Source organism: Giraffa tippelskirchi, chromosome X, assembly GCF_054371585.1.
Source record: "Giraffa tippelskirchi isolate mGirTip1 chromosome X, T2T-mGirTip1v1.2.pri, whole genome shotgun sequence".
Taxonomy (NCBI): domain Eukaryota; kingdom Metazoa; phylum Chordata; class Mammalia; order Artiodactyla; family Giraffidae; genus Giraffa; species Giraffa tippelskirchi.
Window position 1 is genome coordinate 138,440,210 of NC_137289.1, and position 284,286 is coordinate 138,724,495.

A 284,286-nucleotide genomic window follows, 5' to 3' on the forward strand; every position below is an offset into this window, starting at 1 on the left:
CCTTAAAAGGCTGTAAAGTTAATATAGGGTCTGGAGAAAAGCACTGTCATTTTTAAAAATTAAAAAAGTCTCTGTGCATGGAAGAATAGGAGGGTTAGGAAAGGGGACCAGGAGCAAATTCTCACAATTGCAAGGAAATATCAGCTCTGTCACTTATTAATACAAGCCAAGTACCTTAGGAAACGTTTGTTACTTCTCCGAGTGCCTTCTCATTTTAAAAATGGGGATAATATTTAAATGGAAAAATCTAAGTGGAAAATCCTTCATAAACTATAAAGTGCTAAACAGATATTAGCTACCATTTCTAGGAGAGGCCTACATTTCCTGAGTGGATACACATCCTGGGGAAGAAATGTGGCCTGGTCTGTGGGTCAGGATGTGCTTAGGAGCATCAGAGACTTCAGTTTCAGTCAGATTGCTTGGGGTCATTTTCTAGAGCCACCACTTAACAGTTGTGTGTGAGCTTGGGAAAATTACATAACCTCTGTGTCTGCTTCTTATAAACTGAGATAGTAATAGCACCGCTCACACTGAGTTGATATAAGGAATACATGGGTTCATACACACTGTGGCAGCCACAGATAGTTGCCTAGACAGTATCTATTCTCCTTTTCTTCCATACCAATAAAGCCCTAATTTTGCTTTCGATGGCAATGGGCCCAGCCACCAAAACTTCATTTTCTAGGATCCCCAGCGGTTAGGGGTGGTCATGTGACTCCGTTCTGGCCAATGAGATATAAGGAGAAATCTAGAGCCCGAGGCTCCCAGAAAAGCCATTTTTCTGATTTAAAAAAAAGAGATAAGACTTAGCTGTCAGGAGCCCTTTGCTTTCACCCTTCCCCCATTGTGTCTGGAACCATGATATAATGCCTAGAGGAGAAGCAGCCCTTTTGAGTGCATTAGGACAAGAGGCTAATGCTGAGAATGATAATGCAGAAAGACTGAAGGAGAGCCTGGGACATAAATGATGTGAAGTGGCTTGTTTCCTGACTTAATGTCACGTGAGGTAAAAGCCAATCCCTCTGCATTAAGTCCCTGTTACTTCACTTAGCTCATCACATGTAGCCAAACACATTCTCTAACCAATACACTTGTAAAGCAGTTTTGAGTAGTGCCTAGCTTATAGTTAGTATTCAATAAACATTATTATTTGCCCAACATACTGTTGCCTAACCAGGTGGCCGACAAATATTGCCCCTTGATCCCTTACAATAGCACCCCAATTTTCCTTTCTGAGCTCAACTCTGTCCCTATACTAAGCCCTGTGGTTTGCATGGGATTGACACCACCCTCCACTCCAAGTGAGAGATTGAACTGGCTTAATTCAATCAGCATGAGCCCACTTGCTAAGCAACAATGACTGCCGAGGGCTAGGCACACAACACAGGCCTAGGCAGCTCACACATCCTCTTCTCCCAGCAAAAGGCAGAGTTCAGGTGGGCACGTAACTAAAGACAGGCAATATGAGTAATCTCCAGGCTCCTATTCAATCTACTTAATCAAATCTATAGTCAAGCACAATAAAAATTAATATCCAACTCACCTTTTCCAAAGAAAAGAACAGCAATAAAATCTACAATTTGCAATTGTGTGAATTCATTCAAATTTCTCTTCGAAAAGAGGAAAAAAAAAACAAAACAGCTGGCTGAAACTGTTTTGTTTTTGTTTTTTGTAAACACGTCCAGGAGAACTCCTTTAAGAATAGATGTGCATCTGGGTTTTAGAATGAACGCTGGACCCGGAGGCAAACACTGGAAACCTATGACTAATATTGAAATAATATTCAGAGACAGTTGTCATGGCAGCCTGCTCATTCTGCACAAAATAGAACCCACTGCATTTTAACAGGATTTAGCAAAGGAAAGCTGCTAGCCTGCAGACAGCCTCTAACTGCGTTAAACAACCTACTAATTGGTTTTGGTTTTATCATTATATATAGCCTTCAGACTATACCCTAATTGTATCCCAAAAAGTCACAAACATTTAAAATCACTAACAAAAACACTAAGATGATCTTAATTTAACACCTCCACCACTCTTGAAATCTTCCCATCAAACTATGAAGAAAGCTTATAGGCAAGTCCCATTGTGTGCACAGTTGAATCCACTTAGAAATCTAAAGACAGTAAGTTTGGGGGAATCAGAGGGAAATGTCATTTCTGTCACCAATTAGCACTGGCTGGATGCCACTATCAGTCACTTCCTTTTAAGCAGGGTTCTGTAGGAGTAGCCAATTTGGGGAGTAGCCAAACTGCTCTGTGCTCAGTTACACAGTCCCAGGGGAGTGACTTTAGAAACTGGAGGCATCTTGAATCGCATAAATAAGGGAGGGGGAGACAAAGTATTTTCAGTGATCTGTTTCTCTCTTGAGTGGCTATCTATCAAGTCTAAGCTCACTGAATGTGACTGCAGGTGATTTTGTAGATGACATATAGCTGGTGTCAAGAGGAAGACCACACAAAGATGTCTTTCCTAATAGATAGGCTTTTGCATATCACCCTGCCCCCCTCCTCCTGCCTTCTCTTTAAGAGAGAAGAGACAGAGTCTAATTAAAAGTCAATAACAGAAAAAAATTCAGTAACATCCAAAGTTAGGAAAAACATATCAAGCCATTATCATCCATTAACATCTTGAAACAAATTAGTCCTTTAGGTTAATTAATGTTCTCTAAACTCCTTAAGATGGGGCCATGTCATACACTTAAAAAAAAAAAAAAACTCCACACTACCCAACACTGAACTTGTAGACATATTGCAGGTATGTGACAATAAACAAAGGAACTGGGACACTGAGGCGCAGTCCCTCAGTAACTGGTGGGCAGATTAAAGACACTGTCAAAATGGTATAGGAGAGAAATGTGGAAATACTGAATCAGTGGGGATTGTATTTTCCCTCATATAACTGAAACTCTCACTAAATAGCAGCATTAAAAATTAGTGATTTTACTTTTCAAATGTAACCAGGAGTCTAGAAGTAGTAAATTTGGGGCTGGGACCCAGGTATCTTCCTTTTTTCTGCTGAGCAATGTAGCTTTCTTCTTCACAATTGTCAGCTCATGATCACAAAATGGCTGCTCTCCCTCCAGCATTGTATGTACATTCTGAGGAGAAAGTGAAACTAAAGGCAAAATGGGGCATACCAACTGAGTCGACCTCCTTTTAAAGAAACGGTTTTGGAATCCCACCTACTTCTATACAAGTCATTGGCCAGAATTACGTCACACAGTCTCTTCTAACTGTAAGGGAACCCAGGAAATCAATCCTAGTTGGACACATTCCTGAGTCAAACAAAATCAGGAGGTGTGGTGTAGAGGTTAAATACAGACTATGGAGCCAGATGGCCTGGGTGTAAAACCCTACTCCTTTATTTACTAGCTTTGTGACTTAGTTACGTAATTATTCTGTGACTCAGTTTTCTCATCTGCAAACTAAGCAGTTATAGTACCTTTCTCACAGGTTTCTTTGGAGGATTAAATGAGTTAATATGAGTAAAGAGTCTGCATAGTCTCTAATACATAGCAAGCATTCTACAAATGTTTATTCTTATTACTGACAAAAAGAAGAATGAATACTGAATAAGCAACTAGCAGTATCTGCTGTAGATGTGTTGGCCACTCTGTAACCTCACCCATCCTGGTTACTGTAATAAGTAAGAACAAGTGGCCTGCTGCATCTGAGAACTGACAGCTCTCCAGGCCGGAAAACCAAAACCCTGAGCTGTCAGAGAAGCCATTCCCATGACCATCAGCCTCTGTCCTCATTTCCTCAGAACCAAGGGCAACAAAACTTCCCAGTGTCTGAGCCAAGAAGGCACTGCCAGCCCACTGCGGTGATGCCCATCCATTCTAGACATGAATCATCAGGACTCCTTCTGTTGCAAGAGTCAGTAAGGCCAACCCCTGCGGGCCTCAGCAAAACTGGAAATCCACCCTTCTGACAGCTGACGAATCAACAAGGAGACCTAAGGCCGAACTTGGTCAAGACCTTAAATGACAGTACCTGGTCACTCTGTTTCTCACCTCCAATTCCTCACTGTTGGCTCTATTCTCAGGCTTCAAACTGGTGTCTCTCAGACCTTGTGATCACCCACATTAACTTCTCAACATCCTCCCTATGTTTCAGTAATTCTCCACATTTGACTCCTCGAGGAAAAAGAAGAAATTTGCTCTCCCAGCCTCTTTCATAGCAGGAGCATAGGAGTGTAACCTAGGCTCTGCCAGAGACCTCAATTTAGAAGAGAGCAACAGAAGGAGTCAAGGGGTTATGAAAGCCATCAACTGCCAAAGTTAGTGGCAGAAGGGTCCGGTTTGCAGAGACAGCAGTACCAGAGACTCTGGGCCCCATCACTGGCTTGAGTTGCTAAGTCTGTATTCAAAAGGGGCAGCTGTGGGCAGGTATCTCTGCTGGTACAGCCCTGCAATGATATTCAGACATCATTCCTGGCTTTAGAGTCTCCAAAGCCAGCCTTCTCGGAAAGCCTCTGGGCCATCAAATATCCTTTAATAAACTCATTTTGTTCTTAAACTAGGAGAAGTGTTGAATCCGCTTAGATGATGTTATACCCTAAATCTCAGTAGTTTACACTTCTCAAGGTTTATTTTTCACTCCTGTTTTGCGCAGGCTGGCTGCAGTTCAGTAACATGTGGTTTTTCCTCTAAGACGTGGGCCAACCTCTCTCTGGGGCATTGCTATACTCATAACAAAGGGGAAATATCAAAGCAGCATCCCACAAGCTGGCCCTTCACACCTCTGCTGGGAAGTAAGGCACATCACTTGTGCCCACATCCAACTGCTGAAAATAAGTCACTTGGTCAAGCCTATCTGTGGGGCAATGGTGTAAAAATCCCACCTGGGAAGAGCAGTAAATATCTGGGGCAAGAAGCTTCTGCTGTAGGCAACTCAGAGCCCGTGTGGTATCACGCAATAGTCAGATGGCAACAGAATCCCCAGCCTCTGGATTATCTGACACTGAGTCCAGGGTGAACAAGGAAAATGTCTCCTCTCAGGAATTCACACAAAAGGCCCAGAATAAGCTCTGACTGGGACTGACTGACCTAGCATGAGTCATCTCCAATAGTGAACAGGATTTTTCATTCAGGATATCTTTATGGAATGGTTACTATGTAACAGGTCCTACTTAGGTTCCACAGAATATAACAGTGAACAAAACCAAATCCAGGCCCTCACAGAACCTTCTGGTTGAGAATGATAAGGGGCAGAAAATATTTAGAAATAAATAAATATCTAGAAAATTACATGGCGGTGCAGTGTAGAGAAAAATAAAGCAGGAAAGGGGGATATTGAGTTTCCAGGGCGAAAGGGAAAGGAAAATAGCAATTTTAAACAGGGCAGTCAGAGGAGGACTGCTGAGAAGATATTTGGGCAAATACCCGAGTAAGGTAAGAGAGCAATGCCGTGACACAGAGAAGGAGCAGTAAAGGCTGTGAGAACAGCATGTGCAAAGGCCCTGAGGAAGAAAAGGCGTACTGTGTTTGAGGAACAGTAAGCAGGCAAGACACAGCCTTGTCATAGTAAAGGGGCTTGTGTAACTTGGTGAAACTCTGAGCTATGCCATGCAGGGCCACCCAAGAAGGAAGGGTCACAGTGAAGAGTTCTGGCAAAATGTGGTCCAGAGGAGGAGGAAATGGCAAACCACTCCACTATTCTTGCCTGGAGAAGCCCATGGACAGTATGAACAAGCAGAATAATATGACACCACAAGATGCACGCCCTCCCGGTTGTAAAGTGTCCAATATGCTACTGGGGAAGACCGGCAAGCAATTACTAATAGATCCAACAAGAATGAAATGGCTGGGCAAAAGCAGAAACGATGTTCAGTTGTGGATGTGTCTGGTGGTGAAAGTAAAGTTTGATGCTGTAAAGAACAATACTGCATAGGAACCTGGAATGTTGGGTCCATGAATCAAGGTATATAGGATGTGGTCAAGCAGGAGATGGCAAGAATTAATATCAATATCTTAGGAATCAGTGAACTCAGATGGACGGGAATGAGAGAATGTAATTCAGATGACCATTATATCTACTACTGGGCTAGAATCCCTTAGAAGAAACGGAGTAGCCCTCATAGTCAACAAGAGTCCTAAATGCAGTACTTGGGTGCAATCTCAAAAACGACAGAATGATCTCAGCTTGTTTCCAAGGCAAACCATTCAGTATCACAGTAATCCAAGTCTGTGTCCCACCACTGATGCCAGAGAAGCTGAAGTTGACCAGTTCTATGAAGACCTACAACACCTTCTAGCTGCCGCTGCTAAGTCACTTCAGTTGTGTCCAACTCTGTGCGACCCCATAGACAGCAGCCCACCAGGCTTTGCCGTCCCTGGGATTCTCCAGGCAAGAACACTGGAGTGGGTTGCCATTGCCTTCTCCAATGCATGAAAGTGAAAAGTGAAAGTGAAGTCGCTCAGTCGTGTCAGACTCTTCGCGACCCCATAGACTGCAGCCTACCAGACTCCTCTGTCCATGGGATTTTCCAGGCAAGAGTACAGGAGTGGGTTGACATTGCCTTCTCCGACACCTTCTAGAACTAACACCAAAAAAGATGTCCTTTTCATCACAGGAGACTGGAATGCAAAAGTAGGAAGTTAAGAGATATATGGAGTAACAGGCAAGTTTGGCCTTGGAGTACAAAATGAAGCAGGGCAAAAGCTAACAGAGTTTTGACAAAAGAACACACCGGTCATAGCAAACACCCTTTTCCAACAACACAAGAGATGACTCTACACATGGACACCACCAGATGATCAATACTAAAATCAGATTGATCATATTCTTTGCAGTAGAAGACAGAGAAGCTCTATACAGTCAGTAAAATCAAGACCTGGAGCTGACAGTGGCTCAGATCATGAACTCCTTACTGCAACATTCAGGCTTAAATTGAAGAAAGTTGTGAAAACCACTAGGCCATTCAAGTATGACCTAAGTCAAATCCCTTAGGATCATAAATGGAAGTGACAAACAGATCCAAGAGATTAGATATAGTAGACAGAGTGCCTGAAGAACTATGGACAGAGGAGGCAATGACCAAAACCATGCCAAAGAAATAGAAACTGCAAGAAGGCAAAGTGGTTGTCTGAGGAGGCTTTATAAATAGCTGAGGAAAGAAGAGAAGCAAAAAGCAAGGGAGAAAGGGAAAGATATACCCAACTGCATGCAGAGTTCCACAGAACAGCAAAGAGAGATAAGAAGGCCTTCTTAAATGAAAAATGCAAAGAAACAGAGGAAAATAATAGTATGAGAAAGACTAAAGATCTCTTCAAGAAAACTGGAGATATCAAAGGAACATTTCTTGTAAGGATGGGCACAATAAAGCACAGAAACAGTAAGGACCTAACAGAAGCAGAAGAGATTTAAGAAGAGGTGGCAAGGGACTTTCCTGGTGGTCCAGTAGCTATGACTTTGAACTCCCAATGCAGGGGGCCTCTGGTCAGGAAACTAGATCCCACGTGCCACAGCTAAAAGTTTTCATGCCACAACTAAAGACTTAGAGCAGTCAAATAAATAATTTTTTTTTTTTTAAAAAAGAGGAGGTGGCAAGAATACACAGAAGAACTACACAAAAAAGGTCTTATTGACTCAGATAAGTGCGGTTTGGTGCGTTCACTCACCTAGAGCCAAACATTCTGGAGTGTGAAGTCAAGTGGGCCTTAGGAAGCATTACTAAGAACAAAGCTAGGGGAAGTGATGTAATTCCAACTGAGCTATTTAAAATCCTAAAAGATGAGGCTGAGGCTGTTAAAGTGCTGGACTCAATATGCCAGCAAATTTGGAAAACAACAGTGGCCACAGGACTGGAAAAAGGTCAGTGTTCATTCCAATCCCTAAGAAGGGCAATGCCAAAGAATGTTAAAAGTACCATACAACTGCGCTCACTTCACATGCTAGCAAGGTTATATTCGAAATCCTTTAAGCTAGGCTTCAGCAATACGTGAACCGAGAACTTCCAGATGTTCAAGCTGGATTTAGAAAAGGCAAAGGTATCAGACACCAAACTGCCAACCTTCACTGGGTCATGGAGAAAGCAAGAGAATTCCAGAAAAACACCTGCTTCTGCTTAATTGACTACACTAAAGCTTGTGACTGTGTGGATCACAACAAACTACGGAAAATTCTTAAAGAGATAAGAATAACCTACCACCTTACTTGTCTCCTGAAAAACCTGTATGCAGGTCAAGAAGCAATAGTTAGAACAGGACATGGAACAAAGGACTGGTTCAAAATTGAGAAAGAAGTACAACAAGGCTGGATACTGCCGCCTTGCTTATTTAACTTATATGCAGAGTACATTATGTGAAATGCCAGACTGGATGATTCACAAGCTGGAATCAAGACTGCTGGGAGAAATATCAACAACCTTAGATAGGCAGATGATACCACTCTAATGCCACAAAGTGAAGAGGAACAAAAGAACCTCTTGAGGAGGGTCAAAAAGGAGAGTGAGAAAGCTGGCTTGAAACTAAACATTCAAAAAACTAAGATCATGGCATCTGGTCCCATCATCTCATGGCAAATAGAAGGAGAAAAAGTGGAAGCAGTGACAGATTTTATTTTCTTGGTCTCCAAAATCACTGCAGATGGGGACAGCAGCCATGAAATTAAAAGATGCTTGAACCAATCAATTTGATACACCATATTAACAAATTAAAAACCATATAATCATCTCAATAGATGCAGAGAAAGCTTCTGACAAAATTCAACAGCCATTTATGATAAAAAAAAAAAAAAACTCTCCAGAAAGTAGGCACAGAAGAACATACCTCAACATAATAAAGGCCACATACAACAAACCCACAGCAAACATTCTCAATGGTGAAAAACTGAAAGCACTTCCTCTAAGATCAGGAACAAGACGAGGAAGCCCACTCTCACCACTATTATTCAACACAGTTTTGGAAGTCCTAGCCACAGCAATTAGAGAAGAAAAAGAAATAAAAGGAATCCAGATTGGAAAAGAAGTAAAACTATTTGCAGATGACATGATTCTTTACATAGAAAACCCTAAAGATGCCACCAGAAAATTGTTAGAGCTAATCAATGAATATAGTAAAGTTGCAAGATAAAAAATTAATACACAGAAATCCCTAGCATTCCTATACACTAACAATGAGAAATCAGAGAAATTAAGGAGACAATCTCATTCACCATTGCAAACAAAAGAATAAAATGCTTAGGACTAAATTTACCTAGAAAGACAAAAGACCTGTATGCAGGAATTTACAAGACACTGATGAAAGAAATCAAAGACAACACAAACAGATGGAGAGATATACCATGTTTGGATTGGAAGAGTCAATATTGTGAAAATGACTATACTACCCAAAACAATCTACAGATTCAACACAATCTCTATCAAACTACCAATGGTATTTTTCACAGAACTAGAAAAAATAATTTCACAATTTGTATGGAAACACAAAAGACACTGAATAGCCAATGCAATCTTGAGGAAAAAAAAAAAATGGAGATGGAGGAATCAAGCTTCCTGACTTCAGACTATACTACAAAGCTACAATCATTAAGATAGTATGGTACTGACACAAAAACAGAAATATATACCAATGGAACAAGATAGAAAGCATGGAGATAAATCCACACACCTATGGGCACCTCATCTCTGACAAAGGAGGCAAAAATATACAATGGAGAAAAGATAATCTGTTCAATAAGTGGTGCTGGGAAAACTGGTCAGCTATGTGTAAAAGAATGAAATTACAATACTTCCTAACACAATACACAAAAATAAACTCAAAATGGATTTAAGACCTAAATGTTAGACCGGAAACTATAAAATTCTTAGAGGAAAACATAGGCAGAACACTCTTTGACATAAATCACAAGATCCTCTATGACCCACCTCCTCGAGTAATGGAAATAAAAACAAAAATAAACAAATGGGACCTAATTAAACTTAAAAATTTTTGCACAATGAAGGAAACTATAAGCAAGGTGAAAAGACAACCCTCAGAATGGGAGAAAATAACAGCAAATGAAACAACTGACAAAGGATTAACCTCCAAAAGATACAAGTTCATGCAGCTCAATACCAGAAAAACAAACAACCCAATCAAAAAGTGGGCAGAAGACCTAAACAGATATTTCTACAAAGAAAACATACAGATGGCTAACAAACACATGAAAAGATGCTCATCATCACTCATTATTAAAGAAATGCAAATCAAAGCTACAATGAGGTATCATCTCACACTTTTTGGAATGGCTATCATCAAAAAGTCCACAGACAATACATGCTGGAGAGGATATGGAAAAAGTGGACCCTCTTGTTGGTGGGGATGCAAACTGATACAGCCACTATGTATGGAGATTCCTTAAAAAACTAGGAATAAAACTACAATATGACCTAGCAATCCCACTATTGAGCATATATTCTGAGGACACCAGAACTGAAAAAGACACATGTACCCCAATGTTCACTGCAGTACTATTTACAATAGCTAAGACATGGAAGCAACCTAGATGTCCATCAGCAGATGAATGGATAAGGAAGTTGTGGTACATATATATAATGGAATATTACTCAGCTACAAAAAGGAATGCATTTGAGTCAGTTCTAATGAGGTGGATGAATCTAAAGCCTATTATACATAGTGAAGTAAGTTAGAAAGAGAAAGACAAATATCGTATATTAATGCATATATAAGGAATCTAAAAGATGGTACTGATGATCCTACGTGCAGGGCAGCAAAGGAGACACAGACAGAAAGAACAGACTTTTGGACTCAGTGGAAGGAGAGGGTGGGATGATTTGAGAGAATAGCATTGAAACATATACATTACCATATGTAAAATATATAGCCAGTGGGAGTTTAATATATGATGCAGGAAAGCCAAAACCAGTACTCTGTGACAACCTGGAGCGATGAGGTGGGGAAGGAGGTGAGAGGGGTGTTCAGGAGGGAGGGGACACATGCATGCCTATGGATGATTCATGTTGATGTATGGCAGAAACCATCACAGTATTGTAAAGCAATTATCCTCCAATTAAAATAATTTAAAAAACATATATGTGGAATCTAGAAAGATGATACTGATGATCCTATTCACAGGGGAGCAAAGGAGACACAGACATAAAGGACAGACTTTTGGACACAGCAGGGGAAGGAGAGGGTGGAACAATTTGAGAGAATAGCATTGAAACATATACAATACCATACGTAAAACAGACAGCCAATAGGAATTTGCTGTATGATGCAGGAACCTAAAGCTGGTGCTCTGTGACAACCTAGAAGGGTGGGATGGGGAGGGAGGTTTAAGAGGGAGGGGACATATATATACCTATGACTGATTCATGCTGATGTATGGCAGAAACACCACAATATTGCAAAGCAGTTATCCTCCAATTAAAAACAAATTAAAAAAAAAAAAAGACACTTGCTCCTTGGAAGGAAAGCTATGACAAACCTAAACAGCATATTAAAAAGCAGACATCACTTTCCAACAAAGGTCCGTATAGTCAAAGCTGTAGTTTTTCCTGTAGTCATGTACAGATATGAGATCTGGACCATAAAGAAGGCTGAGGGATGAAGAACTGATGCTTTTGAACTGTGGTGTTGGAGAAGACTCTTGAGAGTCCCTTGGACTGCAAGATCAAACCCGTCGATCCTAAAGGAAATCAACCCTGAATATTCATTATAAGGACTGATGCCTAAGCTCCAATATTTTGGCCACCTGAAGCAAAGAGCTGACTCATTGGAAAAGACCTTGAAGCTGGGAAAAATTGAAAGTAAATGAGATGGTTAGACAGCATCACCGACTCAATGGACATGAATTTGAGCAAACTCCAGGAGACAGTGGAGGACAGAGGAACCTGGCGTGCTGCAGTCCATGGGGCTGAAAAGATTCAGATACGACTGAGTGACTGAAAAGCAACAAAGCAGCCAAGTGTGGTCCTGGAAGGCAATGTAACAGGATATATGATCAGAGGGGTAATAAATGGAAGATCAGATCATGTAGGGCCTTGCAAGCCAGTGTAAGTCTCTGGCTTCCATTCGAGTTAAGGTGGGGAGCTACTGAAGGGTTTTGAACAGAAAATTGACATGATCTAACTTAGGTCTTGAAAGGATCACTCTGGTGGCTCCGTGATGAAGAATCCACCTGCCAATGCAGGAGACATGGGTTCGGTCCCTGGTCTGGGAAGATCCCACATGTCAAGGAACAACTAAGCCCTTGCACCACAACTACTAAAACCGTGCTCTAAAGCTGAAAACCCCAACTACTGAAGCCTGAGTGCCCTAGAGCCCATGCTCTGCAACAAGAGAAGCCACCACAACGAAAAGCCCAAGAACCAGAGAGTAGATCTCACTTGCTGAAACTAGAGAAAAGCCCATGCAGCAATGAAGACCCAGCACAGCTAAAAATAAAGTTTTTAAAAAAATCCCTAGGTGATAAGGCCTGAGAGAAGATGCCCAGCAAGTAGGACTTCAAAAAAATAAAAATAAAAAAGATCACTCTGGTTACTGTGTGAAGAATAGTCTGTATGGAGAAAAGGGCAGAAGCTGGGAGGCCAGAATATGAGGTTCTTGGCAATGATCCAGACAAAAATGATGGTGACTTTGATTTGTATGGTAGCAGGGCAAATGGTAGAAAGTGATTAGATTCTAGATAAATCTTGACGGTATAGACAAAAGGATTTGCAAATGAGATTAAATTTGAAGTGCGAGAGGGGAAAAAGAATCAAGTATGATTTCTTCCATTTTTCTCTACATTTTAGGCCTAAGTGTAGACCGATGTACAATTTTGTAGAAAAATGTAAAATGTACATTTTAGGCCTAAATGTAGAAAGATGATGTTGCCCTCATCTGAGCCAAGGAAGATAAGGAAGACTAAGAAAGGAGAGGACACAGGTAGAACAGGACTGAGATACCTATTAGACATCTAAATGGACATGTTTTGCAGGAAGACTGGGAGTTTAAAAGAAAAGTCTGGACTAGAGATATAAATTTGAAAGTCATCTAGGTTATTGACCATATTTAAAGTCATTAGATTAAATGAGATCACCAGAGTGGTGATAATGAATAGAAACATCCACAAACTGAGGCCTGTGGAACACCCATGTTTAGAAGTCTAAGAGATGAGATCCAGCAAAGGTGACTGAGAAGGGGTGACCAGTGAGGTAAGAAACAAAATCAGGAGAGAGTGGCATCCTAAAAGCTGGGAGGACAAAAAACAAAAAAAAGCTGGGAGGGGTAAGTGCTTCCAAAAGGAGAAGAGGTACTGGAGAGAGCACCTTAGGGACATATTTTCTAAGAGTTTTTCTTTTTTCTGTAAAAGAGAGCAGAGAAATGGGAGTAGCTGAGGTGGAAATGAGATTGAGAGATGATTTTTTAAGAATTAGAAAAATTACAGCATGTTTGTATGCTGACAGGAATGATCCAATAGAGAGAAGTAAACAATGAAGGAGAAAGAAGGGAGCTGTTAGGGTACTTTCCTTGAATAGGCAACAGCAGGTGGCTGAGTGTCGACAGGAATGCAGACAAGTCATCTAGGGCAGGAGTCCTCAACCAGGGCGCTAGTGACTTTTGGGGCACAGATATTTCTTGTGGCAGGGGCTGTTCTGTGCATTGTAGAATGTTTCACTGCATCTCTCCTCTCTACGCACTGGATGATAGCAGCACACTAGCCCCACCACCCCAGTCATGACAGCCCGGAGCATCTCCAGACATCGCCAAATAGCCCCCAGGGAACATTTTGGGTTGTAACAACTTGGGGAATGGTGCTATCGGCCTCTAGTGAGTAGAGGCCAGGGATGCTGTGAAACATCCCACATTACACAGGACAGCTCCCCCACGACAGAGTTCCCCAGTTCCAAATGTCAACGGGGCTGTGGTCAGAAACCCCTAATCTAGAGGCAGAGCCAGGCCTAGAGCTAAAAGGGCACAAATGCAGGCAAATGAGCAGATGTGAGGGGTACTACCCCTCTTCAGGTTGCTTCCATTTTTTTTTTAATGGAAATAAGGAAGCAAGGTCATCAGTTGTAGGTGAGGTTGGGGCAGAAGGTACAGGAAGTTTAGGGAGAGAAGACAAGAACCTGTCCTCTAGGTGAGGTGAAAAATGAATGAACGGGGAAAGCAGACATAATTCTGGGCTGCATTAAGAGCACACTGAGGTACTTTGTTAAGAATTTAATGTGAAATCAGTAGGCCTGAAGGTGTGTTCCTCCTGGGGCCATATTCAGAGGGGGAGTTGGGAAAGAGTTGGATTTAACAAACTGGTTTTGCCAACAAGGACAAGCAACCAAGAGGCAAAGGAGTGATAAAAATGACCACAGAACTTGAACTGAGTAAGAAGACAGAGGGATGTAAGCGACTGTGAAAAGGTAGGTGGGCAAAAAGCAACAAATACCTGTTCCAGGGCTTCCCTGGTGGCTCAGTGGTAAAGAATCCACCTGCCAATACAGGAGACATGGGTTTGATCCCTACGCTGGAAGGATCACACATGCTGGAGAGCAACTAAGCCCATGCGCCACAACTACTCAGCCTGTACTCTAGAGCTGGGGGGCCACAATTACTGAGCCCACGTGCCCTAGAGCCCATACTCTGCAACAAGAGAAACCACCACAATGAGAAGCCCTTGCACGGCATCCAAGAGTAGCCCCTGCTCTCCGCAACTAGAGAAAAGCCCGCACGGCAACAAAGACCCAGCACTGCTAAAAACAAAATAAATAAATTTGTTTAAAAAAAACACCCATTCCAACAGACTAGTTTCAAATGTCTTGATGAGCTGTAAAAAGGGAAAAATAAGGTGAACTCTGCCATACTAAGGTAACCACTCCCTTTCCTTAGTGAATACTTGAAAAAACGCTGAAAGAGTACAATCACGTTTAAATGAAATCAGGTCAATGCAGCTTCCTAAGTCAGCTCAATGTTTGGGGCCGTGGTTTCCTTGGTTGAGTCACCCTCCATCAGTGAGGCCTAATGCTGGGGAAACCACACCAAATTTCTGAGAAATCAGAGGACTCAAAAAGTTTAAAGAGACTTCTAGTCTTTATTCGGAGAAGGCAATGGCACCCCACTCCAGTACTCTTGCCTGGAAAATTCCATGGATGGAGGAGCCTGGTAGGCTGCAGTCCATGGGGTCGCTGAGGGTTGGACACGACTGAGCGACTTCACTTTCACTTTTCACTTTCATGCATTGGAGAAGGCAATGGCAACCCACTCCAGTGTTCTTGCCTGGAGAATCCCAGGGACGGGGGAGTCTGGTGGGCTTCCGTCTATGGGGTCTCACAGAGTTGGCCACAACTGGAGCGACTTAGCAGCAGCAGCAGCAGCTAGTCTTTATTTGCTAGTTTATCTATTTCTCTGGTAGTTGTTCAGTGATTATGGGCAGACCTGGGGGTGACAGGCCTCACAAATCTAACTGAATAGACTGAAGTGCAAGGTGAAATTGTGGCCAGCTGTGGCACCAGCCATGACACTAGTAGTGTTAAGTTGAAAGTCATCAACAGTGATTGGCTACAGGCTATTGGTTCTGGCTTTTGAGGATTTCATTTAAAAAATTACAAAAGAGGGTGGCAGGAAGACACAAAAGAACAGGACATATATAAACGTATAGCTGATTCACGCTGTTGCACAGCAGAAACCAACACAACAGTGTAAAGCAATTATCTCCCAATTAAATTATAAAAGACAAGATATTATAAGAGACCAATGGCACTCTTAATAGGAACAACATGTAGCCTTTAGGAACAAGGGCTTCCCCAAATCACATGGCTATCAGAAAACTGAATATGAGCCCCGCCCTGCCACTCACCAGCAGAATGGTCTCAGCAAGGCATTGGAACTCTTCAGCTTCAACTTCTTCAGCTGAAAAATGGAGATAGTAGTAGTTACCATGGCTACCTCATAGGAATGGATGTGAAAATGCTTTGTAAACCATACAGCACTTTACTAATAACAGACTGTGAATACACCTTGAAGGCAGCTGGGGAGTGTAACAGAAGTCTCCCTCCTTTTCACTAAAGGCAGAATCCTATGTCACGTGGATCAGAGGTGCACCAGCCTCTTTTCTATGTGTGGGAACCTGGCCTGCACGTGGCAAACCAACCCTTATAGCAAGGGCAGACAGAAAGCTCAAGAAAGGGCCAAGCATTCCGTAAAGACAAACCAAAACACAACTGGCGGGTGCAATTTAGGCCTAATTCTTGGCAGCCTTGTTTTCAACTGACAAGGGTTTGGAAACAGGTGAAATATACTGATTACTAGGCATCGTGGGAGTCATTAGGGCTCACTGACTGACAAGAAACACAGGCTTTTCATGCATTTATCCTCTGGCTAGTGGCTGTCCACTCATAGTCACCCCATGGCTCACACTCTCAGTGTCAAGTGCTCAAGAGGCCTCTGGAAATGTATCAACAAAAAGGCATTCTGGAAGGGGCCCATGTAAACATTACAGGGAGCTAATTAGGATACAGGAAACCTGGTACTAGAGAACCTAACCCGGCCCGCCCCTAACTACTCCTGTGGAAAAACCTAACACGGTACGGTAGATAAGTGCCTCCATTTTCCCAACCTGGAAAGTAGAGATAACATTTAGACCCAGAGGGGAAATCAAGAGTGTCTAGTTCAACCCACACATTTCACAAAGGCAGATACAGAAGCTTCGGAGGTGAAATGACATTCAAGACTAGACAGCTAGTGAGTAGCCAAGGCACCACTAGAATCCAGATAACCACCCTCAGATGAGTGCACCTTCCACCCACCTGTTTCTTCCAGGGGGCCTTCCCAGGAAGACAGGAGTTGGCTGAAGGGGTTGCTTTCATACAATCAGTATCGTTTCTCCATTATTCTGCCAGCCTCAGAGGAAGACGCCTGGGAAGAGGACAGCCGTAGCCTTCAGCCATGTCCAACTCACCACTTAAAGAGGCCCCTCAAATGGTTTTAAGTGGGTTTTCAAGATTGAGGATGGCGAGCAATCCTAGGATGGTAAGGAAGATCCATCCAGAAGCACTGGGGAAGACAAACGGCACCGACAATGAAAACCACACACACGCCCTTCATAATGGATGATCCCAGCACTTCTTGGGGACCACAGTCCTGGAAGCACAGCAGCAGGCTCATGGGCTGCACTCCCTCGGGCCACGCTGGGTTTAATGCTCTCCTGTCATGATTTTGGAATTCTTAGTAACCTAAGATCAAGGAACCTGATATTTTCCTTTTGCACTGGGCCCCTCAAATCTTGTGGCCGGTCCCGCCTCACCCCCGCCCCCCCAGCCATAAAGGGGCGGCTGGTCTCTACTGCTCCCACCCCTCCCCCACCCCAGACAATTAAGCTCAAACAAAAGCCCCTGGGACTTCAGGAGGGGAAGGATGTTGTGGAAAAGGTCTGGGGAGCATTAGGAGCCTGTATCCTAGGGCAAGAGGCCGACTGACCAGCTGCCTTTTCTACAGCTGACAAAAGAAAGATCGATATAAAAATGACCCCCCGCCCCGGGCCACCCCACCCCGCCTCCCCAGCCCCGCGCTGCCTGCATCTTTGCCTCCGCTTGGTGCTCCTGTGCGCCCTGCTCCGGACTCAAGGCTGCCAGTACTGACGGGAGCGGCTCAGTGTGCCCGTGGGGAAAGTGGGGAAGTGCGAGTCCCTCACAGGCTGAGGGAATCTACTAGAAGGGGCCACGCCGCGGGCACTGTCCGCTTCCGCCCGCCAGGCCGATTTCGCGAACGCCCAGGCTGCGGGAAAGTTTAGGGACGCTTGGCTAGTGGCGCGGCGCTCTCGCTAGGAAGGTAACCTCTCGCCTCGGGCTCCCCGGGTCTCAAGGGCGAAAAACCTAGAGGACACGGATGGCGAGCGCTCCAGACGTAGGAGCCGGAGGAGCCCGGAGCCCGGAGCCCGGAGCCCGGAGCCCGGAGCCCGGAGCCCGGCCGCGAACACCAAATCCCGCAGGCTGCGCTGGGCCACGGTGGGGGCGGAGTTACGGCGTAGGGGCGGGGTTTCAGCGGAGGCGCTAGTTCTGTTGTGACACTATGAATAGAGTAACGACGCAAGCATCTCGCGAAAGGGTTCCGTAGTGTAGTGGTTATCACGTCTGCTTTACACGCAGAAGGTCCTGGGTTCGAGCCCCAGTGGAACCAAGCCGGGAGGGCTGTTTTTTCGTTCCTTAACGATGGAAAAGAAAATACGAGGTGCTTTTCATTCTCCCTTAAAGTTTTTTTTTCATTTTTCTCTACTTTTTGTCATGTTTTTATCGCAGAAGCGTAGTGACAGATACCTCTCCTTCCATCCCCACCGCCCTCGCCCGACCTGGGAAACTGCAAAAGTGGGGGTCTGGCCGTGTTGTAGTCCCGAGGGCTCCCCTGCTCCGCCCGGGTCCTACCCCCACGTCTCCTTCGGTACTCGGGAGCAACCTAGGGAAATCAAGCGTTCGTGGGAACCAACATCACCCGGCGCCGCCCTTCCCCTACAAACCAGGGCAGCCCGGCCCCCCAGAGTCTCCAACTAAAATATGGTAGTACAGAAGTGCTTTGACTGCAGTTCTGTTATTAAGGTTTATTATGATTATTTCTACTACTAAATGTTTTTTTCATTTAACTCTAAAATACAGAGCAGAGGAAAAAAATAGTCCTTTTCTTTGTAGTACTACAGTAGGGTTTGTTGAATAGACTTTAAATAGACCGTCGTCTGTTTAATGAAGAATCAAATAAAAAAATATGAAGAACCCATGCATAGTATAGAGTAAGCGTAAGGCTTGTGGACACCCCCAAAATGCTAACTGAATGATTAAACATTACTCTAGTTCCTTTTTGTTTCTCTGTATTAATTCATCGCTTTTGAGGGGGTGGGGGGGCTTATTGTTATCTTTTTAATATTGACCTTTTTCATCTTCGACAAGAGGAATGAAGCAAAGGTCTCTGGGACCCTGGGGCATTGAGGTGGGATAATGGTGGCCAAGAACTAAAAAGGGAAAGGGAAACTCAGTATTTTTCTTTGCATTTTTCCACATTGTTTTTGTTCATACAGTGGGTTAATTTGTGTCCTTTTCTAACTCGGGAGTGTAACATGATTGTCCCGTTATTACAATCACTTCATTAACTTTCTTTAAAAAACACCTTAACTGTTTTTAAGTGTATAATTGAGAAATGCTAAGTATAGTCACGTTGTGAAAAACATCTCCACAACTTTTTTATGAAACTCTGATCCATTAAGCAACTCCCCTTACCCCCATCAACTTTACTCTTAATGGCTGTACAATAATAATAACTAATTATGTTAAACATTATATATATATGTATCATCCCATTTAAGCCTCAAACTAATTCAATGAAGTGAAGTGAAAGTCGCTCAGTCTTGTCCGACTCTTTGCGACCAGGCCAGAATACTGGAGTGGTAGCCATTCCCTTCTCCAGGGGATTTTCCCAATCCAGGCATCGAACCCAGGTTCCTGCATTGCAGGTAGATTCTCTACCAGCTGAGTCCCAAGAGAAGCCCAAGAATACTGGAGTGGGTAGCCTAATCCTATAACTCTATGAAGTAGGCATTATTTTCACCATCTTACAGAGGAGAACGGAGAAGGCAACGGCACCCCAACTCCAGTACTCTTCCCTGGAAAATCCCATGGACGGAGGAGCCTGGTAGGCTACAGTCCATGGGGTCGCTAAGAGTCGGACTCGACTGAGGACTTCACTTTCACTTTTCACTTTCATGCATTGGAGAAGGCAATGGCAACCCACTCCAGTGTTCTTGCCTGGAAAATCCCAGGGACAGGGAGCCTGGTGGGCTGCCATCTATGGGGTCGCACAGAGTCGGACACGACTGAAGCGACTTAGCAGCAGCAGCAGAGGAGAAAACCAAGGCACAGAGACCTTACCTGTCTTTCTCAAGGCCACATAACCACTGGTTGAGCTGGGATTTGCATCCAGTCCAGTCTGTCTTGGGAATCTGTACTCTTAACCCTGCTTGGTTTTCTGAGTCCCCACCTTGATGACCATGTAGATTGTTTCCAATTTTGTCTTACATCAACAAAGAAATGTAAATCTTTGTCTGTAACTGACCCCCCTCCTAACTTACTGTTTTCCTGAGTAAATAGGCATAAACATGATGCCAACTTGCTTTCTGAGAGGGGAATCCATGTCATTTTCATAGAATTCAAGAAGTTAGTGCTTATTTGGCAGGAAATTGCTCAAGGTCACCCCCTAGAAGTTGATGGCAGAGAAAGGATTAAGACCTGGGTCTTCTGATGCTAGTTTCTATTTTCCTCCTCTGCTTCTCTTACATCTAAACATAGAATAAAGCCAGTATCTTCCTTTGCTAAACCGACCTCAGTTGACATTAGCTTCCTCTCTGAGACTTCTTGTTGAGGCAGGTAACTATATGGGTTAATTTAGCGGGGCTCAGCCAAAGCCCTAAGAACTAAATGGAATAAGATGCTTAATGAGGCTAGTGCTCACGTTAAGCTTCTGTTCCTAGGAAAGCTCTCCACTTTGATAAGGAAGAGCAGCAGCCAAGGACAAGGGGAGAATGCCAGGCAAGATAGAAGGCTTCTTGTTTTTACTTCTCTTTGGCTATGAAGGTATGTGCTATCAAACCATTAGCACTCATTAAATACTTAATAATGCAATTGAATTAATCATACAGCTTATTAATAGAAATGCAACCAGAATAATTAAAATATTACTAATTAGCAAAGCATGCTAATTACTTAATATGTGTTATTAATGAACAATAGTTTTCTTTGTGTGATGTGGTCCTCTTTGTCTCACCATTGGCTTTCTGGTTCAGTGAAGAGCCTTCTAAAGTTCAAAGGATGCTAAAAATGGGACAGAAAGAAGAAAGGGTCTCAAAATTGTGTAAAATAACTATAAATTGCAACAATTAAGAAAGACTGATATATTCTTGAAAGTTTTTAGGAGCCAAAATTAGGGTGATGATAGAATTTAATCTTCCAAATCAGGACACTACTGAGAGTGGCAGAGGATGCTATTAATAATTCTACTCGGACAACAGGTGTAAACCAGGACTGTTCCAGGCAAATCCGGATGTGAGGTCACCCTAGTTTAAATATGGATTAACATAACATGCCGAATACCACTGGACACTAATAGAAAGCATAATCCAACTGACAGGAATCCCCAAAGGCTCAATACACTTAATCATTTTAAAATGTCTAAATATAGCCCTGGCAGTGTGAAATGCTTAATTAGGAGAAATTAAACGCAAATCTCTAAAATGTCGTCAAATTCAAATTTTAAATTCGATGTCAATCTTTGAAATCATGCTCTTTCATGGCTCTCTCAACTTTCAAGGACCCATCAACTCAGAACTCCTTTTTAGGTTTTTCCATACATTAGAAATAGGTTCTTTGTGGTCACTGTATATTTATGCCTGTTACAGGAAATAAATAAGGAGGGCAGGAAGAAGGAGACCTCTCCACTCTGCCAATTAACTGGTAGACAGATATGACAAAACTCACATGGACTCAGAATTCCTGATTTAAATCATTTTCTTCTTTACTCTCTCATTATATTTTATTGGTAGAATACTCACTTTCATGATTCCCCAATCTTACAACTTTTGTTATTTAGTCACATTTCTCAATATTTGGGAAGACATATAAAAATATAACTCCAAGGTTATTTTGCAAACACCCAAGATAAATTTCTCAGTAGGGATCGTTTAGCTCAATTGTCTGGTTGCAAATAAACAATTGCAATTGCTCCCTTGCAATTAAGAATCACCAACTCCTTCAAGGACCCCTTAAGGATGCCTTGAGGTAGCCATCATAAGGAGACAGAATAGCTCGGTTGGGAGAGCATTAGACTGAAGATCTAAAGGTTCCTGTGTTCTATCCCGGGTACCGGCAGAAGCAGTGCTTTCATCTACATGCAAAGGAAGGTGCAACTTTGCGATCTCACTCTCTAAAGAGTGTTTTAGCCTACATCCAGGAGGAGACGTCCTGTATCTAGTGAAAGAATGTGTCGGTCGCTCAGACGTGTCTGACTCTGATTCCATGGGCCATAGTCCGCCAGGCTCCCTCAACCCATGGAATTCTCCAAGCAAGAATACTGGAGTGGGTTGCCATTTCCTTCTCTCCTGAGGACCTTTCCCGACCTGAGAATCGAACCCAGATCTCCCGCATTGCGGGTATCCTCTTTACTGTCTGAGAGACCAGGCATTGCAACTGTTCCCTTACAATTAAGAAGCAGGGACGCCTCTGAGAAACTCTTTAGGATACATTGAGGGTGGGGCTCTCTAGGGAGCCGGAATAGCTCAGTGGGGAGAGCGTTAGACTGAAGATCTAAAGGTTCCTGGTTCGATCCCGGGTTCCAGCACACTCAATATCTTCATCTACATCCAAAGGAAGGCACACTTACTGCGACTTTGCTACCTGAGCTCTCTCAAAGAACAAGGGTTTTAGCTTACACCCAGGCAGAATCCTACATCGGGTGAAAGAAAATGTTAGTCGCACAGTCGGGTCCGACTCTGTGACTCCCTGGACCACAGTCCACCAGGCTCGGTCTGTCGGTGGAATTCTATAGGCAAGAATATTGGAGTGGGTTGCCAGTCCTTTCGCCGGGGAATCTTCCTGACCCCGGAATCGAACCCAGGTCTCCCTCACTGCGAGCATATCCTTTACTATCCGAGCCACCAGGCCTTGCAATTGTTGCCTTACAATTAAGAAGCAGGGACGTCTCTGAGAAACTCTTTTAAGATACATTGAGGGAAGGTTCACCAAGGAGCCGGAATAGCTCAGGTGGGAGAGCATTTAGACTGAAGAGCTAAAGGTCCCTGGATCGATTCCAGGTTCTGGCAGGATGCTTTCATTCAAAGGAAGGTGCAATTCTTGCAACCTCGCGATCTGAGTTCTCTCAAAGAGTTAAGTGTTTTAGTTTACATCCAGTGAAAGAAAGTGTTAGTCACACAGTCATGTAGGACTCTGTGGTTCCATGGACCTCTGTCCGTGGCATTCTCCAGGCAAGATTACTGGAGTGGGTTGCCATTCCTTCTCTCCTGGGAATCGAACCCATGTCTCCCGCACTGGGGGCATATCCTTTACTATCCGAGCCACCAGGCCTTGCAATTGTTGCCTTACAATTAAGAAGCTAGGACGCCTCTGAGAAACTTTTTAAGATACATTTACGGCGGGCCTCGCCAAGGAGCCGGAATAGCTCAGCTGGGAGAGCCTTAGACTGAAGAGCTAAAGGCCCCTGTTGGATCCCGGGTTCAAGACACACTTCCCTTGGATGTGTGCTCTCTCAAAGAGCCAGTGTTTCAGCTTACATCGAGGAGGAGTCCTATTTCCAGTGAAAGAAAGTGTTAGTTGCTCAGTCGTGTCTGAGTTGCTCAGTCGTGTCTGACTCTGTGATTCAATGGGCCATAGTCCGCCAGGCTCCCTCTGTCGATGGCATTCTCCAGGCAAGAATACTCGAGTGGGTTGCCATTCCCTTCTCTCCTAAGGATTTTCCTGACCCGGCGATCAAACCCAGATCTCCCGTATTACGGGCATATTCTTTACTATCTGAGTCATCAGGGATTGGAATTGTCCTCTAAGAAACTCTTTCCTAAGCTATGTTGAGAGAGAATAGCTCAGTTGGGAGAGCATTAGACTGAAGATCTGAATGGTCCCGTGTTCTGGCACAGCGAGTGTTTTAGCCTACATACAAGGAGCAATTTCTAGCAATATCGCGATCTGAGGTCTCTCACAGAGCAAGTAATTTAGCCTACATCCAGGCGGAGGCATCCATACCCACTTGTTGCTCAGTCGTGTCTGACTTTGCCCCCCACCCCCATGGACTGCAGCACCCCAGGCTTCACTATCTCCTGAGTTTGCTCAAACTCATGTCCTTTGAGTCAGTGATGCCATCCAACCATCTCGTCCTCTGTTGTCCCCTTCTCCTGCCTTCAGTCTTTCCCAGCATCAGGGTCTTTTCCAATCAGCTGTTTCTTCGCATCAAGTGGCCCAAGTATTGGAGCTTCAGCTTCAGCATCAGTCCTTCCAATGAATATTCAGGGTTGATTTCCTTTAGAATTGACTGGTTTGATCTCCTTACAGTCCAAGGGACTCTCAAGAGTCTTCTCCAGCACCACAATTCAAAAGTATCAATTCTTCAGCGCTCAGCCTGCTTCAAAATGGTCCAACTCTCACATCCATACATGACTACTGGAAAAACCATAGATTTGACTAGATGGACTTTTGTCGGCAAGGTAATGTCTCTGCTTTTCAATATGCTGTCTAGGTTTGTCATAGCTTTTCTTGCAAGGAGCAAGCGTCTGTTAATTTCATGGCTGTAGTCACCATCCACAGTGACTTTGGAGTCCCCCAAAATAAAGTGTCACTGTTTCCATTGTCTCCCCATATTTGCCATGAAGTGATGGGACCCAATGCCATGAACTTAGTTTTTTGAATGTTGAGTTTTAAGCCAGCTTTTAAACTCTCCTTTTTCACCTTCTTCAAGAGGCTTTTAATTCTTCTTCGATTTCTGCCATAAGGGTGATGTCATCTGCATATCTGAGATTATTGACATTTCTCCTGGCAATCTTGATTCCAGCTTGTGCTTCACCCAGCCTGGCATTTCGCATGATGTACTCTACACATAAGTTAAATAAGCAAGGTGACAATATACAGCCTTGATGTACTCCTTTCCCAATTTGGAACCAGTCCGTTGTTCCATGTCCATTTCTAACTGTTGCTTCTTGACCTGCATACAGATTTCTCAGGAGGCAGGTAAGGTGGTCTGGTATTCCCATCTCTTTAAGAATTTTCCACAGTTTGTTGTGATCCACATAGTCAAAGGCTTTAGCATAGTCAGTGAAGCAGAAGTAGATGTTTTTTCTGGAATTCTCTTGCTTTTTATACATCCAGGAGGAAGAGCAATTCTAGCAACCTCACTATCTTATAATTGAACTGTGATGAGCTTGGCACTTGAGCAAAGGGAAATAGCCGCAATGAGAGTCCTTCCTTCTCACTTACATGCACAGCGATTGCAATGCCCTGTGGATCAGGGCTTCCCAGGTGGCTACAATCCATAGGGTCGCATAAGAGTTGGACATGACTGGAGCAACTTAGCACGAGGGGTTTGTTGTTTTCCCTTTACTCCTTGCTCTTTTTTCAGCAAGAAAATCTAAACAGAACCTTTCAAGACTTAGATCGGAATACCCTTGGTTCTCAGACATCCACAGGGCTTGCCCTCAGATTCCTCTTACTTGTGATTAGTATTGAGATTCATTCATCCATTAATTCATTCAAGAATCCATTGATGTCATTTCAAGAATCCATTTCTGAGTTCCTGCTATGATAGGCCAAACATTGTGTAAGAACTTGACACACCGGGCAGATCCTTATTTTCGCTGTGCCCACTCTAAAAACTTTGTTCTGTGACCCCTGAATGGGAATAAGCCCTAGAAAATGTTATCATTTTTCAATTACATCCACACAGTCAGGGGATAACCGTAATAAAAGACACTGTCAGGAGGCACAGAGGAGGGCACTCTCTCCTGTTCTATAGCTTATCAGTGTTTGTGCCTGGCTGGGGAACTCCAAAAATTTCCACAAAGAACAGGGAATCGCATCTGTCCCAGTGGACAGATAGAATGTGGTCCAGCAGGTAGGCTTGAGACACTTAAATTATCTTATCCACCTAACACATAACCCAGGCCCTCCACCCTCACAAGGCATCAAAGGAAAGCAGCCGCCCCAACACTTGGCTTGGCAGCCTAGGTGTGCTCTACCCTGAGCTACAGAGGTATGCCAGGAGAAAAAAAGCAGGACACAACTGCTGCAGTTAATCAGCATACAGTTCCAGAGAGAGAAATAAGGCTGCTGCACAGGGGAAAGTTGTATCCTACAGAACTGGGAGCCTGAAGACAAAGGATCTTTGTCTAATTTACTCTGTTGTTTCTGTTCCACGGCTGCAGTGGCTCCTTATTATGGTGAAATAAGGTCAGTGGATTGACTCCACTCTATCCGTTGGATGAAGGGTCATTTAGGAATACACATATCATCATAGTAAAAGCTCTACCTTTGTCTCTTTAAGGACCCATCAACTCAGACTTCTATTTATCTTCCATTGTACATTTTGGATTCAATGCTGAGGATGATTTTTAAAACATCCATCTTACTAAAGTATATTGTTCCACTGTTTGGTCATGGCTATTATATAAAAACAAGCCAAAAAAAAAAAATCACTAAGCTTCATCTCACAGGTGAGTGTGTGTCCTTCCTTGCTGGTGTGTTAGCATCAGGGATAGCAGATTTTTTTTTTTCAAAGCAGCTTTATTGAGATGTAATTTACATACCATTAAATTCACCCATTTAAAGTGTGCAATTTAATGGTTTTTAGTGTATTTACAGATTTGTGGAGCACACAATCTAACTTTAGAACATTTTCATCATCCCCCAAAGAAACCAGTGGACATTAAGTGCTCACTCCCCATTTCCCCCTCCCCCAAGTCACTGGCAACCACTGATGTACTTTCTCCTTATAGATTTGCCTTTTCTGTACATTTCATTTAAATGGAATCATACAACATATGGTCTCTTGTCTTTCACTTAGCATATGTTTTTGAGATTCATCTGTGTTGAAGCATGTACAGATAACAGATTTACCCATGAATATGTCTGTCGCTTAAAATAGTAACACTTTCATGCCAGAAGCAATTTCCTTCTTTCTTCTTCACCAGAGGGACATTACTGCAGCCTGCTATGTCTTATTCTTGTTTCTCAAGTAGATTGGAAGCTAGTTATAGGCAGCTTCTATCATTCATAATTTTATGCCTTTCTCTTTGGCTTCACCTGTTTCCATGGGAAGGAAAACTCCATATTTAGTAAGAGCCAATCAAATAAACTGAAATAGTCTTTCCTAAGTGTGTCTAATGCACACTTTGCTTTCTGGGTTTGCATTTTGAGAAATAGGCATGCTTGAATTTTCTGGCTGTGGTAACAAGTGTTTCCCTTCGGAGTGGCCCTTTGAGCAAAAGGGCAGAATGCTCTAGTATTGCCAAAATCTAAGGCGGGTGAGGGGCAGACCCTCTGGTGGAAACCTATAACCTGGAGGAACCCTAAAGATGATCTGAGTGGGTAGAAAAATAGGCAACCACGTAATCAAAATCTTGTCCTTTTTCCTTTAAAGGCTGACCTGTTTTGCTCATCCCAACAGTGTTATTTTCTGGTATTACAAGAAGTTGTCACCAAACATGCTTTTTGCTTTTGTTCGCCAGCTTGGCATGATTAAATCATTTCGGGGATGACAGCAGCCACGTTGCTGCTCCCTTGGTGACAGCTTTTCCTGTAAAAGGCTTGTTGTTCCTTCTCTCTCTGCTCATTTCCATAAGATCTGGTGCCTCAGGACCCAAGGCTGCCTACAGACAAACACGTTCTGGGGAGAGGAGCCCAGGCAGGGAAACAAAGGCAGCAATCTGATTGAGCACAGATGGGGGCTCTGCAACCAGGCCTCCCTCTTGGGTCTCTTCCTCTCCACATGTAGAACCCCTCCTCGCCCTGCCCTTTCCTTTTTGCCTTCTGCTCTGTTGCCACACAATGCAATTCAGAGCCCTCTGGAGGTGCACCCGAGGACCCGGCTAGTGCAAAGGCCCTGAACTCCGTTACCATTACGGGCTTCATCTGAAATCTGGGTTTGCTCAGTTGCAGCTGCGTAGACCCTCTTCCCGTGACAGGACACAGCTTCCGGGCCAATCTGACCTGGTTATTAGGGACACTCTGTTAGTGACCGACTCATCTCACCTTTGGTCTCCCAGGGCCTTTCTGCCAACCCAGCAGGTCTTGAGGATGGGGTGGAACTGAGTGCCTTCTGCATTAACAGTCCCATAGGCCTCTCAGAACATCTCTATCCCATCTGCCCAAATCCCTGTCCCCTTAGAGCCTTCTCGGAGAAGGCAATGGCAACCCACTCCAGTGTTCTTGCCTGGAGAATCCCAGGGACGGGGGAGCCTAGTGGGCTGCCGTCTATGGGGTCGCACAGACTCGGACACGGCTGAAGCGACTTAGTAGCAGCAGCAGCTAGAGCCTTCTCCTCCCCTAGTAAATGGTGGCTTTATCCTCCTAGGCACTCAGGCCTTGAACTTCTCCTCTCTTTATTTCACACCCACTTCATTTGTCAGCAAATCCTGTGGGCACTACCTTCCAAAGACAGTCAGAATACAGCCGCTTCTCATCACTTTCACTGCTACCAACTGTGGCCAAGGTGCCATCATCTCTCCCCTAGACAACATGCCAAGCACCCACCCACCTGAGGTTTTTACATGCTGTTGGCTCTGTCCACAGGTATCTCACCTCCCTCAGGTCTTTGGTCCAACATCACCATCTCACTGAAACCTTCCCTAAGCCCCAAAGTACCATTCCCAGTCCTTCCCCCCGACCCACCCATCTCTGTGCTTTATTTTTCTCTACAACAGTCACCATTCTTTTATGTACTATATATTTTACTCATTCATTCACTATCCCCTAACCTTCCTCCCACCCACATTAGACTCCTAAGTTCTAGAAGGGCAGGTGTTTTTTTTCTGCTTTGTTTACTGCTATATCCCCAGTGCCTAAGGCTGGGCCTGGAATGTAGTAGATGCTCAATGAAAATTAATGAATGAATGCTTTGGGACCAGTCATTATGAGCTATCTTTTCTATGAATTTCAATAATTGTACCGGTGCTTAGATAAACCTGTGGACAAGAAAGACATAGGACACAAAGGCCAGAGCCAGTGGTGAGTTCTACGTGAGGGACTGAAAAAGTCTTCTTCATAGGAAGGGGATAAGCAGGCAGAAAAGTTGGGAGGGGAAGGCATTTGAGGCCAAGAAATCATGCACAAAGGCACACAGGCATGAAAGAGCCTGGCGCATTTAATGAATTGCAAATATTAGAGAGTGCAAAAAATAAATCTGCAGAGGTAGGCAGGAGATAGATCATGGCAACTTAAAGGACACATTATTATTATACCCATTTTAGAGATGAAAAGTGGAGGGATGCAGTCATACAACTAATGTCAGATGTGAAACTGGGGCCATGATAATGGGAACCCACCAAAGGATTTGGAGCAGGTGATACGATCAGGTTTGCCTTCTATCCCATTGACAGCATAGAGGATGGATGAGGCAAGGTCTCTCTTTAGGAAGGAGAGTATCCAGGGGAGAGAGGGTGGGGGCCTAAAACAGGAAGTGGCAGTGGGGGTGGAGAGGAAAGATGGCCCGTAATAGACACTGGATGTGGGGGTTTAGGAAAAAGAAGTGACTAGGAGGAGTCCCAGATTTCTGGATGGGGTGGTAGGTGAACAGTGGAGCCATGCAGTAGGATAAGAAACAGAGAAAGCAGAACAATCTGAGGAAGGATGTAATGAGTTCAGTGTTTAAAAAATTTTTTCCTAAAGTATAATATACATACAGAAGAGTATAAGTAAGTGTACAGCTCAATGAATTTTTATCACTAAACACACCTAAGTAGCCAGCACTTGGATCAAGTAACAGAACTTGACCAGCCTCCCAGACACCCTCCCTGGGCTTCCTCCTTGCCACTCCCTGCCCCAAGTATAACCAGGACCCTAATGTCTAGTGGCATAGATGACTTTTGTACATTTTATTTTTTTTTTTATTTTTATTTTATTTTATTTTATTTTTTTTTGACTTTTGTACATTTTAAATGGATTCATATAGTATGTCCACCTCTTCTGCCTTTCCACTCAGCATTGTTTGTGAGCAGTGGTCATATTGTGGTGTGGAGTTGTAGGTCATCCATTTTCATTGCAGTAGTGTTCCACTGTATGAATCTACTAGGTGTATCCATTCTACTCTTGATGGACATATGAGTGTTTCCAGTTTGGGGTTTTACAAATACTGCTGGTACAAATAATCTAGTATTAATACATGGTTTTGTTTGGCTTATTGAATATCTTCCTGTCGATATCTCTTGCTACCTAAAACTAGACCCACCAAATGCTGGCTAGGTCATAAAGCAACCTGAACTCCCATATGTTGCTGGTGGGGTATAAGTTGGTCTAACTTCTTTGAAAAAATCTTTAGTAATTTGTACAAAGGCTGGACATATATGTGCCCTGTGGCCCAGGAATTCCACTCAAGTGTTTACCCACTAGAAATGTATACATATGTTCTCTGACAAACAAAAACATATATAGCACAGGGAACTCTACTCAATACTCTGCAATGGTCTATATGGAAAAATAATCTTAAAAAAGAGTGGATAGATGTATATGTGTAACTGATTCACTTATCTGTACGGCAGAAACTAAGACAAAATTGTAAATCAACTATACCCCAATAAAAATTTTTTTTAAAAAAGAAGCCCTTGGTAACTTCCTTTGCCAGCTCAGGGTTTGCCCTCCCACCAAGGTGATACTCCCTAGTGTTACATTGCTACTTGAGAGGGTCAATTCTGCCCATAGCAGGTGGACCAAGGAGTCTATAGGAATGAATGGATAAGGCCCAGGAGAGACAGCAGTTTGTTGACCATAGCTGAGAGGTAGTGCGGAATTTGCTCAGGCTAAAAGATATGTCCCCTCGACTCCCCTTACAGCCTATGCATAACCCAGCAGGGGATTCACCATGTGCGCAGTCCAGTGATCTGTCTTCTCCTGGGTCCTCAGGCCCCTTGAGGGCAGAGAGCAAGGCTTCCATTTCAGAAAGCGCAGGCCCTGGAGCAGAGCCAGGCTCACCGTGGACACGAAAAAGTGGTGTGTGGAAGGATACATATTATTTAAAGAAAGGCACAATTTGAAAAAACTAGCTTTATAATTCTAATGAAAACGATGAGACCACTCCTTTACTCTCACAATCTGAAAGTTTTTGGTGGGCATCAGATTCAAGTTTTAGACAGGAAAGTGGTTAAGGAGGGACTTTTGTATCTACTACCTATACTTGGGTTTTGTTTGGGATTTTTATAATAGGTATGTGTTGCTTTTATAATCAGAAAATAAATAAAGGAATTTGTTTTGTTGAAAATGGAAAATGGAGCTTTGGTGCAGTAAACTAGCACTGTCTAATGGAACCTTGGGTGATGATGGAAGTGTTATATATCTGTGCTGCCCAGTACAGGAGCCACTAAGTCACACGTGGCCAGCAAACACTTGAAATGTGGCTGGTATGACTGAGGAACTGAATTTTTAATTTTATTAATTTAATGAATTTAAATTCAAATAGCCACATGGGACTAGTGACTACTGCAATGGACAGTGCAGCTTTAAGCGATCAGCTTATGCTAACATAGACAGACTCTTTTCCTATTAAATTGTGCATTCACTCTATTTATTCATACTTCTATAGAGATAGGTTGAATGTTAGTAGTATGTTAAATTTTGCAGATTTTCAATTTTTCCACATAATTTATATGGTATTTATACTTTGACTATGGTTTGATATTTCCTGTAGATAATAAACAAACCTAAAAAACTTTAAAAAAATGATGTCCTAATTCTAAATCACCTATGTCACAAGGCGGGACTAGGAATCAAGTCTTTAATAGCACATCGGGCAGATACTGGGAACCATGATGATGAATGATAAGGAGTTAACAAGGGAAAAACTCTCACTGACAATGTTAAATGGAATAAGAATGTCATAAACTTTTTAAATGGAATAAGAATGTCATAAACTTAAAACATTGTTTAGATAGGTTCTCAAATATGTTCTTAAAATATGAAAGAAAAGAGAAGAAATTTCCAGTAAAATGTTAATAGTGTTACCTTTGGTGGTGTATGTATATATATATGCCTTTTTTTCTCTTTGCAACATTAACGTATTTTTCCAAAATTCTACAATGAACAAGATAATTAACATCATCCTTGTCTTTCTGTTTTACTGTTCCTAGTTTCTAAGCCTCCATGGATGTTTTTCCAGGCACATATTTACTCACTTTGACTTCTTCCAGAAGGCACCTTGTTAACTTTTTATGCGACTATTATCACTTTGCTTTTCTGTGTAATGAGTCATTTGTTGAATTTTTCTTTCTTGTTTTAACTTAATTTTTCCTCTCTTGTCCTTTTGCTCAGCCACACTGGGATTATCATCTACTGAGGTATGTTACAGTAAGAAGGCTAGAATTCATACGGATACTGTTTTTGAAGATTTTCCTAGCCAAAAACAATGTATAGGATTACCACTTCTTTAAAAATGTATTTTTAAACATATTTTTTTTTCTGGTGGTGGTAATAGCATGTTTTATCTAGACAAAGTCCAAGACTGATTCAGATAAATGAGAGAATGCAAGTGAACCAGGTCTTAAGTCAGATGGTGGAATCTTGAATTCAGTCCCTTTTAAAACTGGATCCCCAGAAGGGACCTCCAGGAGATGTGAGGAGCCTGACCAGAAGATCACTACAATGGGGTGGACATGGCTCTCTACATAGGTGTGTCTGTGAAGTTTTTAGCTGGTCATCCACAGTGACAAACATTTGTCTATTTAGACTCAAAGATGAGTGGCGACTGTGTATGTTAAACTGGGTTCATAAGTCAGTTGCACTGCTGTAGAGTGAAAGCTGTCCTAGACAATAGGAACTGAATAAGTGAGGTTTTTTAATGCAAGCTTTTCCAGTAGTGCTGACCACAGTTGTCTTTGACTATGACTTTTCTGAAATTCCCGCCCCCTGACTTCCCGCAGGATGAGGGTGAGGATCCCTGGTACCACAAAGCATGCAAGTGCGATTGCCAAGGAGGTGCCAATGCCCTGTGGTCTGCAGGTTCCACCCCCTTGGACTGCATACCAGGTAAATGTCCCCTCTCTGTGGGGCACCAGATCCTTGGGGTGTCCTTGGGAACACCCTGTTTCTCTTCTTTCTTTCAACTTTGATGAATTAAATCCCCTGAATGCCACAGACAGGTTTTCACCAGTTGGCCTTTAAACTTCAAATTTCAGTGGCCACTGCTTCAACAAATGGCACTGCTATCATTGTTCAGAACAGTTTGCTGGATCTCTACTTGACCTCTGTGAGATGGTAAGATCGGATATAAATTTCACTGAAAGAGATTAACAGAATTTATCTAAAATAAACTAATGATAGGCAGCAATTTTGAGAAGAGCACAGGCTTCTGAGCCAGAAATACCAGGGTTGGAATCTTGGCTGCATCACTGTTTAACTCTGGGACTTCCACTCTGGCCTTTCTCTGTCAAATGGAGGTAATACTACTATGCCCAGACACTTACCGCTCACCAAACAACCATGTGCCTCACATTCTCAGCCCCTTCACAGTCAGGTGGCCTCACAAGAGCAGTTCCAGCTGAAGGGAACCGTGTCTCTTCTGAAATGGGGTCCATTTCCCTGCTGGAGAAAGTGGTTTCTCCCTTCATCTGGGAGCCAAGGAGGTTAAATGTAGCAGAACCTCCTGTTGACTTCACCTGAGTGAAAAATCACCGTTTGTTGTGTTAAGCCTCTGAAATTTCTGTGACAATTTTTTCTGCAGCCTCTGCTGACTAATATGAATGAATGCCTTCCTCTAAGGCAGGGGCTAGAAAACTTTGTCTGTAAAGGACCCAGCGGTAATTATTTGTGGCTCTGAGCACTGCAGGGCCTCGATACCTCAAATAGAAAGCAGCCATAGACAGTATGTAAATACATGAGCATGGCTGTGCTCCAATAAAACTTTATTTATAAAAACAGGCGCGGAGCCACATTTGGCTCAAGGGCCACAGTGTGTGGAACCTGCTCTAAGGAGTATTTCTGAGGAATAAAATGGATGAGGCATTAAAGCGTCTTGTCCTGGACCTGGCAAACTGTAGCTCCTTTTCTTCCTGCCTCCTAAGAGCTCACATTCTGACTTTCAAGTGGCCTAGCAGACATTTGCCAGGCTCAGTATTTACCACAGTTCGGAGCCTCTTTTGCTGAAACTGTCCTTGCCACCCCTTTCCAGAGTTATGCTGGAGCCCTGCCGTGTCATTCACTTTACATAATCGCCTAATAATAGCTCCAGGAGAGAGGTTTAATGTGCAGTATGTGAGCTTCTCTGTATTATTTCATTAAATTTGCATTAAAATAGCAAGTTGTGGGGAAAGGGGGTCTACAAAGGCTTTTACTGCCTGCTTTCCTATTTACTAAAGGGGTAGGAATTGGTTTCTGAAGGAAGTCTCCTGGAAGGGAACAGTGGGGGCCCGGTAGCGAGGAAAGCAGTAAGTGCTGATGAGTTCAGGGGCTTCTCCCTTGGGAAGGACATCCCACTGAGCTCCTGCAGCCCTTCTGTGCTGGGGTGATCTGCCCAGTCAAGACCGAGGCAACCTCCTTAATAAATCCATTTAGAATTCAATTCCACCCTCTGTCATCATGTGCCTGTTATGTGCTGATGGGAAGATAAAAGTGAACTGCTGTCTCTACCCTGAAGGAGTTTACCCTTTAGTGGAAACAAATGTTCTCTTCACTCGAGACCGGAGTCCTCCTGGAATTCCAGTCCAAGGAAGCTCTTTCTAAGAAGAAATTGAAAGGAGATTATTTATATGGATTAGTTTCATTGACCCCATCAACTGTGCAGCTGAGGAGGGCTGTGTATCTGAGGAACATGAAGATGACCTGGGTGGTTCAGGCTCTCTCCCCTACATAGCTGCCATGAACTTGAAGTTCTGAAATCAGAAATTCTTTTAGCTTAAGTGTTTTCCTCTCCCCACTGGTGTTTTTGTTTTTATTTTAGCAATACAGATATTCCCTGGAAAGAAAAAAATGCAATCTTAGTGTTACATGGTTGATTCATTTATGTAAATTGGCTTTTCCACGAAAGAGATGATTCAGGGCAGCAGGACTGGCCACAACCTTCCAGAATTCACTTGCCCGTCAGTGCCTCAGATCCTCATTGGAACATCAAGAATGTGGCCTGGTCCTTCTGGATCCTGAGATTGAGTGCTTCCACCAGAGTCTAGAAGAAGAGCCTAGAAAGGGTCATTCAGAGCTGCCGGGAGGTGCTGGCAGGTGCACAGTGGCTGTTACTGCCAGGGGGCCCTACCCACAGAGCAGAAGGTGACCAGCTGGGTGCATTATGGCCTACTAATCTTCAGCTTAACGCTCTTATAGTAAAAGATCTGTCTTTTTCAATGTTGAGCCAAGATTACCTTGTCACTCTGAGAGGGGGGGAATAAGGTAGGGAAGGTATCAAAGTATCAGACATCCAATGACTCAACGCTTTACTTATATACTAGATTTTATATTTCCATATTATATTCAAGTTTATACTCTATTCTTTTATAAATATTATTCTGTATTCCACTACATCATCATACAGATTCAAGCCTAACATATGTGCATAATAATAGTCACATGTCTTTTGTGTAGAATGGCCCTGAACTCTCTTTGTGTTCCTTTATGTTAATATTCTTCATGTCTGCCCTTCATATGTCTACACATGGAGAAATTATCCACTGAATAAGAAAGGCTAGTATGTTAAGCATGCATAGCCTGAATTAGCAGTACATATGATGATGCCTTTACCCATCTAATGATTACAAGAGACACTTGTGCCACAGAAGATGCAGGTTTTTCCTTAAGAGTAAAATGAGTGCACAAACAGGCTTAATAGCTTATAGTAACCTCCACTGAGAAGAAAACTTGGGATGGACATATTCTGTGTGTGTGAAGTGGATCGCTTTAATTCCTCTAGCAGCATTGTTTATGTTGCTTAATACTAGTTTAGACTCAATTGACAGTTTTTGATGAGACCAATGGGGAATTCTCTGGGCCAGTCAACTCCCACTGCCTCCCTGAGCTCCCTGTTTCCTATTCCTGCCATCATCTCTGCTTATCCCCAGTGGCCACCCAAGATGAGGTGATGAAGTTTGTTTATCCCTCCATTCATCCATCCAATCAATATCTATTGAGCACCTAGCATACACAGGCAGTCTGCTCGGCTCAGGATAGAATGGTAAGCTAGACAGACCGGGGGAGCTGGAGGCAGCATCTAGAGACCCTACCAGCTCAGGGTGGGCAGGGGAAGTGGGAAGAGAGCCAAAGAATGAGAAGAGGTGGCCAGGTGAAGGGGAAATGAGGAGCCAGGGAAAATAGTAAGAATGTGACTGGACTGCCCTTCACTCAAGGGCACAAAGAGCAGGGAAATGTTACATTTTCTATTTTTCCAACTTTCAGATAACTCTGGTTTCAGTCCCCTTTTATCATGGGCTGTGAGGAGTCTAAAGACAGGATTGTTGAAGGTCCTGTCCCCCCCCCACCCTTGGACTACATTCCCTTGCCCTCTGCCCCTTGGGGGCCTGCCAGGGCTGACTGGGAGCAGCTCTCTGCCTGACTGGCTCTCACAGGAGGGCAGACACCTTGTTGGTGGCCCTTCTCATTCTGAACCAAGCTTAATCCTGGGGATTTTCCCAAGACTCCCTCAGAGGTGCTCAGGCCCATATCACAAGTCCCCCCAGGCCCCAGCAAGGCTCAAAGCCCAAAGCCTCCAGCCATCTCATCTGGGAGAGTCACCTCATTCCTGTTGAGCCCTGGACCTTCCGATTCCATGAGCCTGAGGGATACTAGGCTGTCAACAGGCTTCTCCTCTCTCAAATCACATGCGTGCACTTGTAAACATCTTACTGCTTTGTGAGGCAAGGAGAGTCCAAACCTTTAGAAATAGGAAACTGACCTTCTCAGACGGATATAGGGAGGATGATGGGGGTAGAGAGGTGCTAGATTATTTCCCCTGGTGAGTTTTCCCCATAAAAACAAACATATACAACTCAAGACATTAATATACTCTCACAAATTCACGCTATTTACACCAGCACTAGCTGATTATTTTTGGCCAGGCAATAGAGGCTCTACACTCTACACTGTTTTAAACAATCCCAAATCAACTTTGTGGAGGCAGGGACTACTGTTGTACCCATTTCACAGATGAGGAGACAGATCCAGAGAGGTTGAGCAGCTTGCCTAAGCTCACTGCAGGGAGAGTGGGATCCCATTCTAGGTCGAACTGGCTCTAAGTGGCATTCTTGAGCTTGGCTGCCCATTAAAATCCCCTGCAGCTTTACCTTATGCCCAGCTCCTGCCCCAGAGTAAGGACATCAGAATCGCTGGTGGTATGGCCTGAATACCAGCACTTCTTAACTTTCCAGGTGATGTCCTGGCTGAGACCCATCACAGTCTCTACTTGGTGCCTTGGGCCCAAACACCTGGGGATTCTGGGTTAGCAGATTGGTGGCTGGAGGCGCCAATGCCAGAGTCATGGAGCACTGGACAGGGGCAGGCTTGGGGCTTGGATGCTGAAGGACTTAGTTTTGGGTATATGAGTGTGAAGCATCTTTAGGTCACCCAGATGGAACTGTTCACCTGGAAAATATCCAGGGGGCAGTGGGATGGAGTTTGGGGCCTGGGAATCTTTGGCTTTCAGGCACCAGCTGAAGCCATGGCGATGGTGAGCTCATCGTCTCCCTTGGAGAGTATGCACAGGATCCATGTCAGGACAAGCCCTCACAGGCCTCCAAGGACATTGCCATTGGCCAGGTCGCTGCGGTGTAACTAACTGTGAAAGTGAAAGTGAAAGTCGTTCAGTCCTGTCCGACTCTTTGTGACCCCATGGACTGTATAGTCCATGGAATTCTCCAGGCCAGAATACTGGAGTGGGTAGCCTTTGCCTTCTCCAGGGGATCTTCCCAACCCAGGGATTGAACCCAGGTCTCCTGCATTGCAGGCAGGTTCTGGGCTAATTGGGAAGAGATGGCAAAAGAGATGCGAGGCGGAAAATAGAGAAAGAGCCAAATGGCAAGAATAAGGCAATCGGGAGAGATGGCCATGGCTTTTCCTTTCCCTCTGCCTCTTCGCTCTGAGCTGGTGACCCCGGAGTAAGAAAAGGGAGCTTCAGGATGGAGGGGCCCTAGGGACATCTATGGTTAGAATTTAAGTGGTTTCCAACTGAAACCTAGCTTTCTGATGCTGGGGCCTTGTCCCTCCTTCTGGTGGCTGGGCTTGTCTTCCAGTTAAGAGGGGGAGGTGAGGAGGTGGATGAACCCCCAAGGCCACAGAGAGCAGGCCCCCTGAATCCTCCAGCCAACAAAATACCTTCCTGGCAGACCAAGGTTTTCAAAGTGTGCTTTGAAAGTGTGTTCATTAAAAATGCGGCGGCTCTGGGGGTGGAATCCTGGAAACAGCATTCTTAACAAGCCTCTCTGATGATCTGACCACACAAGCCAAGATAAGAGTGTCCCAGAAAGCACTCCTATTCTCTCTCTTGACACTAATAGGCCCCCCAAAGCTTCGAGTACTTGATAAACTACAAATGCTGTCCCCGGACCCCCAGCTCCACTAAGCTGCAGCTACTGGTGGGAGTTGGCCTTATTCCTTCAGTACATTGGGTAGCAAGGCAGTTAAGCCACCCTGGACAGAGGCCTGAAGCTGTCCTTTTGTCTTCAGCATCTGAGGACAGGGCAGGACTATCCCCACAGGCATTCCAGAGCCTCAGGATGTCATTCAAGCTTTTATATGCCTCATTCAATTTTACTGATTTTTGAAAATTATCTGCTACAAAGACATAAGCACTCATTTTACTGTTGAAGGTGACAATGCCTTAGTAAATACACTCGGCTTTTTAATCTGAACTCACATTTACACATGGTGAGAAAGTAATTTGATCTGCCTTACTTCACAACTGGAAAACTAGGAGAATGTATTGCCTAAATTTATCACTTGTTTTCTAAAGAAATTCAGCTAGAATCTGGGTTTGGTTATAAATAAGAGACCCCCTAAATAGTGGCTTATTGAAATAGTTTTGCTTTGACTCACATGGTAAAAAACTAGGGGTAAGGAATAGCTTAAGGATATCAGGGCTGAGGTATCTTCAGTTCTCTTGGCCTTACCATCATGGTGCAAGATGGCTACTGCTGTACCGGCCATTGGATCTTTCTTTTAGGCAACAGGAAGAAAGAGGGGACCAGCAAAATTTGATTGGAAATCACCAACAGATATCTTCTATCTCATGGATCAGAAATTGTGTCATACAGTCAATTCTAACTGCAAAGGTGACCAGGAAATATATATATATATATACATATATATATACACACACACATACATATATATATATACACACACACACACACATACATATATATATATGTATATATATACACACACACACACACATACATATATATATATACATATATGCACACACACACACACACACACACACACACACACACAGCTGGCTACATTGCTGCACCCAACAAAATTAGGGTTTTTTAGTCAAAAAGAAAGGGGGAATGGATGTCAAAAAGGGAAAATGGATGCTGGGTTGGCAATCGGCAGTCTCTGACCAGGTAACTCAATTCTAAATATAAGAGGAAATACATGAGAAGCAGCAGAAAATTAATATATAAGCACCAGCTTCGTCTAGTCTTATTTGGAAAAAGCAGTTCCTTTCAAACGTTCCTATTCAACAGTCACTTAGGCGCATTTCATCCCCCCCTCCTTTGTTCATTAGAATTTCATTAGACTAGTGAGAAAACTGCAATTTACAAGTAGGAAGTCAGTCTTAATATATAATTGCCCTTCTTGCCTCTCACCATTGTTTTGTTCCTATAATTGGCATCATATGCTGCCTGAGGACAATTAGGGACTCTGATGTCATCATGTGGGATGGCTAACCAGTGTTAATGAGGAAAATAGAGAGTATGGCATTTAAGTATGATATTTTGCTACAAATTTCTTAGTTTTTAGGTCTCTGAGTTTGTGGAGGAGGTGAAGTATTTCTCAAAATTCCCCCCTACCCAAGAGGTTGCCATAGAGCTACTTCCCTCTGCTTTTTTGAGTGTTGTGAGTCTCTATGGCAATCCCTTTACTTCATCTTCACTCTCTTCTCACAAGAACAGTGAAGAGAATGAAGACCCAGTCCTACCCACTGAGAACGGTGATGACAAAGGAAAACATCTTCCACCTCACGAGAGGGTCTGATTTGTCATTTCAATCATGTCATGTTGGTTGAGTCTTGCCATGCGATCCGAGTGTTTCACTGTGCCTTTTTTTCCTTTCCCAGAATGCCCATACCATAAGCCTCTGGGTTTCGAGTCAGGAGAGGTTACACCAGACCAGATCACCTGCTCCAACGTGGAGCAATACGTGGGCTGGTATTCTTCCTGGACTGCCAACAAGGCCCGGCTCAACAGTCAAGGCTTTGGGTAAGCAGGGCATGCAACTTGGGTGATTAGTTTTTCCACGTAATTTGAAAAAGTATGTCTCTGTGATAAATGAACAACATAGAACGCATTTATTTATTTAACAAATATTGACTGAGTGCCTTTCATGTGCCAAGGACCATGGATATGGCAGTGAACAAGGTGGATGAGCTCCTGGCCTTTGAGAAGCACTCAGTTTAGAGGGGGGACTCTAAGCACACTGTCACACAACTGGCCATTTGCTAAGTGTGAGGAGCATTGTGGACGAGATGAAGAAAGACCTATTTGATTTGAAACACCAGGAAAGGTTTTCTAAGGAAAAAATCTTTACCCTGAGAATTGCAGTTGGCCAGGTGGGGGGAAGGTGGGAGAGAGGCACAGGGCACAGCAGGTGCAAAGGCCCTGAGTTGGGAAGATCCCTCAAGTGCCTGGATGGTGAGATAAGGCCAGAGATGTAGGCAGCAGTCAGATGGTATGGACCTTATAAGTCATGTTAAGGATTGTGGTCCTCATTTTAGGCATATTGGGAGAACCCTGAATGTGCATGAGTTAGAACACAGATTTGTGCTGCTGTAACAAACAGCCCCCAAATACAGAGACTTAATCAACATGAAGGTGATTAGGCAGTCTAGAATTGTTATGACAGCTGGATGGTATCAGGGACCCAAACTCTTTCTACCTTGTTCTCTCATCCTTAATATGAAGTTTCCATCTTGGGGTCCAAGATGGCTGCTCTAGCTTCCACTGCCATATCTACAGTCTAGTCAGTAGGGAGAGAAGAAGGGCACAGTGCAGACACTTTTCCTTTAAGGATATATACACATTCCTACTGGCCACTGCTGCCTACATCTCATTGATCAGAATTTGTTCAGATTGTTCCATCCAGCTGCAAAGGAGACTAGGAAATGTGATCTTAGCTGAGTGGCCACTCATTCGCAGAAAACTCAGGGGTTCCATTACTACAGGAAGATGGGTAGAGGATATGGGGAGACAACTGGCAGACTCTACCAGAGAAAGATTTAAAGTTGGGGAGTATTACAATTGGACTTATGTTTTAAGTAAAAATTTCTGGCTCTTACGGGAAGAACGGTTTAATGTGCAGCATGGATTGGGGGTGAGGTGGGGAGAGGAATCCAGAGAGACTAGTTAAGTAAGCTATGCCAGCTGTCCAGGCAAGAACTGAAGGTGACATGGGCTAGCGTGGTGGCAGTGAAATGACTTTGAGGAACATTTGGAGATGGAGCCAAGAGATGGATTAGATGGTTGAGGTGACAGAAAGGAAGGGGTAGCATTCAGAGAGATGAACACTGGAAGGAGAGGCTGGACTAAGGATAATTAAGAGCTCTTTTTAGACATGTTTTGAGATGCTGTATAGCATCCAGGAGAAGTTGAATAGCTGGCAATTGATTCTTGGGATTTGGAATTTAGAAAAGGTCTGGGATGGACCTAAAAAGTCAGGAGCCACCCAAACAGCAAGTCCAGAATTAGAAGAGAAGGCAGCCAAGAGCTGAGTCCTGAGATGCTAAATCAATGTGTGCACACATGCACACACATACCACAAAGGGAAACTATGCTGCTAAGTCGCTTCAGTCGTGTCCGACTCTGTGCGACCCCATAGACGGCAGCCCACCAGGCTCCGCCGTCCCTAGGATTCTCCAGGCAAGAATACTGGAGTGGGTTGCCATTTCCTTCTCCAGTGCATGAAAGGGAAAAGTGAAAGTGAAGTCGCTCAGTCGTGTCTGACTCTTAGCGACCCCGTGGACTGTAGCCTACCAGGCTCCTCCGTCCATGGGATTTTCCAAGCAAGAGTACTGGAGTGGGGTGCCATTGCCTTCTCCAAGGGAAACTATAGGTTTCCACAAAGTTTGAGGGATATAACTAAAAAATAAATCAGTTCCTTCATTAGTTGGTTTGCTTTACAATTGTGAGAAGGCCTTCCAGAGCCACTTGGTTTCATGTTCTGTACGCAGTGCCTACCATGGTGTGGGTGACAGCACCTGAAGACACAGATAAGGTATGAAGAGATGAAATTAAAGAGAAAAAAGAAAACTTATGGAGAAAGAACATCAGGAGAGACTAATGAAAAAGGAAGGGGGCTAGCGGGTGAAATGACCACATATTTGCATGTTTTGAAGAAAAACATGCTCAACTACACCCCAAAGATGATTTTAGCTATGCTTGAAGGCATTTCTTTGACAAATTATTTGAATCTGGCAATTCTTCCTTGGGCGGTGGAGATGCAGGGAGAGAGAAACTACAGAAGTATCAGAGGCCAGATATTTCTTGAGGACAAGCCTCTGGGTGCTTAACAGATTGCAGCTCAGGCTGCCTGACCTTTGTGGGGGCTCTGCAGGTGCTGGTGTCCCCTCAAAAGACAGTGCCTCTCAGCTCTTCGGAGGTGCTCACAGGGTAAGGCTCCTGGTGACTTGCTGTGTCCACGCAGGTGCGCCTGGCTCTCCAAGTTCCAGGACAGCAGCCAGTGGTTACAGATAGATCTGAAGGAGGTCAAGGTGATTTCGGGGATCCTCACCCAGGGGCGCTGTGACATCGATGAGTGGATGACCAAATACAGTGTGCAGTACAGGACCGATGAGAGCCTGAACTGGATTTACTATAAGGACCAGACCGGAAACAACCGGGTATGTCGAGCTTACCCCAAACCACCTTCCACACAGCCCCTCTGGGACTTCCCTCCCTTCCATCCCCATGTTCCTATCGTCACTCTCTGTCAGAACTCTGCCCCCACAGCATGGTGAGTCATCCATGCTTCCTCCCCACCACACAATCTGCTCTCTGATGGCGATATCAAAGCAGGTGTCTTTTCTTGTACCCCTCATGCCTAGCAGTTTGTCTGCCAATGAGTGCCATCATATGTGCAAAAGAAATCTTTGTCTGAATTCTCGCATCAGCACAGAGATGCTTAAATAATCAAGACTGGCCATTTGGATCTTTCCAAACTCATTGGACCCTTCCAAACTCATTGGACCTTGAACACTTTGCTGCATGGGTTTCCTTGATCTACTACTGATGCAGCTAGGTCCTCGTCCCTTTATGTTATCAATGGATATGACCACTCCTAACTGTTGAATGCGACAATCTCAACAAGTTAACCACTAAACCATGTAAATGGTTAAAAGGACTCTAGCTGAAAAGAAACAGAATCACTTATACCTTTGAGCAACTTTATATCCTACTAATCTCTGAGGGCTGAGACCCAAGTCTTGTTCAACTATACATAATCAATATTTTACATATATATATATATATACACATAAATGCTATCTGCAATGAAATAAAAACTCACCAGCTGTTTGGAAAAGTTAATTGCCCTTTTGCCTGAGAGTGAGGCCTTCCCCCAGCTAATCCAGACATTTCATCAGGTTAAGCAGACATGTGTAGCTGAACATCAGAAGGCTCTGTACTCTGATGACAATTTGTACAGCAAAACATTCACGGGTTGAGATTTCAAGGAGTTTGAACACAATAGGAAAAACCATCTTGATACTTGGACACAGTATTTCATTTTTGTTCTTATTAGTTGGCTTTTCAAAAAGATATGCAAATTCTTTTTCAAGCTCTGTGTTTCTGAAGGCCTTGATGGTTCTTTGCAAAGAAGTGCTCCACTCTGGCAGCTGTGTGGAGTGGGCCTGTTCCATCCTCCCTCTTCACCTGGGTCCTGACTTAAATAGGTTCAAGGGCAAACAGCTTAGAGAAGAGGGTGTGGGGTGTTGCTATTGGGAAGAAATAAAGTCAAGATCATAGCAGCTGAAGTCCTTCTTGATTTGTATATGGATGAAATCAATGTGGCAGCCCAACTTTTTTTCAGGAGATAATCCCAGAAGGAAATGAAATGTTCTAGTGTCATGGGGCAGAGCACTAGGACTCTGGAAAGAGTGCGAAGAAGTTTCTTTTAAAATATAGGCAAATAGCCACTGTGTCCTATGTTATAGCTACTGCATCATGCTATGTTACATTCACCAAAACAGGAAGCAACACCTTTTTCTATTTTGGGCACTGCTCTCCCACTTTGAGAATCTTCTCTCTAGTTTTTATGTCTTTTTTCTTTCTTAAAAACATTTTTTTCCCTCCAAGTCTAAAAAGTACTTGCCATTTGTATCAATGCAGACACACACAGTTAAGCTTTGGCTCACAGCTTCAGAGCCAGTTCACATGTTTTCACTTGAGCCCCACTGTGGATACCTTTGGAACATGGAAACATTCCTCTTTTAAACACAATGTGGTCCTTTTCAAAATTCTTGTCAAAATGCAAAGGATTAAATCACAAAATTGGTGATATGAATCAAGAGGCATTTTCTATCAGCACCATCCAATAGAACTTTCTGCAATAAAGGAAATGTTATCTGCAGTATCCAATATGGCAGCCACTGATGACATACAGTAGTGAGCACTCAAATAGCAGCTAGTGTGACTGAGGATGTGTCGTTACCTAATATTAATTCATTTCTGTTGATGCTTGGAGCATGTAGGTGCTAACAAACATTCAAGGTCAGATTTTGGAGGACATCAGCAAATTCTCTACCTTTTAAGCACTGAGATTTTCCATAGTTAAAAGTTGGAGCCAAATCCAGACAGGAAACGTCTTCCTTTTCTCTCCTCTGCTCTGATGGTGATGGGATTTCCTTCCTCTTTAGGTTTTCTATGGAAATTCGGACCGAACCTCCACAGTCCAGAACCTGCTGCGGCCCCCCATCATCTCCCGCTTCATCCGGCTCATCCCGCTAGGCTGGCATGTCCGCATTGCCATCCGGATGGAGCTGCTGGAGTGCGTCAGCAAGTGTACCTGATGCTGCCTCGGCTCATACCTGCAGTGGGTGAAGGGCGCCGAGTGGCCCGTGGGAGACCCTGACTTATCACTGTGACCAGCAGGGCTGGATTTTACAGGCTCTTTTCAGTGCAGGGCTGGGCAGAGAATACTATCTTGTTGCATAGTTTCTAATTTCAGTGAAAGAAAATGAAAATGAACTTATTCCCCATTCAGGGTCAAAGAAAATAAGAAAAAAGAAAATGTCTCTAAAAACAATTTTCATGCAAAAAGCCTAAGTAGCAGGAGTGATTTGCTGCTCTGGGGGCGTTGTTTTTGTTTGTTTTTGTTTTTAGTCTCAGTGACACAGTGAAAGGTGCAGTTGCAAGGGAATGCAAAGCAGCCCTGATAATTTGAAAATTCTTTTTCTTTACCACGCTCAAAACAGGAACATACTGTTTTAAAAAGCCTCTCTTTGAACACAAAGGGGGAGCAAGCTTGTGGTTTCTCCTAGCTAAGTTTTCATTAAATTATGGTCTTTTAGGACTTTAGAGCATTGGGTATGGAGTTTGGGGATGATTGGGTGGCGCAGATGAGCCTGGTAGATGGGAGCCGGTGTCCCCGTCTTGTGAGAGCCGTGCATGACCGAACACCCCAGAGGTAGGAAGGTCTCCCTTGCTCTGAGCTTTCACCTCCTGTGCCCAACCCTGCATGCAGTGGTGGGGGAGGTTCAGAGCTCTCATTACAGACAGCTCCACTCTGCATGCCCTAGATACATGATCCCAGTCTGTGGTCAGTATTTAAGTGACTAACACGGGACAGGCTACACATGTATGGAACAAAATTTCCCTGTATTTAGGAAACCCAAATGACCAGAACACACCAGAACGTCCTTTTATCTAGGGCTACCATTCTTCAACAAACTTAACACTGGGAAAACAGTTGGCCAGGAGCTGTCACTGGCTACACAGAGGCCCATTAGCCAAGTACACTCTGCAGGAAGTGATCAGGACCTACAATCTGAGAAGAGTGATGTAGCCAGGCCGCTGCTGAGCCCAACCTTCCAACCTCAGCCCCCTTGCCTTGTAAAGTATGGGCTGGTCTGGCCTTCCCCTCCCAGAGGAGCTCTGTAAGCAGGCAACTGGGGGAAGGAAAGTCCACCTCTTCTGTCATTTACAGCTCAGTCTGTTTTCAGGCCCTTCCCCAGAAGAGTCAGGGTGCATAGGCAGGAGAGGATTTGAAAGTAGGAGCCAGGAGAGGGTGGAATCTGAGGACGAGGGACCCCAGTGAGACTAGGGAATTCAAGACTGTTCTGGCCCTGATGCAGTGCAGCCTCTGCTAGCAGATTCATTTCTCTGAATTACTTTGTTTTCAAATGACAAGCCTAGTGAATGGACACCAACACGATCCTGGACATCATATTCACCTTCTCTGTGAATGGCCAGCCTCCTAAAATCCCTTAATCTCTTCTCTGGTGTTGTAAGTCTTAGATTAGCTTATTTAACCTAGCATCTTTCTAATACCCATGCTGTATACTTAAACCTTTCCCTGCTCAATCTTCTCTCAAATATAGAGGTTATCAATTCAGGGTAGGGAAAAAAAAATCCTTCTCTGGCTTTAGGACACATGGACAAATCCACTTTGAACAGAATGCCTACAGAGATCCTTACTGGGAAAGATGAATGAACTCTTATTGTGATATGGATTGTCAGAGAAAATGGCAGTATCCTAAGAGTTCAGGACTACAACTGGCACACCAGACCCAAGATGGGGAGTACAGTTAAGGGGAAAAAAAGAAAAGAAGTAAACAGGGTGAGGCAGGGATGAAAGTTCGCCAAATAACTGTTTATATTGGAAACTTCTCTTTTGGAATAACTTTATTGAGATAAAGTTCACATACCATACAAATTTCACCCATTTACAGTGTATAATTCAATGACTTTTAGTATATTCAGAGTTGAGCTACCATTATCACAATCAATTTTAGAAAATTTTTACCACCTCCAAGAGGAGCCCTGTACCCACTAGCCATCACCCCTCCAACCCATTTGCCCACCCCAGTCCTGGGCAACCATTAATCTCCTGTCTCTGCAGATTTACCTGTTCTGGACATTTTATATAAATGAAATCATACAATATGTGGTTTTTCCTGTCTGGCTTCTTTTACTTAGTATAGTGTTTCCAAGGTTCATGCATGTTGGCATGTATCAGTACTTCATTCCCTGTCATGGCTGAATATCATTCCAATGTATGGATACACCACATTGTATTTATCCATTCATCTGTTGATGGACATTTGGATTGTTTCCGTTTGTTGGCTATTACGAATAGTGCTGCTATGAACAACTGTGTACAAGTTTTTGTGTGGACATGTTTTCATTTATCCTGGGTATATACCTAGGAGTGGAATTGCTGGGTCATATGGTAACTTGATTTAACCTTTTGAAGAACTGTCAGACTGTTTTTCAAGGTGGCTGTACCATTTTACATTCCCACCAGCAATGTATGAGGGTTTCAATTTCTCCACACTTGTTATTATCTATCTTTTTGATTGAGGCCATCCTGGTTTGTATGAAGTAGTATCTTTCACTGTGGTTTTGATTTGCATTTCTTTAATGACTAATGATGTTAAATATCTTTTCATGTGTTTACTGTGTTTGTACACCTTCTTTGAAGAAATGTCTATTCAGACTCTGCCCATTTTTGAAATTAGGTTGTTTTTTAAAATACTGAGTTGTAAGAGTTCCTTATATATTCTAGATACCTCACCAGATAAATGATTTGCAAATATTCTCTTGCTGTCTTTTCACTCTCTTGAAGGAGTCCTTTGAAACATGTATTTTAAAATTTTCATGAAGTCCAACTTATTTTTTCTCTTTTCTTATTTGTGCTATAGGTGTCATATCTGAGAAACCATTGCCAAATCCAGATCATGAAGATTTATTTTTGCTTTTTTTCCCAAGAATTTTATAGTTTTACCTTTTAAATTCAGATCTTTGATCAATTTTGAGTTAATTTTTGTATATGGTATGAGGTAGGGGTTTGACTTCATTCTTTGCATGTGAATATCCAAACATCCCAGCACATGTGTCGAAAAAACTATTCTTCCCCGATTGAGTGATCTTGAACCTTTACCAAGAATCAATTGACCAGAGGGTGAGGGTTTATATTTCTGGACACTCAATACACACAAACACACACACATACACACACACACACACACACATATATTTTTGCCACATCACTTGTGGGATCTTAGTTTCATTGCACCCACAGCAATGAAAGAGCGGAGTCCTAACCACTGGACCACCAGGGAATTTCCTGGATGCTCAATTCTATTCCACTGGTCTATATGTCTATTGTTATTCTAGTACTACATTGTTTTGATTACGGTAGCTTTGTAGTAAGTTTTCAAATTGTAACACATGAGTCTTCCAACTTTGTTTTCCTTTAAGATCATTTTGGCTATTTTGAGTCCCTTGAATTTCCATAATATTGTGAGGATCAACTTGTGAATTTCTGCAAAGTCGGCTGAGATTTCTTATTGGAAATTGCTCAATACTTCAGAGTTTAATAAACAATGAGATTTGTAAAACATTTATCTGTGATTTGTTTATAACAGTATTTGAATTTCTTACTTCATTAATTAATGACAGAATATATAAAAAATAAAACTTTTATTGAGGGACATCTGAAGCCCAACAGAATCTTGCTATTAAAAACATGAACTATCTTTGTAGTACTATTTCTTTTGTGGGGGAAACTTCCAGTTAAAGTATATGGGCTTCCCCCGGCTCAGTGGTAAGGAATCTGCCTGCAAATGCAGGAGCTGTACAAGACGTGGGTTCAATCCTTGGGTCGGGAAGATTCCCTGGAGGAGGGCATGGCAACCCACTCCAGCATTCTCTCCTGGGAAATCCCAGGACAGAGGAGCCTAGTGGGCTACAGTCCATAGGGTCACAAAGAGTTAGACACGACTGAAGCAACTTAGCATGCAAGCATATACACACACACACACACACACACACACACACACACACAAAGTGACTTGTTTCAATGAAATGTTCTACTCTCAAATCAGATCAATTACCACCTGACGGGAAATGGAAGGGTGGTACATGAATTGCCCCACGGCACAAACCCATGTCAGTTTCTATACGTGGAAACAGCGATCGCATAGTATAGTAGTGTTAAGGAGTATAGTCTTAACAGTGAAAGTACTTAGTTTCAAATCCTGGCAGGGTAACCTTGGGCAGGTTAACGTAAACGCCATAAACCTCAGTTTCCTCATCTACAAGTGGGGATTCTACCCACTTTGCTGCTTTTCAAAAAATAAGTGTATTAATATAAGTAAAATACTTGGCAATTTGCCCAGCCATAGTAAGTGCTATGAACATAAAAAAGTGACAAGCCTCAGTTACTTTGAGTCAATCTAGATAAACAGTATAGTTGAAATCATAGGCCACAAGTCTGTATGACATTTGAGAAACTTGAAGTGAAGAATTTGGTGACACAGTACTGTAAGAAAATGTTTTAGCTCCATCCTTTTTTTAGAAAGATAAAGAAAGTTGGAGAATATTTACACATCTTATCACAAAATTTAAGCTATCCCCCTCAGCCCATTTACTTAGTTGGTCTTCTTATCCTTAAAGACAAAGCGAGGGCCCGAAACCGGTTGACAAATCTGGTCCCCTGACTGTTTATGTAATAAAGTTTTCCTGGAACACAGCCTCACCCATTCATTTACATATCATGTATACTGCTTTTGCACTACAATGGCAGAGTTGCACGGCGAGTAGGGTTGAGTAGTCAGAAATCCAATGACTCATAGAGCCTCAAATATTTACTATCTGGCCCTTTACAGAAAAAGTTTGCCAACCCCCTGCTCCAAAACATGAAGAAATCCTTAAGTCGTCCACCTTTGCTTCCTCCACGGCACTGTGCAGGAAGCTGACATCTTCCCATCTTCCCCAAACCACCAAGTGAGTGTCTAGCAACGTAAAAAGGAGGCAACGCTCAAGTGTAAAATAAACCAAAGTTTTCAAAATGCCAGAAGGGGGGAAAAGCTTTATAAATACAAAAAAAAAATTATCAACATCAGTAAATAACAGGATTTGCCCTGCTTTACAATAATTTCTGTCCCTTAAACTGATTCCAACTTCAAAGGCCCATTATCCTTCATTTGAATTCAAATGAGTTCTTTACAAAGAAGGAATGACCCGCGGAGTTTCTTGCTGTTCAAACAAGAGGGACCACAGTGCTCACGATGGGGATGGCCTGGCAATCACATCAGTCAGTGCAAAATCTGCATTTTATTAAAGACATTTGGGAAGGTCCATTCAAAAATACATTGTGCTCAGTAAAAATTAACCATTTCATGCTGATAATTAAGGTTACCACGGAATAGATATTTGTATAATATTTACAGCAACAATAAAAATTTTACAGAAGTTTAGAATGGAATACATGCCAGAAAAAACTTGATAAGATGTACCAACACATGATACAAAGAGTTATATAAACACTTTACAAATGGTTCATAATTAGCTTGTGAGGAATTTAAATATTCAACACTTTAAATTCAGCTTGGATTCAAAAATTAAAAAGGTTAACACCACGTCACACCCTTGCCACAGTACAAAGTATGGAATTACACTTTTTATTATGGATTATAAAGTCTGTGCAATTAAGAATTTCAACTGATTCTTCATCTACCACAAATTTAGATGTTACATCACTCTGGCTTATCCCTATTTTTGTTTTCAGGCACAAGCAGGGTTTTCAAAGTCTCCCTGCCCTGTGTGTTCCCAGATACCCCCTTCAAACTTCCTAGAGAATGAAGAAGCTCAGAATAGTCTTCTAAATATATACAGAATAACTACCTGAATTCAAAATGGCACAAAGCAATTCTTGGAGATAGGAATTAGGGGCAACTATTTTGTTTGGTTTGTTTCTGTTGATCAATCCACATTTACGTGAGAATTTACTTCTTACAATCACAGCATTACCCCTCCAGCCTGACTCAATCAGTGACCAAGGAGGAAACAAGGAGAGGGAAATGGACCGAGTTGACTATAATCAATTGTATATTAATACTTCTAGTGAAAACAGATTTTATACAAGCTTTACTTTCCATTTTGGAAAATCTAAGCTGTGGAGAACTTAAAAGTTCTCCAGAAGGAAAAGCATCATTTTTTTTCCCCTTGAAACTGAATGTGTTATAATTGGAGCTTTTGACAACTGTGGCAATAAGTACTTTAATCCCCCAATGGGGACAAAAGTCAAGGCATCTACCTTTGCTATTCCTGGGTTTTGTCTGATTAGCCCTGAAGCAGAGCACTGGGACAAACTTGTCTATGCCTGAAATGAATCACATCAGGCTTTTGGGAATGTAAAATCCCAAACCAAAGGAAGTCCTGAGGAATTCTTAGCAGTCTGTCAAAATGGAGGGGATGGAGGAACAGATAAGGCCTCTTTCTCCCTGATACTCTGCGCTGGAAGAGTAGCGAACAAGGCAACTTCTAATCTGCATACAACATGGAGACCGATTTTTAAGATTCCAAAGGAAGATCAAAATACAACCCAAGGATCAAATGGGGTTCAGAGAGCTTAACCTTGCGGGTAATGAAGGGCCTTAGAAGAGATACCAGTTTTACTGCTGTAGTTCTCTGGCCCTAGAAATCCAACGTATAGACTATTACAAATTTTTTCTGGCAAAATAAAAGACAAACCTCCCTCAAACTTGGGAGTAAACAGTTAGTGAATGAAAGCACAAGGCAGGTCGTGATTATATTTAATAGCCTATAGGAAATACATAGAAAGGTGGGTCAGTGCCTGGAGTGGAGAAAGGTAGAGTCAGGACCAGGCCAAATGCTGATGTATTAACAAAGCACTATGGGAAATGAATATTCATGGAGTAACTGACTTGGCACAAAATTCTATGACTGTTTATAGTACATTCAGTTAAAAAAGAAGAAATAGAATAGGGCAGCAGGCCCACAGTTTTCTAGCCACTTTACTACTATCACATTGTGTGTATACAAAGACGTCAACTCATCCTGTCATGGATTCACTTTCTTGCATTTACTCGTGGTTTCTAAGACAGTATTTTTTACCCAGCTGAATCAGACCTCAAGATATTCTGCATCTCAGCTGGTCAAGATGCAAAAGGAAGAAATCAGAACCACTTACAAGTTTTTATTTTGTAAGTTGGCCCTTTAAGTCTCTAAGAGAACGTTCTTGTGAGATTCTGACCCTGGGGATTAGCGACAGGACATTTGACAACATTTGTACTGTCGTTTCTGCAGCCCCTTTTAAAGAAACCATTTTTTTTAAACTGCAAATAAGTTTTCTCTGCCTACACACTTTATTAGTGATGAACTGAAGGAGGCAAGGAAATATTTCATTATTTTCTGACTTGGTTCAGTGTATCATACCACATTCCCAGTTTACAAAAGTACTAGTCTGTGGATCTTAGTGCTCGCATGGAGCTCAATGTCCTACTATAATGCAGGAGGTAACAAACTTCTAGATATAAAAGCAGTGCTCTCCAGAAAAAATGTTCTGACCGGGAGAGAATATGCAGGTTTTTGAGTCCCAGCTGAGCTCTAGGAATAAGGTGCAATGAGCCATTGCCCTTGCTAAAAGTTGAATCACCACCAGGACCTAGGTGAACAGAAATGGACAGAGCCTTCTACATACTTGAAAAGTAATCCTCTGGCTTTGAAAAAAAGTTGCACACTTATGAGTCATTCTCATACATAGCTACAAGAAAATAAATGGCTTTTTTCCTTATTTACTCTAAAAACTAGTTTAAGAAGTGAGGGTACTATGACGTTAACTAAGAGGTGCAGGGAAGGGAAAATGGGATAGCATTTCGTAGCAAAGCCCACTAATTTTCAGGTTAGGAACATGCTAAACTGGCTAACTATACCACAAGGTACTTTATAATACATGACGTGACTAGAAACTAACCAGCATAAATCTGAGCTAGAATTAAAGTACAACTGCATATGGTGAATCTTAAAGTATGTTTTAAAACAGATTTAACCAAAGCGTACGGCACAAATACTCCTATAACAGCCACATCATGACCACCAACTAAGAATTTTTTGCTTCTAATTGGTCTGTCATATGCCAATATTTGTAAAGAGTTATTAGATGACTTGAATAGAAAACAAAGACATTTTCTTGTGGGAGACACAGCTAAAGCCACGTATGCCTTTGAGCAGTTGGTAAAAATCATGCCAATCTGCCAGGCTGCTGCTTGCTTTTTAAATATAAGCTTCATGGCTCTATGAAAGATTTTCTAAGGATGCTGACCTAGAATTTAAGTTCTCAAACACCTATGAAGTGACTCTGGTCTCTTCCCAAAAGATGCACCTTTTAGCAGGCCCAAGATAATGGAAACGAACAATAGGATTCCAGGGATTTGAGAATGGTGGTAGAAGACTCTTTAAGAGAATGCAACGCTAAAGAATTCATACCTGTAGTCTTGTAGACTGCAGAGAACCAGGGCTGAGCCAAGTTCTGCAGGCGGGTGGGCTTGGAATTCAGGAGAGCAGGGTTTCTCAACCTCAGTGCTACTGACATTTGGGGTTGAATCATCCTCTGTCTATGGCGGGGGGGTCCTGTGTACACAAGATGTTTACAGCATCCCTGGCTTCTACCTACTGGATCCCAGTAGCACACCACCACCCCCAGTTGTGACAATCAAATATGTCTCCGGCCATTGCCAAATGTCCCCAGGAGGCAAAACTGGTCCTGGTTGAGAATCGCTGCTGTAGAGATAACTCACTTGAGCCCCTCAGCATGGAGCACTTGTTGTCTTGGGCTCTGGAGAGGCTAAACCTCTGACTGAGACCAAAGAAGGTTCAGTAAAAGTTCATTTAGAACTTCTGAGAAGAATAATGAGGATGGCAGTAAAGCAAAGGTAGAAAAACAGCGAAGCAGTTTCTTTGCAAAAGATCAGTGACACTTTCATAAAATAAAGCAATTCATCAGCCTTCATTTGACCTTTTAATCCTTTAGGAAGTTAGGGCAGATAATAGAACATGGATGCCATAAACTTCCCTTCCTAAAGAAAATGCAGACTTTTAAGTCCTTAATCTCATCACAGATGGCAATCTTTGTGAGGCCAATAATTCATCAACCGGAGGAAAAACTAGTTAAAAGCTAAGAGAGGGCCCATAAGATTTGAGAGAAAACTTTATTATTCCCCTCTGCGAGCAGGAAGAGAATCATGCATGCTAGAAATGTGGATTGGAGTTCACTTACAGCTTACTGAGGTCAATGAAAGTCAGAATGGACAAAAGCTGAGAAGAGGATAAAAGAGCTACCTCAAAAACACTAGTTGAAAACATTGTAGATATTTTCTGGCTCAAATCTGGGAATGTACGAAAAGTATGTATTGATTCTTCATCAGTTAGGTTTACTTTGCTCTAGGTAGAAGGCAATTATTCTAGCCCTTCTTTGAAGAACCATCAGAATATAAATGTTCTGCAAACATCTGAGATCCCAGTGTTAGCAAGGATGAAAACATGGGAAACCAGCCCCTAGGTGACAACGAGCCTCAAATGCCACAGCATGGCAATGTGACTGCGCAGTTTCTAAGCGCACAGCACAGTGAGAAGTCTTTCCAGAAGAAAAAAATGGAGTTTCTGGTTTGCAAGGGGGAATACAAGGTACAGATCGAGTTTAAAAAAGAAGAGTTACACACCCTTTTAGAGTCATTAGTATCCAGGCAAAAACTGCTAAGGGTCCACATCACTATATAACTAAGCAGCTGCCTGGAAAAAGCCAGAATTCAGAGCTACTCAGACAGCACTGAACTGGTGAAAGCAGTCAGATATAAAAAGAATCGAAGAGCATGCAAACTATTGGTTAGAATCAAATTGTTTCAATGATAGTACCCAGTTGAGTTTCATTTTAGTGCCTATTACACTTATTAAAATTAAATTAAAAGCACCTTAAAATGACCTCTATATATAATCAATACACATCATTATAGTAGTTATATAAAAATGCAATATGCACACAGTTTAAGCTTCAAAGAAACTAAGACCTTTTTCTTTATAATCTTCATAATCATCAGAGCTATGATTCTTAACATCTTAGAGGAGGGGGAACAGTAACTCAGCACATTTCGTTTATAGCTGACTTGATTCAGGAGCTGATACTCTCACAATCCTGGGGCAAGTAATAAATACTGAGAATATCTCTTTGAGGGGTGGGAGGGGATCTTTAAAAATATTATTGCTAAGAGACTACTTCTGAAAATCTAATACACTTGATGAATGACAGTGTTGAGGGGATTTCTGTCAAGGATGGCCCAAGGACATGGGGCTATGCCCCTTTTGGCCAAAGGCCTTGATGATACTTGGGAATATCTTGGGAGTTGAAGGAGATCAAAGGAGGGAAAGGTAAGTCCTGTTCTGGCCACGTGTGCGCGTGTGTCTACTGATGTACATGATAACCTTGTTATAAATGGACTGTCCCAGGAAGATGAGTACAGCCATTTTCTCTACACCTGGAAATGCTTTGGGAGCCTTCTAAATATATTGGAAAGAGCAATAACAAAAAAAAGCATTTAGAAACCGAAGTGCCACACAGGTATCTCCCATCCTACCAGCCGCAAGTCTCCAGTACAGCACGCGGGATTCAGGAGCATAGAGCTGGTTTGCAAGATCTGCAGATCGATACCTCTAACAACCTCACAACTAGGAATGTTCACTGGCAAATCTTTGGTCTACGCTCTACACAAATGGAAGTAGAAGAGTACATTTTCTCTACAAAGTCCCATGAGTAACCCTGGATCTGTTCTCCCCTCAGGTGCAAGGAGCGTCCCTGGACATGAACAGGAGCCAAGTGTGTGAGGACGGAGATAGGCCTGCTGGAGTTCTTACTGGCCTAGCCAACTTTCTTCCCCTGCCGGTTCGGGAGGAACTGCTGCATCTCGTCTGCTACCAAGGATCGTGTCTAAAAGCTGCTGCTGGGGTCTCAAAGTTGAGCAAACTACCTACCATTACACTCCCGTGCAGCCACAATTTCAACTCCCTTGATTAGAAGTATAATACTTACTTCATATCACAAATGTATAAAAATATGGCAGATAGTGTCATAACGATAATTCCTTAAATGATTATATTTATAAAACAGACAGATATTTATCATATATATATTTATATATAGAATAAAATACTCCTGATGCAATATATAAATGTTACTGTTTAGTTTTTATAGAAACTACTGTAGCTGTCCCACTGCTTCACAATGTTCCAAACAGCTCAAAGTAACTTTACATTTAACAGAAAAGGAATGATTATAACAGTACAATATTAATTAATTATAAATAAATGTTACAAACCCTATCAAATATGGAAGTTTAGAAAACAATTTAAGACATACAGTTAGGTCATCCGCTAACCCTTCAAAGGGATACTCTTGGATTACAACAAACCCCACATTTAGTCTAGGTGGAAACAAATCTGTGGTAAGGATTATCAGTCAACATGTATTTTTCTATCACTTGCAGTGCCAGAACACATCCTGGCTTTCCCAAGTTCAACGGCGATTGCACTAAAGCTGGAACGTAAGGGGGAGAACCTCGCAAGAATGTCTTCTTCCTCAATGGCACACTATGCATTCTCACACAAGACTCGTGGGGAACAGTGATCCCTAAGGAACTCCTGTGGCTCTAAGATCCCTGACTAGCATTTGTGGCCGTGGGGAGCCAGCTGGCCCCACACATACAATATTGCACACACCTTCATAAAGCTGAAAATACTGGCTTACCACTCTGGCCCCGCCCATTCCCCCACCCACCCCACCCACCCCTCCCCTTCTAACTGGATTGTCCCTGTCCCCTCCCACCCCCGCCCCCCTTCTCCAGCACACATTACAAGGCTGTCTCTTTTAAATCATTCAGATTTGGCATTCTGGACCGATTTGTTCTGTTATAAGGGTGCCCATTTGGCCCACTCTTGGCACCCAGCTGTTCAGAGTAGGAAGGCCCCTCTGTGGCACTCCGGGTCACAGAGGACACGTGCCAACCAGGGTCCATCTGACCTGGCAGCTGGAGGGCCGGCCTGCCCTTTGGTGTTGGCTCCTGCCGGATGTTACTGCTCCCACCAGAGGCCTGGCTCAGAGGGTGAATCCGAATTTCTGAGAAGGAATTTTTGGCTTGTTGAGTTGTTAAGGGCTGGAAGCGGGGGTCTGAGGAAGCCGGGTGATTTGAGGCTGAAGAGAGATGTAACAGCTTGCGCAGTGATTTTAATGGCTGGCTCTGAAAGAAAAGATGAGGGTGCATGTAGGGTTTAAGTTAGAGTAGACCTGAAAGGTGGGGGGAAATGGAGTGCAGATCTGAGACGACTGTGTGGCGTTAGGGAGGGTGCGTGTCGGGGAAGAGGGGCCAGTCCAGACTTATCTGTGCTTTTGTTCTTCTTCAGAAAAGATGGAAGTTATTTTTAACAAAAAAGCTTAGAAATGTAGAAGAAATCTAGAGCTGGTATAGTGACTGATCCAAGGCTTAGGCACCTTGTATCTGGCTGCACCCCATCTTTATGGGAGGAAGGGGGGAATCTCCTGCACCAACCAGCAAGAAGAAGGGAAAGAAGGGATATGCCTCTCCCTTGGCAGAAGACCTCCTTCCCAATAGCTCCACAGAAAGCTGCTGCTTAGGTTTCACCTGCAAAAAGTCAGCCATTTGATCATATCTAGCTGCAAGAGTCACTGAAAAAATGTAATGTTTCAATAGGCAGCAACATACTCTGCTAAAAATTGTGTATCCCCTTTTCTTCTTATCTCCTCGATTTTCCCTTTCCCTTGGCATTGCAAAATCCCAATGGTCCCCTTTCTGCACTCTAACTTTTTTTTGTTTTCATTACGTTTTGAGGGGGAGGTAAGGTATGGGCATTAAAAATGCCAAGCACAGAGAAATGAGCACAAGCCCTATAGACTCTAAAACAGTTCACTCACAGGAGGGTTTTGATTTCTAATAGCTTGTCTGTTATGTGCTTGGGGCTAAGGCCCCAGGGGGTGCTGCACTGGGAGGGGGACCTCAAGGCAGAAGGAAGGGTCCTCCTCTCCTTTTTGTCAGACGTGACAAGGTCACCACCAGAAGAGGCATGGGAAAGCACCCTGACATTCACGGCCCTCACCGCAGAACCTGACAAATGGGCCACAAGCATCTCTGGCTGTCACTCCTCAAAGGCCTTAAGCCAAGCAGAAGGTTGATAATCTCAAGAGACACTAAACATTAGAGGGAATATGGCACTGAAATCCAGGGGCTACTGCCTGAGCACTGACTCAAGGAGAAGTTGCTCCTGGGGAAGTGTCCTCCCCATGGCCATTCCGGAGTCTGTCCAGAAACGTTCTGTGGTGCCCATGGAAGGTGGCATAGTACACACACACTCTAAGTGCTCAAAAGCGTGTCTTCTGTCATTTTTTCATGAATTGGTATGATAATCCAATGAGATTCGTGGTGATTTTTACAGCTCTGATGACGTTTAACTACTGAACAATCACAATAGTTCAAACAGAAATGTAAAGTTACCTGAAAAGTTTCCTGGCCAAAGAAGTGGTCATATAAAGAAGGTTCTAAAGCCCCGTACTATCTCTCTCAAAATAAATTAGGAACAGGACATCACTCAGAGCCTTGTGCTTTTAGGTTGGATACACAACCAATAACTAGGGTATCTGGTTTCCTACAGTCTCTTCACCACCACTGCACACCACCCCCCAGCCTATATACATTACAAGCAGAAAATATAAATGGTTGGGCAAATACGATTGAAATTTAGGGAGCTCTTGTCAGCAGCTCTAAGTAACAGCTTACAGTTAGAGAAAATAACAAACTTATAAAAATAGAACCTCCTCCTCCAAATCAGACATCCATGGTCATTTATAGGCACAAGTAACGTTATAGCCTCTAAAGCTCACAGTTCAGAGGAATAAGAGATTTATAAAATGTTGAATACAATCGAAAACAAGTAAGATTATGTTATTATGCAATACCGAAGATATACAATATTTTAAAATCTCCAATCAAAATAGTTTGCTACAAGGAGTAAGACCTCAATTACATGAAAAATTTATGGATTCAGCATCTGGCTTGTATGGCAGGGAAATTATGGCATACAAGCCATATGCAGGGAAATGTGACTACACATACTGTCTAATATGTGGTTCCTAATGTGAATGTTTGCCAGTTTTCTATCAAAACTAGTATAGATTTCAGAAGCTTAAAGAGTCTTCCAAGAAAGTGTATTATACCTGTCTTTCAAGGTGCAGTTTGTAGACTACCACCTTTAACAAACCGTTAATGTTCGCACTACCTCCTCTTACCTTCCTTCACATTTTATGGCATGCTTCACTGTTACCATGAATTATTGTTATCTGTGGATTTTCTCTCTCTCCTAGGCTGCAGAGTGTTTGTGGGCTGGAGATGTATCTTATTCAGTTCTCCCCTCCCCTCAGGTGAAAACTAATGGAAGCTCCCTTTTTTCCCCAGTAGGACACAGGTCACTGAAGCAAGATTCATCCAGACTCCTAAGATGTATCTGGCTATCACTGAGGGTATGTTCTGGGGAGACTCTCAGCCTTGCTGTAACATTGAGAGGCTAAATTTCTCAACCCTGCCCTCTCTTCAGGAGAGACCAGTCACTGCAGAGTCTGAGAGTCTAAGAGTGATGCAGGCACCACTCACTTGGGTCTGTAGATCAGAGATCTTCTCAGGACGCCACTCCTTGGGTCTGCTGCTCGGGGTGCTAGCAGAGTGAATGGCTTTCTGTAATGTCAGAAGATCAGGGCCGTCAGAATTGGGCACCTAGAGCAGAATATGGACAAGGATTCAATAAGCACACGGGTAAGCCTCATTAGGATATGCAGCCACACCCAAGAGGAGAATGAAAGCAAATTCGACCAAATCAAAACTCAATCCCCTCCCCTCCAAAGAAAAGACTCGATAAAAAAAAGAAATTAAAACTTTCCCAATGTTCACAATGCAAGTGATGCTAGTTAAAGTCTGCTGCCCTCTTAATAATTTTCCCTGCGGTAGGAAAAATTGGCAGATGTCATGCAGCTTTGTTAAACCTCAACCCTTCAAGCATTCCCATGCTGTTAGTTTTAGTCGCTGTAAGAGAGAGCAGTTAAATTGGGCTGTACCAGGAATTGCTGTCGTATCCTCATTCCATATTGCAGTTAGGTTATGAACCAGTTCAATAAAACAAAAATGTGTTTCTGCTGGCAAAATGATCCAAACACTGTGTTTGGTGGTGCCAAAGAAGTCTAGCTGGCTTTCAAGGATAGCGAAGTGAGAAAGTATGGTTTGAATCATATTCCCAAGACACTGCCCAGGAAATCTGGGTCTAGCATTATGCACTATGAAAATGCTGGAAATTTGTGCCACAAATTCCAGATAAACGCAATTGGTCCACTCACCAACTTTGGTGAACACAGGAGAGTAATGCCAAATGCCAAGCAAAAACCCTGGCTTTCAACTAAGTGACCAGCAAAAGCTAGAGCCAGGCAAGGAAAGAGCAAATCACCAACTAACAGAAGCTGTTTTTTCATGGAGCCTGCAAGCTCACTCAATTTGGTCAATTTAACTTGGTTTCAAAGAAACAAACTGCCAACCAAGTGTTAACAAACTTTGTGAGCCAAACGAAAAGACATTTGTTAATTGTAAACGTTAATCGAATTCTTTACAGGAAATAAGGGATTTCATGAAGACTGCCAACAACTGGCTAATTAGACAACCCAAACTAGCCTTTCACTAGTTGGTTTGTTTAATAGCCCTTTATGCTTCAACCTCCTTAACTGATTCAGAAATTCCAGAATGTCAAAGAATTTATATCTCAGTGAATTTATGGAACTGGCTCAGGTACTTAACTAGCACAAAGAGAATATGACCCCATGAAAATAAAAGACATGCTGTTGTCATCAGTAAAACAAGTTTACTGGAGCAGTTTTCAGGGCTACCATACGTAAAATGGGTACCATGGGTGGAGTGACTACAGGAAGCTTTTTCAAAGAAGAACTATGCTTTAAATGATTCTTTGAATTAAAAAGAGGAAAGAGGGATTTCTTGATGCTTGGATTCTCCCCGTTGGTGGAATCTGTCTGCAATATAAGATACAAATAAACTAATTGCCAAGGAAAAAAAAAAAAGGTGTTCTTATCGAAAATCCTAGCCCTTGGATGTCCTCAAATTGTTAAATATTAACAGTCACTGAAAGGATCTCTGTGTTGTGTGTGCATGTAGAGAGGTTTTTTGTGTCATTTCTCACCTGGACATGAAGATGCCAATAATGTAAATTCAAGACATGCAGAAACTTCTATGTATATAAAGAACCTTTGGACACGATCAATACCTACAGGAACGTCTCTAGAGACTTACACACATATATTCACATTCAGCTTATAAAACATTTAAGGATTTATTTATTATCAGAAATATGACTATTATAAAGAATTAAGTTTAAAGGGCTATCGATGAACTTCAATCTTTTCCCAATCGTCAGAAGGGACCTAAGCAACTAAATAATCTCATGTAATCCACATGCTTATTTAGAAAAAAGACAAAGATACTGCAAACCTTTTTGAATGTGGTCAACTCTTAAACCAGAAAACATCAGTTGGAAGGGGAATGTATCAATACTGCAGGATTCTACTGTTGAGGAAGAAGCCTGGCTCTACACTGTGAGAAGTATTCAGCCCATGGAAAATAGCTGGCATGATGGAGAATATGCCACAAAAGTAAAGAAAAAGAAAGTTCAATCTTCAAACTGAAGCATGATTACCAGTTGAGACACTAACTAACTAGGGTACAATTACCAAGTTGGCAAAGTCACCATATGCTCTGAGGGCTTATGTAACTGTCTGAATGTGGAACTGAAGCCAGATTTCCCAAGGCGGCTTCCAGATTTGCTTGAGTCAAAGTAGGCACCTTTACAATACTGAATGATTTTTTGGCATGACTTTACCCTGTTTTGGATATTTCAATTGTCAGAGCACCAGAATGTCTGTGAAGGTTCAGATCATCTTTTACTGGTGTGTCTGAAGACATTCAAGAAAAACAGCCCATAAGGTTTTCCTGTTCCCATGATAGGGATCCATGAAGAGTTTAACTTGCGTGGCTAAGGAGGCCACAGGAGAGCCCTCAGATATGCGTATGTATGACTGATTCACTTTGCTATTATAGCAGAAAGTAACAACACTGTCAGTGAACTATATTCCAATTAGAAAAAAATAATAAATAGAGAAGCAACAAGGATATTGCATAGCACAGAGAATTCTAGCCATTATCTTGTAATAACTTTTAACTCAGTATAAACTGCAAAAACACTGAATTGCTATGCTATATACCTGAAACTAATATAATATTGTTAAGTCAATTATATTTCAATTAAAAAATTCACATTAAAAAAAGAGAGCATTCTCAGGAACAAGCAGCAGGAGGCGCTCCACACCTCCTGGTGGGACCCTGGCAGGGACTGAGCTGGGACTGCTATCCAGGAGAACCCACCTCTGGCTCTCCAAACTGACTGTGCAACTTCAGGCAGGTCACAAGTTGCCTGGGCAGTTCCTATATCAGCAAAATAAGGGGGTTAAACTAGATTTAAGATCCAGAGACTTCTCTCTGTGCACTGGGTATCAGGTTTCCATTTTGTTCAATCTTGTGCAAAGGCCACAATGCTTTAAGTCCTTCAAAGTTCATTTACCTAGGTTTCCTTTTGCTGAGTTCTAGTGAGTGAAGAAGAGTTGAATTTAAAAAAAAAATGTTGAATTTAATTCTGTTCCAATGCTCACTTGAAGGAAACAGTTACCACAATATCAAGCTTGGGAGCCTGTGGTCTGCCAGGAAATACTACACTGGGTCCTCTTTGAAAACCTTACTTTAGATATCAAAGTCCTTTAAACATTTTCTTTCCTATTTTAATTAAAAAAATGCAGAGGTATAAACAACTTTTGGTTTGGAAGGCTTAAGTCATTGTGACCTGTGCAGAGACAATTTGCAGTTACTTTACATATCAAAAATGAAAAGTACGAAACCCTGAAACAAGTAAGTTCAAGTGAAGAGTATGTTAGAGAATAGTAAATATCCTATTTACCCTAACCTACACTATTTAAACATCTAAAATTTGAACCAGATCCTGAGTAACAGTCAACATGTACACACTTGACTCATGCCATGGTGAGCCACAGGTTTAATGCTGGTCTAAGGCAGACATCAAAAGCTAAATCTATACACAAAAACACCTTTAATTCCCGTGTCTTGCCACTTTCACTTAATCAACCCCACAATGGCTGTGGGCCTGAGGTTAAGAACCAAAACAACCTCTAAATAATAACAATAGTGGTTAGGAGGGGCTAATCTAAATTTAATATTCATGATGCATAAATATGTTTCACAGATACTAAAAGTTTCATTAGCAATGTACATATTTTAAGCCTCACCACTTCAAATCAGGTCTATTTTGTTCATCTGGTTTAAACAACATATGTAGTTAATATGTGACTAAGCGACATCTTGATTGGACCTTCTACTTGAAGTGAGTTTCAGTTAGAAATGTAGTCAGCTTTTTTTTTTTAAATGAACATTTCAGAAATATTATAAGCCATTAAAATGAAGATAATAAAATCTGTGTAGTAACATACATACTGCGTGTTTATGTGATAGAAATACTATTAGAAAGCCAGAATACAAAATTGTACTAGAATGACTACTATTATTTAAAGCAAACTAAAAAACCACCTTCTTTCCATACACATATGCACAGGCTAAAAAGCTAGGAGGAAATACACCAAAATCCTAATACTAGTTGTGATAGGGTGGTAAGATTGGAAATTATCATTTTTTTTTCAATTTTTCTGACTTTTTCTAATAAGCTCATATTTATATTATAATGGCATCATAAATTTAACAAACAAGTAAGATAAATGACCCCATGGACTGTAGCCTACCAGGCTCCTCCATCCATGGAATTTTCCAGGCAAGAGTATTGGAGTGGGTTGCCATTTCCTTCTCCAGGGTATCTTCCTGACTCAGGGATTGAACCCGGGTCTCCTGCATTGCAGGCAGATGCTTTACAGTCTGAGCTACCAGGGAAGCCCAGTAATCTAGAAAGGCCCTTATTAAATCCTTACTTCAAATATATTCTTTGTTACTATCACCTATCTCACCATTACTTACCATTGAGTCATAATCCTAGACTTTTCAAAATGGAACAGACCTCAGAAAACTGAGTCTATTCATCTTAAGAGATGAAATCAATGAAGTCCATCTGAGCAGGTCATTTTGATTATGCCTTTTTCCTTTTTAAGTAAGTGAGAGTCAATCATGTATGAAGTAAAATTGAAACTAAATAATTAAAAACAGACGACTCAATCCTGTCTAGTCTCAAAGGTGTCAGAAAGCAAAGCACGCCTCATGTGGTGAAGATGTTCTCACTGGCCTGGAGGCCTGGCTTCTCCATGTGTTTTCAAGTCACTAACCAGCAGAATCCATGCCTGGTTCAGTGATATGACATGCATGCTTTCATGCAGCCAGCCCTTGGTTCAGGTGAAGGGCTCTCAGGAGATGAGACTCATTCCATTTCCCAGTTCAATCCCAAGATAAACATGTCCTCCTACTAAAGCAAGCCCTGAAATGTCAAATGCTAGCTCCTGTCTATAGGCAGCCCAGAAATGCACTTGTCAACATGGGAATCAGATAACCAGCCGGGGAGAATAATGAATGATGGTTAGTTAAGAATTCTAAGATTTAAACACAAACCAAAACCATTTCCTAAATTTTCACATATCTTTAACCCTCAGAGAGAAATAAATCCTGCAGGTTCATAACTTTTACATGAATATAAATCCATATGGATGAGGTGTTTACTGAGAGAGAGTTAAAGCATTCTCTTTCATCCAAATTAAATTTTTCCTATTCCTAGAGGTTCTCTTGAATCTAGAAAAGGCTCTGTGGGAGGAGGAAGTTGTATAAAATTTGAGAAAGAAACATATAGAGTATATGTATATCAAGTATCAGTAAGAAAATAATTCACTTTGATTGCCATGTACTAAGTGTAAAGATCCCACAGACTAATGTAGACTCGTATGCCATTGTAAATAGAAATTGGCCATTTACTTACTGTTTGAGATTTCTTCTTTTTCTTTTTCATTGACCTGAAAAAACCTTGTTTTTCCTTTTCCTTGAGTTGTTCAGAATGACTAATGTTTTCAGGACTTTTCCTAAATGGGAAGACATTTTTATCATATTGATCTTTCAATCATTCCCCTACCATTATATGACAAATATAATGAAGACCAAAAATGCATGACACCAGGTTCAAATAGCCATGAAGAATCAAGCACATAGGTAAAGAACCTCTAAAAAGCACAGAAGGAACTGAATATCATCAAGCATGGTTAATGATTAGCCTTTGGCAAAGGCTCACTTGAACTAGCAATCTGAACATTATTACAAAGGATCTGTAACTACGCTACAGGACCATTTTCATGCTGTTGAAAACCTCAGGATTAGAGAGCCTGAAAAGCACACGTTTGAAGGATGCCTTTTCTGTAACCCTCCAAGGGAAACAAAAATATTTTCAGTGTCTTCATTTTTCCATTTACCTTTTAAAAACCAGCTTAACAAGTTCATTATTAGTGGCTTACCAAGGTACTGAACATAAAAAAAAAAGAAAAATCAATGCTACTACAGAAACCTTACAAATAAAAGTAAAAATTGTCTGAAACTGGAAAATTCCTTTATGAAAATTTTATATCTATGTATTAAAACTAAATAAAAAGTAGATAAGGTAAGAAAAAATAGAGACAGGATAATGCATTAATACAAAGCACTCTTTTGGGAAAAAATCTTCTGACTTCAAATAATGACTTTAAGCTTCATATCACTGACACCACCAGGTATTTTAATACAAATAGGAGGTATTAAAAGAGAGTAAACAAGCCACCCTGGCCCCAAGAAGTTGACTTACTTATATGTTAACAGATGCCCTATGTTACTTAATTTATGGTCTTAAAACAACTGGAATGGTGTCATTCTTGAGAAAGGCACATTCCATGGGTCCTATTTTGAATCTGAACATCTAGATTACTGTGGAAAACCATTTTCTCAAATGACTGAATTCCTTCTATTAGCTATTCCCTAAAATCAAGAGTAGAAACGTTAAAGGTGATGGAATTCATTCATATTTATAGTTTTAGAGTACTGAACAGTGAAGTTACTAGAACATCTAAAAAATATGAGCAAACCAGCATCCTTTACTTGATTAAATCTATGTGAAGGCAGAAAACATTTATATAAACTATTACAGATCCACATGATAGAAAACACCATGAAGCTATTTTTAAAATCACACTGTCACAGAATTTTCACTAATATGAAGGAATATTTCAACTATAATACTAAGTGAAAACAGCAAGATTGATTCAAAACTTTCTACATGAGCCCAACTATATTTTTTTACAAGTCATATATGTTTATATATACACAAATTTTTTATAAAGCAGAGAGAAATTTAAAAACAAATCTTAGTTATTTCTCGGTAGTAGGATTATTGGTTATTTGTTTTTAATTTCAACAACAAACATGGACTGAAAATATAACAAAAAGGTTTACAAAACAGAAAATTCATTTGAAAAGCCAAGAACTCAAGATCAAAGACCACACAGGAAACAATTTAGAGACAGAGACAAACAGACAAAAAACAAGAAGTAAAAACCATGACTGTTTGAAGGAACAAGGGTCACTCATTCTTAAGTGTTTAGCCTAAAAGTTAATAGGAATACCAAGGAAGTAAAAACATGTACTGTAGGCTCAAGTGTTCCTGAAACTCATTAAGAACTACAGTTTTAAACCTCATTGAGAGTTTCAAGCTCTGAAGTTAAAGTTTCATAATACAACACATCCAATAAAATAATTAGTATTGGGACTCAGAATGATGCGTTAACAATTTTGAAAGTGAGAAAACTTCAGACATGATGGAATGAGTGAGAATGAAATAGTGAAACGTTAAAGATTCCCTAAACTCAAAAGCTGTAGTGCTGGGAAAAACACTCTCATCCTAATGACAGACTGGGCCTATTTGGTCAAAGTTTCTTATGACAAGTACTTTTGAGATTAAGCAGATGAAACCCTTGGATGGGGTCTAAAGACAGACTGCCCTTAACTAAATTCTAGGCCATAGCATTCAGTTATGTGAGGGTTCTAGGAAACATAGCAGAACAGTGTAAGTAGTTGCTGGAAACACAAAAGCACCACTCTTAGAATTGAAAGAGGGTAGTCTTTCCCTTCTCCAGGGGATCTTCCCAACCCAGGGACTGAATCCAGGTCTCTCGCATTGCAGGCAGATTCTTTACCAGCTGAGCCACCAGGGAAGCCCAAGAATACTGGAGGAGTAGGTAGCCTATCCCTTCTCCAGCAGATCTTCCCAACTCAGGAATCGAACCGGGGTCTCCTGCACTGCAGGCGGATTCTTTACCAAACTGAGCTATCAGGGAAGCCTGAAAGAAACCTCAGAGAGCATCTAATCTAACCAGCAATACTATTTCTAACGATTTGTAACTTTCAGAAGTTAAAGCATTATATGCTTATGATACAGCTCATGTCCTTCCATAATGGGGTCTGCACATAACCTAGAAGCACAGCAGAGTATTTAGGTTAACGGGAAGAAGTTTTTACTAATCAGAATTAAAGTATAACAAAATCTCAACGGTCTGGTGAGGGTCAGTAGTTAAAGTGCTTTCTGCCAACTGAGGAAATCTTTATGGGGGCCACATTCATCATGACCACATCCTCAGGATGGGAACAGCCGTTACTATAAGAATGCTAATATTGGCATGAGAGGAAGTGAAGGCTTGAGACACCAGCCCTAGGAGGAAGAAGACTGTCCAATAAAATGAAAGTGAGAGTATGGGGGGGATGGGGGGGACCGTACTGAAAGAGAAGAAGGAGTAGGACAAAAAGCTTGGTGTTTGCAATACCTTGTGTCCCCAAATCACAGATGATGAATCAAAGACTCTCTGCAGAGTCTCTTCAGAGGCACTGGATAAACTAGAGTCCGGGGAAAGGGGAATGATGAGGAAAGTATCCTCAAACTGGAGCCACAGAGAGAGAGGCAGTGGCGTCAAGATCCAGGCGGGAAAAGACTCCAGGGGCCAAAACAAAAAAGAAAAAGAAATTACCCTTGAATTAGAGGATGAAAGCTAGGAGTAAAGTGTGAGTGTGCATGCATCACAAAAAGAAAAGACACAAAAGGAAGTCAGAGAGAAAGAAAGAGTGCCAGTGGGGGAGGGAGGGAGACAGAGAGAGAAAAGACTGAGAGAGGGAGAAGCTACACTGAAACACACACATACAAAGAATTAACAGAAATCGAAGGGAGAAAAACCTGCAAGAAAGACTCAGGGATTGAGAGAAGCTGTCTGGAACTCAGGCACCTACAAAGCTGTGTGCTGTACAATTGAATGAAAAAAAGGACTTGAACATTTATAACCAGTACTGCACCCAATGGGTAAGAGTGAGCCCCGTGACTTAATCTCACTTGTGAATTCTGGACCCTGTTATTGATTCTATCTCGTTCAGTCAACAGTTCTGTGCTGAGCTGAGCAAACTAACTATACAAGCAACAGAGGAGCAACACAAGAAAAAGGCAAATGGTGATCACCTAAGTCTCAGGGACAGGAGCTCTGAGAAGGCCCACTCAGCTGTCACTTGGCATATTATCCAGGGCTGAAAACACAGCGTGGGGGTGGGGTGGGGGGGTGCAGCAAGCATGATGTGGGGAAGAATATATGTATATGTGTGTGTGTAGGGGGGAGAGGGGTGGGTAACAATAAGTCTCCTTCCTGAATAGTCATGGCACTCAAACATTATCTAACAGAACAGCTACTATTTCCATAAGGGGTTAAAAAGAAAGAGAATTCAAAAGAAACACCTAAAAAAAGGAAGGAATGAAAACCAACTGAATCAAATCCAATCAACATTTATAGAGTACTCTGTATGTGCCAGGATCAGTGTTAGGTGTTGGAGATACAAAGAAAGACTAAAACAAGGGGTGTGACCTCAAGCTGCTCACAGACTCAAGGCAAGCGACCCACCAGTTAGACAGAGGGCCAGGGAGCTCCATTATAATCCCCTTAAGAGCAGCAGTGAGAAGGCGCATCAAAGAGAAGCTGACTGTGACACTTTCCCTGTCATCTCCCTCCCCTTGCCAGTGTGACTAGGGTCGGTTGGCTAACGTCTGAGGGTAGAAAAGTCAGGGACTAATTCTACAAGAATAATTCTGTGCATTATAATGTCAATAAATGATACCAATGTATTCATAACTTTACAAGAAGAGAAAGCCTGGGACTGTACAAGTGAGTGACAGCAATTCTTCACTTATCTTAACTACTGGGATTTCTAATTAATTTGGTTTATTGTTTAAGTGTCAATTTTTAACCCAATTTTGACAGCAGTCTTTCTAAACACTGTCTTTTCATGGAAAGTAAGAGTAGCCTATTTTAAAGATATATACTCTACCTGGATATCTACTCTATGTATGAAACCATAATGGCCAGAGATGACTCTCCCTTTAGAGCATTAGAAAAGTCAAACTACCTCTCTTCTCTCTACAGTTACTGTTCAGGATCCTTCTCTCTCCGCACACCGTCTTTGTTACCTGGGATTGTTTCTTGCCTGACAACCTCAGTGCCAACTGAGAGAACTCAACATAGAAGAAGAATAAGCAGGCTCATAGGGAGGGTGGAGGTGTTTTCCCATTACTAAAGATGATCAATTGACTGTATTAACCCTATTTTTTTTGTTCTGAAATATTTTGGCTTATCTCCCAGTTCTTAACTGGATTCTGGACAGTTGAGATGGCCAGAGTAACAGCTCTGCATATTATACTACACTATCATTTTAAAGTATGATATAGCAGCTTGACTTTTCCATTGCAAGAAATGTATGCCCTGTACAAATATCCCCTTCTCCAAAGAAACGTAAAGTACTACTAACAAGGAGAAACAGACTGCCCTTAGGACAGTGATAATTTAGGAACAGCAATTCACTATGTCACCATGGCAAGGCTCATTCTTGTTTTTGTAAAAGTTATCAAATGGCATTATCTCACATATAAATATGGTGAACCAATGAGAGATCTTGTTCAAGAAAAAAATCCAAGACAAGTCGAGCTTAATAGATGACTTAGACTAAGTTGGATGTGATGCATGGGGGAGAAGTATCATAGCAGTACTATCATGAGGGGCAGTAAGAACAAAAGAATATATCCAGTTCCTCTCTGGAAATTCTGGAATTCCCTCAAACCTCATAATAGCAATATCAGATGACTTGATGAAGACCTGTCTAAAGTTCAGCATCCCAACTGTGCCTCTAATTCTTTTCAAAACAATTGTTTTTAGGTTTCTACGCATATCCAGGTCTACTTAAACTGATTATCAAAAGTCAGAAATAATATGCTGTTAAGACCATGAATCCCACATTTAGATGTAGTTTTGATCTGACCTATCTAATTTTCATTCATGCTAATATGTAATCAACACTCTTTTAAACCATCACCACTTCATCATGCAATGACCAAGATGAAACACAATTCCATCTGTACTTCTATATTCTCACAACTTAGACACTATTCTCATAGCTTGTCAAAGCCACTTGAAAACTGTCAGCGTCGGTAACTGGAGTTGTACCTGTGCTCTCCAGTTAATGTGTAGATCTTATCTAAGTTATGGAGAAAGAACTCACTGAAGTTCCTCAGTAAAGGAAGTGGAGAGGAGACACATGGCAAGTCATACTGAAGTTAGAGAACATTAATGGTAAAAAATGCTGCTGTTAACAAGTCACAACGGTGCCAGGCACTGCTCTAGATGCTTTTGATGTTTTACTTCATTTAATGATCATATATACTGTATGCTATGCTATGCTAAGTCGCTTCAGTCGTGTCCGACTCGGTGCGACCCCATAGACCGCAGCCCACCAGGCTCTGCCGTCCCCGGGATTCTCCAGGCAAGAACACTGGAGTGGGTTGCCATTTCCTTCTCCAGTGCATGAAAGGGAAAAGTGAAAGTGAAGTCGCTCAGTTGTGTCCGACTCTTAGCGACCCCATGGACTGTAGCTAGCCTACCAGGCTCCTCCGTCCATGGGATTTTCCAGGCAAGAGTACTGGAGTGGGGTGCCATTGCCTTCTCCGATATACTGTATGAGGGAAGTGCTATTCTTAGCCTATTTTATAGACAAGGAAACTGAGGGACAGAGAGCTTAAGCTCACATGGCCAAAAGGTGACACTAGTCAAGATATCTCATTTCCAGAGTCTAACCTCTGAGTCACTAATGTTAAAACTCTCATTTTATAAATAAGGCGATAAATATAAAATGTGCTTATAAAAGAAAACACATTTATAGCTTTAAGAAAATTGTTTTTATTACTGTAAAAATAAGTTATTTTCTCTATAGGGCATGGTAACACTGAAACCTTGATATTACCCTGCCAACAGGGTCCAAACTGTATGAATTCTGGCAATAAACAGCAGAGACAGAATCTGACAGATTGGTCTCATTCTCAATTCAGTGCATTACAGTGAGGCACCATTTTATTCTCTTGGTGGAGAACTTAATAGCTCTATGAAAAAAATATAAATACCCCTCACATCTAGATTCTGGGAAGTCTTTCTGGGCAGCTGAGACTATAAAGCCTATATTATTAAAAATATAGTCCTTACCCCCCAGACAAAATCTGCTAATGAGACTTGATGTGTGTTATAATTCTCTCCTTAAATTTTTACTACACATGACACAAAGATTAAAGGATAAGCAAAATTGGCACATAATTTTGTCCTCTGACTACCAGTACATTTTTGTGGTACCACAAATGGTTGTTCCGTTATTTCTCTTTTCACCCTGAATGAAAGTCAGGTAGCACAGAAGTAAAAGACACGAGCTTTAGTGTCAGAACCCATCTGGGTCTAGATCCCGGCTCCCTCCTCCCTGGTACTTGCTGTCCAGCACCAGGCAGGCTCCTTACCTTTTCTAAGCTGCAGTTTCCTCATCTGGAGAGGAAAGACTACCCTACTTCAAAGGCTGATTGTGAGAACTGAGTGAGACACTGCACACCAAAGACTAAGTAAAGTGTCTCCTACATGATTCAACAGCAACAAGCGGAGAAGACAGCAAAGGATGTCAATCATGTCAGAAGAAGACGATGGAAGACTTATGAGGTATGTATTGACCCAGGGTATTTTCTTTCTTTTACATGATATTTAACATAAATGCTGAACATTTTGAAAGAAACCATTACAAATAATGACAAATCACATTTCCCTCATGAAACAATCTCTCTTGAGAAAGAAAGGCCTAGTAGGAGAAAGAATGCTAAACTGTTGACCCAAAATTTCTGTGAAATCTCAAATCCACAGTTAGAAAAAAGAAGAGTAAAAACAAGCTAAAATACCCACCATGGATCGAATGTTGGCTGTCTTTTCGAGTGGTTAGTTCCAGAACTGCTTTCTGATGGTAGGGAAGAAACTCTGGTTGACACATTATTTTCATGAAAAGAATTGTCTGGACGTGGAGATGGCACTGAATAAAGAAAAGGTAAGCCACTGATGTACTCTTTTGATCAAAGCACTTCTCATATTGTTCTATTGCATTTCTCTCACACAAACAAAGTAACAAAAAAGTAAGTCAAAATCCTCATTTGCCCTTCATAAAACTTTTGTGTTTTCTGAGGATGGAGGCATTCCAGGGAACATTCTCTCCCTCCCCATTCCCCCAACTGCTTATGACAGTAACTTGCAAGGGTCAGTTAACTCAGGCAATATATGTTCAAGACATAAATTAATGTAACAGCTAACAAACTGGAGAACATCATAGGAGATTTCAAAGTATGAATATGATCCCCACCTCCTCATTTTGACATTCACTTAAGTTGAGGCTTTCTTACATCACAGACCCAACTATGTAGAATCTATTCTTAGTCTGAAGCGATGCTCAACAATATGTGTGCTGGAATACACTAACTACAGTTTAAGACTTGCCACTTGGAAGGTGACATATCAATTTTATATTCTTTTAAACTCAATTCCAAAGAAATGTGGTTGTTTGCACAAAAATACTATTTTTCTCTAAGTATTCAATCCAAGAATAAACAAAAAGACAAACCATGATGTTTGTGAGTAAATACTTATCTGTTTTTCTTTGGGGGGGGTACCATCTTTTTCTGTCAATTTCTAAGCTTGGTCATAAATAAAAATACATTACAAATTTCATCACAAAAGGAATATACAGGCTGTATGTAAAGACAAATGACACCATTTCACTTGACTCTTGGCCGGTAGGAGTGAAAATGGGAAATATTCTAAAAAATCTGTCATTTCAATGGTACCACTAAATCATCATCCAGTTAGATTTAGTAGCATCACTGAAATGAGAGATGCCTCCAAATGTTTCACCTAGTTAAATCTTTCCTTTCTATTTCTGGACTTTCTAAAATAAAAATGTTCTACCTGCCAAACTCTGAAGTCAATTACGAGGGGCTTTGCTGATAGTAATCAATTGGCAATCAAAATAAAACTGTGTTCCTTGAGGTCAAGGACTAATTAATTAAAAACTTAGTTAACATCTTAATATTAACATATACTCTCTAGACATCTATAGAATTAACATGTGTGTGATCCATTTTGGAAGTAAAACTTCCAGTGAGAGAAGAAAAGACTTTTTTGTTTAGCCAATCTGATCACACGGACCACAGTCCAAGACACTATAATACTTTTGTTTTAATTAACTCTAATCTGAATTAAAATTTTAGTCCCGTAAGATTCTAAAGTAACCATGACATCAGAAAAAAAATAATAAATGCATCAAAAGGTATACAGAATGCCTTATGCTCTTCTCCAGTGTGGGGCTAGGAGGGAACAGAGTAGCCTAATCAGTCAATATATATTTAGGTCCTGAATAACACTTGTATGCATTCATTTAGCTCAGATTCCTAGTTAAAATGAGCAAGCAGTTGTCCATGTTCCCCACCAATTTCTGCCCTTTCCACTTATCCTCCCAAATCAACAGAATTATGAGAAGTTGGGCCTCGCGGACCCAGGACTTCACCTGTGCCCTGGTGGGCTTGCTGTCTGTCTCCCCATTAGGGGCTGGGGCTTCCTGGGGGCCCCCACTCTATTACTACATAGCTCCTTAAAGGGGATGTCTTTCTCTGTCAATCTCTCCTAAAGTCATTCAGCCCCTGAAACATTTGTTACAGTTGTCTGTTAAACATCAAAACACAATTTTAAGGTCATGCAAGTACACTTGAAGATTTTCTGTCATTCACTCAACAAATATTTCTGAAACTGCCAGGCAGTGTCCTAGTCAATGAGTGTAAAAGAGGAAAAGGTAAAGGGCCTTGTAAATCTTGTGAGAGAGAAAAGTCAAGAAGCCATACCACGTGGGGTGTGTTATGTTAGAGACAAAGGACCATGAGCAGAACAAAGAAGGAAACACTTCACTTCATCTAGGTGGGCAGGGAAGCAATCACACTGCAGAGGACATCAAAGCCGACTCTCAAAAGGGACAGAAACAAGCTGTCTGAGCATTTGGAGTAATGCATTCAGGTCAGAGGAGGGAACGACCTGTGTGAGCAGCAGGGGAAGAGCTGGAGAGAATAGCAAGGGCCAGGCACAGAAAGTCTAAAATGCCATCTGAGGGAACTTCTATTTTGTCCTGTTGCCAATGGGAAGCCACCAGAAGACTCTTGGCAGATGAGAGATAGAGGACTGGGGCTGGGGGCGATGGATTGCCCTGTTGTATTTTCCCTGTAGCATTTACTATCTTTTACTGCTCTATGTAATTATTACATTTAGTATTGTTCTCTCCTCATGAGAATACCAGAGAAGGCAATGGCACCCCACTCCAGTACTCTTGCCTGGAAAATCCCATGGACGGAGGAGCTTGGTAGGCTGCAGTCCAGGGGGTCGCTAAGAGTCAGACACGAATGAGCGACTTCACTTTCACTTTTCACTTTCATGCATTGGAGAAGGAAATGGCAACCCACTCCAGTGTTCTTGCCTGAAAATCCCAGGGATGGGGGAGCCTGGTAGGCTGCTGTCTATGGGGTCACACAGAGTTGGACACGACTGAAGTGACTTGGCAGCAGCAGCATGAGAATGTGAGCTCTGTGAGGGTGGAGACCTTTGGTTGTATTGCTTACTGATGTTCTAAATTAGAAGTCTCAGGCATACAAGTGACATCGATAAATATTTTATGACTTAATCAAATGAGTGGTGTGGTTAGAACACAGCTTCATAAGGATCATTCCAGGGACCATTTTGATGGTGACTTTAGAGACAGGGAGAGCTGCTGGGAGGCTATTCAGAGAAATCAAGTCAGAAGCCACAAGGGTCTGAACTAAGACAGTGGGACCCAAGGCAGGAAGATGTGGTGGAAGACACCAGTGCAGGTAAGAATGCCATTGACTGGAAGTCAGGGCAGTGGAATGTAGGGGAGTGTGCGGGCTGGAGATGTAGTGAGGGGGAGAGAAGAGAGGACCCGGATGGGTGCTAGGAGCTGGGTTTACCTCGATAGAAGCTGCCAACTCTTCTCGGAACAGGATCATTATACAGGTGTCTATTTTCCTTGGGGGCGGTGCCATCATCAGAGTGAGGGTCATGATACGCTCCACCCTGAGACAAAAGGTAAACAGCAGAGTGATGATGATGCAGCCTCTGCACTCAGAGCAGTATCTAACTGATCTATAATTTACTCTGGGATCTGTTTAAGACAAAACTCAGAATTATGGCATGAGGAAAACTGCTTACTTTGTAAGCCAGTTCAAATTATTTGTGGGAGACTAGGTATGGATAAATCGTATAAGACAGACTGTAATGATTCCGAATGACCAATCTTTATAGACATGTTCTATCAGGAACGGTAGCCACTCTAGAAAATTCATACCTCAGACTTCTGCCGTGCATGGAATGAAGAGGCGCCTTCTCTGGAAGACTCCTTAACAGAAGATCGTGCCACAGTCATCTCCGGAGGGAGCTGCTCTCCAGGCTAAAAGTCAAAGTTAAAAGGATTTATGAGAGAGTCTTGTTCCTAGGGATGAAAAACACCTAAATTGCCATGGGTTTTATTTGGTATGGGCTTCCTTGATGGCTCAGACGGTAAAGCATCTGCCTGCAATGCGGGAGACCCGGGATCAATCCCTGGGCTGGGAAGATCCCCTGGAGAAGGAAATGGCAACCCACTCCAGTACTCTTGCCTGGGAAATTCCATGGACTGAGGAGCCTGGTAGGCTACAGTCCATGGGGGCGCAAAGAGTTGGACACGACTGAGCGACTTCACTTTCACTTTTATTTGGTATAACCAGTACCTTAACTGGCTAAAATAAAAAATGTGAGTTGGCTCAAACACAAATTGTCCCGTAAAAGAGTGAATCATCTGATGAATGTAAAATATGTCAAACAAATGTCACACAGATAGAAAGTGAAATTCTCATTAAAGTTAATGCAAGCAGGGAATGAATTACTCTGAAAATAGTTCAATTAATTATTAAAAACAAAGAAAATCATCCTCCTAATATCTAGAAAGCCATGGTTCTGAGCAGCACTCAATTAGAAGAGAACCAGAGGTTCTATTAGTTAATCCAAAATATCTCTAGCAGATTTTAGGCTGAGTTCTCCAAAAAGAACTACAGATGCAAAAATATTTTTCATGAAGGACATGTATGGCAGATTCAGATGAAAACAAACATTCTTTGGATAGATCAAGGAATTGAATCAGCACCCTCAACAATTTCTGTCTTAAAAATCCCCTAACTATTGTAGTCTATGTACTTATACTTCATGTATTTTCTTAACAATCACGACAGCACTCATCTCCAGAGACACTTCTTTCTGTCAAGGAAGTGAATCACAAGCTAAGAGCAGCCTTGGTCCACAGTAGTGTTCATTGAGGGAAAAAGTAGCATTTTCTACCTTCAGAAAAAAAGAATTATGGAATAACATTACCAAGCCATTCAGAGGAGTTAGCTGCATTGTGTATCTGTATATTATGCACAGAAAGTATTATCTTGAGCCTTACACGATGTGTCAAAAATAGTTTATTTAAAATATGATTCTTTCTCCCCCTCACTCCCCAAATGTACTATGAAAGGACTCAGGGCAGGAAATCATTCAATGTAGCCTCTCTTTTTTCTACTTTTTGACAAGATCTCATTTAAATTTTATCACCTGCATTGTTTACAAAAGCCTCTAGAAAAGCATCTTAGAAAATAAATGATTTACACCTAACCTAAACTCTAAGTGACAGAGCCAGTCCAGTGCCCTTGCTCTTGAAGGTGACAGTATTTTTCAAGAGAGTGATTCCCATCATTATTCTTGGCTTCAATTACTTGTCAAGCCATCTGCCATCTTTGTGACTTTAAACATGTACTTTCTTGCAGTTCGGCACTGCACCTCCCGAATTGGACTTAAAATTCAGTAACGGTTGGATCTGTTTTTAGCCTACAGTTACTGTTTCATAATGAGCTTATTTCCACCAGGGTCATGAAGCCTTTCTCTAGCAGTCAGAGAGCCAGTCCATTTGTCCTTTCTTCAAGGTACAGTTTTTTATTTTTCTTACTTCTTCTCTATTTACACTGTGCTTAAAGCTAACACACTTTACTATTTTTGACTTCCATGTAAATCCATGTGCAGCTGCCAGACTGCTAGAGATCCCTTCTCTCTAGAGAGGCTCCTCCGACCACTGCTCTGACTCCAATCATGGCATCTCCTGTCTCCTCTCACCGGGGCCCCAGACAATCTTCCAACCTCGTGGAGAACATCTCTGCATAAGGGCCCAGGGTCACACCTCAACCTCCACATGTCAGCATGACACAGTGTGAAAAGCTCTGGCCTAGAGATCTGGACATTCCCTCAACATCCCAGCTCCACCCTGAACTAGTTGGGTAAACTTAGGCAACCCACCCAACCTCTCAGAGCCTCAGCATGCTCATCCATGCAATGGAGGGGTTGAATTAGATGACTTCAAGTCCTCTCTTCTACTCTGAAAAGCAGCTCCTAGGAGAGAAACCTTGAAGGCTTCCTTTTTCCTATATTCAATCCTTCTATTCACAAGTCCTGGTTCTATTTCTGAGGAGTCTGTAAGACTCATTCTTTCTCTGTCTTTCCACTGGCACCAACTTAGATAACATATTCTCCTCACCTCACGCTAAGTCTTGCATTTTCCCACTCTAGGCATGTGGCACAAGTTGCAATCCCACCATGCTACTTAATACTTAATGTCTCAAGTACCCTCCTTCTCTTCCAGATAGTCTTTTTGGCCCTCCCTTGAGCCTCTTTTCTCATGCCCACTATACTTTCTTCCCCTGGTGAAGCCCCCAACATCTTCAAAGTTTCTGCTCAGATTCCATCCCTATCCCCTGGGGCCTCCTCTGTCCCTGCCTCGCACATGCTCTGGCACAGCACAGGCATGCGGTCTCACAGCACTGTCACCACCTATGTGTTGGCAAGTGTCATCCCACCACCCGAGCCCATACATTCTAAGAGGACAGGGACCACATCTTGATCTTTCTAGTTAGAGCCTATCATGGTACCTAGCTCAGTAAAGGCCTAAATACATCTTCATCCTTCAACCAAAAAACCTGTCTCCACATCTGAGCTCCAACAAGACCTCCAGTTGCTCCAAAAGCCATTTCTGAATGCTCCTGCTAACAGTGATCTCTCCCCGTCCTCAAGTACTTTTTATAGTCAGTGCCACAGAAACCTGGTTCTTAATTATTTCACTGTTATCATGTATAATTTAATCTTCCCTAAGAGAAGATAAATTTCTCAAGAGCAAGAACCTTGCCTCAGACTCTTTTAAGTTGCCAAGAATACCCAGCATACAGAAGGTATTCAGTGTCTCAAGAACAGCCCCCATCATCCCAGAAGCAGTAGCAACAAAGTAAAACCTTTACTCTGTGCCCAGCATAGGGCACACGGTGCTTTACACCGTGTTTAATGCTCACAACAACACTCAGATGAGGAATCAAGGCACAGAGAAATCCCCAAATTTAGAGTTTAAAGCGCACTGCAGAACTCAGATACAAACCCAGGTCTGCCTGGCTTTCCAGTCCAAGCTTTTAGCTATTTTGCTAAACCAACTGTGCAGTTATTGATAATCTCCCTCTTCCCAGGATCCATCTTGCTAAGCTTCCCACTGCAGAGTCCATTCGTATTTTCTGGAGCTTTGATACACACTGATAAACCTATTTTTGTATCCTCTAAAAAGGGAGTACTTTTTCTACATAACACTCTTTTCTTCTTGTAACGCTGTTTTTTTTCCACCTAGATGTCTTTGATGCAGGTGAATGTTTCATGTCACAAAAATATAATTTTAAAAATATGTGTTCTATGAAAAGATGCTCAATATCACTCATTATCAGAGAAATGCAAATCAAAACCACAATGAGGTACCATCTCATGCCAGTCAGAATGGCTGCTATCAAAAAGTCTACAAACAATAAATGCTGGAGAGGGTGTGGAGAAAAGGGAACCCTCTTACACTGTTGGTGGGAATGCAAACTAGTATAGTCACTATGGAAAACAGTGTGGAGATTGCTTAAAAAACTGGAAATAGAACTGCCATACGACCCAGCAATCCCACTGCTGGGCATATACACTGAGGAAATCAGAATTGAAAGAGACATGTGTACCCCAATGTTCATCGCAGCACTGTTTATAATAGCCAGGACATGGAAGCAACCTAGATGTCTATCAGCAGATGAATGGATAGAAAGCTGTGTATAAACAATGGAATATTACTCAGCCATTAAAAAGAATGCATTTGAATCAGTTCTAATGAGGTGGATGAAACTGGAACCTATTATATAGCATGAAGTAAGTCAGAAAGAAAAACACCAAGACAGTATACTAACGCATATATATGAAATTTAGAAAGATGGTAACGATGACCCTATATGTGAGACAGCAAAAGAGACACAGATGTAAAGAACAGTCTTTTGAACTCTGTGGGAGACAGTGAGGGTGGGATGATTTGAGAGAGTAGCACTGAAACATGTATATTATCACATGTGAAGTGGATTGCCGGTCCAGGTTCGATGCATGAGACAGGGTGCTCAGGGCTGGTGCACTGGGATGACCCTGAGGGATGGGATGGAGAGGGAGGTGGGAGGGGGGTTCAGGATGGGGAACACATGTACAGCCAAGGCTGATTCATGTCAATGTTATGGCAAAAACTACTACAATATTGTAAAGTAGCTAGCCTCCAATTAAAATAAATAAATTAATTTAAAAAATATGTGTTCTGTTACAAGAATGCTACTTCTTTTAAACAGGTTAGTGTCAATTCTGGAGTCTGAAGATCAGTAAGATGGAAGGAGCATTATGCTAAACACATTGAGATGTAATAACAATCCAGAAAGACTGAAAATTAACATTTATCTTGCCCTGGAGTTATATTTACCTATAGTTCTGGATAAATTTAAAACTTTTCAATTCAGTTTAGATATTGAGTAAGGTATTAGCAAAAGGGTTTGATTTAAGCAAATGTGGTTTGCAGAGATTAGAGAAAATCTCCATGAAGTCACATTGAATTTTGAGAAAATTACCCAGATAGCTGATGAATTCTGTAAAAATCAAAATAGGATTCTCTAATGCAAATCAAAACACAAGGTGGTACCACCTTGCACTGGTCAGAATGGCCATCAATAAAAAGTCTACAAATAACAAATACTGGGGAGAGTATGGAGAAAAGGAAACCCTCCTACACTGTTGGTGGGAATGTAACTTGGTGTAGCCACTGTGGAAAACAGTATAGAGGTTCCTCAGAAAACTAGAGTAACAATATGATCTAGCAATCCACTCCTAGACATACATCCAGACAAAATTATAATTCAAAAGATACGTGCATTCTTATGTTCATAGCAGCACTACTTACAATAGCCAAGACATGGAAACAACCTAAATGTCCATCAACAGATGAATGGATAAAGAAGATGTGGTATATATACAGAATGGAATGTTACTCAGCCCCAAAAAAGAATGAAATAATGTCATTTGCAGCAACATGGATGAACCCAGATATGATCATACTAAGCGAATTAAGTCAGAAAGAAAAAGACAAATATCATATGATATCACTTCTATGTGGAATCTAAAATTTGACACAACTGAACCTATCTATGAAACAGAAACAGAATCAGGGACATAGAGAATAGACTGGTGGTTGTCAAGGGGAAGGGAGGTGGGAGAGGGTTGCACTGGGAGTATGGGATTATCAGATGCAAACTGGTATATACAGGATGGATAAACAATAAGGTCCTACTGTATACTATAATGAAGTATATTCAATATCCTGTGATAGACCATCATGGAAAAGAATATGAAAAAGAATGTATGCATACATATATATATGTATAAGTGAGTCACTTAGCTGTACAGTAGCAATTAACACAACAATGTAACTCAACTATACTTCAATAAAAATAAATGAAATAGTAAACAAATGAAAAAAGAGGTTCTCTAAACAAAATATGCCAGAAAGGAACATTTAATAAAGGAAACAAAGTTTGAAAAACAAGCTTTCTGAGTTCCCTTGAGTACTCAACAATTAGCTTAAATAACTAAAAAAATTGTTTTAACAGATTAGTCTTTCAAATATTGCTTCCTTCAATATGTCCTATCACAAAAGTACAACCTCTTGCAGTAGGGACAACTGCACACTGACCTCATCGCATCCCCGAACCACCTTCCCCTGAGGAGTTGACACTTCTGGTCAAGGCCCTAAGTCCTACCTGAGGTGATAAGAGCTGCAGGCTGTTGGCTCTGGCCGCCATCCCTTGCCCTACGCTCAAGCTTCCATCCAAGCCCTTGGCTCTCACTTTGTCCCGGGTCACGTACATGGAATGCCTATGTGGACGCTGCTGGGAGGAGAAGGGGCTGGTGTAGCCCAGCCCATATGAAAAGGATTCATGAGGCGCAGACAGCGAATGGGAATGGCTACTGTCCATGTGTTCAGGCAGCTTCAACTCCTCCATCGTCTTAGAATGCCTGGTTGTGGTTCGGCGTGAGTCAAGAGTGCCTTCACTTCGGTTATTTCTCCCCGAGGGGCTGAGCAAAGTTCTTGTATCACCGTGCCTGGTAGGGGTTGGGCTGGTGGGAGAGTTCAAGTCCAAGCAGCTGGATGGGAAGTACCTACTGGTATTGGACTCTGCGATCTGGGCCCGGGCTTCGGAAAGGTTGCTCACAGACTTGGAGTCACTCAACGCCCCATGGCTTTTGGCCTTGGTCCTGTAGGAAGGACTCCGAGAGGACTGGGGAATGGTGTCAATGTAGCTGTGCCGACTCTGCTTTTCACCGGGCTGCAGCGTTCCAGCTTTGCTCTGAGAACTTTCCATAAACGAGTGCCGGTTCTGCTGCGATCTGCTGCTTGACTTGAGGTACTTCGTGCCTGGGCCATCTGAAGGCTTTGGATCAATATTAAAATCAAACTCTGTCTTTGACTTGGCTTCTTTTGGGCTGAGAAGGTGTGGAATGTTGTTGTTGGTCAGATCTTTGCTGGTAGACCCAGGCTGGCTGCCGGCTTGGTAGGTTTTGGTGTGCATAGGACTAAGAGTAGCTCCAGCAAGGTTTCCATTCAGGAAGCTTTCGTTGGTGGGAAGCCCTTCGTCAGCCCGGGGCAGACCCACACCTAGGTTCTGGATATCTTTGCTGTTAGATCTGTGGTGAGACTGCAAAGCCGCACTTTTGCTGGCTTGGTTTCTGTGTCAGAAACGAAAGAAGCATATCAGTTTCCCTCAAGAGCAGACACACAAAAAGTATTACTAAAACAAGAAAGAACAAACACCTAAAACACCACAAAGACTAAAAACATTCTCTCTTTCAAACATGTGACTATAAATTACATGTAATCTATCATTAAGAGTAAGTTGCTTAGATCAAGTCACTCTGCCACAAAGCACTGGTCCTGATGAAGTGCTTCGGCATTCTTAAATGCTCAGCTAACTTGCTGCCAACATGCTTCTAACTGATCATCTGGGAAAAGATCCTTTTGCTATATTGGGGCTCACATGAGTGTGTGCTGTAGAAAGCCTGCAAAGAACAAGAGAGCTGAGCAATAGGCAAATACTTTATAACTCTGTCTGTGTGGAGATCAGAAGGAGACATTTAGACTTGCAGATCATTCTGTTCCTTGAACTTCGTTTTTATTTGTAAAACTCATGGCCTGCCTCAGAGATTCATATAGCATATACACACAAGCACCTATGTCTCTTTTGTCTTTAGCCTGTATAATCAATGAATGCGAAGTATTGCAATGAATGCAAGGTACTCAAAAAAAGAAAATGATACTCTAAAAAGAAGTGGGAACTGCCTGGTGAGGTTTGCTGGAAAATGTGATGATCAACATTCACGTTTTAGAGAAGTGGCAATACTTGGGGTGTGTCAGATACCTCCTGTACAATGACTAGGAGCATGTCTCTAACTGGATCACAGGGACCAAAACAGGTAATTTCTCTCCAAAAGACAACATTTATTCTCTTCTCCATTTCACACTTCATTATTTCAAATGGGCTGAGGTCTTCTTTAGGACTGAAAGCTTCACGTCCTACTTGGTTTAAAATACAAAATATATATCCTGAGGAAAACACTGTCCTCTCTTTGAAAGCTGAAGCTGGTATCACAGTAAGGTCAGTGTGATCTACTGTAACTATTTAAAGGACCAAATTACGGTTTGAGATAGGTGAGAATGCTTTTAAATGAATAGCAATTTCATTATTTTTTTTAATAAAAACAATTTTAACTATTCATCCCAAAAATTTTGCTGTAAATATTGCTATTGCTAAAGATGGTTTGATCTGGGAGAGTTTTGTTCTCATCGCACAGTAATTAGAGGAAAAGTCATTTTTTTCCCTCTAGAGTGGTAATCTGTCAAACTGTGTCTTCCTCTTTTCCCTACGAGAATCCACTCACTCGGGCATCAAAGGTAAAGGTCCCCATCCTCTCTTCCTCTCTTTAAGAGAAGTGTTAAAAAAGTATCTGATGGCAGGCATGCCTGTAATAGTTTGGAAGGCCTCATCTCCAAAATGCACATACTAATCTTTCCCAGTTGGAAAGAAATTGCAGCATTAAATAAGATCACTTAAATATGAGATAACTAAATGGCAGACCCCAGATCCAGAGAGAAATTACAAAGAAAGGAAAGTTTCACTTTCTATTAAATGATGTTAACAGAGTCTATCTCTAGATCCAGAGTTGACAGTCCCCATGCCAAGTTTTAAACTTACGTCAATGTACATCCTGGAAACTAAAATATCTCAGCAACTTCTTAAAAAACCCAAATGATGATACAGAGTCTCACCCATAAATAGATCTAAGTATGCTGGTTATTCTCCATGTGCCCAACCCCCGGTCCATTCTCCATTCCTCTCTGCTCTATCCTGGGCCTGGGGAACCCAACACTTCAGAGTGTCACCCAGCCTCCCCTGCCACCTAACTCCCAGTTGGGCTTAGCAGTGCAAGGGTGTGGGGGCTGTCTCTCCTGCTCCTTCCTGGCAGTGGCCCCCTGACACAGATCATAGGTGTGTCTCGAGATTACAGCTCTCATGGGGTGGTTCCCCCTGCCTGGCTTCCCTGGGCTCTCACAACCCTATTTTTTCCCTTTTCTCCTTCAGGCCTAGAGAGGGTAATCACAGAGATAACACATGCAGATCTTGTGAAATGTCCAAAGCTCCAAAGAGTATATCCAGAAAAAGATAGAGAAAAGTGAAGATAGCTGTTAAAGCTTTTGAAACTGTTGGAAACACTGCTGTCAATGTGGAGCACAAACCTACATATGTTAGCAAGAATATATTCATAGAAACATAAGATACAACTTCTAATGTGAAAAGGGAGGCTATAAAGTTAAGGTAGAAACATAATATACAACTTCTAATGTGAAAAGGGAGGCTATAAAGTTAAGGTGGAAACATGTGTCAAAGAGTTAGGTTTCCCATAAAAAGTACAAAAAGCCTAAACGGTTATTCTGAAAGTTTCTGTCTCAATATTAATCTGAAGCCACTGACCTCTGCACACAATTCCTATGTAGATAGGGCATCATATTGTCTTCAAATCAGAGCTCTGCCAAAGCACAATAAAAAAACTGGTACACAGTTCGTGCAACTCAATACCATAAAAACAAACAACCCAATCAAAAAGGGGGCAGAACACATAAATGGACATCTCTCCAAAGACGACATACAGATGGCCAATAAACACATGAAAAGATGCTCAACATCGCTCATTATTAGAGAAATGCAAATCAAAACTACAATGAGGCATCACCTCACACCAGTCAGAATGGCCATCATCAAAAAATTTTTAAACAAACAATAAATGCTAGAAAGGATGTGGAGAAAAGGGAATCCTCTTGCACGGTTGGTGGGAATGTAAATTGATACAGCCACTAAGGAAGACGTATGGAGATTCCTTAAAAAGCTAGGAATAAAATTACCATATGACCCAACAATCCCACTACTGGGCATATACCCTTAGAAAACCATAACTGAAAAAGACATATATACCTCAATGTTCACTGCAACACTATTTACAATAGCTAGGACATGGAAGCAATCTAGATGTTCACCAACAGATGAATGGATAAAGAAGCTATGGTACATATATACAATGGAATATTAGCCATAAAAAGGAACACATTTGAGTCAGTTCTAATGAGGTGGATGAACCTAGAGCCTGTTATACAGAGTGAAGTAAGTCAGAAAGAGAAAAAATATCGAATATTAACGCATACATATGGAATCTAGAAAGATGGCACTGATGAACCTATTTGCAAAGCAGCAATGGAGATGCAGACACAGAGAACAGACTTGTGGACACAAGAGGGAAGGAGATGGTGGGACAAATGGAGAGAGTAGAATGGAAACATATACACTACCATATGTGAAATTGACAGCCAGTAAGAATTTGCTGTATGACTCAGGGAACTCAAACCGGGGCTCTGTAACAACACAGAGGGGTGGGAAGGGATGGGAGGTGGGAGGTAGGTTTGATAGAGGGGACACATGTATGCCTATGGTGATTCATGTTGATGTATGGCAGAAACCAACAAAACATTGGTTTCTAATTATCCTTCAATTAAAAAAAATAATACTACTATGGAAATCCCACAGATCTCTCTGACACACAACTGAAAGGAATCCATGTTAAACTGCCAAACACTTGAGATTTTATATATTAACCTTTCTTAATGGTTGGTAGGATGGATAGATAGATGGCTAATCTCCAGTTAAAATAACTTTTCAAAGCAAACATCAAAGATACAAAATTACACTTTTATGGGGAAGACTGGCGAAGCAGGACTGGTGAGAGGGCAGTGTGTGGGAGGATGAAGCACCATCCCACCACGTCCAAGGTGAGCAGAACCTCAGCAGAGTCTGAAGGAGACTTAGGCAAGGACTAGGTAAATGCAGAGTCCACTGCCTCTCCTATAGAGACAGGGTGTGTGAGGATATGTGTAGGAGGATACTTGCTGTCTCAGGGACAAGGCAGGGCATCCAACACGACATGGTGCCCTGAACATCTCTACAAGGGTGCTAGGAAGTCCAACGGAGCCATGGTCTACAAAGAATTAGTGTCCACAATAAGGGCTTCCATGGAGGATATGTGGACCATAGACAAGCGTGGAGTGGAAATATTTCCAGATACATGTAAACTGAGCTAATGGTTTCTTTCCTAGATAAATCATTTAGGACTTTTTCTTTAATATATTCAATATAGTGTCAAGACCTGAAAACAAATTCTTCTAGAGATTTTTATTTACTTACAATTTCTATTCTCGTCTGTTTCAAAAGGGGATTTGGTAGGACTCCTCAAAGACCACATGAACCACATCCTCACGACCACATACATGCTCCTTGATAGATCCCTAAAGAGGGTTCCCAAGGAGAGCCTTGGACCCCTCTGGGTATCTCTCTCAAGTGAGTTATTAGAAGACGAATACACAGGCCTCCTTTTATGGTATGGTTACACTGCCAATCACTATAGCACAAATCTTCATCATCAGTCTACTGAACTTTCTATCACTGAGATCCTTCTTCTTTGCAAATATAAACTAGAAGAGATAGGTGACAATCAACGTAGAAGGGAGACAAAAGCACCTGAACTGGGAGTGACCCCAGATAAGACAAAGGCATAAATGTGATGCTCTTGAACTCAAAGGAGCAACCGTATGATGAATACTGGTCCTTGCCTTAGTGCACTGATCTCATGGAAATGGACAACAAAGTGAACACCAACTTAGTGAAACAGAATTTGAATCTCTTCCTAGGCCTCCTTGAAAAAAAAAAAACAGGTAAGAATGATTTATAAGATGTGAGGGAAACAATAACCAAACCAGTCATTTTAAAGAGAGTAAACAGCTATAAAACACAATCACACCATCGCGGTTAGGCAGAGAAAATACAGGGTAAATGGTTAGTGCTTGTTTATAGCTGTACTCACAGATCTAAAAAATACCAGGTCTTAAGCTTTCAAAATTCCAGTTGGTTAAGAACAATTGTTCTATGTGGAGAGAAAGGGGGCACATGGGAAAAAAAACTTATATTAGAAAACCTAAAGAATTATCGTTTGCTACTTCTCCAATAGTAGATAAGAGAAACGATTTCCTCCAATAGTAGCCAAGAGAAACAATTTCCTATCTTCCAAATTTAAGCAATTCTAGATGACAAGACCAGCTTCCTGGAACAAGACGGACACTGCCCCTGTAATGCAGCCAAGAGAAGTAAGGAATGTTGCTTCTGGAGAGAGAACCTGATCACAGGGTCCAGTTCTTGAGCCCCTTCCCAGCCTCTTACCCTGCAGGAAATACAGGGTTTTTTAAAGATTATGCTGAAAATTACATTGGAAAGCATCAATTTTAATCACTACCTACCAAACTGATTTTACTATTTCTATATTCTTATTCTTATGAAAAATTAGTTTCTCAACTCAATGATTAAAAGACAAGAGCAACAAAAACACGAGTCCCTGCTATTAAGCCAGGACTGCTCAGTTCTGTTGCAAAGGATGTCCTGGGTGCCCTCCCACCGTCCTGTGTTTGGCATCCTCCTCTCCCTTCAGGAATCCCTTTGCGTTCACCCATCCTTCTTCCTCTAGGGATCACCCCTGTCCCATGCACACAGGATCTTCTAGCTCATGAGGCTAGAAACTTCCCTTTGTTGCTAAACCATGCTACCTTTCCCAGGGAATGCATAGGTTTCCCCGGGGAAAATCTTGTAAAAGATAAAGTCTTTAAGACCCACACAACTTTTTAATTGTGGTTCTGAATCATGCAATAAGCATAAGGAAGATATTTTTGAATAAGGAGGGCTTTCCTTCTTTTCTCTAATTCCATCATTTAAGCAGCCACCTCCTCCACCTACTTGTAAGACCAGTACTGCATCTGTATTTCCTTAAAAGGGAATATTTACCTATTAGACAAAGTGCTGCTCTCCACATGGTAAGGTTTTCTTTTTGCTGACCTTGAAGGGGAGCGATCCAAAAGCCTCTGGGTTTGGAATGTAGGGTGATTCAAACACTGTTCTGTCAAGTATCTGTCAGCTGGGTCCAACTTCAGTAAATTCTTAGGAAATAAAAGTTAGGATTGGAAAGAACATCACAAAGTCAAATTTAAATTGTAATAAAACCCATATTTCTTTTCCTTATAGAAGAAATGCATGGCCATTGCAGAATATCTAGTAAACACAGTTTAGTCTAAAAAAAATTTTTTAAAGGACCATCTAAATCACTCATAATCTTGCTGTCCTCTGGGAATATGCCCTTCCAGCCCTTTAAAAAATATCATGTATATATTTTTTTCTTTTACAAAATCTGACTTATATTACACACAAGTTTTGTATACTGTACTTTTCACTTCCTAATTAAAAACATTTTTACAACATAATTTAAATATTTAAAATGTATTCTTAAATTTTATTTTTCGCTGTACCATGTAGCTTGTGGGATCTTAGTTCCCTGACTAGGGATCAAACCCAAGCCCTTGGTAGTGAAAGTGCAGAGTCTTAACCACTGGATTGTCAGTTCAGTTCAGTCGCTCAGTCGTGTCCGACTCTTTGCGACCCCATGAATTGCAGCACGCCAGGCCTCTCTGTCCATCACCAACTCCTGGAGTCTACCCAAACCCATGTCCATGAAGTCGGTGATGCCATCCAACCATCTCATCCTCTGTCGTCCCCTTCTCCTGCCCCCAATCCTACCGAGCATTAGGGTCTTTTCCAATGAGTCAACTCTTCGCGCGGCATTCCCTAAAATATATTTTTAAATAAGTGCATATTCTTATCAAAAAATATACACTCTTCATTTTTCTCTTGTCCTCCTCTCTTGGAGGAAGGCAGCCCATTGTACATGTGTCCTGCGAATCCTTCCACAGGTACTTTGTACATATCTCTATCTGCTCCTTTTAGTTTATCCAAACACACATACACACAATAGTTTGCACTTAAGTCTTCTTTCCACTCAACAGTAGATCTTAAAGAGATCATTCCGTATCAGTAATTTTATACACTATCTCAGGTCTATCGATTACCTACAGGTAATGCTACCCTAAGTAGCATTGTTTTCCTTCTTTCATTATCATGAACAATGACGCAACAAAGAACTTTACAACATGTTTTAAATGACTACATGGAAGTTTGTGGTATGATTTATTTAATTATTTATTGTTAGATGTCTAGATGGCTGCCACTTTGCACTATTATAATGAATGCTTTGATGTACACCTGAAATCACTGCATACGTCCATTATCCCTTGCATAGGACAAGTTCCCAGATATCGAACCCACAACCTCTGTATTGGAAGGTGAATATTGACAGTGGGCTGCCAGGGAAGTCCCAATGGTAAATATATTAAATGAATGACAATTCAACTGTTCAACTTTCAAACCAGTGTAAATGCATAACAGTTCAGATTACTGTCATATTTTTATCTGTGTTAGTGTTTACCAGGTACCACACTGAGACTGGGTAATTACATTTGGTAATGATTTAACAAAAGGAATTCAGTTATTTTTGACTAAAAGAGACAAAAGGCAGAAAACATGAAATTGTATTTCAGTTCTTCTATTTTACTCTATTTACATTTTGTTACCAAATAATTAAAGCCCTGATAAATAAATATTGACTGTATGAAAGAATAGATTGACATAATCCAACTGATTTAAGAAATAATTTATGCCTAATTAATCTTAAGAGCCTTGAGAATTTTTTTTTAAATAGCATCTCTCAATCTGTGTTCAGAAGAACACAAGTGCTGTAGCATTTTTTTTTAAGTATTTAGTATTTAATTAAATTTGGGAAATACTTCTTTACTGTGAGATTTCTGAAAGCCTTTATAAGTTAATGAACATTGTGAATCTCTAAGAAAGGTTATATCCTATGTGGCCTTTTCCAAAGGCTACACCCCTCTCCCTCACCTCTGCCCCCACACCTATTTACACAGTGTTCCTTGGAACACAGATTAACATAGTTTTAAAGCAGAGCAAAGTTCTGAGAGTGCTGCGCAGCAACTTCCAACTGTGCTAAGTATGCCTTTAAAGGCTCTGTACAGTGTAAACTCCTATGTTTCTGACAGTTGACTGAATGGGCATAAAATAAAATTGATCCATTAATCAGTATCTTTTGAAGGTCTACTACTATCAAATAACTAACACTGGCTGCACTGAAAGCTGGAAAAATGTGAAAAAGCAGTTCTTACTCAAGGGGCTAACCATCTACTTGGGTAGAAAAGCTTGAATAAAAAATTGTGAGAACATTTTCAGTAGTCCAGAGCACGGAGACCTTCTGGACAGGGACACCAGCAGGAGGAGGAACACTCAGGCATGGTAGCAGCAGTGATCTTGCAGTTGTCAAATGAAGAGCCAGCGAGAGAGAAATCACCTAAGAGCAGAATTAGGTTCACTGATAAAATAATCTTAAGGGAGGCCTTGAATACGTAAAAAATGCTAGAATCTTTTTTCTTTCAACATTCATTTTAAGATTTGTTTTTAAAACATGATGCCTGAGGACTTCCCTGGTGGTCCAGTGGCTAAGACTACACACTCTTAATTCAGGGGGCTGGGTTCGATTCCTAGTCAGGGAATTAGATCCTACATGTTGCAACTAAGACCCAATGAAGCTAAGAAAGCAAAACAAAACATTACGCCTGAATAGCTCAAGTGATGAAAAAATTTTAATGATTTTCTTATTATTTATATTTAGATTGTTATTATTCTGTCCATTTTAGTCATCGAATTTAGGTATCTCATAGTCCTATCTAGACAGAATGTTATAATACCAGATACTGTTGTGCTTTTAAATGAATTACATGCCTCTTCAGAGGACACAGTCCTCCACTATTCACCACTACACTACATACTACACACCTGTTAATAAAACATTTAATTCATAAAAGCAGGCTATGGTCACATATAGACACAAGAGAAATCACAAACCAAAAGACATTTTATACAGATAACACATCAACTTGTCCCACCTTCATTAAGTCAAGTAAAACGCTGTTTAAAATTCCAAGGTATCTTCTCTCCAAAGACTGAGGATGGTTAACAGCTGGAAACTGTAACAACAACATGACAGGAGTATTAGCACATGGGGAAGGGTATGTGTGTACATGTGCTTTGAGCGTTGGGGAAGGTAGCAGAGGAGCAAAAGCTAGTGCCCTAGTGCCAAAGTTAAATTTATTTCACATAAATTTTGGTGTCTATATATTTGAGCTTGGGATTAATAGGATTGGGTGTTAAGTAACAGGAAAACTCACAAGTGAAACTTAAATCTAATCAGACAACACTGAAGCATGTAAAATAAAATAAAATATAAAAATTTGAAACTATTCAGTTTATACAGTATTGCCTACTTATGCAGATATTTTCATAATAATACAATTTATACAGAATCTGTCTGCTTATAGAGACAATTCTTACACCCTTTTCACAAAAACATATAATTTACTTCTGAACATTAGAGAATTAAAAAGAAAAGGCTAGTACCTGAAAGGCTACAGAAGTAAAAATAATGAATTCAGACACATGTTCTATTATTGCTTTTAATATACTTTTTGAATGACTGTTTTTAATTTCTTACTTTATGTAAGTAGGAACAGAAGGCAAACAGCTTCCTAAATTAACAAAATGTATTTTTAAATAAAATGAGGGGAAAGGGTCAAGTTTATTCAGATGCTCTGTCCTTCCCTCTGCCAACTCACATTTCATAATATCTAAGTGGATGGTAAAATATTAGAGTCTAATGCCATGTATTCCCTCCCAATAGGAGGACTAGTTTGCTTTTAATATGTATTTCCTTTATACCAACAAAAGAAGATTTCAAAGCCTAAAATCTCTAAATATGCTAAATAAGTGGATGAGAGGAGCAGTGATGTAGAAAAATTCAAACAAGGTATTAAGACTTCATCCGCACAGTGTCACAGTATTAGGTATGGCAGGAGATACAGAATATGGGTAAGACCAAAACCTTGCATGTAAACAACCCTCAGTCTTGTTGAGAAAGCAATCAGTACAAAACTGTGTAGCCATAAATTCTAGTTGAAGCTCAGCAAAAGGAGAGGCCAAGGTGGTTTGCAGCTGTAGAAGAATCCATATATAGATAACATCTGAACTAGCTTTTGAAAGATCAGAAAAAATGTGAGGACAGAGAAAAGTAGGACAGCACCTCCTAGATAGAGGACATAGAAAATATAACATGAAGTTAACACAGACACACAGGCAATAACCTAAAACACATTTCTGAGGGAAGTGATGCTATATAGTGAGGCATTTCAGCAACTGTTATGCTACTTATTTCAGAGATGAAGAAGGTGATGATCAGAAAACTGAAATAAATGGTTCAAGGCAGGTTACATAACTAAAAAGCAGTAGAACTAGTATTTGCACTCAGTGATCCAAACCCACATTCTTTCTAAACATAGGTGCCTTTCCTAAAGGAGGTACAGAGGTTCCTCTGGATGTTATTGGAGCATTAAATATCATCCCAGAGAGAGACACCTGTCATGCTGTGATAAAACTCTATACTGCTGCTGCTGCTAAGTTGCTTCAGTCATGTCCAACTCTGTGCGACCCCACAGACGGCAGCCCACCAGGCTCCCCTGTCCCTGGGATTCTCCCGGCAAGGACACTGGAGCTGGTTGCCATTTCCTTCTCCAATGCATGAAAGTAAAAAGTGAAACTGAAGTTGCTCAGTTGTGTCCAACTCTTATGTTGTCCTTGGCCTGGCTGTGTCTCTCTGCCTCTTGCCTCTGCCCCTCCCCTCACTCACACTTACGTGGGACCTGCACACAGCACAGACACCCCACGGACTGCAGCCTACCAGTCTCCTCCGTCCATGGGATTTGCCAGGCAAGAGTACTGGAGTGGGTTGCCATTGCCTTCTCCGAAAACTCTATACTAGTAGATTTTAATTAATATTGTGCTTATGAGGTCTATCTTATGCTACCAAATAACCCTGCCTCCTTTTTTGCCAGAAGTAACATTTCATCAATAAGAAAATTAATGCCCAAAGTCAAAAGGTATTAGAAATATGATTTTAAAACGACCACATATATTCTTAAAAAATTAATTTATGTCTTTTGAATGAAAGACACCATTCTCGTGTGAGGTAATCTGACAAATCAAAACTCAAGCATAGAAGTTTAAAGTATATGTCAATCAGTAGTTTGTTTCTTCTTCCCTTTCTTTCTTATTCACGTGGCCAGTATGACACAATGAGAGTGCTTCTTTACTGAGCACTTACTATGCTTCAGGCACTGGTCTGGGCATTTTGTTGTTGTTCAGTCATGTACAATTCTATGCGACCCCATGAACTGCAACTATAATGTCTAATCTTCATAACAACCCCATTAGGTGATACTTCTGTTATCATAATTTTACACATGAAGAAAGACAGGCACAAGCAACTTGCCCAAGGTCATTCAAATAGTAAATGTAGAGTCTGGCTTTGAACCCCAGCAGCCTAACTCCAGAGTCTACGCCTTATATTATGGGATAGCAATTATTATTTTTTCAAAATAATGTATATTATTAGAGCAACATCTTGATGATTTTCTAATCTCTTCACACTGAAGTAAAATACAAATCACACTGGACTGGTTACTGGCAAGTCCACGTTTCACAGCAGCTGCCATTCACACACCCTGTATGCTTAGCTGAGAACATCTCAGACATTCTCAAGCAAATGATAAAAGAAGACTCTTCCCAAAAAAGATGTGGTTAAACCTCCAAAAAGATTAAACTAACTTAGTTAAAATACCACAAACACTTTCAGACTAAAACATAAAAACATTAAGGTCTATAAAAATCAGTGTCAGGGAAGCAATTTCTCCAAAGGATATTTACAGACAGTGCCATCATGGACTGTCTAGTATTTTACAGATAATATTATTTAGTGAGGAGGTCTGTGAACAAATAGGACCATAGACAAAGGAGGAAAAGATCTCCTTTGTTTGGCCTATCTAATCCAAATGCTATTCATTCTTCAATATACATTTTAAACTGCAAATCCTCTATAAATCATTCCAAGTGAATCCAGCCAACTTTCTAGAATCTTTAACATTCTCAAGGTCACAACTATATTTAGATGTATTAGAGAACAGTTCAATGTAGTAAAGAATGTAGTACTTTATTATATACTATGCTTTATTATAAATTTTATTGTTTTCTAATTATTTTATGCACAAAAGTCTTAATTCTTCAGCTAGCTTACAAGTTTTTAGAGCCAGTTATCATGGCAGATCTGTTTATACTCTCTTCAGAGAATCCAGTTTAAAGCCTCTTTAACCAGGCAAAGAGTAAGGCAGCCAGAAGACCAAGCTTGATGCTCCAGTTCAAATATTTAATCATTTAATACTATTCAACCTAGTAAGAGCAACTCTAGATGTGTTGTGAATATAATCGTGGCCATGAGAGCTCATTTCTTTAAGGAATCCATTAGTTCAGTGAGGATACATATTTTCAAACAGCATTAAAAATTTTTTATTACAATTAAAAAAAGCTGAAGTGTAGTATGGATTTACAATGTTCTGTCAAATAGCTATTTAAAAGAGACTGCTATGTGTGCTACCAGAGTGCTGCAGGAGCACACAAGGGGGAGGTAACCACTCCCCATGGAGGAGTCTAGAAGGCTTCATGGAAGGAGGACACTTGACCCGAATCTGGGGGAGGGAGGATGGAGAGCTTTCCAGAAGTGGGGTGAATATTGGGAGAATTATAAGAAAATGCAGCATTGTAGAAGCAACAAGGAAATGGTGACAAGGTCAATGTGGCTGCAGGGCAGGGGGTAGGAAAAGTTGGGAGACAAGGCTGCAGGGCTAGGAGGAAGGGGTTTTTTAATACTACCATAAGGAGTTAAAGGAGAAGGCAATGGCAACCCACTCCAGTACTCTTGCCTGGAAAATCCCATGGACAGAAGGCCTGGTAGGCTGCAGTCCATGGGGTCGCGAAGAGTCCGACACGACTGAGCAACTTCACTTTCACTTTTCACTTTCATGCACTGGAGAAGGAAATGGCAACCCACTCCAGTGTTCTTGCCTCGAGAATCCCAAGGATGGGAGAGCCTGGTGGGCTGCTGTCTATGGGGTTGCAGAGTCGGACACGACTGAAGCGACTTAGCAGCAGCAAGGAGTTAAAATCTAATAAGCTTTGTGTAGAGGTTTTTAACATAAAGAAGACAGAATTAAATGTGCAATTTGCAGGAAGATTCTAAAAGTAATGTGAAGACTTAAAGAGAAAAACAAGAGAAATCAGTTTGGGAGTGGTTGTTCAGGTAAAAAGTGGTACGAGTAAAAGAAGCAATTAGAGATGGAGAGAGGGAAGTACTTGAGCGTGATTGCTGATAATGCAAATTTTTGGTTCAAGAGATCATTCAAATATTCATCGAGTCCCTACTACATATGCTCGACTGGGCTAGATGTTAGAAATGCAGCAAAAAAACAGATGATTTCTAACAGTTAATAATTAAACAATAAACAAAATAATTTCATTCCATGATAAGTGCTATGATGGAAAAAGAAAAATACTATAGGAGAGACCAGGAAGGAGGTGGGGGAAGTTTGTTGGCAGGTCAGAAAAAGGAGGTGTTCTTGGAGATGAGATTTATAAAATGAGAAGGGGCCATGCAAGGGAAGCACTTTCCTGGGAAAAGGATGCTACAAGTCCTAATCTCATGGAGCTAGGACAACTTGGGGATGTTTATGGAAGTTAAAGAAAAAGAAAGGTAAGTGTGCTGCAAGTCTGGAAAGGGATGGGAATGGAGAGACATATGAGCTGAAGTCAGAGAGCTAGAAGGACCCAGAACAGGCAAGGTCTGATAGGAAGGAGTTTGGATGTATTCTCATTGAGACAAGAATTCATTAGTTATGGCTCTCTTTATTTCTGTTGTTATTGTTGTTCAGTCGCTAAGTCATGTCCAGCTCTTTGCAACCCCATGGACTGCAGCACACCAGGCTTCCCTGTCCTTCACTATCGCCTGGAGTTTGCTCAAATTCATGTCCATTGAGTCGGTGATGCTATCTAACCATCTCATCTTCTGCTGCCCTCTTTTCTTGCCTTCAACCTTTCCCAGCATCAGGATCTTTTCCAATGAGTCAGCTCTTTGGATCAGGTGGCCAAAGTATTGGGGCTTCAGCATCAGTCCTTTTAAAGAATATTCAGGATGATTTCCTTTAGGATTGACTGGTTTGATTTCCTTGCAGTCCAAGGGACTCTCAAGAGTCTTCTCCAGCACCACATTTCAAAAGTATCAATTCTTTGGTGCTCAGTCTTCTTTATGGTCCAACTCTCATATCCACACATGACTACTGGAAAAAACATAGCTTTGACTATAGGGACCTTTTTCGGCAAAGTGATGTCTCTGCTTTTGAATATGCTGTCTAGGTTTGTCATAGCTTTTCTTCCAAGGAGCAAGGGTCTTTTGATTTCATGGCTGCAGTCACCATCCACAGTGATTTTGCTTTATTTCTAAATAGATTTTCCTTTGTGCTGGACTAAGGGCAAGTCCTATTTATTTTTGTATTTTCAACATCCAGTATGACAAATGCTCAAAAACTGTTGAACTATTTGTACCCTAATTAATTGTCATAATTTGGCTCTTTTTCAGCTTACAAAAGCAGAAATAAAAGGAGAAAAGAGAAACTTGCCTGAGGTAACTCAGACAGATTTGGAAGAGAGTGAAAGCAGGAAGGGGATGAAAGAAATGTTTGCACTTCTCTTCCTTTCTTTCTTCCACACTCATTGAGCCTAGCAGGAGGGATACTGTGTTGGGCGTTCATGTGTGAGGAGGGGTGCTCTTCAAAGTGAAATGAATTGAGGTCAGAAAGTCAAAGGAAAAAAACAAAGTGCTCTGTAAATGTCAAGAAAACATGGTTTCAGAATTATGCATTTAAGAGAAAGAAAAGAAGTGGTGGGGAGCTTATTTTATAGTTCCCACAAAGGCCACCAACTGGCATGCTGGCCCAAACAGGGTAGTTGAAAATGGAAAAAGTAGCTTTGGGGGTAGATGGAACAGAGAAGCAACCTATAACTGGCCACTCCAGTAAGATGTCCCTCACTTGTGCAAAGTTTATACTTTAAGACTCTTTTTAGCATATTTTCTGAAATCAAGTTTAGCACAAAGTTACCAAGTCTAGAAAAGGCTGCCCAAGACCAAACTCTAATTTGAAAAAACATGATGTTTCACTAAACAGGTCATTCTCACTAGAATAACACCTTTAAATCTCCAGAATATGAGTATTCATAATCTTCCTCAAATCACTACAAATGTTTGCTCAAATAAGCAGTAGCCATTTATACATTTCTCAATCTTTTGAGGATGCTAAATATTTTGCATAAAGAAACATTCTGAGATAACCAAAATTTAGAATAATGCATACACTAAAAAAAGAGTTTGAAAAACTGGAACTTATAAGTGAGAAAAATATTAACAGTTCCCACTTTCAAATTTAGACTCCTTAAAATTCACAAATACTCTATAAAATTCAAAAATAAAATATTATAATGGGGATTATAAACACTGTAATGGAAAAGGAAAAAGTATTCAATGGATAGCTTAGCATTTCATTGTGCAATGAACAATGATTTAAACACTACCGTACTGATTCCATTTGGGTTTTAGCAAAGCCTCTTACCCGGAGCCCGTGGAAGCGAGGATTACTATAGAAGAGCTTCATCTGCTCAGATGGAAGTGGTCCTAGCACCTTCTGAATGGTAAAAAGTTGGTCAATTTCACTTTCTCCAGGAAATAAAGGCTGTCCATCACTAAGCTCCCCAAGAATACAGCCAACTGACCACATATCTACGGACTTTCCATAGGGAGCTCTGAAAAGCAAAGAGAGAGATTATCTTGGCAACTGAAGGAATAAGTTTTAATAATTTCCAAACTACTTTGAACAGATTCAAGATTTAAAGCGTATTTGGGTATTTAAGGAATGTAAAAATACCACATGGACAAAAGTGATGCTGAAAAAAAGGAATTATGGATCTCAAAGTAGAAATTCAGAACACAAGTGAATAAATGTGAGCAAATAAAGCCATCAGTTTAATAAAAATTTAGTTAGTATATACTGATTTGAAATCTGTTTACATCCAGATATATATGTTGATTATTAATAGCTTAATAAACCCTAACAGCAGTACACACGTCTGATGAGTTACCACTCACCTGGAGAATGAAACGCTCCCAAGAAATGTATTTCCTAGGTAATTATCCTTTAGCTCTTTAAATGTCAACAAGTTATACTGATTCATTTTTTGAGTTCAGTCTATTAAAATGTACCACTGACTTATGTGTCTTCTTAAACAGCAAACATTTAATATTTAACCTGTTCTGACTGCACAGAGTCAAAACAGCTAAGATTATGCTAAGCTTTATTGGATTATTTACTTGAATCTATTTGTACCCTTTGTTTATGAAGCTTTATGACAGATTTCCCTCAAAGCATTTTTTTCACTAATTGAGGGATTTATAGCTATCTTTCAAGGTATGAGTTTACCAGAGGGCTTTTGGAGTACCACCATTGCTAACAGGCTAGATATAAAATCTACGTATCCCCCAAAAAAGCTTTACGTATATACCTCAATAACTATAGCCTCAAGTCAAATTACATATGACAGATTAAGAAACAATATTTTTCTTTCATTTCAAACATAAATTATCTAAATCTTAAGAAGGAAAAGCCAAAATACAATATCTGAAAAACCAAGGAAAGAAATTCTAGAGTGTCATAGTACTATAGTAGTAATATAAAACTTTAAACAAAGATTCTAAAGCACTTTTAACATAAAACAAAGTATGCTTCTAGGATAGTAAATCATTATATTAATAAGTCAATATTTTATTTATCTCCTTTCCTCCCATAAAAACTGAAGAACCATATCAGGAAACTTCATTTAGATCTTTCTGGCAGCTTGTTGGGAAGGGAAGGATACCAATCTTTCTTTCATGCAAGTATGAGAGAGGAAAAACTTGTGCTAGGTGGAGAAACTTATGGAAAATCTTTACATACCCATGATAAAGTATTTTTTCTTATGTCAGCTAATTTGAATAATTTATGCAGCTGTAACTACTTTGAATGTCAAGGACAAAGTCTTGAAAATGTACAAAAATCTGTAAATTCTACATGTTGACCAAATATCAACTGATTTCAATGGGATTTTTATACAAATAATATAGTTCTTCAACTAGTACTTGACAATCATTTAATTAGCAATATTCAATTTGGCTCAAATTAGTTGGAGTCCTCATCTACTTTCGGTAGCTCCCATATATCTCTAAATATAATTTCAGTTTTCCAATATGTATTATTAGGCAGGAAATACTCTCTGAAGTTTCACATTAAGGCTGTCCTCAGAATGAACTCAAGGACATTTTATAGACAAAATTATAATGAGTCCCTCTACCATATTTGAATCCTCAGATGGGGGTCTAAGAATGATTTACTTCAAATCCATTTCTTCTTTGGCAGTAAATTCAAACTCCCAATCCCGCCCCAAAGAATGGACACATGAATGGACAATGCATTCAAGTGAGTCCAGATAGAGGTACACAGAAGAAACACAGATGACACAAAAGAAAATCAATCCTAAATCCAAGTTTAAAATGAACACAGAAATTCTAAAATCTATCCACCCAAGGAGGGATAACAAAGTGACTAGCCACCATTGATTTCAGAGGATGAAGCACAAGCTTTTGATTTAAAAATAAATAGTAAAGCTTTCAGTAACTGACACCAATAATTCTTATAGGCTCTAGGTCAGCAATGAAATAAGAATTAACACCAAATAGACACTGGGATATCAATTGTTAACTTCAAAATAATCTTTCAGTGAGTAACTTAAATATATAGTCATCATGATCTTCAGAAGAAACAGAAATGTATATTTTTATTACATAAAAACTATCTTTATTTACTGATTAAAAATTTTTTTATTGAAGCAGAGTTGATTTACAATGTTGTAAAAATTATCTTTAAAAAATTAAATTTATCATGTCCCCTAGATACATATATGGCACACTAAAGAAAAGAGATGAAACCTATAATTAATGCAATGGTTATCATTACCACCATGTCTAATTTTATTTGTAGAGAGTGTCTTCCACCTCACTTCTTTGATGGTCCCAAAGAAGAAAATACAATCTAGGATAAATAAGAAAATACTACAACTACAATAAGTAGAGAATTATTAGTGAGAATATGTGATGGAGACCAAGACTACAGGCCCCTTCTTAGTCTCTAAAGTTTAAACTTAATAAAAGGAAGAATCTTATCAGATAACGCTTTTCTGGTGCTGACAGGTGAATGAAATGGCTGCCCTGGTAGCTATAGCACTGAAAGTGGAAAGGTGGCACAAAGTGGATGGATATGGCAGTGTTGCTGAGAAAGTCATCAATGGACTAGTTTGAATAGCCATTTATCATCAAACAGGATTTACAATGTGTGGAAGAAAAATGGTAGTTGGTTAATATTTACAGCAAAGTGGCTAGGCAAAAGAGATATTCCAGAAATATTTGCTGAATGCATGAATGAATGAATATATGAACAAACAGATAAGCCAGAATGTCAAACTCTGTGGATATCCACATTTTTAATGTGGAAGACTATTAACAAAGGTGGCAGCAATAATTCCCCCCATTTCTGTATACCTGCCACTTTGTAATGTGACGCTGCCACTCCTCCCATCAAGTTTATTCCTCCATCCCATGAATCAGAGCATAGACAAGTAACATGCTTTGGCCAATGAGGCAAAAGTCATGCAAAGAGGCTTGAAAAAACACTTTTGCTTTTGGGCTTGTCCTCTGCTCCTGGAATTCTACTGCTATTATGTGAAGAACTTGGACTAACTTACTGGAGGATGAGTCCTCATGCAACCGAGATGGTTTTTCCCAGCTGAGGCTCCCTAAAACCAAACAGCCTCCAGATGACTTGCTGACTGATTGTAGCTACACGAGCAATTCCAATTGAGAGCAGCAGAAGAACCAGCCAGTTGAACTCAAATAGCTGACTCCCCCAATCCGTTGGCACCCAGAATTATGAGCAAATAAAATGGTGCTTCTTTTATGCCATTAAGTTTTTAGGTTTGCTATACTGCGACAGGTAACTGGCATTTAATTAACTCAAGTTCTTGTCTTCCACAGATAATCTCAAAGTTAAAAATAGAGGGTCAACAAATATGTAGATGTTATTCTATTCTGGGAAGTTAACTCACCCAAGTAAGAGTTCTGGGGACCGATACCATCTGGTGGCCACATATTCTGTATAATTAGCATTATTTCCTTCTGATAGATTCCGAGCAAAACCTGAAAGACAGCAAAACCTCAAAGTGTAATTTTGAAAAAGAGTTAATTTCATGCTGACAAAATATTTCAGTGCTACATTAATATCTTAAAGGAACATTAAAAGAATATAATGATTGTTATTGAATGGACTGTTTATTAACATGCCCTTATTATTTAAAAAAGTTGGTCCATTGTTCATATGTGAACTAAAATATACAATGTAGTCACTACAAAACCAGTCTCTTCTCTCTAATAAAGAAATCCATGTTTTCAAAGTCTTTGCATGCTTTATAAGCATTCAGAGCATACTTTTAAACCAGCTTTTCCAATAAATGCAAATCTTACAAACTGAAGACTCCATAAGAGCGAAAAGTCAAAGTTACATTAGCATGTTGCAGATAAGTCATTAATTCAGCTATGTGGGACTTAGATAGTATTTCTGTTATCTATTGGTGCTGATCAGCTCCGGCCATTATGTAAACAACAACAGTTAGGGTTGGCAATGATGGAAACGAAGCAGGCCAAAATGATTTTTATCTCCTAATGTAACTGAGAAGCAGGAAATGTTTTTCTTTAATTTTTAGTCAATCATGAGAAACAGAATATATGGGATTAATTATGTTAATTACTTTGTCATTTTATTCCTCCTTACTTAAATAAAAGTAACATGTGGGTTCTTGCTTTTGTGTGCAAAATTTCTAGCATTTGAAGAAGATTATAGAGAGACTTGGGGTTTTTCATAAAGATTATCAGCAGCTGGAAATACTTCAGTATTAATTGATTATTTTATCATAATTTTTTAAAATAATTACACTCTGAAATGATGTGAATTTACTGCAGGTTATGAAGATTGATCGGAGAAGGCAATGGCACCCCACTCCAGTACTCTTGCCTGGAGAATCCCACGGACAGAGAAGCCTGGTAGGCTGCAGTCCATGGGGTCGCTAAGAGTCGCACATGACCGAGCGACTTAACTTTCACTTTTCCCTTTCATGCACTGGAGAAGGAAATGGCAACCCACTCCAGTATTCTTGCCTGGAGAATCCCAGGGACGGCGGAGCCTGGTGGGCTGCTGTCTATGGGGTCGCACAGAGTCGGACACGACTGAAGCGACTTAGCAGCAGCAGCAGCAGCAGCAATTATCTTACAGACTGTTGCTCCCCCACCTCCCCAAGTAACAATCCTTTCAAAAGGTTTTGCAGCCACAAAATAAACTGGAAGGTAAGTTAATCACCCATCTAACTCACCAAAAGCAATATAGGTTCACTGTAAATAGTCACAGAGAACCAGAATAAAGTTAAGGCATATGTATATGTATGGCTGAGTCCCTTTGCTGTTCACCTGAAATTATCACAATGCTATTTATCAGCTATGTGCACATACATTCGTGTGTGCTCAGCTCTATCTGACTCTTTGTGACCCCCTGGACTATAGCCCGCCAGGCTCCTCTGTCCATGGAATTTTATAGGCAAGAATATTGGAGTGGGGTGCCATTTCCTACTCCAAGAGATCTTTCTGACCCAGGGATCGAACCCACATCTCCCGCATTGGCAAGCAGATTCTTTACCACTGTGCCACCCGGCTATACCCCAATACGAAATAAAAAGTTAAAAAAAAAGTTTCAAGAATTAGAAAATAGCGTTTCTTAAAGTCGGAGAAGGCAATGGCACCCCACTCCAGTACTCTTGCCTGGAAAATCCCATCGACGGCGGAGCCTGGTGGGCTGCAGTCTATGGGGTCGCTAACAGTCGGACACGACCGAGCGACTTCACTTTCACTTTTCACTTTCATGCATTGGAGAAGGAAATGGCAACCCACTCCAGTGTTCTTGCCTGGAGAATCCCAGGGACGGGGGAGCCTAGTGGGCTGCCGTCTATGGGGTCGCGCAGAGTCGGACACGACTGAAGCGACTTAGCAGCACTAGCAGTTTCTTAAAGTAGAAGAGTAGAAAAATAAAAATAATCACAGCAACAAAACAAAACCCCTAACTTCAGTTAATCAGTACTTCTTGGTAAGACACATTTGGAAGAAATATTTATATTTTTTATTGGGATTCTTCAAGCCAGACAAAGGAGCTACATGCTCTGGGAGGGAAAACAATTAGGAGGTTTTTGTTGGTGATGCACAGCACACAGAATGCCACATGTGGTGCTGCCATGCAGAACTTCCTGACGATGTAAAATTGTCTTTTAAGAAATGATGCTAAACTAAGGATACTCTTTTACCATTATTAACTATTCTACACACACCTCTTTTTTAACTTGCTTTACCAATTTCAGCTCCTAAGTACTTCTTAACACGTTTAGGTATAGCAGGACTCTTCTTTGCAATATTCCTTATCATAAAATACTAAGAAAATTAAGTCCTATAAAACATTTTTCCTCAAGCAAACAGGTTCATAATATTCAAACTCTTGGAAATCAATAAGTGAAAACAGTTATACATGCTTCCAATTGCTGCACTGGCCAAAACTGGTCATTCTACAAAGTGAATTTTTAGAATGCTTATTTCTCTCACCTGTGCAATCCATATCCTAAGTACTAATCTAACTTCTCCTTATAAGGAGATACAGGGAGATAAAGATACAAGGAGATAAATGAGAAACCTCCTCATTTATATATAGATATTCACACTGTATTTGTGATTATATTTAAATATATGAAAAAATAACATTTTTTAAAAGTTATAGATTAGGCAAAAATGTAAAATTTTTTAAATTTTAAATAACTTTTTAAAATAAAGTGACTCATGATGTAGAAACCTAATCTATAATTTTAAAACTTTTCTGAATTATTTTAACTTAAATTTTTAATAGCACATAATACAGAGTTTTATATATATGAAAAACAATACACAATTTTCTACTGTGATACAGTACGACTCAAAACTTCCTTATACACTCAACCAGGAGCTGGAATATCATAATCAATTAATAGTATCTTGACTGAACATTTAAAGGAGATAAATGGAATCATTCTAAAAATGTCTTTTAACCTTACAGATATATAACTATCACACATATATAATACATATATATTTACATAGTTATTTTTCAGTGTTTATGATTGTGCCTACAATAATTTCTATCAATATTTAAAATATTAAAAAATTTTTTTATCCTACTCAAGCCAGAAGGTCATGATGGTATTTTCTAGAAAATTCTTTCTCTGGAGTCATTAAATATTGGGCTTATGAATACACACTAATTTAAGTCAAAAGGTAAAAAAAATACTTTTAATACACCTGTAAAAGCTACCTATGTGTTATATTAAATTAATTCCGTACTTACAGGACTCAATTTCTTTTTAACTTACCAAAGTCACACAGTTTCAAAACGTCATTGTGGCTGATTAAGAGATTTTCTGGTTTTATATCTGGAGTATCAAGATTAAAAAACAATTATTAAAAAATGGACCATGTACTACTGATTGACACTGTTAGATCAGTGTAATGGCACTTAATTAGAAATAGAGTAATCTGAATAGAAAACTGTGGTAGTAAAAAGCAGAGTAACACATTTTAAAACAGGACACACACAAAAAAAATAAAGAAAATAAAAATAAAACAGTACACAAAAGTTTCAATTAATTTCATTTTGAGAAACATGCAGACCACAATTTCAAAAATATTTTTCCCCCTTAAATCTTAAAGGCATTGACTGGATCTCTGAAAGGAATTTAAGGATGACTGAATCTAGGTTACCACATTCCAAGGAACTATTTTTACTTTATAAAATACTAATAATACAAATTTTTGGAGGTAAGAGTATTCAATGTTTACACCCACAATATACTTTAAAAACACACACGAGACTAAGTAGATAGCATTATATTTACTGGAGGAAAAAAGACATAGAAGATACATTGTTATGATTTTCTATATAATTTCTATTATTTATATATCTGTTTAGCTTCTCTGTGTGGTTCACAATCATAAATATCTAGTGCTGAAGCTATGCTGGATGAGTCAAGATTTCTCATTTTTTCCATGGAACTTTTGAAGATGTGGTGGGAGTTAAGGAGTAGAAATACACAGAAGATGCAGTTTAATTCACCCCTTTTGAAGCCATCTCAGAATTCTATTCTTAGAGTACTCATCATCTATACTATATGGTAGAAGTGAAAAAGAGAAAGGGAAGAGGTAGGGGTGAGATCTGTAGATTTCAGAACCATCTGAACCATTACAGATCAGATTTCACAATTTGGAGATTTCAGTTTCTACTGCTAGTTCACAACCATTAATTCACTATACACTTAACCAAATCACAGCATCACTATGGTAATGCAGCTAAATCAGTTCCTTATTAATATCTTCAAACTGTAGCAGAGACTGTTATTAGAATCATTATCCTAGACACTAGATGTCCAGGTGACCAGGCCATCTCTCCATGCTGCCAACAACTTTCATAAAGTAACTGCTATGAAAGTCAAATGGAAGACAAATAACAAACTGTCTCTTTCCAGAAATAATAGGAGTTGGCATTCTTCACATGACCTTTAAGCTATTCTTAATGTGAAACTTTTTTAAAAATGATATCCTTCTGTGTCTGTTTAGAAACACTAAAATGTAGTATTCATTTGCCTGATAATTCAAAGATAAGAAATGGATACTACAACATTTTCTGACAAACATTTTTTAGCTTCATTATTGTTCAATGCGTGACTCTTGAATGCAAGAGATAATCAGGAGAAGATAAACAGTGTAGAGTTAAAGATGGTGCTGAGCAAGTAATTTCTCTTTTATTGCTATAAACCACCCACCTCATGGCAATAAAGGACAAAATAAAACAGTTTATGGAAGTATAATCATGGTCTTTACGCAAGGCTGATCATGCCTAAAACCTGAAAACAATGGGCACTTTCCAGTAACAGGCAGGGAAAATCAGGAGGTAAAGGTACATACTAGAGATCTTGGTCGAACAGAGAATGAGAAGTGACTGTCAACGGGGGCCAGTCACTTAGCATCACCTCTAAAGTCTGATTCTGGCTTGTTTCACGTTACGGGGTCTATCTGCAGGACCAAAAGGCAATGGAGAAGGTCGTTCCCCTCGCCAAGCAAGCTGCAAAGTTTGCATTTGTTGAGCTCTTTTTATCACTAGGTACTTGTACTGTTGAAATCAGATCTGGTTATACAAAAATGCAGATCTCACCATAATATCCAAATAAATGTGCAGTCCATCCTTTTGATGATACGAAAGGAGACCTGGAGCTCAAATATCCTATACCTTCAAAATGTATTTAATTTAAACAGAATGTCAATGCCTATGTGAAATATTTTGTTAATTTTATTTGCTATTTTAATATTTTCCATTTTGAAAATTCCATACTTACCTCGATGAACAATATCATTCTTATGGCACCAGTGAATAGCTTTGATTAGCTGATAGATATAACTTTTTACTTTTTCAGGTGGAACTCCATTTGGCATTTCTTCCAGCAATTCAAGCATATTCTAAAAATTAAATAGAGAGCCATTAATCTCTAAAATTAGGTAGGCCCACAAATTATGTATTAAAAAATTTTAAAGCATCTTGGATGATAATTCATCTAATACACAGAATATATTTTTTAAAAAATTGCTTTGCTTTCCATCTATAATCTTTTTCATGCTGAAGCAGGATACTATATTAAATCAAGGTTCTCTTTTTAAAAGAAATTCAGTTTTTGCTACTCCCCAATGCTGTCTCCAATAATATTCCTGTGTACTCTTCACTCTCTGAAACCTATCAGGCATTATTTTAGCCTAATTCTGAGGGAAAAGCAACACAAAGTAGGGAAAAGACACTGTAGTATATAGAGGAGAGGGGAAACAGTCATTTTAACATAGTGCACTGTGCATCTCTAATAGAACTTCTCAGTAAGATCAAGCCTTGAAATATTTCTGGGAGACCTGGAAAATATTCTTAAATGATCCCTAAGATTACCAGTAGTCAATCTAATCAGAACAAATATTTTAAAAGGCTACAAAATACTGTTGAAATAAAAATTCAGACTCCAAACAAATCAATATGCAAAAATCTTAGTCTGGAGTCAAGAGACCATTCTAAAATTCATGCACATTGTTTAAGTAGAAATTCCACTTAATCAATTTCCAGTAAATTTCCAGATTAACTAAATATCCTCCATTTCCTCTGTGAAGCACAAGATTAAGGTCTATAGAATGATTAGAGTTTACTGTTTGTAGATGACCGTCTAGGACACCAGTTCTCAAAGTATAATCTGTGGATCTCTGGGAGTGGGGCTGTCTCAGAGGACCCATGAAGTCAAAACTATATTCATAACAGCACTCAGCTGTTTGCCTTTTTCACTGTGTTGGCATTTACACTGGTGGCATCTTAGCATGAATCAAAGCATTAGATTCTTCAATGCCACACCCTTACATTTAAAAAAAAGGAAAAGGTCAATTTCAGTAAAGGATGTCTTTGATGAAGCAGTAAAAATTATCACGTTTATTCAATTTCAGTTCTTGAGTACATGTCTTTTTAGGAATCTGCATGATAAAGTGAGGAATACAACTAAATCACTTCTGCTTGATATCAAAGTATGCTAGCTGTCTTGGGGAAAAGCACTTGGGTAATCAAGTTACAAACTGAACTAATCATTTTTCTTGAGGCATACCATTTTTTACTTCAAAGAATGACTGATAACACAAACATTTATGTTAACATGCAATGGGTTTATTATTGTTATTTTAAATGAATCAATAAATATTCTTATATTCTTCAGTTTTGACTTCTAATATGATAAATATTAATAGATAAACCCCACATAAATACAAAGCTCTTAGGGTTCCCAATAATGTTAAGAATGTAAAGGAGTCCTAAGACCAAAAAGTTGCTCTACAATTTTGTCCCCGTCAGTCAAGTTGCATACATATAACCAATCAGCTCCTTGTTTATAATACTCTCATACCTATTTATAACAGATACATGTTATTTTAATATAGTTATGTATCATATAAACCAACTAAATAATGTTTTTAAAAAAGAGGTTCGCTGTTTATAAGAAAGTGAAGTTTAATAATTTGTAAAGTCTTAAAGGAAAGCCACTACACACAATGGTATCTAATCAAATGTGAATACAACTAGAAAACACTGGCAAGGGACAGTGGTGGTGGGAAGGATTCTGCACTGAGACAACTTTGCAATGTTTTTAAGTTTTCACTTCACTTTAAAGAAGCTGACACAGGATATCACTGATGCATTAAGGGTAGGATATACGTAAGAAAGCCCATCAGAAATCCAAACAGAAGATCAATACCCACTTCTAAAGAGAATGTGGAAAATGAATGTATATTGATAAGTCTTAAGTTAAAATGTTTAAAGCATATATGTATCATTTTTTAGGGATTCTCCCCTGGAATTATCTTTTTCAATTAACAAATGCACATGAGGAGTAAAAGGGCTTTGTAATAAAGAATATAAACTGTTATGTCTCATTTACTATTCAACTCTAAATTCCTCACTTATGGAGAGAAATGTCCCCCAGTATCCATTCTTCCCTTACTAGAGCAATATCTTATAAATGGATGCATAAGTACCCAGAAAGAAGAGTACATTTTCCTCTGCCTTGCAGCTAGTATGGCCATGCAACTAAGTCCTGGCCAATGGGATGCGATAGCTGAAGCTCCATCCTGACCTTGAGGACAAGGGCCACTTCTGAGGGGTGGCAGACCGTAAAGGCGGAAGCCACTTGGGATCTCCTACAGCTGTAGAGCAGAGTTACTATACCCATCTACCTTTGTATTCGTACTTGACACAGAAACTTCTATTTTGTTTAAGCCACTGTAATCTTGCATCTCTGTTACAATCCCCTATCCCTAAAAGCATCTTTCCCTTTGCCCTCTTGAGACTCACTGTCAATCATTAGGCACTGCTACTGATAGGAGGGTGATGGTCACCTTCCACTGAAAAATCGTGAGGCCAGCACAAGAATCCCAGGCTTGGAGGTCAGAAGGCTGGAGTTCTGGTAGCAGCTCTGCCACTTACCAGCAGAGAGACTGCAGACATTACATACTGTCTGATACACATGGGTGATTTCTCCATTTGTTCGTATGAAATTGTGAACAATCACCATGAGTAGAATTAGAAATTAAAAAGATAACTAAAATAGATCTGGCCGAATTTTATTATTTGGCAGCAAAATTGTAGACCGCATGATTATTTTTGACAACTAAAAAATAAGCACCTGATTTTACAACAATCCTTTTTTATAACTTTTTTTAAAATATCAAATTTCAGGGTTTTTTTTCCCCAGTGGGAAGGATCCCTTAGGAAAATGCCTAACTTAACACAAAGAAAGAAGCCTTTAAACGGATTTTGGAAAAGCAACATAAAACAGTGTTTTAAAACAACAAAGTTTATATTTTTTCAAGTTTTGCATGTAATGAAATTACTATATACATATATATTTAATTAGAAAAATAATTTGTAAAGGCTGAATTAATTGAAAAGCCATATTACTGGTTAGCTGTCTTGGCAACACTGCTTTCCATTTCATGATGATGATGCTGGTGGTGATACCCTGTCATTTATGACACAGAAAGCACCTGGGAACTGACCTAAAGCAAAGATAAACCTCTCCAGTCTTAATTTTAGATAAGAACACAGGAAATCAGCAGTAGCCACCTATTTACTCAGTAAGGAAACCTCTGAAAGATCTGTCTGGCTCCAGTTTATTCTCTTCTTGTAAAAGCACTTACTTCAATTCTTGACAATAACCAACTGCTGTAAGTCAGTTGCTATTTAAGAAATTCATAGGTATACAATATTGTTTACTGCATTGGACATTTCCCCTCAGGTCATATGATTAAAACTGTCACTAAGAGTTAATAACAATTATAAAAATATTAAAGCAAGTTCAGAGACAACTCGAACAATGTGTGCTTTTTCTTTTCTCGCACGCTTCTAATTCCTTACTTGTGGTCTCATCTACCTCCTCAAGTATAAAGCTTGATGTGGCTCCTCGCACATGTTCTTCCCTCAAATAAAGCTACAACACTGGCAATTCAGAAAGGCTGCTTCATGAGCCCACTCATTAGCCATCTAGGTCTGATTCAGACACCCACCCTGTGCCTGTGGGTATCTTACACATACTTCTATCATCCTGTACCATCACTGTCCATTTATGTGCCTCTCCCTCAGAGGCCTTGCTTAAGTTTAATTAAAATAAATCGAGTCTAAAAATTACTTGTTGAAGATAGAGTCTGAGACTTCAGAAGCCAAATCAATACACTGTTTAAATTTAAGATTATCTCTGTATGGTTGAAGCGAACAAAATCCTTCAATATTTTTTCAGGACTTCTAATGACTATGGGTAATACTTTCATTTTTACAGTCAGATTAAGAGCACAATGACAAGTCACACGCAATAATAATACTTTCATAGCATCAGAAACAGCGCTAAATAAAAGAATGAGGCAGATCTCTACTGTGTCAGTGACTTACTTTTTCAACATACTCAAACACCAAGTACAATTTCCCCCTCCGACGAAAGGCTTCCTTCAACTCCACAATGTTTTCCTGTTTGAGAGTACGAAGCATTTTAAGCTCTCGTAAAGTCGTTTCCTTGACTTCTTCATTTTCTAGAATGTAAACAATGGTGAACAGAGTAAAATTAAAGCTTTCAAACCACTATTCAAGAAATTCTAAGAACACTGAAAACATAATTTCACTTTCCACTTTCAGTACTTCTGCATAAGAAGTCCAAGGATGGAATATCAAATATCAGATATTCTTATTGAAAGGATCAAGAATGAGAAACTTACAGAAGAAAAGGCTTACTTGACCAACACGAACCTAACTTTCTGCTTGAATTTTCCTGTACTCTTTACTGCAAAATGTATACATAAAACAGACTTACAGATATGAGGTAGGAATCCACTGTCGTGTTAACCCTACCACTATATACAGAGGAAGGAGGAGTTTAAAAGGGTAAAAAGGAATCAATCATATCACTGTGCACAGGAGCTTCCATGCAGCATCTGTAACAGTTGAAGTTTTCAAGTTGGGCCTGAAGCTTTGGCTTAAAAGAGCATTTTATTCCCCGGGCTGCATGTGAATCACCTCTGTGAGCAGAGGTCATGTGCCTTGTATGCATCCACAGCGCAGCTCACAGTTGACCTGCAGGAAACTCTATGGGTGACCGATCTCTCTGAACAGTGGCTGCTGCCAGTTCCTGCTGTCCTCCTGTGGCTTGTCCACCTGTCCACCCCTAGGTAGTGTAGTGTACTGCGATGGAGAACTTACGCTGAACCAATATACAATATACCCTTTCGTATCATCAACTCCACTCATGATGAACCCTCAGACACAGAGGAAGGACAGAAGTCACATTAACTCTAATGGATCAATTGGCAGGGGAGCAAGTAAGGTACTATTTTGTGTTAAAGGAATTTTTATAATAGCTTTAGATTTAGTTGGGACATCCTAACCGCCATGGTTACATATGTATATACAAGGAAGGATATAGGTTCTTTTTTTTTTTTTTATAACCCTACCATCATCACTGCAAAATAAATCAAGCAGAAATTCCTGTTAATGTAATGAATATTTTATGTCTTTTAGATAAGACCACTGCTGTATCTTCTGCAAATACGAGTAAATTAATGAAGCAAGTCACTAAAAACGGTATGTTCTATTAACTAATTAGGTGATCAGAAAGAGAAGAAAATTGAATATTTAAAGTTTATATACTATTATTTTAGCCATTAACTGAACTGGTCAATTTTCATTCCAGGCAATCCCTGATCGGTACTCCGAAAACCAAAAACATCAGTCTAAAAACTGGTATTTTTTTTCTAACTTTAAGGCAAATCTCTTTAGGAGCAAAACCTGAACTAACATGAAACCACTTATGTCTTTGTTTAATCTGTTTAGTATAGATAATTCTTATGTTTTGCTTTAGAAATAATACTTGATCATAGGATCCTAAAATGACATGCCATATTTCCATACTAAAATCTAAAAGTTATGAATTCTAAAATACATATGGCCCCAAGGTTTTGGGTAATGGTCAGAATCTAGCTTGAAAGTCTAAGCTGTGTGACCCTCACATTCAGGCATGTCTGGGAAGGAAGAAAATAGGGTTAGGGACAAAGATGAGAAAGATGAAGATGCCTTCAAGAAAGAAATGTTTCCTAAGCAAGGTACACTAGAGAAAAGACCCTAAATGGGACCAAAGAGGGAAGGGAGATCCTAAATGCAGGGCCAGCAGTACCTCTGAGATTATGGTTGCCCCACACAGCTCAGGATCTTAGTTCCTGGACCAGGGTGAATCCAGGACCTGGCAGTGAAAAATGCCAAATCATAACCACTGGACCACCAGGGACTTCCCCTTCTCCCCCTCCAAACTGAGTTTAAAGAAAAGAGACTATAATAAAACCATGGGCTTTGTAGTAGCCCCTGGAGTATCTGTAATAAACAGGAAACAAAGTCAATGCTCCTTTGTGAACTGGTTATACAAGTGAAATACTCTCCTTACTTTAAGAAAACTGTTGGAGAATCCTGGAACAGGCATTCTGCCTATCAGAAGGCAGGAAGCAGCAGTAGCAAAGGCGGACAGTGGCACAGGCAGTAAACCAATCCACCCACATCAGGGGGGTTAACTGGAAACCAGGTCCTCACAGGGCCCATGTCGGAGCATGAAACAGGGGTCCATCTGGCAGTAGGGGCAATGTATGTGACGTGATTAGAGGACTTTCTAAAGTAGCTTAGAGGCTTGTGGTGGGGGCAAATGTCCAGCTGTTCCGCAAACCAGGGCTAGGCCAGAGAATTGGTGTTTTGTAACTGTCAGAAGTGCTAAAGACTAGGGAGGCTAAATGCCTCCAGTCTTATGAAGAAGGCTAACCTGCTTCTCTGCTGTCCCATCTGAATTACTCCCAAGGTTGAGGTAATCAAACTAAAATCCACCTATCTCTAAGACACAGACTGCCACACAGATCTCAACATGAACCAGATGGTCTTCTAATAAGGAAGTAATTCAGCAAGAGACGACAATACTACTCATAACCTGATCCTTGTCTGCGTTTCCGCCCCCATCTCATGCCCTTCTCTCCCTACCTTCAAGTTAGTCTTTTGGTTCCCAAAAGAGCCCCAAGCTTTATTTTTTAACCTTAGGGCCTTTGAGCTTGTTCCCTCTGCTGAGAACCCTCATTACCTACCAGACTCTTTACAGGGCTAGCTCCTTCAGGCTTTAGTTTAAATGTCACTCGATCATTCAACCAAAGCAAGCCTCCATCCCCATTAGTCCTCATCTCAGTACTCTGACATTTCATTCACAAACCTTCCCACCATCTTTACTGATGTATTTGCTTGCTTACTGGTTTACCATCTATGTGGCCACCGTTGCTAATCCAAGAGCTCTAGAACAACGGGTCTAAGTTGTGCTTGGTATTCAATAACACACACCCAACCACCTAGGACTGGACCTGGTACAGAGGAGATCACTAAATACTTCCTACACAAATGCTTTCGATGGTGTTATGAGGAAATCTATGCCCATATGTGGCTAGCTCTTATTCCCATAAAACATGGGAAGCAGCAATATGATATCAAACAAAAGGCACTTTGCCCTCCTAGTTTTGAGGACAGTGTTTTCAACCTTCTCTCTCTAGAACTTCAAAAGGGCCATTTTTCAGACAGTAAGACAAACTGAATTTATTTTCCCTACTCACCTCTGCCCCTAGTAGTCTACAATATGTGATTATGAAAAATGAAGGCTCCAGAAAACTGACAGCACCAAGGGTCAAGAACACATATATATTCGATCATTAGAACATCCCTAAGCTATGCTGGAGCTGGTTACAAATAAATGGTGCAACCAAGTAAAAGGTAAATAAAGCTGGTATACTTTTTCTAATCAAAAGCTTGGGGAATTCTTAGCACTGAAAAACAAGTACCTTTGTATCATTACCAACTTGTGGCAGTTTCACTTTGCTAACAGATAAAGCCAAATGGCCAAAGCAACATGGCTATCATAGAAGGAACACTGAAGTAGGATCCAGGAGACCTAGATTTTGGATCCTTTTAACCAACTAACAATGTAACATGTGACTCTGGGCAAGCCATTTAACTTTTCATTCATAAAATAACTAAATGGACACTCCTCCACACCCACACAGTACCCTAAAAAGTCCCATGGCCTTTTCCAAATCTAATAATCCATGATTTCTTTTCATTAAGATCTCATTGATTATGAGCCTAAACTTCACTGAATTTTGGTACTTTGTTATATATATATTTATCATTCGAATCTATACTAACTTTGCTAAACAATGGCTAAAGAGAAAAGAAAAACAAATCATCAAAAAGGAGGTCACAAAATCACTTAGTATGCAGAGCCACCTCATTTAAGCAGCTCATCTTGTTTAGGAAGTGAAGGCTCTTCTAATTTATGCCACTCAGTTATTAAAAGTTGAGGTAAGCACTTCAGCACTAAGATTGTTATGAATGGGAACAGGAAGAAAGTGGAGTTATTAATTCTGTAAGTGAAAGCAAAAATGCACACTCTTCATTATCTGGAAATTCCATTATTTTTGTTCCTATGAGTACTTTTAAAGGTTCCTGGCCTACTCCATGTACTTTATGATGAAAATTGTGGCACCAAATGATTAGATGATTGGGAAAAGGAATGCACATTCTACTTATACATGCTTCTCTCCTCAGAGGTTCAGAAAGTAGCAAAGCTGTTGAGTAAGGCAGATTTTTAAAGGTAGATGCATAACCCACTGAAGTGGGCACAACTCCCCCTGCCTTTCAGTTGAAATAATCTCATGGCTTTTTATTTAGGCTGTGTGTGTGTGTGTGTGTGTGTGTGTGTGTGTGTGTGTGTGTGTGTGTGTGTGTGTGTGTGTGTGTAGTGTGTGTGTGTGTGTGTGTGTGTGTGTGTGTGTGTGTGTGTGTGTGTGTGTGTGTGTGTGTGTTAGTCACATCCAACTCTTTGCAACCCTATGGACTGTAGCCCACCAGGTTCCCTCTACCCATGGAATTCTCCAGGCAAGAATACTGGAGTGGGTTGCCATTTCCTTCAGGGGAACTTCCCAACCTAGGGATCCAACCCAGGTCTCCTGCATTGCAGGCAGATTCTTTACCATCTGAGCTACCAAGATTCTTTACCATCTGAGCTACCAGGGAAGCCCTTTATTTAGGCTAGGCTACTCCAGTTAACAAATGAAGAAACCAAATATAGAAAGAATAACTTTCTCAGGGCAAGTAAAGGGAATGTCACACCACGTAGAACACAGGGATAGAGGTGACATGGTGTAAAGGCAGTGGGTGAGCTTTGGAGAGTGAGTCGGAACACCCAAATTCAGGCCTAGACTCTTTCTGCTTCACTACATGGCAAAGCAGCACAGTGTCAGTGGAAGAAAAGCTCAATGAAGATCCTGAGGTCTGTGTCTCAGTCTCAGTTAATCAAATAGTAGCTGTGGTTCCTCAGCTGTAAACTAGTGTTAGCATTCTACTAGATGCTGCTGAAGGCCCTACCATGTGATTCCTGCTTATATGCATGCTGATAGACCTGGTCATCAATTACCATGGAGGGTGTTTAGCTTAGGACAGGTAGTGCTTCTGACCAAGTTCTGTAAATTCTACTGAGTGATGACTAAATAGTAGGGTCAGAAAAAGGACATTAAAAAAAAAAACTAACCTATTTTTAAACTTGCCAGCAAGGCTGAAAGTTAACACATGTAAAAATCAAGGAGGGAGATACTAAGTAAAAGAAAACAATTTTTAAGAAGAAAGATCACAGGAGCAAAAGAAATGCAAAGATAAATGATGAAAAGAGAAAAATCTAAAGATGAGCAGAAACTCTTCTGTAACTCTATTTTTAAAGAACTGTGGGCTTGTAAAAGAAGTCCAGAAATAACTATAACCTACTTTATGAAATCACAAACTTGACACTTTTGTATAGCCAAAGAGGCACCCCAAAATGGACTTTAAACAGGCACTCTGTGGGGAAAAGTCAAGCCATCATTGTACAAAACCATAACAGTGCCATTTTTGAGTCTGGATGCCCTGACTGAAGAAGGAACATCAACAGGAGGCAAGAAAAACGGCCAGGGGGGTTTGAATGGTGGTACTGCTGTCATATATACCAAAAATGATGCGAACTCTTAAATCTTCAGAGATGAAGGCCAGATAAAGCACAATGGAAATAGATTAAAACATGAAAGGTGCAAAATGTTCACCAAATCCAAGAAGAATCCCTGAAGTTTGAAAGAGATCCATTTTGGTCATTAAAAATAAGTGTGGTGAAATCATGACTAGCTCAAACTTAGTGAACTGATTCATCTGTTTAAACAAGGGTTGGAAAGTCTGTCTCGAGGCCTCTCTTACAAAGAAATCAGATTCTTGAATTTAAAGATTATGAACCTTGTTTTGTACAACTATACAAAATAAGAGACCAGAGTTCCCTTGATTCTGAGATCAGAATAGAACTTTCTAGCATCTGAGTAAAAATAAGGATGAAATAAACTGGAGGAAAAAATGATCAATTAAACATTTTCTCATGATTAAGAACAAATATGTCCATTCTAAAGTAAAATATTTATCTACAGAAAACACAAACAGGAGCAAGATATGAAATCCAAGCAATTTTGATAGAAAAACAAAGACACAGCCTAAATCCTATCTTAACCATAGACTACAACACAACTCCCTGAAAGTCAGCCTCCTTGTCATGTATGGAGGCCCAATGACAAGTGAGGAGGATCTCTCCTCACCCGTACATTCGGGAAGGGCTAAAAAGTTCGAATAAACAAAAGGCAGTATCACATCAGATGATTCAAAAGTTTGTCAAAAATAAATTTTAGACCACAGGACTTCTTTAATTAAAGGTTGAACAGTGTTTTTAATTCTTGCTGGTCCAAAGCTATCTAAATTAGTGCTCTTCAATTATTTAAAGAATTGAGCATGGCAGACACTGGCACATAAGAGAATGCTGACCCAAAAGTGATAGAAGATTATCATCTGAACATCAAATCTCAATGTACAAGATTGGAATTATAGGAAGGGTAAGAGGATTAGCCTCAATTTATCATTATACATAGCCTGAAAAGTAGCTTTTAACTAAATAATCTCTAGTATCTTTTTGGTCTCTGATCATTTTTCTCTTCTCAGAAAAATACAAATACATACTGAGCAGAATTAATTCTACGGAGACTTCTGGTTGGTTAGGTATTTATTAGTTAAGTGTTTCTCTGTGGAAACTTATATTAATAGACAAATTTATAATACTATCATTCAGGGTATCATCAAGAATTCATTATCTGAGACTCCACATTCATGATGATGAATAAAGAAACAAAAGTCATCAAAATAGAAAATATTAACAAATGAAAGGATCTCAAGATAAAAATGTCTTCACTCAAGCATTCCTTCCTTTTAACAGGAATTTTTAATTCCCACCAGTGTGTCAAAGTTTTTCAGGGAGAATCATAGGCAAAGACACTGATAAATGACCTGATGGAGTTATACCAGTTAACTGGAGAGAAAAAAAAAAAACTGACAAGGATGAAGACAAGGAAAAAAAAACAAAACAGGAACATACGGAAAAAGAAGTGACAAAACCTTTTGTATACTTTTAATGACCTTTTTATTGTGAAAGTCATTCATTGACCTAGCCTACAGTTTTACTGTAAAAATTGCCCCACCCTGCCAAAAGATAACACTTGATTCTTTTCTCTAAGAAACAGTACATAGTTGCTATTATAATCTAAATTGTGTTAACTATAAGATAAACTTATTTTCATAATTTTAGTTTCTTTTTTTCAACTTAAAACACTCAATTTAATTTTTTATTTACTATAAAATTTTGGTTTCCATTTTAAATAAAAATCTAGGATAATGACTTCTTGAACTAAACAGCAGTCTACCTTAAAATGATGCTCAAAAAATGGTTCATGTAAATTTGTGGATACATATGAATTTAATGAGAAAACAGGACATTATCATAATCTTTTAAAGCTAACAGAAGATAATATATACTAAAAAAATATTCCTTGATACCATCAGCATGAGAATACTTGATTAGCTTGAATGTGGGTCAGACCAAGTTCAGATCCCATTTCAGTTTAACAATGTTTTTGCAGAATTATTTCATTACCTTCACAAAGATTTTTAAATACTGGATTTAGAAAAGTCAGTATCATAATATCAAAAGAATATATTCAGGGTAACTAATAAAGGAAATTCATGGGAGCTATATGACAATAACGGAGAAAGCAATGGCACCCCACTCCAGTTTCTGCCTGGAAACTCCCATGGACGGAGGAGCCTGGTAGGCTACAGTCCATGGGGTCGCTAAGAGTCGGACACGACTGAGCGACTTCACTTTCACTTTTCACTTTCATGCACTGGAGAAAGAAATGGCAACCCACTCCAGTGTTCTTGCCCGGAGAATCCCAGGGACGGGGGAGCCTGGTGCTTCCGGCTGTGGGGTCGCACAGAGTTGGATATGACTGAAGCGACTTAGCAACAGCAGCAGCATATGACAATAAAGGCAATATTATCATGAAACAATATTTTTAATTATAATTAGCTTGACTAAAATTTAAGATGATAAACTGATACAGAATTAACTGGTTTACATAGGGGTTGAATGGACATCCTCACCAACACTAGACTATCTATGTACACTTCACACTCCAAAAGAGTGTTAACTGCACATGTTCCCTTGCTTTCCATTAAGCACGGTAATACTCTGGCAGGAGGAAAAGGATAAAGACAGAAAAGATTGTGTTAGGTCTCCCAGGGAGAACTGGAAATAATAGGAAAGTATGCCTAGGGTAGGCCTGGAACTGAGAAGTTAGGAATAATTGGATACGTTTTCAGATTCTATCGCTGAAATATTTAGGAAGTATCCCTCCAGAAGTATGTACAGGCATGCCTACAAAGTGTCCAGGTGCAAGGTGGGTGAGTGATGGGGCTGCATGCTTCTGAGTTATAGTAACTGATAATGACCCAGCAGAGATGAGGGCAGAGTGGATTCGTGTTTTGTCAGCTCAGTGAAATAAGAACTGATCAAATGTTTCCCATAATGTGTAGAATACCAATACAGTCCTGGGATGCCACAGCTAGAAACAATCTCTCTCACCTCAAAATTATGCGAAGTGATTCAGGCACTGACTGCTTTCTACTCTTGTACTGCTTTTTATTTACAGGTCTTAATTCTAATTGGTCAGAAGCTTCTTGAAAGTATCCAGACCTGATTTACCTTCACGGTTCTTACAGCACCTGGTTCAGTACTCAGTGAAATTTTTTTTTTTTTGGCAACACCATCCAGCATGGTGCTGTTAGTTCTCTGACCAGGGATCAAACCCAAGGCCCCTGCAGTGGAAGTGCAGAGTCTTAACCACTGGACCGCCAAGGAAGTCCCCAACGGTCAATGAATTTCAACAGATACACTACTGATTGCCAATCTGAAGGTACTCTAATGTGGGGTCAAATATATCGCTTAATTGAAGCTAAGAATTGGTATTCTATAGGATAGAGGTTGTAAAGAATTGGGTATTTATTTTTTTTAAAGCAATGACATATGTGGCCTAGATCGCACTGCTTTTCAAAAATTTGATGACAGATCATTTCTGGTGGTAACTGATGGTTGACAATGTGCCTTACAAGATGAATACATAGTCAGAAGTTTTTATATGCAGGCAAAGGTTATGCTTTGATCTACTGTTGCAACCACTCTTTTTAGCAGAACACCATTTGTCTCCTGGCCACCTGTGGTTAGCCCAAAGCCACTGCTCAATGGTCTCCTAGTGGGTTGGCCTGGGGCTATTGCTTCCTATTAGACTACAGGTATATTATTTGAAGTAGGGCTTTTTTGGGTTTTGTTTTTAAAGAATAAGCTAAAAGTACTTTTTTTTTTTTTTGGCCTACTCTTTAAGGCTGCCAAGACAAGGCTAAAATTCCCAGCTGACGTGCATGTGCTCCACATAACCAGCACATCAGAGCTGGGTTACATCAAATACTACTGTCTCTACCCTAGGAATTGTCAGTGAGACCCTTTTGTTATTTAATGTTTGCTAAGTCTCTAAGGTAGGGGTGGTGAATGTTCACAAATACAGAGGCTGGTATCTGACAGTACACAGTCGCTGTGTGCTGATGAAGGTAGGCTATGAATGCTATTGTCACGCTTCCAACTAGATATGATCGGTTGATGCTACGGTGGGGTCTCTCACTCCTGTAGCACTAGTTTTCAAATGGCAGGCTGTGACTCATTAGTGGTGAAATCAAAATATTTGATGCCAAAATAGGTAGGTACTTATATGAATTTATATGAGCAAGAAAGAACAGAAAATGAAGACCCTCACATTAGTAAAATAACCTTGTGAAACTTTTCCTTCAGTTATATATGTATGATATTATGTATGAGAATACTGTGTTAGGAGGTAAAAAATATTTCTGCTTAGAGTCTCTGTCAAAAAAAAAAAAAAACCTGAAAAAAATGCTACCTGGATCTTCTTAGAGGCCACGTCTGTCTTTGGAGTCAGTTTTACTACTTGGCTGTATATGTATGGCCAATAATAGTCTGGATTTAAAACCTAATGGCCTAATGAAACGCTTTATTTTTTCTCTTGTACATTATTACTTTCACTGGGTACACTATTTTTTGTTGTTGTTATTAATATTTTATTTTAAACCTTCTTGCCCAGTATAGGGCAAATTTAATACTCCATTTGAAATGGTCTGTATGTGTGACCAAACCTCCAAGTATGGTATTTCTTCTTGAAAAGCTTTTCTTTTCCCAATGAGTTATTCTAAATATAAAACCATTCCCCCTGTACTGTCTCCATACTACTTATCTTTGTATTTCTATCTAACTAGGAAGCAGAGATCACAGTAACCAATACCAAAGCCTTTAACACAGCACTCACTACTTGGATGAACCCAGGAAGTATTTACTTCAAATAAGTTTTCTCATTTTAAACTGTTAGTATGTAGAAACAGTGTAAATAGCATGTCTTCTGTCCAGCATTTGAAGCAAGATTTCCAATGCTAACTGTCTCTTTAAAACATAAAGTGAATTTTCTGATATCATGAGATTTGAAAATATTCACACAAGAGGAACTAGATGTTTCAAAGCAAAGCATGATGATCAATAAGATATATTTATTATACTTCCTGAGACTGAGAATCTAAAATCTAAGGAACAGAGTCTAATCAGCTAGATTTCATCTCTTCCATATTCTATTCACAAAAACTAAATACAGAAAGAAAAAAATATATATATATACCTTCACTGTCCTTGAATTTCTTGATTGCCACAATTTCATGCGTTTCCTGCAAAGAAAAAGAGGCAGAAGAAAAGTCATTCTCTAGTGTTTTTCAAACTGGGAATCCCAATTGTCTGGAGGTATATTCTGAAACAGAGTAGCAAGAACTTAGAGAATAAAAAATAAATCCTCCTTGTCCCCAGTCCCTCATTTCTCAGTTTCAAAATTGTCTTTCTTACTACCCTGCAGGCATTGTCAGGGAAGGAAAAGGAGAATGGGGAGAGGCTGGGGGACCAAGGGCTGATCTGGCAACAGAACATGGATGAACCAGCAGCGCCAATGTCTTGAGGCAATGCAAAAGTAGCAGGATGGATGACAATAGACAACATCTATATTGTCCTCTGAAACCCAGGGACACATTTAATTGGGTTTCTCAGACCAGAGAAAAAACTTCTATAATACTTGGTAGTTGCTGGTAGCAGAATACCTCTTCCAAGTCTCCTCCCTTCACTTATCTCTTCCTAACAAATCTATCTTCCTAATCTATCTAGTTATTCACCAGCTCCTCCCCATTGACACCCATTTCAAATCCAAAGTGGATAAATATTTGCCACCAAATACCAATCATTAACGTCCCCCTGCCTTTATTTAGCCCTCCTGAATTAACAGAAGTAGTTGGTGAGAAGAACCCTACTTTAAACTGAAACATCACAAGTTCTTTTATTTATTTATTTATTTTGGTATTTTTTGGCTGGAAGAGAAGGAAATAAAGGCTAGAAAGGAAATGGAAATGCTAAGGATTAAGTATAACTACGCTAAATAATTCATGTCTAATATTCTAGCCTATAAAAGGAATAAAAAAGCTTTTGGCAAAATAATACATAGATTCTTCAAAGCCAACACGTCATATAAAAAGGTCTTCTGGATAATTCAGGCCTTCTCTTTTTTATTCTAAGTGGGGATACTTTCAGATCTGTAAGAGCAAACCTTTTATAAAACTTTGTCCCTGCATCAAAACAAAAACAGACACAATATGAGACAATAACCAACAGGGTACAAAATCATTAACTTATCCAAAATACATGCTTTTCTCCTCGGTTCCTTATAAAAGCAAAGGAAATCATAAAAGTAGGGGGAAAAAAATAAATTTTTAAAAAGTGACCATTATGGTGAAAGACAAACCCTGAGTCATAACCATGTCTGTAAATCAAACCCTGTTTCTCACCTGCCCGTTGAAAATAGTAGAAAATACCAGCTTTCATATTTGTGTTACAGGGGGAAAACTATCTGAAAGTGCTATAGGCTACTGAGGAAAAAGATTCTTATTAAGGTTATTGTTTTTGTTTTTTACGGGAGAAACAGAACATAAGAGTACAGAGAGCTTTGGGGATACAATTTATTTGTGTACCGGCAGAGCTTCTGACTTAAACTCAGCCATCCAGGTACTTTCTGATACTGTAAGGTTTCATTATTGAGAAAGCAAAACTGCAGTCAAAGTGATGTGGAGGATGATCACCTAGAATATTAACAGAGGTATTTCCAGGTAACTCTGCCAGGTATGCTACTCTCTCTTAATACACTGACACTGTTTTCTTACCCTGCTCCTTTTCAAGTGGCTCCAGCTAGCAACCCACCTACAACCTAAGGGAAAGTACAAAACCCTATCAACAAAACTGCTCACAGCACAAAGAAAGGGGCAGCAGGATGGCATCCAAGAAGAGAGGCCAACTGCCCACGTTTCAACTGAGTGTAGCATTTCATCCTACAATGCACATTTTTTGGTTGCGTCCTAAGTGTTTAAGCATTGTTTGATTTTATAAAAGGTCTTGCTTAGTTCAAAACTGCCCACTGATATGACTACATATTTAAATTTATGACTGCCACCATCTTGAAGAAAGAAACTCATCAGATTTCCCCCCTGGCAATCTCATAGAATTTACAATATAAAACAGTTGCCTGAAGTGGGGGGGAGGGTCAAATAAAATGAAATGTTTATTCTTTTATTTATCCTTTCATCAATATCACGAAAATCCTCTTTCACCTCAACACACACACACACACACACACACACTCAATATGGGTTTTGTATTTATTTACAGACAAAGTCAAACAAATGGAAGTTTTATACATAAAGTCAATTCAATGTATGGTGGAAAACACACACAATTAAGAGCAGAAGATGCTGGAAAAATTTAACATTTTTATTCATACTATTTATAAAACTAATATGAACTCATATAAAAGAATATAAAGGGATATAAGAGTATAAAAAGAAATTTAAAAACTATATAACCCTTCCTAGTAACAGTTGATAATATTTTCTTCCAGTAAATTTTTCTCAAATTGGAAGAATCTGAGAACACATATATGTGTTGCATGTTGTTTTTAATTCACTTGATATTGTACATGGAATATTCTGACCTGTCATTAAATACTTTTTAAAACCACTATTTTTAATAGATGGTTATTTAACCAGTCTACCAATGAACATACTTCAACATCTGCATCTTCATTTTCATAAAGCAAATTCTGTAACTGATAATCTAGGTCAAGGGGTATGAACAGATATATCCAAAAATATATTATTTTACAGTTCCTTTCGGCAGCATGAGAACCAACTCTACAACCACAGCCAACACTAAATACAGTCATTAATAAATCTTTAGGTACCAATGAGATCAGAGGTTTGTTTCTGATCTAATATTACCTGGAAATAAAAGAACTTAGAAAAGTTTTCTTCTAGCAACCTTAAATATTGTTTCTACTCCTATATGTCTAAAGTTTCCATTGGTGGTAGTTTGGTGGTTTAGTCGCTAAGACACATCTGACTCTTGTGACCCCATGGACTGTAGCCCATCAGGCTCCTCTGTCCATGGGATTTTCCAGGCAAGAATACTGGAATGGATTGCCATTTCCTTCTCCAGGGGATCTTCCCAACCCAGGTCTCCTGCATTGCAGGCAGATTCTTTACTGACTGAGCTATGAGGGAAACCTTGTAACTTTAAGGCTGAACTTTTCATAATTGCTTTATGTGTTTCATTCCCTATTGCATCATAAGTGCCTAGAATGGCAGGCACATAGGGAGTGTTCAAAAAATATTTCATGAATGACTATTTCATGAGTGAATTAATCAAAACTGCTATATCGGTTTTGTTCATTTCCTTCACTTTTGGTTTATTGTCTTTCCTTATTTCAGCTAACTTTTGCAATTTTTGCCTTATTTCAGCTTGTTACCACTATAGAGGCCATATCCTCCTGGCTCTCCTTTAGGAGACAACTTCATCTACTTGTTACCAAAAAAAATTATTTTTAGAACTATGTGTTGCTCTTAAATCTTCAGAGCAGTATTTTATCTACTCATGACTTTTCATAAGCCACACCCTCATTCCCATTTATAACTCATCCTCACTAAGACAGGAAGAGATCCACCAGGCTTGGTGTCAGGCAGCAAAAAAGGTAGTTGGACTTTTTAGCAACCTGCATTTCAAAGGCAGATTGATGTACCCGAGCACACTTTGAAACAACCTGGATTCTTAGTAAACATTCTTCTTGTTGGGTTGGCTGGTCTGAGGCTGGGCCACCTGGGCAAGGTTCTCTGAATAAGCTGTTTGCTGAGCCCACACTTCCTAGCACATCCTACTCCCACTAATTTACCTTCACCACACCTTGTCATGGGGTCTGTGCATCCTAGGATACAAAATGCTGCTTCACATCCATCTCTACCTCTTGCCCTTCTGTATTTGAGGCATTTTGTCTCGGAAAAGATCTGGCAATATAGATGCTGATGATGATCCAAGTCTTTTCCTATTCCTTTTGGATACTTTGCCATATTCTGGTTCAGAAAATAGAATAGATAGCATGTATTTTTCAAACAATCTCCCTGGACTTTGCTAATGACCTTTGATGTTTAATTTCTTAATTTACAGAACTTTTACAAGTTTATGGTTTTGTTTTTAAATATCTTCATGCCACCACCTTGAGATGTTACATATAACATAGATGTAGACAAAGAAAAAATATGTGAAAACTCTGAATAACTGTGTTTTAAATTCAATTTATTCAAAAAAGCAAGCCATTGCCCCACAACATCTGCAAGAGAATGTCACCAGCTGTAGTTAGTAAGATAGGCACAATCTGCTACTTGTTTCAACGTCTTATTTGTTTAAACGAGGAGTTACTTAAGAGCTCATATTTTAAACAACAAACTAAGGATATCATAAAATATATAAGTAAGCACTAATGATCATTCCATGCCTCACCCTTAATTTTGTCTCAAAATTGAAATTATATTACTTTGAAATGCAGAAAGATAGAGGTTTCTGAATTGTACTACTATCTTCATGACTAAACAAGCTAAATGAAAGCATTTAACATTTTCCAGAATAAATTTCCACAATTGAAAAAATAAAGAGAATGAAAAATAAATTTTTAAGTAGCAAAAAATAAAAAAATACCTCTAGCACTCATATTTCTTCCTGTATTGTCATGATCCTCAACCCCATAAAAACCATGCATCCATCAGTGAACAAACATACTGAACACAGAGACTTGTAATCAAAACTCACTTCTGCTACTGACTGTCTAAAGCTCCTGAGTCATTGGTTTATTCCCAGAATCAATTGTCCCTTCTTAAGATGTTGGCAAAGTAACTGATTGGTATTAACAATCATAAATTTACTACGTTATTTTAAATGCAGTTACATAACTTGATTTAATTATGCTTTGGAACAGTAAATTCTCTAAACCAATCATACAGTTATAAGGAAATAGCAAGAATCATCGTTTTAAATGTTTTGCTCTAGTTTAAAATATCCAACATGCATTATGAAACAGAACAGAAAAAAATAATGATTTTATTTTACTCTGCTATTCATGGATTAAACCATTTCAAAGTTATACTCTACAATTCATTCTCTATTCTCTGAAGAAGCCCTTCCTTGGGAGAAATTACAACTTGACAAGTGTTTTAAAATATTTCACTCTGCATTTGGTATGCAAAGACCACACTAAGTGCTTTCAAACACTGATGTGATCCTTCAGCAGAACCAAAATCCTATAAACATAAATATTATCATCTTATAGATAGATATGGTAACTAAAAAAGTCAGCTTTATTTTACTGTTCTTAAGAACTTTTGTGCCAGACCCTGTGTTTCCCATGTATTAACTCATCTAATCTTCAAATCAATACTCTGAAGAGAATCTTACCATCATGTTCATTGTATAGATGAAAATGTACTGAATTTGCCCCAAGATCATACAACTAAGAAGTAATACGGCTAAAATTTTAAACCTAGGAAGATTGATTCTGGAGGCCATTTCTCATCTATGGCAATGCTATTTGCCATTGCAAGTCATATATATAAATTCTACTGTTGAAAAGGATATATTCTAAAACACACACACAGATGCTCACTCTCTCACTCCTAGGGAGGTATGCTTATTTCTCTTCTGTATTTTCTCAAAATGCTAGCAGCAACAAAACTTTTCAAATAGTTTTCTAAAGTCTGTTATAATATTTATATATCTAAAAGTATGTGCAAATATTTCATATATCTCCATCTTTATCTATATTCAGACTTTTATTTCACAGAATGTTAGACAAATTATTTAAGTTACTTTTACACTGTGAGCAAAATTATAAAATGGGAGTAAATTCATGTACAGGATACATTCCATGGCAAGTAGATACAATGGAGCATTTAACAGAAATACCAAACATTATCCAGGATATGCAATGATAAGAACCAGACTGTAATCCAAGGAATCCCTCAGAGATCTTTCCTTGACTTGTATTTATTATTAATATGTATAAGCTACCATAGTCTGCCAATACTAAAAGTTAGATTAACTACTAAATATAAGTATTTCGGACATAATCAAGACGATTAACACTCAGGTGTGTATTTTAGTCAGCTAAGAACTGTCTGTTGGGCCCCAACTTTCTGTGAGGTTTTTTTTATGTGGCAGCCTAAGTTTAACATGAGTAAGTGAAGCATCTCATTTGTACAAATGCTCACATCTTAGTGTGTAATAATGCATGACAGGAAGTAAAAATTTATGACAAAAGTTAAGAAGTACAGTGAATGTTATATGATATGCCACAGAAGTTTAAAACAGATTGATCATGTAAATATAAAGAAAAAATATATTCCACTTTGAGATTTAAGGTTATAATATGTTGGTTTAACTTGCTTTGCTCTCTTTCTGAAATTTGAAATATGATAAATAAACCTTCACTCATGCCCATCCCTTCTCTCCCCAGAGGTAACTGCCATCCTAAAGCTGTTATGTACCATTCCCAAACACATTTTTATTACTACCAATGGATTTATACATGAGCAAATTTACTATTTTGTACAATAAAAATCATAACTGGCATGTTATTTTATACACCCTTTTGCAACAGTTCATTTTTTTTAAGTACAACATGGTATAGCTGAGATTTAAACATAAATCTAACCACCTGGGGATAACTGTGCCCCCAGGGGACATATGGCAATGTCTGCAGACACTTCTGGTTGTCACAACAGGGTCGGGGGTTGTCGTTACTGTTCAGTTGCTAAGTCGTGTCTGATTCTTTGCAACCCCATGGACTGCAGCACACACTTCTTACTAGCATCTAGTGGTCAAAACGGAGAAGGCAATGGCAACCCACTCCAGTACTCTTGCCTGGAGAATCCCATGGCCGGAGGAGCCTGGTAGGCTGCAGTCCACGGGGTCGCTAAGAGTCGGACACGACTGAGCGTCTTCACTTTCACTTCTCACTTTCATGCATTGGAGAAGGAAATGGCAACCCACTCCAGTATTCTTGCCTGTAGAATCCCAGGGATGGGGGAGCCTGGTGGGCTGCCATCTATGGGGTCGCACAGAGTTGGACATGACTGAAGCCAACTTAGCAGCAGCAGCAGTAGTGGTCAAAAGCTACGGATTCTGCTGAACACCCTACAATGCACAGGACAGTCTCCACCACAAAGAATTACCTGGCCCTAAATGTCAAAAGTACTGATGCTGAGAAACCTTGCTTTAGTTTTATTCATTGTAATGGTTTTGTGATAGTCCACTATAAGCATTTCCCTTAAAAAAGAGCCTGACCACTTGCTGAGATCAGGTAAAGCTTTGAAAAAGACTAATACACTGTGAAAAGAAATTTTAGTTGAAAATGGGATGATTAAAAGATTAATTTTTCAAAAATTATTAAAGCTATTAATCAAGCTACTAAAATGTCTACATTCATTTCATTTTCATAAAACAATTACTTTTATAATAACTTTTATAATATGGTTCCATTAGAACATCATATAGTGAACTATCAAAAGATAAATAAAAACATTATTTTTTGTTGCTAAGAACTCTTACATTTTAAAAAGCATTACAAGGAAAACTCCCATGCGCAGGCTCTAAAAAGGGATAGTCTTATGAAGATATGCATACATCATCAAGAACATGAGAAAGCATGCAGCCAAGAAAGGAAGATGTGGGAAGTGGGATCTTACAAAGAAAAAGTCTTCTATAAAACAACTGCCTTCAAGTCAAGTCAGTAATAAAATTCCTACATAACAAAATCTATTTTCTCATTTGTTTCCAATAAAACATCAAATCGCTTCTACCCTCTCTGGGCTGGATCTGCCCTCTATAAATCTTTATTGAGATGTAAAATGAGAATAAATGAATGTAAAATATTTAGACAGCATGCCTAACCATGCCGTCATCTTCTCCCTCTGAACCTGGTCCTGCCTCCTGTCCCATATCTCAGTGAACCCTAGCCAGAATTGAGGCCCACTCTTTCCATCTCCCTTGTCTGCAATCTCCAGTCCATCCAGGTTATCACCAGGTACTGTTGATGTTTGTTTCCTAAATCTTTTTCAAGTTGGTCCACTGTTCTTCTCTACCTGAACACTCCCATCCTAGTTGGAGCCTTTGGAATTCCCACCCAGGGTACTGCCTAACTTCCTAACACTTTTAATATGTCTGCCACTCAGCAACAGGCTCTTCATTTGCAAAGGAAAATCTGATTAACTACCCTTAAAAGACTCTTCCCAAACTCCCCTGCCCTAAGGACCACATCAAAGCTCCTTTGCCTGGTCAGCAGGGAATGGTCCCCAACCTCTCCTTCTTTGGTCTCCCTTTCTTGCTGAGCCCTCACCATCCTTACCACGATCTCTCCTGCTCAATATTGAGGCTGTTCCCTTTCCTCCTAAAACCTTGGCCCTTCCAGTGCCATTCAACCCTACACTATCCCTTAGGCCTTAGGTCAACTGTCACTTCCTTAAGGAAGTCTTCCTATAGCTCCGTGACTACCTCTGAAGCCCCAAATGCTCTCTGAGTAGACACCTCTCCTTTGTAACTTATATTAAAGTGACACCTTTACATACTTATCTGATTCTACCACAGGACTGCAAGTGTGTAGGTGAGAAATAAATGTATGACTGGTCTAAAAGAATGCTGAGCAAAAGAGAAAGATCTAGTGCAAATGTCGCACTGCATAATTATTTAAACCTCACATCTTCCCGGCCCGTGTCATCCATCTATTTGGACATCATTTACTAATTTCACTACAGTTTAACAGAGAAAAACATCTTTTCCTACCGTAATAATAAAAAGAATAAAAGATATTCCTTGATATACAAGGAGCTCAAACAACAAACCTAAAAACACAGAATACAAATATACATGTTTATGCTTTTTAAGGACAGTGTATCCCTGGGAGACTTATTAAGATAGATCTGTTTCCTTCTTTCTTCAGAAAGTTTTAAAAAATAAGGATAATGAAAGAACATAGAGCCTTCAAAATTTTATCTGGCTCTGTACAGAAGTCCTTCAGCAGGCAGGAATTGAAACAAGCTCTTTAAGTTCAGAATTATACTGTCTTGATTAAAAATCTCTTTTGCTATTTGGCTATTCTGGCCTCCTGCAGATCTTGAAAAGGCACTGCAAAACCAATATCAGTTTCTTTTTGTTAAAAAAATTCTTCCATAGCATTGCTATAAAATTATTGCAGTTACTAGGTTGCCAATATTTATCAAGTTACATCAGAAGGCTTACTAAATTAAAACGTTATTATTTATTTATTCATTTCTCCACCTGCAACGAGGATTCTCTCCTTCACCATCACCTCTATTCCATTTTGTGACACAACTAGTAAGTTTTCCTCTAGTTTGGCAAAATATAATATGGAAACAGATATGTCACATAATTACTAATATCTAACACGTGTGTTGTGAGATACTCTGAGTGAAGGAAACTGTCACAGACCCAGAACTAGCTAATACATCACTCACAGTCCTATATAGTAACAAGGTCCCCAAATCCTCAGGGCACACATGCTACAAATGCTCCCAGTCATTTTATATTAGTGGCATTCCAGGAATGAAGGAAGAGAGGTAAAGCCTGGGCTGATGTTGAACAGAGAAGGGAAGAGCCTCTCAAGGCAACATGAGGTTAGTGGGAAGAGAAAATGGAGAGGGTCTCTTGAAAACGTAAGCCACATTCTTAAGAATACTAGAATTCCCACAGTCAAGTCCTGAACTGTTTTTATTTGAACATTACAAGTGAACGTACCAGTAAGGCTGTGAGACCTGGAGCCACCTAGATGGCTGAGGTTTGAGTGTCTCAAATATAAGAATAAAAAACAAAAACCTAGGACCATTTAGCTGATAAATGTAAACAAGCCCACACACCTAGAAAGCCTTTATAAATACTTCTAATATGGTCCAGTGTAAGTGTTAGTGGATCAGTATCAACCTGAAAGCACACTGATTGATAATGTCTAAGGATGTAACCATGAGGAACTAAGGAAACTAGTTCACACAGAATTGTACACTTAAAATAGCTACCTCTTACTGTATATAGGGTATATTCTTTACATGTAAATTTTACCTCAATAGAGTTGATTTTAAATGCATCATTTAAAAATAATTCACCTCATAGTTATAGACTAATATAAATTGACTGCCCTACTTATTATGATAGATTAGGTAATTAATAAAATGTTATCAAGGTGAAAAATGAGGCAGCCAGAGAACAATTTTTATTAATCCCTCTAGCACAGCAAACACCCCACTCCAGTACTCTTGCCTGGAAAATCCCATGGACGGAGGAGCCTGGTAGGCTACAGTCCATGGGGTCGCTAAGAGTCGGACATGACTGAGCAACTTCACTTTCACTTTTCCCTTTCACGCACTGGAGAAGGAAATGGCAACCCACTCCAGTATTCTTGCCTGGAGAATCCCAGGGACGGCGGAGCCTGGTGGGCTGCCGTCTATGGGGTCGCACAGAGTCGGACATGACTGAAGCGACTTAGCAGCAGCAGCAGCAGCAGCACAGCAAATAGCAACTCTCTTCACTAGAAAGGGATAGGTGAACTTTCAGTTTAACTCCCTATTTATAGATTATGCAAAATCTGAGATGTACTTGATTTCATATAGCCCACACTTACAGACATTATATACAGTGCTCTCAAACCACCCTGTCTACACCAAACTCAGACTTGGTATTGTCAGCAAATGAATGGAAATTTCAAAAAGTACATTATAATCATGCTTGCCAGACAGCATTTCAGTTTAGAAATATTAACCATCATGTACGTACTGTAGTTACTGTACAATTGTGTTACAATTTTATTTCATTTTGCGCTCATTGTATAACAATGGATAATGAGAAAATGAAAATTCCACTTCTAGTGATCAAATAATCAAAAAATAATTAGGTATGCCAAATGCAGGCAATCTACAACCTCAATCAGACAATCACTGTATTTCAGCTGTGTTCAATAGTGAGCAAAATTTAAATTTAAATGATGAAAATATATCCTCTAAGACTAAATCAAAGATGTGCCAAGAAAACGTAGCTCTTTAATTCTCTACAACTGATTTACCCTTGCTTTTCAAGCTCTGAGCTTGACTTTAACTTGCATTTGATAGTAGCTCAGTCCTTTTTGATTTATAGTTGTTGTTGTTTAGTCACTAAGTCATGTCCTACTCTTTGCGACCCCACAGACTGCAGTACGCCAGGCTTCCCTGTCCTTCACTATCTCCCCGAGTTTGCTCAAACTCACAACCATTGAGTTGGTGATGCCATCCAACCATCTCATCCTCTGTCGCCCCCTTCTCCTCCTGCCCTTAATCCTTCCCAGCATCAGAGTATTTTCCAATGAGTCAGCTCTTCCCATCAGGTGGCCAAAGTATTGGAGCTTCAGCCTCAGCATCAGTCCTTCCAAAGAATATTCAGGGTTGATCTCCTTTAGGATTGACTGATTTGATCTCCTTGCAGTCCAAGGGACTCTCATGAGTCCTCTGCAGGACAATTCAAAAGCATCAGTTCTTCAGTGCTCAGTCTTCTTGGTAGTCTATCTCTCACATCTGTACCTGACTAAAAGAAAAACCATAGCTTTGACAAGATGGACCTTTGTCAGCAAAGTAACGTCTCTGCTTTTTAATACACTGTCTAGGTTTGTCATAGCTTTCCTTCCAAGGAGCAAGCATCTTTTAATTTCAAGGCTGCAGTCACTGTCCGCAGCAATTTTGGAGCCCAAGAAAATAGAATCTGTCATTGTTTCTACTTTTTCACCTTCTGTTTGCCATGAAGTGATGGGACCAGATGCCATGATCTTCATTTTTTGAATGTTGAGTTTTAAGCCAGCTTTTTCACTCTCCCCTGTCACTTTCATCAAGAGGCTCTTTAGTTCTTCGTTTTCTGCCATAAGGGTGGTGTCATCTGCATATCTGAGGTTACTGATGTTTCTCCCTGCAATCCTGATTCCAGCTTGTGTGCTTCATCCAGCCCGGCATGTCACATGATGTACTCTGCATATAAGGTAAATAAGCAGGGTGACAATATACAGCCTTGACGAATTACTTTCCCAGTTTGGAACCAGTCCATTGTTCCATGTCTGGTTCTAATTGTTGCTTCCTGACCTGCACACAGGTTCCTCAGGGTACAGGTAGGTGGTTTATAGTTTTCTTCAGGTAACTCTCAGTTACTCCGTTCAGATTTTCTCCCTGCTTCTACCAAGATGGCAGCTGGGTGTATGGATGTGGATGGGGTTTTGTAACTTGACTGTGGTAAAAGAAGGACTCATAGATACACATGTACTGGCCCTTGTGCTGTCCCCTGGGGCTCTATGGTCCCCAAGACAAGGTTCCTTATAGGTCTGGACCCCAGACACTGGCCAGATGCTAATGCTGGACCCCATCAGACTGTGGGCTCAGGGATGTGCTCTTGGTTTAGAGCACAGGGGGCTAGCCTGGTTGTTTGTCTCCTTCTCAGCTTTAATAGGAGAAGGCAATAGCAACCCACTCTAGTACTCTTGCCTGGAGAATCCCATGGCTGGAGGAGCATGGTAGGCTACAGTCCACGGGGTCGCTAAGAGTCGGACACGACTGAGCAACTTCACTTTCATGCATTGGAGAAGGAAATGGCAACCCACTCCAGTGTTCTTGCCTGGAGAATCCCAGGGACAGGGGAGCCTGGTGGGCTGCAGTCTACGGGATCGCATAGAGTCATACACGACTGAAGTGACTGAGCAGCAGCAGCAGCAGCTTTAATAGATAAAGCCATCTACACTCTGCAATCTCAAGTATGACTGTTACCTGGCCAACAACTAGAGTGTTGATATCAGCCCGCCCCTCAACACAGCATCCCCACTGACAGGTTCGCTAACTCTCAACCTAGTTACCTGGGGTGGGTGATAACTTTGGGATTCCTCAGAAGATACTCACAAGCTGAAGGAGGCCCAGGCATCCTCTCTCCACCTAACCAAATCGTGCCACAATTTACTCTGCTGTCACTGCTTCCATTGAGTTGAAGCAACCTTGCAAGGCAGTTTCTTCCCTGAGTTTCAAGAGGGGAATTGGGGCATAAGCATCCTTCACTTTTGGTTTCACCCGCAACTCAGTGTCCCCCATAACCAGAATTCCAGAACCCCATAGTGGTGGGAAGGACTTCCCTGATATCTCAGTTGGTAAAGAACCCGCCTGCAATGCAGGAGACCCAAGTTCAATTCCTGGGCCAGGAAAACCTGCTGGAGATGGGATAGACTACCCACTCCAGTATTCTTGGGCTTCTCTGGTGGCTCAGCTGGTCAGGAATCCGCCTGCAACACGGGAGACCTGGGTTCGATCCCTGGGTTGGGAAGATCCCCTGGAGAAGGGAAAGGCTACACCGACTCCAGTATTCTGGCCTAGAGAATTCCATGGGCTGTATAGTCCAAGGGGTCACAAAGAGTTGGACACAACTGGGTGACTTTCACTTTCATGGTGGTGGGAGGGGTGCAGGCAAAAGAATATCAGGACTTGCCTACCTTAACTCTGTTCCTCGATCCACATGTCTTTGGCTCCTGGAAGGGCTGTCTTTTGTTTCCTTTTAATCACTTCATGGGAAATAGATGGGGAAACAGTGGAAACAGTGGCTGACTTTATTTTTGGGGGCTCCAAAATCACTGCTGATGGTGACTGCAGCCATGAAATTAAAAGATGCTTACTCCTTGGAAGGAAAGTTATGACCAACCTAGATAGCATATTAAAAAGCAGAGACATTACTTTGCCAACAAAGGTCCGCCTAGTCAAGGCTGTGGTTTTTCCAGTGGTCATGTATGGATGTGAGAGTTGGACTATAAAGAAAGCTGAGCGCCGAAGAATTGATACTTTTGAACTGTGGTGTTGGAGAAGACTCTTGAGAGTCCCTTGGACTGCAAGGAGATCCCACCAGTCCATCCTAAAGGAGATCAGTCCTGGGTGTTCATTGGAAGGACTGATGTTGAGACTGAAACTCCAATATTTTGGCCACCTCATGCGAAGAATTGACTCACTGGAAAAGACCCTGATGCTGGGAAGGATTGAGGACAGGAGGAGAAGAGGATGACAGAGGATGAGATGTCTGGATGGCATCACCGACTCGATGGACATGAGTTTGGGTCAACTCCGGGAGTTGGTGATGGACAGGGAGGCCTGGCGTGCTGCGATTCATGGGGTTGCAAAGAGTTGGACACGACTGAGGGACTGAACTGAACTGAAGTCTCAAAGGAATTTCCCCTCTGAAGAGGCTTTTACCCTACTCTCTTATCTGGAACCGTGATAAAAGATTAGGAGAGAAATACCAATTTATTGACCAAAGATACATCACCAGGTACTCCAGAAAGATTATTTCCATTAAATACATAAACATTCAGCTATAATGATAGAAAAATAAACAAAGAAAGGTTTAAAATTAAAATGGACTAATGATCAACATAAAAATATATGATCCAAATGAAGGCAAACAGCTTGCTATAGATTCCTTGATTGAGAGAAGAACTCACTGTGCCTAACTTCCTCATGGCCAATTTTCCCAGCACATTATGTAGATACCATTGAAGTCAACATACTTAAATTTTTTAGACACTGGTGGGTAAACAAGATACAGAAAGCTAACAACAGCAGATTGTTATAGTAGCAATTGCTACTACAGAAGCAAGTTGCTCACTGATTCCTGGGAGCCTTAACAAAAACCAGACCCATGAGTATAGACTCATACCCTGCTGAAGTTAAGAGACAGTATAGCTAAAATGGTTATTAAATCATAGCTTAAGAGTGTCTGATTTGGGGTTTCCCTAGTGGCACAGTGGTCAAGAACTCGCCTGCCAATGAAGGAGATGTAAGAAACTCAGGTTTAATCCCTGGGTCAAGAAGATCCACTGGAGAAGGAAATGGCAACTCACTCTGGTATTCTTGCCTAGAGAATTCCAAGGACACAGGCGCCTGGCGGGCTACAGTCCATGGGGTCACAAGAGTCGGACATGACTGAGCACACACATTCACAATATCTCTAGATATAAGGAGCGTACCTTTCCTTCACACAGGAGATTTATTTCCTGCTTTTAGGGGGACAGAAGTGGGTCAGAGCTTCTTTCTTGCATCAGATGTTTCTCAAGCAACATCAATTCAAAATAATCAATATGCCATTGTGGCATATTTTGGGGTGGCCCACCTTGAGCCCCAACATCACCAAGGTTTAGTTTTTTCTAATTCATGAAAAATATGCCAGGTTTTAGGACAGAAACATGCTAAGGAAACTCCAAAGTTTGAAAGCAACCAAAATTACGTTCTGTATAATATCTCTAAGGTACTAAGGCATAAGGTCCTCAGGTGCAGGATTACTATGACACTGCCAAGATGTGAAGGACTGACAGGTAGAGTAAGAGGACCTGAGAAGCTGTCTGTTCACACAACTGGCCTGGAGTAGCTCCAGGGACCCTGTGACCATGATTTCTGACAGATCAGTCACACCTAGGCAGACAAGGAAACAGAAGGGTACAACCAAAATCTGAAAAAAGTTCTAAATCACAGCTTTCTGCCATAACCATAATCCACGTAGGAAACTGAAAAGTACATTCAACTTAGGTAGTAACAATTTTTCTTTTCTTAAAAAACTTATTTTCAAAGGATCTAGTTAACTTGGTGAAAATTTGTTGTTATGCGTTGTAGGGAAATCTAGAAAATGCCAGATTCACTTTCTCTTACCATAGGAAACGATGTGTTTCAGATATAAATCAGCAACCTGTGATATTTTTGAAAGAGCTAAAAATCTGGCATATCTTTATATCCAAGTAGCCAGCACTTTATCTTACATGTAATACATATGTAATAAAAGGTCTGAAATGAACTGTACCATATTTTCATAGTCATGGAAGAGGAACTGCTTACCATCATCACATAAAGAAGCTGGATGACATCATATATGCTACCTCAAGCAATAAAGCAAAAATAAAAAGGAGAGAGGAAGAGAAAAATCCCCAAAGTGGCCATGCCTTTGAAACAACCATGGAATATAAACCTCAAGCAATGCAATGTTTCAACAGAATTAGGCAAGGAAAGGAACACTGTAAACCTAACAACATTCTAATATTCTTGGCAGTCCTTCACATCTTGGCAGTGTCCTAGTAAATCCCGCACCTGAGAACCTTATGCCTTAGTACCTTATACATTCTGGCTACTTGACTTCAAGAATATCACCAAAGCTTTCTAGTTGAAATCCTCTTCTAGTAACATTTTCCCAAGGCCTCAGTGAGGCCATCATCTTTGCCAAAATAGATATTTCAAACATACTCTGCTTGTCAATCACTGGATTCAGGGAAAGAAATATGTATTACATTTCATGCAGCCCGGAAGCTGTCCAAGACTTCAAGGATAAAGTTTTCATTCCATACTTCATCTCATAAATTTTAAGAAAAACCACCTTTGCTCCAGTCACATCTAATTATTTGCAGCTTCTCAACTGAGCCTTCACACGTATTTACTTTTATCTGCTCACACTCTGTCTCCAGTATTCATCATTTCTTCATTCATTTATTCATTTGTTCAACAAACAAACATTTCCCAAGCTCCTAGTAGGTGACAGGCACTATGCTAAGCAGTGGGGATACATAGGAAACAAGACAAAAAGAGGGAGGGTCCCTGTTCTTATAGCAGTTACATTCTGGAGAGAAGAGACATAATAAGTAAACAAGTAACAGACAAGAAGATAACAGTAACTCCTATAAAAGAAAGCAAAATGGGTCAATTTAATAGAGTATTGATTTGGGTTAGGGAGTTTTCAAGGAAGTGATGTTTTAGCTACTATTTAAATGACAAGAAGCCAACTCTGTATTTCTAGTTAATTCTTTCTTTCCTCCTTCAAAACCCTCCTTTGGAAGCACTGCAGGATCCCCCAGCTTATTCTGTGTGTTCCTCTCCTGAGGTCCCTAGCACACTAACCTCACCTTCTACCAAGCTCTTACCACAACTACCCTGGAATCTTTGGTTTGCAATTCTGCCTCAAGGCCTACCTCAAACTAACTACAGTTAATAAGATCCATGAGTGTAGGCACTTCACATAACTCTCACCCCTAAGACCTAGCATAAAGGCGTACAAATAGCTTGGCAGGGTGAATTAAGCAGTTTAACTCCTCTAAGTACCTCTTAAGGATCTTACAGGGACCAAGAAGAAATAAGGCAATAGACACACAGGGCATAGAAATGGAATATGTAAATTTCCTCATAACTAAAAACATCACAGAAAATAAAGGCTGAAATATTATTTTTGTTAAACAGACCAATCCCCTGAGTTTTGAAATAAACTGTTTTTTGACATTTTCATTCTGTTGGTCCTAGAACTCTTCAAGGGCAGAGAGCACATCCCAATCATTATGCTGTCATGAGTTTTGCCCCTTCCAGAATGTGGGTTGTCTACAATCACTAATCATGTCCTTCTTGTTGTTTATTCCAGACATCCAGCAGGACTCACTACAGCAGGTGTTTTAACAGATGTCGGCTTAATGAATTAAATTTGAAGTTTCAAAGCTCTCCCCTGTGGTTCCTCTTGAGCCAGAACTAACAAAGAATCTTTATATATCAACAAAGAATGTATTTAAACAGCATGGATGATAAATCAATACAATTTTGAAAAAGGTATCTGACTTATATAAATCACATAGTGAGAAAGTGCATGTAGAAATCTCAAAACCAATGATATGAAAAAAAAGAAATTAATGGATGACTTTAAGAGAAATTATATATTATTCTCTAACAAAACATGGCAGAAAATTTATATTTTATACTATCGGGTACATAGAATATACATGTAAATAAACTTGATTCCACACTTTAATGAATGGAACAATGTATATATTTTCAATAAAAAATCAAGTTAAAGGACAAATATTTTCTGAACAAAGGAACTTGGCTACATTATAACAGCTTTATAATAAGCCCCTAAAGTAGAATTTAAATCTAAGGGCATGTGTAATATTTATATAATGACTTATGAATCACATCCTTCTCGTTATACTACTACCTGTATTTTTGTTCAAAAAGGCACTTCTAAAGTAATAGAAAATGTTACCACCATATAAAGAAATGTGATAAACAGATATATATCATAAAAAATAATCTAGTTAAATTTTCTCTTGAGCCCTAAACTACCAAACAGAAATGCAGAAATTTCTAACAAAATCATCACTTCCTACTTTCAGAAACAAATTAAAAAAATCTGATTATTAGATAACTGTAGTCAAGGCTATGGTTTTTCCAGTGGTCATGTACGGATGTGAGAGTTGGACTATAAAGAATTGATGCTTTTGAACTGTGGTGTTGGAGAAGACTCTTGAGAGTCCCTTGGACTGCAAGGAGATCCAACCAGTCCATCCTAAAGGAGATCCGTCCTGTGTGTTCATTGAAAGGACTGATGTTGAAGCTGAAACTCCAATACTTTGGCCACCTCATGCGAAGAGTTGACTCATCTGCAAAGACCCTGATGCTGGGAAAGACTGAAGGCAGGAGAAGAAGGGGTGACAGAGGATGAGATGGCTGGATGGCATCACCGACTCGATGGACATGAGTTTGGATAAACTCCGTGAGTTGGTGATGGACAGGGAGGCCTGGTGTGCTGCAGTTCATGGAGTTGCAAAGACACGACTGAGCGACTGAACTGAACTGATACTCCAATTTAAAACATAAGCTATGTAGGGGCTATTTTTCATACTCCAGTTGCCAGATCTATTTATATGGCTTCATAAGAAAGAAAACAAAAAGTGTTTCTAACAGAAATGCTGTTTAATTACATTTAATTCTGTGATAACTTTCAAAAGCCCAGAAGCACTTCTTTCAGACACAGTCTTGATTTCAAACAAATAATAACAAAGCAAAGTGAAAGTCAAAAGATGTCACACATCAAGAAGAAGTGTGAGAACTTCAGATTCAGAGTCACACCGCATGGATTTGAATTCTAGTCTAGCTCCACCAGCTACTAGCCGAGTGACTTTGGGCCAGTTTGTTAACTTCTTGGTACCTCGATTTCCTTTGTTGCAATCTGGGTCTAATGGTATCACTAACTCTTGAGACTGCTATTAGGATTAAATGAGAAGATACAAAGAAAATGCTCAGTACAGCACATAAGCTAAATGTTATTACCATTATTACCATTATCAAGTTCAAAACACTCTACTTCTCAGTTCAGTTCAGTTGCTCAGTCATGTCCAACTCTTTGCGACCCCCTGGACTGCAGGGTGCCAGGCTTCCCTGTCCATCACCCACTCCTGGAGCTTGCTCAACTCTACTCCTGGGCATTCTCAAATTACCAAAGCAAGTTTCCAGAGGAAAGTTGAGAGCAAGTAATTCGTCCCCAAGGGGCTTCTCCCAACCCTGGAGAGAACTAACAGTCCTTACTATATAAAGCCTAGACTCACAGTTGAACTGAACTTCCCATCCAATAGGTTAAAGAGCCGTCACATTCCTCTGGATTTTGGGGCTGTAGCTTCCACATAAGACAGAAGAGTGTCCAGGACTTAGAACAGTGATGGTGCTTGGAGAGACCCCTCCAGTCTGATCACTAAGCACCACAGCCTGGAGAGGTGGGGCCAGGGAAACAATGCCCACTGGAGGGCAGCTCCTGGCAAAATGTCTAATGGTAACCTGAATTAACAAGCAACGGTAACCATGGCAACGACAAAGCACTAAGGACAACGCCCCTTTCCCCATTTGCCTGGTATGTCATAAACCAAAGGAGGCTTGTATTAGTCCACGGGAAGCAAAGGAGTGCTAGTAATACCAACAAGCCAGGTGGTGAGTTAGATTTAGTTTTATTTCCAAAATAATTATATTTCTACCTGAGTGCTATGGGGCAAATTAAAATCTATTTCACAGGACTTTGAACTGTAAAAAACTGAGATCTCTGAAGGTAAAGACTAAGTCTCAATCACAGTGCCTGATACATGGTATATTTGAAGAATGAACTGATGTTCATTATCATACAATGGGTGTTTACAGAATTTTCACACACACACGGAAACTTCTAGTTGGTAAAGATGGAGTAGCCTCATTTCTCCCAGGTGCCTCCTCTTAAAACTAAAGACCCCTGTACATAATACACAAAGATACACGACAGGATGGAAAGGAGGAGGACAAGTGCCTGGAGACTTGGGGACTTAAGGAACACCTCAGCACTCGGTCTCCTGGGATTCCTCATTGTTTCCCATGTATCCTCACCAGGGTGCCAGAGAAGCCTGTGACCTGGAATCAACAAGAGTCAAATATAAAAAAGTGCCAAGAATAGCCCATTCCCGCAGCTAAAAGATCAAGAAAAGGATGAGCTAACAACGGAAAATCCTTCAGGCAATACTCACCCTGCTCAAGCAAATATGAAAGGAAAAACTGCACCACTATCCCACTGAGGTTTCAGTGGGGCTAAGTGGGTAGACACTCTTACACACACACACAAGAAAGCAGGGACCTAATCTTCCATCCCCAGCCTGGCAGAAGCAGGGAGTGCTCCATTCACCCCTTTGTGGTGCTGGTGGGTCCAGTCCCCAAGCTGATCTTCTCTCTTCCCCTAGGCAGAAGCAGGCAACAGTACTCTGGCACCCCTGCCAGAGTAGTGTCTTCAGGACGAAACAGAGATAATAAGGGGGGGTGAATTAGTGGTCCACTTTTGCTGGGATTCGCTGGTGGCTCAAATGGTAAAGCGTCTGCCTGCAATCCAGGAGACCCGGCTTTAATCCCTGGGTCAGGAAGATCCCCTGGAGAAGGAAATGGCAACCCACTCCAGTACTCTTGCCTAGAAAATTCCATGGATGGAGGAGCCTGGTGGGCTACAGTCTATGGGGTCGCAAAGAGTTGAACATGACTGAACGACTTCACTTTCACTTTCTTTGCTGGAAAGGTCTTAGCAGGGCCAAGTGAGGAGCTGAACATCTGCTCCATCCACCTGCAAGGAGGCAGTGGGAGCAAGACTTCTGCAGAGGTGGGATCAGGGAGGCCTAGCAAGAAACTGAACATACACTCCCAACCCTCACACTATCCTGCTACAGGAAGGCTACCTGCTCAACAAAAGAAATCAAAAAGGATCCAGAGCCTCATACAAATTGACCAGGATAGAATCAAAATTCACTCATCATACCAAGGACCTTTAGAGTCACAATTTGAATGAGAAGACAAGAGACTCACACCAAGATGAAATAAATGCTGGAATTATCTGACAAGGATTTTAAAGCAACTCCAATAAAACTACTTCAACAAGCAACCCCAAAATACCTGTGACACAGACAAGAAATAGCCCCAACCAAAGCCCGCTCTCTCTCAAGCTAAAAGGCCAGTAAAGGACCAGCCTACCAAGACAGAAAACTTTTAAACAATAACCACTCTACTCCAGCCAGACTTAACAGTGAAAATTGTGATTCCATTCATACCAGCAAAGGCAGAGTGGGAAGCAGGCCCAATTCTCTGCCATGGTAGTGTCAGTGGAGGCCACGTGGGGAGCAGTGACAAGGCACACTTGCCTTTCCTGCCCCTCCTAGCCAGGATGGTCAACAGTTACCATATGCAAGTAAGTGCATGCACCCCATGTGCAGTGAGGCCAAATAATACCAAAACGTTGGACTTTGGAGCAGAGAATGGTTATACTGCAGGGCCATGCATGGAGATGGGTGGGTCATGCCTTAAAAACCCTGAACTCCCGGAAAGCTTTCAGCAGAGCCCTTTTCTAGGAAAGCTGAGGGAGGGGCAAACATCTTGATGAAAATGTGTGTGTGTGTGTTAGTTGCTCAGTCGTGTCTGACTCTTTGCGACCCCATGGACTATAGCCCACCAGGCTCCTCTGTCCATGGAGTTTTCCAAAGAATACTGGAGTGGGTAGCCATTCCCTTCTCCAGGGGATCTTCACTACCCAGGGATCGAACCGGGTCTCCGGGATTGCAAGCAGATTCTTTAAGGTCTGAGCCACCAGGGAAGGGCCTTAATGAAAACATATTATATCAAAATATGGGGGATGCAGCTAAAGCAATGCTAAGAGAGAAATGTGTAGCACTAACTGCATATATTAGAGAAGAAAGGTCTAAAATCAATAACCTAAATTCTTACCTCAACACTAGAAAAAGAAAACAAACCCAAAGCAAGATGGAAGGAAATAATAAAGATAAAATTAGAAATCAATGATGTTTGAAATAAGAAAACAATTGAGGAAAAAAAATCAATGCAGTAAAATCCGTTTCCCCCCAAAATTGGTAAAGTTGATTAACTTCTACCAAGACTGATGAAGATTTTTAAAAAGAGAGAAGACAAAAATTATCAATATCAGGAATGAAATAGGGGAGATACCTATAATTCTGTAGCCATTAAAAGGATAGTAGGAAGTATCACAAACTTCACACTCATAAATTTGACAACTTAGGGAAAAAAAATGGGCCAATTCCTTGAAAATCACAAGCTACCAAAACTTAACCAAGATGAAATAAACAACAATAGATAATTATTAAATACAGTGAATTTATAATTTTAGAGTTTCCAATAAATCTTCAGGCTCTGATGGGTTCACTGAAGAATTCTACCAAACATTTAAAGACGAATCAGCATCAATTTTATATAAACTCTTCCAGAAATTAGAAGAGGAAGAAACACTTCCCAACTCATCTTATGAAGTTATTGCTATGTGGATACCAAACTCTGACAACACAAAAAATGGAAACTACTGACTGATACAGCTCATGAACTCAAAATATCAGCAAATCAAATACAGCAATATATGAAAAGAACTATGCTCCATGACCAGGTTGGATTTATTCCAGATATTCAAGACTGATTTGACATTTGAAAATAATATCAACAGGGTAAAGAACAAAAATCATATAACAGAAGAATCGGACAAAATTCAGCATCCAATCATGGCTTAAAAAAAAAAAAGAAACTCTGGCAAGCTAAGAATAGAAGGTAATTTCCTTAACTTGATAAACATCATCCACAAAACTCTACAGCTAACATATTTAATGGTGAAAGACAATGTTTCTTCCCTAAGATCCCAAAAAAGACAAGAATGTCTGCTCTAATCACTGCAACTTAACACAGTATTATAAGTTCTAATCAGAGTAATAAGCCATGAAAAAGAAATAAAAAGCAAACAGAGTGTAAACAAAGGAATGAAATGGACACTATTTACAGATGACATGATGGTCTACATATAAAATCCCAAGGAATCCACCAAAACACTCCTAGAACCATGAGTTTCGTGAGATTGTAGAATACAAGATAAACACACAAAAATTAATCACATTTCTATATACAAACTACAAAAATGTGGAGACAGAAATCAGAAGCAACATAAAATTTACAATTGCTCCAAGGAAATGAAATATAAACCTAATAAAATATCTATAGGATCTGTAACCTGAAAATCATAAAATATTAATGAAAAAAATTGAAGAAAACCTAAATAGAGAAACACACTGTACTCATGTATTATAAGATTCAACAAGATGCCAATCCTTCCCAAATGGATATATAAATTTAAAGTAATTCCTATCAAAATGCCAGAAGTGTTCTATAGATATAGGAGAGCTTATTCTAAAACAGAAATTGAAAGGCACATGACCTGGAATAGCTAAAGAAATTTTGAAAAAGCAGAATAAGGTGGGAGGAATCACTATATCTGATGGTGAAGCTTGCTACAGAGCCACATAACAGTAGTCAAGACGGCATGACACTGGCAGAAGGATAAACACTTGATCAATGGGACAGCTCAGAGAACCCAGAAATAGAGCCACACAAATATGCTCAACTGATTTTTGCCTGCAAAAGAAATTCAGTGGAGGAAGGAGAGACTGTTCAACAAGTAGTCCTATAGCAACTGGTCATCCATAGGCCAAAAAACAAAAAGCCTCAACCTACATCTAAAGCAACCTATATAAAAATTATGGGAGGGGGGTTCTGGAAGGGGAAAACATGTACACCCATGGTGGATTCATGTCCAATGTATGGTAAAACAAATACAATATTGTAAAGTTAAAAAATAGATAAATAAACTAACTTAGAGTAAAAAAAAAAAAAAGAACTCAAAACAGAGCATAGACTTAAATGTAAAATGCAAATTTATAAAATTTTAGAAGCAAACAAAAGAGAAAATCTTTAGGATGAATGACTAGACAAAGAGTTTTTAGACTTAGCACCAAAAATACAATCTACAAAAGGAAAAATTATTAAATTACTGCATCAAAATTAAAACATTCTGCTTTGTGAAAGATCTGATTAAGCAATGAAAAGACAAGCTATAAGCTAGGAAAAAAATATTTTCAAACATATCCAACATGAATTTTAATGAAGAATATATATATTTCAAAAACTCCTTAAATTCAACAGTAATAAAACATTCAACTATAAAATGGACAAATGACACAGATATTTCACTGAAGAGAATACAGAGATGTCAAACAAGCACATGAAAAGATGTTCAACATGATTAGCTATTACAAAAATGCAAATTTAAACTACAATGAGATCACCTATATACCTATTAGAATGGCTAAATAAAAAATAGTAATAATACCAAAGGTTGGTGAGCACACGGAGAATGAGATCAGTCATACACTGCTGATGGGAAGAGAAACACTCTGGAAAAAAGAGTACACCAGTAGTTTCTCACAAAACTATACACTCATTTAGCATGTAACTCAGCAATTATACTTTTCAGCATTTATTCCAGGGAAATGAAAGCTCATGTTCACAAAAAACCTGTACATGACTCTTCATAGCAGTTTTATTTGTAATAGCCAAAAACTAGAAAAAAACCTGAAGGTCCTTCAATAGGTTAATAAACCATGATATCTCCAATCTATGGAATACTACTCAGCAATAAAAAAGAACAAATTATTGGTTCACACAAAAAACCTGGATGGTTCTCAAGGGAGTCATGCCAAGTAAAAAAGGCCAATATCAAAAGGTTATATACTATATCATTCCCATTTAAATAGCATTCTTGAAATGACAAAATTATAGAGATGAACATATTAGTGGTTGCCAGGGGATAGGTAGAGGGGAAAGGAGGGATGTAGCTATGTCGGGATATAGCCGTGTCTATAAAAAGATTGCATAAGGAATCCCGGTTAAAAAAAACTGTCCTCTATCTTGACTGTGGTGGCCACACAAGTCTACACAAGTGATAAAACTACACGTACACACAAGCACACACACCACATACACACTAGTGCAAGTAAAATTGGTGAAATCTGAATACGATCCATGGATTATATCAATGTCAGTTTTCTGGTTATGATGTTCTGCTATAATTATGTAAGATACTAGTACTGGGAGAAATTAGTTGAAGGATATATGGAATCTATTATTTCTTATAATTGCATGTGAATCTATAATTATCTCAAGAGAAAAATTTAAAGAAAATCAAATCAGCAATATATGAAAATGAACGTGAAACAAGAAGAGAGGGTGGCAATGTCCAATCTGATTCCAAGGTTTCATAAGTTTTACAGTCTCCCACAGAAGCACACACCCCATTAGAACATAATAGTGATTGTTCCTCAAGAAAGGGTTTGTGAGAAGGAAATCTGAAAGACTCTTGACTGAACCAAGCGAATGGGTTTTCCAAATGAGACCATCAGAGCAAGACGCAGTCAGATGGATTGGCAAGTTTAATGTTGTCCCCATCTCTGCCTTCCCCTGGTGCCCTGTCAGGTAGGAGGAAGCTTCTGACCAAAAGTAGATCAGTTAAAAGAAAAACAAAGAAGCTACAATTTTTGCACATCTGAAAGTAGTAAGTATATGTATGATGCTGCTACATTTAACTAAAAAAGCAAATATTAAAACCTTCTCTAACACAGTCTCCACAATTTCATTTCAAATAATCTGTTCTAGCATATTCTGCTTAGATGAAGATGTACCAAGGAAGAATTCAAAAAGATCAGTGCAGCTAGAAGCTCTCAAAGAAAGCAGTCATGCAGATTGCTCTCTTAACACTTTATTGAACAAAGAACACTCTGTAGAACATATGATGGGCTAGGTCTACACCGCGTGCAGTAAAGCTGAACATGACAATAGTTCAATGTGAAGTGTTAAACAAAATCAGGGTTTTTCATTGTACAAAACTTCTTGTGTAGCTGTCATGCAAGAGTAATGCATTAAATTCAGCATTTTCACCAATCATCTATCAGTTCAGTTCAGTTGCTCAGTCGTGTCCAACTCTTTGCGACTCATGGACTGCAGCATTTCTGTGGTATATATTTCAAACAAATTAGTTACACTGAAAATACTTAAACATCTTTCAACCTCTCTTGGATGCCAAATAAAATCTTAGTACAAATATCAAAAATGCTGGTCACCCAAAAAGACAGACTGCCAAACTCAAAAGAACATAAGTTCCAAAATACTGTTTATTAAGTTGGACGAAGGCAAGAACTATCAGTTATTGCAAAATTCATGTCAGAACACTTAATAGTCCAGCTGTAGCATTTACGTTTCTCACATTAATGAGTGCTGTTTACAGTATTAAAATTCTATCATTCAAGCATCAATGATTACATTTCAGAAAAAGGAAATCATTTGTGACATCTTTCTACAAAAGAGAAAACATTATAACGAACAGAACTAGTATCTATAATAGGATACACTGCAGGTTGGGGGTAGTTAAGGAAAAACAGTGCTTTACATTTACGGTAGAAATTATGTAATGTAAATATCATTTTGACCCTTACCAAAAAAATCCACGAGAAGAGCTCAAATTTGAACCCTGTGTGCATTATTTTAAGATCTATGTTCATGAGTTTATACTGCATCTGTTTATACCAATACGTGGCAAATATCTATCAGTTTCACATACACTAAACCATTCTAGGGGAATATGGGGAGAAAAAGGCCTTACTTATGCATCACCTAGTACAACTTTTACTTATAAAAATGCAAGTTCTTTGAGTCAATGACTTTAAATACCAACATGTACCTCTGTTAATTCCCCTCTCTCCATCCTCCTATCCCCAACATCTCGAAAGAACTAGTCTAATGCTTTTGTATCTGCTAAGCTTTGTCAATGAGGTCGTTGAGTACCACCTCCACTGAAACAAAAGTACACTGTCTATTGCACCTTCCTTTTCTTTAACAAGTGAGCAGAACTGTAATGCTTTCAACCACCTGTCTAGATCTCTAGGTAATTTATACTGTTGCTGGCATGTCTGCTAGCTCTGCAAAACGGCTGCTTGTCTACAATGGCCAGTGTCCAGTAGCTAGATATTTTTTGGAGTTATGCTTGTTACCAGGGAAATCAGAAGTTTATGTATGTTAGAGACAGTGCTTCCTGCCTGTCCCATTCAAACTTGCTATGCACTGTAATTAGCAAGGTTTTGCTCACTTCCTTGTTTGCTGTAACTGTGGCAGAAAGAACTGTTTCTGTCTCTGGGAACAGTTCGTGCCTGTGAGGAAACATGGTGGAAAGAGGAACAGTTGATGAGGAGAGCCAGTGGAGGGGCTTGGCAGACTAGATGAAAGGCTCACTCTCTGGATCCTTCACATGGTCTTCAATGCTCTTGAGTAAGACAGAGAAAATATCAATGATATTCAAGGCAAGAGATATCAAGGAAACCAGCAGCATGAAGTAGATGAAGATGTTTTTCTCTGTGGGGCGAAAGAGGAAGCAATCCACCTGATGCGGCAGGGGTCTCGTTTGCAAGTGTAAACCATATTCAGGCTGAATCCCTAGATGTACCACTGGATCAGCAGGAAATCCACCTCAAAGACAGACTTGAAGAAGATGCAGATGCTATAGGTTCACAGCAAGCCTCCACTCCCGCCATTTTCACCTTGCTGTGTTCTTTAAGGCCATACTTGAACTTCCTGATTTCAATTTCCTCTAAGGGCATCTCTACAATGGTACCATTGGTTTGGGCAACTCTGAGTTCCTCCTCTTTCTTATTCAACTTGTCCTCCTTTTGCATCACATAGGATACGTGGACTAGGTACAAGAGTGTGGGGACAGATGCAAATATGATATGCAGGACTCAGAAGTGCATGTAAGAGATTGAGAAGGCCTTATCATAGCCGACGTTTTCACAACCAGGTTGCCCAACGTTACAACTAAAGGCAAACTACTCATCATGTCAGGCTGACTCAACTGCTGTTCCCAGTAGGAGGATTCAGAAAATGCAAAGGACTGAGAGCCATAACTTCCCTCTAGCTGTGAACCCTGTCAAAGAGTTGGCCTATAGCACTCTAGTAACTCATGCTGCCTGTTTGCTGTTCTTTCCCTTAAAAGCCAAGTAGGTATGCCAAGTGACTGCACTCCTTAGAGGATGAAGTAAAATGAAAAAGCACTCAGAACTGTCTAAAGCTTACAAGTCTGCTACTCTTTGGTACCTTCCTCATTCTTTCCCCTAACGAAAGGCAATTGCTGATACCTGATAAAAGCTGATGTGGATTCCTTTTCCATACATGGTGAGTAAATAGTCTTAAATAAGAATGTACATATATCAATAATGTGACAAGTTACATAAACAGGGGAACAAAATAGACACATTAAAATATCTCCAATTTCAGAATAAGGCAATCTTCAAAGATTAAAACTCAAACACAAAAACTGAATTAAAAATTTAGATGCATATATTGACTGATTCATTTTCAGACGTATCAGGCCATCATCTCCAGATAATGATATTCATCCCAGCATTATTTATGGAGTGGCTAGCAAGTGTCACGTATAGTAATGGGCACTGCTTCCTACTATGAGTCCTTAAGAGCTCACAATCAACTAGGGGGAACAGATCAGCAAAAGCACAGTATTTTATTGATTATCACAATAACTGACGGTAAGATAATCATTATTTTATTTATAGTTAATTGACTGCTAAGATAAATCATTATTTTATTTACCATTCAGAAAGCAATCAGGGCATCCAAGGTAAGATGTGCCCCAATTTCAGAACTGTGGGGGGGAAATGTAGACTTAGAATCAATGAGAAAGGTTCAGTAAATGAATATACAAGTGCACATTTAAGTGTCAAGAGGAAACAAATAGGCACTGACAGAGATTAGCACAACGAAATCCAGATCAAAATGTATACAGTCAGCCAAGCAAAGACTGGAAAAACTGCTGCATGTGAAGCAGCAGCATGGGCAAAAATTTGAAGAGGGAAGGACTCACGGTACTCAAGGAGCTCAAAGGCAGGAAGTATGGTTATCAGAGAGCAGGCAGAGGTAGCAGAATATGACAAAGGAGGCTACCTCAGACATCAGCAGAGAATCCCAGAGGCAGAAAGTCAAATTACACTGTGAGGCTGGGGCAAGATTGAGGCCATCAGAGAAAGTAGTAATGGCAGTTGGGGGAGCTCTAGGGGACGGTGGGAGAGTTGAGGGAGGAAACAAGGGTTCCGGGTAATGGATGACCAGTGAATTTTGGTGGTGACAGAAAGGAATCATGGGTCTGATCCTGAGAGTCTCTGGAGAGGGAAAGGCAACCTGTACCGGTGCTGTGGTCCTGAATGCTGTGGTCCATAAAGGGACATTTTACAAGGACAGCTGCCATTCCAGTCAGCAGGGAGTAGACGAGCAAGATCAGAACCAAAAAGAGGAGCTGCTACTCTCGCCTTACCTTGGAACTGAAGTCAGGTCTCTGCCATCAGGGGCCTCAATTTATCTGCTGAATGTGGACCATTATCTTCCTTTCAATTGTTAGCACATGGAAGTTTTTTTGTAAAGACTACAATACTGGCACACTGTGTTCATTCTTCCTGGTTTCTTCTAAGATAGTGTTTTAATATATCAAGAGCTTTTAAAAAAATTTCAGGAGAAGCAATTCTGATACCACCCACCAAAGTGCTAAGAGAAGGTGGAACCTGGATGGGGCGCAACATACACCTGCCGAGCCACTACTGAAGACCTTCTATTCTTTCTCCACTTCCTCCTGACAGTTCTCTTTCTTTATAAGTAATGTCTCTGAGGAAAAAGCATAAGGGAGAACTTTCAGCCTCTAATTCAGAACATGCTAAACAAACCGATCTTACCTTAAAATGGAGGACCACAGCTAACTGATTATCACATATCAAAAATAATTATCTTCAACCAAATTATTTCAATACAGCACTGCCTCATCATTTTTAAAACAAACTTTATTTTTGGGCTCCAAAATCACCGCAGATGGTGACTGCAGCCATGAAATTAAAAGACGCTTACTCCTTGGAAGGAAAGTTATGACCAACCTAGATAGCATATTAAAAAGCAGAGACATTACTTTGCCAACAAAGTTCTATCTAGTCAAGGCTGTGGTTTTTCCAGTGGTCATGTATGGATGTGAGAGTTGGACTATAACGAAAGCTGAGCGCCAAAGAATTGATACTTTTGAACTGTGGTGTTGGAGAAGACTCTTGAGAGTCCCTTGGACTGCAAGGAGATCCAACCAGTCCATCCTAAAGGAGATCCATCCTGAGTGTTCATTGGCAGGACTGATGCTGAAGCTGAAACTCCAATACTTTGGCCACCTGATGTGAAGATTTGACTCATTTGAAAATACCCTGATGCTGGCAAAGATTGAAGGCGGGAGAAGGGGATGACAGAGGATGAGATGGTTGGATGGCATCACCTACTCAATGGACATGAGTTTGGGCAAGCTCCGGGAGTTGGTGATGGACAGGGAGGCCTGGCATGCTTCAGTCCATGGGGGTCACAAAAAGTCAGACACGACTGAAGGACTGAACTGAACTAAACTTATTTAGTATATTAACATAACATTCATAATATTTATATTTTAATTCTCCCTATTTAAAAAATTAAATAATTAAAACATTATTCCCAAAGGTAAATGTTCATTTCAAACAATTAGGAAAATTAAAATAGGAAAATATTTCTTAAAGTAAACATAATATGAATCCGCCAACTAATGAGCAATCTTAAGTACCATGCAGCTTACTTGTTTCTTGGTTTAACGGCTGTTACTCAGAGTAGATTCAGTGAGAAAAATAAAACTTAAAATGAAACCTAAGAAGGGGTGCAAGGTTAATGCATTTTACAATGTCAACCACTCAAAGCTGGTTACAACTGTTCTCCAAGGATAAGAACTGAAGCCTCCCAAAATGTAATTTTTTTAGCAAGTAATCAAACTATAAGGTTTAAAAGCACACCCAGTGCTTTCTCAGTTGCTTAAATAATACATTTTAGCCAAACTGTCCTCTATCAGGCAGACTCTGGAAGTAATCCTATTAAGCTAAAATCAACAAGATGTATAGTTCATAATTAATACATTCTTCAAGGTTAATTGAAAATAGACCATTCACAGCATAAAAGTTGGTCATTTATTCTCATAAGTTTTTCAAATTTAACCAATGCTTGGTCCCAAAGATTTCAAAATGCTTTTAAATACTGAGTTACTTCTTCAAAAACAAGTGGGGTAAAGAAACAACAAATGAAGGTTAAAGAAATAATCCCTGAAACCACTTTAGCATGGTTTATAGAAGGTATCTGATAAAAAACAGTGCTGGGGTGGGGGTGGGTGCAGAAAATAAAAAATTCTAGTTAATTTAGGATGAAGTTATTGGGAATTTTCTAGAACAACGTGAAGTTCTGAATTTTTCCAAATCTTTGGCTCTGAAAAAGTTCTTACTAAGCACTTCTAAAATACACAGATCGGAGATTCAAAGGGATGAAAATAACTGAGAATGAGTCATGTAGCCAAGCTAATGGCTCACACGGAAGTTAAAAGCCTCTTGTTGAACATTATTTTAAAACTGGACAAGGTGTTTCCAATTTGAAAATACAAATATAAAACTTTAGGTTTTAGCACCAGTACATAAAGTGCTTGGGTATTGTCATACCTATCCTTACAACAAGAAAAATCAAAAAAAAAAAAAAAAAAAAATCCAAATAAACTGCCAATCAACAACTTTTACTAGACTCATCACAGAACTGAGGACACAGGGCAAACTAAACTACTGAAATCTGGAGAGACAGGCAAATGCAGAGAAACATATCCAAGATCAGCTTACCTGGAGCAGAAGGTGTTAGAGTAATACACTAGTAAGAAAAAGTAATACACTAGTAAGAAAATTTAAATTGTAATTCTGACAAAAGATTATGCATAAGAACTCTTGGAGGCCCAATCTTAGGAAAGCCTCTATATTCTAATGGCTTTACTTCCAGGAACCTTACCAAGTACTAAGTGTGAAAATCCAACAACAATCTCCAGCCCTTTTGGGTAAGAGGAAGAGAGAAGTAACCATTTTGAAATGCACCCATGGGAAAGGTAACAGTTTTGAAATAAGCCCAGAAGGTTCTCCTTAACAAAGGCCAACAATCCAAGGGAAAATTTACCCAAGCCTTTTATACTGTCCTGGGAGAGGGGGAATTAGACAACTACAGACTCCTCTAGCCTCAGTTCAATACAGTTGCTCAGTCCGACTCTTTGTGACCCCATGAGCTGCAGCACCCCAGGCCTCCCTGTCCATCACCAACTCCCCGAGTTCACCCAAACTCATGTCCATCGAGTCGGTGATGCCATCCGACCATCTCATCCTCTGTCGTCCCCTTCTCCTGCCCTCAATCTTTCCCAGCATTAGGGTCTTTTCCAATGAGTCAGCTCTTTGCATCAGGTGGCCAAAGTATTGGAGTTTCAGCTTCAACATCAGTCCTTCCAATGAACACCCAGGACAGATCTCCTTTAGGATGGACTGGTCGGATCTCCTTGCAGTCCAAGGAACTCTCAAGAGTCTTCTCCAACACCACAGTTCAAAAGCATCAATTCTTCGGCGCTCAGCTTTCTTTATAGTCCAACTCTCACATCCATACTTGACCACTGGAAAAACCATAGCCTTGACTGGACGGACCTTTGATGAAAAAGTAATGTCTCTGCTTTTTAATATGCTATCTAGGTTGGTCATAACTTTCCTTCCAAGGAGTAAGCGTCTTTTAATTTCATGGCTGCAGTCACCATCTGCGGTGATTTTGGAGCCCAGAAAAATAAAGTCAGCCACTGTTGCCACTGTTTCCCCATCTATCTGCCATGAAGTGATGGGACCAGATGCCATGATCTTAGTTTTGTGAACGTTGAGCTTTAAGTCAACTTTTTCACTCTCCTCTTTCACTTTCATCAAGAGGCTCTTTACTTCTTCTTCACTTTCTGCCATAAGGGTGGTGTCATCTGCATATCTGAGGTTATTGATATTGCTCCCAGCAATCTTGATTCCAGCTTGTGTTTCTTCCAGCCCAGCGTTTCTCATGATGCGCTCTGCATATAAGTTAAATAAGCAGGCTGACAATATACAGCCTTGACGTACTCCTTTCCCGACTTGGAACCAGTCTGTTGTTCCATGTCCAGTTCTAACTGTTGCTTCCTGACCTCCATACAGGTTTCTCAAGAGGCAGGTCAGGTAGTCTGGTATTCCCACCTCTTCCAGAATTTTCCACAGTTTATTGTGATCCACACAGGCAAAGGCTTTGGCATAGTCAATAAAGCAGAAATAGATGTTTTTTGGAACTTTCTTGCTTTTTCGATGATCCAGTGGATGTTGGCAATTTATCTATGGTTCCTCTGCCTTTTCTAAAACCAGCTTGAACATCTGGAAGTTCACGGTTCACATATTGCTGAAGCCTGGCTTGGAGAATTTTGAGCATTATTTTACTAGCATGTGAGATGAGTGCAATTGTGCAGTAGTTTGAGCATTCTTTGGCATTGCCTTTCTTTGGGATTGGAATGAAAACTGACCTTTTCCAGTCCTGCGGCCACTGCTGAGTTTTCCAGATTTGCTGGCATATCGAGTGCAGCACTTTCACAGCATCATCTTTCAGGATTTGAAATAGCTCAACTGGAATTCCATCACCTGCACTAGCTTTGTTCGTAGTGATGCTTTCTAAGGCCCACTTGACTTCACATTCCAGGATGTCTGGCTCTAGGTGAGTGATCACACCATCGTGATTATCTGGGTCGTGAAGATCTTTTTTGTACAGTTCTTCTGTGTATTCTTGCCACCTCTTCTTAATATCTTCTGCTTCTGTTAGGTCCATACCATCTATATGTCAATTAAAAAATATAAGGGCCTATGTGGTTTAATTCCTGGCTCAAGCACCTACTAACTTGTATGGCTTTTAGGGAATTAACCTATTTGAGCATCAGTTTCCTCCATTTTAAAGGAAGGTAATTCTTTCTAACTTTTATAGCTGTTATGAGGATCTAAAGAGTAATGAAAATAAAACACCAAGCCCAGCACAATGCCTGGAAGTTAAGAGATACTTGAAACAGATTATTACTATTGCTTCTTCTCATTTATGGTCACTTGAATTAATCAATATTAGGAAGTTATCTGAAGTTTCTTTGCCTCTACTTGAATTAATCAATATTAGGAAGTTATCTGAAGTTTCTTTGCCTCTAAAGAATTTTCCTCTTCATATTTGTGAGAATGTCCTTCTCATGAACTCAAGTTACCTTTCATAGTCTCTGTGAAGACTGTTTTCTTCTTTGTATTCACCTCTGAATGAAAAGACAGCTATTGAGGCCAGTGATGAAACACAGTCAGAGTGACTACATTGCATGTCTCTCTGTATGCCCAGTTCCTAGAAAGTCCAATTCTCCATTCTGATACTTGACTGTGAAAGAGGTAACCAATATAAAACTTCCTACTTAACCAGCCAAAAGATTTACTCAAGCTCAGCTCAAGGGAAAAATAATTTTCAGTGGAAGTTCCCCACTATTAATTCTATTCCTCAGACTCCAAGAGCACCAAGGGCAAAGAGAGACAAACAGAAACTGAGATTGTTGGTCTACCGAGGCCACTGTTCTGCTTCCACTGTGTACTCCTAGTTAGGGCTTGCTCAGCATGAGAGTTAGCAAACTTCTGTTCAGGGAGGGTCACAAAATAAATACACTATTTTAGACTTTGTATGTCATACGATCTCTGTTGAAACTACTGTCATTTTAGTGCAAAAGCATCCATAGAAAAAAACGTAAGTGAATGAGCGTGGCTAGGTTCCATAAAATAAGTGGTGGCCCGATTTGGCCCACAGGCACTCAATAGATTTTTCCTAAAAAGATATTTGGTTGAATTTTACTTTACAATACCATGCCTCAAACACAGTGCTTTAAGTAGAAGTAGAAAGGTTTTTTTTTTTTTTAATTAAAATATTTTAACATAGGGAACAACTTTTTTTTTTTTAACCTTTAAATTAAGAAATAGTAAAGCTCAAAAGCACTGTAGAATATGAACTATAGCTTCTTATATTCAGGGTTGGATTATTTTTATATAAAAATAGATCCCCATGCACTACTTTCGAGTTGCTGATTTCAACAACTCATCAAGAGTTATGATGGACTATTTAAAAGTATCCACTATATGGGCATTTGTTGATCAGCTACTTTTCTTATACTGCCAATGTCTATATATATTTTGGGCTTGTGTAGAAAAACGACTGACACTCATTTTTTGGTCCCTAAATTTTTAAAGTCACATTAAAGAACCAGTTAAATCCCTTAAGCATAGAAATTTATCAAACACTAATGAAATTACTCATCTTAAGAAGGTATGGAAAGAATGTTCTCTTACAGAAGGGAATAATTATGCTTTTATGACTGGCAGAAAAGCAAACTCTAAAGTCCACCTTGTGCTCCAACCAACTCATCCTCTAGACTGGGGGGCTGTGGATGGGAGGAGGGATGAGCATTTAGGAACTGAGTCACTATAAGAAGGATGAATGAGGTAAAGTCTTCTGTGTAGACAATGCATGCAGAGCTAGTAGTGGGGCTAGTTCCAATATGACCATTCTCTTATCTCATTTACTAAAAGCAAACAAAAGCAAAATCCAAATTACGATGAAAAGGATAAATGCAACCAGGAAACCTAAAAAGCCCTCGATTCTTTTGTTTCCCTAAAGTCAGACTCATCTGGAAATTGACAGGAGTCATTATTTGTTCTACTAAAAGTAAGACAACAGAAACATGGGTAATTTTTCCTTTATCAACAGACTAGCAGAATTGAAAATACAAAATATTATAGTACAAAGAAGTACAGTTTTGATGACACTTTTGTCCTGTTCCAGAGACTGCTCTACAATTAACTGGATCAGCAACAAAAACCCTGTCAAGAAAGGAAACCACACAGAAGTATCTGTTCTACATGAGTGCCTTTGTAAGAAGAGGCAGATGTTTTCCCCCATTACTGATTCCTACTATCTTTGTTCCTGACCTGAAGTCCACTTCAACGCTGACATCTCATCAATCTTCATGCTGCTAAGTCGCTTCAGTCGTGTCCGACTCTGTGCGACCCCATAGACAGCAGCCCACCAGGCTCCGCCGTCCCTGGGATTCTCCAGGCAAGAATACTGGAGTGGGTTGCCATTTCCTTCTCCAGTGCATGAAAGGGAAAAGTGAAAGTTAAGTCGCTCGGTCATGTGCGACTCTTAGCGACCCCATGGACTGCAGCCTACCAGGCTTCTCTGTCCGTGGGATTCTCCAGGCAAGAGTACTGGAGTGGGGTGCCATTGCCTTCTCCGATCAATCTTCATAACCTGCAGTAAATTCACATCATTTCAGAGTGTAATTATTTTAAAAAATTATGATAAAATAATCAATTAATACTGAAGTATTTCCAGCTGCTGATAATCTTTATGAAAAACCCCAAGTCTCTCTATAATCTTCTTCAAATGCTAGAAATTTTGCACACAAAAGCAAGAACCCACATGTTACTTTTATTTAAGTAAGGAGGAATAAAATGACAAAGTAATTAACATAATTAATCCCATATATTCTGTTTCTCATGGTTGACTAAAAATTAAAGAAAAACATTTCCTTTATTTAATGTGGGGAAAAAACCTGAAAAAAGTTTATTTTGTTCTAGTAGAGAATAACTATGGTTTTAGATGGCAACTATAATTTGTTAAATTGATAATGGTTCATTGACTTTTCCTCAAGCATCTTCTTAAAACAGTTTGATTTTTTAAAAAATGTAACCAAATCATCACTCAGTTTTTTGGTAGAAAAACAAAATTAATGTGAAAAAGAAAAATGGAATCACTGATTCAAAAATACATATTGCTTGCTAAAAATCAAGGCTTATAACAAAAGCTAAATTTATGACTATTAAGCAATAACAAATATCCAAAGAATGCCTTTTAGTAGGGGAAATATGGATATTCCTGACTAGAAAATATTTAATCAAATCTATTCTTCCTACTACTCTCATTCTCAATTTCTGAACTCTCACAAGAGAAGAATGACGCATTCCAGATCTTCTCTATCTACTCTCTCCTTAACCTCTTGCTATTTGGCATTAATGTATCATTTGACTTACAGAAGTCATTAATAAATGGCATTGTTAAATGAAATGGATTTTCTCACTCCTCAATCCTTATCATCATGGATGTTTTTATGAGACTTTTATACTATTAGTGAAAGCCACTTAAAAAAAAATCTTTTCTCCTTGCTTGCAAGAAGTCTGGTCCTTCTCCTTTCAGTAAGATCATTTAAACACGTCTTTCACTCTGCCCTGCTCTCCCTCTTGGAAGGTTCATATCATTTCAGTTTCATCCCAGGCACAAGGAAGCTATTTCTGGAGTCAGATCAAACCCTGGTTTTGCCACTTATTAGCTGCATAATCTTGGCTCTATTACACAGCCTCTCTCTGACTCAGTTTTCTCATTTATAAGGTAGGGATAGAGAGAGGGGGTTGTGGGGATTAAATGTAAAACATCAAATAGATTGCCTACCTACCACATATGGTAGATGCTCAATATGTGGTATTTACTAATATCAGATTTGGTACTCTGCTGACATTTTATTCTTTATTATAAAAGCCAAACTCATCTTTCCCTTCAAACTTATACACCCTTTCTAAGTTTTCCAGTCAGGTAAAATGATACCAATGCTTTTCCAGTTAACCACCAATCCTTGGGATCACCTTTAATCCCTCCACATAGACCGACTACTCTGCAAAAGCTCTCTTCAGTGTCTTTCCTTTTTGGTTCCCTGGTGGCTCAGATGGTAAAGCGTCTACTTGCAGTGCGGGAGACCCAGGTTCAATCCCTGGGTCGGGAAGATCCCCTGGAGAAGGAAATGGCAACCGACTCCAGTACCCCTTGCCTAGAAAATTCCATGGATGGAGGAGCCTGGCGGGCCACAGTCCATGGGGTCGCAAAGAGTCGGACACAGCTGAGCGACTTCACTTTCACTTTCTCTAATTTAAGTCAAGTTTATCATTTAATACTTACAGGCTGTACCCCAATACTGGATTATTCTTAGCTTTTATAATTAGTTATTCAAGAGCATATACACCTACTATTTCAAAACAAACAAAAACTTCTCTCATAAGCCATAGGAAATGAACTACATCAATCAGCACTTCTGTGTCCTAGACTCGATTAGCATCAATCTCCAGCTCTCTCTATCCTCTCTCTTGCCTCAAGTTCTAATCACATCTCCCTATTTCAACTCCATTCCATTCTCCCCACTTTGTTATGAAGCTGACCTCTTGGGGCTTCTGTGAAGAAAAGTGTGCTCTAAAACATACCCCCCCTTTCTTGGGCACTTCAAAGCAGACACACAAATAAAAAGAAAATAAGCAACATACATTTGTAGGGTAAAGGTCCAAGTCAGAACTTTTTCCAAATGCAAGTAAAATAAAAAATCCCCATAAACAGCTTAACAGTCATTGCTAAGAGTGTTCATATAAACATAACAGAAGCTGTCAAAAACAGAGTACAATTACATTTTTCTTTTTTAATTGGGTAGCATTTATTTCAGTAAATTAAGAACTGATCTTTGGCCTGGAAAAGTCCAATATCATATTATGTTCACAAAAGACAAGATATATCTGTTTATAATATAAACATGACCTCTAAATTTCTTGCAACAGAACACAGATTAAAACAGTGACTTTCTTTCATACTTGTTGAAATACACCATACACTAGAAATCATTTAACTATACATACAACCATAGCCAAGCTTATCAAAAAGAGATCCAATTTATGCCCAAGCAATCACACATACCTGTCTGTGTAAGTCATCACCACCAACTTGATTTATACATTTTTTAAGCATTTTATTAAAAATTTCGAAAGTATGGAAAATACATGGGCATTATTACTTTACACATAGTAGGCACCAAAGAGAGGTTTATATCCTTTCTTTTTTTAAACTATACTGTGAGATTTCATAGATATCCATTTGTTTTATCAGAAAGGGTAAATCTTATCGGAAGCATCAAATCTTCTATTTTTGGATAGCCAGGGAAAGATTTGAAGGACTGATTCTAGCTGAAAAAAGGGTATACTATAACAAGTCTAATGATGAAACAACTGCAAATTCTAGAAAAAATTTTATATTACTCTGAGATAGACACTAATTTATGCTTCAAATTTATGCTTCCATCCAGTGGTATCTCTTTTGGTGCATGAAAGGAAAAAACAACAATACTCAGAAAACTGGTCTGTGAGTCCCTCATTTAGTGAAGGGCAGTAAAAAGAGGTATTTTTTTTTTTAAGATGCAATCTCACATGTGTGTTTTTTAAAAATATATGCATTCTTCTAACTCTTCAGATAGACCATAAGACATACAAGGGCAAGAAAACTATGGTTTATTCATCCTTAGAACTCAATATGCCCTGCACATTGACACAGGAATCAGAGTTCACGTTTAGAGGTGGTTTCCCAAGAGCAGTGACACTAGTTCTCATCCAGTCTCACTCTGAGCCCATCTTGCCAGCACTAATAGTGTGCATATGAGAACCAGGTACAGTTAACAAGCATGTCTTAACAAATGAGTAAACTAGATGAAAGTATAGGGAGAAAGGTCACAGGAAGAAGTGTAACAACTGAGAGAAAATACTGTTGGAAGATGTGCCGTTATGTAACAGAAATCCCTGGGTTTTAAAATTCAAGGAGTAAGACTAAGAACTGAAGCTTCCCTTGGCTATGCTGTATCAACAGAGCCATAGTATACAAAAAGGGGTATTATGTTCATGAAAGACTCAAATTTAATTTGGACACTAATGACCTATTTCCCCTGAGTAGTACCTATCCAAGAATATTTTTAAAGTTTCCTAAATTTAACTCAAGGCACCTCCCTAAAAGCATAGCACTTCACTAGACAGCTTTCTATTTGTTTAATTTCAAACTGCAGTGATATTTAATTAGAAATTTAAGGGGCTAAATTTATTTTGACTATATTTATTATTTTAAATTCTTAGTCATCCTGAATCAAGAGCCAATAGTATTCAAATAATTTTTTTAAGATTTACTGGCAGAGGTCTTCGGATCACTATTATCAACATAAAATAATTCAAATACCCAATTTCAAGAACAGAAAATTATTTGAATTAAAGAGATATGTGATGTAAAATTCAAAATACATCAGTTGTCATGAAGCCTTAAATTCAAAATGTTAAGTAATATTTTGTACAGTAGGAAAGAAAAAGCAAACATAAAAATTACATCATCTTTATGTGTGTTGTGACAGATTTGAGAGTTTAAATGGCTCCTACTAAATTGCTAAGCTCATCTCAAGCATAAATCATATCACTAAAAAATACCAAAAAAATTTAAACTTTGGTCTTAACAAATTATGCACAAAATAGTATGAGACCAGATATTAACATTCAGACTAGCTATAACATAACAGAAAACTATTTAACCTAATGTTTGAAATCGTTACAGCTTCAACACTTGCCAGGTTAAAGGTAGTCTCGGAGTAAAACATGCTCAATACATCAACACCTGTGGAAACTTGAAATAACCTCCCTGAATAACTGGTGATTATTAACCAGTCAAATAATCTATATAATAAGAATCACTTCAAGCCTGTTCACGGGTGACCAACAACAGCTAAGAGTCATAATCATACATTATTACTTCAAGCCCTATTTCATAACCAAACACCTATCCACCACCCTTCAAAATCTGGATTCTGACCCAATAAGCAATCTAAGTTATTGGTTCTACAAGAAAAATACTGACTGCATGAAACTCCTCCTTGCTCTTAACTTCGTGGACATAAATTAAATCTGCCACTACTTTGATTTCTTCTCGACCACCTTTTCTCTCTCCCCATTAGGCAGCTTTCCGTCTACATATAGGCCAGTTGAAAAAAATAGCACATAAGTATGAAGAACTAATGACTATCTAATCACGATAAAGCTTACTCAAAGTAGTCTCTTTTTTCAGGTTCCCATATTAATTCTTCATTAAGCATCACCACCACCATAGACAGACAGTTTTAATTATATGCCCACATGCACAGAATACTACATTGGTTTCAAAAATGTTAAACATACACAGATATTTTCTTTTTAAAAACCATGTACTTGCCTTATGTCTGCATTTAAGTACAACTCCATAGGCTCCTATAATAAAAAGAAGTGAACAATTAGGGACACGTATACAAAGTACAGCTCTTGGAGAAATCAAAGTTCTATTATATTAACAGTGGCTATCAAAATATGGAATAACAGTGATTTCTAAAATGATAATATTCTGCAGTGACAATGCAATGAGCCATATACAAAGAAAGCATGAATATTTATATTTTTTATAAACCAAGAGTACAAGCAACTCATTTCCCCAAAAAGCATGTACTTTTTAATGTTTCTCTTTTTAGGGAAAATTTTACTTCAGACGCTTAAAAATTTCTAGAGATGCGATTTGGACCTAAGAACTTTAAGAGGAAATTAAAATTACCTCAAAAGATTCTAGGGAACTCAAAATTTAAGAGTTAATGGTTTCACAAGGGTAGGCTCAAGCATGGAGCCTATCAAATATGTTCTCTCTCCTAGGAGACAATTAAATTCTCTTCTAGGATACTACAATGTCTTCTCTGACTCGCAAAATAGTACACGCCTCACCTCAGCATTCCAATTAATAACTAGTAGGAGGTGCTACATTTTTGCCATAAACACTAAGTTCAATGGCACCAGCATAAGTAGTCCAAGGATCTCTGACCATTTGTAGCTAAGCACTCCCACTTTATTTGATATATTTCAAATGAGATACATAACTACCTTTTGGGTTACTTATCCTATTAATTAGCCAATAAACTATTTCCTTAAACCCAGAACACAGAGTTGACAGCAAGGAAATTGAGGCAAAAGTTATAATGTGAAAAAATCTAATTAGGAGATTAGTAATGTAATGTACAATAACTGAAGTTGGTAGAAATGATTGACATTTACAGACAGGCAAAGCCTGTGTTCATGTCTGAGAAGAGGACTTCAGGGAGATGAAACTGGAAAATGTGTCCGCAACAGAGACGGGGGAACCGATTAAGTATCCTTCAATTGGTCAAGATGGATGAATCTTATTATCACAGTTAGGATGAAACTAGCCATTATAGCCATCCAATTCAACTCCACAATCACCAGGTAGTCATTCAATCCTCATTTAACTGCCCATGTTAGCTTTTCTATGGGGTGAAAATGCACTGCTTAGGCTGCAGGGATGTAGAGTTTGCTTGACAGCTTTTAATTTCCTTAATGTACATGTATTTCATAGCCAAGAAGCATCTGAGGTAGTTTACAAAGAAAAAAAAAAATAGCAATGATGGTTCTGACTACAACTTGAAACTAACGTATTGTGATTTATATGCTAGTCTGGTAGTTGTAGACCCTGATGCCGGGAAAGATTTAGGGCAAGAGGAGAAGGGGACAACAGAGGATGAAATGGTTGGATGGCATCATTAACTCAATGGACAGGAGTCTGAGCAAACTCTGAGAGATGGTGAAGGACAGGAAAGGCTGGCGTGCTGCAGTCCAGAGGGTTGCAAAGAGTCAGAGATGACTGAGCAACTGAAAAACAACAATAACAACTGGCAGTTGTAGTTAATCTAAGCTGATCCCTAAGAAGATGATCACCTATAGGCATAGTAAGAAAAAGGTCATGATATAGAAAAACTTAGGCCCAGAATCTGAAACATTCCAACTTTGTTACATCCAAGGAGCTGACCTTCTCTAGTGAGTATTTTTACAGCATAAGTCTATATAACACTTTCGAAAAAAAGTAATAAATCAGGTATTATAAAATTAATAGTAAATAAGACACTGAGAATGAATTTTATCTATATAATGAATATCAATGAAAAAGAGGAAAAGGAGTTAAGTGAAGAAAGAAGGATCCTTTTTTCTTTTTTGTCTTCAAACTTTAGACCTTGAAGCAAACAAGCAATGATTACACAATATTTTAATTGTTTCTACTTATTTGAAAAGGATTTAACAACTTATTATTAAAATCCAGAACAACTATGCTGTTGACATAGGTAAATTGTAAAACTTTTGAAATTCAAAATACACTTGAAAATTCTGAAATACCAAGCTTTTTAACATTGCTTTAAAGATATAAAGAAATCATAATTATAACTTATACTGTTAAAAGAATCATTTATCAAAATCTCCATAAAGTTATCTTTAAGAGCAAAAAAAGGAAAAATTAGGAAGACTTATGAAAAACCAAATTACCATATTTCATCAAATTGATGATTTTAAGTATTATTTTATGTATGACTAGGAAAGAAAAAGTTCTGCCAATTAAACCATGACATGCTACTGATTTTAACACACATCCTGATTTCCGAGATGTTAAAATATGACCAAATTGTGAGGCTCAGAATTTATAAAATGTGGTTTGTCATTCTCATAGACAAACAGAAGTTATTTATTCATTTATTTCTCATGCATTAAGTAAAAATCTACTTATATAAATTTTAAGTTAGTCAAAATAAGCCTAGCTGACATAATAGAATTTGAATTAATAACATTTTTGGTAGTAGATATAATTGCACATTGCTCAAAACCTCCAAGAATGTTAAACTTACCTTCACCTACAACCCCAAGGATCTCAAATTTATTCATCACATTACCAATGTTAGGAATCTTCATGAAGACAAACTCCTCTTTAGATGCAAGCCACAGAACATGGCATCAAAAAAGAACTTCTAAGAAAGTTGTACAGTAAGTAGAACAAGAAATGTCCGAAGGAAGAAATTCTCACAGCTTGGCAAGAACTTTCACATATTTGTCCTAATGTGAAGTATTAAATGATTTCCTGAAAGAACAAACACAATTAAAAGTCATAAATTTTATTTCTCAGTACTCTAATAACCTATCCAATCTTTTTGTACAGTTCTTTTAAAACCATATTGTTTCATATGCTACCACTGCTAATAACAATAGGAGGGAAGTACCCAAAATGAAACACAATCAAAAAAATGTACTTAACTATATTTGAAATGAATACTATAACTACACTGAACGAGCGCGGGCAGGGAAAAGAATTAACCCCAGGCAACTTTTGAAAGGGATTCCCAGGTGGCTTAGTGGTAAAGAATACACTGTCAAAGCAGGAGATGTGAGTTCGATTCCTGGGAAGGGAAGATCCCCTGGAGGAGGAAATGGCAACCCACTCTAGAATTCTTGACAGGAGAATTCCATGGACAGAGGATCCTGGCAGACTACATTCCATGGGAATGTAGAGTCAGACATTACTGAACGAGTGAGCACACACACACACAACTTTTGAAAACACTATTTTAACTACATACTTTCCTTGAGCTAAAGAAATATAAACAAATATTATACTCAGTTATTTTTTACAGAGATATGAAACTTCTTTATGTATATTCTAGAATTGAGCAAATAAGTAAACATACTGTTGATAATGTGGGTTTCATCTCCTTCTCATAAAAGGAAGTTACAAATATGAAAATTGGGAAAGCTTAGAATTAAGAGTTAATCATGTAAGGTCATTTCTTAATATAGAGAGATAAAGAAATATAGATATAAATGTGTATGTAAATTACATATATACATACATTCTTTCAAAAGGGTAAAACATGAATCTAACCATAGGTAGCAACAGACAAGCCCAAACTGAGGAATAGTCTACTCAGTAACTGGCCTGTATTCTTTAAAAATGTCTATGTCATGAAACATAGGAAACGACTAAGTAACTGTTCCAGAAAAGAAGATTAAGAGTCATGATAACTAAATATAATGCATGATCCTGGATTGGATGTTAGACAAGAAAAAATTTTTTTTGCTATAAAGGGTAAATGATAAAATTTAAAAGTCTACAGATTAGACAGTGAAGTGAAAGTCACTCAGTCATGTCTGACTCTTTGCGACCCGATGGACTGTAATCCATGGAATTCTCCAGGCCAGAATACTGGAGTGGTAGCCTTTCTCTTCTCAAGGGGATCTTCCCAACCCAGAGATCGAAGCCAGGTCTCCCACATTGCAGGTGAATTCTTTACCAGCTGAGCCATAAGGGAAACCCACAGATTAGATAATATTATATAAATTATAATTTTTTTTGACAATAGTAAGGCGGTTACATAAAACAATCCTCTTGTTTTAAGAAATGACAAGATGAGTGGTGATCCAAAGGTACAAATTTCTGGTTATAAGGACACAAATAGATGGAAAAATATACTGTGTTCATGGATTGGAAGAATCAATATAGTGAAAATGAGTATACTACCCAAAGCAATCTATAGATTCAATGCAATCCCTATCAAGCTACCAATGGTATTTTTCACAGAACTAGAACAAATCATTTCACAATTTGTATGGAAATACAAAAAACCTCGAATAGCCAAAGCAATCTTGAGAAAGAAGAATGGAACTGGAAGAATCAACCTGCCTGACTTCAGACTCTACTACAAAGCCAGTCATCAAGACAGTATGGTACTGGCACAAAGACAGAAATAGAGATCAATGGAACAAAATAGAAAGCCCAGAGATAAATCCACGTACCTATGGACACCTTATCTTTGACAAAGGAGGCAAGAATATAAAATGGAGAAAAGACAACCTCTTTAATAAGTGGTGCTGGGAAAACTGGTCAACCACTTGTAAAAAAGAATGAAACTAGAACAATTTCTAACATCATACACAAAAATAAACTCAAAATGGATTAAAGATCTAAACATAAGACCAGAAACTATAAAACTCCTAGAGGAAAACATAGGCAAAACACTCTCTGACATAAACCACAGCAGGATCCTCTATGACCCACCTCCCAGAATATTGGAAATAAAAGCAAAAATAAACAAATGGGACCTAATTAAACTTAAAAGCTTCTGCACAACAAAGGAAACTATAAGCAAAGTGAAAAGACAGCCTTCAGAATGGGAGAAAATAATAGCAAACAAAGCAACGGACAAAGAATTAATCTCAAAAATATACAAACAACGCCTGCAGCTCAATTCCAGAAAAATAAACGACCCAATCAAAAAGTGGGCCAAAGAACTAAACGGACACTTCTCCAAAGAAGACATACAGATGGCTAACAAACACATGAAAAGATGCTCAACATCACTCATTATCAGAGAAATGCAAGTCAAAACCACAATGAGGTACCATTTCACACCCGTCAGAATGGCTGCGATCCAAAAGTCTACAAGCAATAAATGCTGGAGAGGGTGTGGAGAAAAAGGAACCCTCTTACACTGTTGGTGGGAATGCAAACTAGTACAGCCACTATGGAAAACAGTGTGGAGATTCCTCAAAAAACTGGGAATAGAACTGCCATATGACCCAACAATCCCACTGCTGAGCATACACACCGAGAAAACCAGAATTGAAAGAGACACGTGTACCCCATTGTTCATCGCAGCACTGTTTATAATAGCCAGGACATGGAAGCAACCTAGATGTCCATCATCATACGGATGGATAAGAAAGCTGTGGTACATATACACAATGGAATATTACTCAGCCATTGAAAAGAATACATTCGAATCAGTTCTAATGAGGTGGATGAAACTGGAGCCTATTATACAGAGTGAAGTAAGCCAGAAAGAAAAACACCAATACAGTATACCAACGCATATATATGTAATTTAGTAAATTGGTAAAGATAACCCTGTATGCGAGACAGCAAATGAGACACAGATGTATAGAACTGTATTTTGGACTCTATGGGAGAGGGCAAGGGCGGGAGGATATGGGAGAATGGCACTGAAGCATGCAAATTATCATACGTGAAACCAATCGCCAGTCCACGTTCAATGCATGATACAGGATGCTCGGGGCTGGTGCACCAGGATGATCCAGTGGGTTGGGATGGGGAGGGAGGTGAGAGGGGGGTTCCGGAAGGGGAACACATGTACACCCATGGTGGATTCATGTCAGTGTATGGCAAAACAAATACAATATTGTAAAGTAAAAAATAGATAAGTAAAAAAAAAAAAAAAATTTGTGTTTATAAAATGAGCAAGTCCTAGGGATGCAATGTACAGCATGGTGACTACAGTTAATAATACTCTACTGTATATTTAAAAGTGGCTAAGAGTAAATCTTAAGTGCTCTTCACAAGAAAAAATACGTAACTATGTGTGGAGATGGATGGTAAGCAGACTTATGTGATCCTTTTGTAATATATACAAATATGAAATCATTATGTTGTACACTTAGAACCAATGTTATATGTCAATTAAATTTTCATAAAATAAATAAGGCACAGCCTAAATCTCTAGAACAGTCTAATAAAAAGCTTAACAGAAAAAAATAAAAGGAGAATATCAAAGTTCTTAGAGATAATTTGTAACTTAAATCAATTCTGAAAAAAAATATGTATGTGTAGATATAGAGGAAGAGAAACAGAATGATAAAGTACATATTATAAAATGTTTACATTTGGGGGATCTGGGTCAAGACTCCATGAAACAGGAAATTCTTTATATGATCTTTACAACTTTAAATCTGAAATTATTTTGAAATAAGTTTTTTGCTTAAAAAAAAAAACCTATACTATCTTTAAGAAGAACAGTTGTATCAACATAAAGAAAGTATTGGTTTAAAAGGAAGAAATAAATCCAAACCAGTAAAGAAATTTTCTTTGCTGCTTATGAAATCTGAAACTTAAAAAATTTGAGTACCCTATGTGATATAAAGTACTGACACAAAAAGTGGCCGTTTTATACACTAATTGTAGGAATGTAAATCTAAAGAGCAATATGTCTGTAATTAAATGCCTTTTAAATGTTCATATCTTGATAAAAGTGTCTGAAAAAACCTACAATATCATTCTTAAATGTGGAATATTTAGATATAGCCCCTTTAAAAATTAAGAACATGACAAGAAATTCTGCTATTAATACTTATTAACATTACTATTAGACATTATCCTGGTGGGTTCCAGATAGCTCTGTAAGTAAAAAAAAATAAATAAATGAATAAACTATATAGGACTGGAAAGAGAAAATCATAATTTACAAATATTATTGTTTACATAGAAAATGCAAAGGAATCTAAAAATTATTAGAATTGTAAGTGTTAACAAGGAAGCTAAATATAAACTCAGTATACAAATATCAACTGTATTTGTAAACATCAATAAGAAACAGAAAATGTAATTTTTAAAAATCATCTGTACAACCAAAAAGACACTTAGGACTTAACATAAAAGATACATAAGACCTCTATTCAAATATACATGTGTGTATATATACACACACATACACATAAGCATATATATATCACACATATATGTGTGTTCTTGTGGGTATATATATGTAAAGTTTATTCAAAGTCATTAAAGATGACCTAGATCAATGAAGTTTTTCCAATTTTAAGGCTAAAGGATATCAATTATCTCTATATTAATCTATACAATCAATGCAATTTCAATCAGAATCCCAAGAGAGTTTTCTGAGGAATTACAGTAAGCTGATTCTAAAGTATATATGGAAGAGCAGAATTCCAAGTACAGCCAACACTCTTCCAAATAAGAAAAATAAGAAGGCTCAGCCTTGAGGGGAGGATCTGGCAAGATACTCTCTACCAAATATACTGAGAATTAGAACTGAGCTATAATAATTAAGACAGGGTAGTCTTGGCAGAGAGAGACAAAATAGCCAGTGGAACTGACATGAGAGCTCAGAAGTAGGCCATACTTTAATATCCCTATAGTCCACACTCACCTCTATGTCACTTCTCTGCTCAAAATCCTCCAGTGGCCTCCCATATCATTAAGAGTAAAAGTCAAAGTCCACATAAACCATCAGGTCTTAATCTCCTCTCCTCTGATGTCATCTCTGACTCTTCTTTCCCTTGATTGTTCCACTCCAGTCACAATGACCTCCTTCCAGCTCAATATATAACAAAGTCACAGTGGTCCCTAATGCTAAATATTTGTCACTCTAACACTTTAGGTCAGATTTTTTATTGTCTGACTTTTCATTCAATATTTACCAAAATCGTTTTTGAAAAAAGGCAAGAGAAAGCAGACACAACATTTATTTTAGAAAACAACTTTAATTCAATGGAATCACACATTTTTAAAGGATGACAGTGACATTTACAGAAAATGATGTCACAATTTCAAATATTTTCAAGAAATAAACATTTGTTCTACTCATTCATTTATTAAACAAAAAAAAACTGCTGACTGCCTAACATGATTCAGAGAAAGAGTAAATAAGACATGAGACAGTTGTGAACAAGACAGGCAAAATCCTTGCCCTCACGATGCTTCACATTTTACTAAGGGAGGAAAAAATGCAAGATTATTATCCAAGAGCCCCCTCTACAAAGGTGACATTTGAAGTGGAATATCACTAACAGGAAGGAGCCAACATATGAAGATCTAAGTCAGTCACTTTCTAGGTAAAAGATGTGCAGAGTGTTTCTGAGAATGAATCATTCTTTTATTTCCTATGGCTGATTTGGAAGAACACCCAGGAAACATTAAATATTCCACTCTCTGTCAAGAATGATACAGCTCATTTTGAAGGAAATGAGGGATAAAAATTAAGTCATTCCTATTAAGACTCAGCACCCACAAAAGTTCTATGTGTAAGTATATATAAAGAACATTTGGTCCCACCTATTCTCTATGGAAATCAAGTAATGTAAACCCTGGGAATCAGAATTTAAATGTGTGAGTAAATATGTAACACAGTTGTCAAGAACAGTCTTTTAACTACCAGTATTCAAATTGATCCACATGTTCAAGCTGGATTTAGAAAAGGCAGAGGAACCAGAGATCAAATTGCCAATATCCAGTGGATCATAGAAAAAGCAAGAGAGTTCCAGAAAAACATCTACTTCTGCTTTATTGACTATACCAAAGCTTTTGACTGTGTGGATCACAACAAACTGGGGGAAATTCTTCGAGAGATAGGAATACCAGACCACCTGACCTGCCTCCTGAGAAATCTGTATGCAGGTCAAGAAGAAACAGTTAGAACTGGACATGGAATGACATCAATATTGTCACCTTGCTTATTTAACTTATATGCAGAGTACATCATGCAAAATGCCGGGCTGGATGAAGCACAAGCTGGAATCAAGACTGCTGGGAGAAATATCAATAACCTCAGATATGCAGATGACACCACCCTTATGGAAGAAAGCAAAGAACTAACAAGTCTCTTGATGAAAGTGAAAGAGGAGAGTGAAAAAGTTGGCTTAAAACTCAACATTCAGAAAACTAAGATCATGGCATCTGGTCCCATCACTTCATGACAAATAGATGGGGAAACAATGGAAACAGAGAGAAACTTTATTTTCTTGGGCTCTAAAATCACTGCAGATGGTGATCGCAGCCATGAAATTAAAAGACGCTTACTCCTTGGAAGAAAATGACCAACCTAGACAGCATATTAAAAAGCAGAGACATTACTTTGCTATGTCTAGTGAAAGCTATGGCTTTTCCAGTAGTCACGTATGGATGTGAGAGCTGGACTATAAAGAAAGCTGAGCGCTGAAGAATTGATGCTTTTGAACTGTGGTGTTGGAGAAGACTCTTGAGAGTCCCTTGGACTGCAAGGAGTCAAACCAGTCCATCCTAAAGGAGATCAGTCCTGAATATTCATTGGAAGGACTGATGCTGAAGCTGAAACTCCAATACTTTGGCCACCTGATGCGAAGAACTGACTCACTAGAAAAGACTCTGATGCTGGAAAAGATTGAAGGTGGGAGGAGAAGGGGACGACAGAGGATGAGATGGTTAAGTGGCATCACCGACTTGATAGATATGAGTTTGAGTAAGCTCCGGGAGTTGGTGATGGACAGGGAAGCCTGGCGTGCTGCAGTCCATGGGTCGCAAAGAGTCAGACATGACTGAGTGACTGAACTGACCTGAATTCAAATTGAGGGAAAAACTTAAAGCCAAATTGTATTTAACTATAATTTTATATGAATAATACTGATTAATTTTTCAAGGCTTTAAAAACTCAGACACTTCAGCTTCAAGTAACTAAATAACTTGGATGAAATGTCCCTTTGAGAACAAATACAAATGCTGGAGGGAATATTTCTAAAGAACAGCCTAAAAATCCCCAAATAATGAAGGTTATGAAGAATTACCTGGCTGATATCAAGGGAAAGAAATAGAACTCAGCGAGGTAATCCAAATCACCCAAAACAATTTTAGCTCACAGACACTTGAAGGAAGATTCAGAAACACAGGGAGAAAAACAGGCTTCCTCTTGAAACTCATAAATCCAGGGGCAAGAAGGTCAAAGGTAAAAGTGTTTCAATAAAAGAAAGTACGATAAGCATCAGTCACTTGAAGCTGAAACCCGAAGAGCTATACTCTTAGGATAAAGGAAACCAGAAAGAAATCAGTTCCAGAACAGACCTGAATGATAGCTTTATGTCACCTGAGTGACCTAAATAAACCTCTAAGTGTATCTTCGATTGAGGAGGCCCCACATTCAGATAGTTAGTGCCAACAGTTATCTGGTTGAAAGGGGTAGCAGCAGGTGGTAGGTGCAGGGTGTGGGGGGGAGTTGGCAGGAGGGTAACAAGAACCCAGCCATCATAATATTGCTACAGATAATTTCTTTAGCTCATGCAATACATAATCAAAGATAACAAGATACACACAACATTAACAAGAGCAGAAATGACCAAAACAGAAAATGCCCCAGAAAAGTTTATAATATCAGGATTATCAGACCTAGCTTGTGAGACAACTATAGAGTTGAATGAATAAAAACCCAAGGGTTGAACATTTTGACAGAACTGGGAGGTCCACGAGGTAGAAGAACAAACTGGGAAAAGAAATTAGAATTTCAGAACTGGAAAACAGAATACCAGCAAGGGAACTCAACACAGACAGCATAAAAAGTATACATAATACTTTCATTTTTAAAACTTAAACAAATGAAAAGAACTGTAGAAAATCTTTCTTCCCCCAAGCACACACAGAACATTTATAAAAACTGATAATGTGCTAGGCTGAAATGCAATTCAAAGCAAATTACAAAGATTTAGTCCAAGGATGTTCTCTCTACACAATGCAAGTATGCAACAAATTAGTCACAAAAGAAATAATTAAGAAATATTCATGTTTGCTCAGACAGTGAAGAATCCACCTGCAATGCAGGAGACCCAGATTCAATCCCTGAGTCTGGAAAATCCCCTGGAGAAGGAAATGGCTACCCACTCCAGTATTCTTGCCTGGACAAGACCATGGATAGAGGAGCCTGGTGGGCTACAGCGGGTAACTTTCAAACAGTCCAACACAATGGAGTGACTAACACTTTCACTTTTCATTCATATGTTTAGAAATTAATAAATAACATTCTTAAAATAATTTATGTCAAAGAAGAAATCATAATAAACGTTTAAAAATAACAAAAATACAAATTCATGAGAAATTAAAACAATGCTTAGGGAGGTAATCAAAAGCCTTATATATGTATATATCACAAAATATAAAAAAATAAACTAAGCATCAATCTCAAGAGCCTTTTTTTAAAAAAGAACAGTAAAATAAATCCAAAGAAAATATAAAGAAAGAAATAAGAGCAGAAGTTCATTAAACAGAAAACACACAAAAATAAAGAGATCAAAAAGAGCTGGATCTCATAAATCAACTTTGTAACTAATCAAGGACAAAAGAGAACTCAGCCCCAGTCAACACACTACACTCTAGCTTTATATCAGTATTACCTTAAGCAGAGAACGCAGCCATAGTGTCCCAGACTTCTGATCTACAGAACTGTGAGGTAATATATGGGTGCTGTTTTAAGCAACTAATCTTGTAGTGTTGTTGCTGTTGTTAAGTCACTCAGTCTGTCCAACTCTTTGCAACCCCATGGACTGCAGCACACCAGGTTCCCCTGTCCTTCACTATTTCTTGGAGTTTCCTCAAATTCATGTCCATTGAGTCGGTTATGCTATTTAACCATCTCATCCTCGGCCATCCCCTTCTCCTTTTGCCCTCAATCTTTCCCAGCATCAGGGTCTTTTCCAGTGAGTCGGCTCTTCACATCAGGTGGCCAAAGGATTGGAGCTTCAACTTTAGCATCAGTCCTTCCAGTGAATATTCATGGTTGATATCCTTTAGGATTGACTGGTTTGACTCCTTGCAGTCCAAGGGCCTCTCAAGAGTCTTCTCTAGCACTACAGTTCAAAAGGATCAACTCTTCAGCGCTCAGCCTTTCTTATGGGCCAGCTCTTACATCTGTACATGACTACAGAAAAACCATAGCTTTAACTATCATCAAAGTGACCTCTCTGCTTTTTAATACACTGTCTAGGTTTGTCAAAGCTTTCCTTTCAAGGAGCAAGTGTCTCCTCATTTCATGGCAGCGGGCACTGTCCCCAGTGATTTTGGAGCCCAAGTAAATGAAATCTGTCATTTCGTCTACTTTTCCCCTTCTATTTACCATGAAGTGATGGGACTGGATGCCATGATCTGAGATTTTTGAATGTTGCGATTTAAGCCAGCTTTTTCACTCTCCTCTTTCACCTGTATCAAGAGGCTCTTTAGTTCTTCCTTGCTTTCTGCCATTAGAGTGGTATCATCTCCATATCCGAGGTTGTTGATATTTCTCAAAGCAATCTTGATTTCATTTATACATACTTTTATAACAGGTAAAGCTGAATTACAAACTATATTGGCTAGATACACATATATAAGTGGTAAATCTATAAAAAAAAATAAGTAATCAAGGAAGTGTTTCTTTTAAAAATGAGGATATTAATTAGCTCCAGGGAGGAGTTCAGATTGATAACATAAGAGGGCTTTCTGGGACACTGGTAACATTCTATTTCTTGATTTGAGTGATAGCTAAATATACATTAGAGTGTAAATTTGTTTTACCTACTTCTATGTTGTATTTCACAATAAAACAAGGTTTTAACAAGTCAAAAGTAATTCTGATAATGACATCATACATAAATAGTTTCATGGCATTTATATGGAGGCAAAGATAATTTTTATCAAAGATAGAAGATTTCAATATTATATCAATCAAAAAAAAGTTTAATTGAACTATCTCTCTCCAGACTCCATATAATCCCATGTGTCTAGTGTTGGGTATCAACAGCAAAACCAAAAACTCCCAGTGACAGATAATCTGGATGATAACCACACTCCAAAATCATGCCAGATGAGGAGCTGGTGAGGAAACTGGACAAGATACGCCTCAATGAGAGATGACTGGCATCCCAGTGTGTGAAAACTCTTTGAAAAAGAGGGAACCAAGCAGGTGATTTGGGTTATTTCAAGGGGAATAACTATGATCAGTGGTAGGAAAGTGGTAAAAAGCAGACATATCAGTGCAGTAGTGATTTGGATGATGAACCAATGATGGTTACTCATTCATTATATAAATATCTGTCAGACACCTACACTGGGCCAGCCCACCAGAGATGCTTCAGGAGACAAACACAGTCCCTGCTCCCATGGAGACAATGAGGAAGACAGACAATAAACAAACAAACATTATCATTCCAGATAGTGACAATTATTATGAAGGAAATAAAACAGTCATATGGTAGAGAGTTTTGGAGATTGAAAGGGGCAGGGGGGTGGGCAGGTAGATAAGGTAGTCTGGGAAAGGCCTGTATCAGTTCAGTTCAGTCTCTCAGTCGTGTCTGACTCTTTGTGACCCCATGAATCACAGCATGCCAGGGCTCCCTGTCCATCACCAACTACCAGAGTCCACCCAAACTCATGTCCATTGAGTCGGTGATGCCATCCAGCCATCTCATCCTCCATCGTCCCCTTCTCCTCCTGCCCCCAATCCTTCCCAGCATCAGGGTCTTTTCCAATGAGTCAGCTCTTCGCATCAGGTGGCCAAAGTATTGGAGTTTCAGCTTCAACATCAGTCCTTCCAATGAACACCCAGGACTGATCTCCTTTAGGATGGACTGGTTGGATCTCCTTGCAGTCCAGGGGACTCTCAAGAGTCTTCTCCAACACCACAGTTCAAAAGCATCAATTTTTCGGTGCTCAGCTTTCTTCAAAGTCCAACTCTCACACCGACACATGACCACTGGAAAAACCACAGCCTTGACTAGACGGACCTTTGTTGGCAAAGTAATGTCTCTGCTTTTTAACATGCTGTCTAGGTTGGTCATAACTTTCCTTCCAAGGAGTAAGAGTTTTTTAATTTCATGGCTGCAATCACCATCTGCAGTGATTTTGGAGCCCAAAAATAAAGGCCTGTATGAGAAGCTGAAATTTCATTGAAATCTGCTTAATGTCAAGAAGCAAGTCATAGGAACAGGGATGTGAGAAGAGCGTTCAAGGCAGTACAGAGTCTTGAAGTGAAGTGAAGTCAGTCAGTCGTGTCTGACTCTTTGCTTTCTCATGGACGTAGCCTGCCAGGCTCCTCTGTCCATGGGATTTCCCAGGCGAGAATACTGGAGTGGGTTGCCATTTCCTTCTCCAGGGGATCTTCCCGACCCAGGGATCGAACCCAGGTCTCTGGTGTTGTAGGCAGACGCCTTACCGTCTGAGCTACAAGGGAAGTCACAGAGTCTTAGAGAGTTTGATAAATTCAAGGAACAGAGAAGATCTGTAATCCAAAGCACAGAAGACTAGCAGAGGACCTGCAGGGGGCAGGAAGAGGCCAGTGGAAGCAGTTTAGCGTGGACGTGGTAGAAAAGAGTCATGTACAAGAGTCATGTACTAAATTAGATGTCCTCTAAGGTCTCTTCCAATAAAAAGATTGTAAAAATCTCTCAAAAATTGTTTGAGGTTTTGATTACTATTGAAAAGCAGAGACAATACTTTGTGAACAAAGGTCTGTCTAGTCAAGGCTATGGTTTTTCCAGTCGTCATGTATGGATGTGCGAGTTGGACTATAAAGAAAGCTGAGCACAGAAGAATTGATGCTTTTGAACTGTGGTGTTGGAAAAGACTCTTGAGAGTCCCTTGGACTGCAAGGAGATCCAACCAGTCCATCCTAAAGGAAATCAGTCCTGAATAGTCATTGGAAGGACTGATGCTGAAGCTGAAACTCCAATACTCTGGCCACCTGATGCGAAGAGCTGACTCATTGGAAAAGACCCTGATGCTGGGAAAGATTGAGGGCAGGAGGAGAAGGGAATGACAGAGGATGAGATGGCTGGATGGCATCACCGACTCAACTCACATGGGTTTGGGTGGACTCAGGGAATTGGTGATGGACAGGGAGGCCTGGTATGCTGCGGTTCATGGGGTCGCAAAGAGTCGGACACAACTGAGTGACTGAACTGAACTTTGTAAATAACAGAATGATTTTTAAAGTGGATTTGTCTTTATCTCAGTTGGTAAAGAACCTGCATGCAATGCAAGAGACCTGGGTTCAATTCCTATGTTGAGAAGATCCCCTGGATAAGGAAATGGCAACCCACTCCAGTACTCTTGCCTGGGAAATCCCATGGAAAGAGAAACCTGGTAGGATACAGTCCATGGGGTCGCAAAGTCGGACACAACTAAGTGACTAAACCCCCATCTTGAACTAAGAAATACACCTAAAATTAAGCAATCTTGTCTCTGCATTGGCAAGTACGTACCTACAAGAACTGAGAGAAATGTAAGGCTTATAATTTATTTCATATATTACTAGTACTGAATTTAAGGGCTTCCTGAACCTTAAATGTTTCCTTTGTTGCTGAAATTATAATCTTCATCTCAACGGGTCTTTTCTTCTTCTGAAAGAAAGTACAAAATCAGATGAATCATGACTTTTGTTTTCATTTCTGGCATTGTTTTTATACATACAAATGACAGAATCATTTTGTCACTAAAATTGGACAGGAATGGATGTGGTACACAACAAAACTTCTGCTATAATAAGAGAGTTCAAATGGTTTGAAATTTGAAATTCGTGATCCATGTACGGGAAGAAATCATTTCCGTGGAAAGCACGCCCTTATGAAAAAACATCTTACTCTCTTACAGAGAATTCTCCATATTGACTATAAGTGAAGAGATAATGCACTCCTACTTAGTTTTATTCCTAAATAGGACCATCTGACACAATTAACAGGATCTTCATTTTGCTTTATTCCCCCAATAGTGAAGAGTAATCTGATCTATCAATCCATTTTCTGTAATTCAGTTCTCATAATAAATCAAACTTATATTTGACTATCATGAGTAATATACACACAGTTTAATAGAATAAAAATTTTTAATTGTGAAACATGTATCTTGCCTCCCCTTTACCCTCAGGGTCTTTCCACAAGTTAGTGAATCCAGTACCAAGTCAATGTATCTCTTACCCAGTTACCTGATATTTCTCCTAGTACTGCCAAACGTGTTAACTCCCAGCCCTTCCTGAGAATCTGAGGACCTCAAGGTTCAGATTAAAAAAAAGAACTAAACTGAGATCAGAGAAATTCAGAGTTCACACTAACATTGTACTGTTTAAGAAACACTATTGGTTTAAAAGGTTTTGAAAGCCCTTGCATGAAAATGTATCATTTTTATCATGGTTTTTATGGGGTAACCTGTTCTGATCTCTAAATTTTAAATAACTGAATTTAGAACAAACTTACAGAAGTTGAGAACCACCTAGATTTTACTGTGTTGATGTGGATCAGAAAATCTCGTCTGTTATTGTCCTCTCTGCTACAATCATGCGACATGCCAGGCTGGATGAATCACAAGCTGGAATCAAGACTGCCAGGAAAAATATCAACAACTTCAGATATGCAGATGATACTACTCTAATGGCAGAATGCAAAGAGGAACTAAAGAGCCTCTTGATGAGGGTAAAAGAGGAGCGTGAAAAAGCTGGCGTAAAACTCAACATTCAAAAAACTAAGATCATGGCATCCAGTCCCATCGCTTCATGGCAAAGAGAAGGAGAAAAAGTGGTAACAGTGACAGACTTCATTTTCTTGGGCTCCAAAAGCACTGTGGATGATGACTGCAGCCATGAAATTAAAAGAAATTTGCTCCTTGGAAGGAAAGCTATGACAAACCTAGACAGTGTATTAAAAAGCAGAGACATCACTTGGTTGACAAAGCACTATATAAGTCAGAGCTATAGACTGTAGTCATGTACGGATGTGAAAGTTGTACCATAAAAATGTCTGAACACTGAAGAACTGATGCTTTGGAATTTCAGTGCTGGAGAAGCCTCTGAGAGTCCCTTGGTCTGTAAGATCAAACCAGTCAATCCTAAAGGAAATCAACTCTGAATATTCATTGGAAGGACTGATGCTGAAGCTGAAGCTCCAATCCTTTGGCCACTTGATTGGAAGAGCAGACTCATTAGAAAAGACCCTGATGCTGGCAAAGACTGAGGGCAAAAGGAGAATAGGGCGGCAGAGGACAATTTGGTTAGATAGCATCACCGACTCAACGGACATAAATTCAAGCAAACTGTGAGAGATAGTGAAGGTCAGGGCAGCCTGCTGTGCTGCAGTCCATGTGGTCGCAGAGTCAGACACGACTGAGAGACTGTTAAACAACCCCCCAAAAAATTAAAAACAAACAAACCAAAAACCCCTCACCAACCAAACAAACAAAACACACTCTCTTTGCCAGATGGAAAAAAAAGAGAAGGAACTGAAAGCCAAAACCATTGAAGAATACCTATGAATTCAAGACCATTTGCCTAGGTACATTTCATATCTGAAATGCTTTAAGACTTTGAAGATCAGACTGTGAACCTCAGTGGTCTTAGGAAAGCCAGAGGGAAAAAAAGAGAACAAAGACTGACCTAGAGCAAACATAGTCATATTTTTTCAGAAAAGGTAAATCAATATATTCTTCAAACTCCAAAGCTGAGAACTTAAAAGTAAGCAATCATTCAATATGTCTTGAGAGTTAACTATATGCCAGGCACAATGACAGACACTGAGAACATATTGGTAAAGAAAATAAACAAAACCCCTTATCTCAGGGAGTTTATCAAAGAATCACACAGTAAGTGTAAACTGCAAATGTAAGTGCTATGAAAAAGAGATAAAAGCTCTACAAGGGCTTGTACGAGGTTTTCTACCTAATTAGGGAGGGTTGGCTTTACCAGATAAAAGTTTCAGTGAGCTGAAATCTCCAGGACAATCAGACATAACTTACAGAGGAGGGATAATTTATGCAGAAGTCCCAACTAAGGAGGGAACATCGCAGACAGAAAAGACTCAAAGATACCAAGGGTTGGGTGGTTAATAACCCAGTACAATGTGAGGCTGGAAAAATAGCAAGTTGTTTAAGTAGTTTTATCTTTATCATGAGATGGAGTTTCAAAACCCACTGGAGGGTTTTGAACAAGAATGGGAGGTGGGTTTGGGGGTAGAATGACAATCAGATGATTTTCATTTTGAAAAGATCACACAAGCTACAGAGTTGAGAAGGGCTCTGTGCCTCAAAAAGGAGCTATCAATTTGGGGGTATAACAACTAGGGAGCCATTGCAACCAGCCAGGTGAAAGGATAAGGGCAGGATTGACTATAAATAGGTACTCATGAAGAGAGATGGATAGATTCAGGATATATTTGGATAGGAAGCCAATACAACTGGAAACGGATTAGAGAGGGGAAGTGAGGGAAAAAGAAAGATAACTTCTTGGTTTGGCACTTGGGCTCTGAGTAGATGAAGGTTGTTGCTTCTTGATGTGAGGAAAACTAGAAGAGGAGCAGGTTAAGGGAAGGAAAGAAATTCAAGATTCCACTTTAGGCATGTTAAGTTTGAGTTTACATATCCATAAAATGAAAAAGGCAAAAATCAAAGGGAAAAGAGAAATTTAAAAATGAGGAAAAGAATCTGCAACTTGCATCACAAAAAGGTAAAATCATAACACATAAAAGGAACCTATTGCTTGATAAGAGGGGCAGAAACCCAATTTTTTAAATGGGCAAAGTGATATGAACAAATAGTTCCAGAAGAGGAAACACAAATGCCTCTTAAACATATAAAAAGTTACTTGACTTTAGATATAATAAAAACTGAAGATTCAAACTACACTGAGATATAATTTTTCAGATTAGCAAAGACCAAAACTAACATATCATGTTGATGAGAGCATGAGGGAATTAAGCTTGCTCATATATTGCTGGTGGGAATGTATATATACTGATACAATTTTTTGGAAACCAATTTGATATCTTTCAAAACTAAAAACAAATACATTCTAATCACACAGAAATTATATTTCTAAGAATTTATCCTCAGAAAACAGATACACATATACATGATAAACATATTTTATTCACTGCAGCATTGTGTGTAAAAGCAGTAAGAATACAAACTACCTAGATATCAAGAGAGGCCTGGTTAAATGAATTATGGTACATCCATTCAGTTATTTTAAGCTAGAGATGGAAGTTAAATACTCTAATACAGCATTTCACAAATTTGAATTTTCTCAATTTATTCTCCAATAAATCAAAATTATGCTTAAAATTCTATTCTAATTAAATACCACTTATATCTGTTTTGTACATTCTTTCTATATATGATATATTTGAAAAAGGAGGTTTATTCCTATTTTTAGAAATTTGAAATATCTACTGATTGAAAAAGATAAAAGTACATGGAGTTTATTGGTCCTGAAGACATCAAATACTTTCAAACACTGTCAATAATCTGGAAAATTCACAAAGGTTTCTTCCAGGCTAAACAATGTTATTGCTGTCACAGACTGATGTTATCAATTCTCCAGATTCATGGTAGGCTGAAAATTATATCAGAAAGACTCTAAATCCTGGGTGTCTCTCACCAAGCCAAAGTACCAGCTTTATGGTTGACCTTGAGAACTTTCATTTCCTCAGTTAAAAAATAAGGATCCTCTGTTAGAACTCTCACAATTTCATTTCTAAACACTCAAAACCTCTCAAAATGAAAATAAGTGTGAAAATTCTCAATGAATAATCATCAATTCATAAAGGACCAGTATAAAATACATATATGCTATCCTCTTTTCATTTTAGCTCCAAATCACTTACCAAGGTAAGTTTCAAGAGCAATTGAGTAAAATCATTTTAGAACTAGAGAAGGAAAGCAGTGATTACCTTTCAAGCCTATTTCAGAAGAACTACAAAACCAGAATAAGTGGAATACTGCTGGCCAAACAACTGGTGATTAAGCTATTCCTAGGAGGGTCACTTATTTTAAGAGAAAAAGCAAATAGTAACAAAGACTAGACAGCAGCAACTTTGCAAGGCATGATGAGGAAGTCTGGGATATTTTCCAAATGGGTTGGGAGGAAGTTATTTTTATTTACAGAGATATTTGTGTCCTATTTAAAATATAGAAGGAACTAAAAAAAAAAAAAATGACGCTTAAGAGCTTGCACTTCCCCAGCTGTTTGTCCTGATAACTTTACAAGGATAAGTAACACCACTTTGGCCAAACAACTAAGTCAAAATTACAAGCAATTTTATCAAGGCCATTAATGGATGAAAGCATTCAACTAAGTTTAAGAGATTGGAACACATGACTAATAAATAATAAAAAAAATTAATATGTTAGAAGAAAAGGAAGGTTCATTCCCTCAATGACATTATTAAAACAAAACAAGATATGGTTAAGAGGACTCTTGAATTACAGCACTCCCACGTACTAATTTAATAATAAGCTGAGCAGTCTCTTGAAGCTTTGGTTTGCTTCCATTTGTAAACTGAGGTTAAGTCACCCTGACACCAATATGTGGCACCTTTCCAACACCAAATCTCTAATGCCTAGGCATGCTACAATCAAACACTAACTACCCAGAGTTAATTAACATCAGACTCCAAAGGTTTAATGGTTCAGTCCCACAAATTTCTGTCACTGTAGATGCCAGTCACAAGTACCTGGTCCCCAAGCCATCTGCACTTCTGTCCTACTTAGCTAAAAAAATTTGGAGGTTCCCACAAACCCTTCCTCAGGTTTGATAATTCCCTAGAATGACTCAGAACTCAAGAAATTGCTTTATTTAAATCACTACTCATTTATTATAGAGGATATAACTCAGGAACAGCCAAATTGAAGAGATGCAAAGGGGGTTACAGGGGTGGAGGGAAGAGGGGCAAAACTTCCATGCCCTCCTAGGGTACAGCACCTTCCCAGTAGTTCAATGTGTTCACCAACCCAGAAGCTCCCCAAAGCCTGTTGTTTAAGGGGTTTTCATGGTGGTTTTATTATGCAGGCACAATTGATTCAATCACTGGCCACTGGTAATTGAACTCAATCTCTGGCCCCTTCTTCTCCCCAGAAGTGGGGGTAGGATGAGGGGGCTGAAAGTTCTACCCTAATAATGGCTAGTCCTTCTGATGACCAGGCCCTATCCTGATGTCATCTAGGGATCTCTACAAGAACTCATCCATTAGCACACACTCTTATCACTCAGGAGATTCAGGTGACATTCTTGAGACAAGAACAGAATATGAGACCGACGTAACGGTAGACGCATTCCAGGAAAAGTTCTTGCTAAAATAAGCCAAAAAACTCCAAAAAAACAAAAAAAAAAAGGAGTGATTGTAGAACTCAAGACATGCAGCTTCTCTGAAATCTAGAGCACAGGTCCAGGGATGACAAGGATGAGGCAGGAACTAAATCATTAAAGGCCTTGAATGCCATGCCACAGGTATCTGTCCCTATATTTTAAGAAAAGATTCAACTGCTGCACAAGACATTTCAAGGATATTGCCATAGAACATAGTAAATCAAGAACCTTTTTAGATGTGTATTTATCAGTGTAATGTTTCAGAAAAATCACCATGGAGGCAGGAAGAGGGTTAGGGCAGAGATACTAATCAGAAAGCTACTGATGGTTGGAGCCCAGGAACCAAAGGATGAAAATCTCAACTGAAGCAGCAGTGAAGGAGAAAGTTGGATAAATTAGAGTTATTTAGGAGGTGTACTGAAAAGACACAGTGCCAATTTAAAAATAGTTGATTAATGAGAAATGCACAAGTCTCAGTTCAGTTCAGTCGCTCAGTCGTGTCCGACTCTTTGTGACCCCATGAATCGCAGCACGCCAGGCCTCCCTGTCCATCACCAACTCCCGGAGTTTACCCAAACCCATGTCCATCGAGTCGGTGATGCCATCCAACCATCTCATCCTCTGTCGTCCCCTTCTCCTCCTGCCCTCAATCTTTCCCAGTAACAGGGTCTTTTCCAATGAGTCAACTCTTCGCAGGAGGTGGCCAAAGTATTGGAGTTTAAGCTTCAACATGAGTCTTTCCAATGAACACCCAGGACTGATCTCCTTTAGGATGGACTGGTTGGATCTCCTTGCAGTCCAAGGGACGCTCAAGAGTCTTCTCCAACACCACAGTTCAAGAGCATCAATTCTGTGGCGCTCAGCTTTCTTCACCATCCAACTCTCACATCCATACATGACCACTGGAAAAACCATAGCCTTGACTAGACGGACTTTTGTTGGCAAAGTAATGTCTCTGCTTTTTAATATGCTATCTAGGTTGGTCATAACCTTCCTTCCAAGGAGTAAGTGTCTATTAATTTCATGGCTGCAATCACCATCAGCAGTGATTTTGGAGCCCAAAAAAATAAAGTCTGACACTGTTTCCACTGTTTCCCCATCTATTTCCCATGAAGTGATAGGACCAGATGCCATGATCTTAGTTTTCTGAATGTGGAGCTTTAGGCCAACTTTTTCACTCTCCTCTTTCACTTTCATCAAAAGGCTCTTTAGTTCTTCTTTGCTTTCTGCCATAAAGGTGGTGTCATCTGCATATCTGAGGTTATTGATATTGCTCCTGGCAATCTTGATTCCAGCTTGTGTTTCTTCCAGCCCAGGGTTTCTCATGATGTACTACGCATATAAGTTAAATAAGCTGGACAATATACAGCCTTGACATACTCCTTTCCCGATTTGGAACCAGTCTGTTGTTCCATGTCCAGTTCTAACTGTTGCTTCCTAACCTGCATACAGGTTTCTCAAGAGACAGGTCAGATGGTCTGGTATTCCCATCTCTTTCAGAATTTTCCACAGTTTATTGTCATCCACACAGTCAAAGGCTTTGGCATAGTTAATAAAGCAGAAATAGATGTTTTTCAGGAACTCTCTTGCTTTTTCGATGATCCATCGGATGTTGGCAATTTGATCTCTGGTTCCTCTGCCTTTTCTAAAACCAGCTTGAACATCTGGAAGTTCACGGTTCACGTATTGCTGAAGCCTGGCTTGGAGAATTTTGAGCATTATTTACTAGCATGTGAGATGAGTGCAACTGTGCGGTAGTTTGAGCATATTGAGTGCAGCACTTTCACAGCATCATCTTTCAGGATTTGAAATAGCTCAACTGGAATTCCATCACCTCCACTAGCTTTGTTCGTAGTGATGCTTTCTAAAGCCCACTTGATTTCACATTCCAGGATATCTGTGACAATTCATAGTCCAGACTGAATTCCTATATAAAGAAACTATTTTCTTCATTTCTTTCTTTTTTAATTGGGGTATAGTTGCTTTAAAATGTTAAGTTTCTGCTGTACAGCAAAGTGAATCAGTTATACATATATATATATATATCTACTCTTTTTTCAATTTTCTTCCCACTTAGGTTACCACAGAGCACCAAGCAGAGTTCCCTGTGATATACAGCACACTCTCATTAGTTATCTGTTTTATACGTAGTATATATATGTCAATGCCAATATCCCATGTCATCTTACCCCCCATCCCCCTTGGTATCCATACATTTATTCTTCAAGTCTGTGTGTGTCTCCATTCCTGCTCTGCAAATAAGAGAAACAAATTTTAAAACACATAATCATTATTTATAGGAAAAGACCATGACTTATTCTTTTCAGACTAAAGTTGTTATATCCTTTTACTATCAAAAACTGTTAATTTCCCACTGCCTATCAAAATTCCAAATTTCTAAGGCACTGATGTCAAGGAAAATAGCTAAAGACATCTCTTTCACTCACTCACACTCATTTGCTCACTCACTTATTCATTCAACAAATATCTACTGAACACCTATTAAATAGGTGAGGGATCATCTCATCGGACCTCAGTTTACAGTGGGGAAAATTTAGGCTCTGGACAGTTATGTTACTTAATATGAAATATACTATTACCTTTGGCAATTGCTTTCCTGTGAATTTAACTATAATTTTTGACAATCATCTACTACTCCACTTTAAGAATTCTTGGCTACAAATCAACTACACCTACTAATCAACAGCTAGAATATGCCTTTTCACTTTCCCACTTTTATACCTTTGTTCCAATCACTTCCCCACCCCTGGCCCCAGTCTTTGCCAACTGAAATATTAGCCATGATTTTCTTAAAAATCAAGTAAATTATTACTTCCTCTCTGTTCAGCCTAGCTAGAAGTTATTCTCTATAAATTCTGTGTTGCTTTTTTGTTAAGATTAACTAATACATACCCATAAAAAAATTTAAAAGGCTAGTCTATAAATTCTTACATACAACACTGACATAACATTCATTACACCCTTAAACATTTATTGTTTGCATACATATCTATTTCCTTTAGATAAATCATAATCTCCTAGAAACTAGGTATCACATCACAATTATATCTTGTATCTGCTTTTCAACTCTTTTCTGCCTCTCAAATGAGAGAGAATAATGATCCACATTTCTACTTTTTGGCTGGCCTGTGTGGCATGTGGGATCTTAGTTCCTTGACAAGGGATGGAACCTGCATCTTTTCCATTGGAAGCGTGGAGTCTTAACAACTGGACTGCCAGAGAAGTCCCATGATCCACATTTCTAAAAGAAAGATACAGGGGCAAGAAATGAGTTTAGGACAAACCATTTTAACAATTCTTAAATAATTAAGAATTGACTCTACATATTTATGGGGCTTACAGTAACTGACAGAGGATGAGCTTGTAAACAATATTACTGTCAATTAGTATCTGTATGTGGACTATCCACAATACATTGTACTTTACAGTGCCACAGTACCAACTTACTCTTTCAAAAAATTCCATACAAATGATATGTAATGCCCTCTGAAATACAAACTACCATCTTCTTATTTAGGGAATCACAGAATCTTGAAGGTATAATAAACCCTACCCATTCATTATATCAGAGAAGGCAATGGCAACCCACTCCAGTACTCTTGCCTGGAAAATCCCATGGACGGCGGAGCCTGGTGGGCTGCCGTCTATGGGGTCGCACAGAGTCGGACACGACTGAAGCAACTTAGCAGCAGCAGCATTCATTATATGAATGAGAAAATAAAGCTTATACCACAGGTCTCGAAATCAGCTTCTGAGGAGGAGCTCTGCTCTAGCTTAACTGAAGGGCCCTCTCCCCATTCACAACAGAGTAGGTGGGAAAACTAGACAGCTTCCTGGTGACCACAGTGCCTGCTCTTCCGCATGGCATTATCATTTTCCTTGAAATAACTCCCACTTTACTCAATCTAGACACAAGATTCAGTATTTTAAAGAAACCCTTGCACATTCTCAATTTAAATAGCATCTATTACCTATTTTTAATTATGCAAATATATCAAATGACTATGTTAACGTAAGCTAGCATATCCTAATAACTTTAAAAATCAAAAGTGAATTTTCTTTCAGCTTCTACACTTTAATATGTCCTTCTCAGAAGATAAAATATTATTTCAATAATCCAAGACCAATTAAGATGATGAACAATCAGGTCAAGTGCACTGCTTATTGGCACAAACCCTTCCTCTACCTGGAACCCTCTGTCCATCTTTCTGAGAATACTAACACATCCAGGTGTCAACCTTCATTAATTATGTGACCATGAGCAAATTATTTAGCCTCTTTAAGTCTCTTTTCTCATTCACTAAGAGGGACTAACACTATCTACTTACAGGTGAGGATTCAAGGTTATATCAGTAGAGCCTGATGCACAGCAGCCATTAATAAGAAAATAACTATTATTAGTAATTAAACAAGATTCATTTAACACAACAGATGACAGAAATAAGAAGGCTAACATCTCAAGAAAGTGGGATTTATCATCTCAATTAATGAGCTTGTGCTTAAAGATATTCCCCAAATGAGACAAGTAATTTATGTCAAGAACCAGATGGAATAATAGATTTATGAAATGTCAGTAGCTTTTTAAGAGCAATACTTTTATTGAAGTAAATAAAGTATTTTTAAAGCAAGCAATATTTTAGTCTTGCCAGTTCTGATTACAATTAAATTACCTGCAAAGCACTGTTATTTTATTAAGTTAAACAATATCATTTGGAAATTTTCTACTCAGTTGAAACAATTTAGAACTATGCTAAATCTAGAACCACTTCTAAATTGCATTACACTATCAACATTACTGATAATTCACAGTCATATAAGTAAAGATACCTTCAACTTACTGTATAAAGGCATCTTCTGCTGTACCAAGACAAAAACCAAGAACTAACAAATCAAAGAGCCATCTATAAGCAGAATTGCTGAGGTATATTTGTAAAGCATTTATTTGAGGTGGAAAAAAGCAAATGCACTTCAATTACCTTTAGCCCTAAAAGATTTCATGAAAGAAACCACAGAAACAAGACACACACACAAAGTATAGTCAAAGGATTACACATGGAAGTATTTTTCCTGAGCTATGGAAAATAAAATGAAGCTTCATCTTCAAAACATAAAAATACAGAGAGAAGAGGTAAGTTACAGAGTCTACATTAAAAAGAAAAGTGTTATCAATTAATTACTAATGTTAAGAAATTAATTACATGTTAATAAAACATGATGGTGGCAATGAAGATTATTATTTAGAACTTTCCTAGTGGTTCAGACGGCAAAAAATCTGCCTGCCAATGCAGGAGACCTGGGTCTGATCCCTGGGTCAGGAAGATCCCTGGAGAAGGAAATGGCAACCCATGCCAGTGTTCTTGCCTGGAGAATCCCAGACAGAAGAGTCTGGTGGGCTACAGTCCATGGGTTCCCAATGAGTTGGACACAACTGAACCACTTTCAAGGGGGAATGGATAAACTGGGAGATTGGGATTGACATACACACACTACTTATATAAAACAGACAACTAATAAGGACCTACTGTATAACACAGGAAACTCTACTCAATACTCTGCAATGATCTATATGGGAAAAGAATCTAAAAGAGTGGATATATAGCTATGTATGACTGATTCACTTTGCCGTACAGCAGAAACTAACACAACATTGTAAATCAACTATACTGCAATAAAAATTAATTTTAAAAAATATTCTACAACTATGTCTGAGAGGTACATCTAACTTCTCAGAATACTTCAGTCATTATTGATGAATGTTTTTAAAAGAAATTAGAAGAGATTCTCCCAACTCTAGAGAAGAAAAAAAGGAAAATCAAATGGGAAAGAGACAAATGATTCCCCACCCCATTATGGATGGCAGGAAGGAGATAAATGAAAATTCTTTTCAGCACTTTCTATCTTTTATCATGTACTTACTCCCCTACTCTGTCAGATCATCCTTTAAAGACAAAAGTCAACTAGAAAGTGTATTACACGGGCACTGCAGAAGACAGAAGACAGACCTGGAGCACAAAAGATGCAGTCAGAGTCTGAGAACAGCAAACCACTTAATTTTGCTGGTTGAATGTATCAACCAAGCTGACAAACTTTTGAAGCTCTGTATTTCAAAGAACCTAAATATTCTCAAATTAATATCTCTTGCAAAGGGTTACCTGCTTTTATTCACCATTACCAGAGTGGAGTATGGACATTTCAGAAAGTCTCATGGCATACTCAGTTATTTTTAATCCCAAACCCACCAAAGACTCTATAGTTATTTATACTTAAATTTTGTACCTGTTTTCCTTCACAAATTTTGAATATTCTCTGACTTGTAATTCATTTATTGGGATCATAAAACTTTAATAACAAAGAGAAAAATCAGTAGATAAGGTATTTTTAGAAAGTCGCTCAGTCATATCCGGCTCTTTGTGACCCCATGGACTGCAGTCTGCCAGGCTCCTCTGTCCATGGGATTTCCCAGGCAAGAATACTGGAGTGGGTTGCCATTTCCTTTTCCAGGGGATCGTGCTGACCCAGGGATTGAACCCGCATCTCCTGCATTAGCAGGAGGATTCTTTACCACTAAGTCACCTGGGAAGCCCATCCCATGGTTAGCTTACCACATTCAAGGGCAAAAAATAGCTCACAATTGAGAAGATATACTGCCATAAGAACCATAATTAAATACCAGATTCAGGTCCTGATTGCTAAAGTGCTCCTTGTGACTGAAAAAAATTATTATATATGAAAACCCAGCTTTATAAGTAGATAAAATATGCATGGAGTGGAGAAGGAAAGATTAGGAGATATTCATGGTAATAAATGAACCCTTGTTTTACAAAAGGAGTCGCCTCATAAGTTATTTTAAAGGAAAATTCTTAAAAAGTGTTTACAATTATTCCATCCAGGAAAACTCTGAGAAACAGACTATTTTACAAGATAGTGGATACAGATCCAAAATAGTTAAAACAGCCCTTGCTTGTTATAATTGCCTCTTGCTGGTCTATCTCTGGGCTTCCCTTGTGGCTCAGCTGGTAAAGATTCATCTCTACAGCTCCATTTTGTTACCAATGAAATTTCACAACCAGGATGGCACAGAACTCCCCCGTGGAGATGACCCTGCAGAGGTTGTCTGTTTTAAGCTGCAATCACTTTCTTGAGACTGCTTGGCATCTGTTGACTACCTCCCTGACAGCAGCCCACAGACTCCTCCAGCTCACGGAAGCATACTTGACATTGCCAGAGGACAAGTTGCAATGAGACTCTGATCCCTCAGCTGCAACCCACCAAGTTTTCCTCTGTGAAACACTATCTGACACTTCCCCATACTGACACTCAAATGCCACTTCTCTCCCCATGCAGTTCCGAGAGCTCTTCCTGCAATTCATCTACACTGGCACCACATGGCAATACCCAGACAAGCCAATGCCCTCTGCAAAGCGGAGAGCTTCTTGGGCTACCTTGGGTGGGAGGCTTCTAAGAATGATGCTTAAGAAGACAGCACATCAGAGGGAAACTGTGGCTTCACTAGTGACTTCACTACTTTGAGAAATTCTTTAAGCTACTGATAAGTATTAATATATAAGCCCTTGGGATACACATTAAGAGTTCTCACCACTAAAACTAAATTTTAAACATTTAAAATAAACATTTTTATAAGATTTGTTTACACAACCTTTAGGAACATTTATGATGTCTTGTCTGAAAAGATCCTATTACCTTTCTCGGGACTTCATGGCTGTTGAAGTACCCACGGATTTGGGTTTAAATTCAAAGGTAATTAAAAAATGACAACAGAATACAGTTTTAATTTTTTATTTAAGAAAAATTTCTGCTCCCAATAATTCTGCTTGGGTAATTGAGGCGAACCCTTCCATTGCACACAAGTAGAAAGCTGGATAAAAATATGACACTTGGGAATGAAGGGGAAAAAACTATTATTCACCGACTGTATATACAGGAAATCCAAAATAAGCTATGAACTATCAGGAAAAAAAATGAGTTTACCAAAGCTGAGAAATACAGAAGATAATATTTAAAAATCAACTGTATTTCAATATACCAGCAATAAAGTTAGAAAATGAATTTTTAATATCATTTACAATACCATCAAAAATATCAAATTCCTAGAAATAAACAGAAAGAAAAGTAGACATCCTCTATATAGAAAGCTATATAAAACAGTATTTTTAAAAATCAAAGGACATCTAATAAGTGAAGGGATGCTCCATGTTCTTCAGATTTAACATTGTAAAGATGTCAATTCTACCCAAATTGATCTAGAGATCCAACAAAAACCCAAGCAATTCTAACAGGTATTTTAATGGAAATTTAAAGGCTGCTTCAAAAATGTATTAAGAAATGCAAATTGCCAAGGAAAACAAGACACCTGGAAGAATAACAAAAAGATTTTCTCTCCAGATAACAGGACTTATTATGAAGCACAGTCATTAAGACAGTGTATTACACAAACAGATTTGAAAGGCAAGAACAGAAAGCACAGCAAGTAGATTACACATGTATTGAATGCTTTTTGTACAATAAACCTGTCACTGCAGATCAGTGATGAAAATGTGATCTTTGCAATAAATGGTGCTAAGACATTTGGAAAAGGAAAAATTAAACTTGACCTATAACTCATACCATACACAAACATTAACTTCAGATGGATTACAGATCTCAATGTAAAAGTCAAAACAATAAAGCTCCTAAAAGATAATGTAGGACTATATCTCTCTGTGCATACAACAAGCACCAACTAATAAGGAAAGGAAAGATAAATGAGACATAGAATAAAGTACATACAACACAACATACACATTTTTTTAATGGTCAATGCATGGTGATAACAAAAAACCAACCAACTTTTAGTCAGTAATTATACTGATTTTAAATTCTTTATAGAAAATGTACTGTCTGAACTTGGCATAAAACACCCATTTCTCCCAGCTCTTGATATGCTACTAACTTGAGGGGAAGGTGTGTAGCGTTTATGTGTTCACCTGGGTCAAGTTACATAAGTGTTGGCTTTGTGACAATTCCCAGATACCTTGCATACCTTAAGTGTTTATCGTGCTTCACTATAAAATAGTTTAAAAAGTCAACGGTTGCACGTGGCAAAATTTCATTCTTTTTATGGAATATGAGTAGTATTCCTTTGGGGGGTGTGTGTGTGTGTGTATCACAACTTTATCAATTCATCTGTCTGTGGACACTTAAGTTGCTTCCATTTCAGCTACTGTAAATAATGCTCTTATGAACACTGAGGTACATGTGTTTTTTTGAATTAGCATTTTCATTTTCTTTGGATATATATCCTGGAATGGAATTGCTGGATTGTATGCTCAAGCTGGATTTAGAAAAGAGCTGACTCATTAGAAAAGACCCTGATGCTGGGAAAGATTGAAGGCAGGAAGAGAAGGGGACAACAGAGGACGAGATGGTTGGATAGCATCACCGACTCAACGGACATGAGTTTGAGCAAGTTCTTGGAGATGGTGAAGGACAGGGAAGCCTGGCGTGCTGCAGTCCATGGGGTTGCAAAGAGTCGGATACGACTAAGCGACTGAACAACAACATGGTAGACATGGTAGTTCTACTTTTAGATTTTTGTTATTTTGTTTTAGTTTTTTTTTTTGTTATTTGTGGTCTTTTCAATGACAGTCATTCTATCAGGTATGAGGTGATATATCACTGTGGTTTTGATTTGCATTTCTCTGATGATTAGCGATGATGAGCATCTTTGTGTGGGCATGTTGGCCATCTATCTATAGGTCTTCTTTGGAGAAATGTCTATTTAGGTCATCTGCCCATTTTTTAATCAGAGTGCTTGGGTTTTCCTTGATATTAAGTTATATGAGCTGTTTATATATTGTGAATATTAACCTCTTATCAATAATATCATTTGCAAATATTTTCTCCCATTCAGTAAGTTCTGTTTTGAGGATGGAAATTTTACCATTTGTAACAACATGGATGGACCTGGAGAGTATTATGCTTATTGAAGTCAGTCAGACAGAGCAAGATGAATAGCGTATGTTATCATTTATATGTGGAATCTAAAAAAATAAATAAAATAGTGACTATAACAGAAAAGAAACAGCCTTATACATACCTGTACAGAGAACAACCTAGAGAACAAACCACTGGGGAGAAGGAAAGGGAAGGGGAAAGACAGAGGTAGGGAATAAAGAGGTAGAAACTACTATGTATAAAATAAGCAACAAGGATATACTGTACAGCACAGAGAACATAGCCAATATTTTACAATACTATAAATGGAATATAATCTTTAAAAATTGTGAATCACTATGTGTGTACATCAAAAACTAATATTGTAAATCAATTATACTCCAATTTTTAAATTTAAAGAAAAAAGGTCAACGAATGAGTATGTATACCTCTTAATTTACAAAATAATAGAGACTAAAGTTGAATATCCTGTCAGCTGCAAACTGGCATGTCCATCTACTTCTACAAGGATTAAACGATGTGCTGCTACAGTCACTGACTTTCAACACCCCCTGAGAGGAGTTCAAAGTGGAGAGCAGAAATGAGGCCCTCTGTGCTGTGGGGGGGTGAGATGACTGATAGAACAGGTCTTCAGATAGATATTTTCAGGAGCCAATTTTATGAGCCCAATTCTTGTATCTCCTCATATCTAGAAAAGCACTAATATCCTTCATGGTGACAACTACCCCTCGTGACTAGCAGAAATCTTCTGAAAAAAGTAATGTGCTTGATTGCATGCATTCCCCCTTCACCAAAATCACATATATACTGACCTTCCCCCCTACCTCTTTGGAAAGGTTTTCAGAGGTATCTGAAATGCTACCTCCCAGGCTATAGTCCTCATCTTGCCTCAAATAAAATTTAACTCACAACTCTCACATTGTGCTTTCTTAAGTTGGGAATCCTTAATATGTTAGTATAGCAGTGGCCACAGACTGGAACAGGTCAGTTTTCATTCCAATTCCAAAGAAGGTCAATACCAAAGAATGTTCAAACTATCAAATTGTGATCACTTCACAGGACAGCAAGGTAATGCTCAAAATCCTTCAAGCCAGGCTTCAGGAGTATGTGAACCAAGAACTTTCAGATGTATAAGCTGGGTTTAGAAAATGCAGAGGAACCAGAGATTAAATTGCCAACATTCTCTAGATCACAGAGAAAGCAAAAAATTCCAAAAAGTATCTACTTCTGCTTCACTGACTACGCTAAAGCCTCTGACTGTGTGGATCACAACAAACTGTGGGAAATTCTCAAAGAGATAGGAATACCAGACCACCTTACCTGCCTCCTGAGAAACCTGTATGTCCAGTTAGAACTGGACATGGAACAACGGACTGGTTCCAAATGAGGAAAGGAGTACGTCAAGGCTGTATATTATCACCCTGCTTTTTAACTTATATGCAGAATACATCATGCAAAATGCTGGGCTGGATGAAGCACAAGCTGGATCAAGATTGCCGGGAGAAATATCAACCTCAGATATGCAGATGATACCACTCTAATGGCAGAAAGCAAAGAGGAACTAAAGAGCCTCTTGATGAAGGTGAAAGAGGAGAGTGAAAAAGCTGGCTTAAAACTCAACATTCAGAAAACTAAGATCATGGCATCCAGTCCCATCACTTCATGGCAAATAAATGGGGAAACAAAAGGAACAGTGACTTCATTTTCTTGGGCTTCAAAATCACTGCTACGGTGACGGCAGCCATGAAATTAGAAGACACTTGCTCCTTGGAAGGAAAGCTATGACCAACCTGGACAGCATATTCAAAAGTAGAGACATCACTTTGCTGACAAAGGTCCATCTAGTCAAAGCTATGGTTTTTCCTGTAGTCACATACAGATGTGAGAGCTGGACCATAAAGAAGGGTAAGGACCCAAGAATTGATGCTTTTGAATTGCAGTGCTAGAAAAGACTCTTGAGAATCCCTTGGACTGCAAGGAGATCAAACCAATCAAGCCTAAAGGAAATCAACTCTGAATATTCACTGAAAGGACCGATGCTGTAGCTGAAGCTCCACTCCTTTGGCCACCTGGATTGGCAAAGAGTCGACTCATTGGAAAAGACCCTGATGCTGGGAAAGATTGAGGGCAAAAGGAAAAAGGAGGCAGCAGCAGATGAGATGGTTAGACAGCATCACCAACTCAATGGACATGAATCTGAGCAGACTCTGAGAGACAGTGAAGGACAGGGGAGTCTGGTGTGCTGCAGTCCATGGGGTTGCAGAGAGTCAGACAGGACTTAGCTACTTAGTGCTACTTAGTGACAGAACAACAGCAACAATGGTATTGTGATAAGAATAATAAATACATACTTGGTCTTTGTTCCTGTTTCTGGCACAACACTCCTAAAACTCTTGTTATTTCCTAAGGGATGAGAGCACCAAAGGAGTCTCTTGTTATGGTAATGAGGTGACTTTCAGAAAGCCCATAGGTAACCAAAGGATGGGGGTGGTCTGCCAGTGGAGCTAACCACCTGACCTGAGGGTTGGAACTTTCACTCCTACCACCAACCTCTGGGGAGGGAAGGGAGGCCGGGCGCTGGAGAATGAGTTCAATCATCAATGATATAATCAATCATTCCTACCTAATGAAGCCTCCATAAAAACCCAAAGAGACAAGGTTCGGAGAGCTTTTGTGATGGTGAACTGGTGGAGATTTGGGGAGAATGGCAGTCTCAGAGAAGGCATGGAAGATCACGTCCCCCGCCTTCCCCCATACCTTGCCCTGTACATCTCCTCCATTTGGTGGGTTCCTGAAAATACCCTTTTATCATAAACCGCTAATCTAGGAAGTAAAATACTTCTTTTGAGTTCTGTGAGCTGCTCTAAGGAATTAATCAAACACGAGCAGATCATTAGAAACTCCAATCTATAGCCAGTTAGTCAGAAGCCCAGGTGACTTCCTGGACTTGTGACTGGCATCTAAAAGCAGGGGCAGTCTGGTAGGACTCAGCCCTTAACCTGTGGGATCTGATGTTATCTCCAGGTGCGTGTGCAGGTGTGTGATCAGTCGTGTCCAACTCTTTGCAACCCCATGGGCTGTAGCTCACCAGGCTCCTCTGTCCATGGGATTTCCCAGGCAAGAAAACTGGAGTGGGTTGTCATTTTCTTCTCCAGGGGATTTTCGCCACCCAGGGATCGAACTCCTGTCTCTTGTGTCTCCTTCCCTGGCATTTGGATTCTGTACCACTGCACCACCTAGGAAGCTATCTCCAGGTGAAGTGAAATGAAAGTTGCTCAGTCACGTCCGACTCTGCGACCCCATGGACTATACAGTCCGTGGAATTCTCTAGGCCAGAATACTGGAGTGGGTTGCCATGCCCTCCTCCAGGGGATCTTCCCAACCCAGGGATTGAACCCAGGTCTCCCGCATTGCAGGTGGATTCTTTACCAAGTGTCAAAATTGAGTTGAATTGTAAAACATCCAGCTCATGATGGAGAAATGCTTGGTGGTATAGGAAACATGTACACACACAGAAATAAGATGTAGAATCTTAGTTGATGGTCTTAAGTGGAATTGGTTCCAGAACTGTAGTAGCATCTTATAAATCAGTATAACATAAACACTCAAAGAGAAAACAAAAGAAATTTATATATTCATATATAATATATATTTATATATATAAATATATATTATATTTCACAAAAGAAATATAACTGTCTAATTAATCTATGAAAACCTGCTCAATCTCACTAGTAATCAATTAAGGAAAAAAAAAAGAGAAATCACTTTTAAGCTATCATGCTGATAATGATTAAAGTAACTACTGTTTCTTAGGTATGGAAAAATGTGAACTCAAATTCACAGTAGGTAGGAATATAAAGGTTTCTGGAAAGTCAGCTGGTAGTAGGTATCAACATTTTAAATATAGGATTACCATTTGATTCAAAAATCCATCATACTTCTTGAGATTTATGCTAGGGAGGCCATCAGACAAATGGACAAAGATGGATGGATACTGCAAAGGCTGTATACTGAAGTGCTATTCCTAATAACCAACAACAAAACACAACCTAACATTAGTCAATGTAGGATTGATAAAGTAAATGATATCACATCATATAAACGGAAAATCATAGCACTATCCAAATTATTTAACTATATTTAGTGATATAGAAAAATGGCCATAATACGGTATTTTAAATTAAAAAAATACTATAGAACATGGTATATTCTGTAAATGAAAAAAGTCTTTTTCATAAAATTAAGAAATGAGCAAACTATATTCCACATTTCTGCTTGTCACTTAAGAAATTCACTGGTAGCTAGCTGCCTATTTAAAAGAATTTTGGAACTTGCTATTGGCCTATGTATGAGATCATTTTATGTCCAATATTAACTGGTTCTTTTAAGACACTAGAATAACCCTGTCATTCTAATAAAAGACACAATGTTTCACCCTTTTCGTCTAAATATGGTTGCGGATCTTCTTCTCAGACTAACGTTGGCATACCAGATATCTAAGACTGTTTTGCCCCAAATTTCCTCTGTAATAACTGATATGGACAGGACTTTTTATGACCATATGAAATGAAATTTCACTCTTTACCAACCTTCTGTTTCTCAAATATAAAATCCATCAATTTCTAAACACACGCCAGCCTGGGTACACTCTTTCATGTGTGAAACCTTGACAGGTGTTCAAGATCAATTTGCCTAAGGAATTCTGGTTTTAGAATTGTGTAATTGTATGTATAAAACACTGAGTTTAAATAAACAAATGGATACTCAAATATTTAAACAGAAAAATGTGTTGCTTTTCACTGGAAACTGAGATTCAGATGATGCTGCTTTCATCCGCACCTCCCCTCCAGTGGCTGAGTTTCTTACAATGAGCCTGTATCATTCTGGGCAAGAATCTTTTCTTATCTTTAGCAAGAATAATCTTCCCCCATATCCCACTTTTCATACCATGTGGCACCTCCACCTTCTGCCCACACGGTGTCAGCGGGCACCATCATGTTCTCCCAAAACCAGGTTCAAAGCCTGAGCTTATTCTGAGGCAGCTGCCTTTGTCTAGACAGTGACCCAGGTGGCTGTGAAGGCTTATCCAGCCCAGCCACACTGCTCCTAGGCAGCGGTTTCCTTTCAATTCCCCAGGCTACTCCTCTAATTTACCTCACCACTTCCAATTATCTTCTAGTTTGAATTCACCCTATAAAAATCTGTCAGCTTACTCTTCCTAAAGTAAGCCCCCAGAATGTCCCTTCCTTCACTGAAATGGTTCCCCAGCCCCTACATACTCCCATGCTAGTATTCAAGGTCTGTTCTAATTTTGCCTTTGTATTCTCATCACTGCTTTTCTTAAACCCTACTCTTCAACCAAAGGGCAACTGACTCTTCTCCGACCAAGCAAGTGTACATTACTGGCTCTCAAACTTCAGTGCCATTACACCACCCAGCACAGAGAAGTGTTCAACAAACATAACCTCGATAAGGTACCAGATGTGTGTGTCTCTCCCCCACTGGTATCTTAAGAACAAGGGGCTGGATCTATAATATTTGTATTTCTAGAACTTATATAGTGCTTAGAATGTAATACACCCTCAATATTTGTTTTTTTAATTGGCATGAGAGTGAAAAGAATGGTGTGGCTATGAGTAATAGTTTGAGGACACAAGCAGCAAAAACTGCTAATCAGAATGTGAAATTAAAGAGAGAACTCTAGTACCATGAACAGAAAATGGAAAGTCTGAAAGAAGGGCTGAGTTTGGGGAGAGAAGTTTAAAAAAAAGGTACACGGCACTTACTACTCACAAAACTATATACTAGATATTCTAAGAAGTGCAAAGATGCATACTGCTCTCCAAAGTTACAGCCCAGTAGAGGGCATGTATGTATACGACTAGAGTGAAGAGGTGGGGGGAATGCTGTAAAAGGGCCACTGATGAAGTGTTATGGATGTGTAGAAGAGAGAAAAGCATATTTCCAGAAGCTTGGGGCTAGGGTTAAAACAATAAAGCACCAAGGACAGAAAGAGGAAGGTGGCCAAAGGCAGAATGTTAACGACAACAAACATACTGCAGAGGCAAAAGACTAGAAGTGGGAGAGCAAAGACTGGGAGTATGTGACAGAAAAGGGAAGAAAGTTGGAAGGCGATCCTGACTATCAAATGCCATAAAGTAGTAAGGTGTAATAGTGAAAGTCGCTCAGTTGTGTCTGACTCTTTGCAATCCCATGGACTATGCAGTCCATGGAATTCTCCAGGCCAGACTACTAGAGTGCCTTCTCCATGGGATCTTCTCAACGCAGGGATCGAACCTAGGTCTCCGGCGTTGCAGGTGGATTCTTAACCAGCTGAGCTGCAAGGGAAGCCCATAAAATAGTAAATACATGCCCAAAAGCCTTAATTGTTGTTACCATTCACAGCCCAGTTCAGGTTCTATCTACTCTCAAACTGCTCAGATTCCTCCAGACTCCAGTTAATTTTGCCTCTCCATAAATTCCCACTATGCTATTAGGACACACGTGCACAGACAAGAACTATGTATTATTATTATTTTTTAATTGGAGTACAGTTGATTTACAATGTTGTGTTAGTTTCTGGTGTACAACAAAGTGATGCAGTTATACATACATATTATAGTTTGCATTTGCTAATCCCAAACTCCCACTCCATCCCTCCCCCATCCATCTCCCCCTTAGCAACCACAAGTCTGTTCTTTATGTCTGTGAGTCTGTTTCATAAATAGGTTCATTTGTGTCATATTTTAGATTCCACATATAAGTGATATCATATAGCATTTGTCTTTATCTGAGTTACTTAGTATCATAATCTTTAGGTTCATCCATGTTGCTGCAAATGGCATTATTTAATTCATTTTTATGGCTGAGTCATATTCCACTGTATATATACACCGTATCTTTATCCACTAGTCTGTTGATGGACCTTTAGATTGTTTCCATGCCTTGGCTATTGTAAATAGTACTGCTATCAACATGGGGGTGCCTGTATCTTTTTAAATTATAGCTTTGTCCAGATATACGCCCAGAAGTGGGAATGCAGAATCATGATAATTCTATTTTTAGTTTTTCAATGAACCTCCATATTCTCCATGGTGGCTGTACCAACTTAGGTTCCCACCAGTAGCGTAGGAGGGCTCCCATTTCTCCACACCCTCTCCAGCAAGAACCATGTACTATCAAACTCATTACCTTTGTAGACATACCATAGTATCTCGGACATATAGAATGTAATGCACTCAACTGGGTATAACAATACTAAAATATTTTCTGGACTTTATAGATAATAATGGCTTATTTTCTTACAGCACACCAATGAAAACCACACTTCAGGCAGATTGGGTTGTATCATCTGTTTAAATGGCCAGAACTTCTCTTTCATTCAATTTTCTAGGCACTATGGATTAGACATGGTCTACAAAAGCTCCTTGAGGGAGGAACTCATAGAAGAGGAGAACAGATAGGTAAACTAATTACATGTGAGAAATGCAAAAAGATATATGTAAGGTGTTTCACACACCCAGATGAAGTAGAAACTACCTACGTCTAGGGAAAGGGGGAAACTACTTGGGGAAGATGCTTCATGGTGATTTTATTGAACTGAGTGATTTTCTCCAGGCACTCTAACTCAATTACCTCTGTTAACATTCAAAAAAAAAAAAAAAAAAAAGCATGTTATTCATGGAAAATGGGCTTTTCGAAATGTATTACAAAAGTCCATTTGCATCTGCACTCAAGCCCTATGGAGAATGATATTTGCAACTCGATTTTAACATTAATGATACATCAACTACATAATCACCCAATGCCATGTTTTATTATGTATAAAGGTGTCATTCGTGAAACCAGAAACTACATATCATAGTCTTTGTTCTTAAAGTAGTATTAAATTAATGAAACAAGGATGCCATTAGACTGAGATGGCTCTAATGCCCTGGTCGCTTCTGTAGGCAAACCAAAACCAAAGCCTCATGTTTATGAAATCAAAACCTAAGGACAACAAATCACAAACAGCCAACTAGGCTTTAAGCCATAGGCAACAAATAATTTCCTTTCTTTGCCACCACACCTTCTCTGTATAAAAACTTTTCCCTGGCTCCTGTCAGCCAAGTACTCCAAATCACTTCCTATTTGGCACTGTCCAGTTCATATCAATCTTTTTGCTCAAAAATTTTAATATGCCTCAGTTTATGTTTTAACAGCATCTTACAATTAAATTGTGAAAACTCAGATTAATACATGAAAACTTTGTGCCCAGAAATTAAGGTAATTAATTTAATTAAGTTCAATAAACTTACTGGTTTCATTAACAGTTAAACATTTCAAGATCCTAGTTAATACATCAAGACAACAGGCAAGATGAAATGATTCAGATGCATGATTACCAAATGAACTACACAAATCACAGTGGCTATAAACGTGCAAAGAAAAGAGTGCTCCTTTCAGAGTGGGGAGGTTGGGTTTCACACAAGAAAGAGGATTTGAACTAGGTCAGGAAAAATGGGTAGGGTTACAGCTGAGTGAGCAAAAAGGGGGGCATATTCCAGCAAAATTGGGGTAAAAACACTTCAGTATTATTATAAACAATGATGATATAGTATTACTGCATTGTTTGCAAAGTGCTTTTGTGTTTACCACTTTACTGACTGGGTATTATAACAACCCAGTGAATTAATTCACATCCCTGAGAATCATACACTTGAAATGAGATAGAAAAAGGTATCCAGTCAAAACTTCTCATTCTAAAAGAGAAGAAACGTGGGTATAGTTAGATTCCATGAGTTTTTTTTTAATGAAGAGTTAAGAAACTTGGATTTCAACCTGTAAACACAGGGAACTTGTTTGGTGTAATAAGTTTTGTTATACACTTTTTCTTAACAGAGACTTAACAATGAAAAAAAAACTACTTGAATTAGAATATTGGCAAACACAACTCATGGAAAATGGAACATTCATCATCCATTTATTCATTCCACAAATGTTTCCTGAATAAGTACTTTATGCCAGTCACTATACCAGATGGTAGCAATTCAGTAGTGAACAGAACAGACCACGCCCTGCTCTCATGGAGCTTGAAATCATAGAGGAGCAAAAAATTCCATCAGAACAAAATATTTCAAAGAAAATCTGGCAGCACACTGGGTTTTCAAATGTGATAAAATAATAACAACAGTTAAAACAAATAGTACTTTTGTTCTAAGCCCTGATCTAGCAGCTTTATTTACATTAATTTGTTTCATCCTCACAAGAATGCTTCTGGGTCCTTTACTACCAGAAACTTCATATTACCAATAAGTAGACTGAGAGAGGATAGTCTCATAAGCAGTAAATGGCAGAACTGGGTCAAATCCAGGCAGTCAAGCTCCAGAATCCCCACACTTAGCCGGTATGCTATGTCCTTAAGAGATAAGTCACAGGGCTTAAAACCGTGCTTTGGGAGAACTTTCATACATTGGAGCGATGCTGAGTATTTTTATATACATTATCACATTTAATCCTAATACATTTAAAAGCTAAGAAATCAGTTCCAGAGTCATTAGTACCTTGTCCCTGATCACACAGCTAGGAGGTATTAAGGCCAGAACCAAACAAAGGTTTTTTTTCAACTCCCAAAGGCATAGTTTTACCTGTGACATTATTTTACAAGACAATAGTTGTCTGCAAGCCTCACTGAATGCATTCTAAGTAGAAAAATGGAGTGGGAAAACCCAAAATGTGATGAACAGGTCTATCTATTTATAAAATTTGTAAAAAGAAATGAATTTAGTAAGCTTAAGGCTAAATGGTGGAGAAGGAAATGACAACCCACTCCAGTAATCTTTCCTGGGAAATTCCATGGACAGAGGAGCCTGGTGGGCTACAGTCCAAGGGGTTGCAAAATAGTCGGACACTGTGGATTTTCTTCATTAATTATTTTAATTGTAGAAGTTGTATCTCCTTATTTTAACTAGAAAATTATGCTCCGTTAATATGAAGAAAATATTAATAAGCTCTCAACCCCTCTCTATTCCTGACTCTCTGATAAAACTAATGTTAAAAGCAAGAGAAAAAAAAAATAATAAATGGACCTAGAGGGATGGGATTGGAGGGGTGTGGGAAGGAAGGTCAATAAGGAGGGGATGGCTCAGATGGTAAAGAATTGCTTGCAATGCAGGAGACCCAGTTCAATCCCTGGTCGGGAAGATTCCCCTGTAGAAGGGAATGGCTATCTACTCCAGTCTTCTTGCCTAGAGAATTCCATGGACAGAGGAGCCTGGTGGGCTACAGTCCATGGGGTCCCAAAGAGTTGGATACGATTGAGTGACTAACATTTTCTTTTTTTTCACTTATATGTATACTTATGGCTGATTCACGTTGTTGTATGGCAGAAACCAACACAACACTGTAAAGCAATTATCCTTCAGTTAAAAATAAATTTTAAAAATTAAAATTTTTTTTACAAAAACCAAATTGAGTATTCCATGTGCAGAGTGAAGGAGATGCAAAGCCTGTGTGTTAACACTACTCTCTGCAATAAGGCCATGTATGTCCCACCACTGATCCTTTCCTGGGTGTTACCATTTTCACTAAGAACCCTTATTTCACTATCCACGCCAACCAGCTAAAGAAAGCTAAATACTGAACAAACTCTGAGATGTTAATCACTTAATCCATTAAAGTTTGTATATTTGCTAGTTCATATATTAAAAGTAACATATGAAAAAAAATATAAATAAATAAATAAAAGTAACATATGAACTCAAGTCTCCAGAGCCTAACTATAATTGCTAATTTTTCCTTCTTGACTAGTTCAGTTCAGTTCAGTCGCTCAGTCATGTCCGACTCTTTGCAACCCCATGAATCGCAGCACACTAGGCCTCCCTGTCCATCACCAACTCCTGGAGTTTACCCAAACCCATGTCCATCGAGTCGGTGATGCCATCCAACCATATCATCCTCTGTCGTCCCCTTCTCCTCCTGCCTCCAATCTTTCCCAGCATCAGGGTCTTTTCCAAAGAGTCAACTCTTCACATCAGGTGGCCAAAGTATTGGAGTTTCAGCTTCAACATCAGTCCTTCCAATGAACACCCAGGACTGATCTCCTTTAGGATGGACTGGTTGGATCTCCTTGCAGTCCAAGGGACTCTCAAGAGTCTTCTCCAACACCACAGTCCAAAAGCATCAATTCTTCAGCGCTCAGCTTTCTTCACCATCCAACTCTCACATCCATACATGACCAATGGAAAAACCATAGCCTTGACTAGACGGACCTTTGTTGTATATGAAAAACCTGACTATTAACAGCAGAGTCATCCTTAAGAGTGCAACAAATTGGGCCATTTACCCTAGTCCCAAACTTGGGAAGCCCCTTGCAGCTGTTGTACGAACTAGAAAGGTGGTCTTGCAAAGAATCACCACCAGGGCAAAAAAATTAAATTGGCAAATGCAATCAGCATCAGCACAAAATCTCCTCTCAAAGCCTTTTTTCATTATGACTAAAACAGTGTCGCATTTGTCTTCCAAATTCCAATGTCTTGTGTACCAACCATTGAATTTTAAAGCTTTAACAGCATAAAATTTAACAGGGGAAAAGTAAAACAGTAAGAAGCAGAGATGCGAGTTAGGACTGGATTTAACATATCATTTAATAAAAGATGATTCATTCATTCAACAAATATTTATTCAGCACCTACTGAGACTGGAAATACAATTGTTAGCATTCTTCTACATCCCAACATATCCTATTTTTACCCCAGTCAGAAGCAGGGCAGATCACCCTTCAGGGCCCCCATCTATAAAATGGAGCTAATAACTACTCTCATAGAAATGTAATGGATTAAATGTGGCACACCACCAACCTTTAAAGTGTTCTGTGCTCAAACAAAATAATACAGCTTAAAGGTTGAAAGATTTTCAGAACAGCATGATTTTAAAAAAAAAAAAAAAAAAAAGCCTAAGAAGGTAAAGATATATATAGTAGGCTAATGTTTATCCCTGGACAGGAAGGTGCCTTAAACATCTCTGTATCCCTCAAGGTATTCGGCATACTGCCCTTCCTTTAACAAGGGTTCAGTAAATACACATGATTTTTTTTTCTTTCCCTCTCTCTCAGGTATATTGTAGTGAAGTTATTTTAATAATCTGGCAAAGGAGAAAGAATGCACGAAAGGAACTAATATCTACTGCTGCCTATTACATAACAAGTACTGTGTTAGGCATCTCATGTATGTCATTTCATTTAATTTTCACAGCTACTTTGTTAGGTATTAATAACCACAAAGCCAGGAGTGGATTTTCATTTTCCAAGAATCATATCATAATAAATTCAAACTAAAAAAAAGAGCAATGGACCTTATATTTGGCAGCATTTGCTCATTTCATGTTAAAGGGAAAGAATCAAGTGAACCCTCTAAGAGACTTAAAAAAAAAAAACTTTATGAACACACACAAAAAAAAGAACAGGAAAGAAAATGTATATAGAAAAATACAAATATCAAAATAATAAATTTTGTAAATATTTAATCTTACAAGTAACTTTTTAAAATCCAACAAAAACCAATACTAGGGACCAGAATGGGCAAAATAAAACAACTGGCAACCTTTCCTTTAGGCGAATCAGCAGTGTTCCCTCTACACCCTTCACAAGCATGGCACACTCCCATCAGTGTCACCTATACATCACCCTCGGTGATCCTCAAGGAGGGACATAAGACTAGTGTCCTAAGAAAAGGATCAAAAATGTACACAAGGATTCACTGTAAAAGACATTTGCACATTCCCTGGAGTCCAGTGGTTATGACTCTGGGCTTTCACTGCCAAGGGCGTGGGTTAGATCCCTGATCAGGGAACCAAGGTGTCACAAGCCTCAGGACACAGCCAAAAAATAAAATTTAAATTAAAAAAAAATTTAAGACATTGTTTGCTAGTATGTCTACGATAGAGAAAAAAGAGAAACCACATGAGGTATAGGGCAATGTAGTTCTGCTTTAAATGGCTGACCAGACACACGTTTGCCTTCCCTCCCACACTAAAACCCCCTGAAATAGGCAAAAGAAATATAAAAAATAAACTGAGAGCAACCCTGAGAATATAGGAGGTGCTCCCAAGAGATAGATCAGTGAGGAATTCCAAGGAGCTATGAAGCAGGCCAAGATTGGGACTAAGAAAATAAATGGCAGGCAGATTTCTTACCGCGGAACCACCTGAGAAGCAAATAGTAAACCACGTAACTGAAGAGCTGTGAAACATGTCTACCTATGCCCACTTCCCACCCTCTTTCAGCAGGACTGATGCCAGCACTTACATAGTCCTGGCTCTCCAAAATGATAGTTCAGACAAGGGATATTACTCACTAACATTGAGGCCAAAGAAGTAGGGAAGTTATCAATTAACTGTAGCTTCCACAAGGAATAGGGAGCCCCAGCAGCCAGAGAGCTAGCAACCCACACACTCTACTGTAGATGTTGTCTTCCACACAAAGGAGATGGCATAAGCAAAGACATCAAGTTTGAAACAGAACTTTATGGAGAAGTCTACATGCTGGAGAGCACCGTGTTTGAGGCAAACAAGGAAAGGATGCCAGCTGGAGAGGTAGGCAGATAGAAACCATACCAAGGAAAGCCTGATGAGCCAGATAAAGGAAATCAGACTTTCTCCAAACTTTCTCCTTCCATCAGCAACAGAGCACCACTGCAGGCTTTTCAAGCAGATCAGTTTTATGGTCAAAATCACATTTTAATGTCATACTAGCAACTGTAGATATTAATAATATATCTGAGTTGGATAAGACCCAACTATCTACCTTAGGAGCCTGTGTGGATGGAGGAACCATTAACAGAGATTTTTTTTTTTTTAATTAAGGAGGAAGAGCAAATTTCAGGAAAGTATGCTGTACTTCATATTAGTTCCTATAGAAGAGTCAAGTGTAGATTTCCAGCAGGTTATTGAGTCTGAAAGCTTGTAGTGAAAAATCAGGGAAGAATTTAGAATTATATCTGCATGTAAGTAGAACTGAAACTCTGGGTATAATTGAGAGAGTGACCTAGGACAACACTTGACCAAGAAGTTAAACCCAAGTAACAGCAGTGTTTAAGGAGAAAGTAGATCAAGACAAAGTCACAGAGGATGGAAAGAAACGTACGAGAAGGACATGGAGGATGAGGATGCAAAGGAAACATGCTGCTTCAAGGAGCTAGTGACTAATAGTGTCAGGTGCAACAGAAATGTCAAGTAAAATTGGGACTGAATGAATCCATTAGACGCAACAAACAAGAGGCCATAGATGATCACAGTAAAAACTGTCTAATGATGTGAGAGTGGGAAGTTAAGAGATCAAAAGCTGAAGTGTGAGAAGTGGATGAGGGATGGATAAACAATATATAGACCACCCAGATGTTTAGCTGAGAAGGGGGAAAGAGGTTAGCTAAAAAAAGAGTGGACAAGTGGTTCAGGGAAGGTTTTCTAGGATGAGAACCTTAGGAATAAAATAATGGGCAAAAAAAAAAAATCAAAAGGAAGACTCTAAGGATACAGCAAGGTTACTGAACCTCAGCACCACTGACATTTTGGACCAGGTCATCCTTCGCTGTCGGGCGCTGTGCTCTGTGAAGTGTTTAGCATCATCCCTGGCCTCTGCTCACCAGATGCCAGAAGCACACAGGCTACCACTCCAGTTGTGACAATCAGAAATGTTTCCAGACACTGTCCCCTGGGGGCAAAATCTGGACCAACTCTAGTTGTGAGCCACTGGGATACAGGATGGGGAAGAAGAATAACTGATGAAGAAAGACTGCCAAAGCAGCAGCACTGAAGCTGAAGGCGCCAGCCAAGGAACTGGCCTCAAACAGCAGCAGAAGCACTTCATCCTCAGAGACAGGGGAAAGGGCAGCTCTGGAGAGAAAGGGGCTGATAAATTTGCAGATGGTGCCAGAAACTGGAGAAAATCAGCCAGAAGGCCCTCAGTATTCTCAACTGAGTGGAGATAAGGCTGTGTGCTGAGTATGCATGGTGATGATTTAGTGGCAGGCTTGAGAACAGTGGTTAAGGTTTGTAAAAATTAACAGGGACCAGTCCTGGCAGGTCACCCCAGAGAAAACTAATACTCTGTTCCCTCCCTAAGAAGGTTAAAATGCATTTCCCCACAGAAATCATCTACCTACTGATTACAATACCAAAGAGCTTACAAGTCTATACAAATTTCAACGCATCATGGAAAGACAAGACTCCTGAGGGTATCTGGGAAACTAACCCATTTTTTAAAATTAACATAGCTCCTATCAGATAATAGGAACTGTGTTCAACATAACTGACATCTAAATGAACTTTCCGTAAATTATCTGTTCAAGTTAGAGGATGCCTGTGGTGGTTGCATCTACTTCCTGGTTCTTAAAAGGATGAACGACTTTCTGACCTACAGCCAGGAAGAGCTGAATAGAAAGGAGTACCTGCAAAGACAAGAGCTTGTTAAATGAGATTCTTCACAGGACAACAGGACAAAGACCTGCTCACTTCTACCCTCTAAACCAAGGACTGCAAACTCAATGAATATGAAACCAGGAAACTGGAGATACCTCAAGTCTGTGCATGAGAAAAAAAGCTGGAAATGAAGCACCAACATAAAGCTATGAAATATCACTACGAAGAGCTGCCTGGGATAAATTAGAGAAAAACTACACACAGCAGAGCTGGGTGTAAGAGTGAGCAAAGCAAAATGGAAAACCCAAGTCTTTCCTCTACCATAGATATGAAGTCCAAATTCACATCATTCTCCAGATGGCAGAAACCCATCATCTGAGAAGAGATCAAAAACTCTCCAGGAGCAGTGAATCCAAAGGGTCCCATCAAGACAAACACAAAACTATTCAAAGGAGCATCCCACAATGCCCAATTGTCAAATGTTGTGAACCACACAAAGAAATAAGCAAAACTTAGAGGGGAGACAAATGGAAGATTTCATTCTTCAAGAACTACAGCTCAGAAAATAATCCAAAGGAGACAAACATAACTATATTCTTAAATGTTCAAAGAAAAGACAAGAAAAAGTCCTGATGAAAATTAAGAAGCAGATTTGAAAGAAAACTACACAGAAACTTTTACATTTAAAAATACAAATGTTTTCAGTGAAAATTCTCAATAAGTGTATTAACCAGTAGACTGGACACAGCTAAACAGAAATTAGTGAATTGTAAGGTAGATGTCAAGAAATCACCCAGAAGTAAAAACAGAAAATATAAAAGAAACTTTAAGGAACACAATGAAAAATTCCAACATATATCTCAGTAAGGGTTTCAGAAGTGGGAAAGGGAGAAGAAGCACTATTTTTAAAAATATCTAAAATTTTTTCCACAATTTAAGGTGTCATGAGTTTTCAGGCTGACGGTGTACACCAAATAAAAAACAGGAGAAATGAAAACAAATCCACATCTAGAGATGTCACCAAGAAACTGCAAAAAAATCAAATATAAGGAAAAAAATCTTAAAGGTAGCCCAAGAGAAAAGATACTTAGCTACAAAGAAATTACACCTGAACTGACTAAAGACTTATCATTAATAAATAAGACTTGTCAAAAGACAAGAAAATAACATTATTAATGTGCTAAGGGAATAACTGTCAACATAAATTCTGTACCCATCTCAACAATCATTCAAGAGAAAAAGTGAAGGAAAGACACTTGCAGAAACACCAAGAACACCAAGTTTTCTACTAATAGGCCTTTAGCAAAAGAACTACTTTAAGAACATTCTTTATAAGAAGAAAACTAAACCCAAAGGAAGAAATGGGGTTAATAAAGAATGGTGAGCAAAGAAATTTGGAAAACATATTGAGTAAATATTCACTATTTTACAGTCTTAAGGTGGCTTCAACAAGGCAAAACCAAAGCATAAATAACTAAGACGGAAGAGAAGCGATGAGGGTTAAAAGGTAAGCCATACTAAAATCTCTGTCTTATTTGAGAGGATAAGAATAATAAGGAAGCTTTGACTTAGTTAAACGTGTGTGTAAAAATTTTAAGGGTAGCCAAACTTCTGTCTTCCACCCTGGAATAGGAAAGCTGGAAGAACATAGCTGCCTGCCCTCACAATAAAAAAGAGCTGCACTAATTTCAAAGTTACGAATTTCTTGAAACCCATCACAAAACAACCAACTGGCTCCAAATCTTCGGAGAGAGAGACAGGGTCTACAAGGAGAGAGGAGACAACCTTGTGCTCACTTGGGGTAGACTCCAAGTGGCCACTGACAAGAGGAATTCAGCTAGAATAAACAGCAAATTGATAAAAAAAAAAAAAAAAAAAAAAAGCCTGATGAGGCTTGCTGAAGGAACAGTGTGAAACCAATGGAGGTCACAGAAATTTGGGAAACCCCAGCCTTCTGCAAGATCTTCCCTCACCAACCCCTCCCCACCAGCATTCAGGAAAGAGCCCTTTGTGATGTGCCCATTGAGGAGTGCCCATTGCGACGCAGACTTGGGGGAAGGGAAATGCAGCAGCACCTCAGCAACAACATGTCCACCCAGATCCTTCCCTAGCACCTCCACCAGGGAAGAAAAACCTTCACTTGTGAAAGTAAGTTCCCTACATACGAATCTTCAAGTTTCCATCTTTCAAAGATGCGAGTGTGTGTTCTATCACCATCAGACATGAGTGAAAGCTGCAGCCTGCCCTCCGTCTCCTACTGCTGATGATCCCTCAGCTCTACCATCTCCCACCTCCTCTCCCTCCTCCAGTCAGGAACTCCTGTGTTTACTGGATGCCAGCCTCTGTATCCCAGCTGTTATACTGTACTACTGTGCTCTTCAAGGTACTATCCTGAAAGATTTTAAATATTTTCTTTACTTTTTGTGCTTGCTTGTTTTTTATGTATTATATGTGTGAAAAGTATTATAAACCTATTACAGTACGGTACTATGAAGCCGATTGTGTTAGTTGGGTACCTAGGCTAACTCTGTTGGACTTATGAACAAATTGGACTTACGAACATGCTCTCAGAATGTATGTAGGGGATTTACTGTCAGTGCTTCTGTCCTTAAAGCACTGGTTAAAACTTGCTGCAACTGAGGGAAGGGGTGGACACCCTGGGAGAAGGGCAGGACTATACGCTGAGCCCACAGAATAGCTAGGGGAAGGGCACGTCCTTGGGACAGTGCTGCAAGCCCAAGCCTGAAGTTTAATCAGAACAAAAGACCACGTCCCACCACCACTCCCCACCTCTAAGCCAACCTACTTCCAATAACAAGTAAACCGCAGAATACTACCAGCAGAGGGACCAGAGAAGATCAAGAGCAGGTAAGGAGACCCAAGTCACAGTCCTGAAGTAAGACCTGACACTCAATAAAATAAACCAACCCCCACCCTAATCACAAACTAAGAATTTGAAGCCTGAAATACAATAACAACCAAACTTAAAACAAGTTCAACTCCAAACTAGATTAACTCAAATCCCTGAACCAAAGGCCTCACACAAGGAAAGATGTGCCTGTTTACAGGCATAAAAATTATGCACTTCAGCTCTTTTCCAGCTAGAAAAATAACAGAAGGGGAAAAAAGGTTCCTGCTGTGCCAAAACTCTTAAGAAAAAGCGAAAAAATTTCACAGAGCTTAAGTACAAGTGCCTGAGAAAGAAGTATGCCCAGAAGATGCTTTGAAAGGCAAGGAGGAAGCTTATGTATGAAAAAGCTGAGCACCATCACAAGGAATACAGGCAGATGTATAGAACTGAGATTCGAATGGCCAGAATGACAAGAAAAGTCATCAACTTCTACATACCCATGGAATCCAACTGGCATTTGTCATCAGGATCAGAGGTATCAATGGTGTGAGCCCAAAGGTCCAAAAGGTGTGGCAGCTTCTTTGCCGCCATCAGATCTTCAGTAGCACCTGTGTGAAGCTCAACATGGCTTCAATTAACATGCTGAGGACTGTGGAAGCATATGTTGCATAGGATGGGTACCCAAACCTGAAGTCAGTAAATGAATTGATCAACAAGCATGGTTATGACAAAATCAATAAAAATTAAATTGCCCTGACAGATAACGCATTGACTGCTCAATCTCTTGGTAAATATGGCATCATCTGCATGGAGGATCTGATCCACGAGATCCATACTGTTGAACATCATTTCAAAGAAGCAAACAACTTTCCAGGGCCCTTCAAATCATCTTCTTCATGAGGTGGAATGAAGAAAAAGATCAGCCATTTTGTAGAATGTAGAGATGCTGGCAACAGGGAAGGCCAGATCAATAGGCTATTATTAAAAAGATGAACTAAGGTATCTACCATGAGTATTTTTGTAATCTGGTCAGTTATTAAACAGTGATTGCTTTCAAACTGAAAAAAAAACTTTGCAGCTCAGTCTCCACTGTTCTACAAAGTAAGTCAGGCTTATAATTGAAAAAAAATCACAAGGCATAAGAAAAAGCAGAGAAAAAACAACACTCAGAAAAGACAAAGAATATGTCAGAACTCAGAACGAGATACAGAATCTGATGTTGGAAATATCTAGAATCCAAGTTAAAATACTATGAGTAACATGTTTAGAGCTCTAACCCAAAAGGAGAACACGCAAAATTGGATTGGTAATTCAGCAGATAAATAGGAACTATAAGAAAGAATAAAATGAAAGTGCTAAAAATTAAAAATACAGTTGAGAGAAATAAAAAATGCCTTCAACGGGCTCATTAGTAAACTTAACTGAGCCAGGGAAAGAATCAGTGAAGTTGAAGATAAGTCAGTAGAAACTACCCCAACCAAAAACATGGAGAAAAAAGAGTGAAGAACAGAACAAACAGGACTTTCAAGAGGTGTGCAACATAGGTTCTAATATAACTGGAATCAGAAAAAGAAGAAAGAACGGGACAAAAGAAATATTTGAAGAAACAATGGCTGAAAATATTCCCAAGTTAATATAAGACATGGAACACAAATCCCTAACACAATTCTCTTGCCAGGAGAAGTATCAAAAACCTCAGATATACAGATGATACCACTTTAATGGCAGAAAGTGAAGAGGAACTAAAGAGCCTCTTGATGAAGGTGAAAGAAGAGAGTGAAAAAGCTGGCTTACAACTCAATATTCAGAAAACTAAGATCATGGCATCCAGTCCCAACACTTCATGGCAAACAGATGGGGAAAAAGTGGAAACAGTGACCGATTTTTTTTCTTGGGCTCCAAAATCACTGTAGACAGTCAATGCAGCCATGAAATTAAAAGACACTTGCTCCTTGGAAGGAAAGCCTTGACAAACCTAGACAGCATATTAAAAAGCAGAGACATTACTTTGCCAACAAAGGTCCGTCTAGTCAAAGCTATGGTTTTTCCAGTGGTCATGTATGGATGTGAGAGGTGACAGTAAAGACTGAGCACTGAAGAATTGATGCTTTCGAACTGTGGTTGTGGAAAAGACTCTTGAGAATCCTTTGGACAGCAAGGAGATCCAGCTAGTCAATTCTAAAGGAAATCAACTCTGAATATTCACTGGAAGGACTGATGCTGAAGCTCCAATACTTTGGCCACCTGATGAAAAGAGCTGACTCATTAGAAAAGACCTGATGCTGGGAAAGATTGAAGGCAAGAGGAGAAGTGGGCAACAGAGGATGAGATGGTTGGATGGCATCACCGACTCAATGGAGATGAGTCTGAGTTGACTCTGGGAGACAGTGAAGGACAGGGAAGCCTGGCGTGCTGCAGCCCATGCGGTCACAAAGAGTCGGACATGACTTAGCGACTGAACAACAAAACAACACAAGAACAAAAACAACACAAATTCTAGATGATCAGAGAATAGTATCATAAAAACAAACAAAAAAATTATTGTCACCACCGAGTACCAATACCACTGAGACTGAATTCCATTAGCTCTGCCACCACCAAGCACCTTTGTCAACACGATCACCAGGTCAGCAGTTCAACTATACATGATGGCTACCTCACAATGCTCACCTCTACATACAAGTTTCACTCTGTGTAAATGACTGGTCAAGCCTAGGTTACAAGCTTGTACCCTAGCTATAAAAGAGACTGGAGAAGAGTTTTCTTGGGAATGTGGGACCTATAATATGAAAAATTATCAAAATGTAGAGAGGCTATTTAAAAGTCTACTGTGTGTGTGTTAGTCACTCGGTCATGTCCGACTCTTTGCGACCCCATGGACTGTAGACTGCCAGGCTCCTCCATCCATGGAAATCTCCAGGCAAGAATACTGGAGTGGGTAGCCATTCCCTTCTCCAAGGGATCTTCCAAACCCAGAGATCAAACCTGAGTCTCCTACATTGCAGGCAGATTCTTTACCATCTGAGCTACGCATGCTAAAAAGAAAATAAATTAATAATTTTTAAAAAAACTTTCCATCTAACTAACCAACTATTATTGTATGGTAGATCCTTCGGTGAAGTCATTGCATCCTAGAGAGCCTTTCTATAAGACAAATATTTTATTTCAATGTGGTACCACATTTAAAACCAGCATCCCAATCTGAGAAACCTAAGCAGTAATGGGGGAGTGGGGTGAAGCTACATAATAAAACAAACATCTTCACTGAATGTTGGTTTTGCTTAATGTTAAGTAAGGTACAATGCAGATATATACAAACATACAATGCACACACACAGGTTTATTATGGAACAGAACTCAACACTTCTATGAATTCATACAACAAATCATGAAAAAATTTAAAGAAATGTCGTTCTTAGAGTTGTCAACTCTTGCTTCCCCTTCATCTACCATACTGTAAATGATGACAGAAGTTTGAGGAGTCCCACAGAGGGAGCCATTAGCACTTAGTTATACACCAACACAGATCCAATTATAACAGTTATGTTCGAGACAAGTGACTAGACTACAGGACAAGCACATCTACAGGGTGAGCAGAGAGGAAGATCCACTAGACAGGTACCCGACAGAGAAACCACTGAACAAGGAAGAAAGCACTGACGGGAGGAGATGGGGGGCAGAAAAAGAAACAAATTTCATAAGAGAAATATTTACTGAGCACTTCCTCTGTGCCAGGCAATGCACTAGATGCCGATGTGACAACAGGCAACACTCCATGCCTCCAGGGAGCCTACAGGTAGAAAACCGATACCATCTGCTTATCCATTTTACCAAAGGCCCAGCCCTATTTAAACTCCAGCTTTAAGTATTTCCTATGTATACTCTCAGGCGAAAGTGAAAATGAACAGAAAAAAGACCACAAAGAAAGAAAACTAAGATCCTGGGATGTAGCTGGGGTCAAAGCTTCAAAGCAAGGCATGCAATATATAAATCCACATCATTTCTTGCTATTCACCCAGCTTTATCTGCTTTTCTCAGATCCATGTCTTTGAATACACGGTCTACCAGAAGATCCCTTCCTTCCATGTGGCATTCTGGGCCTCCTCTAAGGCTCTTCACAAATACACAGGAGTCATTACCTTTCTCAGTTCCCATAAGTCTGCATTAAACACACCTCTTCTGGCCTAGAGTAACAGCACCCTGTGTTTCCCCATCTAAATGGGCATATCACTCTGTTCTTAAAACTCCATAAAAACGCCATAAAAGGGCACAACACCACAGCCTGGCTTTGTATCTCCAGCACTTACCATGACGCTGATACCCTTTCAGCTGCCTACACAGTGATACAAGATAACCAAATCATCACTGTATCATAAAGGCAGCCAAAGAAGGACATGTATGGCCTTCCTTTACCAGCTGTGCATAGAGGGACAGACTGGAAAGCACAACTCCAAATCAAGGGCAGTCACTGTGGATGGCAAAGAAACCACCAGCACAAAAACATCAAACTCTAAAATGAGGCAACTCTTTAAAAAATAAATGCCCTGGGCTGGATAGGAAGTGAAAATAGTTATGACACAAAACCACTGTAAACTCTTCAAGTTACCAGCATGAGAGGAAAAAAAAAATCAACAAGGAAAGAATACAGAGCAGGTATAAAATGATTCAGAAAGGCCAAAGTTAGAGACTGCATCACAATGTAGATTTCAAAGGAAATATCTGAAGCAGGAGGTGATGCTGTGGTTATTCTTTGTATCCATGAAAGGGAAGTGCACAATGGCATTGTATACTATCACAAACTAACCTCTTTACACCAAGGAAGCCCTAGATGAATGCTTGTTCAGTTATCAAGGCAAGGAAAACTTAGCATAGTTGAAGATTTCCAAAAATGAGCTGAGCATGTAGGGATACATATTGTAGAAGGAGAAAGAAACAAATCAGGATATATAAAATAAAATCTGTGGAGAACTTTTATACATATAAGCTCACTTGAAAATAAGAAGCTCAACAGAGACCAGTTAAACATCAAAGATGGCAAAGCCACAGAATGTGAACCAGATTTGAAAATGATACTCCTGCTAAAGATTAGTGCTTCTAAATATTATTAATAAAATTCTCTAAAAACACTGGAGGTGCTCAAATCAGATTTCCTTAAATATGAAATAGCGTAAGTGCTGAAAAATATTAAACTAGACATAAAACATTGTATTTGAGGAAAGAAAAGAACAAAGCAAATTTAATGTTGGTATTTAGCAAAATGTTTCATTAAAATCTTTGAGTAGATTAAAGATGTCTGGGGGGAAAAAACCAGCAAAGAGTCTTAAGTTTAAATATGGAAGAGAGCTAAAACTGTTAGAAAAAAATTTTAACTCAGTTATAAATAGAAATGACATTCCTATATAAGGTTAACAGACTGGTGAAGGATAAAAGCAAAGGGGGAGCCTTTAGAAAACTGAAGGTAATTTCTATAAAAACAATGAAAAGAGGATCACAGATGATGGAAGAAAGCAGCTGCAAAATTTTTAAAGAGATGAGGAAAGAATATTTTACCTTGTAGCAATTATGACCTTTTTGGTAAATCATCAAGGTTCCATTGAGCTAAAACTCTTGTTTTTTGTGGCACTTCATTTTGTGTCACATCCCTACTTAAAACCTTCAACAGCTTCCCAGGAGGCTTAGGACAAGTTCAAAAACCCAGCAGATGGCCTACTAAGCCTTTTCAAAACCGGGCCCCTGTCTACTTCTGCGTCATCACCTGCTTCTTTACTTTCCAGCCTTTCTGGATTTCTTTTAGTTCTTTAAAAGGTTCAGTTTTTCAAAAGCCTCTAGCTCTCACCTTGCCTGAGGGCATTTGCACTTTCTGCTAGGAAAACTTAGTTCCCCAACTAAACCATGCCCTTCTCATCCTTCAGGTCCCACTTAATGTTACCTCTTCACCATGGCCTTCCTACCTGCTCCCCACATGGCAGATCCCCTACCCTGCTAGTGCCTGGTATTTCTCCTCTGCCTCCATTTCAAGCCCATAGATTCTTTGAGGACCTACTTCCCTTTGATGCATCACTCTATCACAGTTTGGTACACTGTAGATATTCATTAAGTATTTGCTAAATGAGGGGCAGATTCTCAGGATATAGGACAGGCCACCTTAGAAGGAAATAATAAATTACGAAACACCAATTTGCACAAAATTAGCTTCTGTTCTACCTCAACTATTTGAAATTATTAACAATTAAAATAAAACTTTTTATTTTAGTTTGCAATGCTAATCTCAAATTTTAATGGTAATATTACCAGTAAAAATTGTTGTTGTTGTTCAGTTGCTAAGTTGTGTCTGACCCTTTGCGACCCCATGAACTGCAGCATGCCAGGCTTCCCTGTCTTTCACTATCTCCTGGAGTTTGCTCAAACTCATGTCCATTGAGTCGGTGATACCATCCAACCATCTCATCCTCTGTGGCCCCCTTCTCTTCCTGCCCTCAATCTTTTCCAAACATCCCACTGTGTGCGCATGCTCAGTTGCTCAGTCATGTCCAATTCTTTTGCAACCCCATAGACTGCAGCCTACCAGGCTCCTCTGTCCATGGGATTTCCCAGGCAAGAATACTAGAGTGGGTTGCCATTTCCTTCTCCAGGGAATCTTCCTGATCCAGGGATCGAACCCACATCTCCTGTATTGCAGGTAGATTCTTTACCACTGAGCCACCCAGGAAGCCCTAAAACATTCCACTAGTGACTGACAAAACCAGGGTAGGGTATGTGAATAAATTCGAGGATACATCATACCTGAACCAGCTTTCGTAATCTCCCAAAGATTCTATTCATCAGAAAACTATCGTTTCTACTACTCTTGGCCAATATCAGCATAATGGGGCAAATCCAAGTCAGTAAGTTTTCTTCAACTGGTACTTACCACCTTTTTTAACCTGTTTTATCTTCCTCTCATGAGTGTGTGTTTGTGTGTACTTAATCTGATTATTATAATATGATTTTACAAGCTGCCAAGAACCTAATCTTTAGGCATAGTACAAAATCTAAAACTGAGATCTAAAACTGCAACTTATCTAAAATAATTTAAAGCAGTCTTAAACAAAAAAACAATAATGTATTCATCCATATGTTTTGTAACTAACTTCCAGAAACCAAAGTTGTTACTTTCAAAATCACTACTTTCCTCTAAATAAAATAGGTCAGAAAGCACTTCATTTGTTAATATTTGATATTAGGCCTTTCTCTTAGGAAAGAATGCAAGGTAACAACAGAATCCCACAATCATAGCAATTAAACAAGTGTTTTTTTTTTAAGTAAAATTATTTCAAGCCAGTTATGATTGAATTTATAGTAAACTATTATTATCAGAGCAGTGCTGTGTCCTTTCTGTTTGTTATTAAAAATCCAGACACAACCCACCACACAAAGAGGTACTGATTTACCTGCCTGGCACTTGTAAGGGTCACTTTCCATAGAGAAATGTTCATCTAAAAGCAAAGAAAGTTTGTTTCCAAAACACTTTAGGTACAACCAAACTACTGCATTCCCCTATCATGTGTACCTAAAAAATAACATCCCCAAGCTATCCTATCAGCAGTGTCCATCTACACGTGCAAAACAGGGAGCAAAGAGAGCACCTGGGAACCAAAGGGGTAGAATTCCACCCGTCCAGTACAACTCGTTCCCAAGGGAGCTTTAATTCTTCTGGCTACCCTTGAGGGTAACTTTAAAAAAAAAAAAAAAAACAAAAAAACGATGCAGGCAGGAAAAAGCACCTACAGTACCTTGCAGGTTAAACTATTTCTAAATCCCTCAACAATCCAGTCTGAAGTAATGCAAAAAGTAGACAATGCGTTTGCATACCTGAATTTAATGAAGCCTGCTCTCCAGCATGCACTGTAGGCATGGATCTCTCAAGGGGGATTAGAGCTCAAACAATAAAATGCACAAGGTTATTGGCTTAAAATCAAGAAAACCAATTATTTTGTCCTTGGTCTTAAATCCTAAAGGAATTTTTCTTGCCCAACAAAAATTATATTATTTTTACCTTGATTTCTTATTCCTGTTTTCCAACATTTATCACTAAGAACGCTGTATTTACTGGTTTAAAAAAGACCAAAACAGAATCAAATCAAAACCACAAAGACAAGATAATGGATGGCACTTGCAGTACTACCTTTTATATTCTTCTCTGTATTATGTTTAGGTAAAACTTTTGAATATACAATAGTACTAAGAAACTGTAATACATGTAAGAAGATATATTTTAAAGACATATATTTTAAAATCTACATGATTTAGTTTATCAGTGCCTGATGATAAAAGGATCTAGGTGGAAGCAAGTAAATAAGGTTAAAAAAAATGCACGTTGGTGGGCGAGATCTTTTTGAGGTAATGGCAATGTTCCAAAATTGGATTGCAGTGATGGTTATACAACTCCATAAATCTAACAAAAATAAAAAAAATCATTGAACGGTACTCTTAAACTCTTAAAACATGAATTTTATGGTATGTAAAGTATAAAATAAAACTATTAAAAATGCATATTCAAAACCCGTACTTGCTAAAGAAATCTACGTTTCTGTGTAGGTTCCATCTTGGTAGAACAACTGTCCTTCCTGCTTTGGCTGAGGTGATTTCCAGCCCTGAGGTTCTACAATATTCATAGCTCCTTTCTAACTTTAGTAACCAGCAAAAGTGATTCTCATCAATTACAGAATAAGATGTTAAGTAAGTCCCTTTCCTCCCTAACATGGACCTGTGAGGGTTCCTTTGAGCTAAGCAACTGTAGCTCTCTTAAGGATGGGTCTTGCTTAAACACACACACACACACACACAATCATGAAGCTTTAACTAACAGAAAATTCTACTTTCAAGTAGAAAAATTTTTTTCAGACTCCAACTCCTACATACTGTTAAGCAACATCAATAACATATCTCTGTAGACTTCACCTCCAAATTTTGTTTCATTCAAATCATTACAATTACAGAAGAGACACCTATCTGCAGATTGTAATGGCTGCCATTTTACTTCAAAAGTGTATCTATGGCTGATTCTTGTTGATGTCTGACAGGAAACAACAAAATTCTGTTAAGCAATTATCCTTCAATTAAAAAATAAAGTGGCAAGAAAAAGTGTATCTAAACCACAAAACTGAATTCACAGAATAACTTCATAGCTTTTATTACTGTAGCAAATTTAATCAAAGTCAGCCAAAAGTTAAAATGGAACATGAATTATGTACAACCTTCATTTATGAGAAACAGAATTAACGACCCTTTGAGAAAAGTCTGAACTTGCAGTCATCCTAATCCATCAGTGCCCATGGAGCTGAGTCCAGCCTCCCATGTGACTAAAGGTCAGAAAGCCTTGCCAATGTAGCCTATGAACTCCAGGAAGCATATTTATTCCTTGAGTAACCACCCCAGGAGCAGTAAGAGCTCAAAACATGTTTGGGAAATCAGATTCCTGAAGAGAAGAAGAAAGCACAGGTTTGAAGAGCACACCTTCAAGTCAGACCGGTTTCCATGGAAGTTTTGCCTCAGCTGCTGACTAGCTGGGTAATCTGGGTAAAATATTTTCTCTCCCTCAGCCCATTTGGTCAAGTGTACCACAGGATATAAGAAAAACATCTACTTCATAGGAATGTTATGAGAACACATATACACACATATTAATATATCCATGCAAAAAAATTATTTGCCATAGTACCTAGTATTCAGTAAGGCTCAATAAATAGAATATTAGAATTTAATTATTATAGAGAAGACTGCCGAACAGAGAAACCACACCCCAAATTTGATCCTAATTAGAACTACCTCAAACACAAATGTTTCTAAGAGCTTAATTCAAAATGCTGACAATCAATTTCAAAGGCCTGAAATGGGCTAAGTCCTTTAACCTAATGCATAAAAATAATTTTCTGTTAATTTCCAAATCAGAATTCTCTAAATGTTATCCGACTTTTCAGGTGGAAGGTCCTCACTCACAGCTTTCATTTCCCACTGACAGAATTGTACCCAAGTTCACCTGGCAGTTTTAAGAAGTAATTGTACAAAGGTGAATGAGAAATGAAGCCACATCTTTGAATAATCCACTCTTCCAAGCACTGCTCTATAGAAACATTCTAGAAACGATCAAGAATTTAAATCCAAACACTAAAGTGATGCATCCCCAACAAAATAGTTCTAATGTTGAGTTTAACACTGAAAGTAAATTGGAAAACCCGCCCAAACAGAAAAATACAATCCTTTAATTACATTATTTTCTCAAGTTGAAATATGTGACCCAACTGTTTCCATCATCAGATGTTAAAGAATCTTTGAGGTTCTGTCTCCATCAAGAAATTCGATGTTGCCAAAAATTAAAACTTTAGAATCTAAAATTCTAAATTTCAAGTTCTGAGTAAACAGTCTTTTCTATTTAAAAGTGACTTAATACTTCAAATTCTATTCTTGTACTAACATTAACGGTTACCTAAGGGATTCCCCTCACATTTGGAATCTAAGTATGTGGATTCGTTTGTTCTTAAATGCCTTCTGCTATTATTTGACATCAATCTATTACATGATGAAGTCATATTGCCACACTAACAGCCAAAAATGAAGCACTGATACTTTGTTACATGCTTGCTAATATCCATTAGAAATAAAGGAGATAACCACCAAAGTTATCAAGCTAAAAAGGGGGAAAAAAGGTGAATTTTTAACAGACACGCTGAAGAAGGCTTCTTTTCTCTGCTCACCTCCTTACAAATTCCTACAGCCATATTCTCAGATATACTGGAATTTTCTATCACAAAGTAAATTGAAACATAAATCATAATGAAAGGTTAAATTTCTGCAACAGAAGCCACTGTCATTTCCAACAATGCAACTATTGTTGAAAGAGTCTCTCGCAGATTCTTAGACACAGTGATGAAGGGGGGGGGGCATAAATGAAGGGATTTCTCCACCTCTGTATTTCGGTTTACAATGTAACAATTCCGCACTTTCAAAGTAGAAATACCAAGTAAAATCTGGTTCTCATTAAACGCAGCATATCTGGAACAGAATACATCTGATTCGCAATCAGTCAACCTTCTATTACTCATCTATGCGAGATGGCCCTGCAATTTCCCTCAATGGGAGCCTTTTCTTTTAAAACCCCAGGGAATACTGTGGATGCCACACTCTGATTTAAATGACTCCTAGAAAATTACAATGAAAATAATGGCACGTTTAGCCCAGGGAACTTGCATAAGTAAAGAAATTTAAAAACCTGAGATAAAGGGGTAAAAAACCCTTACCACAAGCCCCTCAATCAAGAATAAATTATAAGTCTGAGCAGGAGAAAAAAGGAATCTTCTCTGGAGAAAGAAGGCTTATGTCTAATTATTTTATTAATATACCAAATTTTGTCGTTTTTTTAAAAAAAAAAAACTAGGTTCAGAAAACCTTCCAAATAAGCAAAATCAGAATACTGAAGTGCTTTCTATATACATATACATATACATCAAATAAATCCTTGCACTGATTAGGTTAGAAGGCCAGACAACTCAAAGGGATTTGACACTTTCTCCAACTGAAGACTCTCCCTCCAACCCCTCTGAAATGGTAGATTATTTAACACTCGTGATTATTAACTTTATTCAGAATTCCTCTTTTGGAGCTCTATTATTTCTAAACCGAATTTTTTTCTCCTAATTAGGTTTCCTTGTACTTGTGAAATGCTCAGCATACACTGTGCTGGAAGCTTTAGTTCTACAGATTCTCTCTTCTGGCTCCTCCCCCCATCACCCACTCCCCATCCTCCTGAAAAAAAAAAGATTTCCTCCCCAAATGTTCTCTTCTCTGCATTTGTCAACAGAAACACCCACTGGTGGTGTCAAACTGGTAATACTGCTGCAGGCTTCCTTACTCCCGATCGAGTCAACGGCCAAAAATGCTCAAACCTAAAATAGTACTTTTATTACAGAAATGTAAAGGATTGCTAAGGTACTCAACTATCATGTTCTCAAAAAGAGGCACACCTTTATAAAAAAAAATTTCTTAATGGACCCTAACTGGATTGTTAAATATAAGATTATACTACCCCCCCAACACTAAATATACAGGGACAAGTAAACATAGGTTCTTCACATTTTCTGACACTTAAAGAAATTAAAAACAAATTTACATCTAAATGTCATTCACCTGTAATTTCGAATAGCCTCGGTAAAGATGCTTTTTTTGGTAACCCTACAGCAAGAGGAACAACCTGGAAATATTCCAGCAGATGTTACCTAAAAGGATAATTCTATCCTATACATATTGATATTTATGTCTGCTGTTTCGGTCAAATGCCCCTGGACAAATTAATCTGTGTAATCCTTTACATTAACTACATAAACCATTACATCCAAACAAACCTAATTCAGCTGCATGGAAAGAAATTATTCCGTGTCTGCGATACTTTCTAAAATCAGCTTAAATTTCAATCAACAGAACACTGATCTGCAACTATTTAAATATCACAGCATCCGTCTAGTCTCACTGTGGAGATACTAAGGTCAGGCTTTTCTTTTTCAGGCATCTGTGCTTTAACACTCAAGTGAAGCGAAAAACAAAACCCTCAAGGAAGATCTGCCTTTACACTGAAAATGTTCAGGTTATTTTTTCCCCCAACGTGGGCACAGAACGTGTCAATGCGAGCAGAACCTGTTCGTTCTGGGAAATGGTTCCAAACCCCAGGATTTAAATTTCTATGAGGGTCCAAAGGGTACGAAGGTCTGGGAAGGGGCCAGTTTCTGCTTCTCCCCACTATGCTAGTCTTGAACTTCGTAACGACGCCTGAAACTTGTTCGGGGGAAGGTAGAGGAGCCGCGGGGCAGGCGGAGGGTCGCTCACCCACCCTCGCAGGCAGCCAAGGTCAGCAGGGCCGGGGTCAAGCTCGCAGTCCCTGGCGGTTCCCGAACTCCCACGGAACTCGAGAGGGGGGCTCCGGCGCTCAGGCTCCTCCTCAGCGCCGGCGGGAAGGGGCTTCCCTCGCCGCAAGCCCGGGGGAGCGCGTGCAGCGGGGGTGGCGGGGCGGGGATGCCGCAGACCGGCCGCTGAGAGGAGCCCCGCGGGGCGGCCTCGACCCGCCGCCCCTCCTCATATCCTCCCGTCTCCCTACACCCCAAAATACAGCCCTAGCCCCTCGCCGGGGAAGCCCTTCCAGTGGCGCAATGGGGCGCTGAGGAGGAACCACTCTAGACTGGGGTGCCCTCGCCGCGTCGCCCGGTTCTGAGGGGACCCGCGCCACCGCCCCTTCTCACGTCTGCCCGGGGGGACCGGGTGGGTCTCCTCTCTCGAGAAGCTGGGTGGGCACGGGGCCGATGTGAGGACAAGAAGGCTTGGCGAGCGGGTGGCAACGAGACTACTCACCCCGCCGAGTTCCCCACCTCCAGCCGGGGACCCCACAGCTCCTGAGGCCGCCGTCACCGCTTTACCTTCCCCAGCGGCAGCGACAACTAATCGAAACCCTCGACCCCGCCCTCTCGCTCAGGCGACGCGCAGCCTAATTTGCTAACTGCCCCGCCCCAACCGTCCAATTCAGACCAATGGAGAAGCGCCTCAGACTCGGACAGGTCCCTCCTCCGTCCCGCCCACTTCTGATTGGACCCAATAAGGAGAGAGCGCTCGTCCTCGGGCTCGGGCTCGTGCGCCCCGCCTGCGCGGCTCGTGCTCTGGTCCCCAAAGCAGTAGACTGCTGGTTCCCTGTATCAGTTCGTCTGCGCGCGTACGCGCGCGCCGCGCCTCCTCGCGCGCCACGTTTGGTTGCCCCGCCAGGCCCTAGCAACCTGGGCTGAGCGGCTTGGAGGGGCGGGGCCGAGCCGCAAGCTGAGGAAGGGAGGTGGGGAGCGGGGTGAAGATCGTGACTGAGAAAGGGGCGGCTGCGGGGGTGGGGGGCCGAGGAGGCCCGGGAATCCGCCTGTCACTGCGGAAAAACAGGGGAAATCCTGCCTGCAGCGCAGCTATCCTGGCCTCCCTCCCCGTAGGGACACGTGCGGGGGGAGGGAGGGATCGGAGAAGAGAGGGTAGAGAACATTTGGGGCGGAAACCGAGGCACTGCTAGGAAATAAAGGATGGAGGGTGGTTTATCTCCGTTGTTGGTAAAAATCATATCGAAATCCACTGCTGCTGGTGCCCAACTGTTGCAGCTGCCCGTGCTCACACACGCACATTCACACATACGCTCGTCCATCAGCCTGCGATCCCTTGGGTGATTTAGGTGCAAAGAACTAGTAGCCTGAGGATTCCTTCCACAACAGCTGGATACATGCAAACGGCTGTTGCGGCAGCCGCAGCTAACCCACAGTTCTGCTTCGGTCCAGTGCTCAGCCACACAAGATTCCCCAGCTGGCATGAAAGCAATGAAGTCATCGCCCAACCAGTAGAAATGTAAAGATCTTAATACCTACTATGGATCAGGCTTCCAACAAGAATGAAGAGGTGATGAAATGGAAGGAGATACATTTCCAATGCCACTTCTTGAAATCTAAGACAAATAATACTTTTAAAGACATTGCAGACTAACCTATGTAAAGCTGCATAATAATTCATAACAACAAACGGGAAAAATAGATTTTTTTTTTCTGGTTTATAGGAAAAGCACAGAAAATAAGCAGTGTATGAGATCATAGCAGCCACCAAATTAGAAATACTCAGTACTGTACTGTAACGGGAGTTAGCTATCTTGGATAAAATCCACTTGATCTATTCCTGTTGTGAATCTGGTAACAATATGTAACAATATGCTGGATTTGACCGTTCAGTGCCCAGTCAGTAGGGTTTTCTTTTTCATAATATGGTAAATATTTGATGAGGAAATGAAGGTGCCTGCTTTCCCTTCAGCTTCTCAGGAAGCATATTAGAAAATTTTATAGGTGGGAACAGTGAATGAGCAGTGAGGGAAAATGGAGTCAGAGGCAACAGCAGAGAGCTTTGCAGAGTCTCATGCCGCCTCCAGATGCAAAGTAACAGTTGCTGTGACCTCAAGCTTCACCCATGTGGAGCTAGAATTCCTATGGCAATCAGTCCATTGTCAACCTTGTACCTTAGTGCCTTTGTCCCAGGAATTGTAGCAGCATTACCTTTGAATCAAATGAAGACTGGTTTATTTGTATAGATTCAGAATAAAATAAGGAAAAGCCAGTAACTAAGTATCTGGTGCTACAGGTTCAATTTAGTTTTAAGTGGTTAATATTAGATGCTTTATAATGTGCCATCCCATGTATGCAAATATGACCTTCCACTTAGGGACCTTTGCTTTGATCTCATTTTGAGTGTGGTGAAGGGGTTCTTCGAGTCACATCCAGTTCAGTGAATTGCAATTTTGATCAACAGCATATATTTTCTATGTTCATAAGAGTTAAAAAGCACCATGTTGCCATTTAACTGAGCTCTTTTCTTATTTAGAAAGAACACTAATACTTAACACTGAATGAATGCCTGCTATGTGCCAAGAACTTTGCATACATTTAGAGTTGCCAGATAAAATACAGGAGGGTTGTTAAATTTGAATTTCAGATAAACAATGAATAATTTTTTAGTAGAAGTGTGTATTTTTATCCTAGATACATGTGGTACAAGGGTAGAGGGCTAACTAAGCTTTCTAATCACTGTCGAAAGGAAAAAAAAATTTTGTAAGGCCCCTCTGGTGCCAGACATCATAACACAATCAGTATCTGGGAAAAAAGCTTAAAAACCAAATCAATGTGTAAATTTGTAGTGCTTGTAGAAAAAGGTGTGCATACTCATCCTAAAAATTATTTGCTGTTTATCTCAAATTCAAATTTAACTGGGCATTCTCTATTTTTCTTTGTTAAATCTGGCAACCCTACATAATCTCTGAGCCTTATGATTCTCTGCAAGATTCTCTGATAGGTCCCTTTTTTCCAGATGAAGAAACAGCTTCAGAACCTCCTCAGCATTTATTTGCTCCTTCTTTCTACTAATAGAACTGCAACTGCGTTCAGCTAACCATGTTTCCAGGGCAGTGGGGGCTTGTTTCTCTTAGCCAATCAACATGTGGCCCAGTTAGACTAAAGGAAAGGACTTAGCCTATGGTTTGAGACAGAGGTTTTCCCTGTCTATCCTACTGAATGAATAAGGAAGCATATATCCCAGGTGCTACTGGCAGCCATTTTGTTACTAAGAGGAAAATCAGACTTAGATCAAAGCCTATATAAATAAGGCAGAGTTGAAAAACAAAGAAAGGAAAAAAAAAAACTTGGCTTCTTGATGACACCACTGACTTGACTGATGAAACAAATTCTGCCTTTTCTTGCAGTTTGGACTTGAGTTTCTATTAGATGCCTCAGAAGCATCCATGTGTGCTACTTATTATGGCTCTCAATAATAAATTGCCGGAGTCCAGCTCCAGCAGGTCCAGGGGCTCCCTCAGGATGGAGAGCGTCGGCGATGCGAATGAGAAGACACAGCGAGTCTCGGCGTTTCCAAGTGTCTCCCAAGTGTCTTCCAACTTTATTATTTTTAAGACAGCTTTTATATTTTTTGTGGTACATAGAAACAAATGTAAAGTATAGAGTCATACCAATTCAGCTTAGTGGGCATACCAATTCGGCTTAATGGGTATATCTTAATGGGCCTATCAAGTTAGCTCAATGGGCCAGCAGCTTCGACCCCCCTCGAAGCCGTTTGCATGTCTTTAGTTACAAAAAGCCTGATTTTGTTTACATCATCTTCTGGCCTGGTGGCCTGCTAACACCTTGTGACTCTCTATTGATAAAGGTTGATCAATCAGAACACTTTTGTATAGGGCACATCAGGAAAGAATTCATCAACAGGAAGTTTCAAGGTAAAACCTGTTTTCGGTAATTTACTCTATGCCTTGAGCTTAACAGAAAAGAATGTGGTCCCATAAAGTCATAGAACAGCAAGCTGAAGGTCAGCTGCAAGTAAGAATCATCAGTTAAATCAATAATTGTCTTATTATTTGTATTAAAGCTAAACTTTTATTTATATAAATTTTTAACTATTATGCTTTCATTATATAGGCTAAATACGTTAAGAGTAAAAACATAGTGAGTAAATATAGACTAAGTAACAGTTTCATAAAGCAATATTTTTTGTATTTCCTAACAAACCTTTTTTCCTGCGAAGGGTTTTGTGCCCATAGGGGCTTTCTGTGCGGAGGCTCTCAATGCTGTTTTATTATTAAGGAGCAGTCATGTATATTAGCTCTAAAGGCACAGGCTTATTTATTAAACAAACTAATATGTTAGCAAAAGGAATTTAGATCAGCATACTCTATATCCCAGATAATTTTATTTAGGGTGCTACCATTCAGGGGCCTTGTTGATTGAGTTTTCAGAATGATCTATTTTAGAAGGGAATCGGGAAAGGCCTTTTGCCTAAGTCATAGAAAATAAGAAGAGGTTTATTATAGTAAACATCAGAAAGACAGATATCTTTAAGGTGAGTGCTGAGGCAGCCTTCCGAGAATCCCTGAGGCCTGAGAAGCCGTGCTCAATCATTCCTCTTTCTCATGACTCTGTCATGGGTGGGATCTCGTGAGTTGGCTCCCAGCAATAAATGAACAAGTGGTAATAGAGATGTAAGACATCTCTACCCTGGATATATGTAGAACAAGTCTTGAAGACTAAATATGCTTTCCAATCATTGTCAAAAAGCATTTATGAAATGCCTATCTGGGCCTAGACCTCATAAAGCAATTAAGATCTAGGAGAAAAAGTTAAGAATCAAATCAATGTATAAATTTGTTTGTCAGAAGAGGTCAGCATTAGTTATTCACTGGCCCTGTTCAGAGCTTAAATCAGACTGTCAGATCTTACATGTTTTCATTTAAAGTTCATACCATTTGGGAAAATGTCATTTTAGTAATGCGAGTCCAGTACCTCAGTTTAAACTATTAAAACCTCTATTCCTGTCTTCCAGGCACTAAGTTTAGCCACAAACAGAGTAGACAGAAGAGAAATGTCAGCCTCAAAAGACCCAAGAGGGAAAAACCACACCAGAATAGAATGCCATATGAAAGTGGATGGTTGGCAAGGCAGTGTAGCTTTAATGGCTAAAACCATAGACTTGAGAGCCAGATTGCCTGTGATCAAATGCCAGCTCTAGTTATATCCTTGGGCAAATTGCTCAACTTCTCTGTGCCTCAGTTTCCTCCTCTGTAAAATGGGGATGATGACAAATGATAATAGTGCTCACCTCACAGGTCTATGTGAATGACTATTTGTGAAATGCTCCGCAGAGTACCTGGCCCATAGGAAGGACTTCATATTGTTGAGCAAGCTCAATTCTGTGGGGTATAGACTGGAAACAATTTCTTTTTCTTCAGTGACTACTTTGAGCCATATTTTTACAGCAAATTTGCCCTTTGTGTCCCTTCACGTTTTGGACAGTTTTTCTGACTCCTGTGTTTTTGTAGCTATCAAAAATCAATTTAGTCTACTTGAATGTTGTGTTTGAATTAAATCCCATCCCTCTCCCCCTTTTTCCATCACCACCGTCACCTGCTAGGATTGTGGCTCGAGGGACCTGAAGTGACCGGGGGTGTGGTCCGCCCTTGTTCATGTCTACTCCAGTTCCTTTGAGGGCCTGATCAGTTCCCATACCAGCCCTCACTCCCCACAACCAAAACTGGGGTTTGTAGGAAGTAGAGGGGAGAAGGAACCATCAGTTCTTCTCTTAACAACCCATGAACATTGTCCCCCGCTCTCCTCATTTCCCCCCTATCTTGGCTGTAGTTGACCTCTATGTAGAGGGCATCTGAATGACATGTATAAATCCCCCCTCACGGATCTATCTGTCACTTTCCCTACAAAAGCCCTCCTAAGCAGAGGCAACAGGAAAAAAATATATCTCAAAATATTGTTATCCATTTGTCAATAATACGCAGAAAACAAGCCAAAGTTTCCAAAAGTCAACTCAATAAGTTAGAGCTCCAATAACTCAAAGAACCATTCGAGCATCCGGAAAGAATATTGCCATGTTTATTGCTTGAATAATGATTTCAATGGTTTGAATAGTGTGTGATCTTGGGCAAGTTACCTTCTCCGTGTCTCAATCTCATCTGTAATTAGTAATACTAATGGGTTGTTTATGAAGATTAACACAGGGTTAGATGAATTAATACATGTAAAGTGTTTAAAGCAGTACTGACTCTAAGAAACTGATCAAGAAATGCTAGCCACTGTTATTATATTATGACAGGCATTGTACATACACCATTTCTTTCAACCCTCACATCAACTCTATGCTGCTGCTGCTGCTGCTAAGTCGCGTCAGTCGTGTCCGACTCTGTGCGACCCCACAGATGGCAGCCCACCAGGCTCCGCCGTCCCCGGAATTCTCCAGGCAAGAACACTGGAGTGGGTTGCCAGTTCCTTCTCCAGTGCATGAAAGGGAAAAGTGAAAGTGAAGTCGCTCAGTCGTGTCCGACTCTTCGCGACCCCATGGACTACAGCCTACCAGGCTCCTCCGTCCATGGGATTTTCCAGGCAAGAGTACTGGAGTGGGGTGCCATCGCCGGATATCTTAGTTTGGTTTTCCCCAAAAGCAGACCCTGACGCAAGGATTTAAGTGTTCATGGTTTTGAGAGTTGATCCCAAGAGCGTGGGCAAGTGAGACAGGGAAGAGAAGGAAGCCAATAGTAGGTGTGTTATCAAGCCAGTTACTTCTGTAGGCGACTGGAGCTCAGGGTTGGCCAGGGAGTTCCAGGAGATGATGGAGAAGCTTCTCCTCTCCCAGAAGATGAGAAGCTGGGGTGTTTCTCCACCATTCTGGAAGTTCTTCCAGGCAATAACTCTCCAGAATTTTCAGTTCTCCCAAGATGCAAGCGAAGTATGCTCCCACAGCCTGGGAAAGAACCTCAGGCAGAGTCCCAAGCAATCACAATAAGTGGCCTCAGGCAGGTGGAGGTTATTAGTGCTAGGAAGACCTTGCTGGGGTGACCAGAGTATGTCCCTCAGCTAAGAATATTATTATACCCATTTTATTTTTTTTTATTATTATACCCATTTTACATAACATGTATCTTACACAATGGCAGCCATCTTAGAAAATGTTTTTCAACCACAGGCTGACAGCATAAATAGCAGTGAATATTATGGACTCCACAGTTGATGGGGGATTTTCTTGGAGAAATATAAACCTTCCAGGAAGAAGCCTGAAACTTGGCTAATTTTAAAATCCTCTCAGATAACAGTTACATCTAGAAGCCTCCTCCAACCCACCCCCTTTCCCTGCCCCATTTTCAATCCACTAGGAAGGCTGTGGATTCCCTGATCTACCTTAGTCTAGAATGCCCAGATCATCTGAGATCAGTGGTATCCAGGGAGCTGGAGTGTGGCTGTGCTAATAGATGCTGTTACTGGTACAGAAGAGCTTTTTATTTCAAGAGGAATATCTAATAAGATAATGGAGATGTGCTGTCTTTGGCTTTGAAAGCAGCAAGACAGCTAATTTTATAGCTAGCAGGAGAAAAATAACAGTGAGGATTGGGGCACAAAATGGAGAGTAATCCTAGCATCCTTCATCTGGCCTAAATAATTGCATAGTCCTGAAACCCCTGACCTGGTGATTTTAGGGCAGTCCTCCACATCCAGTTCCCTTTCCCCCCAACATAGTGCTCAATAAATTATGAAAAAGACGTAAAGCCAGAGGAGTATGTTAGAAATACCTGTTGTCTCAGATACCTGTTTCTACCGAACATTCGCAATTCTACATAATTTTAAAATATCAATAGATTACTTTCTCATGTGTTAATGTCTTTATCCAGATGAAATCTTATTTATACCCTAGCTAAAGAGCAGTCTATTGATCTTTCTTTAGAGATAATATTAATCAACGTTGTTTGAGTGCTTAGTGTGTGCCAGGCGTTGTGCTCAACATTTTGCATGGATTATCTCATTTAATCCTTCCAATATCCCTCTGAAGTCATGCAGTGGTTTTAAGATATCCCTACAAAAATTTACCCTCACTTCTCCCTTCAAAAGGTAGTGTGTGTTAGTCTCTCAGTTGTGTCCGACTCTTTGCGACCCCATGGACTGTAGCCTGCTAGTCAAAATGTAGAACTATTAATAAACTCCCCTCTCCTTGAGTGTGGGCTACACTTAGTGAGTCGTTTCTAGCAAATAAAATATGGCAGAAATGGTGGCCATAGATGGTCATGACCTGAGACCAGGTCACAAAAGGTGTTGCAGCTTCCTCCTTCCTCTCTCTCCCTCTAAGATCACTCATTATGGGAGAAATCGGCTACATGTTCTGAGGACAGTCTCAAGACATCCTTGTGGAGAGATCACGGACTGAGGAACTGAAGCCTCCCATCAGAAGCCAGCAAAGAATTGCCAATAGCCATGTGAGTGTGCCATCTAAGAAGCAGATCTCTAGCCCCAGTCAAGCCTTCAGGTAAGTGCAGCCCTGGATAACATCCTGACAGCTACCACATGAGAGGTCCTGAGCCAGAACCATCCAGCTAAGCCACTCCTGAATTCCTGACTCATAGAAACTATGTGATAACAAATGTTTATTGTTGTAAGCCACTAAGTTTTGGGGTGATTTGTTATACAGCAGTGCGTAATTGATGCTGGTGGTTCCTCTCTCCATTTTACAGACAAGGTTGTAGTAATGTGCCCAAGTCTACCCAGGCAGTTGGCTGTGGGACCAGGATACAGATCCAGGTGATTGACTCCAAAAGCCTAATCCTTAACCACTAAGCTATAACCTCTCAGCAATAGAAACCATTTATGTAACAGTGCTATGTGCCAGAAACTTCCTTTACACTGTCTCATTTACTCCCACAACAGCTCTGCAAGGAAGACTTTTTTTCCGCCTTCCAGTAAAAGTAAAGTAACTTCAAAGTAAAGTGACTACCTTCTTATAGGAATCGAATGATAATAATGTACACAAAGGTATATAAGAAAGGCAGCACTGTTGTCTATTCCCTTTTTGTCTGTTGCTTACTTATTTAGCTCAAGTGTAAGGTGCCTTGGTAAGCACCTTACTGATATCCTTCTCTCAAAGAGTTTTGAAAGTTTAAAATGGCCCCAAATGATGGCCTTCCCTTGAATATATGCAGTTAAACTGAGATTTAGCTTATAGTAAATATTATCCTATCTCAAGATTTTAATTAAAAGTGGAAAAATTAAACATACACACACCGCTTTTAATCTGTAAAGGAAACAAATAAGTTCATAGAGGCTAGGTAGTAAAAAGTAATCAAATGGCTGTGCCGTTCACTTTCTAGGTTTAATATCAGACCTCACTGAATGCAATTTTATAGACCTTTTTATAAGGTGCCTTGGAATTCTGGGCTAGTTATATAAAAACATACACAGTGGAAAACATATTGATCTTGCTTTTTCTCAAATCCATAAAACAATTCTTGCTCTTTTAGAAATGTTCTGATATAATAATGAGTGATTAGATTAGCATAACATTGGTCTTGTGTGAACACTCTTATTTGGTATCTATACAACCTAAAATGAAGCAAAGATTAGTACCATTATATAGTTACTGTCAACGGAGAAGTGGGAAAAAATCTAGTATGCCTCAGTTTTTGCCATCTTTACTGATCAATGTAACATATTAATGGCTTTGCACTGAAAATAAAGAATACGTCTTATTCATTTTTGTTTTCCCAATGCCTAGCCAGGACCTGGTGCTCACTAAGCATTTGCTAAATGAACCAATTAATGAATAAACTGATCAATGAATTTCAGCATCATTTTGTGCTGTGTTGATACACAATAGTAGAAAATTAAGGAGTCAGGCAATTATCTGAGGAATAGCCATTTTTTAGAAGAAGAAAGAGAAAAAGATGAACACAAACAGCCAGGTAAATTGAGGCTATACCATTTGGAGGAGGCAGGTTGGAATAAAAAGGTATAAGAGTTATGGAGTGAACCTGATCTACCTGTACAATTGCCTTGAGTCTTGACTTCATGGCTCCAAAAGAAATTCTTAACTAGCTTTATGGATAAAAATTCAATATGGCTTCCAATATAGTTGAGGAAATGAAAAGGTGCAATGCTTATTTTATTTATTAGTCAGCCTTTTTACTACCAAGCGACACAATGATTCAATTCCATGTGTATAAGTTTTTATTACATTCTCAAGTGAAGCCAAAGATATGATCTGAATCACATTAAATAATATGCATCACAGAGCACAGTCTTTATACGGTTTGCTTCTCCAGTAATTTCTTCACTATGTTCTCATAGATTTCATTTTTAATATGATGATAAAAGATCAAGTCCACCTGATTTCATCAAATATAATGTTTATAAGATAGATTGAAATAAGAAAACTGTCCACACTTTTAAACAAAACTCAAAATATGCTACTTTGTTTACTGATAACTGTAAATTACTTTGAAATGTATTTTAAAAAAACAAGATAAATTGATGGATAGATAGAGGGAGGGATGAATGGGTAGATATGTAGTATATGTGGATATAAGCAAATAGGGTAAAATGTTAATTATAGAATCTGGGTGGTGGGTATGTATATATTTACACACCACGCATGTAAGAATGTGCAATTCTTTCAACTTTTAGTATTTTGAAAACTAATTAAAATGTTAGGGAAAATCCTACTTTGATGGAAATATATATGTGGCTTTTTGATTTTAAGTTCAGGATTTCACACACAGTCATGACCAAATCACTGCTGGCCTCAGTATTCCAACTTAACTAGGACCAGGTATACACATACACACACACACTCACAACATGTACCATTAGCTTGCATTGCCATGATAATCCCAAAATAGAGACCACTTATTATTTCACATGTCTGTAAGATTTTCCACAGAATCTACCCACCACCTACACCACAGAATTTTCCAAAAATGGACTCAAGCTGCCCCAGGCAATATATATATATTTGCTCCTTTATTTTACTTCTTATATTTAAGGCTATGCTTATCAGTGTGTTAAATCTCTTCTCCAAACCGGATAGAGATAAGAATTATATAGAAGAATAAACCTAGCCGAACACACATCTATCCTGACAACATCTATCCTAGAAAAATGCTCAGAGGGTGCCTTCTGTACTGAAAAAACAATTTTCCACACATAAATTATTTTAAATAATGTTAACTTCTGAGTTATTATTGCTACCAAGTTTAAAGCGGACAGTTGGAAAAAATGATCATAAAGACAAATAGTAAAAAATCTTTAAACCTGCAAAATTGGGGTGTAGGGAAGGGTCATAAATAATCCCTATGGCAAACTGTATTTTCCAAAATGGCCACAACAATATCTCCCATCCTATATGTCCTCCTTACAATGTGTTTTTCACACTCTTCCCATTGAGAGGTGGGGGTCTATGTCCTCTCCCCTTGAATTTTGGCTGACTTGTAACTAAGGTGAAAAGGCCATTGCGTGATTTCCAATGCTACATTATAAACGGCAATATATATTTTAAAAAAAGCAGTATAGCTTCTGGTTGGTTCTTCAGGGTGCTCATTGTTTTTGTCTAGCCACTTTCCTGTGAGGGAACCCAAATCACTCTATAGAGAGGTCACTCTGGAGAAGAACCAATAGCCTGTCCCAACTTAACCATGTATGTGAGTGAGTCACTTTTGGATTATTTCCTCCAGCCCCAGGAGAGTCACCCCAGCTTACGTGAAAGTGAAGTGAAAGTCACTCCGTTGTGTCTGACTCTGTGACCCCATGGACTATACAGTCCATGGAATTCTCCAGGCCAGAATACTGGAGTGGATAGCCTTTCCCTTCTCCAGGGGATCATCCCAACCCAGGGATTGAACCCAGGTCTCCCGCATTGCAGGCGGATTCTTTATACCAGCTGAGCCACAAGGGAAGCCCAAGAATACTGGAGTGGGTAGCCTATCCCTTCTCCAGCGGATCTTCCCGACCCAGGAATAGAACCGGGGTCTCCTGCATTGCAGGCGGATTCTTTACCAACTGAGCTATCAGGGAAGAGACCACCAGTCCGCACTAAGCCCTGCTCAATTTGAGATTCATGATCAAAGTAAATAATTGGAATTCACTGAATTTAGGGGTAGGTTGTTATGCAGCAATAGATGACTGACACAGTGCCCAAGACAAACACTATGTGCATATACACACACTGCCTTCAAAAACAAGAGACAACTACATTACTGTACTAGCAAGAGACAGAGATTTTACAACCGACTGACATCCATCAATAATCCAACTTTTCCACTTAAACCAATTTTGTTGGTTTCTCACATATTAAACTTCTTTTTTCATGAAAACTGCTAGAAAATGATCAGGTTGACTTGAGTTCATCCATTCAGCAAAGATTAATGAGAGCCTATAATATAGAAAACACTATATATATTACAGTGAGGATACACAAATGGAGCACCCAATCATCATAAGCTATATTTTCCTTCTTATTCTCCTCCAAACTGCTAATGAACATGGACATAATCAAAAAGTAAAAATAAGAAAAGAAAGAAAAAAAATCTGTTACTCTACTCATTCATAAATAAGGCAATCAATTCCTGAAAACACTGCATAGACTAACCCAATAAAAACCTAAATTTATTTTCTCACTCATCAATTTTACTACTATAAAAGATACAACCTCATGACTTGTGGATAGTCAATTTCAATGTGTTTTTCGTTGTCTATTCACTGGCTTCCAAGGAAAGAGCGTCTAACTAGAGAATTCCTTGGTGGTCCTATGGTTAGGACTCTGCTTTCACTGCAGAGGGCTCAAGTTCAATCCCTGGTCAGGGAACTAAGATCCTGTAAACAGCGCAGTCAAAAAAATTCTTTTTAAAAGAAAAGAGCATCTAAGTAAACATACCAATTGAATGGTTGCAATATCTCTGCCTTCTGGGGAAGCTTTAAAATGAATGCATTTAAACAAGGCAAGTTCAAGGAATAGTGTTCATTTTATGGATGCCACTCTCCCCTTCTGCTCCTTTTCCCACCCTCCACACCATCTCAAATTCAGTATACCCGGTCCTCTGCTACCCTCCCCCTTTCAAAAGTAGCTCTGAAAAACACACCTGATAAATTCATTGAAACCAGCCTATAAATGGCTGGCTGTTAATGGCTGTGTTCTATGTAATCTTTCCTGGCAGTTTACATTTTAACAGTTAAGGAATCAATCAACCAACCAGTAACATAGAAGAAAAGCCTCTCATTATAAAATTCCAAGATCTAGTGAGACTACCAGCATTGTGTACAGTAGTCAAAAAGTGGGAACAACCCAAATGTCCATCAAATGATGAATGGATAGAGACTTCCCTGGCAGTCCAGTGGTTAAGACCCTGACCCCCAATGCAGGGGGCACAGGTTTGATCCCTGGTTGAGGAACTAAGATCCCAAATGCCATGGAGTGTGGCCAAAATTAAAAAATAAAATAAAATAAATGGATAAACAAAAGGTGATACCTCCATAGACTGAAATAGTATTTGGCAAAAAAAAAAAAAAATACTGATTTATACTACAATGGTGTATGAAATTTGAAGACATTATGTAAGAAACCAGACACAAAAGGTTACATAAAGTTGACCTCTGCTTTATGATAAGGAAGCTTTTCCCAAAAAAAGAATCTGATTCTTTGACTTGGAGGAAATTTCCTCTTCTTCTTTTCTCAGTGGAGATGGTAAATTAATGATCAATTCTTAGAACAACTTTTCAGGTGCTAAATCCTTTGTTTATTGACCTACATGCCTGTTCACTATTGCAACTTTTCCCCATCTGCCCCATTTTTCAAGTCAAATTCTTTTTACAACTGTCTTTGGCCACCTGATGCGAAGAGCTAACTCATTTGAAAAGACCCTGATGCTGGGAAAGATTGAGGGCAGGAGGAGAAGGGGACGACAGAGGATGAGATGGTTGGATGGCATCACTGACTCAATGGACATGAGTTTGGGTAAACTCTGGGAGTTGGTGATGGACAGGGAGGCCTGGAGTGCTGTGGTCCATGGGGTCACAAAGAGTCAGACACGACTGAGCGACTGAACTGAACTGAATGCATGTTCATCTACTTCTTAGGGTTACTTTTTGGGGGGGGAGGGGCACACCACTTGGCTTGCAGGATTTTAGCTCCCCAATCAAGGATTGAACCCGGGCCACTGCAGTGACAGCATTGAGTCCTAACCACTAAGGAACTCCCCTTAGAATTACTTTTAAAGTTGGAAGCCAAAATGAAACAATGCTTGTCTCTTTTATGTCCAAACAGGAAAACAGAACTCACTCTAGATACACCAAACAAAAAGAACTAACTGGAAGGCTGTTGTGGTCCTTTAATGGACCGGAACTTGGGGGTACAGAGTCGACCGATAAGAAAGTAAAAGAAGGAAGAAAAGAGGCTGAGCCGCATGAAGGGGACAGAGAGAGAGAGAGAAAGACACGGGAACCAGTGCTCTGATGGAACAAAGGCATTTATTTAACATATTGTGGGCATATATATACTCTCTTACAAGATAGCCCTTTTTAGCAGAGACAGGGATCAAAAATCTAACAAGTCATCCAGAAAGCCAGAGGCTAGAATCATTCTCAATAGAGGGGGTTGTAAAAGTTACTTTACATAACAGAAGGGAAGAGAGTTGTAAATGGATGGCTGGAATTTCCATACGAATGAGATACATGAATTTCTATTATCCCCGAAAGCTGGCTTGCCAGCTCTCTGGCACCTGTATTCAGGTGCTGTTAAGGAACATAGAATTCATGCAAGACTGAAAACAGCACAGAGGAAGCCTCCTGTTAAATGTATCCTGACAGAAGGCATCACTAAAGAAAGAGATGGAAGGGTGGAAGAAGTGAAAGGGAGGTGAGGCTATCTAGAGATTATTGGTTCAGGAAGCCTTACCACTCTGGACTGGAAAGCAGAAGGGCAAACAGTGTTCCCCTGAACCCAGAAGGGCTGTGCTGCCGGGTTGCTGGAGTTCTAAACACTGTGCTCCTAAGCATCTGTATTTTCATTGATCCCATGAGAATCAATGAGATCCTCTGGAATCCCATGGTGACACAATATGTGGAAACCATGACATAATGCTCAGTGAAAAAGAGCAAAACATACATGATAATAACTGCTAAATTTTGAGCAATTACTATGTGCAGGCATTTTACATACATTATCTCATTTAACAAGATCATTCTCACAGAGGCCTTATGGAGTAGGTGTTATTATCTCCACTTTCCAGGTGAGAGAGTGGAGACTTTAAGAAAGGTTACCATGTGAATTCATGAACGAAAGGCTGTGTCTCTCTTTTTTACCCTCATATTTCCAGTGCTACATAATAGTTATTTTTTGAATGAATGAAAGTTTTACCACTAATAAGTGGCAGGGACAGAATTCAAACCAGATTTTTCGGCCTTCAGAGTTCATGTTCTTAATCAAAACACACTGATGCTTCCTTTAAGTCCAGCATGAGTTCAGCTACTGGTGGGGGGGTGTGGGGGGGAATGTATACATACACATGAGCTTCCCAGGTGCTACTAGTGGTAAAGAATCTGCCTGCAATGCAGGAGACATAAAGAGACTCGGGTTCGATCCCTGGGTTGCGAAGATCCCCTGAGGAGAACATGGAAACCCACTCCAGTATTCTTGCCTGGAGAATCCCATGGACAGAGGAGCCTGGCAGGCTATAGTCCATAGGGTCGCAAAGAGTCGGACACGACTAAAGCGACTTAGCAGCAGCACATATCAGTTCAGTTCAGTCACTCAGTCATGTCCGACTCTTTGTGACCCTATGGACTGAAGCACACCAGGCTTCCCTTTCCATCACCAACTCCCAGAGCTTACTCAAACTCATGTCCATCGAATCAATGATGCCATCCAACCATCTCATCCTCTGTCATCCCCTTCTCCTCCCACCTACGATCTTTCCCAGCATCAGGGTCTTTTCCAATGAGTCGGCTCTTCCCATCAGGTGGCCAAAGTATTGGAGTTTCAGCTTCAGCATCAGTCCTTCCACTGAATATTCAGGACTGATTCGATTAAGGATGGACTGGTTGGATCTCCTTGCAGTCCAAGGGATTCTCAAGAGTCTTCTCCAACATCACAGTTCAAAAGCATCAATTCTTTGATGCTCAGCTTTCTTTATAGTCCAACTCTCATATCCATACACGACTACTGGAAAAACCATAGCTTTGACTAGACAGACCTTTGCTGGCAAAGTAATGTCTCTCTCTGCTTTTTAATATGCTGTCTAGGTTGGTCATAACTTTTCTTCCAAGGAGCAAGCTTCTTTTAATTTCAGGGCTGCAGTCACCATCTGCAGTGATTTTGGAGCCTAAGAAAATGAAGTCTGTCACTGTTTCCATGGGGAAACCCCCATCTATTTGTCATGATGTGACGGGACCGGATGCCATGATCTTAGTTTTCTGAATGTTGAGCTTTAAGCCAACTTTTTCACTCTCTTCTTTCACCTTCATTAAGAGGCTCTTTAGTTCCTCTTTGCTTTCTGCCCTTAGAGTGGTATCATCTGCATATCTGAGTTTGATATTTCTCCTGGCAATCTTGATTCCAGCTGTGCTTCATCCAGCCCAGCATTTCTCATGATGTACTCTGCATATAAGTTAAATAAGCAGGGTGACAACATACAGCCTTGATGTACTCCTTTTCCTATTTGGAACCAGTCTGTTGTTCCATGTCCAGTTCTAACTGTTGCTTCCTGACCTGCATACAGGTTTCTCAAGAGACAGGTCAGATGGTCTGGTATTCCCATCTCTTTCAGAATTTTCCACAGTTTATTGTGATCCACACAGTCAAAGGCTTTGGCATAGTTAATAAAGCAGAAATAGATGTTTTTCTGGAACTCTCTTGCTTTTTCGATGATCCAGCGGATGTTGGCAGTTTGATCTCTGGTTCCTCTGCCTTTTCTAAATGCAGCTTGAATATCTGGAAGTTCACGGTTCACGTACGGTTTAAGCCTGACTTACAGGATTTTGAGCATTACTTTGCTACACGAGTGCAATTGTGCAATAGTTTGAACATTCTTTGGCATTGCTTTTCTTTGGGATTGGAATGAAAATTTACCTTTTCCAGTCCTGTGGCCACTGCTGAGCTTTCCAGGTTTGCTAGCATATTGATTGCAGCATTTTCACAGCATCATCTTTTAGGATTTGAAGTAGCTCAACTGGAATTCCATCACCTCCACTAGCTTTGTTCATAGTGATGCTTCCTATGGCCCACTTGACTTCGCATTCCAGGACGTCTGGCTCTAGCAGCACATATATACGCACATATATATCAGAGAAGATTAGGGGAAACATATGCTACAATGTTAACAATTACTCTGATTGGTGGGATCATGGGTGATTTTCCCACTGTTCTTCTACTCCTTTTGCACTATGCGTATTTTTTTATAGTAAATGTAAATTGCTTTTAAAGTCAGGATAAATAAATGAATTTGCTTCTTTTATTAAAAATAAGTGGCTTTTCTTTTTCCTGATTGCCATGCCGTGTCTGTTGGAGGTTGCCATGGTAGATGGAAAGAATGGCCGTGGTCAAATGGAAAGGCCTTGCTCTCAGCCCAGCTTCTGTACTCAGCCACGGGTACAGGAACCTGTTGGCCTGTAGACTGCACTCTGTTACTCTTCCTGCTGAATGACTCTGTGCAGATTAGAACAGCACTTTAAGCAGGTATGCTTTTTTATTTTTATTTTGCGCTATAAATTCCTAGTTATCATCCATTTTTAGTCTGAGTATCGTAGTATGACACATTGGTGCACTATGCCGAGCTGCCTTCAGTGATAGGCTTGCTACTCCAACAGCTGGGAATGCCATTGGCACAAGGAGGTGCCTCAGCTGCAAAAAGTCACCTGGCCCAGGTGGCCAGCATCCAAGAACTGATGGGTGTAAGGTTATACAAGCCTGGCCATCTTGGCCCAACCCAAAACAAAGCTGCAGAACTTTCTGAGGCTGTGTTTGGGCCTATATGACACAGAGACTTTCCCTCTGCCCAGTTCTGTTTCCTGCCCCTCCCTTTCACAGGAGTTGACACCAAAGACTCTTGCTAATAAACCTAATATGCTCTGTGTTCATCTCAGAGTCTGCTTCCAAGGAAACCCAACCTGTGGCAAGTCTCATTTTTATTTTTTCACTAAAAATTCATCTCTTATCCAATAGAGAAAGTGGAACAGGAAATGAGGAATGGCAGGGCACTTTATAATTTAAAAGATACCAGTACAAGCTTTTCCATTAATCCAAAAGCTCCATTATCACTAGGCAACTCTGCTAAGAGAATGTCTGAAGTATCACTGCTCTCAGAGGAATCTTCAAATGGAAAAGCCTTTCAAACCTGCACCTTCCCTTGAAAAAAATGTAATCTAGTGTGATATTTTGGGGCTAGTGGCCCTTCTATGACACTCAAACCTTCCGCCTCATGGGACATGTACTGGTCACAGTGATGTTCCCTTTTCTCAATGGTCTGCCTACAAGTGGCCTGAGGCTCTATCCAACTTGTCACCAAAAGGGATCCTTATAGCTCTTAAGATAAAATGCAAAGACAGTCAAAGTCTGACAGTTCTTCTAAAGTAGACTAAATTTCTACACTGTGAAGTGCTTGCTTCAGGGATGGGAATATAAAGCAGAAACATGGAAGCCATGTGATGTTCCAGAACGGACCAGGGAAGAAAGGAAGTTATTGGAAGCATCAGTTGGTAGTAGGAGGAAGGGAAGCAGGTGGACCATCACTGGGTCCAGCTAAAGACCCAGGAGAAAATCTGGGGAGCCTCCCATTCCCCATAAAGTGCTCTGTCACAATTCCCTACTGTCTCCCAGGCCTGCTCACAGCCTACCTCTCAGCCCATCCCTGACCACTTACTATATTGTATACGACTACTCCCAGGCCTAGAAGCTTCCATCTGCACCTGGTGTTAGTGAAGTGTCTGCTTCTGCTACCCTAACAGATAGGTGGGGGTGAAGAGGAAGGCCCATAGGGAGTTGGATCGCTGGCATTCCAAGTCAGAATCTTCAACACACTTTTTACAGAAACACTGCTGCCATAAAACAGTGTTTGGGCTCTAGGATACTACTATACTCCTGGAGCACTGGTTAAATGTGTTTTTCTAGCCCAATCTGGGCCCTTAATCAACCTCTATAACCCTGTTTCTGAGAGAAAATACCATCAATTTAAAAACAAACTTCTGGAGCAAAACCTCTTTGTAAGTTGAAACCTCTCTCCCCCTCCCCCTCTTCTGCTTCCTCCTCCTCCTCTTCCTTTCCTTCTCCCTCTCTTCCTCCTTATACCCACACAAACACACACAAAAACACATATCTCTCAAGTATTAATTAAAGGATCTAACCCTTACAATTGTCTAAAAATATAATCTTCAGATAATATGCATTAAGTTTCTTCATTCATTAAGCTGTAGCAAATTTCTATAGACAAAACACATAACATAGGGAGTCAGTATGTAGGCCCACTCCTGCAATAGTGCACTCAAATTATACACACATGCCCTCAGCTTGCTCTGAGCTCTGCTGCTCACCAGCAGGGTGACTCTGAACAAGTACCTTCCCCTCTTTAAGTCTTGGTTTCCTCATAATTGTACCTTCCTTTGATTAGTTAGAACTCGAAGAGAATCAAGTTTTATTACCATAATGTGACTACCACTGAAATAACTGCAACCAAGCCTATATTTACTCAGCCCCTAAAAAGGCTTCTTTGCCTCTATTTCAAATTAAATATGGTTCCAAAAGGTTTCCTTCAAAATGTCAAAGTGAGGAAAAGACTTAGTCATAGTTAAACAATTTGAGGGAGCAATGGTGCCAAATTGACACCATCTGGGAAATCCTCTGTCTATATTTAATGTTTCATCTACTCACTTTTTTTTTTTTGCTCTGCATTTTGTCCTGTTGAAAGCATCCAGTTGTAGTGGTATCTGTTACTCAGATAATTAAGTCATAAAAATGTACAAATCATGGACAAAACCCTGACCTCACACTCCCTTTTCAGACTTGTGCCCTTTGTTTCTCGTGTAACCCACACAAAAGTCAGTGCTTCACATAATCCAGTCTCCATACTGAATGCCATGCGAAGCAGCACAGCTTAGCCTCCAAAAGTAACTAAACTTCACTGAAATATCTGAGAGAGTACCAAAGCAGGCCCAATTTTCAAATCCCACAGTAGTTACAATCCAGTTTTCTCCTTCTCACTCGCAGTCTCTCTCCTATCATATAAGTGCCTTGACTTTCTCATCTCATTCTCCACTCAATACCTTTTAAAAATCTCTCTATAATACTTAACCTATATGATGTTCTCCCTTTTTGACTAAATCCTTCGACCCCCAGTTCAATCTTCTCTTCTTGCTCACTTTTCCACAGTAATATTAAATCAGTCATGTGCCTTGCCATTCTCCAGCTCTTTCTCTTCATTACAAGGACAGCCTCAGACTTTTTCACACGAGGGGGTACCATGGAAGGAATTGAGTTAAACCAAAATTCATTATTGGAGCCCTGATTTCTAGTGTAACTGTATTTGGAGATAGGGCCTTTAAAGAGGTAAATAAGGTTAAATGAAACCCTTAGAGTGGGTTTGAATCCAATAGGACTGGTGTCCTTCGAATAAAAGGAAGAGACGCCAGGAAGGTGCATGCACAGAGGAAAGGCCGTGAGTGAGAGGGGAGAAGACAGCTGTCTGCAAGCCAAGGAGAGAGGCCTCATGAGAAACCAAACCCGCTGACATCTTGATTTTGGACTTTCCAAAACTTTGAGAAAATAAATTTCTGTTGTTTGAGTCACCCAGTCTGTGTTACTTTGTTACAGTAGCCCTAGCAAACTAATACAAGGGGCTTAGGGCAACAAATTGGTCTAGGCAAGATTCTGTAAAAATTGCATGTTTACATCACCGCACTGTATTTATTTAGACTGTGTATTTATTTAAATTGGGCTTCCCCAGTGGCTCAGCGGTAAAAATCTGCCTGCCAATACAGGAGATGCAGGTTCAATCCCTGGGTCAGGAAGATCCTCTGGAGAAGGAAACAGTAACCCACTCCAGTATTCTTGCCTGGGAAATCCCACGGACAGGGAGCTTGGCAGACTACAGTGCATGCCATGGGGTCGCAAAAGAGTTGGACACGACTGCGACTAAACAACGTTTATTTAAATTGGCTTTCATGATGGTGAGGGTTGAAGAGTTGATTTATGGCATTCAAGTCCCCCACCACAAGACTCCTGTTTCCCTGATGTTGTTGCTGTTTAGTTGCTAAGTCGTGTCCAACTCTTTTGCGACTCCATGAACTGTAGCCCTTGACCAAATCCATCTAAACCCCATCTCCTTTACTCTGAGATATTTGAACACCTTGTTCTACTCTCTGGCATAATTTCTCATCATCTCCCAGCCCTGAAGTCTGCTTTATCCTAACCAAGCAAACCTGCCTTCTTTGACCACAGGCCCCTGGTCTGTATGACGACCTCAGTGTACTTCCTGTCCCTTCCTTCCCACCTCATCTTCACCAAAGATGCTCATTGCCCATAAGGCCCAGTAGTCAGGGCATGTATTGAAAGCACTGTGCCCAGACAAAAGAAGTATATACTGCCCCCTCCATGTTCACATGCTAGGGCTGCGCTGACAAAGCACTGCAGACCAAGGGACTTAAACAACAGAAATGCACTGATTCACAGTCCTGGAGACTAGAGACCCAAAATCAAGATATCAGCCGCAGGCATGGTTCCTTCTGAGAGCTGTGAGGGAGGAGCCTCTTAACTCCCTGGCTTCTGTGGGCAATCCTTGGTGTTCCTTGGCTTGCAGCTGCTTCACTCCGTTCTCTGTCTCCATGTTTCCCTGGCGTTCTCCCTGTGTGTGTGTTTATGTCCAAGATTTTCCACTTTGGGTTAGGAGCCCACTCCAGCATGACTTCATCTTAACCAATTATATCGCATGACCCTATTCCCACATAAGGTCACATTCTGAGGTACCAGGGCGGGGGTGAGGTGGGGTGAGGTTAGGGCTTCAACATATGAATTTTGAGGGGAGAACACAATTCAATCCATAACACCCACGTTATACAAAAATATCTCTGAGGTTTCCCAGAGCACTTTAAAGCCATCTGCTCCTCCTTCCTCCTCCTCCATGGGAGTTAAAGACAAGGGGAAATGGCAGAAAACAGTATGGTAGAAAGGCCATGCCATTTTCAAAGAAGGTTTGTGAGCATACCTATCTGTACCTCAGTATAGCCTCCTCAGTAATGACGTGAGGGGGCTGGGAAGCACTAGCTTGCTGATAACACTCCTAACTCCAAAGTTCCCGGGCATTCCCTGGCAGTCCAGTGGTTACAGCTCTGCACTGTCACTTTGATCCCTGGTTGGGAAATGAAGATCCTGCAAGCTGTGTGGCAGGGCCAAAAGAGAAAAAAAAATTCTCCAATCTATGGAAGTGAAGTACTTAAATTTCAATAATGAAAGAGAGCCAAGTTAAAAGTTCCATAGATTTATTTTGGTGGTCATTTTGTAACATAGACAAATATTGAATCATTACTTTATACACCTGAAACTCATATATCCAATTATATTTTGAATTAAAAAATCAAAATTTAAATTAAAAAATATTTATGTATACCAGACTTTTCCACTTGCATGTTTAAAACCCTCAAGTATGTAAATCATCTATACTTCAATAAAAATAAACTTAAATACACACACGAATAAATAAGACCTTCCAATGACTTCCCTTTTTTTTCATTGGAAAAAAAAGAGTTCTAGAGCAGGGATTCTTAATCTGAGGTCTGTGGATTCATTTCTGGTGGTGGTGGGTATCTGTGGCTCCTGAAAAATTACACGCAGAATGTCAATTGATCTTGTGCACCCCTCTGCCTTTCTGAAGAAACAGTTCATATTTTTCATCAGGTTTTCAAAGAGGCCATACCTGCCAAAACTTACAGTCTTTGTCTGGGAGGCTAGAAGACTCACGCTCAGCAGAGCCAACCACACAGCGATCACCAAGCATGGGCTGAGGCCTCCCATGGTCACCTACAACTTTTCTGAGGAATGTGTCTCTCTGACACAGCTTTTCACACCTGTCACCTGTCATCACCACTTCTGTTTTCATCTCTGACTTGATTTCACTCAGCCTGTCCCGCCCACCTCATCCCTGATGAGACTCTACTTCTCTGTGGGCCTATTCCCTACCACTCTAACCCGAATTGTTTAATCTCTCTCTACCTCCATCTCTTGGCCTCAGCTGAAAACTGTGTCTGCCCAAATACCAAGTCCCCAGATCTCCAAATCCCTTGGAGAGGGTCACGCTGGGGCAAGGGTCTAAACTCGGAGCTGCTGTGCACTTTCCCCCATCTCAACTTGGGCGTTCAGGTGAACTGAGGTGGAAAGTAAAAAGGTGGGACCTTGGGAGGCTGGGTGCAATGGAGAGCCAGTAGGTTTAGAACCTGAGAACTGGACCAGGTTCCTGTTTGGAACGTGGGTGACATAGAGCCAGGGGAAAAATCTAATCAGAGTCCCCAGAGACTCCAGTAGAAAGACCAAGTACAGACATTTGTTCTACAGGTCGGACACAGGATCTTGTAAGACTGAGAGTTACACGTCAGAGGGAGACCAAACTTGGATGAAGAGCAAGGCAGGAACAAGTGAGAAGGATCCAGGACCATGGTCAAGGTGGGTCTAAGATACTCATTTTTGTAACGGCAGTAGAGTGGTTCCTGGGTCGGGAAGATTCCCCTGGAGAAGGGAGCGGCAACCAACTCCAGTATTTTTGCCTGGAGAATTTCATGGGCAGAGGAGCCTGGAGGGCTAGAGTCCATGGGGTCACAGAGTCATGCACGACTTAGCAACAAAATAACAAGAGTGGTTAAGACGATAGTTTAAATTTCAGCTCAGCCACTTCCCAGCTGACCTTGGACAAGTTACTTAAGTACTTCATGCCTCAGTTTACTCATCTAAGTGAAGTGGTGAGTTCAGTAGCTCATTTAGCTTCTCTGAAGTTCCTCTTGAATAGAATTTCTAGATAGAAACACTCAAGTTGATGTATTAGTTAAGTCTGTTTGGGGCATACATATATAACATAAGCACATATACCTTTATCAGTTTGTGCACCAAGACTTCAAGGATTCAGTCCAGGATCCATTCAGGTGATTAATATATTTGACATGATGGTTGTTCTCAGCTAATTACTGTTAATTGCTATTTAAGACGATTTTTACTGCTTCCAAAGAAATTTTTTAAAATTTTAATAAAAGAGAGGCAAACTCTTTTCTCTTGGCACTTGTGATTTAAATCCTCCCTACCCTCTTCCCACTTACCAGGCCTATAAGATTCCTTCCCTTTCCAGCTCTTTAACCTACATTGGTTCTTTCCTCCTTTCTTCAGTGACACACGAGTCTTCATTATTTTGGAAAAGCCTGTCATTGCTTCCTCTAGCTACCATCCCATTTTTCTCTGTATTTTACTTGCTTACTTCCTGAACATGTGGTCAATATTCCCTGCTTTACTGCTGCAAATATCATGGTGTGGACAGAATGGAAATATGAAGACAAAGCAGAAGTGACCTGTGGAGCCAGGAATTTTGCAAAATTTGATCTAACTCAACAACAACTGCATTAGTCACTGTGTTCAGACCCCAGGATACAAAACAAATCAAACATGGCAGGTTCAAGAATGGGCTCCAGGTCACAGATAGCAATTGGTGGAGCCCAGATTCAAACTTAGGTGTGTGACTTCAGAATCTTCTTTGGATGGATTTATTTGATGGCCAGTGGAGAGGCAAGAAATGTGCCATGGGATTTCAGAGGAAGACACGCTTAATTATTAGTGCCATTTCAAGGTAGACAAGAAGTAAGAGGACTGGGAAAATGACAGCTTCCTGAGAAAACTAAAGATTGTCCAAGAATCTAGGTTCTCCTGTGCATCTGCAACTGGCCAGAGCTGAGAGAAAGGACCATCAGAAGCTCTTCTGGACTTGATTCTGTCCTGTTCAAAGGACGCTAGGTGGTCAAGCAATTGGCAAAGCCCATGGAAACCTGGCTCTCCTCTTGCGCTGATCAGCATGACCTTAGAGGCCACACTCTCTCCACCATCTGCTTCTCCCTTTGATGCAATTCACCTCTTTACCTTTCCCTGGTTCCTTATATCTTCCTATTCCTTACTCTCCAAGAAAAGGCTGTTAGTGTACCGTCTTTTTCTCTTAATCATTTATTGCACAAAGTATATACAATCCCATGGCTTCTAAGACTGCTCCCAAATCTGAATCAACAGCTTGCCTCCCAAGCCCCCGGCCCCAAATCTCCTGGTTAATGGAATGGCCACTTAGATATCATTTTAGTCTCAAAGTTTATATAAATGAACTTCCTCTAATCTTTCCCAAATCTTCTTGTCCCTCCCAGTGCCATTTACTGTCCTTAAGGGCATCACTATTCTCCCAACCCTTGGAGCCCTTTTCAATTTCTCTTTAGTCTTCTGGATGTACAGTTGTGAGTGCTGTCAATGATTTCCCAGTTTCTTTTCATTTCTTCCCTATTTCCACTCCTGGAGCTATGATCATAATTCAGTTCATGGCCTTGTATCATTCTACAGTGACTTTGACCTCTGAACAGGGTCTCCTGCCTCTATCTCTCTCCTCCAGTCCACCCTGTGTGGAGATGCCAAGCTGACCTGCCTAAATCACAGCTTGGATCCTGTCACTACGTGACTAAGAAAACTAGGACTGCTCATACTCTGCAAAGAAAGATCCAGGCTCCTCAAGGGACCGGGGAGGCCTTTTGTAGGCTACTCCTTCCCTGGCATGTAGGGGCATGATCAGAATGATCCAGCTGGGGAGAAGCTTCAGACTTAACAGAGTCCTGCTCCAACCAGGTTGCCACCCTGGCCAGAACTTCTGACTTACCCAACCCTCTGCCGGCCATCCAGGACTCCCCACTCTGTGACTACTGTGATTTGAGACGTTCCGTTTTCCTTGTTTGGAGTGCTAACCCTCTTCCTGCCCACTATACAGATCCCAGGCGGCATCAAGATCCCATTCCATTCCCACTCTCCATGAATTTGTCCCAGACTCTTCTCAGCACTCCTTCCCTCTTCCAGTCATCTCTAAAGCAGTCATTTGAGCATTAATCTGCTACTGCTATCGATAGATGTCTTGCACTGGCATGTCGAATTGTCAGTTTTCTCTTCGTCTTAGTATGGTCAGCACCAAACAAGCACTAACATATAACATAAAAAGTTATATTTTATGCCTTTGCATAGTAGATAATATTGTTAAAATTTTTAATATTTCAAATATATGGAGAGTAAAGACACCAGTGTAACAGACAATCTCATGGCAACCAACACCCAGATTTAACAGATGCTAATATTTAACAAAATTTGGAACAATTAAAACCTGCCTCCTTGGGAATCCCCTGGTTGCCTAGTGGTTAGGATTCTGGGCTTTCACTGCCATGGCTGGGGCTAAAAAAAAGCCTGCCCCCTCCTCCTTTCTCTCCAGAGGTCACCACTCTTCTCATTTCCATGAATGTTTGTACTTTTAATGATATATGTATATTTCTGTAATTGCATACTTTAAAATTTTGCGCAAATATCACATTGTATCTTGGAGAATGAAATGGCAGCCCATTCCAGTATCCTTGCCTGGAGAATCCCGTGGACAGGGGAGCCTGGTGGGCTGCTGTCTATGGGGTTGCACAGAGTCGGACACAACTGAAGCAACTTAGCAGCAGCAGCAGCAGCATATTGTATCTTATCTGTTCTAATGTAAGTTTTTCTATCTAATGAGGTAGAAATCTATTTTTGAGGTATATTCATTGTGCCATTATAGTAATTGAATCAACCAGTCCCTATGAGAAAGAGATGGGGAACTTGAAAGGAACTGAAGGAATTCTTACTAGAGATGTGGGGGAGTTCTTTTGCTGCTGGGGAGTGACCTTTATTACAAAGCAAGGTGACAAATTAATGCCCAGAAAGGCATTAGGATGGTGAAATGTATTGTCTCCTAAGGGCATTTGTGTTTTAAGCACTGACTTAAATGGCTGGAGTTCTAACAATGGATTTTAAAGAGATAATTTCAGAGCTTTCTGACACATATTAAAGCAAATTTTTTCTCTCCTTTGAGAGAAAAGCCCTTGTCTTCTTCTTCACTACTTCCTCCACAAGCTTATTTTATTTTTCCTCATCCAGAAGAGTTCCTAATCTTCTGACTTTGGAGATGTAGATTTTAAATAGGTCCACATCTAGCAGAAGACTCCTGTGTTTCATCCTGCCAGTTTCCAGGACTTTCTCCTGGCTACAGGAAAAATAGTGACTTTTAGTGTTGTCCCACAGTGCCATCTGTTGGCTAAAAGTGGGAAGCACCGCCAGATCCTTTAATGCTTATTTTACAAGAACAGTGTTTTTTTTTCTTAAAGGGGACAAACACCATTTTGGTTTGCTTTGTATTGTAACATGGATGAACATCTGCACTTCTACATAACTGAAAAAATTTCCGAAGCTTTTGGTCAGCTAAGAAGACATTGCCTAAGAAGTGTATTCTCTCTCAAGGGGTCTGAGTCTGAGATTGCGCATTTCTAACAAGCTCTCAGATGACACCAGGGCCCCTGGTTCCAGGACCACATTCGAATAGTTTAGGGATAGAACAGAGTATAACTTACACGTGGGCAGGGACCTTTTCAAAATGACCCTCTTTAAAGATGTAGATTTAGTTCAGATCCCGCATCAGGTTGCTGTTCGATTCTGTTTCCCCGGCTTCCTCCTAGCTAGGCAGAAGTCACCGATAGTTGTATCACAGTGCCATCTATTGTCTGAGAGTGTAAGCACCTGAAAATTTGGTTACCGTGGACAGTATTTTATGATTTCTTTTCTTGAAGGAAACCAAGCTTATTTGTTTCATTGGTGTGTTTTGTTTGATAGCACTAATGCATTTCTGAAGTTTTATATGGAAACTTTTTAAAAGCCTTAAAGTTCTTTCAGTTCAGTTCAGTTCAGTCGCTCAGTCGTGTCCAACTCTTTGCCACCCCATGAACCGCAGCACGCCAGGCCTCCCTGTCCATCACCAACTCCTGGAGTCAACCCAAACCCATGTCCATCGAGTCGGTGATGCCATCCAACTATCTCATCCTCTGTCATCCCCTTCTCCTCCTGCCCACAATCTTTCCCAGCATCAGGGTCTTTTCAAATGAGACAACTCTTCGCATCAGGTGGCCAAAGTATTGGAGATTCAGCTTCAACATCAGTCCTTCCAATGAACACCCAGGACTGATCTCCTTTAGGATGGACTGGTTAGATCTCCTTGCAGTCCAAGGAACTCTCAAGAGTCTTCTCCAACACCATAGTTCAAAAACATCAATTCTTCGGCGCTCAGCTTTCTTTATAGTCCAGCTCTCACATCCATACTTGACTACTGGAAAAACCATAGCCTTGACTGGACGGACCTTTGATGACAAAGTAATGTCTCTGCTTTTTAATATGCTATCTAGGTTGGTCATAACTTTCCTTCTAAGGAGTAAGCGTCTTTTAATTTCATGGCTGCAATCACCATCTGCAGTGATTTTGGAGCCCAGAAAAATAAAGTCAGCCACTGTTTCCACTGTTTGTCCATCTACCTGCCATGAAGTGATGGGACCGGATGTCACGATCTTAGTTTTCTGAATGTTGAGCTTTAAGCCAACTTTTTCACTCTCCACTTTCACTTTCATCAAGAGGCTCTTTAGTTCTTCTTCACTTTCATAAGGGTGGTGTCATCTGTATATCTGAGTTTATTGATATTTCTCCTGGCAATCTTGAATCCAGCTTGTGTTTCTTCCAGCCCAGCATTTCTCATGATGGTCTCTGCATATAAGTTAAATAAGTAGGGTGACAGTATACAGCCTTGACGTACTCATTTTCCTATTTGGAGCCAGTCTGTTGTTCCATGTCCAGTTCTAACTGTTGCTTCCTGACCTGCATACAGAGGCAGGTCAGGTGGTCTGGTATTCCCATCTCTTTCAGAATTATCCAGAGTTTATTGTGATTCACAGAGTCAGAGGCTTTGGCTTGGTTAATAAAGCAGAAGTAGATGTTTTTCTGGAACTCTCTTGCTTTTTCGATGATCCAGCAGATGTTGGCAATTTGATCTCTTTAAGAACATTTAAATAAGGGTTTTAGAATTTCTTTGATCACTCTAATGATCTAAAGTTTTGATTTTTATTATGTCTTCATTGGATGGTGCCAGAAATGAGATTTTCATTCAATTAGGCTGCTGGGGGAGGAAAAATCATTTTCCTTCTACTCTTCTAGGTTTTGGCTGAGACCTCCCTATAATAAGACAGATTAACAAGAGAAGAACAAACAGAAGTTTAATAATATATATCATCCTGCATTCATGGGCGAGACCCCCAAAATGAGTTACTCTTGTAAATGATCCAAGTCATCACCTTAAATACCATCTCTAGCAAAAAAACAAAAGAAGATGTTATGGGGGTAAGACATCAGGCAAAGCACAGTAAACAAAGATAAGGATGTTATGAAGATTTAAGTCCAAGCATTCTCCATTGGTAAGAGTTTCTAGAGATTCAGAGTCCTCCACAGTAAACAAAGATAAGGATGTTATGAAGATTTAAGTCCAAGCATTCTCCATTGGTAAGAGTTTCTAGAGATTCAGAGTCCTCCTGTTCCTGGTATAAAGAGGGAGTGTGTGTATTAGTCGCTTCAGTCGTATCTGACTCTTTGCGACCCCATGGACTGTAGCCCACCAGGCTCCTCTGTCCATGGGATTCTCCAGGCAAGAATACTACTGCCGCTAAGGCGCTTCAGTCGTGTCCGACTCTGTGCGACCCCATAGTCGACAGCCCACCAGGCTCCCCCGTCCTTGGGATTCTCCAGGCAAGAACACTGGAGTGGGTTGCCATTGCCTTCTCCAATGCATGAAAGTGAAAAGTGAAAGGGAAGTTGCGCAGTCATGTCCGACTCCTAGCAACCCCATGGACTGCAGCCTACCAGGCTCCTCCATCCATGGGGTTTTCCAGGCAAGAGTACTGGAGTGGGTTGCCATTGCCTTCTCCGAAGAATACTGCAGTGGGTTGCTATTCCCTTCTCCAGGGGATCTTCCCCACCCAGGGATCGAACCCATGTCTCCTGCATTGGCAGGCAGATTCTTTACCACTGAGCCACCAGGGAAGCCCTATAGAGAGGGAGACACCCTTACAAATGGAAATTTCCCTTATAAATGTAAATGTATCTTATGAGAAGGTAGCTTCTACTGGGTTTCCAAAGCTTTTGCTTTGTCTGCCGTTTCTTAAAAATAACAAGCTCAAAATAATCCATGTGCCAAAGGAGCATATTTGGGGGTAATATAGTCTGTTTCCCTTCAAGGCTTTCACTCCATGAGTGTTTTTGGAGCATCTACTAGGGGCAGATTTGTAGGTAATGAGACTCCCCAGAGATGGGGCTGGCGACGTACAAAATCCTGGTGGAGCGTGAGGATTTTGCTGATGGAGGGCCAAGCTTTCCCCTAGGAGAGAGAAAGCTCAGGGGGGCTTCTTGGTGATACTTGGTGAAAGATTATCAGAGAGAGACCATCTTTCTCTTTCCCAGGTCTGGGAGGCAATCAGCTCTAGCAGGGACATTTACAGACCACTCAGCCTCAGAGCACCAACCAGAAAGCCCCTCTCACCAAAACATCGGTTGTGGCATCAGGATTCTCTAGTCTGTAAAACCTCCATTTTATTTTGAAAGGAAGTAGTAAAAATGCCTCTCCTTCCACTAGGAGTGACCGTTTGTCACAAGGGCACACATTCAGGATTGCTTTTGTGCTGAACTCCTAGAGTTTATAATGAAATCATTTTCCCACTTAAAAAAATCCTCCTCCTCTACCCATAGGGCTTAGGTCTGGTGCTAAGGGATCAAGGCCATGAGGTAAATTTGAGTGATCAATTTCTTTTGGGGAGTTACACCTCCCACAGCCCAGGCTCTGTCCCTTCACCAAGTTTGATCCTCTGTTCCTGTAGGATGGGTTTGTGACTGTGAGTCTCCTCAAGCTGTGCCTGGGTTCATGCCCTTTCAGATTTAAGAGTTAGCAACTCAAGTCAACTGACTTAAGCTAAAATAGAAACGGGCTTGTGTTACTGAGAAATTTGGGCATAAACTTCAGGCATGGATGGATCCAGGGGCCCCCAGGATGTTAACAGGGCTTTCTCTGTTTCTAACCATTAATTCTACTTCTTACTCTGCTTGGCTTCATTCTCTTCCAGCTTATAAGTGCTTCCTCCATGTGGTTGAAAACATGACCACCAAAGTCTTCAGACTTATAACACTGCAGCTTGAGAGTCAAGGAAAATGAGCGTGGCTCTCATTCCCAGCACCTGTATATATGATTCTCAGAGATGCATTCTAACAGGCCTCATTTGAGTCATATGTCCTTCCCTCAACCCAATCAGTGGCTAAGGGGATGTGGTGGTGAAGTCAAGCGCTGCAGTAGCCTGCCTCCGTGATGGCTCCCAACAACCCCAACCTCTTGGTATTAACTCTCTTGTGTAATGTCCCGCCACATTGTATCAGGCTGGTCTGTGCACCCAATAGAAAAAAGCAGATGTGCCAGTATGTGACTTCTGATACCAGGTTATAAAAGGCCCTGCAACTTCCTCTGGGTCTTTCTCTTGGATCATTCCCTCTGGGAGAAGCCAGCTGTGTGTCCTGAGATGCCCACGTAGGGAGGAACGAAGGTCTCTGGCCTACACACAGCAAGGAACTGAGGCTTCCTGCTAACAGCCACATGAGTGAGGTTGGAAGCGGATCCTCTAGTCCAGGTCTAGCCCTCAGATGATTGCAGTCCTGGCCAACACCTCGACTGTTACCTCCAGAGACACCCTGAGCCAGAGCCACCTAGCTAAGCTGCTTCCAAATTCTTGATCCATAGAAACTATGAGATAATACATGTTTGCTGTTGTGAGCCACTAAGTTCTGAAGGAATTAGTTATGCAGCAATAGATGACTAGCACATGTGCCAACATTTGTGGTCAGGGAAGCCAGGTAAAATAATTGAAATTCCCATCTGAACCAGAGCCAAACCAAATGGGACAAGTGGAAGCTTCCCAAAGGAAAGCTGGCATGTCAATACCAGAAAAATGAAGATCTTGCTGATTCTTGAAAGGACACTGGACAGGCCAAAATAACAGCTGTCTAATAGGTTCCAAATTGGGGAAGGAGTACATCAAGGCTGTATATTGTCACCCTGCTTATTTAACTTATTTAACTTATCATGTGAAATGCCGGGCTGGATGAAGCACAAGCTGGAATCAAGATTGCCGGGAGAAATATCAATAACCTCAGATATGCAGATGACACCACCCTTATGGCAGAAAGCGAAGAGGAACTAAAGAGTCTCTTGATGAAAGTGAAAGAGCAGAGTGAAAAAGCTGGCTTAAAACTCAACATTCAAAAAATGAAGATCATGGCATCCGGTCCCATCATTTCACGATAAATAGATGGGGAAACAATGGAAACAGTGACTGACTTTATTTTGGGGGGCTCCAAAATCACTGCAGATGGTGGACTGCAGTGATGAAATGAAAAGATGTTTGCTCCTTGGAAGAAAAGCTATGATAAACCTAGGCAGTGTATTAAAAAGCAGAGACATTACTTTGCTGACAAAAGTCCGTCTAGTCAAAGCTATGGTTTTTCCAGCAGTCATGGATGTGAGAGTTGGACCATAAAGAAAGCTGAGCGCTGGAGAATTGATGCTTTTGAACTGTGGTGTTGGAGAAGACTCTTGAGAGTCCCTTGGACTGCAATGATATCCAACCAGTCCATCCTAAAGGAAATCAGTCCTGAATATTCATTGGAAGGACTGATGCTGAAGCTGAAGCTCCAATACTCTGGCCACCTGATGCAAAGACTGACTTGTTGGAAAAGACCCTGATGCTGGGAAATATTGAAGGCAGGAGGAGAAGGGGGCGACAGAGGATGAGATGGTTGGATGGCATCACTGACTTGATGGACATGAGTTTGAGCAGGCTCCAGGAGTTGGTAATGGACAGGGAAACCTGGTTTGCTGCAGTTCATGGGGTTGCAAAGAGTTGGACATGACTGAGTGACTGAACTGACTGAATACCATTCTTCAGACAAATAGGCTTTTAGTCTCCTGTCAGGACTTCAAACCTGCCCAGGTTGGCACGAAGCCCAATGGTGGCCTTGGCTCCAGTTCCTTCTACTACTACTAGAGGATTCATTATCAAATGTACAAAGTTATTTCTGGTCCTAATTTTCCCTGTTACCAAGAGATGGATCTTGGCTGCCAGCTGTACAACTGTGTTGCCTCTCTAAAACTCAGCTTCCTCATCTGTAAAATGAGGTAACAGTTATATCCACATCTTGGGGTGGTGGTGAGGATTAAAGAAATATATGTGCTTAGCCCAATACTTCCCATGTAATGAATCCCAAATATATGCTGCTGTTAGAGTATCTGGATTGGCCTGAAATGCAGGCCAACCATCTCAAGGGTCCTTAAGAGAGAAAGGCAGAGGGAAATTACATACACAGGAGGGGAGAAGACAATGTGACCACGGAAGTAGAGGTTGGAGCCGTGATGCTATAAACCAAGGATTGCTGGAAGTCACAAGGAGAAAGAGGCAAGAAACAGTCTTCCCAAGAGCCTCTAGAGGGAGCATGGACCTGTTGACACCTTGTTTTTGGCCCATTGAAACTGGTTTCAAACTTCTGACCTCCAGAGCTGTAAGAGAATGGTTGCCTGTTTTAAACCACCAAGTTTGTGGTAATTTGTTACAACAGTTATAGGAAACTAATATAGAATTATTATCTAAAAAGTCGCCTGTATCTGTCCAGTCCAAGGCAGGCAATGTAAAAGAAGATGCAGAAATGTGAGTGATTTAGTCATTAGACTTCATTGTTCCTGACATCTCCCATGAAATATATAGAAATAGCCTATATTATAGAAACGTAGACATTCACTTTTAACTTGCAAGCTAAAAAGATAAAAAGAACTTGGCAGAAAACTTGACCTGAAAGTTCTAAAGAGAGAAAAAGAGATCTTAAAATGGTACTTAAACACTTCTTTACTGTCAATGGCATAAACTACTCTCCTGAAAAAAAAGCTTTAAATCATACGAACACACTAGTTTTGGAACTCTTTTCTGACAGTTATTTTTAGGATGCTTCTTTATCAACTTATCACCTTCAAATTTTGGTAGACTGAGAATATTGCTAGCAAAATTTGTCAGTGGAGCAAAGACTTATCTAAGCCATCTATTGAAATTCTTTTTACAGACTTCTATTTCAGGAGTGTAATTAAAATCAGCTACAGAACCTTGAATTCTCACTGGATGTAATCTCTGATGGCCAATCTCTTTTGTGAATTCCATTTCAATGTTATATTAATTACACAATACATTTAATTAAGTTTTCTACTTTGTGGTCCTTCTGCTATGCTTTATGCCTTGATATTCCTAAAGTGAACCTGACAGTCATTGCTTTGTATGTGCGTAATGCATATGTTTTGTACCTACAGGGAATTCCACAGTGTAGAAAGTTAGAATTGGGGCTTTAAAAGGCATAATGTCTGGGGGACTCTTTCCATGTTGCCCCTGTTGGTGGAGGATACCTAATACCTTGATTCTTACCAAGCCATCTTCAAAACTACCCTATTCTGGGTACTAGGGCAAAGTATGTTAGAACTGCAGGGCATGGATGCATGGGTGTTATCCAGACAAAGGCTCGGATGGTACAGCTGTAGAGACAAGAGCTCCTGCTGCTCACTGATTTAACTCTTGTGTGTGGATACCAAAAATCGAAGCAGATTCTACCTCTTCTTTAGTGGCTTCCCACTAATGACATAATGATGGATCAAATGTCAAAACTTCCAGAGTTTCAAAATCCTAATTTCACAGTAATTGAGCCCCTTTAAAACTGTCATGACCATGTGACGCAATGACAAAGGAGGTGGTTTTGAGAGGCACAAACCTATCAGGACAGCAGCAGACGAAAGAGAGAGGACTATAGCCCATATGCCCAATACGTAGACACGATACATGGTAGGTGGCTGAGCCAAGACTCCCGATCGTGAGGGGATCTGAATGTGAGATCTTTCTAAACGTTAAATTATATCATCTGGATCTTGATAGCCTTATTTCATATGTGCTGAAGAAGTTTTAGTATGACTTTTCATCTGTGGCCAAATGCATGCTATTTATCTTCTGCAGCTGACTCTGCTTTGGATTTGTGTCCAGTTTGTTCTAAACTGAAAATAAAATTACATTTAGAAAAAATAAAATTATATTTCAGGGTCAGAGATTTGATGGGTAGTAGGGAAAAGGGGGGCCCCTGAAGCCAGCCAGATCCTTCTTTAATGCCACATTGCCTGCCTAAGAGGTGGGACATAGATTATTCATGTAACTCTACTCACTAGAAAATTCAGAGGCAACACAAGGAGGCAGGTTGTCGAGTACAGTGGTATCATAATATTTTCTCAAATGATCATTGTAGCTGCTACCAAAACTAGTAATTACAATTAAACTTCCTTAATAACTACTATACTAGCAACATTGACTTTGTGGTTGAGCTGAAGCATATTGTTGTATTTTCTAAATGAAAATCTGTTAAATAAATTAAGAGTGCAGACAAGACCATTGAGTGGAGAGGCTGTATTCAATCCCTTTAGAGGCAACGATTTACATATAACATGCAAACACTTGATATGCTAAATATAAGCACTAAATCAGTATGCTGATGACAAAAATGTTTATCTGTTTGCTAAAATTGGTTTCCTGGGCAATGCATCATTAGTCCAATTACAGATGCTATATATTCTTGAGAGCATGAAAATGTGTTTTGCTTTAGATCAAAATATTCCTGCTGTTCTATAAATGAATATACTGTTAGTTTAACTATTTCTTAAGTAATAGAAATCTGGTCTAACCATGTCATTTTAGCGACTGAGGATCAAGTGCTTCAATGATGAGAATATACATTATTCTGTGACAATTGGGCTACTGTCATAGACTTGAACACTTTCTTTCATAAGTATAAAGAAGGTTCAAAGTCATTGACACTGTCCTGCCACGATGGTCACTGTAAGCTACTACTTTTGCCATTTATTTCTCCCCCATCTGTTTGGTTGGTATGGTCGACTGGCACTTGCATGCACTTCAAACTCCTTCTCATGTGGATACTGTACCACAGGGGCTAAAAAGCTAAAAACTACATTCCCCAGTGGAAGTGAAGTGGAAGGCATCTCCTTGCTGCTTCAATGTTTCCGCTGACACACACAATCCTGAAGACAATCTGGGGTCTAGTCAGCCTGGTGAGTGGCAAGAGGCCACCGTAGCCACAGAAACTAGGTTTTAGTTGTATATCCAATCATTATAGTAGCAACTCCTGTTTTTCACCTTCTCTTTCACTGCACCCCCAACCCCAGGAAAAAGTGTCCGCTAGGACCTACTCTCTCTCCACTTAAGCTACTCTGGGTTGCTCTAGCACAGCTAGAGGACCCAGGATTCTATATCCACCTTGGTCCCTGCACTCCCTGCAAATGAAAGCTGATGGGGAGCTCTGGGAGTTTTAATTCTTTTCTTGAAAGAACATACAAACGTCCTTTCTGGAAAAAAAAATCTTCCTCATAATACAAATTTGGATAGACAGCATAGGAAAAAAATACAGAGGCACTTGAAAACTTTTGTTCTTAATCTGTAAGAAATGAAAGTGAAAGTGAAGTCATGTCCGACTCTTTGTGACCCCATGGACTGTAGCCTACCAGGCTCCTCCATCCATGGAATTTTCCAGGCAAGAGAACTGGAGTGGGTTGCCATTTCCTTCTCTAGGGGATCTTCCTGATTGCTGCTGCTGCTGCTGCTGCTAAGTTGCTTCAGTCGTGTCCGACTCTGTGCGACCCCATAGATGGCAGCCCACCAGGCTCCCCCGTCCCTGGGATTCTCCAGGCAAGAACACTGGAGTGGGTTGCCATTCCCTTCTCCAGTGCATGAGAGTGAAAAGTGAAAGTGAAGTCGCTCAGTCGTGTCTGACTCTTCGCGACCTCATGGACTGCAGCCCACCAGGCTCCTCTGTCCATGGGATTTTCCAGGCAAGAGTACTGGAGTGGGGTGCCATTGCCTTCTCCCTTCCTGATTGCAGGCAGACACTTTACCATCTGAGCCACTTGGGTAAGAAATGAGGAGCAATTAAATGCTTTAGCATGTTAACAGTGGTGTTCTACAAAGATATGTCTAACAAGAATTAGAGAAGAAGGTGGAATCAGGTAAGCTATGGAATTAGTTAAGCTACCTAGCAGGCTGTTTTCATAGAGACTTCATTCATTCGTTCATTTGAGAGACACTTACCAAGTTGTTATTACTCCCCAGGCTTTGCACCAGATGCTAAGGATACAGTTGAAGCAAGACGGACTGTGCCTTAGAGAAGCTTATAATAATTAAGTGAGAAACAACAATCTAGCATAGTAAATGCTAAATAGAGGATACTCTGAAAACACTTGGGTTTCCCTTGTGGCTCAGCTGGTAAAGAATCCGCCTGCAACGCGGGAGACCTGGGTTTGATCCCTGGGTTGGGAAGATCCCCTGGAGAAGGGAAAGGCTACCCACTCCAGTATTCTGGCCTGGAGAATTCCATGGACTGTATAGTCCATGGGGTCTCAAAGAGTCGGACATGACTGAGCGACTTTCACTTCACTGAAAACACAACAAGGACAGGTAGAAAAAGCAACATTTAAACTGACAACTGAAGAATGAGTGAGGAGTGACTCCACAGAAGGATGAGGTGAAGTGGTGGGAAAAACCATCCAGGCAGAGTGAAAAGCACATTCAAAGGCTCCCAGGTGAGGAAAGAGAGCTTCTTTGAGGAACTGGAAGAAGTTTGGTGTGTCTGGAGCCTCTGAGTTGGAGGATGGGAATGAGGAAGGGAAAATGGGGAGACGAGATTGGAGAGAGAGAGAAGCTCTGAAGGGCTTTCCAAGCCTATTAACGAAGTTCAGGATTTCTCCAGGGAGCACGAGGCAGCTGCTTAAGGAGAGCAGGGACAAGGTTACATTTGCACTGTAGAAATAAGTTCTGGCTGTCATACAGAAAATGGCTCACAGGGAAAGAAGCCGAAGGTTGAGAAGCCAGCGGGGAGGCTGCTGCCCTAGGCTAGGAGCAAGACAATGATGGCCTAGATTAGGGCAGTGGCAGATGGCAATGGAATGGACCCAAAACACTTTTCAAAGAGGGATTTTCAAGATGTCCCTTTGTTCAGTTTTTTTAAAAAAAAACTCAGTTCATGGAGGACCTTTTAAAATCCAATAAGGACTTTTGTCTTTATCTGAAGAACAGTGGGAAACCATGGAGGGCTATTCCAATTGAAAAAAATAAAAATGGTAGATTGCTATTTTAACAGAGAAAAAAGAATTTTGGAGAGGACCCGATATGTGTGAGAAGATCATAAATTCACCTTAGGGCCTGATGAATTTGAAGAACCTTAGAGCCATGCAAGAGAAGTCAAGTCGAAAGTGAATGTAAATGTCTGGCACTCATGGGAGAGGCCTGGAATGAGCATAAAAATTTGTGTGGAACTCATCTATGCATAAACTGTTTTCTTTTTTCTTAATAAATGCTGGTTCTTTATATATTATGGAAATTAATTATGGGACTATAATTTATGTAACAAATATTTTCTACTGGTTTACTGTCTTTAAACTTATAGTGTTTTTTAAAACAGGAGAGAAGGTTTAATTTTTACTTGTTAAAATTATGAATATTTCCCTCTGCCAGAGTCCAGCTCCAGCAGGTCCAGGGGTTCCCTCAGGATGGACGGCGTCGGCGATACGAATGAGAAGCGAGTCTCGGCGTTTCCAAGTGTCTCCCAAGTGTCTTCCAACTTTATTATTTTTAAGACAGCTTTTATATTTTTTGTGGTACATAGAAACAAATGTAAAGTATAGAGTCATACCAATTCAGCTTAGTGGGCATACCAATTTAGCTTAATGGGCATATGAATTCAGCTTAATGGGCCTATCAATTCAGCTTAATAGGCCAGCAGTTTTGACTCTCATCCAAGCCGTTTGCATGTTTTTAGTTACCAAAAGCCTCATTTTGTTTACATCATCTTCTGGCCTGGGGGCCTGCTAACATCTTGTGACTCTCCATTGTTAAGGGTTGATCAGTCAGAACACTTTTGTATCAGGCACAGCAGGAAAGAATTCATCAATAGGAAGTTTCAAGGTAAAACCTGTTTTCGGTAATTTACTCTATGCCTTGAGCTTAACAGAAAAGAATGTGGTCCATAAAGTCAAAGAACAGCAAGCTGAAGTTCAGCTTTAAGTAAGAATCATCAGTTAAATCAACAATAGTCTTATTATTTGTATTAAAGCTAAACTTTTATTTATATAAATTTTTAACTATTATGCTTTCATTATATAGGCTAAATACGTTAAGAGTAAAAACATAGTGAGTAAATATAGACTAAGTAACAGTTTCATAAAGCAATATTTCTTATATTTCCTAACAAGCCTTTTTTCCTGCAAAGGGTTTTGTGCCCATAGGGGCTTTCTGTGCGGAGGCTCTCAATGCTGTTTTATTATTAAGGAGCAGTCATGTATATTAGCTCTAAAGGCACAGGCTTATTTATTAAACAAACTAATATGTTAGCAAAAGGAATTTAGATCAGCATACTCTATATCCCAGATAATTTTATTTAGGGTGCTACCATTCAGGGGCCTTGTTGATTGAGTTTTCAGATTGATCTATTTTAGAAGGAAATCGGGAAAGGCCTTTTGCTTAAGTCATAGAAAATAAGAAGAGGTTTATTATAGTAAACATCAGAAAGACAGATATCTTTAAGGTGATCATTGAGGCAGCCTTCCGAGAATCCCTGAGGCCTGAGAAGCCGTGCTCAATCATTCCTCTTTCCCATGACTCTGTCATGGGTGGGATCTCGTGGGCTGGCTCCCGGCATCCCTCATTAGTTTCTGAATGTTTTTCAGGATGACTGACTCTGCATCAGGTTTATAAACATGCTCCCATATATATTTTTAAAATATTTTCAGAGATTTTTTTTTTTTTAAGTTACACCCTCAATCCACCTGGAATTCCTTTTTGTTTATTGTGTAAAGTACGAGTCTTTTTTTTCACCAATAGATAGCTAATCATTCCAACACTCCTGACCAGGCTGTCCTTTAATTCCACCTTTATCATACATTACCTTTTCACACGTATGAGTCTATTTCCAAACTCCTTATTCTGTTTTATCAATTTGGTGTCTTCATCAGTATATAGTTATGGAGAATATTTTGATATCTCTAATTGGGCATGAGTAAGTTCCAGTGCTGAGATTTATCCCTCTTCCTTTGTTAAAAAATCCACATGATCCTTTCTCAGCTTGCATTTGTCATTACAAAATCTCATTTTACACATTACAGTTTCCAGGTTAACTGGAAATTTTCTTTCATATTTTAGGTTGATAAAAGATTATAATCTTAGCATCAGTATGTGTTAAATTACACCACATTGGTATAACCTGGGACAGTTTCCATTAGCCAACGCTCTCCATGATGTCTAGATTCTGGTAAATTACTACTAGTATTCATTTCTTTTTGATCTTCTGTCTGGATATAGGAGACTTTCTATGTTGATTTTGACTTTCTATGTTGATTTTGACCTCTAGCTACCCATTAAGTACCTCCTTTACACTAGGAAACTGAATTGTCTCAGCCTTTTTGCATTGAATTGACTGTCATCAAATGTTAGCTCTGCTTTTATTCTGATGGATGGGCATACTCTTTTGGTTGTTTGAATTTAAGCAGCAAAAGAGCACAGAGGAGAATGTCTGACTTCTCAGCAACTTATAGGTTGCTTTAATTTTTTAAAATTTATTTTTTTGGCAACACTTATTGGCTTGTGGGATCATAGTTCCCCCAACAGGGATCAAATCCATGCCCCTTGCATTGGGAGTGCAGAGTCCTAACCCCTGGACTTCCAGGGAAATCCCTGGGTTGCTTTTAGAAAAATGTTATTATTCACTGCCTCCAGCCCATTAAGAAAGTATTGGGTATGATTGAAAGCTTTGTGGGAAGCTAACTGTAGCTAGAAAAGGAGAGGTGGGTTGATTGCTATGACTTACCCAATACATTTTTTTAAAACTAGAAAAATAAAATATAACATCTTTTAACTTGAAAAAAAGGGGATATGGCATTAATCTGATTAAGATGTGACTAGTAAAAGTTTTCACTATTCATCAATATCGTTATCATTTAAACTATTAGGGGACTTCCCTGGTGGTCCAGCGGTTAAGATTTCGCCTTCCAATGCAGGGGGTGTGGGTTCAATTCCTGGTCAGGGAGCTGAGATCCCATATGCTTCACGACCAAAAAGCCAAAACATGAAGCAGAAACAAGATTGTAACAAATTCAATAAAGACTTAAAAAAAATGATCCACATTTTTAAAATCTTAAAAAGTGATAAACTATTATAAGAATTTTTAAAATGTGAAAAATGCAACAGAAACTAGTTATACAAATAGCTTTTGTCAGAAATCCTTCCAGCCTGGAGTCTCCCATAGCTACAGAATTTTAAAACCGATTATGTTAATGCAAGTTCCTGTGCCCCACACACGGTGAGGCCAAACAAACTAAAACGGAGTTTGGAGCAGAGAAAGGCTTACCGCAGGGCCACACAAGGAGACAGGTGGTTCATGCCCTAAAAAGCTCAGAGCTTCCTGAAGGGTTTTGGCAAAGCGCTTTTAAAAGCCAGGTGAGGGAGGTGGGTCAGAAGGTCTGTGATCAGCTTGTGCACAACTTTCTGATTGACTGATGGTGAGGTAGCAGAGTGATGTCATAGGGGTGAACACAGTGCTTAGGCTCCAAGAGGCCTGGGACTCTGTGCTCAGTCATCACGGTCTTCACGTAGTTAACATCTTCCTTTTGTTGGAGAGAGGGAGTTTTTTACATTTACATGACAACTCAGGAAATGCACATCAAATATTATTGTCTAGGGACTTCCTTGGTAGGCCAGCTGGTAAAGAATCCACCTGCAATGCAGGAGACCCCAGTTCGATTCATGGATCGATTCATGGGTTGGGAAGATCCCCTGGAGAAAGGATAGGCAACCCACTCCAGTATTCTTGCCTGGAGAATCCCATGGACAGAGGAGCCTGGCAGGCTACAGTCCATGGGGTTGCAAAGAGTTAGACACGACTGAGCGACTTTCCCTCACTCAGGTCCTTCAGAGAGGAGCTAAGGCAAAGGATATGGGGATATTGGGGAAGGCCAGTCCCAGGAAGGCCCTTTAGGGTCCTGCTTGGTTGCAATTAGGCTTCAGTCCTTTTACAAAAGGAGCTTTTCAAAACAAACAAATAAATGCTCATCTATGTGTTGATGAACAAGTTATTTGCATGTTCATCGAATGTCTCACAAACCCCCAAACTTATCCTGCCCACCCTTACAAAACCCCATGTTATATTTGTACCTTTTCCCCCTCTGTCCTTTATAGAGGCTATAGGGACTTCTTTGTCTCTTGCCTGAAATTTCCTCACCTGCAAACTCCAATTCAACTATGGAGATCCAGTTCAAATGTACCTCCTCTGAGAAGCCTAATTTTATCTTCCCAGGCAGAGTTAGTCACTTTTCTCATAGTAGAGCCTCCTTAATTCTGTAGTATCAGTTTACTTGCTCATTGTCCTTTTAAAACTGAGTTCCCCAGCACCAAACAATATTTCCACGATAGTTGTTACAAAAATTGGAATGAATGAAGGAATATTAAAAGTTGAGATTTACTTATCTTTCTCTTCTTGATATTCCAGTCCTTATTCTTTTCCTTAATATGCTCTCAGTTCAGTTCAGTCGCTCAGTCGTGTCCAACTCTTTGCCATCCCATGAACCGCAGCACGCCAGGCCTCCCTGTCCATCACCAACTCCTGGAGTTTACCCAAACTCATGTCCATTGAGTCAGTGATGCCATCCAACCATCTCATCCTCTGTCGTCCCCTTCTCCTCCTGCCCTCAATCTTTCCCAGCATCAGGGTCTTTTCAAAAGAGTCAGCTCTTCGCATCAGGTGGCCAGAGTATTGGAGTTTCAGCTTCAACGTCAGTCCTTCCAATGAACACCCAGGACTGATCTCCTTTAGGATGGACTGGTTGGATCTCCTTGCAGTCCAAGGAACTCTCAAGAGTCTTCTCCAACACCACAGTTCAAAAGCATCAATTCTTCTGCACTCAGCTTTCTTTATAGTCCAACTCTCACATCCATTCATGACCACTGGAAAAACCATAGCCTTGACTAGACAGACCTTTGTTGGCAAAGTAATGTCTCTGCTTTTTAATATGTTGTCTAGGTTGGTCATAACTTTCCTTCCAAGGAGTAAGCGTCTCTTAATTTCATGGCTGCAGTCACCATCTGCAGTGATTTTGGAGCCCCCCAAAATAAAGTCAGCCACTGTTTCCACTGTTTCTCCATCTATTTGCCATGAAGTGATGGGACCGGATGCCACGATCTTAGTTTTCTGAATGTTGAGCTTTAAGCCAACTTTTTCACTCTCCTCTTTCACTTTCATCAAGAGGCTCTTTAGTTCTTCACTTTCTGCCATAAGGTGGTGTCATCTGCAATATGCTCTCAGAATTTTTCAATAATACTAGTGTCTTGTTTTTCATAGTGTTTTACATTTTCTTAAGTAGTTCCATCTGTTTCCAGACTTTCAACTTTCTTTTGCTGGGCAAGTGCATCCCTCCCACCTCATTTTTATCAATGAGGAAATTGAGACCCAGAAATGCCAAGTGCTGCATGATTGCCCAATTAGAAAGAGAATCAGAAATGGATCCTAGGCTTTCTGACAACAGTCTAATGCTTTTTTTCCATGATATGACCCTTTTTCTACAATATCTTCATTCTCCAGAGATTCAGTTGAGTTATACTACAAAAACATGCAAAGCAAATAACATCTTAATGTGAAACTCTGAAGACTTTCTTTAAATAGGGGAAAAGACAAAAATGATCATTCTTCAGTCAGTTCAGTTCAGTCACTCAGTCGTGTTTGACTCTTTGTGACCCCACGGATTGCAGCACGCCAGGCCTCCCTGTTCATCACCAACTCCCGGATCTTACTCAAACTCATGCCCATTGAGTCAGTGATGCCATCCAACCATCTCATCCTCTGTCGTCCCCTTCTCCTCTTGCCTTCAATCTTTCCCAGCATCAGGGTCTTTTCCAATGAGTCAATTCTTCACATCAGGTGGCCAAAGTATTGGAGTTTCAGCTTCAGCATCAGTCCTTCCAATGAACACTGATGCTAAGACAAAAATGATCATTCTTACCAGTTCTAATTCATCACTCTTGGATGTTTTAAATATTGCACAATTTTAAATTTATTAAGCTAGTTTAAAAAGCAGAGTCTACTCTTTAATCTCTAACTTTGTATTTTAATTCCTGCTCTGAACAATAGTATTTGTTTTAATCTGAAAAATAACCTTAATCACAAATCCTGATTTTTTTTAAACTGGTACTGGACATACACTTGATCTTAGCCAAAAGGCTGAGAAGTGATGGGTACTCAAATTATGCTGACATGTTTCATACATTTTTGGATGAACTATGTCCCTTTATAAAGTCCACAGGAAAAGTTTTCTGCATTACATAAAGAGAGAAAGCTGTACCAAAATATATTCTTGACTATTAGCCATTTCTTGAACTGGTGCAAGCAATGAATGAATGTTCCAAAATTATTCATCTATTGATTTGGAACTTGGCATATGTTGTTCCTCATAGTTGGTGTTCCCAGAGTTTCCTCCTTTGTTCCTCTTTTCTTCTTCAACAAGGTGTTCCCCTTGGATGATCCCAGCTCTTCCCATGGCTTCACCTTCTAGGTGCCAGCTTATAACTGCCAACATTTTAACTTCATCTGTGATCAAAGCAATTCACTAAGAATTTTCTCAGGCTACTTGATACTTCTTCTTTGGTTCCACCTCCTCCACAAATACTGTAGGAATTTATTCTCTATTGCTAGGGCCACTTCCTTATCTAGGTCTTTGTCTCTAGCCTAGTCTGTCCCCAGAGTGTTTATCTGATCTTTTGTTCCCCGGTCTCTCCCTACTGGAAACTTTCCTGGTGGTCCAGTGACTAAGGCTCCGCACTCCCAATGCAGGGGGCCTGGGTTCCATCCCTGGTCAGGGAACTAGATCCCACATGCTGCAAGAGTTCGAATGCTGTGACTAAAAATCACACAAGCTGCAACTAAGACCCGGCACAGCCAAATAGATAAACGAATATTTAAAAAAATCAAACAATAGGGAAAACTGGTGCGTGGCATATGGAGACTTTCTGCACTATCATCACAACTTTTATGTAGGTCTGAAAGTATACTCAAAATTAAAATGTACTTAAAATTAAAAAAAAAAAAAAAAAAAAACTACTCTCCTGGCTACATGTTTATAGGATTAATCTAAATCCAGTGTCACTGACATTAGAAAGTCCTTCACAATCTGGCTCCATCTACCACTACAGACAAAGTTTCTGCTACTTTCTATATATCCAGTGCCTCACTATCAATTTACTGTTTTCCAAATGTACCAGGTTTCAGCATATTTTGTTGGGTCAATGGTTAGGTCTGCATGCAAAGTCCTATTTAACCCAAATATACACAACGTGTTGGTTGCACTCATTCCAAAAGACATTAGGTGTGCTAAGCTTCTTAAAAAAGCAAACTGCTTTCCAGTACCTTGCCCATCACCCAGACAACCTTCTATACAATGTCTTCGGCCTTTACCACTATAGGACATTGGTCTTTCAAAGAATTCCAATAAGATTAGGGCAAAATATTAATAAAGAGAAAAAAACAGTTTTGATCTTGATTTTGTAAGCTTTGCAGTATAATTTCAATTTTATAAAAATACCTGAAACAAAAAAGGGCATTTATGCCTAGGAAAAGAGAAAAAGAACAGGAAGGAAATCCATTTAAAAAATAAACTATGTGTACTCCCAAGTGGTGGATTATAAATAATGTTTCTTGCCTTTTTGTGCTTTCTTTTTGAAAATTATGACATATAATAAACATGCAAAATGTATGTCAAGCACATGTACTTTTACTTTAAAGCCAAAACCAAATACAGTATAACTGTCACCTGTGTCAGTAAAATAGATCCTAACAGAGGTTTTCCACATGCAATCTCCTTGACCATGACCCTCAGCCTTCCCAGAAGTAGCTGGTAAATCCTGATAAACAAGTCCTTGTTTTTCAAGTTTCTTTGTTTTGTTTTACCCGTGGGTATACATCCTGGGCTTCCCAGGTGGCTCAGTGGTAAAAAATCCACCCGCCAAGCAGGAGATGTGGGTTTGATCCCTGGGTCAGGAAGATCCCTTGGAGAAGGATATGGCAACCCACTCCAGTACTCTTGCTTGGGGAATTCCAGGGACAGAGGAACCTGGCAGGCTATATACAGTCCATGGCAATGCAAAAGAGGTGGACATGACTTGGCAACAATAATGCTGGATTGAGTATTACCTGAATGGAATCATAACATTTGGGTTCTCTTTCTCTCTCTCTCCCTTTCACTCTTGCTATCTCTTCATTTTTATTTTTCTAACATTATGTTTTTGAGATTTTATCCATGTCACAGTGTGTAGCTGTGTATTTTCATTGCTATTGAATATTTATTCTATTGAACAAATATGCCACAATATATGCTGCTGTTGTTGTTCAATCGCTAAGTCATGTCCGACTGTTCACGACTCCATGGACTGCAGCGCTCCAGGCTTCCCTGTCCTTCACTATCTCCCAGAGTTTGCTCAAATTCATGTCCATTGAGTTGATGATGCTATCTAATATATCATCCTCTGCCACTCTCTCCTACTTTTTCTTTGATCTTCCCCAGCATCAGGGTCTTTTCCAATGAGTTGGCTGTTGACATCAGGTGGCCAAAGTGTTGGAGTTTCAGCTTCAGCATCAGTCTTTCCAATGAATGTTCAGGGCCAATTTCCTTTAGGATTGACTGATCTGATCTCCATGCAGTCTAAGGGACTCTTGGGAGTCTTCTCCAGCACCACAATTCCAAAACATTAATTCTTTGGCCACAACATATATTCCCAGTTTACTATAGGTGGGCTTGGGGGCTACTACCAATCATGTTGCCATGAACATTGTTAAAAGTTATTTGTGGGACTTCGCTGGTCCAGTGGCTAAGGCTCCACGCTCCCAAAGCAGGGGCCCCCGGTTCAATCCCTGGTCATGGAAATAGATCCCACATGCCACAACTAAGACCCGGCACAGTCCAAAAAAAAAGTCTGTTTGTTTATGATGTGCATGCACAAGTTTTCTGGGGCATATACATAGAAGTAGACCGGCTGGGGCATAGTCTGTGTTTATCTTCCACTTTATTAGATAATGTCAAACTGTCTTCTAAAGCATTTGTACTAATTTACACTCCCACCAGCCGTTTCTGAGGGTTCCTATGCTCCACATCATTCTCAAAACCTGATAGTCTTTTTTTTTTTTTTTTAAAAAAAACACCTTTTTATGGATGTATAATTGGCATTCTTTTAAAAGACTGCAAATAAAATTTTTTGCCAATCTGGTGGGTTTGTAGTGATATCCCACTGTGGTTTTAATTTTCATTTCCCTGATTTCAAAAGAGGTTAATGGAGTTTTCTCAGGCTTTGATTGGTAGCCAAAGATTCCTAGTTGCAGTTCCAAACTTATCCTGCTTCTTGTCGAACTTCCCTTCTCCCCATATCTAAGTTTAGATGACTACCAGATACCAGAGTCTTAATTGTTAATTTATTGACTCTTGGTTCCAAGCCCATCCTTCTTTTTCTTACTTTGCAATACGGAACTGGTCTCTGCAAACCCTATTTTCTCCTTTGGCAACTGGCTCCATGTTAGGTCTTGCCAATAGGAGGCGTCAGAGGACTTTTCTGCTTCCTGTTTGCTTGTTACTTCCCACTGCTGCGATGGCTCGACCGGCTCGATGAGCAACTGATCCCTGCAGCATTCTCTGTGCGGTGGGGTGCTCTTTCTGCCCAGCCGCCTCCCGCGGGTTTCTCCCGCACTCTGACTGGCGTGGATGAGGTGTTTCTGCAGCAGACCGCACGATCTTCTTAGAGGTCTGGATCTCAGCTTTGCGGGGGGAGGTGGGAATCTCCTTGAATTTTCTAAGTTCCTTCTTTGTTTACTTTTCCCTCAGCCCTGGAAGTGGCAGCCTCTTTCCGCAGTAGTTATTTCTGTTACACCTTTCAGTTCTCTATATTTCAGAAGTTAACTACCCTTTGCCTAGTTAATAATTCTTCATATTCAATTTTCCCTGTTCAAATCGCTGGTGTGGTTCTGTTTCTCGACTAGACCCTGATCCTGATTTTGACTCCCCCTTGCTCTCTATCCCTTGGGCTTCCCCAAGGAAGTCCTGAGATAGATCGCTCAGTTGGTAAAGAATCCGCCTGTAATGCAGGAGACCCCAGTTCAATTCCTGGGTGGGGAAGATCCCCTGGAGAAGGGATAGGCTACCCACTCCAGTATTCTTAGGCTTTCCTTGTGGCTCAGCTGGTAAAGAATCCACCTGCAATGTGGGAGACCTGGGTTCGATCCCTGAGTTGGGAAGATCCCCTGGAGAAGGGAAAGGCTACCCACTCCAGTATTCTGGCCTGGAGAATTCCACGGACTACAGTCCATGGGGTCTCAAAGAGTCGGACACGACTGAGCTACTCTCACTTTACTTCTCTATATCCCATCCAGGAGCTGCAGTTCAGGGGCAGTGCCCCAGTTCTTGCAAGGACCCCAGACTAATAAAAAGATGTCATACTCTCAAAGCTACTGACCAAAAAAGAGGGGCAGAGGCCAAGGTAGAATTTAATGTTAAGATCTGGAGCCCCTAATAGGGAACTGAGATGTTAAACAAGTTTCCAGAACAGGAACTAGGGTGAGGTGACAAAGTCAGAATCAAATTATGAGAAAAGGCAGCTGAGTGCCTATGTCCAGTCTAGCCTTGCAGGTTGCTGGAGGCTGTTAAATGCTTCCTGCCGTAGGTCACATTCATCCTGGGATCTGGATCAGCCTTGATTTTACAGGTGTGGCTAAGACTAGACACATTACTTTCTCTCTTGTAGTTATTTCTGCTGTATATATGTCACCTCCTCCTCTTGTAGTTATTTCTGCTGTATATATGTCACCTCTTCCACGGGTCTGCATGTTCCCGAGGCAGGGCTTTCTCTGGTTTACCTTCTTATATTTCCCATTGTACTTAATTCAGTGCATTGCATATAGTGAAAGTGACTGGTAAATATTTGTTGAGTGAAGAAAGGAAGAGCCCTGGATCTCGAGTGAAGAAATAGGAACTGTGGTGTGGTTGTTGGGGTTGGAGAAGGAGCTGTACATTCAAAAAGCATAGACCTGCTTGTCAATGAGATGCGATGAGAGGCCAGGACCAGTGAAGCGTGGGAGAGATGCTAGGCTGGAGCAGGGTAAACTGGGTTGAGGGGATGGAAACCCTGTCTGGCAAAGTTGGGAGAGGAGGTTGTTGTGTGGGAGGTCCCCTGAGTAATTATTTGTAAGAAGGAAATTATATGTGTAGAGGTGTGTGTGTGTGCGCTCAGTCTCTCAGTTGTGTCCAACTCTTTGCAAACCTGTGTAACCTAGCCCACCGGGCTCCTCTGTCCATGCGATTCTTCAGGCAAGAATACTGAAGTGGGTTGCTGCCGGAGTCCAGCTCCAGCAGGTCCAGGGGTTCCCTCAGGATGGACGGCGTCGGTGATGCGAATGAGAAGACACAGCTGAGTCTCAGCGTTTCCAAGTGTCTCCCGACTTTATTGTTTTCCGGACAGCTTTTATATTATTGTGGTATATAGAAACAAATGTAACGTATAGAGTCATACCAATTCAGCTTAAGGGACATACCAATTCAGCTTAATGGGTATATCTTAATGGGCCCATCAAGTTAGCTTAATGGGCCAGCAGTTTCGGCCCTCCTCGAAGCCGTTTGCATGTCTTTAGTTACAAAAAGCCTCATTTTGTTTACATCATCTTCTAGCCTGGTGGCCTGCTAACACCTTGTGACTCTCCATTGATAAAGGTTAATCAGTGAGAATGCTTTTGTATAGGGCACATCAGGAAAGAATTCATCAACAGGAAGTTTTAAGGTAAAACCTGTTTTTGGTAATTTACTCTACGCCTTGAGCTTAACAGAAAAGAATGTAGTTCCATAAAGTCAAAGAATAGCAAGCTGAAGTTCAGCTTTAAGAATCATCAGTTAAATCAACAATTGTCTTATTATTTGTATTAAAGCTAAACTTCTACTTATATAAATCTCTAACTATTATGCTTTTATTATATAGGCTAAACACATTAAGAGTAAAAACATAATGAGTAAATATAGATTAAGTAACAGTTCCACAAAGCACTATTTTTTTATTTCCTAACAAGCCTTTTTTCCTGCGAATGGTTTTGTGCCCATAGGGGCTTTCTGTGCGGAGGCTCTCAATGCTGTTTTATTACTAGGGAGCAGTTATGCACATTAGCTCCAAAGGCACAGGTACATTTATTAAACAAACCAATATGTTAGCAAAAGGAATTTAGATCAGCATACTCTATATCTCAGATAATTTTATTTAGGGTGCTACCGTTCAGGGGCCTTGTTGGTTTGAGGTCTCAGAATGATCTGTTTTAGAAGGGAATCAGGAGAGGCCTTTTGCCTAAGTCACAGAAAATAAGAAGAGGTTTATTATAGCAAGCATCAGAAAGAGAGATGTCATTTTTAAGGTGAGCGCTGAGACAGCCTTCTGAGAATCCCTGAGGCCTGAGAAGCCTTGCTCAAATCAGTCCTCTTTCTCATGACCCTGTCATGAGTGGGGATCTTGTGAGCTGTCTCCCGGCAGGTTGCCACTTCCTACTCCAGGGGACCTTCCTGACCCGGGGATGGAACCCGTGTCTCTTGTGTCTCCTGCATTGGCAGGTAAATTTTTACCACTGCGATATGTATATTGGCCAACCCAATATATAGTCAGATACAGGTCAGAGAGTGGCTGAAAATGGAAACTTGCTGAATATGTTAATTAGGAAATAATTATATGCACAAGACAGTGGTTATTTTCCGTACAGAAAGATTTGTTATAGGGTTGCTCATAAAAGCAAAAATAGCAACAAAAGACAAGGTCCAGTAAGACATTTGGAATTTGATTCTGTTCTACTGGCAAAGGAGAAGGCAATGGCACCCCACTCCAGTACTCTTGCCTGGGAAACCCCATGGATGGAGGAGCCTGGTAGGCTGCAGCCCATGGGGTCGCGAAGAGTCAGACACGACTGGGCGACTCCACTTTCACTTTTCACTTTCATGCACTGGAGAAGGAAATGGCAACCCATTCCAATATTCTTGCCTGGAGAATCCCGGGGACGAAGGAGCCTGGTGGGCTGCCCTCTATGGGGTCGCACAGAGTCGGACACGACTGAAGCGACTTAGCAGCAGTAGCAGCAGCAGCCACTGGCAAAAAAAAGTTTTGTGTACAGTTTTTCAGAAGTACATCCACAGGTTCAAGTGAATGTGTGCATTCTAATTTTTCTATTTTATTTAATTATGAAATATTTTATATGTGACCTGTTTTTAATGGATCTTAGGTACACATATTTGGATTAATTTTAATCCTTGGTTCAAGACTACTCTCATCATTATTCCATTTATAACACTTTCTATTATGTCTATCTGTCCATCTATATAATTACATTTACAGTTAAGTAAGAACGACTGGATCTACCATCTAACGTGAAAGCTGGGACTTGTACAACAGTGGCCATCCAGCTATGTGGTCTTCAGCCATTTCATCACTCTGGCTTCTCCTGAGCTGAGCTAAGCATCTGAATCCTTTGTTAGTCATTCTCTTGCTTTCTTTTTTTTTTTTTTAAATTATTGGACTATAGTTGGTTTACACTGTTGAGTTAGTTTCAAGTGTACAGCAAAGTGATTCAGTTATGCATATACATATATCCACTCTTTTAAAGATTTTTTTTCCCATATAGGCCATTACAGAGTATTGAGTAGAATTTCATATGCTACAGAGCAGGTTCTTTCTTATTAGTTGTCTCTTTTATATATAGTAGTGTATATATGGGGCTTCCCAGGTTGTGCTAGTGGTAAAGAACCTGCTTGCCAATGCAGGGGACATAAGAGACATGGAGCCTGGTGGGCCACAGTCCATAGGGTCACAAAGAGTCGGATATGACTGAAGCAACTGAGCATGCATGCACACAATGTGTATATGTCAATTTATCCCTGCCCTCCCCTTATCCCCTGTTAACCGTGTTTGTTTTCTACATCCGTGACTCTACTTCTGTTTTGTAAATAGGTTCATCTGTATCCTTTTTTTTTTTTTTAAGATTCCACATAACAGTTCAGTTCAGTCACTCAGTCATGTCCAACTCTTTGCGACCCCATGGACTGCAGCATGCCAGGCTCCCTGTCCAAGATTCCACATATAAGTGATATATTACATTTGTCTTTATGTATCTGACTTACTTCACCTAGTGTGATAATCCCTTGGTCTATCCATGCTGCTGCAAATGGCATTATTTTGTTCTTTTTTATGGCTGAGTAATATTCCATTGTATATATGTTCCATATTTTCTTTATCCATTCCTCTGTTGATGGACATTTAGGTTGCTTCCATGTCATGGAATAAATAATGCTGCAATGAACATTGGGGTTCACGTATTTTTTCGAATTACGGTTTTCTCTGAGTATGTGCCCAGGAGTGGGATTGCTGGATCATATGGTAGTTCTATGTTTAGTTTTTTGAGGAACCTCCATACTGTTTTCCATAGTGGCTGTACCAATTTACATCTCCACATCCTCTCCAGCATTTGTTTGTAGATTTTTTGATGATGGCCATTCTGACCGGGTGTGAGGTGATAACCGCACTATAGCTTTGATTTGCATTTCTCTAATAATTAGTGATCTTGAGCATCTTTTCATGTGCTTTTTGACCATCTGTATGTCTTCTTTGGAGAAATGACTGTTTAGAGCTCCCTCCTGCTTTCCTTGATCTTATCTATATTCATACCTAAGTCCATTTTTAATTTTAGTTGTTTTTAACTTTTAAAAAGGGTATCACGTTGTATGAAATATTTGCCCTTACTCTTTTCACTTAATATTATGTTGCTAAGATTTGTCCTTGTTGGTATGTGTTGCTATAGCTTATTCATTTTGACTGACTATAGTATTTCATTTTATGAATATACTACAGTTGATCAATCCAGTCTTCTATCAATGCATACTTGAGTTGTTTTCAGATTTTTGCTATTGTGAAGGATACTGCTATGACTATATATGTGCATGTCTCCAAGGATACACATGTAAGAGTTTCTCTGTGATAAATTTAGGAGTAGAATTACTGGATCATAGGGTATGTGCCTGTCCAACATCATGATATAAGGTCAAATTATTTTCTGAAATGAATATATCAATATACACACCTAACAACAGCAATTCTGTTGATCTATATCGTTTTCAACACTTGATATTGTTAGACTTTAAAATTTTTGTCAATTAATATGTGGAAAACAGCATCTTATTTTGGTCTTGGTTTGAATTTCTCTGATCATTAATTGTATTTAAGATTTTTCACATGCTAATTGTTCATATGTATTTTGTCTTCCGTGAAATGTATGTTCTTGCCTGTCTTAGTCTGTTTGGGCTGCTATAACAGATACCATGGGCTGGGTGGCTTATAAACACCAGAAATTTATTTCTCACAGTTATGGAGGCTGGGAAGTTCAAGATCAAAGTGCTGGCAAATCTGGTGTCTGGTCAAAGCCCACTTTCATATTCATACATGATCATCTTCTCGCTGTGTCCTCACATGGGAGCCCTCTAGAGTATCTTTTATAAAGGCACTGACCACCCTCATGACTTAATCACCTCCCAAAAGCTCCACCTCCCCAAACCATCACATTGGGGGTTACTGTTTCAACATATAGATTTTGAGGGACACAAACATTCAGTCCATAACAATGCCTTTTGCCCATTTTTCTGTTTGGTTGCTTGTGCTTCCTTATTTATTTGTTGGAGTTCTTTATATATTGGAGTTGTGTGGATTGAAAATATATTCTCTTAGTTTGTAATTTGAAAGGAGGACTATGTCTGGGCTCGATGGTCTATTCTAAGATCATGTAATTGGCCTAATTACTATAGCTTCATAATTACTTCTGGGATCTGGGAGACTAAGTCTGTTCTACTCTAGAAGTATTCTGGCTATTTTTGGTCCTTTCCCTTTAAAGCCATAAAGCTTTCGTTCTCTTCTGGAAGTGAATTTATCACACTCAGCTCCACCCCTGACACTGCATTGGCAATATCTGTAGTCATTTTTGATTGTCACAACCTGCTATGTATTGGGAGATAGGTTTCTACTAGTATATAGTAGATAGAGGCCAGAGATGCTATAAAACATCCTACAGTGAACAATGCCCCGGGAGAAAAAATTATTCAGTCCCAAATGTCAACACTGTCAAGGGTAAGAAGCTTGGATATAAAGTTTATAATCTGCTTATCAGAATTCTTGGAAAAAAACCCTTTGAAATTTTGACTGAAATTTCACTGAATCTACAGATTAATCTGGGGAAAATTGATTGACTATATGGACCATTTTTCATGTTGCTGTTGTTTTAAGAACCAACTTTCAGCTTTGCTAGTCTCTATTCTTTGGTTTTCATTTCATTGATATTCTCACTTGTTTTTATTTTGTCTTTCCTTCTACTTTCCTTGGGTTTACCCTTTCTTTTTTTAATTTCTTAAGGTGAACAGTTTAATTAATTTTAAGGCTTTCTTATTTTCTACTCTAGCCATCTAGGGCTATAAAAGTTAAGTTATCAAGCATAATAAGAAAATTAATATCTTGGAACCAACCAGCTTTTGTACTCTGATCACTTCCCTTTCACATTTTCCTTATTAATAGCATATTTTGACTCTTATTTCTTCATGGTTGGGTAGTCTTTTGTCAGGGGGTTTCTTATCTGCTGGCTGTTGCTGTTATAGTATTGTGACTTTGCTTTATCTGGGTCTCATTATTGGCTCATTTGAGTCAAGAAGTGTATATTTTAGGGTAGGAGTTATAGGCTCCAAGAAATTAGAAAATTAGAAAAATCTCATTTTTATCTTGAGCTAATCATTTTATTTAGAAAACCAAGACAAAAAAAAAAAAGTAAGACGTAGCAAACCCAAAAAAGTCTCATGTAGAATTCTGATTATATAACATGTGTGTTTGTGTTAGTTGCTTAGTCGTGTCCGACTCTTTGCAACCCCATAGACTGTAGCCCACCAGGCTCCTCCGTCCATGGGATTCTCCAGGCAAGAACACCGGCGTGGGTTGCCATTTCCTTCTTCAAAAGGAACTATAGAAAGAAAGAAAGTAAAGTCGCTCGGTCTTGTCCAGCTCTTTGCTACCCCATGGGCTGTAGCCTACCAGGCTCCTCCATCCATGGAATTTTCCAGGCAAGAGTACTGCAGTGGGTTGCCATTGATTATATAACAGAGAAATTGGCAAAATAGCCAAAACCTTATATATCAACACTTCGTGTTTTAGCTCATGAAATAAAGAATAAGGTCTTTAGCTATGTCTCTAAACTACATAGACTGTTGGATTTACTTTTAATGCCATTTCATTTTACCGCTATTTAAAAATTTAATACTCAATTTTAAGACCAGAAGTAGTTTTGAAATCTAATAATTTATAGCAATAGTTTTAACATGGGCTGCCCATCAGAATCCTGGGGAATTTTTAAAAAATATCAATGCCCAATTCCAGAGTGAAGGACAGGGAAGCCTGGTGTGCTGCAGTTCATGGGGTCACAAAGAGTCGGACACAACTTAGTGACTGAACAACAACAATTCCAGAGTAATAAGAATCACTTAGAGTGTGTGCATGTTAAACATAAGAGTTCCCAAGCACCTGCTCTGAAGAGTCAAAGGTAGTAGATGTAGAGCAAGGCCCTGGACCCTGAATGTCTCATGAGTGCGCTTGGTGATTCTCATGATCACGCTAGGTCTGGGAAACGCCAATTTGGACCAATGCTCCTCAAACTATGCACACAAATTGCCTCGGTGATTTGTTAAAAATGAAGATTCTGATTCTGTGTGTTTGCTGTAAGGCATGAGATTCTGTCTTTTCAACAAGCTCTTGGACTTCACTGGTAGTCCAATGGTTAAGACTCAATGCTTCCAGTACAGGGCGCATGAGTTTGATCCCTGGTCAGGGAACTAAGATCCCACATGTCACATGGTATAGCCAAAAACTAAAAAAAAAAAAATGAACAAGCTCTCACATGCTGAAGCTGCTGGCCTACCTTTTGAATAATAAGGATTTAGAACAATGGAATTTTCTTTGAGATGGAAATGTTCTGCACTGTCCAATATGACAGTCACTAGCCAAAGCACTTGAAATCAGACTAGTGTGACTGAGGGACTGAATTTTTGATTTCATTTCATTTTAATTAATTTAATTCAAAATGGCTACATGTGATTTGAAAAAGAATAAATACATGTATACCTATAACTGAATCACTGTACTGTATACCTGAAACTGACACAGCATTGTTCATCAACTATGCTTCAATATAAAATAAAAAAAAATAGCTACACATGGCCAGTGACTACCACAGTGGAAGCCAGATTTATAACAAATATCCTTCAGGATAACTTGCAGAAAGAACTCTAGAATCATTTCAGGTTAGTAAGTTGTACTGGTGTGTCAAACCTTTGATTTAGTAATCAGCATTCTCATATAGTGAAAACTGTGGATGTTATACTATTTCTGGAAGCCTCAATAGAATCATGTTGGTTTTTTTTTTAAATTAGTTTATTTATCTATCTTTTAACTTTACAGTATTGTATTTGTTTTGCCATACACTGACATGAATCCGCCATGGGTGTACATTTGTTTCCCTTCCAGAACCTCCCTCCCACCTCCCTCCCCATCCCATCCCTCCGGGTCATCCTGGTGCACCAGCTCCGAGCACCCTGTATCATGCGTTGAACCTGGACTGGCGATTCGTTTCACATATGATAATTTACATGCTTCAATGCCATTCTCCCATGTTGTTTTTAAGTATGCTTTCTAGGAAATTTTTATTTATCTCATCCTCTGCAATTTGGCTACTAAAGTTCGTTTCTCATTTACAAAGTCTTTCAAAGTCACTTAATATTTGAGAAAGGTAATTAGGACAACTCATTTATTGAAACATTTGTCGTTGAAAAATATCTTCATAAAATAATCCTGAATGTCCAATTCAGAAATAGTAAAATATATTTGGGACTGTTGGCAACTCTATTTACCAAGGATTTAAAATACTTAAGGCTGTTCACACCAAAAAACATTTGCAGTCATTTCCTCAGAGAGACGGCCAGAAAGTTGGCCCATCCTGCACTGCCAAAGCGTTTTATGAAAATTTTAAGCTTGCCTGTTATTTGTGGAAACTTGCTAGCAAATGAGTAGACGACAAGGACTGGATTGTTCATGATACTAAACCTTTAACGTGTTGTGCCGTGCTTTGGAAATTCATGGATTTGGGCTTGGTATTTTTTTTTTCCCCCTTTCCTAGCCGACACTATATAATAAAAAAGGTTTGCACACTTTGGGTTTACACAAATCATCCCACAAAACCACAACTTTCCATCTTCTTTTCTCAGGCACCTGGATTGAGGTCCCTAGCACTAGAGGGGAGAAGAGAGGCCATTGAGAGCGCTATGCCATTCGAGGCCTGCAGGACCCTGGGCTTTAGACTGTGTGGTTCACTGACTCTCTCCCTCTAGATGCCCAGAGGCATGGTTTGGAAAGACAACTTGCTGGAAATGTGTGAAGGAGAGTTTGGTGGAAATTTCCAAAAGCCAGAAGCTAAAGATCTTCTTTAAGAAAAGGAAGAAAATATTCTCTGAGTGAATTTCATGTTGGCTTGTCTGATTTCGCTATGTCCTATATTCAAAGTTTACAAGATTTTGTATGAAGGGTTATTTTTATTCATTTACATAAACATAGGTAAGGGGGCTTCCCTGGTGGTTCAGAATCTGCCTGCAATGCAGGAGACAGAGGAGATGCGGGTTCCATCCTTGGGTCGGGAAGATCCCCTGGAGAAAGGGATGGCAACCCACTCCAGTATTCTTGCCTGGAGAATTCCATGGACCAAGGAGCCTGGTGGGCTACAGACCATAGGGTCAAAAAGAGTCAGATTTGTCTGAAGCAACTGAGCATGCATGCAAACACAGATAAGAGTCCATTTGCTTAACAAATGAATACCTATTTTGCGCCTATAATTGGTATGTTAATTTCACTGATAGCTCTTTGCATTAAAATTGCTTCTTTGTCTGCAGGTTGTATGCATCTAGCACATGACCCGAGTGTAGTAGGCTCAGTAAATATGTTCTTCCTGAATGAAGAATGAATGTGTCCAGGGTATCATGCAGATGGATTACAATGCCAGATACTGGGTTTAGACCAGCCCAAGAGGGGCTTATGGTTGGCCGGTGGGGTTGTTTTCCACTCACTTTAGAGTCTGGTGCCCTTTAAATCAGTCACAGTCCTAGAAAGGAGCAGAGCCTAATTTAACTCAGGTCCCTTGACTCCCCATGCTTTCTCTAATACCCTCATGATAAACCCTATTCAGAAACCATGTACTTTGGGAATAGAGGTACTGCTATAAAACCTGTCTAGAATACTTGAATTGTGGTTATCTTTCTAAATTCAAGCCTTTGAATGTCCAAGTGTCCACAGTATTGCTTTTTGTTCTTTCCATCAATTTGCTCATTAACTCAACATTGCTGTTATTGTTCTCCATTTTTTAAAATCCTTCCTAAATCTTGATGAGAGACTTTGTAGATTCCAAAGCATTCTTAACTTACTCTATTATTTCAAACAAATAAATTTAAATATTTTTTAAAGGGTAAGCCTTTGTTTTTGAGTTTCTCTAATGTGTGTTTTGTGTTTTAGGAAACCAGGATTTTTCAATTAAGAAATTGTAAGGGGAAAAAAAAATAGAGAGATGGAGGAGCAACCTGTAGATAAAAAGAGACTCTAAAGTCTC

At 39.9% G+C, this 284,286-nt stretch overlaps 2 protein-coding genes, 3 non-coding genes and 1 pseudogene across 6 annotated transcripts; 4 read left to right on the forward strand and 2 right to left on the reverse strand.

Annotated features, from left to right (window-relative positions):
• Positions 1-17,995: 17,995 nt before the first annotated feature.
• RS1 (retinoschisin 1) lies at positions 17,996-45,084 on the forward strand. Its single transcript, XM_081564114.1, has 7 exons — positions 17,996-18,004; positions 18,223-18,361; positions 31,972-31,997; positions 32,580-32,685; positions 39,920-40,061; positions 42,502-42,697; positions 44,711-45,084. The coding sequence occupies exons 1-7, from the start codon at positions 17,996-17,998 to the stop codon at positions 44,861-44,863; spliced, it is 771 nt and encodes a 256-aa protein (XP_081420240.1). The 3' UTR covers positions 44,864-45,084.
• On the forward strand, positions 18,031-18,103 carry TRNAV-UAC (transfer RNA valine (anticodon UAC)). The gene has a single exon. It is a non-coding gene; the product is annotated as a tRNA-Val (tRNA).
• Positions 22,225-22,297, forward strand: TRNAF-GAA (transfer RNA phenylalanine (anticodon GAA)). Its single transcript has one exon. It is a non-coding gene; the product is annotated as a tRNA-Phe (tRNA).
• On the forward strand, positions 22,705-22,778 carry TRNAF-GAA (transfer RNA phenylalanine (anticodon GAA)). Its single transcript has one exon. It is a non-coding gene; the product is annotated as a tRNA-Phe (tRNA).
• An 11,632-nt stretch (positions 45,085-56,716) lies between the features above and the next one.
• CDKL5 (cyclin dependent kinase like 5) lies at positions 56,717-225,870 on the reverse strand. Of its 2 annotated transcripts, none has more exons than XM_081566535.1 (18): positions 225,790-225,870; positions 165,399-165,628; positions 162,905-162,939; positions 121,879-121,924; positions 111,086-111,222; positions 106,971-107,091; positions 104,955-105,014; positions 101,571-101,661; positions 97,994-98,183; positions 91,340-91,420; positions 88,281-88,432; positions 81,612-82,578; positions 75,767-75,868; positions 75,390-75,495; positions 72,280-72,403; positions 64,956-65,055; positions 59,525-59,644; positions 56,717-57,103 (listed from the first exon to the last, which is right to left on the reverse strand). In XM_081566535.1, exons 2-18 carry the CDS (start codon positions 165,460-165,462, stop codon positions 56,717-56,719), a joined length of 2,883 nt encoding a protein of 960 aa, XP_081422661.1. In that variant the 5' UTR covers positions 165,463-165,628; positions 225,790-225,870. The 2 variants fall into 2 exon arrangements, with proteins under 2 accessions (XP_081422661.1, XP_081422662.1); XM_081566536.1 differs by lacking the exon at positions 225,790-225,870 and adding an exon at positions 174,490-177,220.
• LOC145536502 (gap junction alpha-1 protein-like) lies at positions 148,773-149,854 on the reverse strand (annotated as a pseudogene).
• Positions 225,871-284,286: the final 58,416 nt, after the last annotated feature.

What these genes read in the sequence shown, in the direction of transcription:
- RS1 (XM_081564114.1), top strand. An exon ending in TGGGATTATCATCTACTGAG is followed by an intron (nt 31,998 to 32,579) that starts GTATGTTACAGT and finishes GACTTCCCGCAG; the next exon opens with GATGAGGGTGAGGATCCCTG. An exon ending in CCCCTTGGACTGCATACCAG is followed by an intron (nt 32,686 to 39,919) that starts GTAAATGTCCCC and finishes TTCCTTTCCCAG; the next exon opens with AATGCCCATACCATAAGCCT.
- CDKL5 (XM_081566535.1), bottom strand. Translation starts at nt 165,462, where the DNA reads ATGAAGATTCCTAACATTGGTAATGTGATGAATAAATTTGAGATCCTT. An exon ending in CCTTGGGGTTGTAGGTGAAG is followed by an intron (nt 162,940 to 165,398) that starts GTAAGTTTAACA and finishes TTTTTATTATAG; the next exon opens with GAGCCTATGGAGTTGTACTT. An exon ending in TACTTAAATGCAGACATAAG is followed by an intron (nt 121,925 to 162,904) that starts GCAAGTACATGG and finishes TTTTCTTTGCAG; the next exon opens with GAAACGCATGAAATTGTGGC.